This window comes from Fusarium poae, chromosome 2 (assembly GCF_019609905.1).
Source record: "Fusarium poae strain DAOMC 252244 chromosome 2, whole genome shotgun sequence".
Taxonomy (NCBI): Eukaryota; Fungi; Ascomycota; class Sordariomycetes; order Hypocreales; family Nectriaceae; genus Fusarium; species Fusarium poae.
Window position 1 is genome coordinate 9,777,536 of NC_058400.1, and position 212,295 is coordinate 9,989,830.

Genomic DNA, 212,295 nt, shown 5'->3' on the forward strand with positions numbered 1-212,295 from the left:
TTGTCGTAGATGGGGTAATTAAGTTCAGCTCCGTGTAGTTTGTGAGAGTAAAAGGCTATCGGATGTAGCTTTCCGTTGTCATCTCGTTGACCGATCTGTCCTCCCAAGGCGAAGTCCGATGAGTCCGTTTCTAACTCAATCTCCTTCGTGGGGTCAAACATGATCAAAACTGGTTCTTCGAGGATGGCGTCGCGTAATCTCTCGAATGCATCTTGCGCGTCCTTGATCCAAACGAACTTGCGGTCCTTCTTCGTGAGTTCCGTAAGTGGGTTTGCGATCTTGCTGAAGTCTCTAATAAAGCGTCGGTAGTAGTTGGCGAATCCTAAGAAGCTTTGTACTTCCTTGACTGTTGTTGGTATTGGCCAATCTCGTACTGCTGCGATCTTCTTTCGGTCCATTCGGATCTCTCCTGGTGAGATAGTGTGTCCTAGAAAGTCAACTTTAGTGACATGGAAGTGACTTTTCTCCGGTTCTACCAGTAAATTGGCGTCTTGTAGTGCTTTCAAAACCTTGTGGACGTGTTCCTTGTGTTCTTCTTCGTCGTCCGAGAAGATTAGGATGTCATCCAGGTATCAAACCACAAAGACGTCGAGGTACTGTCGTAGAACGTTGTTGATCATCCTTTGGAAGGTTGCCGGGGCATTGGTAAGTCCAAAAGGCATGACTAGGGTGGGGTACACGTGACGCTGGGACAGGGATCGTGACACTTATAATAATATGCATTCACGGAGCAAATCTTAAGTAGTTATATCCATCAAGACTTACGTTATCCCAATAAGAAAGCATAGGACATTCGAATAGTATTTCCTATATTATATATATTCTAAAATTGCGCTATTTAGAAGTTTTATAGTATTTTTAACATAGGGTAGCAATATTACAACAATTATAGGGCATATCAGCCTCTGTTAGAGGCATTCTGCCAAATACATAGGCGCCCTTAACTACCCCACTTCTAATCCACCCAAATCTACCCAATCCATCCACGACATCGCCGAGTGGATTCGGTGGATTAGCCAATCCAGTGGAGTAGACAGTGGAATCCACGAGTGGACCCACTACGTGGATTGGGTGGAGTGGCTTTCAACCCTGGGTGTTATACCGTAGTCCAGATATCGCGGCCTATGCCATTAGGAGCCAGACCGTATGCGTTGATGATATTAGACGGGACAGCAGCACACATGACCAAGACAATAAATAGATCATCGAGGCCAAGAGGGAGATTAATGAAGAGCTTCGTTAGGAATCGTTGGAGCACAAAGAGGCCTGAAAAGATCCCCATTACGGCATTCAAGGAAACGAATTGGTTTCTGCGGTTTCGAACAGGCGCGCTGCATGCTGTTAAGGTGGTGTTCTTGGTACCTAGATGATGTGAGTAGATGTATTATACATTGACTTCTGGACATACTCATAGCTTCCGAGACTGTACAAGATGGCAAGACACACTTTTCAACTTCTGCTTGAAGCGCAGCATTCGTGCATGTACATTTTGTATCCCCGAGTTCACAAATTGAGGCTTCGATTGAGTTAATCATGCATTTTAGCTTGGACTGTTAGCGATTCCCAAGACAAGAAAGATGAGCGCTTACAGCACATTCCGGCAGTGTTGGTAATGCAGAAAGGGCATAGTCCCGAGCTAAAGCCAAAGGCAATGTTGCCACAAGACAGGCCAAAAGACTGCGAAACAGCATCACCGTAATGTGACAAAAACGACAAGTCAAGCCAGACGAGGACAGAAGGCTTATGTACGATACATGCAGGAGACACCTTCCTCTTAACATTCCCAAAGGGGCGGTCGTCCCCGGACATAAAATGAGATCATCTACAGGGACACTCGACTTGACACCATGACACTTTCAGCTTTAGAATCCAGTCAGTGCACGTCTGATCGCGAGACTAACTATACTAAGCGTTTCGGACCACAAGGGTTAGGAGGTTTTGTACCCGCTATAACCCTCACCAAGCTACCAAGATCTGGCAGAGAAGCCACTTATGGCAAACTGGTATCAACAGTCGTAACACTCGGCTGATTCGTTGGCTGCCCATAGAATAAATTTCAGTGTGTCCAACAACCAAGTCAAGTAACTTGGTTGCTTGAGGTGGGGCCCCATATGTAGCCACCTGGCCTATGAGAACATCATCAGCATCAGTGTTTATTGCTCCCAGGAGAACGGATCTCATAGGCCAGATGTTGAACAAGTGCTGGAGTATCACGTGCAAGCAGGGATGCTTAAGATTACGCGCCAAAATGGCAAACTCTTCAAGGGGCAGATTTTGACACAAGATCAGATAACTACACGAATTTACATGAACCGAAAACACGTAACTACACCAACCAAGTTACTTGGCTTGGTTGTTGGACACACTGAATTTAGAATTCCCCTCGCCCGCCCGGTTAAACGGCAGTTTATGCCAAAAGTTTAATCTAGTTAACAAGTGGACTCGTAAACTAAACCAAGACTTGATTGGGGAAGTCTCCTCCCGTCTTAACTCTGGAAGATCGGCCAATCCCGGTCGTGTCAATCAGGGTGATGAGCAAACATTCTTTATCAACCAATCATAGTGAAGCATAATTACAACCCGAAACAGAAACTGTCTGTGAGTGACACACGGCTTCTTATCATCAAACCTCTAAATTTGGAGTGCGATAATTCAATCGAGTAAATAGATGTCCAGATTCTCGGAATCAGTCTATCATGATAGTATGCACATGTACCCACAGTCTGCAGATCAGATCTTCACCAATCGTGTCTCAAGGAACAAGCAGAGTATTAGCTACAGCGGGGAAAAGGAAGGGAAAAAATATTGAAGCTTGTGGAGACATCCTCTCCCCTCATGGTGGATCTCAAGCAAAACTAAACACTGTCTTGATATAAACATATCATCAGCACAAATAGCGCCTTGGCCTGACCCACAAGAACTTGACTGGGTCTGGATAGACTACCCTGAACATGTATTTTTCCTTGTTATTTGTTAACTAGTTATTGTTAGTTATTGTTAGATACTATAATAATCATCGGAGCCAACAACCAACGGCTTATTGCTAACTAGCGAGTGGCTTCAGCTTTCCAAGACAAAGAGACAGGTGGAGAAAAGCCCCTGAGCTGAGGAAGACTTTATCGGCGCTAGAACAACACTTAGCTCGTGTGGCATCGGACCTTTTCCCAAGCCAAGCTTTAACCTACCTTGGCATACATGATTCATCGAGTGTTTGTGCGCCTGTGGGTGGAACTCTTGAGTCAGAGTGATAAGCGGGACCTTCACAGTGACGAATATGGAAAGCTTCCACTCTGAATTGCTTAAAGGCATCAGAAACGTTACTATGGGAAGCATAAGAGACGAAATTAAGGTCAGTTTATGCTATTTTCCATTACCCCTAGCCAAGACCTCAGACTCATCTGATAGAGAATACCAGCCATCCCATTTATCTACAGCATAGGGTTATTGATTGATCTTTCCGTTTCCCGACCCACTAGGTGTCTTACCTGACTCCATGCCATCTAAGTATGTCTAGCTCAATTGCCACTTTGCCAAGCCGGTTCGATTCCGCAGTCGTCTTAACCTCGGGCTGCCCTTTGCTGCTGAGGCCTTGCTGCCATGTGTTCTGTAGATCACTAATCTTATTCATTATGTAAACACGCGTAATGAACACTACTACTACTATGGGGCCCTGCCGTAGGGGCACACTACAGCGAAAAGAAGGCATCAGACAACACTCCGCTTTTATCCATTAAATACCTCAGTGTTACGAAAGCGTCGGTAGGAGTTGTCAAACAAATCGCTGCGTACATCAGACACCTGGCGGGCTCTAGCATTTTACTCTTGCTCATCGAAATTGACGGGTTGAGCCTTTGCTGCTGGCCTCACTTAAAGCATTAAACACGGTGGCTTGTCCACCTCCATTCGTATGGCAACAAATAGTTCACCATCATATTCCCCTCATCAATACCGGCTGTCGACGATCTGAACTTACACTATCTACCTAAGAAACGCCAGTACGCGCTGAAGACCGCACGTTCCTATTCCGTATCCACCATGGAAAAAACCATAGACTGTGAAGAAATCATAGTCTGTACTCCCACTTCGGTAAGTTTAACCCACAGTAGCTTGCAGAGTGGCTTGGAATGATTTGAACTATTCTACAACTGAATTAAGGACATGCAGGCAAGTGGGAGTTTCTGTAAAAGGAGGAAGAAATCAACTTCTACCGCCAGGTCAGTCTCTACCTATAGGGACGATAGACGTGGGAGATGTGTACCGAGGCCAAGAAGCGAAAATGTCGTAAAAAACGACAAATATTCTCACCAGAAAATGAGAATTGAACATGCGCAAGATAGGAATCCGTCAGACACGTGCGAGGCTACGGTTGAAGTTCTGGCACTTGAACTCCAACAGAGGAACGACATGCCTCAGATGAAAATCGTTCCTCGCCTTAAAGAAGCAGAAGAAGATCGTTTAAAATGCGACCAAAGTTCGAATTCTCCGACATATCATAACGAACACACTCCGAAAGTCGCGAACAACAACACAGGAAACATACCTGTACAATCACATGACAGGCTCCATACAAGGCCGGTGTCCAAGAAGACTGTGGTAACCTTGGATGATATTTCTGAGCATAAGATTCCTAAAGCATCTCTGTCAGTCAGGGAAAAGTCTCCCAAAGCTTCCAAGTCCAAGAACGAAATGACAAAGAAAGATGTGGTCTTATCGTCGATCACTACAAAAGCGGCCTCACTACCCGGGATCAAGTCTTTTCAGCCAGACGTGCTCATGGGCCAGAAAAGAAAACATGATATCCAGGGCCGTCTCTCAGGTGTCAGTCTTAGAGAGCTCCACGAGCGATCGCTTCAACCCCGGTTTACTTACGGAACAGCGAGATGGAAGGAGATGCAAACACAGCCAGGGTTCAAATCCACGACACTACACTAGCACTTCTGGTGGATTTAGGATCACATAGCGATCCGTGCACGAGTGCACGGATATTGTTGCGCCACGTGCAACCCCTGTTTCCACTACACTGAGCCTAGATGTGTCGTGGATTTGAACCCTGAACACAGCTGCTACCATGCAGTACCTACCTACCGGTAACACCCACCTACCGGTAGTTATAAGAGGTTGTTACAGTGTCGAGACAGCTCTCTGACCGGTAGTTCGGTCATCCGGTTAGCCGATCTCATTTTCACCAGTATTCAACACATGGGGTCAAGGATTCAGCAACCTCCTCGGGAGGCGTTGGAGTCCGCAGTTTCATATCAAGCTTTGAGATCACGCTTTCCGGGTTAAAAGGAGCAAGCCTAGCTCCTCCAAAAACCCCTTTGATATATTTTTCAGTTATAGTGGCTTGGAAGGCGGCGTGGAAAGTGGGAAAGAACTCGGTCTTCGAAATATAGGTTATAGAGCATCTGATCCGACGCTCTATTTCTCTACCATATGCCTTCTTTAGTGGCCCAAAGCACCCGACATCAAGAGGCTGAAGTAGATGAGACGCATGAGCCGGAATACAGAGCGTGATGATACAGTGAGGTGCGGGTCCACCGTCAGTAGTTTACTATTGCAATTTTAGCAAAAGCGCCCCAAAATAGACTAGTTATGTTATGTCTAGTACTAGCAGCAACTAAGAAAGTGGAAACCACACAGATTGATCCCAATCAACATTATCTTTTGTCGCTTCAATCCGATCATGGCAGGTACCAAACAACTTATCCCAGACTCGAGTCTGCTTACCGTAATTGTGGCTCTTTCTATATCCCTTGCGATGATGCAGGTCATGATCCTCAATCACAAGTTCAGCGCCAACCAGCTGCAACAACCAATTCAGAGTCGAGGGAGGCATACCACAGACTCTGAGTCCACTGTGGCCAAGGACCTCTGTGAACGCAATGTACTGGTGACAGACCCACCACTCATAAAAGCCCAGCGGGATACCGAGACACTGAAATGTCGCCCATGTTAGGAACGGCACTCCAACCATGTCGAAAAACTCTTGCTCGTGGTCGGCATAGGCGGCAAGAAGAGTATTGGGATGTTTCGTCAGGTGATGAGTTCGATGATACTTCCACAAAGAATCAATGTCGTGCATAGCCCGATGGTAGACATAGAACCAAAAGTCGAGAATGATGCCGTATAGTCCGATTTGGAGGTATAGCCATACCCACCAAGACCAGTCGCTCATGACAGACAATGGAGACTGTCCGGTCTTGTAGCTGATGCATGTCGCCAAGAGGATACGTGACCCAGTCGTCTTCCACAGAGACGTAACCACCTTGTCAACTCCAACATCCGGGATCCCATCACGCTCATGAGAGTCACCATCTAGGAACCCATACTGATGCCCCAGTTTGCGTGCAGCTTTGACTTCTCGAACAACAGTCCAGCTAAACGTGGCAAAGTACAAAAGAAAAACAGGGACAGGATGGAGGGCATCCTGGTGCGCACAAGATAGCAAAGCTTGGTGAATTGCAATTGGCGCAAAGGCGTGCAAGAGAACCCATACGTGGTTCTGCCACTGAGAGAAATAGGGCATCTTGTCGGTCTTTTTTATGCACAGGCACGTCCTCGCCTGGGCCGATAGGGTAGGTGTTCAAGGCATGTATGATGTGATGGCTAACACCCCATTCCGACTTGTTGCCAAGAGGCCAGGTGGACTTGATAGAGTCTTTGGGATGCATAGTTGCTTTGCTCTGGCACTCAAAGTGCGGTTTTCGTCGTGGGTAGTTGAGACAGTTCTAGACCAGGCAGGTGTGTATAAATGTTGATGGTGATGATAATTATGAAATATGATGAGAATATGACTTGTTATATAACAATGCAAGTTTCAGATACAACATGGTATATAAAGAAATAATGCCGAGGTAAAAGTTCTCACAGCTACATGTGGAGAATGAGAAGTGCATGATAGCCTCACTAGCCATCGCAAACTTAGCCTTTTCCATTCATCTCCACACCCCGCAAAAGTATTTCAGCAGCAACCACAACAGCCATACATACTCTGTACCATCATCGTCTTTGCTTCACATGTCAAAGTCAAACATGAAATGGCTGCCAGCTATGACAAGACGTGGCAACAACTCTGTTCTTTATTACCGATTCAACAATATGGACTCTGGTAGATGATGCATCGCAAACCTAACTCGAAGCAACTGCAAAACACTCGACGACAAAGACCATGACGTAGATACACGTGTCAAACTGCGAGGCAGATCACCGAATAAAAAGATAGCCGACGATGGAAAAGAAACAGAGGATTGCTTGCTTGGCCTGGTGAATTGTGTCTGTTTATTTGTTTTCTCTGGCGATGATCACCCCCAACAGATTATCTACCGAGCACGCCTATCCTAGTAGAGACTAGTTTGCGAGCCCGAGGTTTAATGCATGCACTATCGGAGAACCATATAAGAGGATCCCCGCACCAAAGTCTCTGCAGTACTTACTTGGCCGACGGGTTATTCTCCGTCACTCCGAGCATATGTTCTGTAATTAAATGGCCAGAGATTTCAAGACACCAGAGTGTAGTCGATTTCTTATCAATTCAGCAATCTATAGATGTTCCCTGCAGAGATTGATAGAAACTGAACGAAGGGATTGATGGGATGTAAAATGTATCATTGGAATGATAATGTTTATTAAAATTAACGTACATGATAAGCGAGTGTCTCAACAAACATCGATCCACAAGATGTAAATCGTCACAAAAACACAACGAACCTCTAAATCAATTGAAATTAACTGCTATACTCTTCCTCAGACACTGAAACAACTATCTGACATGTTCTTGCGTTACGCCCCATCTTGCCGCATACTCCACAATGCCTTTCCTTCGCTTGCACCGACCTTCCCTGACTACCACTTCTCAACGATTCTTCCACTGCCTGCCCGTCAACATTCATCTGATCAATCGCTTGCCTTCCTTCCTCTACTATCATCACCCCTCTATTCTGCAGTCTGGTTTTTTTCATATTCCGCCGCCGACTTAGTATCTCATTTGCTTGTCGAAGGTCTTGGTTCTCAGCCCTTAACAAGGCATTCTCGTGCATTATCGCCTTAGTTCCCTTAGCAAGAGACTTGAGAGCTCCTAGAATTGACTCTGGGGAGCTACTTTTGTGCCGCCTGATTCGTCTATCGAGGTATTCACACTGAAATTGTGCTTCAAGCACGGTCTTTGGCGTCTTTGAGACCCAAGGGGTCGAGGGGCTAGCTACCTCCTCGGCAGGCGTTGGGGTCCGCAGCCGCACATCAATCTTTGAGACCACACTTTCCGGGTCGAGAGGCACAAGCCCGGCTCCTCTAAAGGCTGATTTTATATTTTCCTCCGTCATTGTGGCCTGAAATGCGGCATAAAAAGCCGAGAAGAACTCGGTCTTGGAAACGTGGGTTATGGAGCATCGGATCAGATGCTCAATTTCTCGACCATACGCCTTCTTGAGTAGGTTAAAGCACCCGACATCGAGAGGCTGAAGTAGATGAGACGAGTGAGGTGGCATACAGAGCGTGATGATCTTGTTTTCCTTACAATATCTCTCAAAATCGATAGAGTGGTGACTTTCGTGGCCGTCGAGGATCAGAAGACGATAGCGACTATTTGATCGCTTGCTTGTACACCGGTCGAAGTGTTTTAGCCACTCGAGGCCTACCTCATTATCGGTCCAGCCATTTGGGCTCGTCGCAATGGCCCAATCGCCTGGGAGGTTGCTGTCTCGGTACCAGTTGGCGAGGTGATACTGGCCCGCACCAATGATGAACGGCGGGATCGCTCGGCCTTCCGCATTGATGGCCTGAATGACGGTAATCCATTCCCGGTTCCCAGGTTGGACTGATTTAGGCCTCCCACGCCTGTCTGTGCCTGTGACGACCATTCCGCTTGCAATGACGCCCATCATAAAACCAGTCTCGTCAAAGTTCCAGATATCATCCGATCGGATGCCGTACTTGGCGACTGTGTTTTCCACAAGCCTAAACCAGTTTCGAATGATGTTTGGATCTTCGCACTTGGCTCTCTGACAGTCATATCTGCGAAAAAAACGCGTCTTGAGCTCTCTGTGTCGCTTGACAAAGTTGGAAGCCCATCGCTTGCCGACAGGTGGCGCGTCGCGGTCGGCGAGCAATCGGTTGCCCATTTCTTCCACACAACGTAGTCTCGGGGGGAATCCTCGCGAATCTAGGTCGAGAATAAACTGAACTATGGTCTGCTCTTCCAGGTCAGATAGTTTGCGTGATTTGGGAGTGGCATCGCGTTGAGACTGGATGCCCTTCTGGCGGCGACCAAGGGTTTTCCAGGAGACTGTATATATGCTTGCTGCGCGACGGAGACTTAATTTTGGGTCATTTTGAAGAGCTTGAAGAGCAAGAAGAATATTCGCCTCGTTATTAAGCCGTGGCATTGTTGGTTGTTGAGAAATTCATGGTTGAATGAAAATTTGGGGAGGTTGAGGGATTTTTGAGACACTCGCTTGTCTGAGACACTCGCTTATCATGTACGTTATCTAATCTTATCGGATAAGCATGCCACACGGCCGATAGCATTTTAGCTATCGTGATATCACATTTAGCTGAAAAAAAGTGTGATATATATTCACGGTGATATATATCACTTTAGCACTTTAGCACAGTGTGATATCACTTTAGCATATCACAATACGCAAGTCTGCAAGTAATTCCGTCACGACGCCTTTATGGCGGCTGAAGGTCCGAACAATCCATTCGCGAATCGTGCTATGGGTGGGAAGACTTCCCGAATCCACGATGGCACTGTTTGCGTACGCCATAAGATCGCGAAAGTATGGGCTCTCAAGCTTGTAAAATGGGATATTATCGCATGCCACCCAACGTATGAGTAAATGTTGAAAGCGGGCAGGTTCGAATGATGCTATAAATGCGTTCATCAAGGCTTGATCCTTTGGCCGATGAGGGTCTAGGTCAACCATGTCGAAAAGAGTGCGTTGTTTCTTCCTCTGCGGTGGCATGGATCCGTCTTTATTGATACGGTGGATATCTTCCATATGACCGTTTGCTTGGCTCGTAGATGCAGCGTCGTACATGTGGGTGATCGTAGCCTTCTTCTGGTGACACATTTTGCAAAGCCAGAATCGGTGACCGGAGCCGTCTTTTTCGATATCGAATCCGTGTTCCCATACCCACCCTGTCCGCGGCCTTCTTTGATGTTTGCGAATGGAATACCCCGAAAGGCGATTCCAGTCGATGCCTTCATAGCCGATATAGTCGACCGAAAATGATGCGTCATCCGCCGCTCCTCCTTTGGTCTCTGACGAACCGAGGTCAGGGCTATCAAGGAGGCTAAAAGCAGTAGAAGGAGCACTGGAAAGAGCTCTTGCCGCCTGGTCAGTATTCGCATATTGAACCATATCAAATAAACCACGAGAATTATCGTGAATTGCCGATCGCTTTACAATATTCTCAGATCATTCCATTCATGGAGTAGTGCGGTGTGTTCATTGCAAGGCCGACATAGGCTTAGAATAAACTGATTTCGTATGCAGCGCGTCGCATGATGGTAAGAAACCAGAATTTCGTGTAACCTTACGCGACGCGGGCAGGGGCATAATGACTGGCAGTGATTGGGCCAGATCACAGAAGTGGGGCTTATCCAAATAGCCAGATATCCAAATAAATCTGGACATCGCGATTTGATTTGATTTGGATAGATTTGATTTGATTTGAATAGATTTGGATTTGATTTATTTGTTTGCAAGCCTGACTGCAGGCTGCATGTATAGAGACGCACCCACAACCAAGACCTGTCTAGCATCCTGTTGGTACTACCCCGATTAATCGCTGCACACTACTGCAATAGATCATATCTGGCACTCAAAGGTAATCATTCCAGGTACATTTTAGTCCCTCTGAGCCCAAACGAACAGGAAAGTCCCCAAACTTTACGTATTCATCATAATCCTCCCCGTTAAAGTCTACCCATTCGTTATAATCCTTCCGTTACTACAAACCAAGAGTCCAGCTCCTTGTTCTTCTTCTCGATACAAGCAGGACAGATGGTGTCGCTAGCAAATTTATCGCAATTTTGAAAGGAAGCCCCAGGGCAGGTACTAATTAGTGCTATGTTCCAGCAAAGTATGACATCCCCCAATATCGTACTAATGTCTCTTTTGCAAATGACACATTTTGTGATGGTGCGGATGGTAGCGCACATGTTGTGACGTTGATATAAAAAGCCGAGTGGTATGTCGTATTGTGCGAGCAAGAACGGGGTAAGCTCGTTGACGTTCTTGATTATATAGAGGTGTTGTGGAAAACTGTGGTTGAGGTTCATGAGCCTGGAGGTGCTTAATATAGTTTTCAAAGAACCAAGAACAAGTAATCAGTCTTTCAATTGGCAATTTTAATCTCCGGTGGCTGTTTAAGCTTTTGATGAAGAAAGGATGGGTGATATTCGTCTTGTGACTTTCGGAGCTTTATATATCTATGAGGAGGCCTCAAAATGTCTAGCAGCCCCTTAACCTGGAAGAATCAAAATACGGAAAACCTGGCCGGCTCAGCAGCAAGTCGTGCCGGTACGGCTGTGATTCCCCGCTGCCGGTGAACACGCAATCTGCAGGACGCTACCTTTGACAGCTGATCTGAGAGTCAACCCCCGGGGGGTCTTACCAGCAATCTAAGGGGTGTTTATTATCCGAGAGAAATATATGATAGATCGCCAAATGTCATGCAATAGGTCATCCTAAAGGACACCTAAAATTTAAGAAAATGCAAGCCCTCCCCACGCCCCCTTTATTCATGGGTACACGTCGGAAGGGCAACAACAGCTGTAATTGTTTATACAGTAACCTTTTAGCAATAGTGAACGCTAAATGGCAACACGGAAAGACTTGAGTACCACTCCGCTGTACAATGAGCATTGAATTAACCTCTAAATATACGAACTGAGTGTAATACCGTGGGTGCTGAGAAGATTAAGCAGAAAGCTAAAATATATACCACTGCTCAATAGTATGTCATACTCAGGTTGAACCATTTGTACAATGTCCCCATATTAAGCTAGGTTTAAGGGTAACTAATCCTTCGAAAGAGAGAAAAGAAAAGAAAAACAAGGAGCTACCATGCAGTACCCCTCACTCGGTCATACCCCTCTACCGGTCAACAAAAAAGAAAATAGTCTCCCATACAAAATGCGAATTTTCAACATGACGGCAAAAACCTGGCAAAAGTAGTAAAACTAAATTCACGTTTAGGATCAAGATTAGAATCGACTATATTTTGATATTCCCTTGGTCTTTTAACTGCGCGGCCTGCGCGGGTCCGTACAACTAGTAACTCTTCCACCTCCGAATCTGAGCCCTCATCCTCTTCCACTCCTCCCACCTTGATCACATCCTCGACAGCCTCTATCTCTTCAGCTGCTTGGTATGCCTCAGAAATAGTATTACCGACCACTAGAGCCTCGGCTACTGTCATGAACTTCCTGTTGGGATTCGGTATCGCCTTTCTCTTCTTGCCTCTGCTCAACCGTCCGACTTCCTGCTCTAGACTGGCTACTCTTGAGCTTAGCGAGGCGATCCTTGACTCTTGCGCTTCAAAACCTCTCGATATCACAGAATACCGTCTTCTGGTTGAGGGACTTTTGTTCTTCCCCAGATCCCTGATATGACGGCTGGTCTATGGCGTGTTATCAGAGTCGCGTTACCCGTCGCTGGGGCCGTCCGATGCAGGCGTCGTTTCCTTCTTGTCTGACTGAATTTCTGGTGTCACGGCCAGGGTCCCTCAGACTCAGGCTGTAACAACTAGCTTATCTATAGGAGGTCCTCGAGAGAGCATGTTTTTCTTATGGACAGAGAAGGCTGCCGGCTCGTGGCTGGAACAGTGTCGAAGCAGTAGCAGCTCGTTTTAACTAAATGAGCCTCGGATTAGAAAGAGGCAGGGCGGCCAATACATGGGCACCTACCTAGGTGCCCAAATAAAGTTGCGCACCCAGGTGCGCCGCCTGACTAAGCGTGGCACCAATACATAGCCTACAACAGGACGGTTAGGGCTACTTTGGAGAGCTGTTGCTGGACAGATAGGCGGGGGATGAGCTCAAAGATACAGCTGTAGCCTAACTGTGGGTTAACGGGTGATTAAAGTCTTGAACACATTATTTTGCGGTGAACACGATTCTATAGGTCCACGGAGCGTTGCAGAGTCGACAGCATGAAAACTGATCTAAAGGTCGCCCTGTGAGGAGTAAGAGCACAGCACACATGTCAATTCAGCGCGCAAAACGACTTGATTATTAGATAGGAAGTGACTATATTCTTTGGTCCAGATACGTTTAATTCCAATGCAATATCATCTCCAGGTATCAATGACGGTGTTGTAGTTGAGTCGATGAAGCAAATGTCTTAACACAATCTCAGGTGTTAGTGCTGTTGTACCTGCCGTACGAGTCATGAAGGCCGGCTGAGGCTTTAGTGCTTTGTCAAAGTGTGGGGAATTTTGAGCCAATAATATTGCGTGCCCTAGGGGGGATGCCCAAGGTTATTTGGGCACCTAGGTGCCCATGTATTGGCCGCCAAGAGGCAGGTCTATATGACTAAGCAAATGCCGAATTAGGTTTAGCGTAATTCGTAAGCCCAAAAGAGGGGAAATCATCATGCCAGATAGCTTCTACAGAAGACACAAGACAATACAGATCAATGACCAGCAATCGGGTTCAACAAGAAGGATATGGAAGTTCTTACAACTAGGCTTAATGCAGCAGTGGTTCATTAGGCACAATGACAATGACAACCTTTGGATCCAAGGACGCCATGCCAAGACCTTCTCGTAACCTGTTGATAATATGCCGCAGCCTTGTGTCTCCAATTACTTCCCATAGTGTTTCGTTATTGCCCAAGGCATACATGGCGGGTTCTGCACCATTTGGGTATTTGCAGATGATATGATACTAAGCAAGACTTTGATTGGCCATAAGCTGAAGCAATTTTGTTCGTTTTTATGGTACATATGCAATACAAACCGCGGGAACATGCCTCCTGCAGCCATCCAGTCATATATAAGAGCCCAATGCAGACTCTCAGACTTTCATAAGGTGGTAGTATTTCCTCATGGGAGTTTCCGTTACGATAGGTGGCCGGCCGCTCCAACCTAAGGGCTGCATCTATTGCCGAGGATAGTATTCTCTTGCCTCCTCATCTGCCTTGGTTGACACCCTTGCACACCAATGAGTGATAACCAGCACTTGATGCACCAGGCCTCAGAGTCAAGTAAAATTGCGACCCTCTACTTGATGTATGACTCACCTGATTAGGTATGTTAAGGGACATCAAGACGTGGCTTTATACCTTCCCAGGCCTCATGCAGATATACGACAAGGACATGACCTTGTCGTGGTTTGACAAACGTGAGGTTTGGCATAATGTGTCATAAAGCAACGTTACGTAGAATTACTTATGACTTAGAGGTATGGATGTATATCTAGAGATCCCGCCGCTATCTCATGGTAAAGGGGCTTTGCACCGGCGCTTACAGATCCCTTGATTGTAGTATATCATTCAATTAAATCACGTTAGCAAGAGCAAACAAGCTTCGCCATGCTATCTGCACTCCTGATTCTTTTGGGGGTTACCCTCGCAGTACTCTACATTCGCACCAGACCTCGCAAGAATCTCCCTCCCGGTCCCAAGCCTCTCCCCATCCTCGGCAACATCAGAGACTTGCCGGATGGGACCACCCCAGAATACCAACATTGGATCAAGTTTAAAAACATTTACGGTCCTATCAGCCACGTTTCCATCTTCGGCCAATCCCTCATCATACTCCACGACCGTGACGCTGCAAACACTATCCTAGAGAAGACATCAATAAAGACTTCAGGACGGCCACAGTCAAAGTTCAAATCCACGACACTACACACACACACACACAACACACAAGTCTATTACGCCCGGTAGGCCATTGCCCAGAGGGCTCTATGAGCTAAAGGTACATACACTTCGCTATTTATTGCCTTGCTCTCGCCAAGCCCATACAATTCTCGCCTTGTTCCTTCCAGTCTAGTCATTGCTTTTCTTCTTAGTCCTCGTGATTGTTAGTAGTAGCAGGTCAACTTGAAGCCCAATTCCTCCAAGTGTTCAGTTTCCTATCTTCGGCGGCTGAAGCGGTGCCTGCTATTAACTATTTTGAGGGCGTCGAAGGTTATCGGTTAGTGTTGATAAAATGTTGTTAGGTGAGTGGTGTTTGTCACGGCCAGGGTCCCTGGATGCATTCAGGGTCTTACCGCTGCACTAAAATGGCAAAAGACTAGGATGTAAGGTCCCTGACCTTACACTGCATTCTCATATATATAGCTATAGCGCCCTCAGATCAGGATCAGTTCAGGCTTCAGGCTTCAGGCTTCAGGCTTCAGGTTGTGACACATAGAGCCGTTGCAGGGAGGCATGGACCTCTTGTACCCGCACAGGCAATTTCGGTGTGATCGGTACCTCATCCCCGACGAATACCAATGCACACCAGACCGTGTGTGCGTATATCATTCCACCGACGCCGTTTCGTAGTCACCAAATAGTACTTGGAAGCACGTGATAAATGACGCGTCATAAACCTGGGGTTTATGACCGTCATTTACCTAGAGGTTTTGGTAATTTATCTCGATGCATCCCTATTACACAGGGGACTTTACTAGTTAAACTATTACCCACAATCTATCAATATCATCCAGCAGACAATATGCTCCTTTAAACCATGCAACTTAGCTGCCTGTTGTACTTAGGCTGTGAAATATAGCCTACCCGGAGATGAACTTTGAACATCGTTACAGAAGGCCAAAAGACTGTTTTTGTTAAGGCAGAAGCAAAAGCTGAAACCAAGCTCGTCAAAACACTTAAGGAGGTTGATAATGCACCCGCAGGACTTGCGGCTTTCTCCAAAGATATGATTAACCTTTGATCGCTGGCCAGGGCGAATAGTACGAAGGGAAATCTGGCATTTGATATAGTAGAAAATGATAGACTAGACTGAGTCAATATCAAAGTCGGAAAGAATTGAATTAGTTAACGTACCATGAGATATGGGTGACTGCATATGATATATTTAAGAGGTTTCCCCACCACAGCCTCAAGCGATAAGTGATATGGCAGCTGGGCATACCATACGTCGAGTTTGTTTTGGAGAGGCTCCGTTTGCTGATCTCGCAATTGGGGAAGAGCAAACGTGGTCCACGTCAGGTCAAGGAGTTCGCCGAGTACACGAGCTGCCTTGAACAAGGCCAGCGCCCGAGACATTCGAGTGTTTGGGTCATGAGGCCTAGGCGAAACCCCATTCTCAATGATATATTCGTCGTCAATATCGGAAGGATAGCTGGCAGTAACATCCGTAGTCTTCAGCATCGTTGGCAAGCTAAACGTAGCCGCGCAAAAGCAGTCTAGCGTGTAGAGGGTCCAGAAGACCCTCTTGTTCATCTCAAGAGTAAGAGTTGAGAGTGGTCCATTAAGGCCGTGGGCACAGTCTCGGTGAAGTTCCAAAAGGTTGGAAAGACAAATGGCCCTATTTCTGTAGTGTATAGCTCCATCACGCTCTGCACGTATGATGCAACAAAGAGTTGCAAGAGTCAAGGATTGGAGAGCATGAATGCTCTTGTGAGGAAAACTTGAGCTGAGTGCGTCTCTCCATATTTGTGTGACCATAGGGAATTGTTCGGGGTCCGCGACATTGGATGATAGACCGACAATGTCGATAACAAGGTAGATCTGAGCGAGCTCGTTGCAAAGATAATCTATCTCGGGGCCGGAGATAGAGTTGCCAAGAAGTTTCCGAAGTGTGGGTTAGTGTAACATAGGGAAGAGGGGGGCCCATTCCTGGAAGTACACTTTGGTGCTGTGTTCAAATAAAGAGAAGAAAAGAGCGTTTTGGCAGTGCTCGAGCGGTACAGTGGGTGATCTGTCGCTGAAGGGACTGTCGGAGACGTCACCAGATGGTTCGTTGCCTAACGTTGGAGCAGTCGTCTCAACGTCACAGACAACTGCGGAATGGATGTCGCCTTCCATTCCTAGAGACCCTTGATTCGCGCCCAACATCTTCCACCCGTGTGTGCTTTGACTTTCGTGAAGGAACTGCCGCTTCCCAGTCGTTTCCTCACTGCATCTGCTATGCTCTTGTACGCGAAGAAAAGTATGCGAAGGAAGGTCGCGATGTTGGTAACTCATTCTTTCTTGGCGACAACGTAGAGAAGCCGGCACCAATCGGCGATTAGGTCGCCTCCCTGGAGCTGCAATTGAAAGAGAGTCGTGGGTAGGTTATATTTTCTTCAAAATGCGAATGACTTTCCTTGGTCCTTAATACCTAATACATAGAAGATTCGAGAACTCAAGGATAACTCAAGTATACAAGACCTTGATGATTCTTGAATAGAAGAACAATAATTAGCAACTGAATTCTTACACACAAGTGCACCCGGCATGACTGCGCATCATAACAACAGGTTATGAGCCCGGAGTACAAGTATTAAACTTCTCTTCTGAATCAGAAAACCAAACTTTAAGGTTTACTTTAAGCCCTTTTTGGCAACTATGTCTCCACAGCGTACCCCGAGTTTCACCATGCCGGCTCGCAACACTATACGGGTCCTCATCACCCGGATCCGCTCAGTCACGAACTGGCAGCCCAGACCATCAAACGGCAAAAGCGGCCATCTCCATAAGGGGTAACTGCACTGGGGAGGCTCTCAGCCAACTCGTCGGAATGGAAGACCCAAAGGAAATGTTCAATCTTCTTCAAGGATACTGCATCGGCTCTGGTCCAGTTCTACTACAGACAACCCTGTCATACCTCGGCATTTGAGTTCCCTCTTTCGGCAAGCAAAATAAAAAAGCCACCACCAAAAATCAACAACTTCACTTACACAGAACTTGACTAAGTTGATAGAAATCCGTGAAATTTTTCGTTTCATAAATCATAAATAGGGTTTATCTATTGTACTCTGGCCACAGGGTATCAAATTAAATGCACTATCGCACCGCCAAGCCGCAATTACCACCACATTTTAATAAATTCCTCAATCAATTGAACAATATAATTAGAAAGTGATTTATATATCATTTTAATCGTTGAAGACAGGAGATTGATATCCACTATGTTTTCCATCTCTATAAATGCAGTTATCGAGGCGTTTTGGCATCGAATGTATTAGCTTGTCAATAGCCTCCTGTGTGATCTCATTCCAACAGTCCATAGCCACCTTTTTCAACGACTCATTGTCCCAGCAGGAATATTTCCTCATCTTGGCCTTCAATAACGACCAAACATTCTCTATAGGTGATAAATCCGGGCTTCCGGGGCAGTTGAAGTAGTACATTAGGCCGTGTTTTTCCTTCCATCGTCTGACCCGGTTCTTGGATCCCGGCAGCGCTGCCCTCAAATCAAACAAATCAAATCCGGGGTCATATTTGAGATATTTGATAACTCTCAAGACTGGATTTGTTGTTTGAAATATATTTCAAATCTGACTCTCTAGGTATACTTCCATGCTAGGCCTGTCGTGGATTTTATGCCTTGATAGCACGTCGATCATCGATACCTGAGTCGCGAAATATTCCCTAGGTCTCTCTGAGTCTCTGCTTTTCAAATGTGATGGTTTTAAAGTCCAGGCGTCTTGACACATGTTTTGCTCCGTCTTCGATTGATCCCCTACCAACATGTCTGCTGCGCTCTCTAGCTCTAGAAAATAGACAGACAACTCCCAATTGCTCTTCAGTCTTTGAATCTCGGGGTAGATTTTCTGCCAGGTTTTCTTTAGGCTAAAGTCCTTGACGTTGTGGGTTAGGCCGTGACACTTGTTATTATCTCTTATGAATTGAAGTCCGCTTTCCTTTGCGTTTCGCTAACCCCAAGTGTGGGGTTGGGGTTATTTTGAGCCAATCAGCAATGCGATAACGCTTCAAACGATATGACTCTGATTTTAAGCGAAACAATTCAATTTCTTAGCCGATTTGAGTTCAATCACCTCTTAATAGTTCCTAGGATAGCAGCTAGCAGACCGGTATATAAGTGCGGCTCTATATAGCCCATCGGGCGTGGCTTGATACCAAGTGCTGCACAGAAGCATAGTAGCGAATTCATATATACATTTCCACCGTTGATGTTTGGCGAAGTGGGGCGGCACGGATGAATATTTGGGGCGCGTCTCGGCTGTCGGCCAAACCCCACTAGCCGGGCATGGCTGCTGTTAAAAAGCGGCTAAAACCGAGTAGGAATACAACCAACCAACCAACCATCCGGGATATCAAGCAGAAGAACCGTTGGAACATGGACGAAGTTGGAATGATGGAAGGAGTAGGAATGAACGGTCTGGTGATAGGACACAGGGAGAAGAAGGTAGTGCTTATGAAGCAGCCTGGTTCCAGGTCCTGGATTTCAATCTTGGAGTGTATCTCGGCAACAGGGCAAGTCCTGCCTCCTACAGTCATTTTCAAGGGAAAGACTCTTCAACAACAACATTTCCCGGTCAATCTGAACTTCCTGAACATCTGGAACTTCACATGTAGTGAGAAGGGATGGACCAGTAATAGCATTGCGTTAATTTGGCTAAGAACGGTCTTTATACCGTTGACGGCACCGGAGAAGAAAAACGAGCCCCAACTGCTTATTGTTGACAGTCACGGTAGTCACATGACTGAGGATTTCCTTTGGGAATGTTACGATAACAACATATTCCTTCTTTTCTTTCCTGCACACACTTCACACGTCCTACAGCCGCTAGATGTGGCTGTCTTTGGCCCTCTGAAGCAGGCATACCGTACCTTGATATCTAACCTGGCTTCTATCGCAGATTCCAGCAATATCGGCAAGATATCCTTCCTTTACAATTATCATAAAACTCGGGCACAAGCTATCACATAATCCAACATCTGTGCCGGCTTCAAAGGTGCCGGGTATGGCCAGTTAACCTTGCGAAGGTTCTGTTGAATCCAATGGTCACAGAGACTTCCGTTCTGCCTACTACACCAAAATCCCCTGCAAAAGAGAAGGCTTTATGTCTTTTTGAGACTCCTCGATCATGTATGCAGATGCATAAGATCCTACAAGCCTTCCCTGCTCGCGGTACTGAAGATCATACAGTCAGGCTACTGTTCAGGAAGATCGGCAGTCAACTTGACCGTCAGTTATTCGAAATAGAGGCACAGAAGAAACGGATATCACTATTGGAGCATGAAAATGAAGAAATTAGACCTAAGAAACGTCGGAAAATCACATATAACGGAAACGCTGAATTCGCAAAGGTCGGATATATTCAGAGTGCAAGAGAAAAGATGTGGAAGGTTCTCCAACCCGTCAAAACCTCCAGGAAGGTCCAGCGAGTAAAACTCGAAGATTTATGTACTGAGTTCCATTTGAATATTCACTAGTTAAATTCTCAATTTTATCCCTCAATTTAATGGTATGTTGTGGTAAAAATCATCTATAGCCTCATATTCCTTCTGGTGTGCTGAAGTGGCCGGTTTGCCGAGGTGGTTGGTTGTGGGGTGGCCGACGTTACGCGTTGGTCGGGAGTGGGTCAACCTGGGGTTACAGTACCAGCAATGATTGGCCAGTGCTTCTATCCAAATGAATCCAGATATCCAAATAAATTCGGCTCCCGCAATTTGATTTGATTTGATTTGATTTGGATTTATTTGAATTTATTTGATTTCATTTATTTGTTGACAAGCCTGAATCCACGTGTGTACATCCATTCCACTCCGGTCGAATATGTGTTACATCCACTATGTAATTGCCTAAAAAATCGTACATCCACTCTACTTGGTCCAAAGTGGAGTGGATGTAGTGGTTCCGACCCTTGCCCAGAGTCGCGCCCATGCCTCTTTCTCTTACCAGTTAACTTCGATACCGTGCGTAACAGGACCGCCAAACTGAAATCGATGGGCATGATGCGGTCATGCTCGTCGGTTTATACGACGATACTGCGGGGTTCCTACATTGTTAAAGCCGTGATCAGCAATCAGTTCGATTTATTGGCAGCAACCACCACAAACGGTTTTTGAGGGATTTAACACGCGGTGCGGGGCTCCCTGCTATTGGCTCTTGGCATCCAATCAAAGACGGAACTAATGTTGCTTTGTTATCTGCAAGGGTTGAAAATATGCAGCCGCTTCCCTTTTCATCAATGCCCACATCTAACCAACGCAAGAGATTGCCATGACACGGACTCATGTTCGTCATATATATTCCATGAATAACAAGGGTTTCTTTCTACTGGTATGCTGCATGTTCCTTCTTCAACTCACGTGTTGTTTCTTCTTACACGTTGTTTTGTCGCACACGGGTTGATGTTGGCTGATCTCTTCGTACCCAAGCCAATGACCACCTGCAGCAGAAGGCCTCATTATGAGAACTAATAGTTAGTCTTAGGTCGTGATCGGCGAGAAAAGTGAAAATTGAATTAACGTAAAAAATATACATGTGGCTTGCTATGCAAGGTGTGGCGCGGGTTAGATGTATCAGAAATGGCTTACATAAGCTGTGGCACAAGGAGCCCCCTGTAATTATAGAAGGAGCCCTTTATAACTATAGGGATTACCCTCTATAATTATAGAGGGTTTCCTCTATCTCTATAGGTATATTAGAGCTATCATTAGTGACCCTCTATAACCCTCTGTATTTATAGGGGGCTACCCTCTATAGCCCCTATAAATACAGGGGTTACCCCCTATAGCTATAGAGGGTTAGTTACTTAAGACCTTGATTTTGAGTTAATACCTCGATTTTGGGGTATTAAGAAAAAGGGCATTTTTGATGAAAATTGGTTTTAAGCTATGCCTAATTGGGTAAGGCGCTGGCCAGAAGAGGCATAGAGTGAGGAGATACATCTGGACGGCTTGCATAACTTATCTGCTTTTAATGAAACAGGTTTAGGCGCCAAAACAGGCCAAATTTGTTTTTGTTACGTCTTTTTCGTTAAAATAACGACTCGCCGATCACGACCTTAATTCACCAACCACAATAACTAAAACGTTTCTCGATGGCTTTATTCGCAAGGTTCACTTGTCTTATATATATGAACTACTAGTGATTCATCGAAGCATTGAAAATGAAAGATGCGGTTTTTGTTGACACACAGCAAGATTTTCTCGTCTCCGCCAACTTGCGTACCTTTGCGAGACTTGAGCCGGCCGCTGCACCAACCTGCTGGGGGCATGTGGCCCACTCACTCATCGATTGCAATGGTTAACGAGTAGTGATCCACTTCCTCGTAACCGCCTTACCAAGTCCAAGATTATTTCAAGTAACAAATCCTTGTTGTGTTCCGAGGCTTGTTCTCCATGAACGGAAGGTATCATGACCCGAAAAAGCTGTTGCCTCTACGAACCGATTTGTTACATATCGACACACTCACATAACATTACGTGAGGACTACCAACGCCTGTTCTAACCAGGGGGGTGTATACCGTATCACATCCGCCGGCGTGGGAATGGCTTGCTTCTTCTCTTGATATTTCTGCAAATGCCAAAGGGTGCAGAAGAACTAGGATCCGGGTTGATATGCTCCCCACCCTCCCACGTCAACAGGGAAGACAAATGAAGCCTTAATAATCTGACCAGGATTTCGGGGAGATTCTGTTGTAATATGAGAGTGATGATTGAATTGATTGATTGAAGATCTAGGTTAAAGGACTGCAGACAGGAAAGAGATGTACATGTATGTATGATGTGATCACGTGATCGTACCAATGTCCTCCACGTTCAACACTCCCACTCGAGCTCGTGATCACATAGAAAATAGTGTCCTCCCAGTCCTTTAACGAGTGAGGGTCATATGTGGTCCGTTCGGCTTTGCCATCAGCTTTGCTCCCACTGACTCCTGAGCTCGTCTGTCTACGAGGTGGCAAGAAGAGAAGAATGGAGATATTTTTGACAGATAAAGAGATAAAGAGAGAAAGACAGGTAGATAGATAGATAGAGGTATAGAGATTGTGTTGTCAGGACAGTCCTGTGTCTCCCACTGATCATGTAGTCGCGTGACTGCGTCTTCATGATCAATTTGAGGGACTGTTCGACTTTGAAGTGTCAATGAGTCCAAGGGCGGACCGAAAACGTAGAAAGTCCACCTTGGGAAGTGCCTTCGTGAGTCCATCTGCAACTTGTTGCTTCGTTGAGATGTATTTCATCTCGATTTCGCCAAGTGCGACACGCTCACGGACGAAGTGATGTTGAATGCCAATGTGTTTGGACTTTGCATGTTGCGTAGGATTCTTGGCCATGGCAATTGCGCCTTGATTGTCACCATAGATAACGGTTGCGCCCAGCTTGACGTTGCTTGGGGCCATGAGTTCCTCGAATAATCGTCGTAGCCAGATGGCTTCCTTTGTTGCTTGAGTCTGAGCCATGTATTCGGCTTCACATGAAGAGAGGGCGACTGTTGGTTGTCTTTTGGAGCTCCAGCTGATGGCTCCTGATCCAAAGTTGAAGACATATCCGCCTGTTGATCGCTTCGTGCCTTGGTCGCCTCCCCAGTCTGCGTCTGAGAAACCTTGGGGTTCTTGGATGTTACCTTGGAGTCTGAGTTCGAGGTTGATAGTGCCACGTAGGTATCGCATGATCCTCTTGACTGCCGTCCTGTGTTCTTCGGTTGGATTGCCAAGATGTCGGCTACATAAAGACACGCCAAACGCTATGTCTTGTCTCGTTCCCAACATTGCATACATCAATGAACCGATTGCGCGTGCATACCAGTTCATGAGTTCCTGGTCAGCCTTGTATCCGTTGGCTGGAGGGTTGAACTTTGAAGTTGCAACTGGTGTCGTGTTGTGACTGCATTCCCAAAGGTCGAATTCCTCGAGGACTTTCTGGATGTATGCCGATTGAGACAGATAGATAGCTCTGTTTGTTCGATCGCGTCGGACCGTCATGCCAAGGTAATACTCACATGGTCCAAGGTCAGTCATCTTGAAGCGTGATGAGAGTTGGGACTTGATGTTCTTGATCTTCTTTTTGTCCGGACCGACGATCAAGAGATCATCAACGTAGACTGCAATGAACGTCGTGCCTTTGACAAAGACTCCAACATCTGACCAGAGCGGCTTAAATCCAAGTTCGTCGAGGTAGGAGGAAAGAGTCGTGTACCAGATACGTGGTGCTTGCTTCCAATCCATACAACGCCTTGTTCAGTTTGCAGACACGGTCTGTGCCATCCCCAAATCCCTCAGGTTGGGAGATATAGATGTCTTCGTCGATGTCGCCGTATAGAAATGCGGTCTTGACGTCCATTTGTTCAACTTCAAGGTCAAGGGCAGCAGCAATTGCAAAGATGGCTTTGTAGCTCATTGGTTTGACAACGGACGCGAATGTCTCATGGTAGTCAATTCCTTCTTCTTGTTCAAAGCCGCGAACAACAAAGCGCGCCTTGTGTCGAAGGATTTCGCCCTTGCCTCCTCTTTTGACCTTGTATACCCACTTGCCACGTAGTACGTTGACGTTGTCTGGTTTGTCGACCAGGTTCCATGTCTTGTTCTCTTCAAGCGATTGAAGTTCGTCAGTCATTGCTTCATTCCATTGGTTTGAAGATGGGGACTGTGACGCTTGTTTATATGTTCGTGGTTCGGAGAGATCGATCGAACGAGCAGCCATCGCGATGTGTGTTGTGAGGATATTGAGTCGATCTGTGTATTCGGTTCGTGGCTCTTCGTTGGAGACATGTGCGTATCGTGGTTGTCCTCGAGAGGAACGGGTTTGTCGAGGCAATTGGAGTTCGTGATGGTGATCGAGTGCAGTCGGACTTGGGACATGATTGTCAACTTGTGCATCGCTGAGTTGAGGGACCCGTGTGTCCGTCTGGACAATAATTGTATCATGAATAGGTTCATTGATTAGTTCGTCTCGTTGTGCTTGTTCATCTTGAAGTTGTCTTGATGCATCGTTGTTGTCTGCGCTTGTATGTGTGATTGTGATGAAGTCGGTTTGGTTGTGAGTCTTTTGTCTCTTGGTATGTGTATTGTCGTTTGCGACAGGTTGATGTTGATGAAGCTGAAGAAGGGGATGTTCGTCGAATACGGCGTCATTGGATCTCAGCACCTTGTTGTCGTTTGTGAGTACGATGTATGTCGATGAGTCAGCGCAGGCAAGGAGCTTGCATGGGATTGCAACTGGTTCCATCTTGTTTCTTTGAGTCTGTGAGTCTGACATATCCCGAGCTTCCTGGGGTGCGAAGGTGACTGAGATCTGGAACTTCGTGATGCCATTGTTCGTATGGTGTTGTTGGCAGGGTTGTGTGTGGACTGAGGTTCCTGGTCCATACGGCTCCTTTAAGGACGTATGGCCAGTAGATGCGTGGGATCTTGCCATCAATAATGGTTGTTGTTAGTTTCTCGAGGATTGTGCGGTTCATCCGTTCAGCAATTCCGTTTTGTTGATGTTGTTCTGTGTTTGTGTAGATGAAACAATGTGGTGATTGCATGGTTCTGGCTGGAGTTCGGAGACGGCCTGGTTTGAAACGGCTGTCTCTCTGACCTCAGTGTTGACGTACAGACCGTCCCTTCCTATACGGAGGAGACCAAAGACGTCTCCTGTTGGGTCGTATATGTCGTTACCGTCAATCCAGCCGCCGTTCTTGTACAGCCTGAGCCCTGACATGACGTTTACCGGAAACTCAGGGATGAATAGCGTGTCTTTGAGGTTGACTGTGACCTGATCGCCCCATTTGTTTATGAAGCAAATTTTGACTGTCCCTCGACCGGATGGGTACACCTTTGTTGGAAAATCCGGGGATCCCCCTTCCTTTCAGGGTTTAGACTGTCAGACTGAAAGTCCTAGATTTAGAGTTCAAAGTCCTAGATGAAATCATCTAGAGATATAAACCCGAGAAGAACTCTCATATCAATAATGAACAATCAAGTTTTATAAAAAATACATTTTCACCCAGCACTACTGCGCAATATAAACAATAGGTTATGAGCCCGGGTTAGCAAACACCGGGTTTCTCTTCTGAATCAAAGAACCGAACTTTAACCTCATCCCAAAATGGCCTCACGTCGAGCCCCACCTTTCACTATGCAAACTCGCAACACCATCAGAGTGTCGCCTGCATCCGAATCGTCGCGATCTGGTGCTTCAGGTCAAGACCACACACCATCTTCAACCTATGACAGTACCACGGTCATCTCCGAAAAGAATACTCTTTTCCTTCCGCAAGAGCTCAAGCTAGGCGGCCCCTCCAATTGGGAGCAATATTGCCCAGCTCAGAAGGCCATTCTTCGGATCAATGGTCTCGAAGATGCTGTCTTTGGTGATTACCCTCCCGAGGAACAGCAGACAATGGATCAAAAGATCAGGGCGGCGAAAGCTGCCGTCTCCATCCGAGGTAACTGCACTGGAGAAGCACTCAGTCAACTGGTCGGGATTGAAAACCCCCAGGAGATGTTCAACCTTCTCCAGGCCTACTGTATTGGCACAGGCCCAGTTCTCCTGCAGACAACACTTTACCAGTTTATCCGGATCAAATCAAGCTCTTACGAGACAATTCCACAATTCAATGTCGATTTCGAACGACTCGTCAAACTTCTCCTCGAGCAAAAGGAACCAATCTCAGATACCCTCAAAAGGTGGTCTATCTGACTGCCTGTGAGAACGAGTACCCCGACTGGACTGCCAGACAACGGGCTCTCCTTCGCTCTGAGCATCCGCCAACACTACGATCAATGCAGCAAGATCTCATTGATGAAAACAGGTCATCAGATGACGATGACAGTCATGGTACTGCCTCTACGTACTGGGCCCACGGTAAAAAGACCGGGAGGAAGGGCCTAACCACAAGAAAGCAAGAGGCAAGTGGACGGAGGAGAGGCTCTTCAAAGAACCAGCGAGCCGCGAACAAGTTTAACCAGGAGACCAATCATCGAGTCGGCAAGCACAAGGATTATACCTGCACAAACTGCAAGAAGAGAGGACATCACGAAAATGATTGTTGGTTCGCCCATAAGGGTAAGCGGCCCGACTGGGCAGTCCGTCTCGCCAAGGAACTCATGGAGCATGATCGTCAACGCGACAACAGCAAGAATCTCCATATTAAGGAATCAAATCACATGACAGTCGAGCGATCTTTTCTGATTCTTGAAGACAGCGTCTCAGACGAGCCGCCTATGGACAATACAGAAACGTGTAAGGTCTCCCTTGATAGCATCTCTTCAACCGCAGAATGGCTGTTCGACACGGGTTCGTCAGTCCACATTTGCAACGACCAAAGACTATTCACAGTGCTGCAGCCTGCAACCCGAACGGTCCTCGTTACGGGCGGTGGGAAGGTGTACCCATCCGGTCGAGGGACAGTCAAAATTTGCTTCATAAACAAATGGGGCGATCAGGTCACAGTCAACCTCAAAGACACGCTATTCATCCCTGAGTTTCCGGTAAACGTCATGTCAGGGCTCAGGCTGTACAAGAACGGCGGCTGGATTGACGGTAACGACATATACGACCCAACAGGAGACGTCTTTGGTCTCCTCCGTATAGGAAGGGACGGTCTGTACGTCAACACTGAGGTCAGAGAGACAGCCGTTTCAAACCAGGCCGTCTCCGAACTCCAGCCAGAACCATGCAATCACCACATTGTTTCATCAAAGCAATGCCTGGATGTCGATCTTTGGCACCGAAGACTCGGCCACGTCAACGTATATCAGGTATCGCAGACTGCCAAAATGACGAGAGGAATGTTCTGCGACAGCCACCACAATCATGAGCCTTTCAATTACTGCCTCGCCTGCGATATCGCAAAGGCCCTACGATGGACTCCACGAAACAAACGGAAGCGAGCCTCCAAGGCCGGTTTCATCCATGTTGACACCTTCAAAGTCAATCCACCGGGTATTAGAGGCGAACGATGGGGAATGATTGCCACAGATGATAAACATCGAATGAGATGGGCCTACACATTCACGAGGAAGGGAATGGCTTCGGAACTTCTAGGCCAGCTCATCTCGAAGATACGAACTCAGTATGGCATCCGAGTGTACGCAATCCAGATGGATGGCGGCTCTGAGCTCTATGGTGCGTCTCTCAAGAACCTCGAGTACACCCACGGCGTCAAAATCATCAAGACGACACCATATACTCCTGAATTTAACGGAGTTGCTGAGCGCTCTAACCGCATCATCTTTGACAAAGTCAGAGCAACCATGGAATCGGAAAGAATCCCGATAGAGCTCTGGCCATTGGTCCTGGAAGATATGGTGCGCAAGACAAACGTGACAGCCACCAGGGCAATTGATGGCCTCACTCCCATGGAAAGCTTTCTCAACGAGGCCTTCCCCGGACAAGACAACAAGCCGGATCTATCCGGAGAACGAATTTGTGGCTCACAAGTCACGATACACATACCAAAAGAACGAAGATTGAGATCACACAAGTTTGGTCCAAGAGGAGAGGCTGGAATCTACCTATGCATGGAAGGTTCACAGATCTACACCTGCTGGGTGCCCTCTCGCAGAAAGGGACATCAGATCGTCCGCTCTGCAAATGTGAAATTCTACGAAAAGGTCGGGGAGAAAGAACTCCTGACCGAAACTGAGCATGATGTTGAGCCGGAAATCCGCAAGAACGGAGCTCCCATCTCAAGCCGGCCACAGTCAGTCACGGAGCAGACAGAAACTCCGAGCCCACGAAGGTCTGAAGTGAACAATCTTCAGCATGCCGAGGTGCATAATCCTCAGCATGGACAGACGACAACATCCATGACATCAGCTAAGCTGCCAGATCCCCGAAAAGAGGTGATCACTGAGCCCAAAACAATGACTGAAGCGCTTCAAGGTCCGCAAAGGGAGCATTGGCTCAGAGCAATACACAGTGAGCTGCGCAGTCTCCTCACGAAAGGAACTTGGCGCATGCTGGACCGCAACCAAGCTCACAATAGGCCACTTACAGTCAAGTGGGTATTCAAGGTCAAGAAAAAAGAGGACGGCAACCTGGACAAGTTCAAGGCGCGGCTGGTGGTCAGAGGCTTTGAACAACAGTTCGGCTTTGACTACAACCAGACCTTTGCCTCTGTTGCCAAATCGGCGACCTGGAGAATCCTCCTCACCGTTGCTGCCTGTCTTGACTGGGAAATTGAGCAGATGGACGTGTCGACGGCGTTCTTGGAAGGGGACCTCGACGAAGAAGTCTTCATCGAAATGCCGGAAGGACTTGTCGAGTATTTTGACCAACACCCAGAAGACCGTCCGCCAGGATTTTCAACTGAGAAGATCTGCAAATTGATCAAATCCCTCTATGGGCTCAAGCAGGCGCCTCGGCAATGGCAAAAGAAGCTGAAGGAGACCTTGGAATCCCTTGACTTCAGACAAGCAACGTCTGACACGGCCGTATATCACAATCCCACAACGGGAGTGATCATCATCACATATGTGGATGACTTCCTCATCATGGGCAGCAACAAGGAAGCAATCCAAGGGTACAAAGCCCGCCTGGGAGAGATCTTTACCATGACTGATCTTGGTCCCGCTAGCCATTTTCTTGGAGTAAGAATAACCCGAGACAGGAACTCAAGGCTGATCTACCTTTCCCAGGATGCATATTTTACCAGAATACTGAAGAAATTCGGCTTAGAGGATTGCCGACCGGTCAAGACCCCGATGGAGCGAAATTCACTCTCGACACTGCAACCAAGAGACAATGGCGACTCGGCTTCTCCAGAAGAACGAGAAGACTATAGCTCGAAAACCGGCTCGTTGATGTATGGAATGACCCAAACCAGACCCGATTTAGCTTTTCTTCTCTCGGTACTCTCGAGATACATGTCGAATCCATCACCAGCACATTCACGACTGATCAAAAGAAGTCTTCGCTATCTACAGCAGACAAGAGACCACGGCCTAGTGCTTGGGGGCGTCAAGAAAGATCCTGAATCCGCTTGGAGCATCACAGCTTGGGCCGACTCAGATTGGAAAGGCGACACCGTTACGGGAAGATCGACGTTCGGGTGGCTCGTTCAACTTGAAGGGTCTACAGTCTCATGGAGGGCCAAACGGCACGAAACAGTAGCACTATCGACCACTGAGGCTGAATATACAGCACTCTCCCAGTGTGCCAGAGAATTGGCCTGGGTTAGGAACCTCTTTTCTGAACTGCTCCTTCCGCTACATATGCCCATCCTACTGAACGGCGACAACCAGGGTTCCCTAAAGCTATGCAGAAACCCTGAGCTCCACCAAAGGACAAAGCACATTCCGTTAACCGAGCACCATATCCGAGAAGAAGTTGAAGCCGGGAACATTGATGTGCAATACGTTAGCACACACGAGCAGGTAGCAGACGGACTCACTAAACCGTTGAATGCAGTCAGTCATGGCCACTTTCTAGAAGCCATTCGAGTCAGTGCATGTCCGATCGAGGAAGCAGGTCGTATTATTTGGAGTACTGAAGTCCACGATGACTCTGTACCCTGAAGACAAGGTGGATGGGGGCGTGTTGGAAAATCCGGGGATCCCCCTTCCTTTCAGGGTTTAGACTGTCAGACTGAAAGTCCTAGATTTAGAGTTCAAAGTCCTAGATGAAATCATCTAGAGATATAAACCCGAGAAGAACTCTCATATCAATAATGAACAATCAAGTTTTATAAAAAATACATTTTCACCCAGCACTACTGCGCAATATAAACAATATGTAGATGATCTCAATTCCCTCACCCTGACAGAAGAGTTGGACTTCTTCTAATACGTTCTCGCCTCCTCTATCTAGTCGAAGGAACTTGCATTGTCTTGAGGGCGACTTGTAGTGATTGATGATAAACTTGAGTTTATCACTGAACTCGGATTTTCGTTTTAATGGGAAGACCCAAGTCATCTGGGTAAAGTCGTCTGTGAAGGTGACCCAGTATCGTTCTCCGTGAAGTCCAGTCGTTGGAAAAGGTCCGGCAATGTCTGCGTGAAGGCTCTCAAATGGACGGGTTCCCTTCTTGATTGATCGTCAATGTGGTTGTGCAGTCATGCGTCCTTGCGCACACGAGATGCACATGTGTCCTGATCCTATCTTGTTCATTCCTGTGACCATGGTTGATAGCTTCTTGATGCCTTGTTCGCTGAGGTGATTGAGGCGTTTGTGCCAGATAGCAAGATCTTGATCCTGAATAGTATGGGCAGAGAGGGCAATGTCGTGGTTGATCCCTTCTTCGTCAATGATGTACATGTTATGTCGCATAGTAGCTGTGAAGACTGTCTTGTTATCCCGAGTGACTGTCGCTCTCTTATTATTAAAGACAACTTGAGCGCCATTCTTTGAGAGTTGTGAGACAGAGACGAGGTTGACATGTCCGTCTGGGACGAAGAGCGAGTTGCTAAGTGTAATGGCTCTCCCACTCTCGTTCTTAGCCCAGAGTCGATATGTACCGCGTCCCTTTGTTGTTGTCTTTGTGCCACCAAGACCAGTGACAGATTCGTCTACATTAGACAACTCCTCAAAGTTCTCAGACTTGCACATCATATGGCTTGTCGCTCCACTGTCTAGTATATGGACTTTGGAGAGGTATTGTATTGTGTCGTCTCGCGATTGGGCAGTTCCAGCGAAGTTGTCAAGGACTGAGATGAATGCCGTATTGAGGAAGTTTGTGGCCGCCATGGCTGCTTCTCCCTCTGGGCTATTTTGTCGCGTCGGGGACGCATTCGAGTTATTGTTGTTTCGCCATTGTTGTTTTCGTGCCGTTCTTGATGCTTCAGCTCGTTCCGGGAATTTGCGTTCCCATTCGCGTCGCTTGTCTGGATGTCGTATCCAACAGTCTTCTTCTTTGTGACCAGTTCGATGGCAGTATTTGCAGGGAATACGAGGTCTCGGATTGTTTCGGAAGTTGCCTCGTCTGGCAAGGAGTGCGGTTTGTGTCGCCTTGTTATCGTCTTGTTGTTTCTGTCGTCGTTCTTCTTGTTCAGCGAGTCGTAATGCATCATTGAGGGAGACGCCCTTGTGCGTGACTGCGTTTCCTATGTATGTTGAGACGATGTCGTGGTTTTGGTAGAAGACGGTGAGGAATGTGTCGTAGGCAGGTCCAAGGCTAGTGAGGAATTTGTCAACGATGTGTGGTTCGGAGAGTTTGCAGTCTGGCCCGAGTCGCCCGAATCCTGCTGCAATATCTCTTATTTCTTGTCCAAAGGCAGACATGCTGTCAAATTGACTGAGGGATACATCTCTCCATTTCCTGGCAAGGTCTGTGAATTCAACGCTTCCCTTGGGTTCAAATTGGAGACGCAGCGTTTCCATCATGTCATAGACTGTGGGTTGTCCCTCTGCGACCTCTTGGGCATTATAGCCACAGCGGCTGAGGATCATGCAGGTTGCCTGGGTCTGTTTGGACATGTCTGATGTCTTCTCTGTGTCTTTTTCGTCGAGGTAGTCACCGAAGCCAGCAATTCCAAGTTTGATGCGGATGGCGCGTTTCCACTTGGACCAGTCACTCGGACCTTCGAGGAGAGAGACCGAGTCTAGTCCAATAACTTGTTCGACTGTTTTCGAGGACATCTTGTCGGAATTGTCGTTTCAAGGCAGCGTTGATCGTTGGGATATACCAGGGTTGTTGTCTAAGTATCTCGATTGGACTGTCGATTGTTAGTTTGAAGTTATCATTTATGTAGTCCTGATCTATTGGATGATCTGGTTCCTGGTATGTTGCATCCTGCATTTCTGAGTCGCGACGTGCAATATCGCGTTGTCTGTGTAATGAGACATTGTCAGCCTCATCATCTGTTGTGGATGGGGTATCCTGGCTTGTGTCTGATTGAGGCTGCGTCTCAATTTGCTGTTTGTGTGTAGTTGTGGCTTGTCCTCATTTCGGATGGTCCTTGTCCCGTGTCTATGCGTTCAGCTAGTGGCGCATAGCTCATTTCGGTGTCTGAGATTGACATTGCGCTCATTTCTGAGTCCGTGTCTTCCGAGCGTGTGTCCTGTAGGTTGGAATGGATGTTCATTCCGTCTAGGGACATTGTGTCGGATGTGTCGGACGTCATTTCGATGTGTTGTGGGTGCGTGACGCGTCTGTCATCTCTTGTCGAGACTTCCAGTCTCCAGAGTTCCGTCGACGATGCTTCAGACAGGCTGTCTGTAACATAGGATAGTGTCGTCTCTGTTGTGGTCGATGGAGAGATGCTTGGATGGAAGGAAGAGTCCTCGATTGACTGTGCGGGGTTTGTGCAGTCTGGACACGCATCAATCGCGGCTGTCAGAGTTGGGAAACGCTCTTCATTGAGGAATCTGAAGATTGTAGGCTTCAGAAGTGGTCTTGGACGTAGGTTGTATATGGATGACATCTGTATAGCTTCGTTTTTTCCTTGCGCTAGCAGTAAAGTAGCTATTTTGTCGGTATATAGTCGGAAAACCCTTTTAACTAAGTTATTTAGGCAGTGGAAGGAGGAACTTTTAATCCTCGATATAATTAATAAATAAGACATAATAACTTAGCTTTTTATATATATAGCCGTCCGGGCTCATAACCTGTTGTAATATGAGAGTGATGATTGAATTGATTGATTGAAGATCTAGGTTAAAGGACTGCAGACAGGAAAGAGATGTACATGTATGTATGATGTGATCACGTGATCGTACCAATGTCCTCCACGTTCAACACTTGATCACTCTCGTGAAGTCGGCTACATCTTGGAGGCCTGGATAACCCCATATAAGCATAAGTTTATCAAGGCATGGACTAATCAATATCGTCATTACGGTCAGACTGCAACTTCCCGGGTTGAGGGTATCCATCAATTGATCAAAAATGAGATTGATAGTGCATCTGTTGATCTTTTTGAAGCCTGGATGAAGATGACCCTTGTGATCGAGACCCAATGCGATCAACTAGACCAAATGCAGACCGATGAACACAGTCGACCCCCAGCAGATCTTGTTGGAGGTATATGGTCTGTTGTCCGTACTTGGATATCAAGTCAGGCTTTGCGGGAAGTCAACAAGCAAGTGAAGCTCTTGCAGAAGGAAGTCTCCCCTTGCACGGGGATATTCACGAAGACCCTAGGTCTTCCGTGTAGTCATACCATCCGGGCACTTATCAGGTTACGAAAGCCTCTGCAACTGCATCACTTTGCCCGTCACTATCAGATCCGGCGGCCAGAAATCCCTCTTGTCATACTAGAGCCGGCTAAGCAGTTTGATCGACTTGCAGCAAAGTCATCACAGGCTGAATCAAGCATACGGCGCGAGCCCTCGAGATTTGAGGTTGTCGAGAAGGAGCTACAAGGAAGGGCACCACCAAAGTGTACTGGCTGTGGTCAAGAGGGGCATAAGAGGAATTCCAAGATGTGTCCCTCACGACATGACTATCTCAAGGAGTCATCTTCTCAGCTTCCCTCTGTTCCGGAAGTCGTCCCCTCGGTTGAGCCTACCGTACAGCAACCCGTCCCTCAGTCACCGGGTCAGACGGTTGTATATACCACAACTCGTACGACAACAACACAGGTAGAGCAACGAACGATACAGATATCTTCGCCTTCCTCAACAGGGTCCCCTCCTATACCTCCTCCCTCGCCGCCGCCTCGGCAGGTTACTCCATTGATGCATGACGACGGGCGTGTCATCTATAGCCGCTACAAAGCAGCTCGAGAAGAGTGGTATAGAGAGCAACCACCGCACCGCCAAACCGATAAGCTATATCGAAAGGCCAAGGGACTTCGTGCTCGCTACAACAAGGCCGAGAAAGCATATGTGTTATCAGATAGCCGGATGGGTAGGCACGTCAAGCGTAGGAACGGCTTAAAGCTGAGGGATTGGACCGATGAAGAGATAGCTGCTTATCTAGATTGGGATAAGGAAGAGGAAGAGAGGGCATATGAGAAAGAGGCGGCAAAACCACTGTATGATAGGAATAGGAATCTGAATTCGTATTGGGAGGAAGCAGCTGTGGATTTTCAGTCACGGGAGGCATTGTACAATCAATCGAATGCACCTGACTAGATTAATTATTTGCATTAAAGAGCGCAATTGATACATACCATTCGAAAGAGCGAAAAGAAAAAAAAACCTGTATCTACGACTATATAGCTTGTATTATTATTATGTTGATACTTAATCTTTTCAATAAGTTATGAAGTGTATTCCACGGAGCCGGTGGTTGTGGATCCGGACCTACCCGGCACCGACAAAACACACTCCGCCGGTTGCATTACGAATGCAATTGAATAGGTAAATAACGGTAAATTAGACTCAATGACATATCAATAGAAAGCTCTTTTTTTCTCTATTTAACTAGCATAGCGGCAAAAACTCAATGGTGGCAAAAACCTCTATTTCAAGAGTTTGATTGATTCGGCCGTGGCTGCCAATTTGTCACCGGGACCGTACCTGCAACACCTCTTCCTTGCCAAGTCCAATCCGCATAGCCGTTGCGAGATATATTCGAAATATGAAGCCCTGACTGCTGTATACCTTGAAGCCGGGGCTCAAAATGATTCATACCAATTGTAGCTGTAGGCCATTGATAGCCACTGACTGCAAAATTGGTATTGTAGTAGTTAGCATCTATTTGCTGCAGCCCGTTGTATGACCACGTCGGTAACTGTGCAGCAGCCGGGCGTTGCTGTTGACCTTGATACATGTTTTTCATGTATCCGAGATGCCAATTTCCTGATACCTCATAGCCCCAAGGCTGTACAGTTGCTTGAGCCGGTTGACCTTGAGGAATGTGACTTATCTGAGCCACCCATTGGCGAGCTGAAGGGTCTTGAGCATACAGCTGACGAAGATTTTGAGGGCCATTTGCATTAGTATGCGCATCTCGCCATTGCTGAACAGGATACAGGTTATAGCCTTCACGAGAGTAGTTAATTGGAAGCCGATTTTGAAGCGTATGAATCGTATTTTGCTGCAAAGGTTGAAGCACAAAAGGGTTTACTTGCTGAGCTCTTGCTTGGATAGCAGTAGCATCCTCAGCAATAGTAAATACAGGCCGTTGGTTGTTCATGTTGAGCTTCGTGAAGTAGTCAAGTTGTTAGATTGATATGAAAAGAGAGGGAGAGAAAGAAGCTATAAAGCCGAGATATATATATTCAAAAGGCATTACTGATTCAGTTACTCAATTGCTCAATAAACAGCTATTTTGCATACTATCACAGCTCATTAGCAACAATTGATCAGATAGATATAACATAAACTGCATCACTATCCTTCTAGCTGCAGTGTATCACATTGAGGGCTGACACCTATTATTCACGGTCTAGGTTGTGATAATAGATGTATTCAAGCATCAGGAACTGTAGCTGAACAGGCCTGCAGCTTGCAGAAGCTTTGAATAGCTTCATTTATTGAAGGAAGGTTGATTTACTTGGTCAAGTGGTGATAGCCTCACATCGTTGTTGATTACATCAGCAGTCTAATCGCACAGCCGGTTGTGCGGTCTTATTGCACAGCCGGTTGTGCGTTTAGTAGTCGCCCCTGCTGGATCCCGGTCTGTTAACTTCAATTGATCAATTGACTCAAACTTCAAACCAGTCGCAATGCCGCAAAAATGATTTTCGAAGGCTGGCAAGCCATATATAAGCTTCCCTCAAAGTAATAAATCGATGCATCTACTTGAAATGCATTTTACTGATAAAAACTTATGGGTGACCTGAATCCGTTGGGGTGCAATGGATTCAGGTCGTCATTTCATTAGCGTCTTTTTTTTTAATATGGGAAAGCCATTGGATTCAGAGCTGTATCCGCCATGCAGCTGGGATAGCTCTTTAAACCTGATCTCCCTGCGCGCCGCATCATACCCTTCCTCTCCTACTACCTTACACCCCTGCCCGGCCTTCTCATGCCGCGGCTCATCTGGGACCTCCCCTACCTCTAGTCCCTTCTGATGACGTCGGACGTGACATACCGGACACTCATCTGCAACATCCTCTAGCCATCGGAAAAGCATTCTGATCCGCATACCCTCTTCCTTGCCAAATGCCTTCCAAATCCTCCCGCCTTTTCTCGTGTCATAACCCTCACCCTCGCCCTCTCCTTCACCCTCTCCCTCAATCTCTCCCTCACTCTCTCCCTCACTCTCTCCCTCACTCTCTCCCTCACTCTCTCCCTCACTCTCTCCCTCACTCTCTCCATCACTCTCACTCTCTCCTTCAATCACCTCCTCGGCCCTGCCCGCACCCTCATCACTGTTATTATCCTGCTGGAGCAGCTCACATCGATCACAAAGTGCAGCCCCATCCACATCCTTACACGTTTCGCCGGCTGCTCCGTCCATAAACACCGAAACGACAGCCCTTCGGCATCCCGGCGTCGATATGAATGCCTCCATCTGTGCCTGATTGATATCATCTACAAAGCTTCGATGCTGATCCTCTCGTTGCCGCCGTCCGTCGTGTACGATGATTGACCGGACCACCTCGCCTGCCCGCCGCCCTCCTCGCCCAGTCTGCTGCACAAAATCAACGAGCCCATACGGCTTCTCCATATGAACCACGGCCACAATCCCCTCGATATCAATACCTGTCCCTAACCCTGTTGTTGCTGCAATCCAACGGCTTGTGTGTCTGCCCTCTATCCATGCCGTCCGTGCCTCGTGACGGTCCTTTTCGCTCATGCCGCTGTGATGAAACCCGCAGCCGATCTCGTCAGCTATCGCTTCACACTGACTCTTTGACCGGCAGTATATGACCCCCTTCTGACAACCCGTCATATCTCTGTCTAGCTGTTTGATCACCTCGACCGTGCGATCCTCAACAGCATCACGCCCGGGCTTGACTTGCTGAACCTCATAGCGGCAGTTCGGCTTGACCGTCCGATCCCGCACCATGACCGCTGACTTCGCTAGCATCTCACCACGGAACCAATCCTCCAGCACGACGGGCAGCGTTGCTGTGAGCAGTACTAACGGGCAGCCAAACCGACGTAGCCCAATTAGCTCGCCAAGCTTAGCCCGGTAGCCGATATCCATGATCACAGTATGACATTCATCGACGAATATCCGCTGCAGCAGCCCTGTACACGACAGCCCGTCAACGTACCCGGAAAACTCGGCGCTTGACACAATATCGGCACTGACGACGATCAAGCGTGCAGCCCGCGGCATGCCCTCTCGTCCCGAATTCATCGATGACCTATATCGGATGCAGTCGACCCCCATATCTGTTGCTCTTGCCACCAAGTCATCCATCAGTGCAACAAACGGCACGACCACGATGCTTGTGCCTGTATCCTGCATCACGGCCGGCAGCATGAATAATATGCTCTTGCCAGCCCCGGTCGGTAGCACATTGATCGCCGTCTGATCTGCTTTGAGTGCCATGATCGATCGCATGCACTCAGCCTGCTTGTCGGATCGCCAAGTCGCCTTCGGTCCAAGCAGCCTTCGCAGCCCATCCGTCATCTCGTCCTCTATTATCTTCCTCTTCTGAGCCGCCTCTCCCTCCTTATTCGTCTTTCTCCGCTTGCGGCTAGTTGCTCGGTTTGAACTATTAGCCCTTTGCTGCTGTTGCTGCCCCGTCACTTGACTATCCCGCTTACGCTTCACCGCCGTCTTCTCTATATCCCCCTCTCCCTCTGCACTGCTTCCCTCTAAATACTGATGCCACAGCCTGCTGATCTCCTTGAATGTCGCGATCATCTCCGGTTGCAGCTTACCCGGGAAGCCGATATGTACGGCATAGTGCTGCCTCGCAATCCGTGTTCCGTGCGTCGACTGCAAATCCCACACGATATTCCAGCTTCCTCCACAGTCAACCGGCTCACCTGTGATCGGATCGATCTCGACGTTATCATCCTCATCCTCATCATCCATCTTACCTTCTAGCTGCTTCATCACAAGCCCTCGAATCCTCCGCCCCATCTCGATCGCGATCGCCCGATATCGTCCCACCCCTAACCTGACCCCCGTCCCGGCCTGCATGATGCGAGCAAGCTTCCTGCTAAGCCGGTCGGTTTCCCATACCGGCGAGCTGCCATCCCTCCACATATACTCGAGCTGCTCTCCACGCGGCTCGGCAAGCTGACACTCCCGCCGCAGTACCCTCTCGGTCGGAAGCAGCCATGCGATATATGCCACAATCATCCGCCCAATCCGGTCGGGGACAAACCGTGCTACCTTCCGGCCGTTGTCACGGATTGCCTTCATCTTGTCTCGGTCGGTCACGATCATGACATGCCCGTCCATTATGAATATATTCCGGATCAGCTGCCACGAATCGCAGTGCCGCAGCGTCGTGATTTCCGGTCCCCTTCCCGGGAGCCCACCCCACGTATGTACGAGCACGAGCAGCGTCTCCCGCAGCAGCCGCAAGTCTCGAAGCCACTTCTTGATACGCTGTCGCTTCCATCGGGCCCTTGCAGCATCCCATATCGATGCTTCCATCAGCCGCATCACCTTTGCCGGCCCGGGCTCGAGCCAGTTGTTCTTCGGGTTGCTTGCGAATGACTGACCTGCCCCGAGCCGTATCATATTATCGATGATCCGCCCCATATCGATCTTCTCACTGACCGGCTGCCACACCCCCCCGAACAGCTTATCCAGTAGCTTCTCTGCCTCGGTCACCTCATCGCGCAGTGTGCGGGTGAAATCCTCGACGCTGATATGCTCGCCCATGTGAAATAAGCCCTCTCCGTCCTCGGACCATCGTATCGACGGCTGCCCCCCCATCTTCTGCCGATACCCTTTCCCGTATGCCCAAGGCTCGGACCCACTACACTGCAAATCCACGTGGACCACATATAAGTGGCCCATCTCTATTACATCCACTTGTCGGCGCTCAGATTACTTAGTAATCCACTACACTTGGACCTGAAAGTGGATGTAATGGAGTGGATTTAGGTGGATTTGGGTACAGTGGGATATTCCCTGGCCCTGTACGGTTCATAGTACTTATTTTTGTATATAATTGCCTATTAAATCGAGGTACCTGGACCCAAGTTAGCCGAGGTCAATCACCCCTACAGCTAATCCATTATACGAGAAACTACCCCTATTGAGCACGTTTTCTACAGGTTTCCTGCTTTGTTTTTGCCAAAAAAAATAAATTCGACGATGTCAGCCAAACCAGGCCAACCAGGCCAACAGCAGCAGCTCGAGGACCGTCTTTTCGCCATTTCAGAGGCTGGAATTGGTCAGAACGCGCTCGTGATACTAGCTCTTGGCTGTGGGACTTTGGCTATGATATTCAACGTCATGGCTTACGCAAATGGGCTTGCAAGGACTGTATCCTCGGAAATCGTCCCATTATCGCGAGTTTTACCTCTTCAGGTCTCCAGAACGCGGCAAATCATCTATGGCGTGAGCATAAAACACCAGCACCAGAGGGAGAGAAAAAGAGCACAGCACAGCTCAAATCCGAAGGCGCACTGAAATCGAGCCAGCCGACTATTGCCTCTGTTTTGAAACTGGACGTCAACAAGCCTACGGAACAGAATATCGCGAATAGCTTCATCTCACGCTTTGATAAGCAACACTTTCAGCGTATGCTAGTCGAGTTAATCGTCAGTAGCAACCAGTCATTTTCCTTCGCCGAGAACCCCATCCTCCGAGAAATTTTCGACTATTTGAGTCCCTCCGTTTCGATCCAACACGTCAACTTGAGTGCCACCGCTGTCCGATATAAGATCATTCAAGAGTATAACCGCCACAAGCAGACGGTTATCGAGGTGCTGAGAACTCCCCTGGAGCGCTTCATATCTCATTTGATGGCTGGACGTCTCGAAATAAGCTTGCCCTGTACGGTATTACTTGTTTCTTCAGAGATGAGAAGAATCGGCCATGTAAAATCATGATTGGGGTTCCGGAGGCTCATCGTCACTTCGGCTCAACGATCGGTGGGGAGGTTCTCGATGTCCTACACACTCTTGGCGTGAGTCCAGAGAAGATTGGCTATTTCACGCTCGACAATGCTGAAAACAACGATACTGCAATGGAGGTCATTGGTGCTGAACTTGGGTTCGATGGCCGACTACGCCGAGGACGCTGTATTGGCCACACAATTAACTTGTCAGCCAAGGCGCTCTTGTTTGGCAAAAACGCTAACGCGTTCGAGCAGCAATTATCAGGTGCAGAAGCGTTGTCTGATACTGAATACGCTCAATGGCGCAAAAAAGGACCAGTTGGCAAGTTACACAATATCGTAGTTGATGTGCGTATTAGCCATCGGCTAATTTACTTATTCAAGGAGGTCCAGAGGGTAAGCGGTCTTACTAAATCCTATTCGTCTCATACTAATTTGGTGTATCTAACAGGACGAAATTAATCGCGCCGCCACCCTTAAACTCCGATCGAAGAAACCACTCAAGCTAATTATCGATAACGACACGCGTTGGCTGTCACAACTCTACATGATCCGCAGGGCTCTACGGTTGAAAACCTCTATCGAACTCCTACTGATCAAGTATAAGGCGCAATGGGAGGACGAAAATCGGTCTAAAAATACTGGCCAAGTAACGCAAGCCAAGTTGGCGAAAAAACCACGCATCCTCCGAGACGAGAATCAGCTAACAGACAAAGACTGGGAGGTTCTTTACCATTTGGAGGCTATTCTGACTGTTTTTGAGACCGCGGTAAAGACGCTTGAGGGTGATGGACACATCCGCAGGCGTAAGCAAGGCTGGACTGGCTCCTACGGCAATATCTGGGACGTAGTGCTTGGCTATGAATTGCTGCTTAACACACTGGAAGAATATAAGCAGCTTGCTGCTGACTTTCCTGATCCAGAGCACTTCCGCATCGGAATCAACCTTGCTCGGGATAAGCTGGATGAATATTATCAGCGGTTGGACGAGACGCCCATCTACTATACGGCTATGGCGCTCCATCCAGCTTATCGTTGGGACTGGTTTGATGAAACGTGGGCTCATAAGCCTAGTTGGATTGAAAAGGCAAAGAGACGGTTGCCGACGTCTGGCTGTCCGATTACGCTCATCTCGAGGTTAGAACCAACAGCAGCAGAGGCGACGACGAGCCACCGGCAAAAGACCTCGGTTTTTCAACCCCTTCGAGAAGAACAGTCGTCTGCCGAACTCAAAACCAGCATACGCAGCAATTATTGTTGGTGACGAGTACCAAGCGTGGCAGACGGATCGTGAGGCCAGCGACGGCAACGTTCGTGATCCAATTGGTTACTGGATCACTAAGCAAGGCAGATATCCTCGGTTATCCAGGATGGCATTGGACTTCCTGACGATCCAGCCGATGTCAGCCGAGTGTGAGAGGTTATTTTCAGCTGCTGGCAAGATGGTCTCGGGGTTGCGTACGAACCTGGATGCTGAGATTATCGCCATTTGTCAGGTTTTACGCTCTTGGTACCGTGCTGGCCTTATCAAGGACCTGGATCCATTGCTTAAGTCACACCTTGAAAGCAAGCTGGATGCCGGCTGCGTGACTCTAAGCGAGGACGAGCTGGCGCTTGCTGAGTCAAAATGGCTATTGGAGGGTGAGAACAGCGCCAGCGAGGTTGACGATTCATCACAGCAGCAACAGATTGAAGAATTAGTGTCAACGTCTGAAAGTGAGGCTGAATAGGCACCGACGAGGTTGTAAAGAGCCTCGAATATCCACTATAAATCCACTTATAAATCCACGTGTGTACATCCATTCCACTCCGGTCGAATATGTGCTACATCCACTTTGTAATTGCCTAAAAATCGTACATCCACTCTACTTGGCCCCAAAGTGGAGTGGATGTAGTGGTTCCGACCCTTGCGTATGCCATCCATCCTATGATCGTGCTCATGACAGTGTGAGTGCCCATACACATCCACGATGTATGCTGCTCTTGAAATGCAAGTACGGCCTCGACCCCGACCTCGTCCCGATCTAGCGGCTGATTCTCAAATGCAGCCTCCAAAAAGAACAGCCGGGCCCACCATACTATAGCAGCTAGCAGACCAGTATATAAATGCGGCTCTATATAGCCCATCGGGCGTGGTTTGATACCAAGTGCCGCACAGAAGCACAGTAGCGAATTCGTATATGTGTTTCCGCCAACGTGAGTTTTGATCGAAGCCACGATAAACCGGAAGACGGCTCGGTCTAGTGCATCCTGCAGCGGGCTAGTCATACCTTCATCCCCTTGCTCGTCTTCGTCACTATCATCATCGTCTTGATATTCGTCTTCGTCTCCGTCTCCGTCTCCGTCTTCGTCTTTATCCTTAGCTTGTCTCTCTCTGCCGCTGAAGAATCCGCTGTCATGACTGCTTGGAACCCTATCACTCTCGAGCTCTTCAGCGACATCATGCAATAAGCTCCACTGCTCATCCGTAAAGCGAACGGCCCAGCATTTAAACGCTTCCTTCCGCCCGATACGGTATGCCTTCCAGCAGAAGCTTAAGTAACGGTGACCGACAGACTTATACTGGCTCATCGATTCTTCCTTGCCTTTACGGCCAAACGGCACGCCGCTTGGGGTCATTGATGTAATGCTGCCGAGCCACTGCAACGTCTCGGTCGGCACGCTATCGAGCCGCCAGCAGCAACGGTCCACCTCACGATCAAAGCTCTGTCCGAGCCGGCCGAGTAATAGTCGCTCACGGGTTGCTTCCTCGTCTTCTTGCTTCCCAGCTAACCTGCCTGTTGCTGCCCTCGCCCGTAGCCACTCGGCTGCGTCGTGAATACTGATCAAGTCCCGGGAGCCAAAGTGTCGTACCCAGCCTAGCCTCTTGACCCACGGCGAATCACGGTCGATATCTTCCTTCAAGTCACCCTTCCGTAGTCGTGCGGCGTCTTCCTCTTTCAATCGGGCCTGACTTGCAGCAATGAGCTCATCCATAGCGCTCTGACGTCTAGCATCAGCTGCGTTAGCCGTATCAGCCGGGCCGTCGATATCGCTGTCATCTCGAACGATCCAGTAGCGCGTGTGATTTCTTGCTCCTATCCACGTCTGGAGCCGCACCTGAGTCCATCGTTCCTCTGCTGCACCATGCCCTGCCTCTCGCCAATGACGGACGATATTATCTCGCGCAACAGTGAGATATCGGCATGCATTACAGCTATATCCATCTGATACAGCAAGCTGTTCAACTGCTGGGCTGTTATCTTCGGGTACTGCGATAAGCTTCGGGTCAGCTAGTTCTAATGTGCTAAAGTAGTCCTTGATGTCCTTGAGCACTTGGCCCTTTAGCTGATGGACAAATCGAAAGTGTGACTCGATGCCAGCGCCGGGCCGAACAGCTGCTTGACATAGCCGGCAGATAAGTATCTGATAGTCCGGGTTGAGCTGTATAATATCCTCCATTGCTGCTTAATATTATCTCTTTCATATCGGTGATAGAAAGTAAAGAGAGAAGCAGTCTTGTTGTTTTTCTCTATAAATTGAAGTCCCCTTTCCTCTGCATTACTCGAACCCCAAGTCAGCGCTAGCTAACCCCAAGTGTGGAGTTGGGGTTAATTTGAGCCAATCAGCGACTCGGCTTCGACCAAAGCGATTTGGACCAAATTTCCATACCCTGCAACCCCATTTTGGTGCGCGATTTGACTCAAATCGCCTCTTAATAGCTCCTAGGATGGTCGTTACGCGCTCGGATCGAATCAATAAACCAAAAGCTGTCCAGTCAGGTAATAAAGAATGGGCCACAGCGATTTGTGCCGTTGCGGCGGATGGACATACAGTGCCGCCTTTCCTCTGCGTTGCGGGTCGATTCCACCTTGCCGCTTGGTACTCTGGCGGCCACATTCCAAGCAGCTGGGTCGTCAAGACGACTCCCGACGGCTGGACTGAGCATGATACAGGCCTTGAGTGGCTTAAACACTTTGATCGACAAACAAAAGCGCGTCAGAAGGGCCAATACCGGATGCTTGTGCTTGATGGGCATGAGAGCCATATTAACGCCGAATTCAACGAATACTGCAAGGCCAACAAGATTATACCACTCTGTCTTCCAAGCCATTCTTCTCACTTAACTCAGCCGCTCGATGTCGGCATTTTTAGCCTGGTGAAGAAGGCATATGGCAGTCAAATCTCGTTCCTCACCCGAGCCAGCATTACGCATATCACCAAGGACGACTTCTTCCCCGCGTTCAAGGCCGCTTTTGGGGCGGTCTTTACGGAAAAGAACATTAAGAGTAACTTTCAGGGGGGTGGCCTAGTTCCGTGGAGTCCAGAAGCTGTGATTTAAAGCTTGATGTGAGATTACGGACGCCAACTCCTCCTGAGACCCCCAACGTTCTACCCCTACCTTGGATCTCCCAGACGCCCTGAACTGCCACTGAAGCTCTTTCGCAGTCAACTCTGATCAAGGATCGGGTAAGCAAACATCAAGGAAGCTCACAACGCCGATCTTGACATCTGTCGACCAACTAGCAAAGGCGACAGTAAGTATCAACCACCAGCTGACGTTTTTGACTGGAGAGATCAAAGCACTTCGAGAGGCCAATGAGGCCCTTTCCAAGCGGCGGAGGGCCAAGAGAACACGATTCAGGACCTCTTACAGATGAGAAAGCGAGCCAACTTCTAGTGGAAAAGGGTGTGGTGAAGGAGGAAAGACGTGATGAAGGCGCAGAAGGTGGGCCATCAAAGCAGCATAAGACGGGCGCATGGCTCTGTGGCATCTGCCGCAAGAGAGTTCATAGTGCAAGAACTTGTCCAGAGGCTGAAGATATACATGGGTCATCGAATCATGATATACTGGATTCAATTGAGAGTGTTTTGGGTAAGTAGTGGGGATTAGAAGTTGGGAGGTACAGAAAAGTGGCCCGGCAGGTGATGTGGCCCGCTTAGTGATGAACTACGTTAACTAGTTTTAATTTATAATATGTGAGTCACAAGCTTGCGACCCGTTCAAATTTCGACTGCGTCGCTAAATGAAAGTCGAAAGCCTGTATAATTATTACTTCTTCCAGCCAATGTTCCAGATAACGTGGGCTATATCGCGAGCAGTGTTGACCGTATCAATAACGTGGCCAAATATGCCATCCCTGTATTTTAATCCGCTTTCCTCATAAAGCATAAACATACCGGACGGGGTGCGTCGCATACATGCAGGCTCCTCGCAAAGGTTGCCCGATGAGGTGAACCTGTTCAGATCGCCATTGGTATCCTCATTGGGGGGGTAATGCCCACCCTGGGTGGGGTTTAACAAGACTTTGTCGAGGCTATCATCATCTTCCTCTACGAAAAAGAACCTGCCTGACTGCTTGACAGGTCGTAGGGTCTTTTGTGAAGAGGAAGGGGGCATGAGTAGACTTTGGGAATGCTTCATAGCAGTCTCTTGCGACTCAGGAGTGTCTTCGCGGTATTTAAGGGTAGTGGAAGGCAGCATCGCAATTGTTTTCCCTTCAGCTGCTAGCTTTGGCTTCAAAGTCTTGCGTCGGGATATGGGCCTCTTCTTTGTCCCGACCCGCCTTATCATAACCCCGTGATCCAAGTCACTATCAAAACTGTAGTGGTCATTGATCATGTCTTTATTATCCTTCGCTTCAATAGCTATGCACTGCTTAACTTGCTCATTGAAATGAATGTGCTTTCGCTCAGAGCTGGGGGAAGCGATTCTAGATGACTCTACCGAAGGAGCGATGCTCTTTCTTTCTTCACTCAATCGACATGATGCAAATGGGTAGGCGAAGCAGTCTGTTGACGAACGACCGAGGTAGAGTCGGAGGATTCCTCGGGTCTCCTGGGCCTTCACAGCTGCGGTGGCTTGCTTTAATAATGAGGCCGTGGACAGCGATCGCTGAAACATAACTTCAGATATGCTTCTCTTCTTCAGAATGGATTTCTTGTTGGGGTTGAGGAGTGAGTCGGCATTTGACAGCGGCACGCTCAAGGGCTCCGTGTAGGTAGGGTGGAGGTTCTTTGGTCCTGACTGCAGAGGGCCGTAGAGCCAGGTGACATCACAGTCCTTGAGCCTTGTAGATGTAAGTATTTCAATGGAGATAAAGGGAGAACTATAGGGAGGCAAACCAATTGATGGATTCGGGGGGGATGGTCTTGAGGTTGTTCTTGGCCTTAATCCATGCCCTCCAAGAAGCATTTTCCAATCGAGCGCTGTTGGGAAACTCTCCCCTCCGTGTTACAACGTATCGCCATGAGGACCAGATATCTTCCTCTCTCCATTCATGGGACAGGTAATCGACTTGGCGCGACGGCCTACTTGAGACTGCAGTGTCGTCCTCTGCGTGTTCGAATTTTTCGTGCTCCAGTGTTTCGGGTCCTGATGTTTCATGAGAGACCTCCTCAGAGCTCTCGTGTTCTGCAAGAGAGGCAGCATAAGAGTCGCCTTCTCGGGGGCTTGGGGGTAGCTCTAGGTTGTCATCGTGGCGAGTATCAGGACGGATCTCTGGATGAACGTAGAGCTTCTCCTGCGCAAAGGATGGAAACATGAAGTTACCTTCGGGTAATTCAACAATACCAATGGTGTCGTAGTCAGAGGCAATAGGGAGGTTGGTGGTAGGAGTAGATGAATAGGAAAGGTCGACCGAGTCGGCATGGGCGGTATGGGGAGACGAGGAAGTAGATGATGAGTTGAATTCGGCGGAAGACTTAGAAGCAGGCTGGTAATGCTCGCTCAGGTGAGAAGAGGGGAAATATGGTGAAGCCGAAGAGATGAAGGTGGAATGAGAATGTGAGCGTCGTAGGCTAGACGCGGCGAAATAACTGTTGTCTTCTGATGGAAGAACGGCAGCCATGATGAAGTTTGGGGAGACCTGTAAAGGATCTTTTTACAATGCCACAGCACCCAGAAGAGGTAAATTTGAGGGAATTCGAGGTTAGAGACTCATGAGTACAGGCGAGGGCAATCGTAGAATAAAGCTTCGGGTTTGGCTTTGGGAAAGGGCAATCAATGGGAAGGGAGGGAGAGCGGGGGAGATAAGAAGCCACAACTAGACGGTCGTATTTTGAGACTCTAACATACCTGGGCATTTGAGTTAACTCATAACTCAAACTCACATGAGTTGAGTCTGAGTTATCGCCGTTGACTCATGAAACTCACGCCGGCATCCCTACTATTTCATCATCTGATCTAGTTAGTCTAAGTTAAGGCATTTCCCGGTGATCCGTCGGCAGCGCAGCCCCCAAATCCAATCCAATCAAACAAATACGAGATCATCGATTTGAAATAACATTTGATAGATTTGATACACAACATGCCATCTAGCCTCCATGCTGCCAAACCGTCGACCGCGCTTTTACAGCTTACCCGGAACCTGGCTGGTGAGCAACCCCAGCCAATCAAAGTCATCCATCAAGCTCTCCATTAGTGAGCTATCTCAATACCACTGTCAGGCTGGTGGGGGAGAAAGTAGCTCCTTAACTTTTACATCCCGTCCTAGCGACATCAAGTCGCGTCAATGCTAGTTTGTTTACCTTTCAACGCGTACCATTCCTCCCACGAGTTGACGCCTAACCCGATGGAATCCTTCGCCTCCACCCTACTGTACCAATTACCCCGCGTATCAGGTCCTGATACACGAAATCTTGGCCCGTGCACGCCGCGCATCCCTGTCACAACATGGTCAACAGCAGGCATCGCTTCACCCGCCGAAGATAGGAAACTGAACACTTGGAGGGAATGGGCTTCAAGTTGGCTTGCTACTACTAACATCTAGGAGGGTCAAGGAGAAGAGCGGTGACTAGACTGGAAAGAACAAGGCTAGATTCTCATGGGCTTGACGAGAATAAGGCAATGACTAGCGAAGTGTATGTACCTTTAGCTTCAGAGCCCATTGGGCGTTGGCCTACCGGGCGTAATAGATTTGTATGTTGTCATATCCTTAGACAGTTCCTTCCTTCTGAAGCTAACTTGATAATTGAGGTCATTGTTATTGTCCCAGAACTCTTGGCCATTGACGATGTATCTAATGCAGCAGTGGAAAGTATTGATTCCAGGATGAACCAGAGCTACATTTGGAAGCTTCAGCGTGAACAAGAACCGGTCAAGCTCAGCTTGATGACTTGTAACATGTGCGTAATGGGCACGAACTTCAGAAATTGTTTCCCAATGATCAAACGTAAACCTGCAAGTGACTGATTTCTCTTGCGCGAGATTGGCTACTGCGACAGACCCCAAGAAGCAATTTTCGTCAGCGGATATCCATAGTCTCTCTAGCTTCACGGTCGTCTTCTCGGTGATCTTGGAGACTATAGTTGAACAGATAACTTCCCACCGGGTTGATGGAGATCGTATAATATAGAGTGAAGTTATTGGGCTCGGGGGCTTGCGAGCAGAGTCCTCATGGACTCCTCTCATAAGCTGTGGCTCAGACTTCACAGTAACCGGTGGATTAGTTGGGAAGAAATGCTGTACTTGGTCGTGTAGCTCGAAATGAACGGCTTTGCGTGGCGTAGGCTTTCGAACGAGGCGTTGACGGTGATAGGGATCCCGTAACTGTTCCAACATGAGTTCTGGTGGCCCCTTCACACGGTAGCCGGGGGAGCTGCGAGAAACGGAGGGACACCGCTGGTCTTGAGCATGAGACGAAGATATCTCATCTCCATTGCCTGAGTCGAAGGTGATGCGAGAAGGCAAAACTTTTGCTGCAGTCGCAGGATGAGGTTCGGCGGTGCCCGACATGATAATAGGTGCAGAGATGAGGCGAGAGAGGTGAGAACTGAAGGAAGAAAAGGCAGTAGGTAGAAGAAAAGCTACAGTGCAAGGTGGCAAGTCCATCAACACGTTATTGCTATGGGACCTCGTTTACTTATGTACTTCAGCCGGTCTTCCAATGAGAAAATAGGATTCACTCGTGAATTGCTGCCCGACCCTACCTATCTAATACCATCTAATTTCTAATTCTTCGTCACTCTCGACATATCCCCCTACCAATCAGCGCTGCCCACAATTCAAAGTTACTTGAACTTAAATTGAGCGCAGCGCTGCTACCATTTCCTAGGGGACGTCTGTTGAACAGTAGGATGGCCGCACGGGGTATCGTGTGACCTATCGGTCAGCTGTCGGCGACCCTAGACCCATTCAGGAAAGCATAATAAGCAGACCCCTCTCCAAGGAAGGCGGGGGAAAAAAAGTTGAACAATACACATACAATTAAGGACATCAAGGCGCACGCGATCCGTTCAACAACGTCATCCTTATAGGGGCGTCACTTTTATTACCTCCAATTGGTCGAAATAAAAGGCTGATCCACTACTACACATCAACAAGTTATATTACGACGCAACGGGTCTAACGTACGCAGTGTGTATACCCCCACATTTTCACCCAATAGATAGTCACCTACCCTGTAGTAGTCGAACGCACGCCATTCGACTTACATAACGAACAGAGTCGAACCAACTCCGTTTGACTTGCATGTGACGGTTGTGATTCCCAAGGGATAAACTAGTCCGTACTAGGTTTATGTTGGCAGATACGTAGGGCGTTGTCACTGAGCGGTTGCAAAGTGTCACGTCTCTTAATAATGAATAGTGCGGGTAAGGCGTATTCAGGTAAAGAAGTTTTGTTGATAGCTGGTGAGCTAAGTTCTATCTCGTGCTAAATGAATGTATATATATCTGTGGGGGCTCACGGATATGAGTGAGGCTCACGCCGTGAGTCGCATCGTGAGCCGTGAGTCGAAGAGTTTGCCATGATTGGTGAAAATAGGTGGGGTCTACGTAATCATCGGTTGAGTCGTAACAACACGTGACATAACAACTGGAGTCGTAACATGTAACGGTTGCACCTAACCACTAAGCCACACATTTATGCGCCAATAGGTTCCAGGCAGGCAATACCTACTCCAAGCTTTAAGAGTATTTTAGTAAATACTTATCCCTTGCTAACATTAATGTTTGTAGAGAAAGGTTAACTTACCATGGGGATAGTACAGCAACGGGCACTCTTGCCAACACTGGCACAAGTGGCCTTGAAGCTATCGATGCTTGTAGGAGTAATAGTAGCTGTTTCAGTAATTAGCCTTTTTCTGATATTCCCATAAAAGATAATTGTTAGTTATTACTTACGGTTGGCACAGTCAACACCAACAATATCACCAATATTAGCACCACAGCACTGAGCCAGGCTAAAGATAGTTGGGCAGGCATCAAAGTAGCTATCGTCGCCACCATGACGAGGAGGAGCAGCGAGGACGCCGGCGAAGAAGATAGCGAGAACTGGGAGGAACTTCATTTTAGAGAGGTAGATTTATTGTTTTGGGATAGTAAAATATAATTGAATGAGATTAGAGGGGTTGCAAGATACTGAAAGAAGTAGGTAATGAGGATGAAGAGAATAGAAAGATAAAGGCAGGAGGTAGAGGCAGTATTTATAAATGTTCTTAGGTTTATCATAGGGTCAGGGATGGACATCTTACGGACGGGAATCGAATCGATAGATTCATTCGATGCCAAGTCTTACGAATATCGAATCGAATTTCTTGGCGTTCGATTCGATGCGAATCGAATGTGGTGTTTCTCATTCGACATACGAATCGAACACGGCACATTTTATTCGCTATCGAATCGAACGGGCCCAAGCGTTCGATCGAAAATCGATCGATTCGGTCGAACGAGTGACGCGGCTCGTTTTAGCGTCACTTCTTGAACCCGTCAACCGGCCCCTGGCGGTACCTGACGCGACCGAGCGTGATTTGTCGTCTTGAAGGCCCAGGGTCCGTGTAGGTGCTAAGATGTGTTAGTGTATACCGGTACATCTAAACCCCCGAGATTTACGGGTCAGAATAGGTATCGTGCAACTGCAGTAATCATGCTTGGCCGCAACCCACAAACGACTACTTTCTAAAATATCAAAAGTAATTTATTGAATGGGACCATTTCCCAATTTCCACGAGGACTATGTCAAGCGTGGGCGAGGTTGAAAAGCGAATCCTCGTGGCCATGAAATGCTGTTTAGGGGTTACTTGCGTAGCTGTGGAAGAATACGTGAGTACCCTGGTATCTTTCTAGCACATTGGTATAGGGTAGGCCCGTCTTGCAATTACTCCCCCATGAACATCCATCTAAACACATGCTGGTTTTCTGTAGATTGGAAGTAATGCAAACAAAAACTGCTCCATTTAGACATCTCCCTCAAGAGCTTTCTATCGGCGTCAGTGTTCTCACGCTCAGAAGACCATTTCGACCTTGAAGTCTCACATGTCTGTTGCATCTTCAACCTGTATTGGTCGACTAACTGTCCAGACCCAACATAGTTATTCCCCGCTTTGGTCACAGGAACTTGCGGCCAAACCCAGCCAGCCCCTAGGTGGATGTACTAGCGACTTCATAATCCTCCCGCAGCTGCGACCACTTACAGCATTAAAATTACGCCCTCACCGCTACACCTCACGTGGCAACACGACGAGCTCCGGCCAGCTCAAACGAGCTCAAGAGCCCATTCAGAGGCGACGCCAGGATGGAACGAGACGGGCCAGCGCGGAAGGAAAGTTCCAGTTGTGTGCCTCGGTGGTCTGTGCACGACGACATGAGCCAATAGGGGCACTTTGAAACCAGATGACCAGGGACCATACCAGACTGGGCTGTCAGAGTCTGCCAACTTGAGTGACAAGACCTTCGATTTCATTGGTTGCTAGCGCAGGTGTATATGGCACCTGGAGAACCGTCGAGCACCAGTGATTGAGCCAAGAGGCGTCTTCGCGTGGGTAGTCGGACATGGTGCGCGAGGTCATTATTCTCATTGCTGGCGGATGCCCCTTTCATTCGTACAAGACTTAGCCAATGTAACGGAGATGGCGACCTGGGATTTTTTTTTTCGTTTTCGCGTCGACAACGCGCGTACATACGCGTTATGCTGGCCTCACTGAGTTTTGCTGTCATGGAAGCGGTATAAGTTGGGCACCGGCGAAGCCTCGATGACTCCAACCCTCCTCTACAAGCTGGCTCGATTCGCGCGACCGACCTAACGTCACGATGCCCGAACCATTCTCTTCAAGCCGTCCCCCATCGATTGGGTCAGGCGCAATGGAGTGCGTCGAGTACTCGTCTTCGCCGCCTGTGTCTTCTCCAGGAATCTCGTTACCAGCGACACCATCACTCCGTTCTCGCGGAACGGCTGCCGACTTTATTCAGGTTGATTGGACACTTTGGGGCCGCCAAGAGTGGGCCAAATGGCCCGGATTCGAGCGCTATACTGGCGGCCAGGACACGAGGGCGTGGTGGCAGCAATATGGGTATCGTGTTGAGGACCATTCCACCTCGCGGCAGGGCAATAAGCTCAAGTGGATCTGTGCCGACTGCTTCGCCCGAGGCTTCAAAAAGAAGTCTGACTTCTGCTTCGTCTGCTCGACCGGAGCCGCTATCAAGAACCACCTTCGCAACGCCCACGGGATTTTGGTAAGTACGTGCCTTTCGTGGATAGCTCAGCAACATGCGTGTTCATTTGGCAGGCCCCAAACGACGTTGCCCGGGGCGTGCGAGCCTCATCTCTGGGCGGCCAGACTATCACCCACTTCATCGATGCCGACTTGAATAATCCTCACGACCAGTTTCTTGTCAGCAAGCTGCGTGGAAGATTCAGCAGCAAAGGCCTCCGAATACTCCTCCTCGACTGGATTACCTACCATAATCTGCCGTTCAACATTGTCAATACCGAGCGGTTCCAGCGGATCCTTCTCTACGGCAATCCCCTCATCGATGTGACCCACATCCCCTCTGCAAAGACGCTGCTTCGCATGCTCGAATCCGAGTATAGGGGTGCCGTTGGGCCGGTAACCGAAGTATTGCGCAGCGCTCGATCCCAGATCCATTTCTCCTTCGACGGTTGGACATCCAAGTCGTACACTTCGTTTCTTGGGATCAACGCTCAATTCATTGATAACCACTTTGTCCAACACCGAATCCTCCTTGGCCTTCGACCTCTCTCGGGCAGACACAATGGTGCTTCACTTGCTGATGAGGTCGCTGATACGCTCGCATTCTGGCAAATCAACGACCCGGACAAGATTGGCTACTTCACGCTGGACAATGCTGCCAACAATGACACCTGCATGGACGGTCTTGCCTTTGAACACGGCTTCTCACCTGAAGAGCGACGGATTCGCTGCGCTGCGCATATCTTCAACCTCTGCGTGCGGGCAATGCTATACGGTTCGAAGTGGGAGAACTTCGCGGCAATCATCGCTGCGGATGGTGACGATCAAGATGACGATGAGGAGCTTGTTGATCAAGCTATCGACGAGGCCCTGGATGTAGAGATGGAAGACGGCACGGACGAAGACTTTGAAGCGAACACTGCCGTTGGTATCCCAGAAGAGGACCTCCTATCATCCCACCCAGCTCCGGAGGAGATCAATGGAGCCACTTTCAGGGAGTACAGCCAGAACGGCGCCCCAGGAATGCTTCACAACACCGGGATTCAGCTGCGAGCGAGTCAACAGCTGTACGAGCAGTTTCTTCAGTCTCAGCGCAAGGAATCTGGCCATGAATCAACACTACACTGGGTCTTCAACAATGCCACCAGATGGAACTCGGACATGCGGATGATGGAGAGGGCACTTCGTCTCCGCTCGGCTCTCAATACCTTCTTCAATGACGTTCAGAACCGTTGGGAAACTGAGGGCCTTGGTGACAAACCGAAACCGGCAGTTCTGCAATACCGCTTAAGCGCGTACGACTGGAAGGTTATCGAGGTACTTGTCAAGCTTCTGAAGCCTTTTGAAATCGCCACCAAGCAACTTCAGGGCGACGGTATTCCCGGCGCGAGGTTGACGTGTGGTAGTTTCGATGAATACTTCCCTTTCGATGAATACTTCCCTGTCTTCGAGATCCTACTTGACCCCCTCGAAGGTGCTATCGAAGGTACAATCTTTGAAGAAGTTGAGGATCTAGTGAGCAAGGAGAAGAAGGACGTCGAAGTCTCCATCTACGACGGGCTCGATAGCAGAACCCGTAGATTGCTCAAGGTCTTTATCAAGCTCGGATGGAAGAAGCTGCACAAGTATTATAACCGTCTGACTAGCGCTGCTTATGTCGGCGCTGTTGTCTTCAACCCGGCGAAGAAGTGGCGCCTTCTCGATCAACTGTGGTCTCGAGTGCCTTTTCGTAAGGCTAAGAGTTGGCGATTAGAGTACGAAGCCAAGCTCAGAGAGATCTGGGAGAGTTACAGGGAACGCGATGTTGACTGCGAAGTCTTCGCTACGTCTGACGAGGCCTCAATGGATTACATTGAGCGGAAACTTGCTAGGAGTGTAGCTGGGCCGCCATGCGCCCAGGGTTCGTCCTTGGCAGCGTCCAGTGGCCGCAAGAGCACCCGGAAGACGAAACACACGACAGCGGGAGCGACTGCTGATGACGAATATGCTCGGTACTGTGCTGAGGATGTTGTCAACAGTCACCACTACAGGAGTAGACCGATTGACTGGTGGAAAATCAACAGGAATCGGTACCCGCGGCTGTCTCTGATGGCGATTGATATGCTCACCATCCCATCGTCGTCTGCGGAGAGCGAGAGGACGTTTAGCAGTGCAGGGCGTATGACGGCACCATTGAGAAGCCGGCTGAGGAGGGAGATAGTAGCGATGGCTCAGTGCATTCGATCGTGGAGTAAAGCTGGAATCTACACGCCTTCACTGCCGCTGGTTAGCCTCAGTGATGATCAATGGGTTGACGCACTTGCGTCGCTGAAGGGGACGAGTGACATTTAATCTGCCTATTACCTGTCTTGCACAATTGAAAATGTTCTGCGACGCCTCATCTACAGCTGTGATGTTCTCTAAAACCCCTCTGCATCTCTTACCCTTCGTACGTCGGGGTATGAAGTCATGAATGCCTGATGATGATGACAACGATCCATTTGGCCCTAGGTCCTATTGGTGTTTCGGTCTCCGCCAGGATTAGGTCTACGTTCGATCGGGATCGAATCGAATTCGATCGAATCTTGGCATTCGATAGATATCGAATCTACGGAGGACACATTCGATTCGATGCGAATCTACAGGACAAGAATTTCTTGGCGTTCGATTCGATAGATTCGTAAGATGTCCCTGCCTGCCGGGCCAGGTCTGGAAATGGCCTGTTGTTCACCTAGAACTGGAGAATTCGAGCTCAAGACTTGGACTAATGAGATGGACTCTACCTCGTCGTCTATGATCGTCGTGTCTCGATTGTCCACGGCCCCAGAATATTGCGCCGTGACACAGATGGTGCTGGGGTGCGTATCATATTCGCCAATCAACTGTGTAGATGATTTCGATGGCAAGGCTGTTTCATCCACTCGTGTTATCGGCTCGTGGGTTGCTACGATCGATCGATTAGTGGGTGGGGTTCGGCTTCTTCGAGGGATAGCAGAGGCTGTTTGTTTCTACAACTAGCGACAAAAGCTTTTATCGTTCTACTTACTCATTTGTTTATTTGTTTTTATTACAACTACTAATAGTGTTTACATTCATATGGATAGAGTTTCATCTTTGCTGGTTTTGCTTTTCATGGCCTACTGATGATGTTGTAGAGAGGGTGGTATCACAGTATCGGCTCCGATGATTGGCTGTCCTCGCAAGGGGATAATCTATTGAGATTACGGGGCGCAAAGTGGCAGGGGTGGAACTGGGTGGACAACATCAACTGCCGAGATCATTGCTACCCCCAGACAAAAGGCTTCGGCGTCTTCCTACTCATTCAAATCCGAGACTGGCAGACTGGCTTGAGTGGTGTCGTAGGAGGAGCGGGTTAGATATCTAATGCGGACTTATATACAAGCGAGTTCTAATTCTGAGTCTCCTGCGATCTTATGGTAAATACAACAAGATGCAAATCACTAACTCTCAGGTGTCAGATGTCTTAGTTTTTGCTAACTTCGTTATTAATTCTAACCATGGACTGGTGGTATGGTCAAAGGATACTATCCGATGGACTCTCTTGCTCCCAACCCTGAGGCTTCACGTGTGTTCGTGTCTCCTCTCGGGTTAAGATTATAAAGTGGAATCAGCGTACGTGTTTATTCTTCATCGTATTGGCTAGAGAGGAAGAGCAGGGTTACCGTACGCGTTTATTCGCAACGACATTGGCTGATCTTATAAGCCACATGCAAGGGTGTAACGTTATTTCGTAAGCAACGACTTGGTGGGGTTGAGTCTTGAATCAACTTGACGATGAAATATGGCAGAGAAACGAGGATACCAAGCGCAAGGTATAGTTAAAATACATTTCATACATACCGGTCGATTCATTACGATGGGAACTACCGTTTAGTCTATCTTTTACGTGCTTACCTATCGTGGTTGAAATTTGGCAGATTTTAATTGCTAGCTTCTTAACGGCATTTGAATTTGACAAAGACATTAACGGCCATCTTAACCCTGTCCCTACTTACCACACTGATGGTTCACAATGGACGTTGGCCGACGCCGCTTACGTTGCATCGGCCACATTATCAACCTGGTTGTCCGAGCCGTAAAAGTAGATAGGTCGCACGCGTGCAACGAGGTTGTTGTATTGGCTAAGTTGTTACGGCTGACCACAGCGCAGAAGGCGCCGTGGTGAAGGCCACTAACGTGATGACTAAGGTGGGTGGGGCTAACCCCCGTAACATACTGCCCCGATCTCTCGATGGTGTTGCCCACAACACAAACTAAACCATACCGGTTCCTCATATAGTAATTAGACCTCATTCTCTCTCATAAACATGACAGTGTGTTCTCCAGTTAACCATTCCACAATAACATATCCTCACGTCTCAAAGGCCGTTCAGCCTGGTAACCTCCTTCTCCCGTTGTCTCCTCACAAAGTTCTCGTTCCCAAGTGTTCAACTGTATGACTTTGTTCTCATCATGATGAACACACTCTTCCGTTTCTCAGAAGATCACAAAGGCCTCATCTCCATCCGTATGACTGTCGCAGGTTTAGACAGTTCAACTCTGCCTATACACTCGTTCTCAATCATCCGACTTCTTCGGGATGGTCCCACGACAAATCTTCCAACATTTGTCTATTGTCAACATCTTCCTCGCGCTGTATCAGATGCTCGAGTGAGGGTGGGCGTAATCTGTTCAAACGCGAAATGTAGGGTTTGAGATCGTCGACGTGGATCTTGCGTATTTTAGGTGGGCCAACCAAGTTCTTCGTCATATAGGTGACGTCTGAGCTTTGCTGAACAACTGTAGAAAGGTTTCCCCATGTTTTGTGAAACTTAGTGTGCAACTTTCCTGGCTTGTCGAGACGTTCCCATACCACTGTGCCCGTTCTCAACTGTCGTGGTGGTGGTGGTAACTCGGTGTCCACTCGCAAACTTCGTTGATCCTGAATTTCCATCCTCAGCTCTTCTCTCGCATCAATGAGAGCCAAGTTGAGTTCTCTCGAGGTTGAGTCTGTGTTCTCCAAACAGTCATCACTTGGTAAGGCGTCTAGGACGCCCGGATGTCGTGAGAAAGGTTCAAAGCCGAGCATCGCCATAGCTGGTGATGTTCCCAGATTCTCAATATGTCGACAATTGAGGTTCACCAGGATGGGTGCCAATGCTTGGTGCCATCGATCCAATGAAAGACCCTCTCGTTCCACTGCCCATTTCTGTAACTGGTTTTTCACCAGACGTACGTTTCGCTCCAGCAAGCCCGTGCTCTGTGGGTGTGATACCGGACCAAACTCAAGTCGTGTCCCGTGCTTCATCGTGGCAGCTTGAAACACCATATTGGAGAAGTGACTGCCATTGTCACAGTAGATCGCCTGGGGCCACCCGAATGTCGCGCCCCAGTTTGATTCCCAAGTGTTTAGAACTTCCGTTCCATCCGCGGAGTGGTGGCACACTCCGCCGATGAATTTCGTCATGTAATCTGCGATCAGCAGGATGTATCTGTGTCCATCCGCTGAAGGTGGATTGATGGGCCCGAGGTAATCCATTCCGACAAGCTCCCACGGTGCAAGGCGTGAAATGTTCCCAGGTTGTGTTCGGGGAATCCGGGGTGCCGTTTGCTGGCACACCATACAGGAACGACAATAGTTCTCAGTGTCACTCGATCTCGAAGGCCACCAGTGTCTTCCTCTCAGCTTCTCAATTGTCATGCTCACTGCGAAGTGTCCGCATACGTCGTGTGCCTGCTGTAAGACGAGCGGCACCTCACTTTCTGTCGCGCATACCGCCAGTGATTCGTCGCTTTCCACGTAGTACAGAATCTGATCGATGATTCTGTATCGTAGGACGCGTCGCTTTATCAGCCTCTGCCGACTCTTCTCGATTGTGCTCGCACCACCGAGCAGTACAGAAACAATCTCCGCATACCAAGACTCGTTTTTCCAATGGCCCATGGACGGGTGGGATGGAGTGAGCAATGATTTTCCTGGCGGCTTCCCTCCCGGCAGAATCGTGTTCGCAGCAAGTTCCATGGTGCACACTGAAATCTTTGTAGGTGGTGTTTCGCCAAAGACTCTTTCGATACCTGGTTTCAGTTCCACCGGTCTGGCGTCATCTCGTAATTCTTCCGGTAGGCGTGACATCCCATCTGCCAGGCGCAGCAGTTTGTCTTCGCAAGAGCGGTGGATAAACTCAACGTTGAATTCTCCCAGGATTTCGATCCATCGGCTGACTTTGCCGTGCAGGTGACCCAGGTTTGCCATAGAGTCTACAATTCCTTTGTGATCAGTGTAAACCTTTACGGGGTATGCTGAGCACGAGATCATCCATTCGGTTTCCTTCAGCGCTCTGACCACTGCGAGCATTTCCTTCTCGGGCATTGTGTATCTTCGCTCGGCATCGTTCAGCTTGCCGCTTATCCACATAATAACCCTCATGTGTTTATAGTTCGCGGAGGTGATCTCTTCGCCCGGTGGCGTCTCATCGAGTTGGGAGAGCACGGCTCCCGTGCCTGTTTCGGAGGCGTCGGTAGCCAGGTGAAATTGTTTCGATGAATCGGCTCCTGAGGTGGCGTTCTTCTGGATGCTGTCGCAGATCTTCTCGAGTGCTGTCTGCGCTTCGGGGGTCCACGTTGGTGCGTCTCGCAAAACATCTGTCGTCAATACTGATGTCTTGCCTGTCTTGGTTTTCTTGGTAACCTGTTCAAAGAACACTGCCTTGATGGTGCGGACGAGGTCAGCTCTCCCGGGGATGAACTTTCGCACAAATGGTGTAAGGTGTAGGAGTTGTTGCACGTCATTCCAAGTGCGGGGTGGGTTCTCCCTGAAATGTTTCCGCAGCCGCTCAAACTTCTCCCGGTGTTTTAGCGAAGGGCGAATTCCATTCGCGTCAACTGAGAATCCAAGAGTTTCGACTTGTGACTCAAATAACACCGTTTTCCTCCCAGTCAGGCTGATCGGCGCCCACGCGATTCTTGGAAAGTAGAATTTCCACAGGAATTCGAAGTGCTGATCAAACGTTTCCGACGCTATATTGTGGTCGTCAACGTAAATAAAGAACGTGGTCGCGAGTTCTTCAAGGTATCCCAGCATAGACTGAAGTTCAGTGCCATCTTCAAAGTTAAGATGGCCAAACACAAGGTCTCCAAAGCGCGCGTAGGTGTTGGGTGAGCCGGTGAGCCCCATCGGCATGTTGTTGTAATAGTAAAGACCGTTTGGAGTTCTGAATCCCGTTTTAATTTTGTCTGGTTCAGCAATAGGAATTCCCCAAAATCCCCATGATGCGTCTGTTTGAGAGAAAACTTTCGGTCTCCCGCAGTAGATAGAGTCTAGGTCAGCTTCCATATCGTGGCATGGGTACGCTGATTTGACTGTGTCCTCATTGATCATCCTGTAGTCGTGCACCATGCGCAGTTGCACTGGTTGTCCTGGTTTTGGTTCCCCAGGCTTGGGAACCCAAGTCGTAGGCGCTGCCCAAGGTCCATCGCCGCGTGCGATCAAACCGTGTTTTTCCATAGGGGGTAGGAATTCTTGTGCAGCTTTGATGTCACGTCGGCTGTATCTCCTGTTCGGAACTGATCGTGGTGTCGCATCGCTCTTGAGTGGAATGTAGTGCTCTATAAGATCGGTTTGTTTAAGTTCCTCAATGCCTGAGACAAAACAATCTTTGTATGTATAACACAGTTGCATAACCTTGAACTTCTGAGCCGGTGTCTTGGCCATGTCCCCCAACTTGATCTTGTTGGTGGTGAACCAGGAAACTATGGTTTCGTGGGGTGAGTTGGAAAGCTGGCGGAATCGCTCCAAATTTCGCAAAGATAAGGGGTCAGCCTTAATTTTCGAATTCCCCATACAAAATGGAGGTGGGGTCATTTCTCGCGTGTCTTGGTGTTGGAGTCGTGCTGCCTCGCTTAACCCTAAGGATCCCAAGACTGAAATTTTTGAAATTTTGGAGTCTTGTTCGCTGGTGTCCTGTCCTGTCTGTGGGATGTCCATGTCTTGCCATGTCGAGTACCTGGGTTCAGCTTGTTCAGAGCTGAGCGTACACACTGCCAGCATATCCCATGCCATAGGTTTCCAGTGATTTCCATGATTCACCATATCAGAGTTCAAATTGCCATATAGCAGTTCAAGTTTCAATTTTTCGATTTTCTCTGCTCGTTCAGCTGTATTGGCGTTGTAGGCACCAAGGTGACTCAAGGAGTCAACCCCAGGTTCAGCGCCAGCTGTCCGAGTCCGTCTAGCTGCTACCAAGGTTGCCATCGAGCTATCAGTCTGTTGTGTCCGTGGGCATACTGAATTTTCCATATCAGCAAACTGGATTTTCAAATCCGGTGTCCAGCTTGTCTTTCCAGCAGTTCGAATTTCCATGGTATCCAGATTATTCTCAGTTGCGAGTGTCCGGTGTCCATTTCCCATTTCCATGGCCTCCAGTGTAAAAGCAGAATTCTGTGTCTCTTGTCTAGTTATCCGTACCGGTGGCAATGCCCTCCATTCTGGTTCAGTGTCCGGTGTCCTGGCCTGCTCCAAGGTTTTCGAATTCGCCAGTGTCCAGCCAGCCGCTTCGGTATCCAGTGTCGTGAGTTGCTCAGGTTGCACCGCCGTAGTCTCGGAATAGCTCGTTTGGTGGTGTTTTATTTTGTGCCGTCGTTTTGTTGTTTCCCACCGCAGTGTCCAGGTTTGAAATGGAGGAGTTGCATTCCGTTCATGTTGGGGAGGTGAAGATTCTGATTCTAGTGTTGAGATTTCAGTTTCCAGTGCCCCGGGTTCCCACGCCGTCTGTCGTGTAGGTGTGAAGTTTGGATTTTCGATTTCCTCCTGCAAGGATTCTCGGTTTGTTGTAGGAGTGAGTTCTTCGTCCGCAAATCTCACGCGTCGCGTTCGGTGGTGTGTGCGGTGAGTTTCGGATTCCGGTTGTTGGGGTGGAGGAGGTGAGTTTGCGTCACGCGCGGGAGGCAAAATCTCAGCCGCTTCCTCTCTGATCGGTGTGAGGGCTTCCGTATGCTGAGAAGACAGCCGCAAGGAAGAGAATGATGCTAGGTGATGATCAGAAAGAGGATGAGCGAGACCGGTGGAGGTAGTGCCCTCGCGCCGTATGTGCTCATCAGCGGTGGTGTTGCAGGAAGATGGTTCGTCCTCTACATACGCCTGAAAGCGGGGTAACCTTTCAGCGCTGATCCTCAGCGCACTCGGCTCCACTCCAGAAACGCAATCTCGGTGGTCACAGGAAATCTTCATGAAACAGTCACGTTGAGGGTCCAGTACGTAATAATAATTATTTGTCATTTCGGTATCGCATAGTTCGCCGTCTCGGTTTCTCGTCTCCGTGGTAATAATAGGGTTCTCGTTACTCCGGTCCTCGGTTTGCCGTTCCATCAACTCGGAGTTGTCAATGGCGGCACTCAGTTTCCCTGGTTATCATCTCGCTCCTGAGTTCCTCGGATTGCACCGTGGAGTTCAGCGAGGATACCCTCAACCTCACACAAAATCTGTTCATCGTCCTCGACGCGGACAACATTCTTCTCTTCCAGCTCTTCCGACCAATCTTGTCGATACACTGGACGGCCAGTCTCAATTCCCTGTGTTGGTTGGTATCGGCGTGGGCAAGGTGTGATATCCAACACAGAACGTTTGTCATTGATTCCCTTCACAACAAGTTTCTCATCAGCGTAGTATTCAACTGCTTGAACACGGCGCAGCCAGGGACGGCCAACAAGCAAATCCCAGTCGCTGTTTCCATCGATGAGGTAGACCGTGATCACCGTCAGAACATTTCCCACTCGCAGCTCCAGGATAGCAAACTGTGTGATGTAAACAACCTCGTCGTTTGCCAAACGAATCGGTTCTTTCTCCGACAGATTGAGTGGTCGTATTCCGTTGTCCTCAAGGAAACGGCTGTTGACCAAGTTCACTCCCGATCCGCCATCCAACAAGATCACATCAGTTCGATGACCTCCCAGGTGTCCGGTGATGTAACCTAAGGTGGTGGCCACCGCCTCCTCAGGTAATCCGCTATCCGAGTAGACAGCCAGGCGTCCTGAATCCGCATCTCGTACCAAGTTGCAAGTAGGTACTTCCGTAGACACCGGGAGTTCTTTCGGATCCTCGTTCATCTCTGTTTCCAGGATCTGTTTGAATGGTGCCAGAACGTTCACCAGTTTCTCCTCATGTCGTGTGCCCTTCAGCTTTCGACGACACTGCATGAGTCGTGACAGCTGTTGTCGAATAGATGGTGCAATCTGGAGTAACTCCAACACGCTCATGGTAATCGGCGTATCCTTGAGATGGCGGCCAATCTCAAAGTTTGGGATCTCGTACTGTTCGGTCGCTCGGATCTTGTCAAGAAGATAGCGTGGCTTCTTGGCGGTGTCTGAATCTGTTTTGCCAGACTCATTCTGTTGATTCTTTGCCATATGTTTCTCAACGTGTGGCTTCAGCTTGTCCCAAAGTCTGGTGAACTCTGCTTCCGAAATTTCCTCAGGTGGGTCGGTGTCCATTTTGTCATCGTTCATCATGGGTGTTTCAACATAGTCTCCCAGTTCGACCACGCGAGGACCAGGAATAGGTTGAGGTTTGTTCTGAGACGGAGAACGCTGAATCCATTCCGGGTGGCTGATGACAGCTTCCGCCAAAGTCATAAGCTTCTCATTGTTCACAACCTTTTCCTTGTTGCCACGTGTATTCTTCTTGATTCTCACATCAGGAGGGTTCTGTGCCTGAGATTGAGATGTCGAGCGCGTCGCTGCTTTAGCTTCCAAAGGACGCCACGGCTCAGCGAGAGAGCGCTCAGGTTGCAAGCCGTTGTTCTCAGGACGCCAAGGTTCAGAAAGCTTCCTCTCAGGACGCCAGGGTTCAGCATAGTTGGCATCCCACTGGAAAGGTCTCATCGGAGTTCGCTCTCCTTGCTGCATCACCTGTGAAGCTTCGTGATCATGCTGAACTGTCGGTGTCAACATGAAACCTGTCGGGGGTCTCGGTGTCTTGAAGCTCAGGACAGACTTGATGGCGGCGGTAGGCTCTGCACGAAGTGTTCGTGCTCGGTCTGCCATCATCTGCACCCGGTTGTCGTAGAAAAGATTGGAGTTGTGAGTTCGGCGTTCTGCGTTCTGAGGTATTGGACAGCTTGAACTCTTGTGTCCCCATTCTGCGCAATTGAAACACCACCAATAACGCTTATCACCAGAATCACCAGGGCCGCTCGTGTTGCCTTGGTATGTCTTGTTGCGAACTTGGAGGTCATTGTTGTTCATTTGCGAGTTTGGGTTATTCTGAGGGGGATTCTGTGGCCAGCGAGTGCCACCTGTTCTCCCGTTGGATGAGTTTCTCTCAGTCAAGTTCTCGGCGAGCTTCAACTGAACCTCAGCGAGTCGGGCGAGAAGATCCTCCGTTTTGTCATGTTGGGTGAATTCTGCACTCTGCATAGTGGGCGAAAGCTCTTCAGTGCCTGGCGGTTTCAGTTCGCCATCAGCGCTGCTTCGGCAATCCCAGATCAGACGGTGAAGTTTGTCAAAGGTGAGCTTCTCAGTAGTAAAGCCGTCGATCCATTGGTCCGTGGCGTACAGACGATCTTGAATTCGTTCTTGGAGGCGCGTGTCCTTGCGCCCGTCCGTCATTCGGAGTATAGCATTGGTAAGGACCACTGAACGATAGACCACCGGGATGCGATGGTACAAACTTTGTACTCTCTGAAGAAAGTCCTGGAGAGTCTCATTTGTCTTGCGTCCCAGTTGGTGAGCCTCCGTGATCAGAGAACTGTCGTGGCGTTCTGTGAGATTCTTGTACTGTTCCTCGAACAAGGGTTTGAACTCCGCGTAGGTTTTGCACGCTAGCCTCTCTTCCTCAAACCAATAGAGCGCTGGTCCCGCAAGACCTTGCTGAAAGGCGGCCTTTCGAAACTCATCTCTCAATTCGATACCTTCTGGATCATCATCTCTCTCCAGATCGGGGTTGTCACGTCTGACTCGCCTCTCGATAAAACTGGTGTACGTGCTTGGTTTGCAATCACCAGGCTTTCCCGAGAAGGTGAGATCACTCCCGCTAACACCCATGTTGACTTCGGTGTTTGGGGTGTTTGAATTGAGATTGAGTTGGGAAAGATTTCTGCTCAGGGAATGTTCGACAACAGATGCTGGGCTAGACGGCAGCGGTAGCAGGGCGTTGAAGAATTGTTGGGGTTCAAGGTCAGGTGAAACCGGAGTTCGGTCAACGAACGGTGATGACTCAGATGATGGGATCTCAGGGCTAGGTGATCTTGGAGTAGTGAATTGGGGAGAGCTGACAGGGGATTCTGGAACGTGTGTAGTTGAACGAATAGAAACACGAAGTTGATCTCCACGCATGAAGATTGGTCCGCAGACTCTTTCTGAATGTTTCTTGATGGTTGCGGATAGGAAAGGATGGGAACGGTGATGTAAGGTGCTGGTGTCAGGTTCTCGAGTGTGATGTAGGATGAGAAAGAAACTGAGTTCACCGGGCGGGGTCGGTGTTTGTTTTGATCTCGTTTCTACTGAGGCGTGACTTCCCTCGTTGCTCTGCTGGGAGATGGCAACTGCGGTGACGTGTTCTCCGGATACGAACTCCAAGTGGTAGAGTTCCGTTCTTCGCACCTTCCTTCCCTGTACCAAAGTCTCTGCAGTTCGGTATCGTCACCGTGACACCAAGGTAAACTCCGTAGTAGGAATTTTTGTCTCTGTGCTTTCCCAGTGAAAAGACCTTCCAGACCTGAAAGGTGGTGTCTCTGCTGAGGTCGTGTCCAGGTGGTGTCGTGGTGTGAGTTGGTGAAGTTCTGTGGTAGGTAAAATCGAAGTTTCTGGTGCTCATTTCTCGTATGGGCGCAAAATCCGATTTTCTCAAAGTGCCGACTTTTGAAAATGGTTTTGGGCGTGTCTTGGAGCCAGTGTTCACCACCAAAATTTCAAGGTTTTGACAGTGATTCACGATCCACACTTTAGGATTTCAGAATTTCGAAATTTGGTGTCCAAGTTCGTACGTGTCCAGTCTGTCGTCTCGTTGTCCAGCTGTGTCCAGCTTCAGTACCTGGGCTGACCTTGTTGCCAGCTCAGCAGACACCTCGTTCTCACAATCCAGATCCAGGGCCATCCATGAGTTCCAATTTTTCAGTTCAGTTACCACTCGGCAGTTTCACTTGTGACTTTAGAATTTTGAAATCCAGTTTTAAAATTTTGAAATCGCCTAAGTGCCAGAACTGTAGTTCAGGCGTATGCGTCTTGCTTTGTCTTGGTAATGCTAAGAGTAGAACTGATATCTCAACTTTGAGTGTCTGCCCAGTCTTCCAATTCCCAGGGTGACCAACTTGGTTCACCAGTCCAGTGTCCAGGAGTCCTTTGGAGTTTCCAGCCGTGCCAGGAGGTTTCAGAAATCCGTGTCCAGGTGTCATTTCCTCATTCCAGGATTTCCAGTATGCCCAGTGTCCAGTGTCCTGATTACACCAGACGGTGCCAGGATGCTCAGTGCGGTGTGTCCAGTCTCGCTCCCGATTTTGCTGATTTGCCAGTTCATTCCATGCAGCGTGGTGTCCAGTTGGTAGCGCGTGTCCAGTTCAGGGTGAGGTTCACCTCGTTCAGTTCTTTGGGTTGTTTTCCTCGTTTCCCCGAGTTCTGGTTTCGTGCCAGCGTGATGTCGTGATATTTGTGTGTTATGTTCACGTTTGGAGTTCGGGTTTCACACGCGTGTGATTTCTTGTCATCTGTGAGCTCCGCGGTGCTCCAGGGAGTCTGTATCGCGATACAGTGTGTTTCTTTTGCGTGCTGCCTCAGCAGGTCACGGAGGAGGGTTTTCGTATCTTCGCTGCTCGCGAGCCGCGCGTGTTATGTTGGAGTTGAAGTTTCGAAATCTCGCCGCGGCGTGTTCTTCTGGTGACGCGTCACTCAGCGTAGCTCCGCAGTGCTAAAGTTTTTGAAGGAGGAGAGTTCGGTACGCGTCTCGACACGCAAAATAAATCCAGGAGTTCAGTCTCAAAAGGTATTTGAAGTAGTCCCAGTCTCATCACCATAAAAGTAGATAGGTCGCACGCGTGCAACGAGGTTGTTGTATTGGCTAAGTTGTTACGGCTGACCACAGCGCAGAAGGCGCCGTGGTGAAGGCCACTAACGTGATGACTAAGGTGGGTGGGGCTAACCCCCGTAACAGCCGTCATCTTCGGCTCAAACGTTAGCAAATTCGAGACGGAGCTTCGTGGGGCTACGGATGAATTCAGTTTTGACATTTGGGCCAAGAAAGGGGCCATCGGCAGACTCCACAACCTCGCCACCTACATCCGCCGGACGGACCAGAGACGACAGGCGCTTCGGCGTTTCCAGACCGAGCTCGCAGGGGACGATGCCATATTTACATTGGAGATCGTTGTTGATGGCAAGACACGCTGGAATTCAATTTACAGTATGATCAAACGTTGTATGACATTCTGCCCTTGTCACCTGTGTTGGATATTTGCTGACTCCAGATTGACTTATCCTAGCACTCGAGCTGCGCAGCGCTATCGAGCTCTATCAATCCCGTTGGCAAAAACCGAAAAATGATCCGGTCCACCGTGACTTAACGAAGGATTTCCTCAACGCTGCGGACTGGGCTGAACTAGAGCGCTTCCACGACTTCCTAAAGCCGTTTTACATCCTTACGAAGACTATGGAGGGCAACGCTAGTAAACCGGGCGTAGAGGGCGGGCATGGTGCAGTGTGGGAGACTCTCAAGACAATGGACTACCTGTTTGTCAAATTCAAGGCTCCAGGCTGGCGATCAATTCAATTCAATCACACATCTGGTGGACAAAAGATCAACCAGTGAACCGTGCGAGCGTGCACGTCCCACGAAAAGCACCGTGCCACCCCTGCTTCAACTCAATCGACATCCCAGATTGAATTGATCGCCACCCTGAAATTTCAAGCAGGCCGCGGAGGAAACTCAGTTCGAGGAGCCCTCCCATTTTAAGTCGGGAATCGACTGCGGATGGGCGAAGCTTGAAGACTATTACGTCAAATCGGACCGTACACCTGTCTACCAAGCACCGCTAGCCCTTCACCCATCATATGGGTATGACTACTTTGAGCGGCACTGGAAAACTGCGATGGATAGACCGCAATGGTATAACGACATGCAGTCCGCTGTGGGTAGCCTGTTTGGCGAATACGCCCGACAGGCTGAAGTTGAAGCTCAAGCTCAAGCGGGGCTTTTGGAAGGTGAAGTCGATGAGATTGAAGCTGACGTTGACGACTACAGTTCATTTGGGAAAAGATCAATCCGCTCCTTGAATACGCAGCGGAAGAAGGTCAAGGCAGTTAGCGAGCTTGACATATTTCAGACACGGCCAATTTACGCTCATGATCTCGATGTTGCAGACCCTCTTGAATGGTGGAATCGACATCAATTGGAATATCCAGTTTTATATCGAATGGCGCTAGATCTATTCTCGATTCCTGGCATGAGTTCTGAATGCGAAAGGGTGTTTAGCCAGACCAAGAAAATGATCACGGATGAGCGCAACCGGCTAGCACCTGAGGTAGTCGAGGCCGATCAGCTTCAAAAACAGTGGCTAATGAGAGGGCTGGTAGTCTAAGTTCGTTAGTAGTGCCTCCGTAGAATAGCAGAAAGGGTTTCATTGTATCCAGTAGGTATCCGACTATTCGACGGGTTGATCGGCTGGAGAGCTAGCAAGCAGGATACAGTCACCACATCCACAACAGAGGCAGAGCTCCTAGCCCTGGCACAGGCTGCTAAGGAATCCCTCTATGTGAGTCGGCTGTTGAAAGAGCTTACAGTTGAGATGGATGATCCGACTATCCGTATCGAATGCGACAACACTCAAACTATCAACCTTGTGACCGCCGAAATCGCTACTTTGAAGACTAAGTTGCGGCACGTGGATATTCACAACCACTGGCTGAGACAGGAGGTCCAAGGAGGGAGAATTCAAGTCAAATACACCAAATCGACAGATATGATTGCAGACGGATTAACAAAGGCCCTGCCGGCAGGCAAATGGAACCGCTTCCTCTATCAACTTGGCCTGGAAGATATTCAGGAAAACCAGCAGTATAGCCGGAAGCAAGAAGGAATAGAAACAAAGCTCCAGAAGATAGAAGACTGCCTAGGAAATGCAGGCTCAACTGGGACCTATTGAGCCTGAGGGGGTGTGTTGAATGTTGGAGGGTTCACCCTCAGCTTTAGGATTAAGGTTTAGGATTAAAAGTTTGAAATCCTAAACTTAGATCATAGGACTTTCATCTAGGACTTTCATCTAGGACTTTCATCTAGGACTTTCTAGAACTCAAGTCCTAGAAGGAACCAGCCGAAGATATAAGGTCTCAATAGTCCTTCGATTTCGAGAGGATGAGGGAATACACACGATTGACCTGAATATCTAACACTAATCCGCGTACAGCCGTCTATATGCTTTCATCAGTTAAATTTCCACCGCGTAATAACTGCTACCATGATTCTTAAACCAACTCGGAAAATGAATTAATATATTCCAATAAAATTCCGTTCGTTGATCATTTAATTTTGTTCCAGTGGTGGTTATTCACAAATAGCAAGGTCCAAGGTCTGATTGCTGCTATTTTGAAGTCTTCACAATACTAGATTTTAATCAAGGTTGGGGTATTGACCTCGCGAATCAGGATATGCATTGGCAAAAGGAATCCATCATTAAAACATTGCACCACCATCTGAATAACCACCGCCTGAGTAACCACCGCCACCGCCGCGGGCATTGGCAAGGTTTACTTTGATTCGACGGCCATCGAGTCTAGTTCATCCGGACTGGTTAGATTCTTGTCATGTGCTGTACACAGGAGCTTGCTAGTTTCGCAACTTACTCTTGTTCATTCAGCCCATTGATTGCATCTTGAGCTTGTTGTCCATCGCTGTATGTAACAAAGCCAAATCCTCTTGAGCGCCCCGTATCACGATCACGCATGACAATCTAGTTTGATTGCTTAGAAGTTGTAGAGCTGGGGAAAAGGGACAAACTTACGGCATCTAAGATCTGGCCATACTCACTGAACGCGGTTCGGAGTGATTCGTCCGTTATGTTCCACCCCAGATTGCTAATGGTCTGCATGTTAGATGGCAACCAAGTTATCAATTGGGCAAAGTTATCTTACCCGATGTAGATTTTGGCAGACATGGTGATACAGTGAGTGTTTTAGTCGTGGTGAATGTGTGTGCGTGAAAGAATAATCCAAGTGTAGGCTGCCACGGCTTGAGGGCGGGCCATACGACGTCTTATATAACAAGACAACGCGTATTTTCCACCCTATAATCATTACTCCCACGTCATCTCAAACATATATGTACGAATTGGCCAATGAGATAGTGTCTGTCTTGCACTGACGTGATGTCTCAGCTATGGCATCGCAAATCAAGCCTGCGGGACGTAAGTTTGGAGAACTATTGGCTTTCTTTGCCAGTCGCTTTACAACTTGCATATAATGGGGCATGCTACGGAGTCAATGCATTCGCTTTTGCTGAACTCAGAGTTAGCTTTCGGGAATGCTTGGAATGCTTGCGCGTTTATTGGACCTCTTCATAAGCTAGCGCTTGATATGTCTCACCACAGCTGCACTCAGCATGCCGATCAGTAACTATCTGAGCTCCTTGCAGCGACGACCTGGGCGATATCAGAATCACGACGTATCAATTCAGCTACAGGTACATAAATGTCTTGAAATTCTGTTTAAGCCACTCAATCCCGTGTCAGACAGTTCCTCCACCAACGTCAAGACTTTCAGCTGAGTCAAATCAAAGCAGAAATCCGCGACACTGGACAGTTTACCCCACCACTTGGAATGCGCAACTAGGAGTAAATCGGAGTGATTGCCGTAGGAGGGCTTAATTATGATAAAAGAAGTTATGTATCTAGACGAAATCTTGATCCCGCCTTCCACAAAAAGGATGGCCATTACGCTTCTAAACTACATCCTTGTAGTCAATATCACGGTCCGGCCAAGCACCCAGCTTGCTCAGAAACCCGACCAAGCTATCATCACCCTTTCCCCAATAACACTTCACGAAATTGATCATCATGTCCGTCCCATTGAGAAGTGCACCGCTGGTCCACAACTTTCCGTCTCTGACCCAACGCTTGGTAACCCAGTTGGTCCCAGGAGCAGGCTTGTCAACAAATAAATAAATTCAAATAAATCCAAATCAAATCCAACTAGGGTCAATTTGATTTGGATTTATTTATTGACAAGCCTGCATTGCATGGTGGGCAGATAAGCTTGTCACCTCACAATCGAGGAACGCACGACAGCCAATGATTGCTCATTCGCTCCCATTGTATCGAATTGCTTGCCTGCATTGTTTATTTGTCGCAAGTGTCACTGCACGCCCGCCTGTGCACCAGTTAGCTGCCCGCTATTAAGCCCCTGTGTAGGGACTAGCATGTGTCAAAACGTCAATAGACCGAGGTTGTTTTCTCTTTCCACAAGAGCTTCAGAAACTGCCCAAACTGGTCGGTTAACTATCCCTTTTTATTTTTTATTTTTCCTAGCTATTTTCCTATTTTCTTTTATTACTTCTTAGGTGTCTCTCTCTTAGAAAAATCTCCTCTCCTATTGAACTTTCTTTTTCTGCTGCTAGCTGTTTTTTTCTTGCCAATCACCTTCGCCTCTTCAATGAAACCCTCTTTCACTTAATGCGTTCTCTTGGCTTTGGACTGTTGGAATGAGATCACACAGGAGGCTATTGACAAGCTAATTCATTCGATGCCAAAACGCCTCGATAACTGCATTTATAGAGATGGAAAACATAGTGGATATTAATCCCCTGACTTCAGCGATTAAATTGATATATAAATCACTTTCCAATTATATTGTTCAATTGATTGAGGAAGTGCATTTAATTTGATACCCTGTGGTCCGGAAACCTCAAAGACGCACTTCATTCCAATGACGTAAGTGCGATATAATATAGTTTATTCCTTCTGGGAAAACTACGCTAAACCATGCATCTTGACTACTGACAAAGCTCTAGTTTTCCCGATTCACACCCTTGAGGGGTCTCAGAAGCCAATTTCCTGAGGTGCTTCGACAAAAGTATACGTTGTGTGTTTTACGCCGAGGAGGGAGAAATTAGGGATGAGATACTTATTTCGGAATGATCTACAGCTGGCGGAAACGCCACATAACCCGCTTGCAGGAGATCGACAATAACAGAGCCTATTTCCAGGCAAGGTTCCGATCAACTAGTTACACCAACTACACTTTTCGACCCAGAGTAGTGTAAGGGAGCCAATAGGGTTACCAGACGGCCCGGCATTCTACTGGAAAACCCTTGACACGGGGGGTGAACAGCACACGGCGGAGAACTGGGCGAGGTTGATATGGGGAGAAACGCAGCAACTGTGCGGCGGCGATCTTTCCAGAATTAATTCTATCTGTACAGATACCGAAAACACGATGCGCTCTGTACACGACCTACTAGGGAGATCCCCGGAGCTCTCACATGTCAAATTCTCTCTGCGATTCTCAATGTCAAATTCTCTCTGCGATTCTCAATATATCAGTCATGCGTTGAGGGTGCGGGTTGGGGCGGCGTCGTGTATGTTGAACAAGACACTGAGAAATTCCACAGTAAATCAACCACGTCGGTGCACGAAATAAAACGTGGATCAATCGATACCTTTCAGCGTAATTAAACTATTTAGAACATGCCAGAGAATCTTATATACTGATAGAAGAGACTACTGCTGAGTAAAGACAGAATTCGAGGTTGATCTCATATTCAGTGATCTTTGATCCTTGATAGTGGCTTGAGAAATGGGCGAATAAGAGGAATTATAAAATGGGAAGAACCCTGTCGAGTCTTTGAGCAGCCAATACGATGCATTATAAAATCGAAAGAACCCTGCCATATCCTCAACGACGAATGAGAAAATACTTTGGTTCGCTATACCCTGCATGTCCTCAGCAGGCGGCATCGTCAAGATGAACGACAAGGCGGCTCAACTGCATCACAGATGAATGAAGACAGTTCCACATGAGGAACCTCTTATTCGCATCGGAAGTACACGTGCATCAGTTGAGGAATAATCTTACTTATCACATGACGATGGAAATGAAACAGGAACGAACTTGGACTTAGACAAATAATGTTATAGATGTGTATTGTAATGTTTCTTCGTTTTGACTTACAGGTCAGTCATTCAAGATATTTACCATTATTGGTCATTGTACGCCCGGCATATCCGACGGCACCACAACGCGACGCGTGCCTTTAAGGTTGCTTCCATCAAGCTATTTGAGCGAAGTTTGGACCATCTACCTCTCATACGAGACGCCGATGAGACATGTAGGAACGTGCGACCGTTGCCAATCGCCCATCCGATTCGGTTCCTTGATGTTTTTCACGATGGAATTTGTTGTCTACTTTGTCAAGACGACCGATACCGGTATGTCTGCCGAGGTCGCACAGCAATAGAAGATCATCTCAAAAAGGTTCATAATCAGCCATTGCGCCAACCGGGGCGTAGACGAAGGGGAGAGACCGGAGGGATCAAAGGTTTGACCCAAGCCGGTCTGGTCCGGACTCCAGTCGCTTGTCAAACCCTTTTTCACGGCCCACGATGCAGGTACTTCATCGTTAGGGCCCGCAAAGTTCACGAGGAAATAGAGGAAAGCCCAACTGGATCTGATGCAGGAAGTGACGCAACTAACATCGGCCCTGCGTTCACTCAACCTAGACTCGAGGATATCATAAACCTTCAGCTTGCTCAGCAGGAAAACGAAAACTCAGCAATATCAAACCAGACTGGCTTTAACATAAACCTTCTATCTTCTGACCCGCGACATCGATCCCAGTGGCTTCGAGTCACGGAATGGCCCCGCTTCCTAGAATCCCACGAACAAGAACTGATGCAGGTTGCCGCTCTGGTTTCACTTCCGAACCTAGCCATGTCGTATGAGCTAGACTCCCCAAGCAGTCCTGAAAATTTACTGTCTATTCTTTATCTAGCTACATGTCCTAAGATGTGCTGAGACAATTTGACGAAGGATATGTCTAACTTCATCCGATGCAGTTTTATTGGCGGCCTATTCCTGCTGTGACCTGACTGGAGGTCCTGGACAATTGAAGGGATAGCGAGTAAGCGCCCAAGAATATGTGGCGCTAACAAATCAGGTGACCAATCATCGTTCTCGAACGGAAGCCCCATGCAACTGTCCAAATTAGCCCAGCTGCATAGATGGTCGGTCAGATAAATGTGCAATTAGTTAGGCGGCCAATGTTAACTCGCCATTTGGCGCTGGTGTATGATGCATGCACAGTGGGCTTGGCGGTTGCGCAGCGTGTATTTCTTGGATATGATGCCCCTCACTTCTACGCTCCGCCCGCGGCTCACAGCGTTCCAAAATCCTTCATCGTCTCCCTGCTAAACAGAAAAAGTTTATGGATTTAGTATCCATCTCTCGCCACTATGTCACGCTTACGTGATAAGCTCTCACTATTCGGACGCCACCGGCTTGCGCCAGCGCCGTCCAAGTCCGACATCACGATTTCACGGCCAACGTCCTCGAACTCCTCTCGACTAACTCCGACTCAGCCCGAGTCCGATCCGAAACCTACCCAGCCGACTTCCATTATACCCAATCTACCGGCTGTGCCGCGCGTCCCGGCTGACATCGAAGATATAAGAAGACAGATCTGGAACGAGGCCTATGACAAAGTCAAGGACGACGAACCTGACACTGTCGACGCGTACGAGAAGATTCTTTCCGCCCAGCTTGCTGCGGGAGACGCAGATCCTTCGGCCGATAGGAACCCCATAAATATCATCGCAGAGAATGCAGAAGCCAGACAAGCTCAAATGAAGACGCTGGTCGGACAAGGGCTAGACAAAACCGAGAAAGAGGCAAGGATGAAGGAGAAATTCAACGAAGGGCTTCAACCAGTCAACAATGTCAAAGACTTTGTATCAATAGCTATGAAGAGCGAGCCAACCGCTGCTATCGCCTGGCTAGGTATCACGACATTGATAGATGTGAGAAATACTATCCTTATTGTATTTGCCCTTGCTAATAGTTTATAGCTCGTTGCAAACCCACTCACTGAACCAGGCATCAACCGCGACGGAGTCAGATACGTCCTCGAACGAGTTGAATGGTACTGGGAGTTGGCACAACTCTTGCTCGACCCGGGCAAGGTTGATGGTTCCATCATCAGGTTACAAAGTCTCCTTAGGCGCAACGTCATCAAACTCTACAAGAAGCTGCTGCTATATCAAATGCAGAGTGTATGCCTGTACAACAAACACTGGGCTGCCGTCATCGTCAGGGATCTCTTCAAAGGAGACGATTGGCAGAACAAGGTCGACTCGATTAAGAAAGCCGAGGCTTCCTTACGAGACGACGTGAATCAGCACAACTCGGAAGAGCTCAAATCTCGACTTCGGAGGATCGACAACACGCTTGGCCGTTTACGCCTAGACGTTAAGGCAGTAGAATCGGCCGTCCAAGTCCAGACCCAGGTGCTGCGCCAGATCCATCACGACGAGAACGACCAGAAATGCCTCCAAGATCTACGCATTGTCGACCCCGAAGCCCATAAGGAGAACATCGAGAAGACAAAAGGCGGCCTGCTCAAGGATTCGTACTACTGGATTCTCGACCACGACGACTTTCGGCGATTCCGGAATGATCCAGAGAGCCGATTACTATGGATCAAAGGCGACCCGGGGAAGGGGAAGACGATGCTTCTATGCGGTATCATTGACCATCTCAAGGAGGACAGGTCCCAGGTGTTGTCGTTTTACTTCTGCCAAGCCACACAGACCGAGCTCAGGAGTGCTGTATCCGTGCTCCGTGGCCTTTTATGGCTTCTCTGTCACAGGCAGCCGCAGCTGACTTCGTTGGTCCGATCTAAGTACGACAGCCAAGGCAGGAAGGTCTTTGAAGACGGCCATGCATTCGAGTCTCTAAAAAGGATCTTTCTCGACATGCTCAAGGACCCTTGCTTGCGAGAGGCTGTCTTTGTTGTTGATGCTCTAGATGAGTGCTCAAACGATAGCAGGAAAGATCTCATCGATTTTATTCTCAAGGCGTCCCATGACCACCGCTCCAAATGGGTCGTGTCTAGTCGCAACTGGCCGTTAATTGAGGTACAGTTTCGAGGCTCCGAGAACGTTAGGGTACCGCTTGAGCTGAACAAGGATTCTATATCTCAAGCCGTGAGGATGTTTATCGAAGACAAGGTTAAACAGCTGGCACAACAAAAGCCATACACCCCAGAATTAAAGGATGATGTGCGCAACAAGCTGCTAAGCAAGGCCAACGACACCTTTCTCTGGGTGGCCCTGGTGTGCAAAGAGTTGGCACGTCCCGAGGTCAAACCCCGGAATACCATTACCAAACTGAAGTCTATACCCGGGGGACTTGACGAACTCTACCAGCGTATGCTGAAACAAGTTTTCAGATCGGAAGATGGAGATATATGCCGGAAAATTCTTGCTACGGTCTGTATCACATACCGCTCCATCTCATTGGACGAACTGCGAACTCTTGTGGCAGACACCAAGGACTTCAGTGACAAGGAGTTGAAAGAGGTTATTGGAGAGTGTGGCTCATTTCTGACTCTTCAAGAGGACATTGTCTATTTCGTGCATCAATCGGCCCAGGATTTCCTTACCGACAGTGCCAAGAGCGATATCTTCCCTTCCGGTATCCAAGATCAACACTACCTCATATTCCGGCGATCGTTGGACGCTTTGATGACACTCACTCGCAATATTTACAATCTGGAATTCTCAGGAGACCTTTGCACCGAGATTTCGTGTCCGAAGCCTGACCCGTTATCTCATCTTCGCTATTCCTGCCTGCACTGGGTGGACCACCTTGAAGTAATCAAAGGAAATAGGAATCAATCAGACGATGAGGCCATTTCCAGGTTCATAGGCAAGAGGTTCCTGTATTGGCTGGAGGCTCTCAGCCTACAAGGCCAAATGCCGCAAGGAGTAAAAGCAGTACAGACGCTGAAGGGGATCATAGTAAGTCCACTGAATAATACATATAGAGATAGTTTTGACACTTCGACAGACCAATACAGCAGTTCCAGGCCTAGACAGTCTGGTGGAAGATGCGCGACGATATGTGCTTTCTCATGGAGGCGTGATTGCGATTGCTCCGTTACAAGCTTACGCATCAGCACTCGTTTTCAGCCCTGAGTACAGCCGAATTAGAGAACTGTTCAAGAAGGAGGAGCCGGATTGGATGGTATTGAAGCCAAGAATGGGGGCAGATTGGAACGCTTGCCTGCAGACGCTCGAGGGCCATGGCAATTCGGTGACGTCGGTGGTGTTCTCGGCAGATGGCCAGCGTCTTGCATCTGGCTCACATGATAACACAGTCAAGATCTGGGACGCGGCCACGGGCGCATGCAAGCAGACGCTTGAGGGCCATGACAGGTCGGTGAGGTCGGTGGTGTTCTCGGCAGATGGCCAGCGTCTTGCATCTGGCTCATGTGATAAGACAGTCAAGATCTGGGACGCGGCCACGGGCGCATGCGAGCAGACGCTTGACGTCGGGGGAACATTATATCACCTTTCATTTGATCCAACGTCAAATGCTCTCCTCTCTACCAATATTGGACTTCTAAATCTGGATCGCCCGGCTCTGCCGCCTGTCATAAATGATCGGTCGACTGAGATAACATTACCGCGTGTTAGCCATTCTGGATGGGGTATAAGCACGGATGGCGAATGGATTGTTGAAGATGGAAAGAAGATGCTTTGGCTACCTCCGGACTATCGAGGGGTGGAAACCGCTGTTGCTGGATCAACTGTCGCTATCGGCTGTCGATCAGGTCGTGTGCTAGTGATGAAGTTCTCTTAAAGCGGGGGCAGGCATAATTATCTTCTTGGTTCCAAGCAGCCCTTTCCCAGTTCCTAGTAACGACCTACGAAATTGATTATGTTTTGACTTGGAAGGGGCGCACGTATCACTTTGGTAACAAGCTGCATGATATATGCATACTTGCTACAAAAGTCCAAAACGTGGTCTTGATTGCTAACAAACCGCGTTAAGTCCTTACCATCCACAACCCCTCTTTCGGCACCACCCCTCTTTCGCCAGGCAAAATAAAAAAAGCTCCACCAAAACTCACCAACTTCACTTACATAAAAGTCAGCCTACATCATTATTCCAGCTCCAGATTCAACTGAAAGAGGACTTTGACGCGTCTTGATTGGGCCGTTATCCCTGTTTTCCTCTTTCACTTGAAAGGGGCTACTTGGCGAGACTGCCGAGACTCCACTTTCAGCGATGGTAGGGGCGCTTTATCATCTCATTGGTGCTCTGGTCCTAACCCTGGACGGTTCTTATAGAGTTTGAGGTGGTAGCTCAAAGCTTCGCAGCGTGTGTAATACATGTAATATAATTAAAGTTTGATTACGGAATTCCACGCGAACAGCGCGTCTTTGACGCGCACTTCTAGGACAGGTCCAAACTTTATAGAGAGAATAGCCCTCAATGTTCTTCAAAGGCAACTTGCAGTAAATGAAGACTAAGTCTTGAGTTGCGAGACGGGATGGAAACGCCAGAATTACACATGGGGAGCAGCCCCCATAGCCGTGCCGGAGGTTGCCCAGATTCAAGGTTTACCAGTATATAAAGGGTTTCGGTGTAATATTTGTCCTTATACGGCAGGACCTTCACGATTCACAACATCTTCAGACAAGATTAGGGATCATATATCAAGCCATAAGATAGGAATGACGCCAATGCGAGCGGAAGAGTTGCGGAAATTCGAGTCCTGTTATATGCAGACCTTCTGCTCCGCCAAAGGAAGAATTAGATATTTCGAGATTGACCCCATCTAATACTCAAAATTAGATAGGCCTATATTATTTCTATTTATACAAGTACTTGTTCCTGTGAAGAATAATTCAGTAGTTAGAATGGAGATTGTAATTTTGACTATATGCTGGCCTGTAGTAAAGGGAGGGGCTGACAAGGTGGTAAAGCGGTGCACATGGCGCGAACCAGGGAACTTCAACAGCAATCTATCGGCACTCACCTGGACTGCCCAGCTCATCCTGTTCGACTTCGTGTGCTTCCAGAAGCAGGACGACGAAGACGGAATCCCCGATCTGCTGGATCAAATGTGCAAGAAGTACTTTCAGCAGATGGCGGAGACACCTTTCGGGCATGTACTGCAATGGAGGCTATATCTCTTTGCGGCCTCCCGCACCAGTCTTACCAAGCACCAAGCCCGCTGGTCCCTTGATGGGGAAACGGTCGACTATATGGGGACGAAGCTACACATGGAACAAGTGACACAGCTGGTCGAGTCTGAGTTCCGCCAGGCGCACTCGCTTCTGTATGATAAGCTCTTGTTTGGAATGAGGGATGTTGCTCCGATCGAGGCGTGGAGGCTGCACGACGATCTAGATGTAGACGACTACGGCGCTTCGTGGTTGACAGACGGGAGGAATCGAGAGATACTGGCGGGGACGCATGACGCCCTGCTCCGACAGATCGAAGAGAGGGCGGATCTACGGCAGGTATTCGTGCGGCTGGATCCAGACGGTGGGGTTCGCCTCTGCCCCAAGGCGATAGCTATCTATAAGGCGCATGTTCAGGAGTTCCTCAAGAGGATGCTGGCACCCATCTCGGTTCCTTCGGGCCCTCCATTACGCTCCCCAGAACTACTCTCTATTACGTACATTAACACGGGTGCCCGCCGCCGATCGGTATTTCTGTGGGAGAAGATGGTCATGATATATGTGCGATACAGTAAAAGCCAGGAACAGACCGGGGAGGAGAAGGATAACATCAGGTTCCTACCCCCGGCCGTTGGAAACCTCCTCTTGGCATATCTCGCGTTCGTGCTGCCGTTGCGTCAGGCCTTTCTGCGTCAGAGCAAGCCGGGGGCTCTACTTTCGCCATACCTATGGTCAAAGCTTGGTGGCGAGGTCTGGAGGGACGGTATGGTCTCATCCTGCCTCCGGAGGGCATGTATGCGGGCAGAGGTGCCCCAGTTCCAGGTGGCATGGTGGCGCCAAGTTGCTGCTTCTATTACAAAGGAGAAGTTCAGCGCCAGGGAGCAGGCTAATTTCGACATGGGTGAGATCGCGGCATCTGAAGAAGTTGAGGATGAAGCGGGTCTTGCGTACCTTGCCGGGATGAGCAATCATAGTTTCCGGACATTTAACTATAGCTATGCCAGCAGCACGACCTTGACCGTGACAAGCTCACTTCACCGTGCCTACCGAGCGTCTCAAAGCTGGCGGTCTCTGTTTCGGATCGATCAAGTGCTCCAGGGTAAGCGGCCCCCTGCCGTATCGGATACACAAGCGCAAAGGCTACTCAATGCTTGCAAGAAGGTACGGTTTCGTGCAAGGCCGGCTGCCAAAGAAGATGGAATCATCGCGGCCGCCCGTAGGCTGCATAACGACCCAGAGCTACAGTTGCGTCGCCCTGGTCAGCGGGATGCCATGCTGGCGACCATGGGTCCACGTGCACCTGAGCAGGTCATCGTCGTTCTTGCAACGGGTTCGGGGAAGACATTGGTATTCATGGTCGGAGCCACACTGGCGGGAGCTGAAACAACCATTCTGATCCTTCCCACTGTAGCCTTGCGTGGTAATATGCTCGGGCGTCTTGATAAAGTCGCGCTAAAGCACCATATCTGGCGCCCAGGCTCGAAGAAATCAGCCCCCATCGTTGTTGTATCGGCCGAGGCAGCTTGTACAGAGGCGTTCCTAGAGTATGCCAATCGACTGTCTGATAGACAGTGTCTAGATCGGATCGTGATCGATGAATGCCATCTCACGATCACAGCAAGCTGTTACCGACGAAGTATGTCGCAGCTAGCATGGCACGTACGGCAGATTCGTACACAGACTGTCTGGCTGACAGCGACACTACCACCAATCTATCAAGAGCTTTTCTTCGAGCACAATAAGCTCGTGCGGCCGCATATCGTCAGAGAGTCAACAAATCGTCCTAACATCCGATACATCGTCCAGCAAGAACGTGGGCTAGGCAATCTATGTGAGCAGGCAGCTTGTCTTGCACAGTCTTGCTGGACCCGGACAGACCTGTTCAAGAGCGAGCGGGACCGGGTCATTATATACTACCCGACGAAGGATCTCGTGGCAGAGCTTGCTGACATGCTCGGCTGTCCGTCCTACACAGCCGAGTCCGGCACAGAAGAAGAGAAGATGGCGATCATAGAGCGATGGCTAACGGCAGCCGATTCGCCCATCATCGTGGCGACGTCAGCGCTGGGTCCTGGGTTTGACGACCCTCATATTCGATTGGTCATTCACGTCGATGCCCCGAGCCTTCTGACGGATTTCTCTCAGGAGTCAGGTAGAGCGGGTCGGGATGGCGAAGTAGCCGAGTCGATCGTTTTACTTAGTGCAGCCTGGCAGCCGCAGTTAGGTCGACCTGTAGCAGCAGACAAAGAGGCCATGCAACTGTATCTTTTGCAGGAATACTGCTCGCGCGGAGTCTTGAGCCAATTCCTTGATAGCAAACCTGACTGGCGGTGGTGCATGGAGGGCGATGAGCTCTGTAGCGTTTGTCCCGAGCATCACGTGCAATGCCGACCGCCTACCCTAGAGTTCCATCTACCACGGCCCCTACGTGATGAGACTGAAGCCGGACAGGACGGGGACAACGGCAGCGGTGACGTTGCCGTTAGTGAGATGATCTTTACTGGACCTGCCGAGGTGCTCCATCAGGACCAAGTACGTGATGAAGAATTGAGCCGGTATGAAAGAGATCTTGAGACAATGAAAGGCTGCTGTCTCTATTGCCGCGTAGAAGGAAAATCGTTTGAGCATACCGTAACAGCTTGTGCTCGACGTTTTGATTGGATTCGAGCTAAGCAAAAAGCACTTCGAGACTGTCAGAGCAAGAAGAAGGAATGACCTTGGTCCCCAGGCGTTTTAGGGGTAGGGTTAGCCTTAGGTTGTGGCGTTAAAAGGATAGGTTATAAGGTAGGGCAATAGAGTAAAAATATATACCTAGCTTTAGTTAGAGGTTTGTATAAAGTAAGTGGAAGCGGAGGTTTTTAACCCGAGGGGTACAAACCAAGAGGTCGTTATTCAGAAAAGGTAGCCTATGATTTTCAACCCTGGGGTACAAATCGACGTCTACCAAGTCAAGTCTCTGAGCAAACGCATTATATTATTTATATATATAATGTCTTTGTACCCCGGGGTACAAAAACGGAAGCTGCCAATCTGCAATCAAGGTGACTTACATAATCTTTCCCATCATATACCGTGACATCTCAGGATACGTCGTACAATGCGACTACGAGACTGCAGCAGAACGCTTCCTCCCAAGGGACACAGTGGGCTTCGCTTCTCCGCATGGCCATCAAGGATCATGGACATATGATATGATGAAAACGGGCTGTATATATGGCAGCATTACTATTGGCGATCATCCATATCATCACCAAGGTCGGCGTCCTCTGTGAGGAGACAATCGGAACAGCAAGAGTCGGTGCTGTTCAATGCCCTTGTTGGGCAGGTGGGGGAAGCGGACTTATTTATAAATTTCGGGATGACAGGGAGGTACCCCCCTGTCGAAGCCAGTATTGATGTGAGGTAATGAGATTGATTGATGATAAGGTTGAAGATCTAACTGCAGACAAGACATGTCCTTCCTAGCTACCTACACGATGCGATGAGCGACACGATCAGATACGTCAACGCAACAAGGGACCCGTGTCTAGTATTGATCCAGAGCATCAGAGTAGGATGATTTAGACTTGTGGATAGGGCTTCAAAAAGATATATAAATAAATTGAATTGACCTTTATTTAGTATTTTATTTAATTGATTGAAGTTATCACGGTCAGTGGTTGAGTTGCTACAGGGTGGGATGTTCAGATACTTTTGAACCATAATTGTATGCTAAAGCTAAGTAGGAGAAATATGGTAGGGTGCATGTGATGTAACAACGGGGGTCATCAACATGTAACGGTTGCACCTAACCACTAAGCCACAGGGCAAAAGATCGGGCCATAATCACTATGCTAGCGATTACAGTGGTGCTTACAGCTTCCTATAGGGGCCGATCGTAACAATAATGGTTGTGTAATTTGTTGTTCTAGCGTTTAAGCACTATAAGGGTTATGACAGAGAACCCCTACTCCAAGCTTGAAGAGTATTTTAGTAAATACTTATCCCTTGCTAACAGGTGTTTGTAGAGAAAGGTTGACTTACAAGAGGGTTAGTACAGCAACGGGCACGTTTGCCAATACTGGCACAATCGGCCTTGAAGCTATCAATGCTTGTAGGAATATTGGTGGCTGTTTCAGTAATTAGCCTTTTCCTGATATTCCAACGAAAGATAATAGTTATTACTTACGGTTTTCACAGTCAACATCAGCAATCTCAATAACACCAGCTCTACAGCACTGAGACAGGCTATAGAAAGCTCCACGGCAGGCATCAAAATCGCCACCATAACCAGAACCAGGAGGAGGAGCAGCGAGGACGCCAGCGAAGAAGATAGCGAGAACTGGGAGGAACTTCATTTTAGAGAGGTAGATTTATTGTTTTGGGACGGTAAAATATAATTGAATGAGATTAGAGGGGTTGCAAGACACTGAAAGAAGTAGGTGATGAGGATGAAGAGAATAGAAAGATAAAAGAGGAGGTAGAGGCAGTATTTATAAATGTTCTTAGGTTTATCAGGGGGTGACTGGAGGTGGCTGACTGGTCATGCATTGCTGATTATTGTCAGGTTTGTGGTTAAAATTACATTCCAAAAGTCTGAGAACACCACACAGTGCCACATATTAAAACTACTAAGATTTTTAGCTCCCGTAGCCGCGTCATATTCTAAGATAACTTGAAGGATGTCAGCTAATGCCAACGGACGCCATTACGGAAGGCCACAGGGAGCAGTGTCCCAAAAGTGCGGATACGACATTTTTTTGATATAATAACCCCTTCCGTACGGACCCGTTAGAGAGATATTTTTTGTGATCGTTAGATAAGATAAGGTTCGCTGACGTAAGCAGGTCACGTGCCCACGCGATCGCGCTATCAATTTCGTGATAGCTTCCTTTCCTTTTTTTTCCTTCTCCACACAACACACAACAAGGTAAGAATACCCTTCCTTTGAACCCCAATAGCACCCCCAATACGCCCTTTCATGACCTGATATCACGATATTCGGTTTCGCATTGCTTCAAGCTTCAATTTGCACTATTTTTTACCCTATTTACACCATTTGCGACCGAAAAAAGCTGCCCTTCAAATTGAATCTTGAAAACTGACGCGTGTGAAATAGGTGTGCTACGCAAAGCACCCAAACCACACCGAATTCGCGAATCTACCCTCTCGTACTGCCTACTACGATGGCCCCTCGAAGTGCTGCTAAGTCGGCGCAGAGTGGCAAGGCTGCTCGTGGAAGGGCAAAGAAGGCATCACGATCCCGTACGAATGTGCCTACTTCCGAAACTGAGGAAACCGTACTCAACGATACGGCCGAGTCTTCTACGCCTACCAATTCTGCTAAGTCAAGCAAGAAGACTCCTCCGCGCAAGAAACCGCCCCCTCGTACGCCTGCGAACGAGAACGAAGATGACGACGGAAGTGAGACTGACGACGATGACGATGTTACGATTACGCACGTAACCAATTTGAAGGAATTCGGTCCCCAGGCTGCACAGCTTCTTCCGGAAAAGCTCTTTGGCATTGCAATTTCTGAAATCGACTTTCGCACTTCCGTACGGCCTCAAGAAGCTAAGAAGTTTACCATTTGGGCTTTTTTGCGTGCCCTACGAGGTTGCTCTGTCAAAGGTCTTGAGGCAGTCAAGAAAGATCAGGTAAACACTATATTGATATAATATGTTTACGTACTTACACGTATAGGAACCTCGACCTCTCGTATTGCGTACTAAGAAGTCGAAGGAAAAGAGTGAGATTGAGTACGTTCTCAATTTTACTAGTACGCAGAACTGCGACGCTATGCTTCGCTATCTCTTTGGCGAGGAGGTAATGGACGACGATGGCAACCCCAAGGTGTGCGAGAAGTGTTTGAAGGGCAACGGAGCACTAATTGGCTGTATTGTTGGAAACGGTGCCTCCTCCTGTGCCAATTGTGATTGGAATCGCTCTGGTGCCGCCTGCTCCTTTACGAGTACGTACGAAGCTATATGTTTTTCTATTTAATTATACTGACTTTTTCTTAGACTCTCCCCGCAAGCGTAAGCATGCCAAGAGCGACGACGAGGACGATGACGACAGCGGCTCAGACATCTTGGAGGGTATTGACCGCAAGACCTGCCTCAAGATTGCTGCTATCTTCCGTAAGGCTACTGACAAGAAGAAGAAGAAGCATACTTGAACGTACGTAACATATATATTTACGTATTATTGTATACTAATTTGTAGTAGGGTCTTTTACTGTATGCCTTTGACTTAAAAGTCTGAAGGCTATTTTTGATGATTTACGAGGGAACGATTAATTTGCTGGCAATGGGGACCACAGTTACAGATACGTAGGGATACGAAGCCCTATTATATAGGCATACGAAGCAGTACGATACCCTTAGGTCGTTTAATGAAATTCTTTGCTTTATTATATGTTTACAGTGAATATACTATATATATAAAATTGCCTTAGTATAGAAGTTAAAATTAAAGTAAAAGTGCTACGTACGTAATCTGAAAATTGAAGTAAAAATGCTACGTACGTAATCGTACGATTCCCCTCTAAACTAGGGCAATTACGTACGTAGCATTTTTACTTCAATTTTTATAATTAAATCCCTCAAAACCTTTTACGTTTTTCCTTTATTCTCTTTTCTTTTCTAGTTATAATTCTGAAAGATTATCTTTACGTATTATGTCTTTTGGTCGCCCTACGGTTAATCTTGAACCATTTCGTGTTCAAATTGAACAGCGGAAATACACTGATCAATTAACAATAAGGCAGATTCTAGAGTCCCTTACGAATCAGTTCAATATCAGAGTAGGCCGTTCAACATTATATCGGTCTATACAACAATGGGCTTTAGACTCTTCCCTAGGCAGTCAACAGGTCAAAAACACAGAAGATTCAGAGCAACTACGTCGACGAATTACAGAATTATTCTACGATCAGGTCCTCAATGACCGTTATATGCTTCTACGACTACAAACGGAAGGCTTTATTATTACAAAGACCGGCCTTGAGCGTATTCGACGAGATTTGGGGCTTTGGAGGCGTCAAACACCAGAAATGTCTTCTACGATAAAGACCAAATTATACAATTTCTTCGAAAACGAAAACGAATTGCATACAAAGCTTCAAACCTTTGGTCGTACATACCTCTATGTTTACGTACGCCAGCACCAATTTATCCTAAGCCGCAAAGCCCTCTATGAATGTTATCGAGAATTTATGCCTACGAACGTATCCGATCGATGGCATACGATGAAGCATCGCCGAACCGGGTGGGCACCAGCTGGGCCTGACTTTATTTGGTCCCTTGATGCATATGATAAGTTAAAGGCTTGGGGCATTGAGATTTATGCTGCAATTGATGCTTATTCACGGTATATTACGTGGTTCTATTGTGGTATATCAGCAAATACATCACGAAGTGTTGTAGAGCAGTATCTTTATGCCCTTCAACAACGGGAGACTATGCCGTATCTTATTCGGTCTGATCGTGGCAATGAGACTCTTTTAATGGCCGGTGCACATTATTACCTTTCGCAAGCGCAAGTACGTAAACGGAATAATACGACACTGGATCAAGTGCAATTTGACGATGTTTGGATCTATGGCAAAAGTACGCATAATGAGAAGATTGAAAGCTGGTGGCTTCGATTAAGTAAAGGAAGGGCTAAGTTTTGGCGCGTACGTATATTTACTTATTATTTAATATTATAACTAATAATCTATAGGAATACTTCAGTATTATTACTGCTGAAGGCCAGTTTTCACATGATTATCTATCAGACCGTATTGCTATATTATATCTATATATGCCAATTATACGAGAAGAGCTCACTGAGTTCGTACGTATATGGAATGTGCACTATATACGCAAACAGGCCAATAGACCTCATGTGAACCCAGGGCAACCTTGGAATCTTTACTTCCAGCCAGAAGCAAAGGACTCCAAAAGCTATGCAGAAGCTATTCCAATGGATCGACTACAGACCCTTTTGAATATCTTTGAAAGCGATTCTATTGATTTGGATGCGTATTTGCCCAAGGATACAATTGCAGTTTGTAATACTATCCTTGAAGGTCAAGATAACTTCCCAATTGATAGCCCTATGCAACCAAAGTATTCAGTATACCTATTTTTACGGGCTCAATTGGAGATATATATTACCCTAAAGAAAGAGCCTTTTATTGGGCTTTTGGATATCCCTACGGGTGGTATAAATCGCGTACGAGATCATTTGGCAACATATGATATTGATGTTGATATACTCGAAAGTATTCCATCGGAAAATGTGGAGGAATTTGATCATCGGTTCTAGTGTATTTGATAGTAATTGAAGCAATTTAAAGCAATTTAAAGCAATTATAGAACTATTTAACTATTACGAGGATTCCTTCCTCGCTTTGCCCGCGTAGGGAGCACTTTCCGTTCAATCCCTTTCTTCTTAATTGGCCGATTCTCCTCAATTGGCTGTTCATCTGGCCCTTCTTCCTCAATTGGCTGCTCATCTGGCCCTTCCTCCTCAATTGGCTGCTCAACTGCAATGATATCTTCTTGATAGGTTGCTAATATTGCCGAAGTATCACTTTCATTGCCGTTATCTTCCCAAGTGAATGATACAGCATCGGCAGTATTATTATCCTCCGTTTTAACCTCCTCTTTGATACCGTATTCTCTTTTAACAGAAGATACGGGTTCATTCTTGATCTTAGAAGCCACCTTACGTTTACTTGGAGCACAAGGCTCTAAGTCAGCAATAGGCTCTGCTTGCCTTTTGCACGTTTACGTACAGGCTTAGTTGAATCAATTGGGAAGTCTGACATAGGCAATACGTTAAAGTTAAAGAACGTAAAGCTAATAGGACTATTGGGCCTTTTAGGAATTGCAATATTTGCTGCTTCAAAGAATGAGCTTAGTGATACTGCTTCGTATACACTATCATTGAACTCAAACGGGCCAATTGTAGGCCCTGAATTGGAAAATGATGATACAACCTTCCAATCCATTGAAAGAAGCTCCTTCTTGCAGGTCCCTACAATGAATTCAATCATTGCCTTGTGCGATGGAAATGTAGATGCTAATACGGCCTTGAATTTGGCCGTATGTCTTGCAACACAGTAGGCCTTCCCTGCGTAAATCGGGATTTTATATGATTCGTTTATTGCTTTTAGGTATCCATCACAGATCCAAAATGCAGCAACGAAATCGATCGTAATTGGGGTCGTACGGCCAGTTATTGCAATACTTCGTCGCTGACTCTCAACGGCAGCAGCTTGGGCTTGTGCATAGCTAATAGGCATTGGTCTTGTTCTGACTGAAGGAATTGTCATCGCATTGCCTCGTACTTGTGTGTTTGGGGTCGTAGGTGGTGAGTCGAGTGTTAAATCGATTGTAGAAGAAGAAGTAGATAACAAAGGGAGCCGTTGGCAGCATAACGGGCAAAAATTGGCCGATGGGTATTGTGACCGAATATCTGCATGGCGACTGCCATCTTCTGGGCAAAAGGCCGTCATCAGGGAGAGGGATTAATGCAATTTGATGCATTACGGGAGTAAAATGGCATCGTACGGTGCCGTACGGACTCGTACGAGCTTGTGTTGTTACTAAGGGCTCATGACCTAATTGCGGACTTCAGTAGGGAGATATGTTTTGATATAATACTATCTATTCGTATTACTGTATAGATAAGTGACTAATGACACATTGGTGTCAATAGAGTAAGAAAAAATGTCGTATCCGCACTTTTGGGACACTGCCCCCTGTGGCCTTCCGTAGCCATCGGCTCATAAGCGCTAATCCACTTACGGAACTGCGTTTTGTCCTATGTCCTGGGGCATCACTTCTGACAATAATAATCGCGGACACGCTGCTCTTATTTTTCTGAGACTAGCTCAAATCGGGCCCCCGCAAATCGGTTTCAATGGACAGGTGCCAAGTGGCGTCCAATCAAAGACGGAACTAATAGCACAATTCAGGGATGGCTGAGGCCTGTTGCTTTGGTATCTGCAAGGGTTGAAAATATGCAGCCGCTTCCATTTTCATCAATGCCCAGCGCGGCCATGCAACTAATAATAATATTTAAACGAATCATGATGTGGCTGCTCTGTTCTCAAGAAAATGGAAAGGGGGCTTTCTCGGACACGGATACGATTCCGTTCGTCCGGTGAGGCTGGTTCATCTCTTCGTACCTAAGACAATGGCCACATGCAGCCGAAGGTCTCACTATGAGAATTGATAGTCTCCCTATGGCTTTATTCTCTAGGGTCATCAGCTGGCTCGTCTATCGAGGTTGGGTTATGATGGACCGATAGGGTGATCTCTAAATGACTAAGGCAGCACAATTCACTACTGGGGTTCCAGTTCAATCTTAGTTTAGGTGCCTAAAGATCTCGAGTCACAGAGCTGGGGATTTTCTGGGCTATGGCACATTCCTATAATCTGAAAACAGTCTGTTGTGAACAGGCTAGCAGTCCATTCCACTTCCATCCACGCAGCTTCTCGTAGAATGGGTGAACGTCCATTTAGGCCCACCTTGAATGGAATGAAAATATATGCTAAGAGTGGGCCCGTGGAATGGATGAGGGAGGCCACATGAGCAGCCGAGCGGCTCGTCAGCATCCAGGCCTTAGCGTTGCATTCTTCACGTACACGGACATCCTCTTTTCAACGGTTCTTCTTGAAAAGCCGAAACATACATAACAGTTGAAAGCTGAAAGTTCCGTGTGACTTGGCATCATTGTAATTGGAACATTCAGAGGGTCAGATATAATGGAATGGTGGAGGCAATTGTAACCGCCACTATTTTTTCTGCTTTGAGGGGCATTTTTCCTTGTGGAGATGACTAAAAAGGACATCGCATGCTTTTCTGAGTCAAGATCAGCGTTGAAATATGCATGGCGCAAGCTGAAAAACAACCCTTGTAGGATGCCAATGATATGCCGTGTCATATATAGCGGGTGGCATACCGTACATTTTTATGAAATTGATCGTAGATAGGGTATGGGTAAGGTAATTTAACTTGTCAATTAAACCAATAGGTGAGCACATTTAGCTTATTAATACTGATTACTGATCAATAGCTAGATATCATAAGGAAGAGATCTTTACAATAAGCTGTCAGAGGCTTGCATTAGTCTGACACTATCTGCAATCAATTTTATAGAAACATACGGTATTTAGGCTTGTGGCAGATCAGATGAGGTGTAGGGTGCAGAAAATCGTTTCAATTGATCAGGGTGGCAATTAACTCAATCTGGGGTGTTGATTGAGTTGAAGCAGTGTGATTGAATTGAGTTGATCGCCAGCCTGCTGAATTGATAACCCTTTGACATCAATATTCTGCAGTATTGGCAATATTTCCCCACGTCAAAGGTTTGTGATGATTGCTCGAGCTTCGCTAAAGTGAGGTTACAAGAGGCACATTCTTTTCTCTCATGCGAATAGCCACTTATCAGTCATGACCTCATTAAAATGTGCCTATGAGGCATTTGTGACAGACGAAAAGAGACATTCCTGCATATTCGAAATAATGTTATCACAATTGCCTTAAACCAAAGACATGCAGCCAGCTTTGCCGTCTGTTGTATCCCTTTAATTGTGGGAGCTCCGGCCAGGCCACGACAGAGTGATGCAACCAATTAAAATGAGCCAAATGATAGATACCTAGCATCCTACCTATTTTAGCCCATGATAGAAGTACCAGCAATCCCCCAAGCTGGAGCGCGCCTTCTCCGGGGCAAGACGCACAATATCATGGGACCGGCACCAATTGGATAGTCGTACAATTCAAAGAGGCGAATGCATGGAGAGTTGGATCAAAAGCAGGATAAAACAAGGTTATCCGATAGATTTACTCGAAGCGGAAGGTATTGAGGACAACAACGTAGAGGGGTTAGATGATTCGGCTGGCTGGCACAGCTCTAACCCAGGTTCGGTTTAGTTGATAATGTAAATGACGACATTTCTTAGTTTCCATACGTATGGATTAAGTTCCATATGTTGCATTCCACATTCCATATTCCATAAGGCACTGTGTGGAGTATGGATAGAAAGCCTGCTGTAGAGGACCAGCCTGTTTTCGTAATATATGACATGCGAGATTGACTCAAGGCTATACAAACATATGTCGGTCATATTAATAATGAAATAACGTCATTGATTACTAGCAAAACTTTAAATTGAGGGAAATTGAATTCCAGTTAGTTTTACTTGCTACAGTATTGAGCACTTGAACCTTCCTCTCCAACAATACGTTCTGTACTGCAAGCATGGGGGGTGCACTGACCAGGCAAAGGGGCTGCTGACAGGGAAAACCCCGGTACCTCATCTTTGCAGGATTTCCACCAAAAAATAGGTACCGAATTTTCATCGGTTAGTAACATTATGGAGCGTATATGGAATATTGTGCAACAAAAGAGGTACATTCATTAATGTTATAAAATTTCAACACTGTGTTGTCTTGGTTTGGGAAACGTTGTAGCTAAATTTAATTAGCCAAGTTTCGATATCGAGTTCAAAGTGTTTAAAGTTTATTTGCGCTACACAACTCGCCGCATCCGGTTGAACGGGCAGCTCCACATTTAACAAGGCAATAAAGCAAGCACTTGACAGGCGTCGGTCTCAATTCGTATTATTTAATAAAATCAGGTTCCGGATTGAAGTTATGTAACCCTTTTTAACTATACCATGTTCTTGTCATAAAGGGGTCTAAATACTAGCAATACTACCATGGAGAAATGACCAAAGTATGTTGAGTGGAATGCATTGCCAACTGAATTGAATTTTAGCTGGCCTTGGCCGCTTCCGGTCTGATGTTAACCCTTGTTGAACGGATCGCGTGCGCCTTGATGTCCTTAATTGTATGTGTATTGTTCAACTTTTTTTCCCCCGCCTTCCTTGGAGAGGGGTCTGCTTATTATGCTTTCCTGAATGGGTCTAGGGTCGCCGACAGCTGACCGATAGGTCACACGATACCCCGTGCGGCCATCCTACTGTTCAACAACTATCTGACAGGTCCTTGCATTATGTCCTGTCTTGCCGCACGCTCTACAGCGCCTTTCCTTCATTCGCGTAGGCCCTCCTTGACCACCACTTCTCGATGGTCCAGCCACCGCCTGCGCATCAACATCCGTTTGATCAATTACTTGCCTTCCTTCCTCTACTGCCATCACCCCTCCTTTCTGTAGCCGGGTTCTTTTTGCCCTCCGCCGCCGGCTTAGTATCTTATTTGCCTGTTCAAGATCTTGGACCCTGGCCTCTAATAAGGCAACCTTATGCATAACTATCTTTGTTCCCTTGGAAGAAGACCTCAATGCTTCTAGAATCGACTCTGGAGAGCTACTTTTATGCCTTTTGATTCTCCTTTCAAGATATTCAAGCTGAGAGTCGGCTTCAAGGATAGTCTTTGGGGTCTTTGAGACCCAAGGGGTCGAGGGGCTAACTACCTCCTCCACAGGCGTTAGAGTCCGCAGCTGCACATCGAGCTTCGAGATTACACTTTCTGGGTCGAGAGGAGCAAGTCCGGCTCCTCTAAAGGCTGCTTTAATATTTTTCTCTGTCATTGTGGCCTGGTAGGCGATGTAAAAAGCCGGCAAGAACTCGGTTTTGGAAATGTGGGTTACGGAGCATCTGATCAAATGCTCGATTTCTCGCCCGTAAGCCTTCTTAAGCAGGCGAAAGCACCCGACATCAAGAGGCTGCAGCAGATGAGACGAATGAGGCGGTATACAAAGCGTGATGGTTTTATTTGCCTTGCAATATCTCTCAAAGTCGACCGAGTGGTGACTTTGGTGTCCGTCGAGGATCAGGAGACGATAGCGATTCTTTGATTGCTTGGTAGTACACCGGTCGAAGTGCTTTAGCCACTCGAGGACTATCTCGTTATCTGTCCAGCCATTAGGACTCGTCGCAATAGCCCAATCGCCCGGGAGGTTGCTTTCTCGGTACCAGTGGGCGAGGTGATATTGGCCCGCACCTATGATGAACGGCGGGATCGCTTGGCCCTCGGCATTGATCGCCTGAATGACTGTAATCCATTCCCGGTTTCCAGGCTGCACTGATTTTGGTCTTCCACGCCTTTCAGCACCTGTGACGACCATTCCGCTCGCAATAACGCCCATCATAAAGCCAGTCTCGTCAAAGTTGTAGATTTCATCAGGTCGGATGCCATACTTCGCAATTACATTTGCTACGAGCCTAAACCAGTTGCGAATAATGGTCGGATCTTCACATTTGGCTCTCTGGTAGTCATATTTACGGGGGAAATGCGTCTTGAGGTCTTTGTGTCGCTTGACGAAGTTAGAGGCCCAGCGCTTGCCGACAGGCGGCGTCTCGCGGTCGGCGAGCAATCGGTTAGCCATCTCCTCAACACAACGCAGTCGCGGGGGAAACCCTCGCGAATCCAGATCGAGAATGAACTGAACTATGATCTGTTCTTCTAGATCAGATAGTTTGCGTGATTTTGGGATAGAATCACGCGTAGAAAGGATACCCTTCTGTCGGCGATATAAAGTCCAATAACGGACCTGGTAGATGCCTGCGGCGCGTCGGAGACTTAATTTTGGGTCATTTTGAAGGGCACGAAGTGCAAGAAGAATCCTAGCCTCAATATTTGGGTCTGGCATATTTGGTGGTTGAAAATTAATTGATTAAGTTGAGAAGATGTAAATTGCGGGATTTTTTGTTGCACTCGCTTGTCTGTTGCACCCGCTTATCATGTACGTTACAAGAATAATATGGAAAGTGGAGCCCATTCCCAGCTGCCAATCTAACACTTAACTACCCCACCTATAATCCACCCAATCCATCCACGACAGTGGAGTGGACAGTGGAATCCACGAGTGGATTGGGTGGAGTGGCTTTCAACCCTGGCCTTGAGGAATTCACACTTCTTGGCCAGAGCCTCAGCAGAGGTGGCTGAAAGCGATCAGAGGACCAAACTCAACGACTCAGCTTCCCCAATAGCCCGTGACCGCGTAACTAATCCATCTGCTCGGCCCGTGGACCAAAACAAGTCAGGGCCAGAGTGACACACCGCGCAGACGTATTACAAGCACAGCCCCTCGCCGAGCAACCGGGTCTCGTAGTGATATTCTCATGAAAAGGCCGACTAATAAGTTGATTCACTTTCCATGTGACTTTCGGTGTTTGAATCAGGTTCATGTCAGGCAAAGTAAAATGCTTAGTTTGGGTCCCTCTGAGTTGGAGGCAAATAATATTAACCTAGGGTAGCAAGGGGATCTTGTAAGTTTGGGGTTTTTGTTGAGGAAACGCTATTTTACGGTGAGATGAGATGGCAAACGTGCAGGCATTGCTGCCTCTGTTTTCTAGTTACACGTCGTATTATTTCCTCTCTTGTCGGTATAGATAATACAGATGATATTCTCCTTCTTTACCATATTTGTGTGTATCGCCTCCCTCTCCCTGTCCTTAAATCGTAGATCGAAGCAGTCATGTTATTTTAGAGCCTCTTTAAGGGTAGGTAAATTATAAGTTAGTAACGAGGCTAAATATTTCTCTAAAATCTTTAGAATTATTAACAGTTTTCTTTTCTCTTCCTCAATGTGTCTGGAAACGAAAGGCAGAGCCTTCTAAAGATAACAAGCCAGATCTTAACAGATTAGTGGTTGGTTAGGTACTGTAGGTACAACTCTGCAGGCTAAGGTTAGTTGCCAAGCTACTTAGTACTGGTAACCTTAGGTACCAGTAGTGACCGGGGCCATGATTTGGTATTTGTGAGACTGCCGAATTCACTGGAGAAAAGGAGGAGAGATAGCAGATGAGCTTATCTCGTTTCTGTGAGGGGACAGAGAGGAGGGTAAGCTTTGTATTGGTGTCATACAGATCCAACGTCAAAGCTTGACTGTTTACTATACAGATTCGTTTCATTTCAAGAATGAACAATAACTATAAAATGATGATCATTAGTTAGACTTTTTTTTTGTCAAAACTTAATCGAGATTCTTTTTTTTAGTGCGTTCTAATACAAATAAAAGGGTGGAGCCTCTCCTCGCCTCTCATTATTGTTTGAGTCAACTCTGGTCGAGTCAAGGTCTCATATTCACATACTCCTCCTTGACAGTATTGCTCGATTAGGTTAATACGGAGGGGGTTATCCTGAGACGAAGGTTTATATGGAAAGGAGAGCAGTATAGTAGCGGAATATTTATATATTTGTTGGGGAGCGCAAACGAGTTCCGAGATTTTTCTTCCTTTTTCATCCTTACCCCTCTCTTCCTTTACTCTTCTTTATAACTCTATCCTCCCCTCCTCTCCCTTGCTGCGTTTCGTCGTATACTTGCAAATCTCCCTAATCGGTGGGCACAATGGCCACCAGACAGCGAACTGCCACCACAGTTATGGTCGAGAAGGACCTGCCAAAGGTAAGTCAAGTCAATTCGCTTAAGCTCAAACCTTTTCTCGACTCGCCTAACATCGTATCTTCTCAGGTCACTCACGAGGCCACTTCTCAACCTCAATTCCCCGACATCAAGACCATCAAGGATGCCATCCCCGCCCACTGCTTCCAACCTTCACTTACCACCTCCTACTACTATACCATCCGCGACTTCGCTATTATCGGCACCCTTGCCTGGGCTGCCCTTACCTATATCACCGGCATTAAGGACCAATACCTCCGTATCGCCGTCTGGATGGCCTATGGCTTCCTCCAGGGTCTTTTCTGCACCGGAATCTGGATTCTCGGTCATGAGTGCGGCCACGGTGCTTTCTCTACCTATAGCAAGCTCAATAATATAACCGGCTGGTTCCTACACTCATTCCTTATGGTCCCCTATTTTAGCTGGAAGTACTCTCACTCCCGTCGCCACCGTTTCACTGGCCATATAGACCTCGATATGGCCTTTGTCCCCCGCTCTAAGCCTAAGGCTTCTCTATCCTTCTATATCGCTGGCATAGATGTTGCTGAGCTGATCGAGGATACCCCTATTGCCCAAGCCGTCAAGCTCGTCTTCCACCAGCTCTTCGGATGGCAGGTATATACCTTCTTTAATGCCAGCGCTGGTAAGGGCAGTAAGCAACGGGAGCCTAAAAGTACTTTCGCCAAATGGCTCTGCGTTAGCCACTTCGATCCCATGAGCGCTGTCTTCCGTCCCGCCGAGGCTCCCTTTATCATTATCAGCGATATTGGTCTCGGTCTCACTCTAACTGTTCTATACTTTGCTTCCCAGAAGGTTGGCGTTTCTACCGTTCTCTTCCTCTACCTCGTTCCCTACCTCTGGGTCCATCACTGGCTCGGTAAGTGTTTAAAGATAAGCTAGATCGCTCGACTATCACTAATGCAAGATTAGTCGCTATCACTTACCTCCACCATCATCACACTGAGCTCCCCCATTATACCGCTGAAGGCTGGACCTACGTTAAGGGTGCTCTTGCTACTGTTGACCGCGAGTTCGGCTTTATTGGCAAGCACATTTTCCACGGTATCATTGAGAAGCATGTCATTCACCACCTGTTCCCGTAAGTTCAATTGATCAGCATGAATCACTTTATATCTGATACCATTATAGTAAGATCCCTTTCTATAAGGCTGATGAGGCCACTGAGGCCATCAAGCCCGTTATCGGCGACCACTATTGCCACGACGACCGTAACTTCCTGGGTCAGCTCTGGAGCATCTTTGGTAGCCTTGACTACGTCGAGCACGACCCCACCATTCCCGGTGCCATGCGCTGGGCCAAGAAGAAGATATCTGAGCAAGGAATCGACGGAAGCGATGCTGTGCTATGTGACGATAGAATACACATTGGATAGACTAGATGTCCGCATAGACACGTGCGATAGCAGGCTTTCTATCCATACTCTATACTCCATACAGCGCCTTATGGAATATGGAATATAAAATGCAACCCATATGGAACTTAATCTATACATAACGTAGTTCATCACTAAGCGGGCCACATCACCTGCCGGGTCACTTTTCTCAATTTCATTCACTTTAACTTCAACACGCGATTACTCCCACCACAATTGTTAGATATTAAGGTGAATCTATTGATGTGAGGTAATGAGATTGATTGATGATAAGGTTGAAGATCTAACTGCAGACAAGACATGTCCTTCCTAGCTATATATACATGACCGACGGATCGGACTATCTATATACTATCCATCATGTTCAACCTCAACAGAATCGTGTGTATTACTTCATCCTCTCGAAATCGAAGGACTATTGAGACCTTATATCTTCGGCTGCTTCCTTCTAGGACTTGAGTCCTAGAAAGTCCAGGACTTCTGGCGGCACTGGGTAACGAGTGACGGCGGCCGAGGTAAGACGAGGTGAGGTTGGAAGGAAGTAGAAGGGTTTGTAAGCGTAAAGGCGGCTAACCTGCCAATCCGCTAACGGCAGGTGCGCGGCAGGGCGGAAGGGTTAGGGTTAAAGCAGTGTCCGCCGGAGGCGCCCACTGCATCAGTGTGGTAAGTAGGGATAGGGTTGGGATGGTCGTTGTGTCTTGGTGAAATTTCAGTGCCAGGTCAATACCACCGTTAAAAATCCGCAACAAATCCGCCACTACAAAAGATAATATGTAAGTCAGATCAAACAATAGCCCATAATGTAATTTAATTACCACCACTCGTTTTAGGTATTTTAGATCCGTGTTGCGTATTTCTTTGTACTTTCCTTCCCTTTCTCAAAGGTTTTCTAACTCTAGACTCAAGCGTTGCTCGGTACGTACCGTTACAACCCTGCAAGTGGCTTGCCATTACGGCCAATCTTATCAAGAATAACTGAACGTATGTCTCCACTATTCACTCTCAGCTAACCTTACTTCAAGCACCTGTGCAGTACTTAATACTCTCAACAATTGCTCTTCTCAATGCCCGGATTTTTTCCATTTGTTCTCGATAATTGTCTATACAGCACTTAGCATTGAGAACTATCGCACTTTAACTAGATTTACTATTTGTAAAGGTCCTAGAAGACACAGAAAAGATACCAGCTAGAATCTAGCATCCTTTAATCCTTATATAGATAGCGACCATATAATATCAGTATAAATAAAGGCCCAATAAACATTACTCTATTTAGCCCAATGAAACTATGGTACCTCATATCAGCCAGATATTATAATATCTAAATCGTGTTATCCTTTGTCAGTACGTCTATCCTACATTTTTAGTGGCCGATACCGAAGACCAATGATATTGCGTTTAACTGAACGGTCGACCCACCAAACCAATAGAATATCGAATAACTGAACGTACAGACCCCACTCTGCCCAACCCTGCCGATAAACTGACCAGGATCCTAGGGTTGGGAGTAAAGTCGCATCTCGTCTAAGAATAACAAGTCTGGAGATGCAATACAATGACCGTACAGAAATTACAACTACGCATCAAGATTCATTAGAATCACTCCTTTCCTTATTTAATACACGAGTCAAGATGTTTTTCCTAATTTACTCTGCCTGCTAGCTTGGCGCTCAAGGTGACTCGTGATCAATCAAAACTCCTACAGGAAAGTCACGATATTTGCAGGACTGAAGAATTCATCGTTCAATATCTCTCCGCCCTCGGTCATGACATAAATCGAGCGTCAGGTATGTCGTTTTACTTCATTATGGTTTCGATGTTTCACAGTGGAGCATAAAAAACAATATCGACATATTTTATTTTATTAAAGAATCACTTAACTAGCTTGTCAAGCCAAAGAAGGATAATAGAAAAACCCCCTCTGTGACGGTTGTGATTCCCAATGGATAAACTAGTCCGTACTAGGTTTATGTTGGCAGATGCGTAGGGCGTTGTCACTGAGCGGTAGCGAAGTGTCACGTCTCTTAATAATGAATAGTGCGGGTAAGGCGTATTCAGGTAAAGAAGTTTTGTTGATAGCTAGTGAGCTAAGTTCTATCTAGTGCTAAGAGAATGTATATATACTTGGAGGTATGCAAATCGAACGAGGTCGGTTCGACAATATGCAAGTCGAATGGCGTGCGCTTGACAATATGCAAGTCGAATGGCGTGCATTCGACTTCTACAGGGTAGGTAGTTGATGATTGGAGCGAAAAGTGGGGTGCTTATTCCGCGTGCATAAGGACCTGTTGGTCGTAACACCCTCCAACAAGAAAGGACGTCAAACAAAGTATACAAGTATCAGTAGTAGTATTAATTTATCCTAAAATCATCGCTGATTTTTATTTGTATTTATTATAGACATTTATAATTATTTATGACCATATCTACCCTAGGTTCGTCCATATCCCGTAAGTTTTCAGCTGGTTATTTTCTCAAACGCTAGGTACCCTCTTAATCTCAAACTTCCTATCAGCACTCATTATACTCTGTAGATCAGCAACGTCACATAGGAAAAAGCAAAGAAAGCGTGAACTCAAAGGCAATCCTGACTGTTGCGTATAGACGCGTGGTTCGAGTAATAAACAAATAAACAAATAAACAAACAAATCAAATAGAGTGTTTTACCATTCGTCATCTTTCTCCTTGTTCCATTTACACGCAACTCTATCAGCGCATACTAAGATGGGTCGTCGTCCATTAACAGCAGAGCAGAAGGCCGAAAAAGCCGCTCGTAGACGAGAGCGAGAGAGAGAGCAGCGTCTAGTAGCCCGCCAAGCCAAACAGACACAAAATGCCGAGACCCATAAACCAAGCCAATCACTCCCAGAAATAATCCCGGCGGATCCAGTTGTGCCCAGCATGTCTCTCCATCTTTCCATCCGTACTCTACGTGACTTAAACTAATAATTATCGACAGATAATGATGGTCAACAGTCTAGCCGAACCGACCCACCCCCAGCTGATAGACAGTCGCCGTCGCACACCACTCGCTCACGTCGCCGAAGCCCACGTCTCGTCAGTGAGCCGCCCTTAACAATTAACGAACCGATCGTCTTGGCGGATGCGGCAATCCGGAGACCGGATACAGCCGCGCGACTGCGAGCACCCGCACGGCCGATTAGAGAACAAATACCCGCCGATACAATCTACGTCGCGACGCCGTACTCTGCAAACACAGGCTACCGGGAAGCAGCCGATACTGACGAGGACGAAGAGACCTTGGCAACGGAAACCCCAGGCTCTAGGACACCATTACAAAGCGAGCAAATAGCTGCGATACCCGTTAGCCATTCCGAGGTAGACCGTATCGTATCACCTAGGTCGCAGACGCGTCTCCGTGTCCAGCGATGCCGCGATCGTCAGCATGCTGCAAGATTACAACAAATCTTCCAAGAGGCTACAGAATCTCAAGATCTACCATTCACTTATGAGTTCTCTGCTTTGAGCCTGCGAGACGATGCGATACCGCTCTTGTCTTTACCTGGTGACATACCGGACAACGAGCCCAGACCCTCGTTGGTGCCGGCACCTGAGTCTGAGCCGGAGCTTGCTAGCGAAACGAGCGTCCTACCCTTATCATCTCCATCCCTCTCTAATTTTAATCTCTTGGAAGAGGATGAACAAGAAAACAGATCAGAGGCCTCGATATTGGAAGATGATACATCGTCACAGCCGATGACCCCATCGTTAACATCGCCTAGCTCTAGTCGACACGGTAGCTCCTTATCATCATCCCAATCGAGAGGCAACCCTCTCTTGTCAAGATCGAACTCGTCTGAATGGCCGGATCTATCTGGATTGCCCTTAGATGAGCCCGAGGATTTGATCCTTAGCGATTTCCTCCAGGCGATTTCCAACCAGGATACGGCCGGTGGTCCTGATTTCCTGCGCCAGCAGGGCGACGTGTATGATCGTGTACTTCGAACATTCTTTAATCACCAGTGTAGCTGTAAGCTATAGAGTCAATCGTGTCTCCTGAGGTTATTAGAACTTGCTGACAAACATCTCAAACAGGCCCGAGTTCGGACGAGCGTGCCGAGCCGGAAAACACCCACACCCTCCAACAGCATACCGAATACGTCAGCCGTTCTCTTCCTCCCTTGCAAACTATCTTTGCAGAACGTGGTAATGCTTGCGATCCTCGTGCTTCCTTCCCTCAATGGCACAGCTTCCTCTCCGATAAGCCTCCCGAGCCGCTGTCTCTCAGCAAGACACAGGCTTCGCTACCCCACGACTCCGTAACCGTCGAGCGACAGTGGGATGTCGATAGCATCTGGTTGGGGGCGAAGAGTCTGTCCGCTATCCGGGCCCCTAGTCACTTTCGGCTTTCTTTCTTCCCGGCTTACAAGAGTAACATCTCTACCGCTCAAGTCATACAGCCTCATGGTCTGGACCTGGCACACACGCGACACACCTCCATCGGCACGTTCATCACCGCCGGCGTCCGCTTCTCTGTTCTAGTATTCTTCCCCAATGGAGCTCGATCGCACACAAAGGCTTCCGCCAACAGCCTTTCCCTCGCACGATTTAGGGACTTATACGACGAGATCATCCTTCCAGCTATTTTCGAAACCGTCCCTGATCATGTGCGACAAGAGATACCCAGCTCTTACGATCTGTTGTACGCCAAGTCTCGCGCATACCAGGAGAAACCAGGTGCCGGCCGTTGGAGTGCCGAAGACGAGAGCCGAGCGTTTCGCCTATCTTATAGCATCCCCGCCAGCAACCTTGCAGAGTTCTGGACATCGGTAGTGGAGAAAGCGAATCTGCATCGTGTCCAAACCAAGAGAGGAGAAGTCGTTCCATACTTCGAGAACCCTCGTCTACTCTTCCAAGCACATGATCTGAAGAACACATTTGTATCGCAGACTGTTGAGGGAAGCTTGGCCCTGTTTCGTGACATTGTCCTAGCTGGACTTAACGCAAGTCAGATTGACATGCACTCTTGCTGGCTCGATATAGGCATGCGAGATCACGTAAGCCAACCATCGTCTCCATCGCCAGCCCATAGAGATGAGCCCTGGACACTTCTGTGGAAGAGCGCTTGCTGCGACCACCTCCATGATCAACTGGGTGGTGTTGTCCCCGAAGCCCCTCTAGTTGCTGACCAGTATCGGTCATATCTTCTTCGTGACGCGGGAACATATTATGCTAAGGCAAAGCCGAGTCGGGCATCAAATCCTGGCCACCCGGAGGCTAGATCACCTGGGATTATCCGGGCCAAAGCATACAACTGTAGCAAAGATCTATTTGGAGTCATGTTCAGTGATTACCAGCTTTTTAGCTCGGGGCTATTGCCGCTTCTGGCTTTCGACGAGGCAATGTTAAAAGATCTAGCAGCTACAGATCAAAACCGACAGCGTGCATTCGTATCGCAGCTCAATCGCTCCCATCTTGTAGATGCTTGGGAAGCCAATAAGCGGCATATGAGAGCCGTCGCCACTTTGAAAAGGTATCCGAATTTTGGGATCCGGAAAGAGGTCACCTTCCGTCTCGATGTTATCCTCGCCATGTGGGCCGACGGCATGCTAGACCCTGACCAGAACCCTCATACTGGCCCAGTGTGCTGGAATGTTCCCTTCACTTCCGCAGCCAGTGATCAACACTGTCCTTTTTGGGTGCTTCCAACGGAGACAGTGGTGAAATTTGTGTCTACACAGGCTGCTCGCTTTTTACTTCCACTCGACCACATATTTCTACAAGCGTCGAATGAAGTAGCCAAGCCTTTATCATCGTCGTCGTCGTCGTCGTCGTCCTCCTCCTCACTCGATCCCGTCCAGCAGATCCTTGGACTTTACACCGCGCAGCTTCTATGTCGTCTTCTCATACATTCAGTTGACGATGAGCAAGAGTATGGATTCGACAACTGGATCTGGCGGCCAACCTGGACGGTGCGGACGCGCGGCCGCGGCCAGAGGTCGCTCAAGCAGCGTCGTGGTCTAGGCCTGGGAGATACAATCGACACCTCGGGCACGCTATGGATCCCCGATGGTCATTTCAATTGGCAGAGAGGGCATATCGCGCTCGAGGTTTTGATCGACCTCTACATATGCCGCAATCCATTGCAGGCCAAACTAGCTCGTCAATGCAATGTTCAAGCACTCACTGCCAACCAGGTCACTATCGAACTGCGATTCCAACAATTGACCAGCAACGCTCGTATAGAGTATGATCAAGGTCATAGAGAGGATGCCGAGAGACTTGCTGGCAGGGCCATCCAGTGTTGGATAGCCACGCTATGAAACTGAAACTGGGGGGAGTTTCAGTTTCATGACACCGGACGTCAGTATAGTTTCAGTTTCATATGAACTGGTTTCAGTTTCATACGAAGCAATATCCAGTTGCAGTCCAATTTTTTGACAAGCTCGGCATCGATATGCACCTTATCTCCAAGTACCCCAAAGATGTTTGGCATTGTCTGCCTACCTACACTACCAATTCCCTAGGCTCGCCATCACTTTCTGCCCCCTTACTCATCTCTATATCTTCTTGGAGTATCCTTACAGCCGCGTCGATATCCTCCGCTTCTCTAAACACCCCTGCAAGGAGCGGCCTGCTCTTTCCCTTTGGAACACTTATCCAACTTTTAATGCACTCACATGCCTCTACCATTTTGGCAGACATCCTACTTCTATCCCATCTAACCTGCCGTCTTGCGCCTGAGAAGATTCGCTCTGCTTCCGTAGACATTGGGGGGATGCAGAATATGTCAATAGCCATACGGCAGAGGAGGGGGAAATTCTCTCGCTGCGTCGGTTAAAGCCACCACTGTAAGGCCGTTTGTTGTCCAATCCCAACCTGTGAGCCCTGCGAAGTATCATCAAAACCAGGCCATTAGAAGGCTTCAAATTACTTACATAAATAAAGCGGTCGAATTCATCCTTCACCTCACTCGCTGTGCTGTACACCTTCTGCCTCCAGCGATCAAACTCATCGAGTTCTTGCTCTTTCTCCTGTTGTTCATCTGGGAGCTGGTAGCTCTTGTAGTCTGTGGACCAGATCTTCCTTACAGCCTTCACGGCATTGCTGACCCAGGCTGGGTTTCTCTTCCACTGCTCACTCAGATAGCTCTTTCGGAGTGCTGGGTGGAGGAGAATACCGGCCACGTACACCGGGGCTTGTTCGGTAAGCTGGTAATACTTCTCGAACTTTAGCCAAGCCACGTGAAAGCGCACGTAGAAGCGTGGGCCACTGAAAGCCCGGTTTTTAGTCCGCGTGAAGTGATGATGGAGGAAGTCCATATGGGAGAGAACTTCATCGAGTGTATTCTCCCGGCCTTGGCGCACCGAGATCTGGTGGAATACTTGTAAGAACGCATGAATATCTCCTAGTTCGTTCCAGTCGTTGTGGTCCAGTGCATCTTTCTCGATTTTGGCATGATTTTCTTGAATCCAATCCATGAACTTTGCCCGATTCTCAATTGCCACGTCAATGAGGCGAAACCATGAATTCCAACGTGTGTCATTGTCCCTCGGCAAGGCCCTGCCAATCTCGGCCTTGAAGTCGTTGTAAATGCTGGTAGAGCTCCTTGAATATATGCACAAGTTGTGGAGTTTCCCCAGAACACTAAACTCCCGCCATTCCTCGGTAGCTTGTGCCTTCGTAATAATGCCCCCTTCTTCTCTTTCGGATAGCCTGCACAGCCGCTCATACGCCTCATCAATCCCCTCTCTCTCATCCTCTTGAATCTTCTTTGCTTTACTCCGAAAGAGGAAGGCTTGAACGATGAGGTTCATGATGTGGCCACTGCAGCGTAGTCGCCTGGCAACCGGATCTAAACCATCAATCTCTTTTGCGATATCGTCAAGCATAGTGTCGTTAGCGTCGTGGTTATCCATCGTAAAGTAGCCAACCTTTCCTCTGAGATCGTACTCTTCGACAACCTCCAGGAAAGCCTTGGCTTGCAATTTCCCGTTGTGGCTTCCTTTGAACTCGCGCAGTGACAATAACGCTTGAGCGACTCCTCTCGTCTCCGCATCTACAAAATGGACCACGATTGCCTGGTATGCCGCCTTCTGTTCCGATGAGGTCCACATGTCAATGGTGAAGTGGACCATAGATGAGAGAGAATTATGAAGCTTCTTGACGAGCCCTTGTTTGTGTTGAGCGAAAGTCTTTTTGAGAAGCTTCGGCACCGCTCTGCGGCTGCGTAGGAGGACGTCCCGGGCCATATAGTTGCAGGAGAGTATAACAGCATGAAACTCGGGGTACTCGATGAATGTGTGGGCGATATTGCGAACCGCAAGAAGCCTGGCGAGTGCTTCCTCGAATTCAGGAATATTAATAGCGTTTGCCAAATATTTTTCCTCAGTAAGGTCTCGACTGGCTTGACGTTCCTCCTGCCTTCCGAACAAGTCCGTAATGGTGCCATGTTGCTGCTTCTTCAGATCCGACCTTTCCACATGCTCTATCACCCGGATGCCATGAAAGTCCCGCAGGTGCTTGCGGGCTCGACTCAGGTTCGTCGTTATCGAATTAGGCTTTTTCGTGGAGTCGCAGTGCTTGCAGTACCAAATTTCGTGGTATGAGGTATCGCGAGCTTTCTCCCCTCTCTCTTCATAAGGGCCACGCGCCTCGTTCCAAGTGCTTTTGTTCGTACGGCCTTTGGCGCGCTTGTCAGCCCGATCAGAGAGAGAGTGATCCAATGTGTGCTTCGCGGGAACGGGAGAACCAGGAGAAGCAGACCCCAAGAGCTTATCAGAAGGCTCCGATAACAAGGGAGCGGGCGAAGCTGATGACATGTTGTCGGACAATTAATTCCACAGGGATCAGTGATGGCACCAGTCAACTGATAAGAATTAACAAAAGAACAAATGAAATTGAACAGCCATGTGTTCGGGCATAGCTATTTAAGCTCATGTCGTTAGGATTGGAGTCCTTGATGCGACAAGCCGGATGTGAAACCGGAGACACGACTCTAAAGTACGGGCCGCGTTTTATATCCAGTCACACGAACCTAGTGGTGATATGCGACACATATTTACTATTAGCAAGTTTCTAACTGCGTTGAAGGCATTTGGTTTGCGAAATTTTCTTGGTTAAGTACTAAGATATTTGGGAGTCATCGGGCGTATATGAAACATATGAAACCGACTGAAACATATGAAACTGGGGGAGTTACTGTTTCATACGAATCCGGGTCCAAGGACTGTTTCAGTTTCATATGAAACAGTATGAAACAACACGCGTGGCTATCCAGCACTGCTAGGGGAGTGGGCCATACCTACCCGGGAGCGGGCCGGCATGGGCAATCCTTCATCCATCGCAACGGTCTCGCCGGCAAGGAGGTCGAGATGCCCGAGGACCTTATCGCGAGCTCCCGGAAGACCGACCTTCTCGACCAGACGGGTGAGTGGAAGTGGGCGGGCATCAGGAAGTACCTCAAGCTGGTCAAGAGGTTTGAGGAGTTCTTGCTGCTCCTCGCCCACATCACGGGAGGCCAACCTAGCCGAGGAGAGGAGATTACAGGGCTACGCCTCATCAATGGCATTAACAGGGACCGCAACATCTTTATCATCGACGGCAAGGTTGTTCTCGTTACGCAGTACCACAAGTCCCTCGCCCACTTTGACTCGCCCAAGGTCATCCCTCGCTTCTTGCCTGGGCGGATCGGGCAGCTGTTCGTCATGTATATGATCTATATCCGGCCGCTGACAGATCGCTGGGAGGTCGATAAGTGGGAGCTATACGGGGGGAAGATGGCACCGCCGAGCGACTTTATCTGGCATAACGAGGCGGCAGGAGGAGTACCCTGGGAGAGCTGGATTCGCAGCGGTATAACGGCAGGGCTACAAGTAGACGAGGTTAGACAATATGAGTACATGGTAGAGGAGGGAAGCACCAGCGTTCTAGAGGAAGATGTGGGCCCTTGACCGGTTTGACGTCATTTGCCGTATGGGCAATATATGGTTTAGTTCGCCATACGAGAATAACGTACCTATTATCAAGGCTCATAGTATGATTCGACCTGGACAGCGAAGTCGATATGTCCTCCAATGCGATCGGTACGGGGCTCCGCGGCCGGGAAGGGGTGCTGGCATTCGGAAACGAAAATCTCGAAAGTCGGGGTGCCTATGGAACATTATTGCCGAGGCCCTGCCAGAGAACGGTTTCCAGTGGACTCTGCAGCACTTCCCAGATGCGGAACACCACCACCACAATCATAACCCCAGTACCGATGCCGCCGCTCACCCAGTTCATCGACGACTTACTAGCCCTGTGAAGGCGACCATCCAGTCTTCCAGTCGACGGGTTGGCATTCGTGCACGAGATATTGGTGGCATAGTCCGAGATCACTTTCCAGATTCGGTTTACACCAAGAGAGATATCTACAATGCCAGAACTCGGATTAGCAGAGAGAATCTGGGTGGCTACAGCTCTACGGCTGCATTGATCAAGTTGTTCGACGGCAAGGAGATCCCTTACGTTGCCGAGTGGGCTAAGGACGAACCCGACCGCCTGGTGGGGTTGGTTTGGACGTTCCCCTACTGTATCCAGATGTGGAGGCGTTTCCCCGAGGTCATCAGTTTCGATAACACGTGCAACACGAACCGCTTCAAGTTGCCACTCTTCCAAGTTACGGGACAGACCTGCTTGGGTACTGTCTTCAACGCCGCATTCGGGTTGATCGACAACGAGAGGCTTGAAGGGTCCCAGTTCCTTACAAACGGTGTACGCACGCTCCTCGACCGATACAGCACCCGGACCCCCGACGTTGTCATTACCGACTTTGACGACCAGATGAAGAAGGCACTGGGGGTTGAGTTTCAAGACGCCCAGTAGCAGCTTTGCATCCACCATATCAACTCCAATGTAATACTGCAGTCCAAACGGAAGTGGGTGCACACCACGAGGGATAGCAGGACTGGCGAAGAGAGCAGTTCGGATGAGCCCGACGCTGCCCTCAGCCAGCGTGATCGACAGGCAGTACAGGCATCCGGAAGGCAAGAAGAGCCAATCACCCACGATAACTTGTCTCGGCTGATAACCCACGATTACCACAGAGTGCTTATGTTATGGAGGCTGGTGGTGTTTACCGAGACGGAAGAGGATCATGAGAAGGCCTGGGAGTGCCTCTGTACGCAATTCGGTGACCAGAGAGCAATCCTTGCGTATCTATATGGTACGTACATGCCTGTGAGGGCGCAGTGGGTCCGTTGTTTTATCCGGAAGTACCGCAACTTCGGCATTCGAGTGACCTCCGGTACAGAGGCTAGCAACAACAATATCAAGAGCTATCTCCTGAACGGCATGAGTCATTTGTATCGGCTTGTCGAGGCAATCCAAGGTATGCTGGAAGACTAGGAAAGGGAGTTTCGTCAAGCTTGTGTATAGGACGAGGTGTTAACGGCGCGAGAACACGTTGGTGTTAGATTTTTACCAACTACACCACACGCCACCAAAATGGGAATCCCCACTTAGAGCAATGCATGAGTGGTTTTTTATATCTGACAGTTGGGTGCGGCTCAGAGTATCTGGGCGAGCTCCCTAGGATGGTATCTCAGAAGGCACTTTCTTTAATTACCAGGGAGCACCGCAAGGCATTGAAGAGCATTCCCGCCGCGGCAAATCCGCGGCCGGATGCCATAGCATCGTGCAACGACGATTGCACTGTGCGCTTTCTGCTGCTGTCTTTGCTTCCGATCTCGCCATCCGGAGCGCGTCGTGTACGGTGCTGACATCTGGGATGTTGTTGATTTTGTTAACAAGGGACAGTGCGCCCATAGCCATAGTCCTAGCCAGATCGTAGGAAACGGGTTGGTCTTTCGCGCGTTCGATATACAGGAGGGTGTCCTTGAGGTATCTGCTGAGTTGCGTGGCATGCTTGCGGAATCAGACATCCCAACAAGCAGTACTGATTGATAAGGCCCTTACTGATAACTGATTGATTGATTACCATGCTACTGATACTGATTGATTAGCTTATCATGCACGTTGTAGGTTTTTTACTTTTCGCGGCTTGTTGTAATTACGCCTATAATTGCCGTCTTGGGTCCGAGGGAGCAAGTTCAGCGCCCGTTCAACGAATACGAAGATGCGCCAGAAGAAACGTACCTAGTTGTAGAGCAATGGACGCGCAGATCGGATCTATTGCATGAATTGAGACCTGGACAGAGTGGAAGCTCCTGCACCAAACCCTACCGCTGGGTTCTCCCCATTTCCAGGGCGACTGTGGACGAGATTCCTCGCCGTGCCGTTAAGTGCGGTATGCTTATTCCTTGCATCATTCATGAATTGGAGGTTCAGCTCATTGCATCGGAACTATCCTCGGCACTTTTAGCGCCAGTTGGCATTGCAGATTTGCAGTTGGTGATCGAAGCCATCAGCTCACGCAGCGCCGCAGAGCCTGTCGACTATGGACGTCTTGAATTCTTGGGTGACTCGGTTTTGAAGTTTTGCACGGTTACTCAAGTCTACTCAGAGCGTAAGCACACCACATCCTCATCGTCACCTTTACTAACCAGTATTATAGACCCCTTTTGGCCCGAAGGCCTACTGAACCATTTCAAAGATCGACTAGTCTCCAACACCCGATTGGCTCGCATGTGCCTCGAGACAGGCCTATTCAAGTTCATCCTTGCCAAGACATTCACCGGCGTAAAGTGGCGACCATTATATAGAGACGACTTTCTGGACGTGAAGCCAGTCGATGGCGCATCGAGATTTATTGGCCCGAAGACCCTTGCTGATGTGGTCGAGGCACTTGTTGGAGCCTCTTACCAGGATGGAGGCATGCACAAATCTCTGAAATGCATCAAAGTCTTCTTGGGCTCCAAGTGCAACTGGCATGATGACGGAGTTGCCAGAGACATACTATTCCGAGCAGCACCCAGCGATATGCAGTTACCACCCACGATGGAGTCTTTAGAAGAGCTAATCGGGTATACATTTAAGAAGAAGTCTCTACTCGTTGAGGCTATGACTCACGGGTCTTATGTAGCTGATGGGCAGCAGCGATCTTATGAACAACTCGAGTTTCTTGGGGATGCGGTTCTTGACTATATTAACACGGATGTTCCGATTCGACCCACCAGTATCCAATGGACGCTTGCACATGATCAAGACCGCCATGGCCAACGCCGAGTTTCTTGCTTTTACAAACATGCAACATGGATTGCGACGGCCTGAAATTGAATTTAAGGATGGGGAACCGGTGTCTACCGAAGTCTCACTGCCAATCTGGAAATTCATGCGCCACGGCTCTCCAGAGATGGGCAGAGTGATGAATGAGACACAGGCCCGATTTGAAAGTCTTCGAGATGAAATCAATGCGGCTAGGACCAATGGTACACACTACCCCTGGACACTGCTCGCACGTCTTCACCCCAAGAAATTCTACTCTGATCTTTTTGAGGCCATTCTGGGTGCTATTTGGTTTGATTCAGGAAACATCGAAACATGCGCAGCCTTCCTTCACAAGTTCGGCATCTTACCGTATCTCGACCGAATTCTCCGCGAGGATGTTCATGTTTAACACCCGAAAGAAGAACTCGGAAAACTAGCAGTCGACCAGAAAATTGTCTACGACTATACTCCGGTTGACGGGCCTATTAAAGAGTACCTCTGCACGGTCAATGTTGGAGATCGTGTCGTGGGAGTCGTATCAGGGGCACTCAATAAGCTTGAAGCCATGACCAAGGCTGCCGAAGAGGGCGTAAACCTTTTGAACGCGGAGCAGAGACGTGCAGAATAAGCGGCACAGGACGAGGTGGCGCGATTTCTTGTCGCCGTGGACCTCTCTTAGTTAGACGATTTGCTGCTAGAGAATCAGGGCTAGTAAATAAGACACATAGGGAAGGTCGTAGACGGCTTATAGAAACAGACCATTGTTTGTAACATCATCAAGCGATATATAGAATCGAATTTGGTAGTTATCCTTATTTGCACAACAGAACTGCGCCATTCTCGGCATAGGCCACGCTTCTCCAAAATGGGAAGGATGTAGACAAGGCCGACATAGGTGTTGAATGTTGGAGGGTTCACCCTCAGCTTTAGGATTAAGGTTTAGGATTAACTAAAGTTTGAAATCCTAAACTTAGATCATAGGACTTTCATCTAGGACTTTCTAGGACTCAAGTCCTAGAAGGAACCAGCCGAAGATATAAGGTCTCAATAGTCCTTCGATTGCGAGAGGATCAAGCAATACACACAATACACCTTAATATCTGACAAATGTGCCCAAATGAATTCTAATCAAATTCAAATCGAGTCGCCCGTATCCAAATCAAATCCAAGTAGGGTTAATTTGATTTGGATTTATTTATTGACAAGCCTGTCCGAGGCTGCGCAGCCATGGGAACAGGCCTTGGAGTATGGCAGCCAGGTGCGCTTGTGCCGCTTGTGCCGCTTGAGAAGCTCGAGTTGGTCCGAGGATCATGATCATAGCCGAAAAGATCTCTCTGCAGGCCTTCAAGGATATGCATGTCCGTTCGAAGTGCGCTCGTCGCTGTTGCCGACTGTCGCAAAAACTGGATCGTCTTGTGGAACAGTGTTCGGAGGAGTTCCTCATCCACATAAGTGTGAAGAATTGGGTCACGGAATGCAGCTGATAAGATTAAAAGGTTTCCCCATTGCCTACAACGTGGTCAGTTGAGGTGGAGGCAGTTGGTGGGGAAAAGGACTTACGCGTGAGCTGTGCCGAAAACATTGGTGATAATCGGCCTCTTGTCTCCGAGACCATGGAAGGCACGGGTGCTCTCGATAAGCGCCTCGATGCCCTTTTTGGCCAACTCGACAACTTGAGGATCGATATCGCCATGCGTTCTGGCTTTGGGGTGCATGGCAGGTGCAGTGATATCCTGTCGAAACTCGGAGATGACGCTGGGAAAGTTGGGGCTCGATGCATGGTTCTTGATGGAGTGCGAGAACTGCAGAATTTGTTGGATGAATGGGCGGTAAGTAATCGCCTGGGCTCCCCAGTACTTTGCTCGCAATCTTGCCGCCAGAATATCATCTGCGGGTGGATCATCCTCTCTGAATGCGAAACTGGGAGCGACCCAATGCATGCCCGAGACAGCATCAGAAACAACGCCAACATTTCCAAACTTATCCTTGCCTGGTTTGGCCGGATCCTCGGGAGCGTAGAACATGCGGTGGATGCTGTTGAGATGAGTTCGTAGATATAGCTGGCCTGGGTAGCTGTCGAGGATACGCTGGTCGAACCCTTCCAAGAGACTCATGTTGGGGTGCGGCATATCATCTTCGTGCGAGAGCAGGCCTGATGGAGGGAGTTGCATCTCTGCAATGATATCACTTTCTAACTGCAGGCAGGTCCAGAATGCGAGAGAAAATTGGTTGTACTTGGTTTCCTGAATGAACTCATTGTTGCGCTTGATTCGTCTCATTTTGTCCAAGCTCCTGGCATCTTGTTAGTCACATCATCACCTGTGTTTTATTGAAGATCCTAATACCCACGGTCGCATAATGACCTGCAGCTTGTGGCTGGCCGCGTGAATGAAAGCAAAACTCTCCATTGGTCTACCCAGCTGGCCATGATATAACCCAGCAAAGATGTTGGCATACACATTCTTCATGCTGTACGCGCCAGTGTGGTTGCCAAGGATATCCGTAGCATATGCAAAGTATTCTAGGCCAGGAATCACCTCGTAGTTTTTCGTGGGGCTGCTACCAGCGCCGGAAGCACCCACGCCACGGAATAATGGACCGTTGTCAAGTTTCTTATCCCCTTCCTCCTTCGGTGAGGGTAGACCCGTCGACGAGTGCGATTGGGACGAACATCGCCGGCGAGAGCGTCGATCGGACGGCGGCGGGATGACTCTATTGCTAAGGACAGCATCAGGGACATTATCGCGGTGAAGGCAAACTTTACCCAGAACCAGAACCGTGAGGACTAGAGCGGTGTGGATGGACCGATCTGGTCGACCAGTGCGAGATGGCGCGGGTGGTGATGGCTCGGAGCCATCCGGCCCCGGCGGTCGTTTTCTCTTTGAGCCTGCCACTTCTTCCGTCTGCGAGCCTCCTCCAACGGAAAAGGTGGGCTTTGATGTTTGTGGTTTTGCTGGACGTGGCTGTGATGGTCGGAGGTTATCCAGAAAGTGCCTGACCCAATTGTCTAAAAGCTTGGGCTCGATGATAGGGTGCATGTTGAGAATGTTTTTCTTGAAACTTTCCACATACGCCCACACTTTCGGCTCAGAGAAATCGGGATTGCCATCAACCAAAACGCCTCCCTTGTATTCCACTTGATCAGGAGGGCTGAGTCCACCAAGCTGGCCCCAATCAGCCGCTGGTGAAGGAGATGTGGTATCGGATGAATCGTCCGCCATGTCCAAGTTACCATGGTCGGTCGGCTCTGGAACTTGTCGCGATGGGTGAGTATTTTCACCTTGCCCATAAACCATCAGAACACCTCTGTTTTGTTCTTGGCTGATAGGGTATTCGCTGATGTATCGGACACCTTCGCGCTCAACGTGGTGTTTTGTAAGCTCCCGAATGGAAGGCCATTCCAACAGCAGTCCGGCCAACGTCGTGTGATTAATAGGGATAGCAGGCTCTCCGGGAGGCACAGGTGGACCGGGCTCAACCTCCATTTCATCTTCAGCCATCATACGAAGTGGCATAGATTTCGATGAGGTGTGATCGCGGTAAGGATCGGCGTAGTAATGGTCGGCAGAAGCGCCGTTAGCCACGTAAGGCGATGCTGGCGCGCACTTGTACTCGTCGTCCGCTGATGGTTCTGTCGTTGGAGTTAATGTCGCAATATGCTGGTGCAAGAGGGATTCCATATTGGTCAATCTCTGGTCGAGTCGCTTGAGACCATCCAGGATATCGGCCTGGGTCTTGTCCGTGCTATTTGAACCGTTAAGTGTCCGCATGGTTCAGATAAAGATTTTACCCAACTTACGGCTTAAGGACTCGGTCACGGTATTTGCATTCCACGCCCTTTTCCTTGCAAGTTTGACATGGTTTCGTCCCGTCACACTTGGTCTTCCGCTGGCGGCAGCAGTCACACACCTATGTCCTGTCAGTATTTGCGGACTTCCAAATCACAGAAGATTCATACATTGGAAGCTCTCGTGTTCTTCCTGGAAGGGACATACGACGAATAGACCCTGGAGAATGGCTCCTGGCCTGAGGGGTAGCCTCCATGCTGCTCGTAGGAATTCTGATGAGTTACGGGAGTGGGCGGTGGGAAGCTAGGCGCATGGTAGCCGCCCGGTGTTGGGGGCATAGAAGGCGCGCCTTCGTAATTCATATGTCGCGGTGGATTTTCGGTGTATGCGTCAGGGAGTGGAGATGCTGGTGGGAGAGACGTCGGTGGGAGATGTGGTGACGACGTTCCTCCGAGCACATGACCCATCGAACTAAGTCGACGTTGATCCTCATGATCCCGTTTTATGAGAGTATCCCTTCGGCCGTACGGCGGGTATGGGCAATGCGCTGGATGCGCCGGCAACGGAGGGGGAGGTGGATGTTGCTGTTGCTGTCAGTGATACTCTGGAATAGGAGGATAGCGTTATGGTTCATGATGGCGATGATCGGGGTCCTGATGCGGTCATGCAGGTGCGGCATGAGAAGGCGTTGCCAGTGCTAAAGAAGGTTTGCCTTGATGAAGGAGACCGCCGAGCGGAGGTGAAGGAGATGATGATGAAACTTGAGGATGTGGTTAGGATGTACTCACGCTGGGCATTTCAAACTCAGATTAGCAAATTCAGGATCCTCGGAAAATGACGAGGCATTAAGGCGAACCACTCAATGAGGCCTACCAGTGATTGCCTTGTCGGGTTGCACATTCTTTTAAGGGTCGAGATTGACCCTCCCTTGCAGAAATTGCGTACACCTTGGCTACTAAAACAGTATGTCGGTGTAGTGACGAATGTTCAATTCTGTTTGACTGCGTTAATGAAATACAGCACGATCACGTTCTGTTAGTTTCCCCAACCCGTGCACTTCTGCCTCATAAGGCAAGGTGACGTCTCAGGACCCACTTGGCGTCAGATGTGCAGCTAGTACGGAGGTCGATCCAGAAAGTTTTGTCCTCGCTTAAAACCTTAAACCCACCCCTACTCGTGACAGGGGTCCCTAGGAAGGTCAGAAAAGGCAAGAAATGCGGTGAGGATGCTTAAGATTAGAATGGACGAAAAGCGGGGATACGTGGATAGTTTAGCGTAGCTATAGGCCCTATGAGATCCTTTCTCCCGGGCGTAATGAACACTACTACTAAGATTAGGTAGCGATCAACGTTTGCTGAACTATGAGGCGTAGAAGATCACCAGCCAAGTTTCCCAACAAATGTACTATGTAACCTCCCTTCACTGTCTTAAATGCGTATCCTCCCGGGCGGAATAAATTCATTCATTCTGTCTCAAATGGTTTGTGGCAATGTCCCTGCTAAACCCTGGCACGCTCAACTGGACAAGGTATCTCCTTGACTGCGCGGGGGCTACCATCGCGTACCGGACCCACCTTTTCTCACGTAATGACGAGGGTACAAGCAGGGTACGGAAAGATCTCTGAGAAAGGAATTACTGCCAAAACACTATAGAAATCATTTTGAAGAGACCTATGACTTTTCAATCAATTCCCGGCGAGGCGCTTAACGCTTCTGATCCAAGTAGCTATACCACAGAGAAAAACAGCCGCCGTGAGCAGCCTAACGATGTTACGTGCCGACCGGTCTTCAACCCGGCCACAAGGTGCGGCGCCTACTTCCTCCCTATGGAGATGCCCTCTCGCGAGCTTTTCCAGATTTTCCTACCCTATTCCTTAGTTAAAACATGGGTTCAATACACCAATCGCTGGGTTGAAAGCTTGCTCCAAGACCGCCATTTAAAGCCGGCAGCCCGGCTTAAAAGCTGGGTTGAGACCTCCGTTGCAGAGGTATATATATGGCTTGCCATCCTGATTTACATAGGAATTCATAAAGAAGATACGATCCATAGCCACTGGGAGACTTCTCACCCGGAGCATTATGCTCCTGACCACCCAATTCGCCGGCTTATGACCTATGACAGGTTTCAGCTTCTGCAGCGGCATATACGAGTCTTGAACCCGTTTAATATCTCTGATATACACCTTCCGAGGGTATTCCAAGCCGTGGATAACTGGTCTGAGCACATACAACGCGTATCTCTTGATTTATGGACCCCAGGCACGAATCTCGCTGTAGATGAGCGTATGACCCCAGGGTTCAAATCCACGACACATCTGGGCTCAGTGTAGTGGAATCAGGGGTTGCACGTGGCGCAAAAAGATCCGTGCACGAGTGCACGGATCGCTATGTGATCCTAAATCCACCAGAAGTGCTAGTGTAGTGTCGTGGATTTGAACCCAACTTGGGTTGGAACGCTATTTCTATCTGTTCAGTAATGACCTATCTAAGAGTTTGTTACAGTGCTGAGACAGCTCCCTGACCGGTAGTTCGGTCATCCGATTAGCCGGTCTCATGTTCACCAGTATTCAACAACTCTTGCTTGTGGAAGAGGACATCATCTCGCTTTTGCGTGCCTCTGTTTGCAGTGTGGGTGCATTTCCAGGTTCAAAAGGGGAAGCCGGCCTTGATACCCAATTCGTTCTGGCGCAACCGCGCTTTTACTAGCATCCGTGTCACCACTGCTTTGTCAAACGCCGTCGTTAACTCTCTAGAACTGTTCTTCAGTCTACTGTAAGTCATGTTAGAAATGACAAGGAGTGCCACTGCTGAAACTTGACAACTTCCAAGAAATTCAGCACTTTTCTGCCCTTAATGCGGCAATCCGGGTCCTACTGAGCGTTATAGTTGATGTGGCGCTGAAATTCACTACTGGTCTTGTCGTTCACAAGATCCCAGCCATCTGGCTCATAGTCATCACCTCTGTTTTGACTGCTGCCTCACCTCTTCTCATGGTCCTCACCGACCCTACTTGTGTTTGTTTACAGTACCGAATCCACATTATTTGCCCTTTTGCATGAGGACGTTATTACATGTCATGTTAAGTAACTTCATGATTGAGTTTAGCAAGGTCTATATGATTCCTGGATGGTTGTCAGCGGGGTCATCTCCCGTAATGTGAATCCTTGTTCAATGATCGTCAAGCTATCGTGCATCTCAACCAGTGTGGCTAACAAACCGACCGACCTAGACCGGCCCCTTCGGTCTGTCGGTCTGGGTTGGTCAAGGCTCCCGGTCGGTCGGTCTAGGTCGGTCTGGGTTGGCAGCCGGTCGGTCTAGGTCTGATTATCTGATCCCGAGATTCTACCCGCGCTAGTTAAAGGGTGCACTCAATGGCTACCTGCGCCGAGCCTCACTTATTCTGTGGAACGAGTTCGTGAGTGCTAAAATAGGTGGGGCGCGGCACGGGTACCTTGAGGAGGAGCCGACCAATGGCGGCCTTGGAAACCCCCAACCCAGACCGACTCAGACCACCCAATCCGACCGGCAGCTCTGGTCGGTCGGTCTGACGAGAATTGCCGGTCGGTCGGTCTGCGGTCTGAAGGTGGTCTGTCAGACGGTCTGTCAGACGGTCGGTTTGTTAGCCACACTGATCTCAACAAAGCTCAGGCCCTGATCAAAGCGCACTACCTGCTTAGACGGATACGACGAAAAGCCATCTCAACGTCCCCATAATCCAACCCCCGTCAAATATTGATCAATTGCTGTTTGGATAATGCTACAACGAGTCATTCCAACACAACCACGTTGTGTGGTTTATCTAGTCATGCCAGGCCATGTGTACGAATGAAGCTGTGAGACATTTTTCATCCACAGCCAGCTGAGAGTTAGTCGCCACTAGTCAACAGTTAGTCCAGACCAGCTGAAAGAACGGGCGTTAACCAGAATCCACTACCGAACAGGGCAGAATATGCCGCCGACCAGCTCTCGGGGACCAAATTACATCACTCACGGTGTGATTTACCGTTCTCAAACATAAACCTAGTTAGGTACCTAGTTACTTACTTTCCTGTCTCGGTCTATTCCCCCTTTTGTCCTGTTTTCTCTTGCTATGGTGGCGTTGGTTAGCGTTGAAACTTGTTTTACACTGTCACAAACATTAGTTATTATCGCGTACCCTTTCACAAACGGACCTGGTTAAGCTCGAAAGGTACCTCCGTCTCGAGCCACAGGATACGCAGGATGCTATCGAATGGTGGAGAGACCACAGGGCTTCGTTTCCTTCCCTGAGCAGCTTTGCCCTGGATGTCTTTGCTATTCCAGCGATGGCGAGCGATTGTGAGAGACAATTCAGCCTAGCGAAGCTGACGTTGACTTCTCAGAGGCTCTCGATGGGCGCAGATACATTGGAACATGTGCAATGCCTCAAGAACTGGGTCAGGCAAGGCGGAGTAAGGTTAGGTAGTTGGGTGGGTAGCTGAGTGTTGGTGTACACGAGGGGGATGACTTCGGGTCGGGGTCCCCACTCACAGAATTGAAAAGGGTATCAATCAAATCAAACAAATCAACTTTGAGCTCGAGGGCTGTCAATCAAATCAACTTCGGGGCCAAAGTTGATTTGATTGACATATGATGAGCGCTGGTCTCATGTCCATTGCTTTTCAACACCGAAGATGAGAATTGGTGATGATTTGTGCGTCCCATCGGTAATTTTACGATGTACTAAACCTATTCCGTGCATATACTAGTCCTAATACGGGTAGGCACTAAGCCTAAAATTGTAGGGTTTTTGACGTAAATTACCGCCAAAAACCCCCTTTAGGAATTTGACCGTCAAATACCGTTTTTGACGGTCAAAAACGGAACCCTACTGCGCGGTGTAAAGTCCAAGGATCTGCTGGACGGGATCGAGTGAGGAGGAGGAGGACGACGACGACGACGACGATGATAAAGGCTTGGCTACTTCATTCGACGCTTGTAGAAATATGTGGTCGAGTGGAAGTAAAAAGCGAGCAGCCTGCGTAGACACAAATTTCACCACTGTCTCCGTTGGAAGCACCCAAAAAGGACAATGTTGATCACTGGCTGCGGAAGTGAAGGGAACATTCCAGCACACTGGGCCAGTATGAGGGTTCTGGTCAGGGTCTAGCATGCCGTCGGCCCACATGGCGAGGATAACATCGAGACGGAAGGTGACCTCTTTCCGGGTCCCAAAATCCGGATACCTTTTCAAAGTGGCGACGGCTCTCATATGCCGCTTATTGGCTCCAATGTCTGCTGAGTGTGAGCGTCTTTTCTCGGCAGCAGGTCGGATGGTGAACCCTCTGCGCCACCAACTTGAAGCCCAGATTATCGGGATGTGCCAGGTGTTGCGTTCATGGCTGAGGGCAGGTATTATTCATGAATTAGATCCCTTCTTTATCTCGGTGGACGAAGAAAAAGTCGACCTCGAATTGGCTCAGATGTCGGATCAACAGCTTGAAGGATGGGCAACAAAGTGGCTCGCTGAGGTAGTGGGCGTTCAAGACGAGATGGGTGCCCGTTGGGCATAAGATCTCACCCGGAAGTTGGAATAAGGGACCTGCGTGGGCAAAGGTTTCGGGAATAGCATCACCATCATGGCATCAAGAATAGAGGCACTTGCCAATCCACCTAATCCACCCAATCCACGATAGCTTACAGTGGATCCACTATGCTGACTCCAACGCATACAAATTGTAACGTACATGATAAGCGGGTGCAACAGACAAGCGAGTGCAACAAAAAATCCCGCAATTTACATCTTCTCAACTTAATCAATTAATTTTCAACCACCAAATATGCCAGACCCAAATATTGAGGCTAGGATTCTTCTTGCACTTCGTGCCCTTCAAAATGACCCAAAATTAAGTCTCCGACGCGCCGCAGGCATCTACCAGGTCCGTTATTGGACTTTATATCGCCGACAGAAGGGTATCCTTTCTACGCGTGATTCTATCCCAAAATCACGCAAACTATCTGATCTAGAAGAACAGATCATAGTTCAGTTCATTCTCGATCTGGATTCGCGAGGGTTTCCCCCGCGACTGCGTTGTGTTGAGGAGATGGCTAACCGATTGCTCGCCGACCGCGAGACGCCGCCTGTCGGCAAGCGCTGGGCCTCTAACTTCGTCAAGCGACACAAAGACCTCAAGACGCATTTCCCCCGTAAATATGACTACCAGAGAGCCAAATGTGAAGATCCGACCATTATTCGCAACTGGTTTAGGCTCATAGCAAATGTAATTGCGAAGTATGGCATCCGACCTGATGAAATCTACAACTTTGACGAGACTGGCTTTATGATGGGCGTTATTGCGAGCGGAATGGTCGTCACAGGTGCTGAAAGGCGTGGAAGACCAAAATCAGTGCAGCCTGGAAACCGGGAATGGATTACAGTCATTCAGGCGATCAATGCCGAGGGCCAAGCGATCCCGCCGTTCATCATAGGTGCGGGCCAATATCACCTCGCCCACTGGTACCGAGAAAGCAACCTCCCGGGCGATTGGGCTATTGCGACGAGTCCTAATGGCTGGACAGATAACGAGATAGGCCTCGAGTGGCTAAAGCACTTCGACCGGTGTACTACCAAGCAATCAAAGAATCGCTATCGTCTCCTGATCCTCGACGGACACCAAAGTCACCACTCGGTCGACTTTGAGAGATATTGCAAGGCAAATAAAATCATCACGCTTTGTATACCGCCTCATTCGTCTCATCTGCTGCAGCCTCTTGATGTCGGGTGCTTTGGCCTGCTTAAGAAGGCTTACGGGCGAGAAATCGAGCATTTGATCAGATGCTCCGTAACCCACATTTCCAAAACCGAGTTCTTGCCGGCTTTTTACACCGCCTACCAGGCCACAATGACAGAGAAAAATATTAAAGCAGCCTTTAGAGGAGCCGGACTTGCTCCTCTCGACCCAGAAAGTGTAATCTCGAAGCTCGATGTGCAGCTGCGGACTCCAACGCCTGTGGAGGAGGTAGTTAGCCCCTCGACCCCTTGGGTCTCAAAGACCCCAAAGACTATCCTTGAAGCCGACTCTCAGCTTGAATATCTTGAAAAGAGAATCAAAAGGCATAAAAGTAGCTCTCCAGAGTCAATTCTAGAAGCATTGAGGTCTTCTTCCAAGGGAACAAAGATAGTTATGCATAAGGTTGCCTTATTAGAGGCCAGGGTCCAAGATCTTGAACAGGCAAATAAGATACTAAGCCGGCGGCGGAGGGCAAAAAGAACCCGGCTACAGAAAGGAGGGGTGATGACAGTAGAGGAAGGAAGGCAAGTAATTGATCAAACGGATGTTGATGCGCAGGCGGTGGCTGGACCATCGAGAAGTGGTGGTCAAGGAGGGCCTCCGCGAATGAAGGAAAGGCGCTGTGGAGCGTGCGGCAAGACAGGACATAATGCAAGGACCTGTCAGATACTTGTCGCTATGTCTATGGAAGAATATAGCGATTAATTTTACTTAATTAATAGTCTGTTGTGTTTTTATTGCTATTTCTATCTGAGATGTTGTGATGTTGTGTTGCACTCGCTTGTCTGTTGCACCCGCTTATCATGTACGTTAGTATTATTTTCCCTATTTTTTTGCGACCCACCTGGCAGGGTAGCGAATCAATCCATCCACGTCATTATCCGGCTTTGTGGATTGATGTCCATAATATTGAACCCGTGGAAGGCCCCTGTCACATTAACTCGGATTTCCTAATTGGACAATTCGGGAACCCGTCGCCGACACTTTCTATTGCTTTACTCCTGGCGCTCCTCCAGGCCATCCCTTCCAGACGCGGAAGATTCTCCGCTCCTCATTACTTGCCGGTGCCCAAGTAGAAGGCTGGCGGACTTCAGGATCTGGATTCAGAGAACGCCGAGGGACCTCGGTATGCCCCTCGTTGTTGGTCGGTAGTTCAGGGTCAAGAGGTAAGTCTGCCATCTCGAGATTAAAGGTTCACCGACCTTATGGATCGAGTAAAAGACGAGACATTTGGGTTCAGGCGTTATAACGCGTCGCGACGTGACACAACGCGTCCGATGTTTTGCATGGTTAGATCTGTTAGTGTTTGCGCAGACATACATAGCAAATATTAACGAAATATATCCAAGGGTGTGCTCAACTCAACGTATTTCAATATGTTGAATGGATTGACGATCAACGTCAACTCAACGTCAATCAACATCGAATAAGGATTACATAAACATCAATCCATTTTGAGTTATCATTGATTGAATGGATTGAAGGTGGTGGATTTAGGGTAGCTGGTAATAGGACTCGTGATTCCTGAAGAGGTTTTGGCATCTTGAGTCTTTGTGGTCCACCCTTCTCGTCACACTAACCTTAATATGGTTTAGTTCACCACCTTTGGGTTTTTTCCCGATTAGATCAGTGCCGACGCGCTCCATGATCGCGTTCTTCCGCGACCGTGTTACAGCTGGACGCTCTGAATGAGAAGGAATGGAGTCTACAGCGCCCTCCACGAACGACGTTGACGTGTTATCTTCCGCAACACTTGCAGTGGCCTCTTTAGCGACGCCAGCTCCCAGCCTGCGAGAGGAAACACCACATGAAGAAGTAGAGCATCAGTACCTCTGGCGTTGTTTCCCGGATTACGTGTGGTCCCAACGCGTCCGAGATACACCATCGTGAAAGAGGAAGCGGCTTTGCCTGACGACATCAATGAAGATATTGACGAGCTCGAATTATGGCAGTCGTCGTGGGAGGATGGAGATAACGATGTTAGAGATGCAATATCATACTGGCATGAGCGCAAACGTCGGTATCCTCGTCTTTCACGAATGGCGCTGGACTTCCTTACGATCCAGCCGATGTCAGCAGAGTGCGAGAGGATGTTTGCAGCGGCAGGGCGGATGGTGACGCCACTACGAAATCGGCTGGACGCGGACATTATAGGAATGTGTCAAGTGCTGCGATCGTGGTTACGGGCTGGGGTGATTGACGACCTGGACGTGTCATTACTTCCTACCGAGAATGGTAGTGGTGATGCCGGAAGAAGGATCATGGGTGGAGGTGGGATGTGAAGAAAAGGGGATGGAAGAGTGGGAGTGAAATAGCTCAGCTTGGAGATCAACGACTTCAACCAGTGTCCATTCAACTCAATTTGACGGATAATTGATCAACGCCACTGGAGAGAGTAGTTGACCAGGTCAACTCACCGCCACCGGGCTATTCGGTTGATTGAATTGAGTGGTGCACATCCTTGAATATATCAGGGTACTCATCCCCATGACTAGCATCCACGTCAATCCACATAGTAGTACAGAGTACTCTGTAGTAGTAGTGTTCATTACGCCCGGGAGAACGGATCTCAGAGGGCCTGTGTCTACGCTAAACTGTTTACACTTCCCCGCTATGCCTGCGTGTAGTCGAAGGCGCCATCGCTACGGGTTCGCCCAAGAACCCAAACATAACCAATGGTTCTGTTTACGATGGCTTCTCCCAAGGCCAAATCGTTCTCGGTTTTGGCATGATCGACAAAGCTACGGCAGAATGGCAGTCTTGGGCTCAGGACGCAAAGTTCGGCTTGCTGCTTTCCAAAGCCGCAGACAACGCGGCAAGTGATGCCGATGAGGGCAGTGGAGAGAGCGCAGTTCAGACCGCCGTCAAGGCTTTCCAAAACGCTCTTGGACGGTTGGGCGACGCGTCTGATTGCAAGGAAGCTGCTTTACAGCCCTTCGTTTGTACTGCTCTTGTTGCCAAGCTGGCACAAGTCCTGTCAATCAAGATTGGCGAGATTCAGCCTTCGAGGTCAGCAATCCAGTATGGAATGGATTCGCTCATCGCTATCGAGGTTAGGTCTTGGGGGAGATACGCATTCCATATTGATCTGCCTATCAATGACTTGACGAACCCTTATAGTATTCAGGATTTGGCCGCTAGGGTATCTCGCATGAACGTTTAAGGTATGGTGGTTTGTTCTTTGGATGTCGGATGTTGTAACAGGTCATTATTTTGGATTTTTAGTCCCATGTTTATAGGTTTGGCCTTCTAGAATAGTTATTCGTGCAAGTGTCAATAACTATGCTAGATTGAAGTCGCCCGTGTAAGTTGGCAATAATCCGGCGGATCACCAGGAAATCCCTTAAGGTCCGGCTCCCGCTTCTATTATTTATTGGTCATCGTGAGTTGTAACGTGAGCCGTCGACCCTTGTTCTTATATAATCTGTTGATGATGTGTTATCGTTATGTTGCTTTTCCTGATGCGTTGCACGCGTCAGGGAGGGGTTTTCATGCTCGAAAACGCTGCCAAGCCCTGATTGGCTGATTCCTTTGCTATGACCCATAAAGTCAAACCTTAAGTACGTACATACATCCTGGCTCGGCCCGCTCGGGAACATCCGAGAAACGTAATCGAATCCGGCAACAGCCGAGATGTCATAACTTAATACAGGATTGGAAGGCAACAAATACTGAGCATGGCGAAGTGCAGTTAAGGCTTATTGAAGTAATGACAGTATATTGATAGCTATTAAACTAAGTTATAAAAAAGTGCTAATAAATGTCTCCTATCCTTTATGTAATGTATGGGATTAGGGAGGTTGTCAAGCAATGAGTGCTAATTGCTAGGTCTTAGCACTTATTGGAAGTCTTCGAACACTATGTAAGCTATAAGAAGGAGAAATATGGTAGGGTACATGTGACGTAACAACGGGGGTCGTAACATGTAACGGTTGCACTTAACCACTAAGCCACAGGGCATAATGGTTGAGTAACTTGTTGTTCTAGCGTTTAAGTGCTATCAGGGCTCTGGCAGAGAACACCTAGTCCAAGCTTTAAGAGTATTTTAGTAAATACTTATCCCTTGCTAACATTAGGTGTTTGTATAGAAAGGTTAACTTACAATAGGGATAGTACAGCAACGGGCACGCTTGCCAATACTGGCACAATTGGCCTTGAAGCTATTGATGCTTGTAGGAGCAATAGTAGCTGTTTCATTAATAATTAGCCTTTTCTGATATTCCAATGAAAGATAATTGTTAGTCATTACTTACGGTTGGCACAGTCAATATCAACAATATCACCAACACCAGCACTACAGCACTGAGTCTGGCTATAGAGAGCTCCAGGGCAGGCATCAAAATTGCTACCACCGCCGCCGCCGCCGCCGCCACCACCATAACCAGGAGGAGTAGCGAGGACGCCGGCGAAGAAGATAGTGAGAACTGGGAGGAGCTTCATTTTAGAGAGGTAGATTTATTGTTTTGAGATGGTAAAATATAATTGAATGCAATTAGAGGGGTTGCAAGATACTGAAAGAAGTAGGTAATGAGGATGGAGAGAATAGAAAGATAAAAGAGGAGGTAGAGGCAGTATTTATAAATGTTCTTAGGTTTATCAGAGGGTGACTGGAGGTGGCTGACTGGTCATGGATTGCTGTTAGATTTTACCAACTACACCACACGCCACCAAAATGGGAATCCCCACTTAGAGCAATGCATGAGTGGTTTTTACATCTGACAATTGCTGATTATTGTCAGGTTTGTGGTTGATAAAGAGCTGGTGGTTAAAATTACAGTCCAAATGTCACGGCCAGGGTCCCTGGATGCATTCAGGGCCTTACCCGCTGCGCTATACGGCAAAAGACTAGGATGTAAGGTCCCTGACCTTACACTGCATTCTCATATATATAGCTATAGCGTCCCCAGGATCAGGATCAGGTTCAGGCTCAGACTCAGGCTATAACACAAAAAGTCTAAGAACACCACACAGTGCTACATATTAAAACTACTAGTTACTTTATATAATAAAATACTATTAACTACAGTTAAATAATACAGATTCTTTTTTTTAATATTCAGTTTTAAAAAGTGGAGAAATTAGGATTTAAAGCGGGATACTGTACGGATACAAGTGTTCTCGGATTTTTGGCTCCCGTAGCCGCGTCTCCAACGGACGCCATCGGCTCATAAGCGCACTAATCCACTTACGGATCTGCGTCTTGTCCCGTGTCCTGAGGCATCACTTCTGACAATAAGTAATCGTGGACACGCTGCTCTTATTTTTCTGAGACTAGCTCAAATCGGGTCCCCGCAAATCGGTTTCAATACGACAATACTGCGGGGTTCCACTAGCTGTTAGAAGATATACACCGGGGCAGGCCGTTCTAGACTTGGGGGATTTAACACGCGGTGCAGGACGGGACCTTTCAGCTCCCCGCTATTAACTCTTGGCGTCCGGTCAGGACAGGTGCCAGCCAAGTGGCGTCCAATCAAAGACGGAACTGATGGCTTCCAAGGCTCACACAGCACACAGGGATGGCTGAGGCCTGTTGCTTTGTTATCTGCAAGGGTTGAAAATATCATCATGCAGTGTGTCCAACAACCAAGTCAAGTAACTTGGCTGCTTGAGGTGGGGCCTCATATATAGCCATCTGGCCTATGAGATCCGTTCTCCTGGGGGCAATAAACACTAATGCTGATGATGTGGCCCCCAGGAGAACGGATCTCATAGGCCAGATGGCTATATATGAGGCCCCACCTCAAGCAGCCAAGTTACTTGACTTGGTTGTTGGACACACTGAAAATATGCAGCCGCTTCCCTTTTCATCAATGCCCAGCGCGGCCATGCAACCAACAATGATATTTAAACGAATCATGATGTGGCTGCTCTGTTCTCAAGAAAAAGGAAAGGAGACTTTCTCGCACACGGATACGCTTCCGTTCGTCCGGTGAGGCTGACATGCCATTTTAAGTTGATGCTGGTTCATCTCTTCGTACCTAAGCCAATGGCCACATGCAGCCGAAGGCCCCATTATGAGAACTGATAGTCTCCCGGTGTCATCAGCTGGCTCTTCCATCATTGTGAAGATGACTAAAAGGGACGTCGCATGTTTTTCTGAGTCAAGATCAGCGTTGAAATATGCATGGCGCAAGCTGAAAAACAACCCTTGTAGGATGCCAATGATATGCCGTGTCATATATAGCGGGTGGCATACCGTGCATATAGGGCATGGGTATCAATTAAACCAATAGGTGAGCACATTTAACTTGTTAATACTGATTACTGATCAATAGCTAGATAACATAAGGAAGAGATCTTCACAATAAGCAGTCAGAGGCTTGTATTAGTCTGACACTATCTGCGATCAATTTCATGGAAACGTACGGTATTTGGCCTTGTGGCAGATCAGATGAGGTGTAGGGTCCACAAAATCGTTTCAATTGATGACCCTTTGCTACATCGATATTCTGCAGTGTTGGCAATATTTCCCCACCTCGAAGGTTTGTGATGATTGCTCGAGCTTCGCCAAAGTGAATATTGCAGGAGTGATATAATTGGTGCGGTATTGATGAGCCCCGAGGTCTTTGATCTGCAGCGTTTCCCAAGGTCGGTCACGAGAGGCACGTTCTTTTCTCTCATGCGAATAGCCACTTATCAGTCATGACCTCATTAAAATGTGCCCATGAGGCATTCGTGACGGACGAAAAGATAAATTCCTGCATGTTCGAAATGATGTTCTCACAATTGCCTCAAACCTGAGACATGCAGCCAGCTCGGCCGTCTGTCGTAACCCTTCAATTGTGGAGGAGCTCCGGCCAGGTCACGACAGAGTGATGCAACAACCAATTAAAATGAGCCAAATCATAGATATCTAGCATCCCACCTATTTTAGCCCATGATAGATGTACCAGCAATCCCTCGAGTGACAAATCGCTACATTACACTGCTGACACCCCCAAACAGTCTGACGCCTCCTATTATTGCTACTCACCGGCTCCAACGGCCTTCTTGAGCTTCTTGACCTTGGCCGCCCTAATTGAAGCCCCTGGCAAGCGTGGCAGTTTGACGTTTTTCCTCTTCGGGCATGTTTATCATCCCCGCCCCGCGAGTCTTTAGCCGACATTCCTTAGCCACAGTCTGATGAGTTTTTCCTTCTCATAGGAATAGAGACAACAAGCTATCCAATCGGCCCAGTGCCGCCTGCGCAAAAGCAGACTTGCGTATTGTGATATGCTAAAGTGATATCACACTGTGCTAAAGTGCTAAAGTGATATATATCACCGTGAATATATATCACACTTTTTTTCAGCTAAATGTGATATCACGATAGCTAAAATGCTATCGGCCGTGTGGCATGCTTATCCGATAAGATTAGATAATCTTATCTACTTTTGTTGGATCTACTCTAATTAGCTTTTGCAACACCCCTATTGGCTTGTGTCATCGTGCACAGACCATCGAGGCGCACAACGCGACATTTCCAGGTTGAGGATACACGAGACATGTGAGACTCCAAGGTCGAAATGGTCTTCTGACCGTGAGAACATTGGCACGGATAGAAAGCTCCTGACGGGAGATATCTAAACGGGCCAGTTTTGTTTGCATTACTTCCAATCTACGGAAAATCAGCATGTTTTGAAGTTCATCGTGGAAGTTTTTACAAGTCGGGCCTACCCTATATCTCAGTGCTTGAAAGATACCAGAGTGCTCACGTATTCCCCCACACTTGCGCAAGTACCTCTAAACAATATTAGTCGCATTTCATGGTCACAAAGATTCGCTTTTCAACCTCCCCCACGCTGGACATAGTCCTTATGGGAATTGGGAAATGGTCTCATTCAATAAATTACCGTTGAAATTTAGAAAGCAGTCGTTTATGGGCTGCGGGGAAATATGATTGCTGCAGTTGCACGATACCTATCCTGACGTGTAAGTCTCGGCGGTATAGATGTATACACTAACACATCTTAGCACATCCACATAGCCTGGGCATTCAAGACAGCAAATCAAGCTCGATCGCGTCAGGTAGCGTCAGGGGTCGGTTGACGCGTTCAAGAAATGAGAGTTTCAGCGAACCGCGCCACTCGTTCGACCGAATCGACCGATTTCGATCGAACGTTTGGGCCCGTTCGATTCGATAGCGAATAAAGTTCGATTCGATAAAGACTTGGCATCGAATTAGTCTATCAATTCAATTCCCGTTCGTAAGATATCCATCCCTGGTATTGGAGAAGTAGCATGGATGATAAGTGTTGCATAGGCAGCCACAGGAAACGGTGCCACACGATTACGCGTGAATCATCAGAACAGTGTTACAGGTCTGTTGCAGGGTCAGCAGGTCTAGTATCATACCTCGCCTCTTTACCTATAAGAAGGAGGAGAGCAAGAACAACCATGATGATAAAGAGACAGAAGACAATCATTCCGATCATCATTGGATTATGAGTTACCGGTACCTAGTAAGAGCGCGCTGTCCGGCAGTCTGCTGCCTCGACTTTCAATATTGAATTATGAGTTCATCTTCAAAAGTTATCACTGATACCCTTACTCGATCACAGACTAGAGCATCACCCGATGATCTGCCCTTCGAATCATCTAGCTTCGACGTCATTTTCCGCACCACTCATCCAGATAAGGCCAAACTAGGGCCATCTGGCAAACGAAAGACGTCTGGTCGTGTTATGTATGAATGCCTTCATTGTCCCCCAGATAGTCCATGGTCAAATGGAAAGCGTGGCAATGCTATTTACCACGCGAAAAGGAAGCATGCCTCTATTCTTCAGACGGAGGCCAGTACCGTAGACGAGCACGACACAGATATTATTACCCGGCCGTCAAAGCAGCCTCGGATGGACAATTTCTTTCAGAGTCGGCCATCAGATGCCACTTTACGCCGCGTCTTTAACCGACAGCAATATATAGAATCGATTGTCGGTCTGCTCACACGCCGTCGTTTACCATTCTCCGCTGTGAAATGGGATGAGATGCAGGATATCATATTGGCATGCAATCCGGCTATTGAGGATCTTCTCCTCACGTCCCGCGACGCGGCGATGCGTCATATTACCACTACTTTCGACTTATACCGATCCCAATTGAAAGCAAAGCTTCAGGCGTCCGTATCGAAGATCCATCTCTCGACCGATCTCTGGACATCGCCTCATCGGCATGGCATTTTAGCAGTATGCGCTAGATGGGTTGATAATGGCTATCGACTTCAAAAGGCCCTGCTAGCTATGCCTGAATGTCGATACAGCCACAATGGCGGGCGCCAAGCAACTCTAATGGCGGAAGCAATCGAAGAATACGGTATTGCGAAGCAAATCGGCTATCATACCGGCGATAATGCTACTTCAAACGATACCTGTTTAAAACATCTCTCACAAATGCTACAGGATAAATACGGTGTATGCTATTTAGACCGCTGATTAATAGGTAGTTGGTTAACTGAGTCTAGGTATCTTTCCATCCCAGTCAGCGTCGAATCCGATGCATCGCTCATATCATAAATCTCTCCCTTCAAGCCTTTCTCCTTGTGTCCTCGAAAGAAGCTTTACGCGCAGCACTTGCCGCTTCTAGCGACGTGACCGGCGCCGAGATGTACGAAAAATTCTACTTCACACTATATTATATATCTGCCAACGAGCCAGCATCGCGGTCCGAAGGTTCGGGACAGCAAGAACAGTCTTTTAGTAAGATATGGAAGGGAAAGGCTAAAAGGGCCGCTCGGAAGCCCCACGATTTCAAGGATAACAACTTCAGAGGCTGGCAAACCATCCCGGCGATGCGTAAACTACATAACATTGCGGTCTGGCTTCGAAATTCATCTATCCACAGTGATCTATGGGAAGATCGAGTAGGCTTGCGGCTTGGGATCGATAACGACACCCGATGGAACTCTTGGTATAAGCTGATCGATAATCTTATCAGAAGGCGATCACAGATCAAGCAATTCTTGCTTGATTACGATAAGGAGATCAACGATAATATCCTCAACTCATCAGATTGGGATTACCTTGAAAAAACACATAGATTTCTCCACCCATTCGCGTCGGCAACTTTATGGGCTGAGGGTAAGAATTCTACATTGTCGCAAACATTGACAATTATGGATGGTTTATTACGCCACTATGAAAAGAACAAGGTTTGCTGTCTCTTGATAGACTCTAAACCCTAACTTGGCTAATTATCCAATCTAGGAACATTGCTCGAAGCTAGAGACGCTTGATCGCCGTATCCTTCATTCAATTGAGATGGGCTGGTTCATTCTCGACAAGTATTATACGATGACCGAAGATGCGCCTGTTTACGCTGCCGCCCTCCTTCTTGATCCTTCAAAGCGAATCAGGTACATTGAGCGCCACTGGCCAGAGTCATGGCACGAAAACGCCATTGCTGGTGTCCGTACAATTTGGGAAGAAGAGTACAAAACTCAGCCTGAGACTGGACCTGCAGAGTCGGTTGATGAGGTATGTGCTTCGCAAAAGCGGCAGCCGAACGAGTGGGACGCTTTACTTGAATAGTTGGAAGTCACCGAGGATCTGGGTGATTGTATGGACGATCTTGAAGACTTTATCAAGGCAACACCCATCAAAATAAGTGGATCACCACTTCAATGGTGGTGTCATAAGGATCAGCGGAAGACTTATCCTCAGCTAAGTCGAATGGCTATTGATATCCTCTCAATCGCGCCTGAATCAGCTGATCCGGAATCTGCTTTCTCTGGTGGTCGACGTACTCTCTCCTGGGATAGAGAACGAATGAGTTGCGAGAATCTTGAGAAGGTTGAATGTATAGGTAACTGGCTGCGTGAAGGCCATATCCAGAAGGCTGTTTATGGTGGTATGGGTGTAATTACTGATACGGGTTTTCATAGTGGCGGCGATGAAGACTCCGATGTTAATTTTGATTGATTTGCGGATGTCTGACAGCATAGGTGGTAAAGTACGATAGTGATACCAATTGTTCTAAAGTGCTATAGTGATATCAATCGTGCTAGAGTGCCATAGTGATATCAATCGTGCTAAAGTGCTAGGGTGATATTCTAGCACACTTTTTGCGAATATGTGAATATGAATATGAATATCACTTTAGCACTTTATATCACAATACGCAAGTCTGGTTCCGACCCTTGCTTAATTTAATCAACGTCTATACAAAAGATCGGATAGCTTCTCTTGAATAGCTATGAACAAAGGCCAGCATCCTACATGGTGAACTTGAGAGTAACAGTAGCTAAGGACGAAGCTGTCCATACGAAAGTCAAGATATCAAGTAGAGGGGGGCAGTAACTAAGATCTATTAGCCGGGAAATTACTTCTCTTTATCTAAGGTTGACTTACTCTGCGTCACTAACAAGAACAAACCCAATCCAGACGAGCCATTGCGCGAGAAACAACAGAAGGAAACCGAGTGATAGAAAGAGAGAAAGGCTGAGATAAGGCTCCCTGAGAGACTGGTAAGGCTTATCTGCTGCTGGCACTGGCATAGTACCGTAGTTAGACATCTTGGGCAAACCGCCACGTTGGCGCTCGCCCAACGGATCATCACTGAAAGCCTTGTTGTTCATTGCCGTGCGTTCATCGTTTTCACAGTCCCATATATTGTTCGCTGTTCTGTTCATGGAACTTGAGGTGGCCAATATCGGGCGCAGGACAGTAATGATCAATATAACCATCAAAGCAACGACAACAACCCACAGGAGTGCTCCGCCATACATCAGCCTAGTGTAATATCCTAGATTTGTGTTCGGCAAGACACCGAAATAGAAACCATGTCGAAGTCCATAGCTGACAATTACAGTCATGTAATACAGATTCGGGATCTGCAGGAAAACCTCCGCGTAAAGCGCCGAGCATGCCGCGGTGAGATCTTTCGATTCAGAACGATCAATCTTCTTTGGTGCTATCACGAGCCAGCCGAGACGGGGCAGTGAACACAAGAGAAGCATTATTTGGACCGCGGAAATATAGTCGTAGCCGGGTGTCCTCTGAATAATATTGAAAACGATCCAGTGGCCTAAAAGCTGGACACTGGCAAGTACGAGCCCCTGCAAGACCCAAACTGGACTTTTAGGATGAGGTTCGAGGGCTTTGACGTTTCGGCAGCACCTTTCCCCAAAGTACACAGCAAGAGCAGTCGCCAGGTTGACGAAGGCAAGGCTGCCAATCTTTGCCCAATAGGAGGGGCATTTTGTGTCCTTCTCGTTTTCAGGTCTGAGATTCCAACGCCATGGAATCATGTCGCGGGGTCGAGGCGACAATATGTCATGCCAATCCTTGGGCAGGCCATGCCAGTCTTCGACGTTGTCGCAGAGTTTAGCTAGCCACAAAACATACTGCGTTCTTGATTCAAAGTTTTGACAAGGTCCCTCACAAAGGCTGTAGTCAAGCTTACGACAGACACAGGTCCTGTCTATGGCTGGCTCTACCTGGCAAAAACCTTGAGGATCGGTGTTGCAAGCCTCAGTTTTGCATTGCTCGGCGAATTCCCCGACGCTCTGCGGCATATCTGGGATATTGGAAGATTTAGCCCACCTTAATAGAGGAATATACTCTATCCCAAGTATTTTTAGTGAGTTCTTCCAATCCTCTGGGAGCTTTGAGGGTCCGCATATGGCGTGTAACCACAGTCTTTCCTTTGTCAAGTCGAGTTGGCCTAAACAAGGTTCGTGCTGTAGATCGATCAAGAAATTATTGCAAAAGCATTCTTTGTCGAAATACTCGCCTGGGAAAATATACCAGCTTATGAGATCGTACCCAGCCGTATCAAAGCTGAGGGCAGTCATGGATTTCCGAGCCGTGCTGTATTCCCAGGGACGAGCTGCATTCCCCTGGTGAAGTGTTGTGCCCGTGAAGGCGCAGGATCCCAGTACATGGTCAAAGGGTTCGCTGAATTGGGATTTCGCTTTTCTGAGGCATGTTGGTGCCTTTTTTTCTATGCCGATAATCTCGTATCCTTGCGTCAAGCTTCTCGGGGACAGATCATGTAACCCGTTTGTGTCGCCGACGTGTACCAGCCAATTTCGGCCAGCGATGCGCTGTATCCATGCAGCTAATTGTGCTTTGGCGAGTACCGATCGGCTACAATATTCCACGTAGGGGCTGATGGTGCTTGGGGAGAATTCTGTACTGAGGCAGCTGAGTTCGGTGAGCCACTGATAGTGCGTACAGAAAATGAAGTGGTGGGTGCATCGATGTCTAGTGCATTTGGTCATAGCACTCAGCCAGCGGGTTTGGTCTTGCTGGGCGATGCACTATGGCATAGGAGAAAGGTCCTCGGGGTTCACCCATCCTCCATGATTTTTCTGAATTGTCGGGATATCTTCGTCGTGGAGTTCGAGATCGTAGGGTCCGCTGGGATCGTGGGTCGTGTCTTTGACGAGGTTGGCGTCGGGTATTGAGAATCAGTGGAGAAGAGTAGCGTACCTGTCAGGGCTACCCCAGAAGCACCAAGCACCAAAAGAGGGTAGATTATGCTTTGCAGCTTCATGCTGTCACCGAGGTCTCGACTGCTGTACTCGGGCGAGGCTGGATATAAGGTTTCGACAACGTTATAACTCAATTTTCTTTATGACTTTCGAAGGAGCGCTTAAGATTCAATTCACAGTCGGGCGGTTACCTGGTGATCTCGAAGGCGGGGAAGCGCTTCGGAATGACGGACAATCGTTCATCCCTGCAGCCGACTTTCCTTCATACCCTATATGCCTTGTCAAGACAGCCTACCAATTCTCACTTTACCTCAATCCATCATGGTTATTCTCGTCACGAGAATTTACTTCGAATCATAGCTCTTAAATCGAAAAAATATCGAATAAATAACTGGTCCAGATATGTTCATTTAGGACGACATTAAAAATCAGATTGCAAAATATGAAAAGACTCTTGTCGAGTACCGTGCGGTGGGCGATTGAACCCTGTGCACATCTATGAAAATGGTTCGCCTTTTTGTGCCTTTTTGTATGTGAAAACGCCTAAAGTCAGGACAGAAATCAGTGAAAAGAGCACAAATTGTGTCTAACCTCATTATGCCGTCACAGGCAAATCTAAAAGCTGCGCAAGCGGTTGTTCTTTCTCGTGCCCGGCACCAAAAGGGCTTATCTCGCGATGCTTCCAAAGTCAGCAAGCAGCCTCTTTCTCTTCGCAATGCCGAGGCACGGCATCACGGCTCCTCTCGTGCAACTATTCAACGGATCGTGAAGAAGCTAGAAGCTGCAAATTCCTCTGATTTGAACGATATCGCTTTCAAGACCGCTGGTCGCCCGAGAATCCTGACAGATGAAGAAGAGGAAGCTATCGTCGCTTTCGTGATGTGGATGGAAAGATCAGGACTTCCTGCTTGCAAAGGCGAAGTTGAAGATGCAGCCAACACGCTGCGCCTCCGCAGAAACCCTGATGCGCAGCCTGTGAGCAGAATGTGGTATCGCCGCTTCCGTGACGATCATCCTGAGCTAGATAAATCGATTTTGAAGTCGTTAGATAAGTCCCGTGAAGCGTGGGAAGTTGCAGGCATTGACGATGTAAAGGAGTGGTTTAAACGACTTGCTGAACTCATCACGAAGCTGCAGATCGGCGCTTCTGAGATTTGGAATGCTGACCAGGCGGGAGTTAGAGTAGGAATACTGCGAGAGCGAGTAGAATGCCTCATTGTACGCACTAAGAAGAAGTCTCCTGCCCAGGTTCTTTCTCCTGCCGACCGAGAAACCTGCACAGTTATTGGTACCGGAAATGCTATAGGAGATACGATTCCTCCCTGGCTTATCTTTAAGTCTTTCCCTACTTTGGAGTGGGCGTATATCGACGGTGATCCGAATATGCGCTTTGCACAGTCAGAGTCGGCGTTCTCGAACGGCGATATCACGCTCGAGTGGGCGATGGAGTTCAACCGGCATTCTTGGGGAAATCTGCTACTGTACAGGATCGTCAGCTATCATTTGAAGAGTATTTTGGATGTGATGAGCATCTTAGGAAACCGCTCGAGCATCACATTTCATTTGATGAGCCTCCGAAGGAACGCACACCTGCAGAGAAGATCTGGCGGCTTCTTATTATCGACGGCTTCACCGGTCACGGCGCCTTTGCCTTCCGTGAGTACTGCATTAAATTCGATATCCTCGTTGCCTTTTTGCTTCCTCATTCAACGCATAAGCTGCAGCCGATGGATGTTGGAGTATTTCAGTGGATGAAGAATGCGCATCAGAAGAAGCTTCGTCAGGCATTGCGGCAGGGAAATCTCTCATTTAACCGCCGTGACTTTGCTGGTGCCTTTATGGTAGAGTTAGTAATCCTTTTTCTTCTGCAAAATGTATGCTGATTATGGCAAAAAAAAAGGAAATCTTTAATGAAGGGTTCACTCGTGCTCATATTATCTCAGGCTTCGAAAAATCAGGGATTTTTCCACCTACAGACCAACCTGCAGTCTCATATCTTCTCCAGAAGCAGTTGAAATCGAAGCAAGCGGTTGATCCTGCATACGCCTCTCTTCTGCCTCCAGAAGGACGATTTTCCGCCGCTTCTGATACCGCCAAACACGTTGGAGAGAGATATCACGATATCCTCAGTTCTCCCACTCGCGCTGGTCTCAAGAATATCCGCAACATCGTCAACGAAGCTATGCTGCTAGAGGATACGATTAAGAGATATGCTGACGATCGGCGAAGTCGTATTGAGAAGCAATACAATAAGAGAAAGCGAGGGAAGAAAGCAAAGCCTATAGGGGATTATATTCACAACGTGAGTCTGCAAGAAATACGTGATCAACAAGAATCCTTTATCGCAGAGACTCGCGCCAAAGAGGGGAAATCTCAACTCCGTACCGCACGCAGTATCGCGATCCGAGAAATCGAGCGCTTCAAATCAGAGTGGCGGGATAACAAGGAAGTCATCGTGAACGGCGTTCTAAAGAAGCTACAGTTCAAGAAATGGCTTCAACACACCGGGAAGGATAAAGATTACCTTTCTATGGATACTCAGCGATCCAAAATGACCGAGTTACTGAATGAGAAGACTGACGGCTTTATGATAGATACACAATTACCGCAGGAAGTTAGAGAATCTATTCGCAATGCCAATTTCGCAGGGAAGCCGCTCAACGCGGTAGATTGGTCAGCCCTCCCCGGAAGTGACGATAGTGTTATTTTCCAACTTACGCATCCGCTCGCCAGCGAAGAAAGCGATAAAGAAGAAGAAGAAGAAGAAATACTCCCACTTCTCGATTTGTCATGCCTTAGCGACGTGGAGATGCCCTCATCGCCGCCCTGCCTTCCTAATCACGAGTCACCGTTGTCCTCTCCTTGGCCCGGTCTCTCTACACCCTGCCCCTTTCAACACCGCACTCAACTTCACGATTCACTTCGAGATCTCATCAGGGAGGAAATAATAGTTGCAGAATCCAGTTACAGGGCCACAGAAGACGCAGATATACTATAATTTGTATGGGGAATTGTCCTGCAAAGCAGCATAGCCTGGGTGCTCAAACAGTCACTTCCCCGGCCTTCAGATATTCAATAGTCAATCCATCATCACGAGCAGCTTCAAACTACCGATTTCGCCTTCAACTTACATTTTTGGACGCCTTGTGATGCACGGAATATCCAAAAAGCTGAAAATCGCACCAAAAAGCGGGCCCTTCCGATGTCTCACGAATTTGTGCGTGTCTCACGATTTTGTGCCCAACCTAGCTTGCTAGGTTGAGCTCGCCTGGCCCTTCGGGCCCACATGAGCCAACGGGTACTTCCATGAGCTTCCTTTTGACACTATTCAACACATGGCTATATGAATATTCAAATAAGGCCTTAACTAACTAGACTCTTTTTATAAACTTTTAACTATATTTTATCTATATTCTCTTTTAGTCTTTTCTTTCCTTCTTTATTCTCTTTTTTTCCCTCTCTTCTTTCTTCTTCCTTTTTCTATTTTCCTTAACCCTAGCCCGACCCGACCGCACCGGTTTGCCCGGTGTAATCACAACTAGCGCAAGGCAGCATACGGCTGCCTAAAGACCATCAATGCTGCTTATGACGAAACATAGCTACAAGAAGCCAGCTCCCAGTCCCTCATTAGATAGAAGTTAAGAGGTTTCTTCGATTCGATGTTTTCCACATGCGAGTGATGACTTTTCAATCAATGCTATGGCCGAGCTACCCTGTCTCTATTGTTTTTGATTCTATGAATCTCACTGCAAATCCTAGGCGCTTTAGGCACCATTAGTGTGTCATATGCTTAAGCACTTATTCTGAGAATCTCGACTACCTATGGCTAGCTCATCGGATATTAATTCAACATCTGCTCAATTAACAGCCATCGAGCGGCTGGGCTGGGACTTCTACAGCTTCTTTCATATGGAGTTTCTTGAGAAGAACAAGACTCAGATTGGAAGGGTTCGTGTTACGACCCAACTAATCTCCACCCACGTGAGATAACATACCCCACGTTTTCCACCACTTAGAATAGACCTACCCTATACAAGTCGAACGGACCCCATTCGACTTGCATGACGAACAGAGTCGAACCGACCTCGTTCGCCTTGCATGCCTGTCGAACAGAGTCGAACCGACCTCGTTCGACCTGCATAACCTCATGTATATATACATTCGCTTAGCACTAGATAGTACGATGGCCTACCAGCTATCAACAAAACTTCTTTACCTGAATACGCCTAACCCGCTCTATTCACTATTAAGAGACGTGACACTTCGCAACGCTCAGTGACAACGCCCTACGACTCTGCCAACATAAACCAGTACGGACTAGTTTATCCCTTGGGAACCTTCACCCGTCACACGAGTGATTATCGTGTAACGGTTGCACCTAACCGCTAAGCCACAGGGCAAAAGATTGGGCCATAATCACTATGCTAGCGATTACAGTGGTGCTTACAGGCTCCAGGGTTCAAATCCACGACACTACACTAGCACTTCTGGTGGATTTAGGATCACATAGCGATCCGTGCACGAATGCACGGATCTTTTTGCGCCACGTGCAATCCCTGTTTCCACTACACTGAGCCCAGATGTGTCGTGGATTTGAACCCTGCTTACAGCTGCCTATAGGGGCCGATCGTAACAGTTCGGAAGTCTTACAAGATGACTAAAATGTTATAGTTAGACGAAGATATAGAGCCATGGCATCTTAATTCTACCCGTTTTATCGTTGCACGTGACCTTATTGTTGTACAACTGTTGTAAAGTTGTACAACACTACCTCACAACATACAACTATTGTACAACAATACGCATCTATGTCCGCGGCTTGCCGAGGCGCTCACGGCGGTCAGACTCCGTGAGGATCCAACGGGCAGCCTGCACAGCCGGGCTTGCGGTAAAAGGATCAGACATAGTCTCTTTTAGGCAATCAGACAAGCTCAGAGATAGGGAGGGACATACGGCTACCAAATGTGGTCTTCAAATTGGTGAGTTTTGGTGGTGATTTGGGTGAAATGCATACAAAGCGGGGGACCTGACTGTCCGGTGGCTTTGCCGCCCACTCGAAGAGTGGGGCTCCTTTTCAGTCAGATCTACGGGTAACTTACAAACCTGTGAGGTCAATAGATTCTGCCTTACAGCCTGATATAGGTCCCGGGGATGCAGGACAGCGGTGCCACATTGCTGCCTAAAGTATATGCATCTGGACTTTAGGCATTAAATACTACAGTCTTGCATTTATATTTTAAAAATTCAACCACCCCTGACACTTTTTACCTGAATTACAGAGGCTACGAGGTATTTTCCATTTTAGCACTAACTGGCTAGAAATTTGAGCCTGGATCTCCCTTTCATTTAACCGTTTTAGCGACACAATGAATATCGGGGTCGGTGTGGGCGATTTTATTAAAATCCTAGAGCTTGTTATTCAAGCCAGGAAAAGATTTGTGGATGCTCCTCGCCAGTATGATGCAATATCAAAAGAGTAAGCCAATACCGCTCCCTCTCTTCACACATCTACTCACTCGCGCTCGACTGGCAGTCTCAGAAACTTTTCGAACGTCGTCCAAGATATTGACGTCCTTTTATCGGGGTGGGAACCTGAGATCAAGCAGCAAGAAAGTTTGAAAAGTATCAGTGACGACTCCATTTGTCTTTTGCATGATCTTCTCGCAAGACTTGACAAGTATCGAGAACTTGGATCTAGCAGTACGAGTATGGCCCAGTGTGCGAAGAAAGCCTGGAAAAGATTAAACTGGGATCAGGACGACGTTCAAGATTTCCGAGGACGGTTGTCGTTAAACCTTGAATTGCTCAATGGAATTGAGAGACAGCTATATAGGTATCTATAACGTTCTCTCTTCAACGTCTGATGAGCTGAAATGATCACAGTCAAAGATCCTGCAGGATTGAACAGGACATTCATCATCTCACCGAGCGATTCAATCAACAGGAGCGATATGAAATCTTGAATTGGATTGGAACTGTTGACCATGGCTCACATCAAAAGCATTTTATTTGATCAACATGAAGACGGAACTGGTGAATGGTTCCTCGGTTCCGAAGAGTTCCAGAAATGGATTAAAACTAAAGATAGAATGTTTTTCTGTCCAGGCCTTCCAGGAGCGGGGAAGACAGTCCTAGCCGCCATTGCCATCCACCACCTTCAGAACCTCTTCGGGAATGACAGCAACATTGGCATAGCTTACCATTACTGCGACTTTGGGCACCGATACAACGAAACCGACAATCTTATTCTATCGAGTATCCTCAAGCAGCTTGCCCAGTGTTCAGGCTCTTTACCAGATGCAATGAGCACTTTGTATAGCAAGCACAAGGATAAGGGCACTCGACCTTCGCTCAGAGAAATTGCAAGTGCGTTGAAGACTGTGGCGTGTCTGCATTATCGAATCTTCATAGTTATTGATGGCCTCGACGAGTGTCTTGTATGGAGAGACGTTATGGCTCAGCTCAGAGGCTTGCAGGGAGCGAATATCTTGGCGACCTCTCGGGCTATCCCTGATATTGCCAACGACCCGGTGTTGAAAGGAAGTAGTATACTCGAAGTACATGCCAGGGGTACCGATGTTCGCAAATACCTCAATCGTAATATGTCAAAGCTTAGTCGGTTCGTCATGCGTGACCAGCAGCTTCAGGAGGATATTTGCAACGCCATCTTAGGAGCGAGCGGAGGGATGTGTGTTGATTCCCTTTTTCTTTAAGGGCACTATTGGAAGCTGATATAGCATAGGTTCCTCCTTGCCCGCCTGCATCTCAACTCTCTAGAAGGTAAATTGTCAGTCGGGACTCTCAGGAACGCCCTCACCGCCTTGCCAACCGGGACACTAGCATACGACGAGGCCTACGACGATGCAATGAAAAGGATAGAGAGTCAGCATCGAGAACGAACAGCAATCGCTAAGGATGTTCTAGCATGGCTTACCTTTGCAAAGAGACCCCTCAGGGTCGAAGAGCTCCGAACAGCAGTTATCGTCCAGGAAACAGATTCACATCTTGATGAGGAGAGACTAATGGATATTGAAGACATGGTCTCCGTCTGCGCGGGCTTGGTGGAGATAGATGAAAAGAACGACAGGGTCACTCTAATTCATAACACTACGAAAGAGTACTTGAAGCGAACACGAGAAAAGTGGCGCCCGGATGCAGACGCTGCAATTGCAACGTCATGCCTTGCCTATCTTTTGTTCCGTGTCTTTGACGTCGAGTTCTCGGAGATAGACGAATGTCTACAACGCGAAAAGGCTGGGAGGCAGCTTTATCCACTGCTGGATTACTCCATGGAGTATAGTGCCCTGCATGCCCGCCTCGCTGTAACCAAACCGCCCTCCGTCGCTAGGTTTCTTTCTTCAGAGTCAAGGGTTACCAGAAATTGGTTGCTACTTAAAGCAAAGTGTGGGAATGAACAGGGAAAAGAGACTGTGGAATGGCTTATAGAGCAAGGCCTATGCACCGATGTACGGGATGCAGAAGGGAGAACCCCTTTGCATTATGCTGTGCTTAACGGCTGGGAACAATGCGTTCAGCTTTTACTGGAGAGAAGAGCGAGCCTGGACTCAGACATCGAGAACATGACTCCTTTGCACTACACAGTCAAGAACGGTGACGAAGCGATCGCCCGAACCTTTCTCAGCGCCGGAACGCCAGTAGATACGCTAGTGGTGAGACAGACATACATACCCACTTATCAAGAGGGCAGAGTTATATACGTTATCGGAGATAGTGAGAAGAGTGTTGCCCAAAACTCCCGCACAGTGGAAGGTCTGACTACTTTACACCTCGCTGCCTTGACGGGGAGTCAACGGATGACGAAGTTCCTTCTGGATCATGGCGCCAATCCAAACTTTCCTTCGGATAGCGGCGAGACGCCCCTACATCTAGCATTGAGGCGGGATTTGTATGGGCCGAAATGGCCCGGCATTGTGGACTTCTGGAACGACCCAGATAACCGCGTGGAATGTGTTCTTGACTACATCGAATTAGATGATGATGAGGACGAATATTGCTCAATCCAAAAAAAAAGGTTGGCGATTCTTGACCTTCTTTTGAAGAACCCCGAGGTCGATGTTGACGCCCAAGACATGTTCGGCATTTCTTCATTGCATATTGCAGCCGGTAGCAAAGACTTATCTGAGTCCATAACCCAGAAGCTCATCGAAAAAGGCGCCACGATCTCATTGAGCACAAAAGAGAACAAAACACCATTACATTTCGCTGTCATGAATGGGAACCTGGGTGTTGTTTCCAAGCTTCTCACGCTTGGAGCAGATCCCACGGATGAGGATGTCAACGGACTCAACGCTTTGCATTATGCGGCACAAAAAGGCCACTTACAAATAATGCAGGATGTATTAAGCCGAGTTCCAGACTTTTTATCGGAAACATTCCTGGGATCGAAAGATAAAAATGGACAGAATGTGTGGCATCATCTGTTGAGCAACGATGGCCCTGTTGACATTGCTGTCGCCAGATATCTCTTGGAACGGTTCAATGACATTAATGAACTTGACAGCAGAGGTATGTCGCCAATGGCCATATATCTCAGTGCGTTCATCCTCTGTGAATACCAGGATGACCAAGAAATATTGGATCTTATGTTCAAATATGGAGCAGACCCGGATTTCAAGACCTCAGAAGGGAGTTGGGCTTGGCGCATCTAGCAGCTAGATCGCGCCGGCTTTCTGTGAGCGTACTCCAAAAATTAGCAAGTTGGGGTGTAAACCTAAAGTCTAGGGATGAACAAGGTCGAACTGCTCTCCATCATAGTTCCATAAGGGGAACCCTATCAGAGAAAGTCCTGCACTTTCTTTGCGAAGATGTACAATTGCCTGTATATCTTCGTGATGTACATGGGAATACAGCGTTGGATTATGCCGTTGAGATGGGACAACAAGATCATGATCCAAATATCATTGATCCAGACCGATGGGTTACGGCGGGAAGCTACTGCGTAGTGTATAAGAGGAAGCTAAACCCTTGAATGGCCAAAATACCGTTACTCTTCTCCCTCATCGCCAACGGGGCCCCATAGGGATTGAATGAATGAATGAATTTATTCCGCCCGGGAGGATACGCCTCATAGGGCCCACAACATTAAGTCTCGTTAGTTACATTCTTTTCCGACTTCTAGCCCTATAACCCTCAAACATCACAATCCCTACTCCTCGCCACAGTTCCCAGCCTCGCTTGTCCCTGCGACAGGCCTGCTTGAAGGCCAAATTCTCCAAGTGTTCAGCGTCCCATCTTCAGCGGCTGAAGCCTGGTCTGTCTACCAGAGGCTGTACTATTATGAGTTGATTTTATATGTATACTTCGGGACTTACGCCTCGAAAATCACCCAACAAAAGAGGCTGTACTATATTAGTTCTTGCTGCATTATATCGTTTGGTTTGTTAGTATATCTTGTATGTTATCATGTCCGTGCGAAAGAGGGGTGGTGGATGGTAATGTCTAACAAATTCATGACCCAATTTTGCCACGCTCTGCCGAGACTAATAAGATGCCGGTAAAGTACGTGACCTGGCCAAGTCCAGTATTTTCATACAGTCGTTCATTTCATTATGATTTGTGATTAAAATTCCTATTCATCAAAGTTCCCTCACACATGTGCGCAAGTAGTGCAGGAATGAGAAACACCTAGGGCATTAGGGACCTACCCTTTTGCGTACAATGATGAGTATAAACTCTGCCCCTACCCCACCTTAACACCGTGGTTTGCATCCTTGACGTCTAGTTCGACTTTGCCAATATCGAGCAGCAGCTTGACGATTGCCTCATACCCCTTTACTGCCGCCTGCCATAACGGCGTCTGTTCATCGTCGTCCCTAGCGTCTGGGTCGACTTTGGCAGTATGGAGCAGCAGCTTGACGATGGTCTCGTGCCCCTTCGCTGCCGCCTGCCATAACGGCGTCCGTCCATCCCAATCCTTGGCGTCTGGGTCGACTTTGGCAGTATTGAGCAGCAGCTTGACCATTGCCTCACGCCCATTCCCTGCCGCCAACCCCAGCGGTCTCCATCCGCCCTTGTCCTTGATAAGTAAATCTACCATTCCTTTTAGCTTGTCCATATCTCCTCTTATCGAATGGTCGGGACCTGGGCAAGCGAAGTCTAGGGCACCCATTGTTGTCAATTGTCTCTCAATAATCTCCATTGCTTTTCGGAGATTTTCCCCTGCCTCATCTTTTCCCATGTCTTGTAGTGCCACTCCAGTATTCCATAATCTAGTCACTTTATCTAGACAATATTCTAGCTCTGTATTTGAGCACTTCGAAACTAGGGTGCCCATGAAGTGTTCGTAGTCTTCCCCATCCTGCGACTCGCCTGGATACATATTCCAGTTCCAGACAAGTAGGAAATCATGTAGGAAGGTTGTTATCAATCGTAAAAGCTTCGACTTAGTGTCACTGCTCGCATCTTGTAGATCGTCCGGAGGGGGAACTGAAATCATTATAACGACCCAATAATCGTTGCATAACCTAATGATTGTAGGCCTTGACGCTCCCTGTAGAAGGCAGACAACATCCCCTACCTAGACAGATTTCGCTGAGGCCTATAAGGTCCAGGGAGAACCCGGCCCCCTATAGCCAGACGCATTCTTCCATGTAATGCCCACGTGCTGTCTGTCTTCCCAATCAGTGTCTATTTCGACTGAAGACACTTCGCCTAGAACGCAACCCTTGCCCCTGATTACCGCTATCTCCTTATCATCCCAAGTGTCTACAGACACTCGTTTAGAGAAGAAGTTGATGAGTTGCTGGAATAGTCGTCCCCATGAAATCTCATAGTTGGCGGATAACCCTGCGATGCTAGTATCATCAGAGCTCATGCTGAGCAAGGCATAAACCTTGTCGCGGCGGTCAGTTGCTTTGCGAGTGTGGTACATATCTACCAGCTCACCTAGAGGGCATATGCCCAGGGAAAACCTGCCTGACCGACCAGTTGCGCATCTAGGCCGGAAGGCCGCACCCCTTATGAGATAGGATACTGAACGGATCAGAGACGACAGGTCCGGGCGGGTTTCATAGGATAGGTTCAACTTGCTTAGGCCTGAACAGAACGCATATCCGCTAATCTCGGTGGGACCACATTTGATCAGTACATTTAGGGCCGCGGCAACTTCCTGAAGTACCTGAATCGACTTTGTCAGTAATCTCTGTCCATGTTGGTAGACGCCTGTTTCCTTACCCAGATGCGTTGAAACCATGGCCCCTCAAGCAGTTTAAGGATTGCACTTTCGTTAATTGAGGGCTTCGTAGGTGAGGGCTTCGTACGCTGCTCTGCTGCGATGCGTATTTCTTCGAGTGCTTGACCGCTGTCGGGTGTCGCTCCTCCAAGCCAAACAATCACACGGCTTGCTTTGGTATAGATCTTCGCCATAGACTGGAATTGCTGTCCCTTTTCCTTTAGGCATCGTTGGTTGATGCAAATAGCGTCTATCCATATGGTTCGTTCAATGGAGCGATCTCGAAGATGTGATAGCGCCGCGTAAAGGTTTTCCCCGACTGGCAAGTCGCAGCCGTCTATAGAAATAGACCGAGGCTTGTTCTCAGAGGCCCATACGTAGGACAGAGCCTCGTACGGGCGAGTGCTTTCTGAGTCCGCTAGGGCGCAGTCAAAGAGCTGACATTGTATGGGGGCATGCCCGTCTTGATGAGGCAATAGCCGAAGCAAGCGAACACCCCTCCGGCAAAGAAGGGTAACAGTACAAGGGCGATGGAAGAGACATGGCATACCGGAGCTCGAACTGTGGGTGTTGAGATTTCCGAAGTTGTGATTGTTGACCTTCTTTATCGCTCGTTCAGTGCTGCCTAAAGAAACTTGCTTCAGGCTCCAGCTTAGGGGGCTACCAATCGTAAATGCGGGTTCACCCGTTGTCTTGGCGTCCATGCCCGGAATTATGTATACAGCTGCACAGGACCATAGCGGAGTGATGGATGTTACGCGACACTGAAGGACAGAGGGTGCATGGCGACCACACCAACTACTGATGTAACCCCTGCGCTGAAAGGATCACAATGTGTAATAGGTAGGGGTAAGAAATATACGGACAAACGGAAGGCTGCTGGCTGCAACTGGCAACTGCCATGGAACGAGAAAGGTCAAGATTCACTGTATCATTTCCGTACAGCCCGCAGGGGTCTCGAATGTTGGACCGGTACAGAGGTCTAATTCATATTTAATCCTAGAGAAAAGATAGCGAAAAAAGAAAGAAAAAAGCTCAGTATCGCGTCAACATTTGAAACCCCTGCCGGTTATACAATCGAGTCCACAACGACAACGACAACCATGCTTTGAGGGATATCTTGGCTCTAACCGATATTTGACCCACAGTTCTGCCGCGACTCACGCCTCATAGGACACTCTGCTGAGCACTGGGGGGAGACTGTAGGTAGAAAGGACCCGCACACGAGGCGGATAGCCCGCCTCGCTGGAGACAAAACACATATGTACATTAGTATCTCAAACCACGATCTACGGCAGCTGGTCGGCCGATGTAGATAGAGGTTAGTTAGGGAGGAGGAGAAAGTGGGTGATGTTTGGCGAAGTGGGGCGGCACGGATGAATATTCGGGGCGTCTCGGCTGTCGGCCAAACCCCACTAGCCGGGCATGGCTGCTGTTAAAAAGCGGCTAAACTCGAGTAGGAATACAACCAACCAACCAAGTCAGACAAGCCTTTTAATTTCGCATCTCACTAGGACGCCGACTCTGCCATGGCAAATATCTCAGTTAAGAAGCTGAGCCTAGTTGATGGAGCCGAAGAGCTCGACTTGCCAGATGAGGCCGCGGTGATTCTCGATGATCTACGTAATGAGATCCGAGGGATTACTCCGATTGTAAAACAACAAGGAGTAAAGATCCTCTACTCATATGGCACTCCCGAATCGTGTGGGAAGCTCTCTTCCGCAATTGGCCGCCACAAGGTCAGAACTCACAATAACATAGAGGCTTCTTTTGCTAATTACATCTGGAGGCCCAGGAAATCAAAAAAATTCTATCTACTGTGCGATTAAAGCCAAAAGACGCCAGGATGCCCAAGCCGGAGATTGTTAAAGTCGAAAGAAGCGGCGTCTACACCAGCCAAGACTTTGCCGGCCTGGCTGTTCTAATTTCGGACCCAGTGGGAATTGTTGTCAAAATGGGGAGCAAGAGGGTCTCACATGAGTGGGAGCCGGGGAAGATTTTATTGCTCATGCCCGATACGTCTTTGCAACCCAAAGATAAGGATGGGACGGGGAACTCGGAGGCGGAGGGGAAGGGGATGGACAAGCCTCTAGAACTAAGTGATTTCTTTTATACTATGATCCCGGTTGAGTATCATCACCAGTAGCACTCAAAAACCAAAATTAAAATTAAAATCATCCGCCTCAGGGAAGGATAAAGTTTCGTACATGTTCCAATCATCCTCATTGGTTATCGCGAATGCCGAATAAGGCGGCCTGGCTTGTTGGCAATACTCCTCGTGAATGTGCGACGAAAGATGTTCGTGCTCTCCGTAGTCGGGTTGTAGGAAACTAGGAAGACCGAACTGTGTCCCCGTGTGTCGTTCGGTTGTCCCGAAGAATCAGGCTGTTCTGAGCTCTCTTCTGCGTCAGCTCTATAGTCTGGCGTAGCGGTGGAAGATTTGGCTTGCGATTGTTCAATAGATCCAAGGTATCGTGCATGTGCTTGACTATCCACCTGCGATAGACCTGCAGTCTGGGAATTTGCATCTACCAGTGGAGTCTCTAGGGGAGGATCGGCAGAGACCAAGACACTCGTTTGGTGTCCATTCGGGGAGTTCTTATCGAGATTAATTAGTACTTTATGTCCCCTTTGCGCTGCAGTTTCACTACGACTCTGTCCTTTGTATTGAGGAAGTTGATGTAGTTGTAGTTGCGGTTGCATTGATGTGCTGTGCGGTGAACCAAATGATTCCGGAATACCCTCCTGTGGTTCTTGGACATAATCATTCCTTGACGCGTTCACTTCATCGCTTGGCTCCATGGGAGCGTGTTGGCTCTGTGGCGCTTGTAGAGAGTATAGGCGCCCTGAAGCATGGCTGGAAGGGACACGATCCTGGGACTCTGGGTACTCTGGGCAGGTTCGCAAGGCAGGTCTGAAATTAGCTAATATACCGATTTGTAATCCCCTAGGACTGTGCGCCATAGAGATAGGCGCGACTTCCCCTCTTCCGGTACCAGAGACGGCTGGGGGAGACCCCGTCGATGTTGATTGTGACCGTGGGATCCCTATGGCGTGAATTTGCGTGACTGTTGTGCCTGAAGCTGGTACAGTCCGGTGAAGGGATGGCCCTACGTTTGTCGGATCTTGCTGGGATTCGCGGTCCTGTGGTTGATTCATGTTCTGCGAAGGCTGTGATCCGGGTCCGGCATTGTCTGGTGCCGTCGGAGGCGAGGTGACTCTAGCTGGCTCGGGTTCGACGGCATTCGGTGATCGGGATGCCGGAGGGCGTGTTTTGCGTTTCTTACGCGCCGGTTCCGAGTGTTCGTGGGGAACCCTATGGTCGGTCTGAAGGAGAAAAGCTCCAGGCTTGCAGATGTTGCTTGTTGCCAATTGTTTGCGTATGTAGGCAGTGATTTCCTTCGCCGCCTCCGCGTATTTCGCAATAGCTTCCTTGACAGATTCCACATCGAGGCGTGATATGATGTTGCTAAATGCCTCTTTGCCCGTGTTCTTATTACTAAAGAGAAGTTACCTGACTGATGTGCGTGAAGGGGTCGGTAATTCACACATACATGATCATCTTTAGTGGGAAGAGTGCTGCGTCCCCGAATATTTTGGTTAAGTCCTCGTAAATACTTCCTTCGAGAAGCCACTGCCTACACTGCTCATCAGTGATGGAAGCATCTTTCCTTACGCTCTGAAGAAACATCTCCTTTTCTTTCTTGCCCCATGTCCATCGGCAGCGAAAAAATTCCCTTTTCGTGAACCGTAGCCTGACTTGGTTTGCAGCTTGTGCGTGCTCTAATATAGCAATGTAGCCGCCTAGGTCCTGCCCCAAAGTGACCTTCTCCTGGTCCCAAAACACTTGAGGTTTCTTAGCCCAGACTTGGAGATTTTCTAGGAACATAGGGCTTGTTTCGAGATCAAAGACAGAGCCGATACTTGTTGTGGTATCCAAGACATCTGTTGAAGATGCTCGTGGAGACGAAATCGACAACTCGACAAAGCGTGGCGACTTTTCAGGGTTCCATATCAACCCAAATCTGTCCCTAATCTTGGTCTGTGTCGCGTTCGGCAATGTCCTCAGAAGATCCGCGACTCGCTCCAATATCTCAGCAAATATGTTAGCGTGGTGCTCCTGAGAGTACTGGAAGACTTACCGTAATAATTAATCGTTCGTCAGTTATTTCTGAACACTGCGCTTTATATGATTCCTCGACTAAGATGTCGCCTAAGAGGCGGATTTGTTCTACGTTCATCTTTGATCGAGGAAGGAAAGGTGTAGAAGAGGGCCTTATGTGGCAGTATTTAACTAGGTAGGTGGATTTGGGTACAGTGGGATATTCCCTGGCCCTGTACGGTTCATAGTACTTATTTTTGTATATAATTGCCTATTAAATCGAGGTACCTGGACCCAAGTTAGCCGAGGTCAATCACCCCTACAGCTAATCCATTATACGAGAAACTACCCCTATTGAGCACGTTTTCTACAGGTTTCCTGCTTTGTTTTTGCCAAAAAAAATAAATTCGACGATGTCAGCCAAACCAGGCCAACCAGGCCAACAGCAGCAGCTCGAGGACCGTCTTTTTCGCCATTTCAGAGGCTGGAATTGGTCAGAACGCGCTCGTGATACTAGCTCTTGGCTGTGGGACTTTGGCTATGATATTCAACGTCATGGCTTACGCAAATGGGCTTGCAAGGACTGTATCCTCGGAAATCGTCCCATTATCGCGAGTTTTACCTCTTCAGGTCTCCAGAACGCGGCAAATCATCTATGGCGTGAGCATAAAACACCAGCACCAGAGGGAGAGAAAAAGAGCACAGCACAGCTCAAATCCGAAGGCGCACTGAAATCGAGCCAGCCGACTATTGCCTCTGTTTTGAAACTGGACGTCAACAAGCCTACGGAACAGAATATCGCGAATAGCTTCATCTCACGCTTTGATAAGCAACACTTTCAGCGTATGCTAGTCGAGTTAATCGTCAGTAGCAACCAGTCATTTTCCTTCGCCGAGAACCCCATCCTCCGAGAAATTTTCGACTATTTGAGTCCCTCCGTTTCGATCCAACACGTCAACTTGAGTGCCACCGCTGTCCGATATAAGATCATTCAAGAGTATAACCGCCACAAGCAGACGGTTATCGAGGTGCTGAGGAACTCCCCTGGAGCGCTTCATATCTCATTTGATGGCTGGACGTCTCGAAATAAGCTTGCCCTGTACGGTATTACTTGTTTCTTCAGAGATGAGAAGAATCGGCCATGTAAAATCATGATTGGGGTTCCGGAGGCTCATCGTCACTTCGGCTCAACGATCGGTGGGGAGGTTCTCGATGTCCTACACACTCTTGGCGTGAGTCCAGAGAAGATTGGCTATTTCACGCTCGACAATGCTGAAAACAACGATACTGCAATGGAGGTCATTGGTGCTGAACTTGGGTTCGATGGCCGACTACGCCGAGGACGCTGTATTGGCCACACAATTAACTTGTCAGCCAAGGCGCTCTTGTTTGGCAAAACGCTAACGCGTTCGAGCAGCAATTATCAGGTGCAGAAGCGTTGTCTGATACTGAATACGCTCAATGGCGCAAAAAAGGACCAGTTGGCAAGTTACACAATATCGTAGTTGATGTGCGTATTAGCCATCGGCTAATTTACTTATTCAAGGAGGTCCAGAGGGTAAGCGGTCTTACTAAATCCTATTCGTCTCATACTAATTTGGTGTATCTAACAGGACGAAATTAATCGCGCCGCCACCCTTAAACTCCGATCGAAGAAACCACTCAAGCTAATTATCGATAACGACACGCGTTGGCTGTCACAACTCTACATGATCCGCAGGGCTCTACGGTTGAAAACCTCTATCGAACTCCTACTGATCAAGTATAAGGCGCAATGGGAGGACGAAAATCGGTCTAAAAATACTGGCCAAGTAACGCAAGCCAAGTTGGCGAAAAAACCACGCATCCTCCGAGACGAGAATCAGCTAACAGACAAAGACTGGGAGGTTCTTTACCATTTGGAGGCTATTCTGACTGTTTTTGAGACCGCGGTAAAGACGCTTGAGGGTGATGGACACATCCGCAGGCGTAAGCAAGGCTGGACTGGCTCCTACGGCAATATCTGGGACGTAGTGCTTGGCTATGAATTGCTGCTTAACACACTGGAAGAATATAAGCAGCTTGCTGCTGACTTTCCTGATCCAGAGCACTTCCGCATCGGAATCAACCTTGCTCGGGATAAGCTGGATGAATATTATCAGCGGTTGGACGAGACGCCCATCTACTATACGGCTATGGCGCTCCATCCAGCTTATCGTTGGGACTGGTTTGATGAAACGTGGGCTCATAAGCCTAGTTGGATTGAAAAGGCAAAAGAGACGGTTGCCGACGTCTGGCTGTCCGATTACGCTCATCTCGAGGTTAGAACCAACAGCAGCAGAGGCGACGACGAGCCACCGGCAAAAAGACCTCGGTTTTTCAACCCCTTCGAGAAGAACAGTCGTCTGCCGAACTCAAAACCAGCATACGCAGCAATTATTGTTGGTGACGAGTACCAAGCGTGGCAGACGGATCGTGAGGCCAGCGACGGCAACGTTCGTGATCCAATTGGTTACTGGATCACTAAGCAAGGCAGATATCCTCGGTTATCCAGGATGGCATTGGACTTCCTGACGATCCAGCCGATGTCAGCCGAGTGTGAGAGGTTATTTTCAGCTGCTGGCAAGATGGTCTCGGGGTTGCGTACGAACCTGGATGCTGAGATTATCGCCATTTGTCAGGTTTTACGCTCTTGGTACCGTGCTGGCCTTATCAAGGACCTGGATCCATTGCTTAAGTCGCACCTTGAAAGTAAGCCGGATGGCGGTTGTGGGACTCTAAGCGACGACGAGCTGGCGCTTGCTGAGTCAAAATGGCTATTGGAGGGCGAGGACAGCGCCAGCGAGGTTGACGATTCAACACAGCAGCAACAGGCTGAAGAGTTAGTGTCAACCTCTGAAAGTGAGGGTGAATAGGCACCGAGGAGGTTGTGAATAGCCTCAAGGGTCCACTATAAATCCACTTATAAATCCACGTGTGTACATCCATTCCGCCCCGGTCAGATATGTGCTACATCCACTATGTAATTGCCTAAAAATCGCACATCCACTCTACTTGGTCCAAAAGTGGAGTGGATGTAGTGGTTCCGACCCTTGGCCCGCTGACGTCTCGCCTTTGCTTTTTGAAGTTTGTGAATTTGTTGGTCGAAAGACGAAGGGCTTTCCTAGGCGGCTCGAGGACGTCTTCAGCGTCAATCGGCAAATCTTTGTACTGTTCACGCCATAGGCGGTACACCTGTTGCCTCGCTGCGTCGATCCAGTTGGGGTGATCTTCGTACCACCCGTCGAAAGCGTCCCAACGTTTCCCAGGATTCAGAACCGCGGCAGCGTAGATCAATGGTGATTCACCCACCTTCGCGTAGTAGGAATCGAGCTTCTTCCACGCATTGTTGACGTTCACGACCAAATGATCACCTTCAGGAAGACCTGCCACGATGCCCTTCGCAGTCTCGAGGCCGTCGAGGAGAAACTCATATGCATCAAGGATTTCCCAACTTGCGCCATGAATCTGGTCAATGGCTTCCTCGCCAAGGCTTCGCTGTTTCTCGCGAGACTGGGAGTCGCCCTGCAGGGATTTGATGACAAGCTCAAAATTGAGAAGGATGTCATGGAGAGCTTGTATTGCCTCCCAATCACTCTCTTCCAGCCTATTGCCTTCCTGGAGAAAGTAGGGTTCTCTGACGCCCTTCCTCAAGTTGCCGCATCTTGTTCGGTTCTCAGAGTTGAAATGTGCCCTAGCCTCGAATATGAAGGTATCGTAAAAAGGCTTTAGTCGAAGCGCGCGTTGCATCATGTAGAATTGCGAAAGCCATCGGGTGGCATTGTCGGTGACAACCTTAACTGGTTTATGGGCTTTGAACCCAGAGTCTTCTGCTGCCTCTCGAATGCGGTGCTCCTGGGCCGAGATAAGCTTCCTCGTCCATAGGTCTGACCGATTGACTTCTTGACAGAAGTTGTGAAGCTTCCCAATGGGTCCTCTCTTCCTCCACTGCTCGTGTTCGCGCTGCACAGTAAGCAGGCCATCGTTAACATCCCGCTCGAAAGACTCATAATCTTGGCCGAAAAGAAGGGCCTTTACAACCAAATTTATAACATGACCCAGGCAGCGAACTCTGCGCTCTGGCCAATGAAAGCCCAGGGCATCCCCGATTTCCGCCAAAGCCGTATCGTTGTTCGATGCATTGTCGACAGTGAAATATCCGATCTTCTTCTCGATATCGTAGGAGCTGATGACTTCGAGAACCGCAGCGGCGATATTCTTCTCAGTATGCCTGCCATCCATTTCAGGCAGACCAAGCACAATTTTGTGGGGTTGTGCCTGTCGGTCGCGATATACGGCACTGACACCATAGAGTGAGAGGCCGTTTGTTGAAGTCCAGCCATCAAAAGCAAGATGAACTTGACCAGGGCTCTCCTGAAGCGTCTTGGCTACCAGCCCCTTGTTTTTCTCGTATTCGCGAAACGCAATCGCCCGCACGCTCTTGTCGCTGATGTGCGCGCGTTGGATGCCGACCGAAGGGCTGAGATACTCGAGGACTTCGCGAAGAAAGGGATGTTGCGCGGTGCGGAAGGGCAGGTTGGCGCTGACCATCCACTTGACCATCTTGCGTTGGAACTCCTCCTTGTTGAAAGAGGCAACCAGTCGATTCGCCATAGCTTGCTGATTCGCGTCGTTGACGTCGAGGCCAAAGAACGAAACGACCGACATCTGATCCGCCATGTCATGTGGACGTTTCAGAGTATTCGGTACGGTTCGCTTCGCGCTCGCGTTGCGCACGTTGTGGAAGCTCGAGAGATGTAGCTCAACGTTGCTGAGGTTTCGAGCGTCGTAGTGTGAGGGTCGAAGGTCTCGCTTCTTAACGCAAAAGCCGCAGACTCATGTGGCACTGTTGCCCGCCTTTGAGATATCGAAGCCGAACTTCCATACCCATTGTCTTGTAGATGACCTGCGTTCACTGAGGGTGTAGCCTTTGAATCGTTCGAAGACGAAATCATGATCCTCGTCAGTAAGGTCCAGAGGGGTCCATGAGAAAGGTATATCTATTGTCATTATTGGCTATATTGTCTTTAATCCATAATAGATCGATATTAGGCTCTAGTCCAAATATCATGCTATTACATAGACTATTGGCCTCCTTGATGAGATACTCAGTCAGGGCCTAAAGCTGGCCCATAGAGGTCTCTACTCCATAGCCCCACCTACACTCTGGCTGTCAATACTCTAGTATAGAAGGCAAGAAGGTATATCATTCCGGGCTGCCATACACCCATAGGCCCAGAGACTTACAAACTCTTCAAACGACGATCGAGATCCTATGACTATGTAGCATCAACTTGGCCAAAGAAAATTGATGGTGGCCTTAAATGCCTAAGTCGCATTTGCCTACTGGATTCTAGGGGATCAAAAACACTGTCCCTCTTTCAGTGAAAGAGGGATGAACAATAAGGACGTAGGGTGTTGCATTTTATTCTCCGATATAGAAGAATTAAGCTGTAGCTATTACCTTAGACCTCTCTACTTTAATAGAGGAGGTAAGTTCGCTAATTTCATCCTTTATAGCTTTCTTATTTTTCAAAAGCTCTGGTACTTTCACCCCGGCAGCCTCAAGCCATTTGTCGTCCAGACTCTCTATGTTGATAGTGGGGCTGAAATTCTCATTAATATTATTAAGAGAATAGCCCATACCTAAGAAGGCCCACATGTTGTTGTTGTTGTGATATTGAATGATAAAGTCCTCGTACCGAGGCACGCTGATGACATCAATGTAATGTAGTGATGAACCAGGCCTGCAAACCATAGTCAGCGCTCACTCATGATCAGTTACCTCTAAGGACTTGAAGCTACATACCAAACTGCATTTATACGGCCGGTATTATTGTTCTTGTACCACGAGCGACAAGAGTCCTTCCAGACTGTGTGCTTGTACCATTCCTGTGCGTGGTCATTGAACTGATCAACCACATGCTGCTTGGGAGCCCAGTATTTGATGTTGTCCTTTTGCATTTTGTGGACAATCTGCACAGCATAGTTGGCTACTGCCTGGACACCACCAGAGATTGAACCATTTGCAACGGGCCTGTTTCAATATCAGCCGAAAAGGCCAGCTTCCAAGTACACCATGCTGCTTATTACTTACCATGTGGGACCTACAAAGATGATAAAGTTAGGCATATCTGCCGAGCCGAGACCAAGATATCCTTCAGGCGCGTTTTCCCACTTCTTGCCGAGGTCAACGCCGTTGAGGCCGATGACAGGGAATCTAGGCCGATAGGAGACATCCAAGCCAGTAGCACATACAATGGTGTCACACTTGCGCTCGACGCCATCACCTCCAATGATACCATCCTCCGTGACCGTTTGGGCGTGTGTAAAGTGAACATCGACGTTTGGCTCCTGGATGGCATGCATATACGGGTCACCAGGAGTGACTCGGCGGCACCCAAGTTCAAACTTGGGTGTAAAGCCCTTCAACAAGCGCTCATCCTTAATGAATTCTGCCATTCGTTGCCTGGAGAGCTCACGTGTAGACTCTTGACGCTCAGAGCTGGTGTAGAAGACCCCCCACATATTGTTTATCTGATTCTCGATGTCCTTGGCATGGGCCACAAGCTTTTCCGGATGCTCCTTAAACTCTCTCTTCTGCTCGTCCGTGTATTCGTGATTAGCACCAAAGTTATTGGCAATCTGCACAAACCAGACACCTGTGCGAACAAAGACATCCATGTGTTTGACGTAAGGTTGCATACCAGGTACAGTCTGGACGGAAGATGCTCCTGAGCCGATAACAGCAACGCGATCCTGCTTCCATTGCTCAGCCTGATAATCCTTGGGCCAATGAGCAGTATGAACGAGCCGCCCCTTGAACCTTTCAAGGCCAGTAATCTCAGGCCACTTGAACTTGTTGAGCATTCCAGTGGCGTATAGCAATAGATCGCATTCGTCGTAGAAGATCTCGCCCTCTGACTCCTTGGTAGGGTCAAATTTGCCAGTCTGGGGTATGTTGCACCTGATTTTTAGCCTCCATTTTCCACGCGACTCATCAAAAACAGCTCCCACAACTTCAGTGTTGAAAGTCATGTACTTGCGGAGCCCAAACGTATGAGTAACCTTGTTCAAGTACTCCCAGATATCTTGGCTATAAGAGAAGAAACGTGGCCAGTCGGGGTTGAGGGCGAAGTTATACGTATATCCGTGTGATGGGACATCGCAGGCACAATTAGGATACCTAGGAGAAGCAAAACGTTAGTGGCAGCCTAGAAATGCAGCTAGGATCACTTTGAATGACCTATTCTCCAACCAAGTACCGCCTATCTCGTGATTCTTCTCATAGATAACATGCTCGACATTCTGGCACTTCTTTTGTAGCTCGTAAGCAAGCAAGATCCCGGAGAACCCGGCACCGATAGTAACCACCTTGAGGCGTCTGTTACTAGCGTCCTAAAGATGTGTCAATTTCCTCAAGTGATCCAAACCCCTTTCACAATGAGAGAATAACCTACCCCATAAGTAGTATTAGGTATGCTGTATCCATGACTCCCAGGCGTTGAGTAGTCACAGCGGCCATCCGGCCCGATCATGCTTGGTCTGTTAAGCGCCATTTCTAAGAATGGTGATATTCGAATAAGAATACAGTATTTTGAGGATATGATTATTCAGTGTGCATATACCTAAGATACTGAATCGCGATGAGGGAGTTTTAAAACAGAGCCCTAAGGGCAACTAGAATTACTTATAGCAAGAGACATAACAGCAATCCAATTTACCCGGCGATGATTTGTACAATATTTCCAGTGCAGATGAATGACTCGACCGACAGGCGGCCGGAGTCTGATGCTGCGCTCAATTGGGGGCCTTGTGTGGGGGCCTTGTGTGACAGCGGGGCTAGTTGATCAATCCCGAGGTGTGACCTCGGGAGCCAAGACTTTTGGGTAGTCTATGCTACAGCCGAGTGAGCCAATCATGATGTGACTGAGTGTACCATATGCTAGCCAATCACTTGCCAACACGGGGCTCTAGATTCCGATTTCCGAAGTAGTAGCTAAACTAATCCGAACGCAATACTGAAAGTAGGGTTACAATTGCCGTCTGGAGCCTAACAAGTATCTATAAACACTTTAATACACAGACATGTAGCATTAAGGAACATAGATCAATACCTAGTGTATTTCAACCGCAGAGCTTTTTATGTATTCTAGGGCTTTAGTAAAGGTTTTCGACAGTCTTCGGTCCGTGCCCAAGAGCGTTGACAAATCGGATCCAACATATTACCAAATAGCCCTCCGAAACCCCGCATAGCCATCGATCCCTTTCTCACGAGGTTATGGAGGAATCTGGGGTACTCGAAGCTATTGCGCTACCGGAGTTGTTACCATGATCCGGTCAACTCCCCACTTTACAAGCTTCATAGGTCGCATATAGAACTTGCATCCGCGGAAGTCCGGAGAGCTCCGATTCGACCAAACATATTCTTTCCTGGTTTCTTGGTTCTGTCAAGTGGTCAGCCTGAGGTATCTGTACAGTATACGATTTATACGCACCTCAGACCAGTCTTGGCCTCGGAAGTGACGAGGTCTCTGCTCACGGACACTCACGGCTTAACCTGGTGGTTGAAGGGTGAGTCAATCGGCTTTAGATATTTGCTGAGTACATTTAGCTACTGCTATGATTCTTGAAACGGCAAATGGGAGTGCATTGGTGAAAGCATGGCATAAAGATTCGGGATATTGCCCGCTTTCGTCACTACCTTCAAGATACATGCAACAATGATAATCGGTTAGAAATATATCTAAGGGCTACTCGAAAAGCCATTTGAAGCCCACATCCTGCTCCTCAGAAGCCTTTGCGGCGATATCTAGACTACTAAAGAAAACTTCGAAGCCATGTGGAACTCCGGGGTATGTATTGATTTTGACGTCCACGCCTGCATTATGCAGTTCCCTGGCATAAATAAGTCCATCATCTCGTAGAGGGTCCAAGCCGCTAATCTGTAGAAACGTCTTTGGAGTACCTCAGTGGACCATTTCGAGACGACTTTCCGGTCAAGCAAGCAGGTTCCCACTACCCCACAATTTCCCCATCACCATATCCAATCAATAAAGGACCGACACCTGCAGGACCGACGACGACCTCAAACATCGTCGCTCCCACCACAACACCAGTAGTATATATACATTCGCTTAGCGCTAGATAGTACGATGGCCTACAAGCTATCAATAAAACTTCCTTACCTGAATACGCCTTACCCGCTCTATTCACTATTAGGAGACGTGACACTTCGCAACTGCTCAGTGACAACGCCCTACGACTCTGCCAACATAAACCAGTACGGACTAGTTTATCCCTTGGGAACCTTCACCCGTCACACAAAGTCAACTTTATCCGGGCATACGCGAAAGCCAGGGAGGCGGGCATGAGGAAGGATATTATCTTATCCGGCTGGAGGTTTACTGGAAATTGGCCAATAAATCGGTACAAAGCTCTAGCACATCCGGAAATTCAGTCGGACAAAGAAAAACTGCTGGAAGAGTTCAAGACGCCGAGCCCTCCTCAACTGCACTCAGATGATACGCCGAAAACGAGCCGGCAAGTGAGGGAAATGGCCAAACACCGCAGTCGTCCGACCAGGCGGAAGTATAGTAAGATCGCAAAGGGGTTAGAAGCTTTAGAGATGAAGGTGGCCGTTCAGAATGCGCGGATTACTGGCCTCGAGGAGCAGATGGCCCAGCTGCGGCGAGGGAAGAAAAGAAAGGCGGTACCGAACCCGAACCGACGATTCATGACTCTGGCGGAGACTCTAGCGGCTGGAGAGGCTCTTCCTGACTCAAAGGATGCAGAAATAGAGGTGGTTGTGGATGAGGAGGTCGAGTCGGTGATTGAGGTGGGTGTCAGGTCAGAGGACGAAAGTGAGGACTTTATGGTCGTAACAAAGCACTGCCAGCGCACACGGAGCGGTCGGGAGGTCAAAAAACCACGCAGACAGTAAAAATTGACCAATTTTCTAGATACTTTCTCCAAAGTCTCATTTATTAATTGAGAATCGGGCCTGTTTTTGTGCACATCAAAATTTGGATTTTGTATGAGAGGAGCGAAATTTTGGTTATGCATTAGGTGGTCCTGGATGGTATCATTTTGTTTGCTACGTGCGGGCAATGACCTATTCCTAACATCGAGCCAGAAAGTTCATCCAGGACGTAGTAATTACAATCCTAAAATGCCTTGAGTACTGAATGCAGGTAGAGTTCAAATCCAGCCTATCGACAAAGTGAAGCAAGTCAAAATGGCTGATGATTATCACTTGGATGTACCGCTTGTCCCGTCTTCCGGACTTCGATATTGGCAATAACTCCGCATGGCTCATGCAGCTAAATGCGGAGCATTAACGGCAATTTCGCCCAGGATTACGGCTTTACACCATATTACTGAGCAACTCCGGTCTTCCGATGGAACGGGTGGCATCTGCATTGGCGACAGGAGAAAGCCGATTTAGAGTAGAAAGGGAAGATGTCTCCTCGGACCGATGCTATCCTCGTGACCCTCAAAACAGCAAGTCAACATGGTTGTTTGTACTTGACTTTTAAAAACTTTACTTTCTAAGATTTCTTCTGAGAACCTAATGATCTCTGACCATAAATTGCCGAACATGGCTCGCATCGAGTCTCAATCCGCTGGTTTGTCACACTGCACCCCCTCCCGCTACGTTTATTGCAACTAAGAATCCCTTGATGGGCCAGATAGCTTCTTAAAGCCACAAACTTATTAGTAAAGCGTAACAATAACCATTATGAATCAAAAGGGGACAGCAGTATAGCCATGAGAATAACATTACACCCAGCTTCTGACTTGTTTCTGCATTTTGTCCACCAATGGGTTTTTAGTTACTAAACGTAATATCGATAAAACCCGGGAAAGCAAATGGCCATTCGGCCATAACGGCCTCGGTAGCATCACCATTGTTCAACTGCGTAGCCACTTTTAGTCAAGGTCCGAACTCAGTCCTCGCGAAATGAACGGGTGGCTGTGTGCAGGCGTGTTTGTGGGTATGCAAGATATAGCTTACCTCATCAGCGTTGGCTGGTACTAGAAAATCAGTTGTGCCGTCACCTTCAAGGGACACTACCGGGTCGTCGAGACTCGGTCGTGGCTGAACTCTCTCTTGTGCCCTTGCTTCTCGAGCCAGAGATGCGACCTCCCTAGCGAATGTGATCGAGGTCATGGAGTCTGTAGCATACTCCAGTCGGCTGAAGTGGCCAGCCAGGACATCCATGAGGATCAAGTCTGATGTTACGGTCTCGTCGTCTTGCTCGGTGAGTTTCTCCAGGACGCCGAGGAAGAGATTGACTAGACTCATGATAGGGTAGTATAATGCAAGCCTGGTATTTGTGTCAGTGAAGTCGTTCAGTCCCAGGTACTTGAAAACTGAGTACATACCAGCCTCTGCAATCTACATCTAGGTCGATATACTGAGTGCCTCGGGCAATCGCTCGCGATGCCTCTGAGACTACCAATGAACTTTCTCTAAGCTGTTCTGCAATGACTTGGTTTTGTGGCTGGAGCAGAGCAGGGCGCGCCCAAGGGTAGGTTAGGATGCAATGAATGTTGCAGAGCGTGCCATGATAATTGAAGTGCACATACGCATAGTGCCAGTACTCAAAGAACGGGTGCGTCCTGCGAGACCTTGCTGACGGTCGTGACTTAAAAACGGGATCTAAGTCTTCGTACCACTCTCTGATTTGGTGGTCTAGATCTCGAATATCTTGTAGAGTCTGATGTAAAGGGGTCATCTGGAGACGCGTTGTGGAAAGCCGCCTGGAGACTTGAGAAGAGATCTGAGCATGGTTGATCATGGCCTTGAAGAAGTGGAAATCGCTTGTAGTCCCGGCTCGAGCCACTGTGGGTAGAGCGACACTGATATCTTGGTCATCCACAGCCTAATTACATTCGCGGTTATCATTAGTTGTAAGGTGAAATAGAGGGGGTAACACCTACCGATGGCCGGCCAGATCTTATCGCTACGTGCTTATCCAGGAGATATGCATTCCACCACAGCCATGTTCTCGTGGTTCTTTCGTTCTCGCTGAGAATACTCTCTTGGGAAGCTTGGATGTGAAAGCCCTTAGATTGGGCTAGGCGCACGGCGGAAGAAACCAGCATATACTCTAAGGCCGGGCTAGCCAACGCTTCTGCAAAACATGACTAGGTAGGCAAAAAATGTTAGTTTGGGAGTCATATACTGTTGAAGACATAAGGCGTTCTTACCATTAATAGCAGAGCCTCTATAGCAGTAGAGTCGGTGTGGGTATATAGTAATTCTGTGTGCACAGACATGGCATTCTCAAAGAAAGACCATGACCGCTCGCGGGACGAGACGTAACTTTTGGGCGTGCCGTCTCGTGTCATAGACCTGCGGCAACCAATAGCATACACCGTGTGGATGATTGCGTACCACGCGAAATCACTCGAGTCACGAGCTCCGTTGGCGAGATGTGCTTCAAAACGTGCCTCGAACCACGGGCGTTGGACGAGACCCATTGAGTGCTCAAGGCTTTCTTCAAAGAAGGCTGGTGGGTCTTGTCAGAACCATACTTATTACTACATGTATTTTGGGAGAGGCGATGATTTACCGGTTACCCATTCTCGGGCAGTTGCCTGGGGAGGATCAGGTATACGCTCCTTGGAGAATCGGCCTCGAAATTTGAGGTCCTTGTTTATCTGTAATGCAAGCCTACGTATGCTCGTTTGGACGGCAGTTGAAGATCCCAGCCGCCGGGAGATCCAACCAATACCCGATGATGAGCAAATTGACATGTACGAAGAGGCACCTATTGTACACGGCAAAGTAAGCAACCCATCCAGCTACATGATGAATGCAGCATTTGCGCAAACTTACCGTGATGTTCTGTGTTGCCTGCAGGCTCATTCTCGCAAATATCATTCCACCATGGATTAGCAAAGGGCCTGTTAATATCTGCTGGTTGAGGGAAAAGCAGACTTGATGAGGAGAAGGAACCACAACTGGGCGGTTGAGGATATTTCCGAGGGCTGAAGGTGTTGGTGGTAGCAGATCCTACTTGGGCTGATTGGCTTGACGTGCCCCTTTCACGATACGGATTTGGAAAAGTATTTCCTGGTAGCGGTTGCGGTTGCGATGCTGAAGGGCGTGGCTGGGTCTCGGATCCAAAGGAACGTCGATCGACCTGCGCCACGATGCTATTGGTATTGGTAGATGTGCTTTGAAAGATGCTTTGTCGTTGAGGTCGGTTCAGATCATGTTGCGTGGTCGTATCATCGCATAGAGGGCCTGCGCCAAAATCTGCTCCGTGGCTGGTTGTTGTAGAGGCCGAGGGAGTCAGCAAGGCTTCCATGCGCCCTGACTCACATAACTCGCCATCCTCTTCGTTGCTTGAGAATCGGGGATGAGAACTGGTGAGCCCGGCGGTTGAGGGTCGATTGTTCGAAGGAGGTGTTGTTGATAATTGATCTAGGCGCTGCTCCATATGCTTCAGTCTCTCCTCGAGCTGCCAATTAGTATTTCTCCGTTTGGAGGCACGCGAATCGAGACCCGGAAATGTGCATTCCTGCTTGTGAGCCTGCACGGGTTAGCGGCTCTGTGCAGCATACAATACATGTACGTATCCCCAGGTTGGCCATCCTACCTCACAATTTGAGCACGGATGCGACCCGCTACCTAATCGTGGACATACGTGGTTAGGAATATGCCAATAGAGCAGTCAAAGTTTTGTTGAGTCATGTTCTGAGTCTCGCCAAAACGGTTTCCAACTTACATCGTGCCTTTTTCGCGCGGCAGTAATTGCAGGCTATTGAGCACTGTGGGTTCTCTCGCCTTCGGCGCATATTGAGTCGGTACGCAAAAAGTTATGCGCTGGTTTTCGTAGATGAGGGATACGGATTTCCAAGGATGACGATGATGTCGCTCAATGCTCTGTGCCAGGTGATCACATGAGCCACTAAAGGACGACTATTCTGCCCCGCGTCGTAATGTCTTGCATCTCGATTTTGGGCCCCATGCATTGGTAACCACCATTTCCCCGCACTTTTCTCACCCCCATCCTCTCCGGAGTTACAGCTCCGAGCACAACTCCGAATCTAATCTTGTTTGGGCAAGGTCTCCCGGGGAGTCATATGTCCGAACTCCGAGATGAAGATCAGTACCACCATACCATGCAAAACCTCTTCTAGCTGCTCCGTTCGTTCCGGAGCATTCAGCTGAAGTTGAATTTCCCAAGAGCCTATGGAAACTATCCAAATAATAATTATTAGCTAATGTAAGATATAATAAGATTATACTTAGAATTATCTAATAAAAGTTAGGTTTTTAGTAGTGAATTCCAATAAATTTAAACTGAGCGGGGGTATCTAGCTGTCCTAGATTTTTGTTCTTATCCTAGATTTTTGCTGCCCACTCCCTGAGTAGGGCTTCCGTTAGGTCAGATCCTCGGGTAACACCAAGCACCAATCAGCGATCCGATATGAGCCAAAACGATAAAACATAATTTGTTGACCCCGCGACCCATTTTCTTATCCGATTTAACATAAATCGCCTGCAAATAATACCTAGGGTATGGATTATCTAGATGCCCTACAAAACTCCAGGATATTGTGAGTATACAGTATTGTGAGCTGACTCGGACGGGCTATGATTGTGGGGAGCATCAACGATGACTTGCAGGGAAGTTGCTGGAACGGAGATGTCAGGTCCCGAATTAAACTAACGAGGACAGGGCATTATGACCCCGTACCCGTGCCTCGGATCCCGGGTGTGGAGAGTCCCGGGGGTATCTTAGAGGGAATACTCGCAGCTTGTCACTCAAGCTAGCATAATATGCATACGTACTTGTGTGAAATCCTAGTAAACTCTGTATCCTAAAACGGTAAGGACCTTCATGTCCTTCTCTGGTCGAGATGCAACAAAAAAAGCTATGCTGGGCTTGCCTCGGCATGTGGGGAATAGGGCATCCGCAACTATCAAATACTGTACATGAATGCCGAAAGGTCGGAACTTGCACACTGAAACTCAAACTCTGCCGGGACCACGTCAAGCGACATATATATATTAGCAACATGCTCTCGAATGCGAGCATGAACTATCTCACCACTTCCACTCTCTCTCGATTCAAAGACTTACGAGCCGCTGCGAGATATCAGTCACCATGGGCACCCGTCTGAAGGACCGTATTGCTATCAGTAAGCATAACGCTGTCAACCAACAAGCCTTCTGATGCTGACCGTCTCGCGCAGTAACCGGCGCGTCCTCTGGACTAGGCAAAGGAATCGCTCTCACATTCGCGGCTAGTGGAGCCCGAATCGTCTGCGCAGACCTCAAATCAGTCGGTGTCGAACAAGAAATTACTGCCAAACACGGCGAAAACACGGCTATCTTTGTCAAATGCGACGTTACTAAAGAAGGCGAGATCCAACATCTGATCCAAGAGGCAGTCCGATTCGGCGGTCGATTAGACATTATCTGCAATTTCGCTGGCGTGGCCAAAGAAACCAACCCCCAGAAAAGGAACTTACGTGCTCACGAAGCTTCGACGGAGGATTTTGATCTAACGTTAGCGGTTAACACACGTGGACTTTTCCTTTGTTGCAAGTATGCTCTTGAACAAATGATGAAGCAGGAGCCGAGAGAGCCGAATTGGAGAGGCGAGCGGACAAGAGGATGGATAGTTAATTGTTCTTCCGTAGGAGGCCTCAGGGGATTACCGTTCCAGACTGTAAGTTGCTTTCATGGATCGACTGTGACCTCCCGTCCGTCTCCTCTCTCTTAACATATCTCAGGAGTACATCGCATCGAAACACGCCGTGATTGGATTGACTAAAGCATTGGCTTTAGATTACGCCCAAAACAAGATCCACGTCAATGCTATCTGTCCGGGCTTCGTCGCCACCGGAATGACAGCCCCAGGAGAGTCCGTCGGCTCTGATGAGTTCTCAGAGCGAATTAAGTCACTCCATCCGGTAACGATGTCCCATTTGTCCGCCATCCATTGCTGTGCTAATGCATTGTTTCTAGTGGCGCGAGGTCGGTTATGCAGAAGACATGGCTAATGGAGCACTTTTTCTATGCAGCGATGAATCGTACGTTGGCTACCTACCTAGGCAAGATCGGAAATCTCACTAATATCAATTAGAGCCTGGATTACCGGCCATCCTTTGGTAGTCGATGGCGGCTACCTTGCAGGCTGAAGTTAAACAAAAGTCCTGAAGTGGCAGCTGTCAGATATTACGTGTATTCGGTCCATTGATGCAGATTGGTATATTCAGGTTGTGTTCTGTTTTAATTCTGCCCCTTAGAGGTTTTGCCATTTCGATTGTAATTTGAAAGTATCCCTGCTTGCACATGAGACCCCAGCATCTCAGCCTGCAGTGATCTTGTTGGACTGGACTAGCATTGGAGTGGATTTGGATGGAGTGGATTTGGCTGGACTGGATCGAGAGGTCTGGAGCCTCCTGGAGCGCCAATGGACCATTCCTAATTAGGAAATAGGCGAGCCCGAACCCCACTCTTTGTTTCAGGCACACATTGTTTCCGTGTGGTGTTGATTGGTCTCCACGATGCTAAATCCGTCAAGTCCCATCGGCAAACCAAGTCAGTAATGCAGCGCGAAGGCGAGACGTCCGTTTGCCTACATAATATGCAGCAGCACAAACCCGATAACATGCCCTTTACCATTTGGCCAACAATGTAATTGACGTCCCAGAATGGCCGCACCAACAATCACCCACTTCTTCTCTCGTTCTTCTAATAGGTCTTCAGAATCAGATAATGTTGTTCTCGCTCCAGAATCGATCAACAATACCATCCACAACCCCTCTTTCGCCACCACCCCTCTTTCGCCAGGCAAAATAAAAAAAGCTCCACCAAAACTCACCAACTTCACTTACACAGAATTTGACCAAATTGACAGAAATGCGTAAAATCATTCATTTAATGAGTCATAAGTAGATCAATCTATTGTACTCTGGTTTTTTTCACTATCCGCTGCGACCGCCTGGTTGGTTGGTGGGGTATGTTTTCCTCTCTGACTTCTATGACCGAGCCAGCCTCCGATGCTGACTCTTGCTCGCTTGAAGAGATAAATTCCACCCCGATAGGCGTATAACGAGTCGCCCCTTCTGGTATGGACTCTTTACCAGCTAGAGTCTCTCCAAGAGTCATGAAACGTTTGTTAGGATTCGGCACCGCCTTCCTCTTCTTTCCTCTTTTCAGCCGAGCCAATTCTTCCTCTAGGCTGGCAATCCTCTGCGTATGCGCCGCTACTGTCTGCTGGTGAGCTTCAAAGCCCTTGGCTATCACGTTGTATCGTCTCCGCGTCTTTGGTGTCTTGTTCAACCCAAGATCACGAATTTGACGGCTCGTCTGTGGCGTATCGTCCGAGCCAAGATACGGCCTGGGTTCAGGAGTCACTCTTGGGCTGCCGTTTGGCCTATCTTGTTGGATTTCAGGGTGCCGTAACGCTTTCGCACGTGAAATTGGCCAGTTTCCAGTGACCCTCCAGCCTGACAGTATGTTCTTCTTAGTCATTCCAACTCGGCGAGCTTTGGCGTAGGCCCTGATGAAATTGACCTTGTCCATCGGAGCGGAATCAGTCAACGAAGCGAACCTTTCCAACTCTCGTCGATATGCAGCCTTCAATGCGTTGAATACTCCATTGTCCAGTGGCTGGAGTCCATGAGAGCAGTGTGCTGGTAGATAGCAGCAATAAACGTTGTTCAAAAAGCACGTAGCCATCCATTCATCCTTCCATCACTCAGCACTAATCTTGAGGTGGGGAAAATGGAGAACATACTGTTGCATGGCTTCCATGACCATCTAAAATGATCAGTCTAGCGTCTGACTCGTCAGCAGGTGTAGTCTGGGGTAGATAAACCCCCTCAAGCCATTCAATGCCTATGTGGTCATCAGTCCACCCGTTGGGCGATGTTAAGTAATACCAGTCTGCTATCTGCTTGAACTCCTCAAGAAACCATTGTTTCTGCAGTTCTTTTCCCTTGAAGATTATGCCAGGAACTAAAGCGCGGCCGTCAGCAGTGACAGCTTCGATGAATGAAGTCCAATTTCGAGTTTGTGGTCCTTTGAGAAACGCCTTGCGCTTCGGGTCCGCGCTTCCAACAACTAAGCTATCTAGGCCTGAATGAAGAGAATTAGTCAGTCAAAATGCAAGCACAGACAAGTAGTAGAGGTGAATACTTGCCGAAACCAGTCATAATACCCCCTTCATCAACGTTGACGGTGTTTTCAGGCTTGATCCAGCCATACTGGCCATCCCGGATATCAAAGTACCAATGAACCGCTTTAGGGGTAAAAGAGTCGAACCTTTTAGCTTCTTGACGTCTACCCATCTTGGTCTTTAGATCTGCGCGGCGATTGATAAACTTGATCACCCAGTTGCGTCCCAAGTTGGGATGTTCGCCCTGCTGTCTCAACAAGCCCATGACACAAGCGCGGATTTGACTATGGGACGGAGCATAGCCCAAGGACTCCTGGCGGAGAATCCAGAAAGCCAGCCTATCCTCTTGTCTCTTGGACAACCGTCGATGAGGGTGGATCTGCTCTTTCACGGCCCCGCGGCCGTGAAGTCTGTCGATTAGAGTCCTTCGGGGCACTCCCCGTCTATGAGCGGCTTGAGGGGGTGAAAAGCCATTGTCAGTAACGTCCAATATGGCCTCTGCCACGTCGTCCTCTGTGTATTTCCATCGAAGTCTTGACCTAAGCATTTTCATGTCGTTGTCAAAGACAAAGACCAAAAAACAAGGCAAAGAGCGGTGAGGAATTTGGCGATCAAACTAACGACATTTCCATAGCACAGCACGCATAGATCACGTACCCTGCACAGCCTTATAAGGTCAGAATCATCACATCCAATCATTTTTATGATCAATAGAGGTAATTTCTCTTGAGTAGCTATATATTTAGGCTGACTTTCGTGTAAGTGAAGTTGATGAGTTTTGGTGGAACTTTTTTTATTTTGCCTGGCGAAAGAGGGGTGGTGGCGAAAGAGGGGTTGTGGATGGTACACCTCACTCACAACAAACCCTAGTTTACAATCGCTGCAAAACACAAATGGGAATGGGGGTAAATAAATAAATGGCTCCATATTGGTAATGGGTGTGATTCTCTGGGCTTCTTGTATTAATGTTATTATTTACCCTGATGTTATGGTTATTAAATACTAATATTAACCTGAACTTGCTTTTCTGGTTGCCTGGGTGCTCTTGAACCTTAATTGTATGATTGCCCTTGCCTTACCCTAACCCAATTTATTTCACTTAACCCTGACCTTATTCCCGGGTTATATCCTACTCTAACCTTCGCTTCCCCAACTTGTCTTTGATGTACCGAAATGCACGGGCCAACGTACTGGGCGAAACCTGACCAATGATCTTACTGGCTTCCATCGATTCCCCGGTCAATTTCAACCACATCAAAACCAATCCAACATATTTCAAATGAATCGCACGGCCTCAATCGGGCTTCAAATAAGCTACTTTGCGGGGAAAATACTCACCTGGTTGTAATGAATTGATGCATACCGGTTTGGGCCATTTTACCTACTGGAATGTCTACGACTCTGCCCCCCGCGCTTCAATAGCGCGGTTTCGATTTGTATGGTGTTTTCTACGACCTAGCGGGGCTGGGTCGTTGCTGACTTGTGGATGGATAGGCCGTTCAGATTCATCGGTTAACAGATCTGGATCGGCTGCTTGACTGCTCTCGAAAATCCTGTGAGACCTGGCGTTGGTCAATAGTGCTCAAGCTCGCAACGTCACATTCACATTCACACAGTGTGGCTAACAAACCGACCGACCTAGACCGGCCCCTTCGGTCTGTCGGTCTGGGTTGGTCAAGGCTCCCGGTCGGTCGGTCTAGGTCTGATTATCTGATCCCGAGATTCTACCCGCGCTAGTTAAAGGGTGCACTCAATGGCTACCTGCGCCGAGCCTCACTTATTCTGTGGAACGAGTTCGGGAGTGCTAAAATAGGTGGGGCGCGGCACGGGTACCTTGAGGAGGAGCCGACCAATGGCGGCCTTGGAAACCCCCAACCCAGACCGACTCAGACCACCCAATCCGACCGGCAGCTCTGGTCGGTCGGTCTGACGAGAATTGCCGGTCGGTCGGTCTGCGGTCTGAAGGTGGTCTGTCAGACGGTCGGTTTGTTAGCCACACTGCATTCACATACTTGCGGAGATGGTCCGCTGCCGAACTCGTAGCAGCAGCGGCGAAGAACTCAGGCTGACCCTTCGCGTCGCACAGGCGACAGGCCCAGTAAGGACTCAGCGGACTGTCGTTAGTGTCAATCTACAAGAAAAAGTCCATGGCGCTTGATCCAGCTCTTCCGACCCTTTGAGCCCTTCCGGGACAAGGACTCTTCCAAAACATATCGTTTGTTCCTCCACACTGCTCGCGGAAGATCTGCAACTGTAGGGTGGTCTGGCAATGCTGACTTGCGTCGTCAGCTCGAATTGACTCGCCAAATTCCTTGGTGGTCGGAGAAAAGAAAAAGGCAGAGGGTGGAAGCGAAGGGAGCATGATGTCGTCGGATTCCATCGGGTTAGGCGTCGACTCGTGGGAGGAATGGTACGCGTTGAAAGGTAAACAAACTAGCACTGACGCGACTTGATGTCGTTAGGACGGGATGTAAAAGTTAAGGAGCTACTTTCTCCCCCACCAGCCTGACAGTGGTATTGGGGTAGCTCACTAATGGAGGGCTTGATGGATGACTTTGATTGGCTGGGGTTGCTCACTAGCCAGGTTCCGGGTAAGCTGTGAAAGCGCGGTCGACGGTTTGGCAGCATGGAGGCTAGATGGCATGTTGTGTATCAAATCTATCAAATGTTATTTCAAATCGAGGATCTCGTATTTGTTTGATTGAAATAAAATTTTGGCATATTTGATTGATTTGTTTGGCAATTTGTTTGATTGGATTTGATTTGGGGGCTTGGGTTTTGGATGAATCATTGTGCCAGACTTTCTTTCTTATGGCTGTTTTGTGCTAGCGCAGCCTACGAATATGTGCCTTTTTCAGTACTGCTAATTGACATTGGAGGGACAGCGCACCTCTAGGCCTAGAGAGATCACAGTTAGTTTACGGAACTGCTTAAAACACGGAAAGGAGTAAACACCACGGTATTGTGGGTCGCTTCTTGATAGCAACGATAGAATGTAATGCTGCCGCGTCCCTTGGGGGCCGTAGACGCGAAAATCCAAAGTGAGGGAGCAATGTGGGTTGTTTTCCGTTTCTGGGTTGACATGATTCAGCTTCGGTGCTCCTCAGCTTGGCCTCTCGACCACGCGTCCCACGCCTTCATAAAGGGTCCACAAATTGTATCCCGTGCATACAACGGAAGTAATCGCGCCGGTGGCACAGTGGCGTTTGTGGCTGAGCAGAGAAATCCCTCGATTCAACAATCAAACCCACCGCATCTGCAGCCCAAAGATAATACGTCATGCTGGCTGGGGGGGAAAAGGTATCACCGCCATGCCGCTGCCGTAGCGAAAGTTGATTGAAAGTGGTATGCATCAGCCAATAACATTGCGAAACGTAGTAAAGCTTGGCGGTTTCCAATGGCCGGGCCAGCAATCTAATGTCCTAGGGTACGTGTTAGCGGTTGCATCCCTGTCTTCCACCCCCGCCGACCGCTACGCTACGCCAGAACCAACGGTTGAGAAGGACCCCACCCCATCCCACCACTGGCCCGTGCCCAAACTAACATCGAATGGGCGGCTAATAGGCGGACGGGTCCCGCCCCAGTTTCCATATATGGTATATTTTTTCTCCACTATCGGACCGCCAGCATCGTCACCCTTACACTTGCAAGATCCAGTTCCAGATTCAACGCGGCTGAGATACGATGATCCACGAGCAATCCACCAGGGATACGTCACGTCAAGAGATGATTGGTATAAGGCCCAGCCACCGGGAACCTCACTAGGTAACCGCCAGTATAGGAAAGCAATGGGCCTGCCTTTAGCATATCCAAAAGCAATCTACAGCTGGTGTCTTGATCATAAGCAGATGGGGAGAGTGCTGCGCAGCCTCAACGAGCCTAAGAGAATGGACCAAAGAAGAGATGGTGGCTTATTCAGACTAGGACAAAGCAGAGCCTGATCGCATCGAAGCACAAGTAGCTCGAGAGACCGAGAACGGGCGACTGTTCACAAGCAGAAGAGGCATCGGTGAGCTTTGGGAAATAGCCTAGCAGGATATCGATGAACAAGAAGCCTTGTACTCGGCCATCGAAGAGGAAGAAAGTTGTATTGTGGTACAGCTCTAGCTCTAGTAGAGTTTGGAGTAAATTTGGAACTCAGATATGTCGTGGCTATTCACCTCAAGCCAATGGTTTGTTGGAATAGCTGGTAAATGGGACTCGTCAAACTACTTGAGGCAGTGGAACAAGGCGTGAGGTAATCCGATAGCGGAAGAAAATTATACCAAAAATGGAAACTGGGACGGGACCCGTCCAATTTTAGAAGGACGAGTACCCGTCCGCCTATTAGCCGCCGGAACTAAGATCACCCTGTTCATAATGCCGATCTATGTAGTACCATTATGATCTCCAATTGGTCAGTGCAAATTCATTAGCGTAGGGAGGCTGTGTTGTTAATTGTAAGTTTGCCCGCCCTCATACATCTGCGGTCAAGCAGGGCGCTTACAGTGACGAAGAATTAGAAATTAGATGGCATCGCTGAAATACATAAGTAGACTATGTCCCAGAGGAATAACATGTTGATATCAGAACTAACCACCTTACACTATAGCTTTTCTTCCTTCAATTCTCACCTCTCTCGCCTCATCTCTGCCCCTACCTACTTCAACCATATGGCTTTAGCAGGCCTGCTCTTGGAATGGCCTTCCATTCGGGAGCTTACAAAACACCACGTTGAGCGCGAAGGTGTCCGACACATCAGCGAATACCCTATCAGTCAAGAACAAAACAGAGGTGTTCTGATGGTTTATGGGCGAGGTGAAGATGCTCGCCCATCGCGACAAGTTCGAGAACCGACCGACCATGGTAACTTGGACATGGCGGACGATTCATCCGATATCGCATCTCCTCCACCAGCGGTTGATTGGAGCCAGCTTGGTGGTCTCAGCCCTCCTGATCAAGTGGAATACAAGGGAGGCGTTTTGGTTGATGGCAATCCCGATTTCTCTGAGCCGAAAGTGTGGGCGTATGTGGAAAGTTTCAAGAAAAACATTCTCAATATGCACCCTATCATTGAGCCCAAGCTTTTAGACAATTGGGTCAGGTACTTTCTGGATAACCTCCCAGCATCACAGCCGCGTCCAGCAAAACCACAAACATCAAAGCCCACCTTGGCCGTTGGAGGAGGCTCGCAGACGGAAGAAGTTGCAGGCTCAAAGAGAAAACGATCGCCGGGGTCGGATGGCTCCGAGCCACCACCACCCGCGCCATCTCGCACTGGTCAACCAGATCGGTCCATCCGCACCGCTCTAGTTCTCACAGTTCTGGCTTTGGGTAAAGTTTGTCTTCACCGCGGGAATGTGCCCGATGTCGTCCATCCTACAGAGCATCCTTCTCATGACAGCCCGGTCATTCGCAATGGAGCCATCTCACCAAGGGCCAATCGATGCTCTGGCCCAGCATATTCATCGCAATCGCACTTATCAGGTTTGCCCTCACCAAAGGCGGAAGCGGGCGAGAACCCTGGCAACTGCCCATCAATCCGTAGCGTGGGTGCTTCCGGCGCTGGTCACATCCCTAAGAAAAACTGTGAGGTGATTCCTGGCTTAGAGTACTTTGCATATGCTACGGATATCCTTGGCAACCACATTGTCGCATACAACAACATGGAGGACGTGTACGCCAACATCTTTGCTGGGTTATATCATGGCCAGTTGGGTAGACCAATGGAAAGTTTTGCTTTCATTCACACGGCCAGCCACAAGCTGCAGGTCATTATGCGACCGTGGGTATTATGATCTTCAATAAAACACAGGTGATGATGTGACTAACAAGATGCCAGGAGCTTGGACAAAATGAGACGAATCAAGCGCAACAACGAATTTATTCAGGAAACCAAGTACAACCAACTTGCTCTCACATTCTGGACTTGCCTGCAGTTAGAAGGTGATCTTATTGCGGAGCTTCAACTCCCTCCATCAGGACTGCTTTCGTACGAAGATGACATGCCGCACCCCAACATGAGTCGCTTGGAAGGTTTCGACCAGCGTATCCTGGACAGCTATTCAGGACAGCTATATCTACGACCTCATCTCAACAGAATCCACCGAATGTTCTACGTCCCTGAGGATCCGGCCAAACCAGGCAAGGATAAGTTCGGAAATGTTGGCGTTGTTTCTGATGTTGTCTTGGGCATGCATTGGGTCCCTGTCAGTTTCGCATTCAGAGAGGATGATCCACCCGCAGATGATATTCTAGCGGCAAGATTGCGAGCAAAGTACTGGGGAGCCCAGGTGATTGCTTATCGCCCATTCATCCGACAAATTCTGCAGTTCTCGCACTCCATCAAGAACCATGCATCGAGCCCCAACTTTCCCAGCGTCAGCTCCGAGTTTCGACACAATATCACTGCACCTGCCATTCGCCCCAAAGCCAGGACGCATGGCTACATCGATACTCAAGTTGTCGAGTTGGCAGAAAAGGGCATCAAGGCGCTTATCGAGAGCACCCGTGCCTTCCATGGTCTTGGAGACAAGAGGCCGATTATCACCAATGTTTTCGGCACAGCTCATGCGTAATTCCCTTTCCCCACCAACTGCCTCCACCTCAACTGACCACATTGTAGGCAATGGGGCAACCTGTTAATCCTATCAGCTGCATTCCGTGACCCAATTCTTCACACTTATGTGGATGAGGAACTCCTCCGAACACTGTTCCACAAGACGATCCAGTTTTTGCGACAGTCGGCAACAGCGACGAGCGCACTTCGAACGGACATGCATATCCTTGAAGGCCTGCAGAGAGATCTTTTCGGCTATGATCATGATCCTCGGGCCAACTCGAGCTTCTCAAGCGGCACAAGCGCACCTGGCTACCATACGCCAAGGCCTGTCCCCATGGCTGTGCAGCCTCAGATGCCTCATCAAACGGGCGACCAAGGGCATCTATGATCCATTCCTCGCCATTTACAGATGAACTCATCGCACCGGCAACGATAGGGTCGAAGGAAGATACTTCCCACCGGGACTTGAAGATCAGTCCTGATGACTCTCATTATCATCTTATCATAATCATCGTCACGACATGGCATTTTAGAAACTGACTCATACGCGCCAGAAGAGACCACGAAGGAGTGCCATTGCTTTGAATGAAGGATCTTCTGTTTCCGCCAAATGGAGAACGGATCAAGGGGTCATCGCATGGGACTTGCTATTTTCTTTCCTTCTCTTTCTTATCAAGGTAATTTCGCGCCAAAGTACTTAGAATGAATGTTGAATCTTTTTTTCTCTCTATAAATATGAATGTGCGCCTTCTGGAAACGGACAAACCGTCCATCCGATTACATTGATCCTCACACCCCGCCCGTGTTGGAAAATCCGGGGATCTCCCATGTCTAACGCGCGCTGGCCAATCGGGGCGACGATTGCTGACATGATTTGGCCGGAATAAGAGATAAGCCTACTCTGCACGCACGGCATACAGCAGAATAAAAGAGGTCAACGTTGTGGGCCCTATGAGGCGTATCCTCCCAGGCGGAATAAATTCATTTTTGAGATGAGAGTTCTCGAACTCTAAATCTAGGACTTTCTGACTAATAACAGTCTAAACCCTGAAAGGAAGGGGGATCGAAAATTTTGAGCTTTTACTGATGTTAATCCGGGCTTCAGATGGCACGTGATCGATCAACCTGAGACAACTCCAAAAAACCGGCCTCGATGTTTCTCACGGTATCTGCGTCCGTTATGTCCTTACCACTGTTATAACGGTCCCGGTTGCAATAACGGTAGTCAATCCACCTTGGCCTTACTTCCTTCCACACCCCCTCCTTTCACGCAGGCCCTGATTTCAGCTTACGCACTAAAGTGCACGCTACAGTTATTACGATCCCCGTTATTACATCACGTGTACCCCACTTTTTCCACCTATTAGACAGAGTCACCACGTAGTCCAGGCACTGGCCAATAAGCATCCATATGGGATCACCGCCACAGACTCACGATCACCAGCTACTCTCAGGAATCACTGGCGATTATCAGAATCACCCAGTGATCCTAACAGAACTACGCGACTCCACCAAGTATATATACATTCATTTAGCACTAGATAGAACTTAGCTCACCAGCTATCAACAAAACTCCTTTACCTGAATACGCCTTACCCGCACTATTCACTATTAAGAGACGTGACACTTCGCAACCGCTCAGTCAGGCTTGCAAACAAATAAATCAAATCAAATCGGGGGCCTAATTTGATTTGATTTGGATCTATTTGGATCTTATTTGGATATCTGGATAACCCCACCTTTCTCCCAAGACGATATACATTGAGCAGCTCCTATGAGATCCGCTTTGAGACGCCCTCTCTGAGCCGTGACCATTTTCCCGGCGAGGCTGAATATCCGCTCTGGCTCGGATGACATGGCCGGGACTGAAAAGAGATCAATTGCCATCCGCGACAGACGTGGATACTGGCGCCTTCGGAGAAGCCAGTATTGAATCGGGTCATCCACTAAACAATCGCCTGGATCGGTTGTGGCCACCCACTCTGCATACTCATCGCGCATGGCAGACGTCGAAGGCGCAGGCTGAGTACTGAGCTTCCTGATCGAGGCCATAAAGTCATCCAGGTCCGTTGTCTTCCTTGCAATAGTCGGCTGTTCCGGTAGCGCATCCTGCTCGACGGAGAGGTTTCGATACTCCTCCCATAGCTCTTGCACTGCTGTCTTTCCTCTGATTAACCAGCCCGGATGGTCAGCCCACTGCGACTCGACAGTCGACCAGCGAAATGCGGGATGGAGGACAAGCGCCGCGAGGTAGGCAGGGCTATCCTCGGTAAGGGTGTAGTATTGGTCCAGTTTCATCCAGCCGAGGTTGCAGCCAATCCGTAGGTACGGTTCCTCGTCTCGTTCATGTTGTAACTTAGCCTCTTCCAGAATGCTTCAAAAGCCACTCCATCGTTAGTAGAACCTCCCAAATCGCGCCAAATTTGCCTTCTTGAGGTCGGCCTTCTAGGCGCTTAGTCGCAATCTTTAATGGTTTTAGGATTGCCAGATACTCTGCAATTATTGACCAGTCCTCAGCGGCCATCTTATCGTCAACAATCGCAGGTTTCTTGCGGCTCTTCTTCGGCATCGGTTTTATCCCGTTCTGTGTCCTCCTGGCCACGTACTGGTTCCATTCTGTTACCTCCGCTTGGACCAGAGAATCGAGTGCGTTCCGAAGCAGGTAGCCCCGCTCCATCATGGCTTCAGACGAGTTCCAGCGAGTAGCGTTGTCGGTGATGACGTCGTAGGTTGTTTTGTCCTCGAGGCTTAAGGCAGTGTTCTCAATAGACTGGAGCTTGTGCAGCTTCTCAATGCGCTGACCGGACCTTTGCACCCAGTGAATAATATTGTGCAGTTTGCCTACAGGACCCTTTGATCTCCAGAGTTGGACCTCATCTTGGATTTCCTTGTCGGCTTGACAATCCTCTTCAAATGCGTCGACGTCCGTGCCGAAAAGAATGGATCTAGCGACGAGATTAATGATGTGACCACAACAACGAAGCCGACGATGCTGCTTCTTGAAACCCAATTCAATACCCAGATCTTCAAGACACGTGTCGTTGCTGCCCGCGTTATCTGTGACAAAGTACCCAGTGCGCTCCTCGATCCCGTATTCATGTAGTATCTCGCTAACGCGGTCGGCAAGGTTTTCGCCGCCGTGGCGACCTTCAATCCGTGGCAAGCCTAGGAGAAATGTACGGAACTTCCCTTCATCATCAAGAAAGTGCACGGTGAGGCCGAGCAGAGAGGTAAGCCTGCGAGACGGCCACGCATCAAAGGAGATATTAATGCGGCTGAGAGAACGGCCAAGTAATTCCGTCACGACGCCTTTATGGCGACTGAAGGTCCGAACAATCCATTCGCGAATCGTGCTATGGGTGGGAAGACTTCCCGAATCCACGATGGCACTGTTTGCGTACGCCATAAGATCGCGAAAGTATGGGCTCTCAAGCTTGTAAAATGGGATATTATCGCATGCCACCCAACGTATGAGTAAATGATTGCCGATCGCTTTACAATATTCTCAGATCATTCCATTCATGGAGTAGTGCGGTGTGTTCATTGCAAGGCCGACATAGGCTTAGAATAAACTGATTTCGTATGCAGCGCGTCGCATGATGGTAAGAAACCAGAATTTCGTGTAACCTTACGCGACGCGGGCAGGGGCATAATGACTGGCAGTGGTTGGGCCAGATCACAGAAGTGGGGCTTATCCAAATAGCCAGATATCCAAATAAATCTGGACATCGCGATTTGATTTGATTTGGATAACATTATGGCCCATTTGATTTGATTTGATTTGGATAGATTTGATTTGATTTGAATAGATTTGGATTTGATTTATTTGTTTGCAAGCCTGATCAGATGTAGAGGGCAAATTATCAGTTCAGTTCAGATTTACGTTCTAATCTGATTTGATTGATCTGACGGCAGCCCTGATCCTGACGTAGTTCAGCATAACAAGATTGTTTCGCAGCCATCTAATTTGGATCCTCGTTATTTAGTAAACTCAGTCGCCTCCAACCATCCGAACACATCTTGGCCAAACTCCTCAGGCTTCTCAAGAAGAGCCCAGTGTCCTCCCTGCCTCGTAACACTCGTAATATCCGCTAGATATCCATCATCGATATTATCCTGCAGCACAGCAGGACGGCACACAAAGTCTTGCTCTCCACCCCAGAAAAACGCAGGGACTTTAACAATCTTGGAATCTCCAGACACGAGCTTGTCTGCTCTGCTCTGCACACCAAACGCAAACGCCTTGTACCAACAACTTGGCGCATCGAACCCACCCTCCTTGCCAAATCTCTCCACGAAATCCTGCTTGTGCTCGGCTGTAGTGTATGATAGAGTTGGTTGTGTACGGCCTTCGGTAACGTACTTGCGCATACCACCTGGACTAACCCAGTTGTCGAGCCAAGTATAAGGATCACCGAAAGCTACAGTATACACTGAGTCGAGATTCTTGGCCATGAGGGCTGTAGAGTCATCGGCAGTAAAAAAGTGCCAGTACTCATAGCTACCATGACCGTATTTTTCCTTGGTGGCTTTGTTCACTGTGTCAAGATCGAATCTTCCCAAAGGTGGGACGTAGGCGACGTTAACCATGACAAGACCAGACACTCGAGAAGGGTAAAAGTTGTATAAGCGTTGACAAATCACGCTACCCCAGTCATGGCCGACAGAAATAACAGTATCCAACTGTTCAGCATCCAGGATCTCGACAGCATCGGCAGTCATGTGTTGCCAGGCATATGCTTCCAGGTCGGTAGGTTTAGAAGTACCACCATAGCCAAGACAATCGAGAGCGACAACACCATAGCCATTTGGGACAATATAATTGTTGATCAAGCCAGCCCAAAGCTTAGCTGTATCAGGCCAACCATGAAATAGAATGAGCGCAGGCTTGCCGGCGGCTGCGGGGGAGGTATAGTACGTGTAGGTGAAGCCACGGGAGACCTCCAGGGTCTTTTTGTTGAGTTTCGACAAATCCATGGTCGTCAAAGCGTAGTACGTAAGTAGAGGTTGACGCTCAGAATAGAGTTCTCTGCTGTGGGGTTCTAGCTTTAAGGCAAAAAGGTTACTTTTGTTGAGATCGCGTGTGCCTTGATGTCCTTAATTGTATGTGTATTGTCCCAACTTCAAATCCGTCTTTGATTGAACGCCGAGCAAGGCGGGGTAGTGAGACACGTAGGACTAAGGGAAGTAACAAGTTCAATTAAAGGGATGTGCCACTTGGCACCTGTCAATTATGACAGGACGGAGCGCCAAGAGTCCAGACAAGCAGTCAGCTCATGCTGTTCCTTAACTCGATGCCCAATTCTTTGCGACTAGAGCGGCCCGCCCCGACAAAAATCGTTTAGTAACGAAGCGATAGGTTTCGAATTTCAGGTTTGTGGGGGCCGATTTGAACCAGGCATGACCAGGAATCAGTGATGTGAATAGACAGACTGGGTGGTGAAAGTTGTCAGTTCACGTCACTGGCTCCAGGCCATGCCTTGCAGGGACTAACTCAGATTGGCTCCCCGCAAATCTAAAATTTAGCTTATCGCCTTGTCGGCTTCAATACGGCGATACGGCGGGTTCCTACATTGTTTGAACCGTGATCGGCAATTAGTTCGATTTATTGGCACAAGATGAATTGGCCCGTCACTCGGTTTATAGCGACTATAGCAACAGCAAACAAGATTTTCCATTATTACGAGATGGAGCCAGCATAGCCATGCCACTGGCTATACACCGGGGCGGACCGACATAGATTAGATGAATGTAACATTGAGAGGTGGCGCGGGACTCTTGAATCTTGGCATCTGGTCAGGTCATAGTTAACAGGTGCCAAGTGGCAGACGATTTGTAATCGAGCTTGCTGTCTCCCTTAGTCCTACATGTCTTATTACCCCGCCCTGCCCGGCGCTCAATCAAAGACGGGGTTGATAGCTTCCAAGGGTCACGCACCTACAAGCCGGCCTGTTTTTGACAAAAATCGTCTTTTGAAGTACAGCCCATGTATCGAGAGGCCCCGCCCTAGACTTTACAAAGAGCATGTTGTTTCAGAGCGGAAGGTGCAAGTGCTCAATACTGTAGATGTCCACAACTGATTGCTTCCTTTATACAGTAGCATGTCATAGCCCGGAGAACCCCAAGCTCTGTGATTCTCGATCTTTAGGCACCAAAACTAAGGCTAAACAGGAACCTCTATGGTAAATTGCGCTGCCTTGATCATTTAGGGATCACCTTATCGGTCCATCATAGCCCAACCTCGGACGGAAGAGCCCGCTGATGACCCTTGAGAATCTCATAATGAGGCCTTCTGTTGCAGGTGGCCATTGGCTTAGGTACGAAGAGATCAACCAGCATCAACTTAAAATTGCATGTCAGCCTCACCGCACGAACGGAAGCGTAACCGTTTGCGAGAAAATAACGTGTAAGGAGAAAAGAAAGAATCCATGTCATTGATGTAAAATATGACGAACATTAGTCCTTAGTCCGTGTCATCGCAATCTCTTACGTGGCGTAGATGTTCTCCATGTTGTCTCTTTTCTCTTCTCTTGAGAGCAGTGCAGTCACATTATGTTGAAATAATTGTTGGCTGCATGGTCGCACTCATCCCTGAATTGTGCTGTGTAAGCAATTTCTGGCTGGACGAATGAAGTACTTAGAAGTACTAAGGGGGGTCGCTGAGAAGCAAAGTGCGCTTTGATTTGCAAACTTGGGGTACTTACATTTACTCCAAAATTACATACAATCAGAAGTCTCTTTTGTTTTAAGAATAAACCGGCTTTCCTTACGCGATTGAGGGATATCACATACTGATGTGCACATAATTGGCTAAAAATCAAAAGACCCGCAAAAGTAGGAATTGAACCCCAACCTTCGCGGAGCCGAGGTTTTTCCGGCGCGTTTCTCAACACCAAGGCGCCCCCGCAAAAAGGGAATCTCGCGATAGCTTTATCACACAACACGTCGCCCTCGCAATAACAAAACACGCCTCACGCATCCAAATCACGACGGATTGAGAAGCGGTTTCTTCGACGTGATTCAGAGCCAAAAGAAGCAAAAGGCAAGAGTTTAATGTCTTGTATATACCTTAGCGGGCCTGACCAGAATGCGACAGAGACCCAAACAACTCAACCAACTCAACACGACCTATATTGAGTGAATTGGCTTAGTAATCGCCGACCTCTCGTTGAGTTGATATCTACGATGGTTGGAAGGGTCAGGGTTGACCTGTGCGTTCAAACATGTCACGGGCTGAGTCCGGCGGTACGGGTGGACAGGGAACGCTTCGGGCGTAATAGGTTCTATTGCTACGGATAGGCACTGCAGGCAGGTCAGGCTCTATTAACAAGACGTAGCTCAAGGAGCTACGTTCAGGATCTGACTGGCGGTCTAACTAAGGTTACGGCGATAACGCTATCGCCACGTGATCTGATCCACTTGTGGCTCTAGGGTAGGTTGGTCTGACTTCGAGCTGTGACAAAACAGAGCAAAAAAGCAGATCTCGACGCAACATCTTCCAACCGTAGTGATTCGAGACCAAAAAATATACCACGCTGTGGTAAAAACTTCTGTAAGTTGATTTAATCGAAGAAAATGCATTTTTTCTATTCGAGGCGACCTATAACGGCCAAAAAGTTGACCTTAAAGTGTATATAGGGTAAGCAGCTATTCGAGCGGGCTCTGTCCCCTGCTTCACAGTAACCAATCAGCAATCGTTTAAAATGCACAACATCCCTGCTGTTTGCTCATGAACCAATGAACACTTGTTTAAAAGCGAATACCCCTGCGAGTACCCACTTGCGACGTCCTGACTGATTTGTAAAATCGTGCACTCGTTCTACCCGTTGGCTCATGTGGGCCCGAAGGGCCCAGGCGAGCCAACCTAGCAAGCTAGGTTGGGCACAAAATCGTGAGACACGCACAAATTCGTGAGACATCGGAAGGGCCCGCTTTTTGGTGCGATTTTCAGCTTTTTGGATATTCCGTGCATCACAAGGCGTCCAAAAATGTAAGTTGAAGGCGAAATCGGTAGTTTGAAGCTGCTCGTGATGATGGATTGACTATTGAATATCTGAAGGCCGGGGAAGTGACTGTTTGAGCACCCAGGCTATGCTGCTTTGCAGGACAATTCCCCATACAAATTATAGTATATCTGCGTCTTCTGTGGCCCTGTAACTGGATTCTGCAACTATTATTTCCTCCCTGATGAGATCTCGAAGTGAATCGTGAAGTTGAGTGCGGTGTTGAAAGGGGCAGGGTGTAGAGAGACCGGGCCAAGGAGAGGACAACGGTGACTCGTGATTAGGAAGGCAGGGCGGCGATGAGGGCATCTCCACGTCGCTAAGGCATGACAAATCGAGAAGTGGGAGTATTTCTTCTTCTTCTTCTTCTTTATCGCTTTCTTCGCTGGCGAGCGGATGCGTAAGTTGGAAAATAACACTATCGTCACTTCCGGGGAGGGCTGACCAATCTACCGCGTTGAGCGGCTTCCCTGCGAAATTGGCATTGCGAATAGATTCTCTAACTTCCTGCGGTAATTGTGTATCTATCATAAAGCCGTCAGTCTTCTCATTCAGTAACTCGGTCATTTTGGATCGCTGAGTATCCATAGAAAGGTAATCTTTATCCTTCCCGGTGTGTTGAAGCCATTTCTTGAACTGTAGCTTCTTTAGAACGCCGTTCACGATGACTTCCTTGTTATCCCGCCACTCTGATTTGAAGCGCTCGATTTCTCGGATCGCGATACTGCGTGCGGTACGGAGTTGAGATTTCCCCTCTTTGGCGCGAGTCTCTGCGATAAAGGATTCTTGTTGATCACGTATTTCTTGCAGACTCACGTTGTGAATATAATCCCCTATAGGCTTTGCTTTCTTCCCTCGCTTTCTCTTATTGTATTGCTTCTCAATACGACTTCGCCGATCGTCAGCATATCTCTTAATCGTATCCTCTAGCAGCATAGCTTCGTTGACGATGTTGCGGATATTCTTGAGACCAGCGCGAGTGGGAGAACTGAGGATATCGTGATATCTCTCTCCAACGTGTTTGGCGGTATCAGAAGCGGCGGAAAATCGTCCTTCTGGAGGCAGAAGAGAGGCGTATGCAGGATCAACCGCTTGCTTCGATTTCAACTGCTTCTGGAGAAGATATGAGACTGCAGGTTGGTCTGTAGGTGGAAAAATCCCTGATTTTTCGAAGCCTGAGATAATATGAGCACGAGTGAACCCTTCATTAAAGATTTCCTTTTTTTTTTGCCATAATCAGCATACATTTTGCAGAAGAAAAAGGATTACTAACTTACCATAAAGGCACCAGCAAAGTCACGGCGGTTAAATGAGAGATTTCCCTGCCGCAATGCCTGACGAAGCTTCTTCTGATGCGCATTCTTCATCCACTGAAATACTCCAACATCCATCGGCTGCAGCTTATGCGTTGAATGAGGAAGCAAAAAGGCAACGAGGATATCGAATTTAATGCAGTACTCACGGAAGGCAAAGGCGCCGTGACCGGTGAAGCCGTCGATAATAAGAAGCCGCCAGATCTTCTCTGCAGGTGTGCGTTCCTTCGGAGGCTCATCAAATGAAATGTGATGCTCGAGCGGTTTCCTAAGATGCTCATCACATCCAAAATACTCTTCAAATGATAGCTGACGATCCTGTACAGTAGCAGATTTCCCCCAAGAATGCCGGTTGAACTCCATCGCCCACTCGAGCGTGATATCGCCGTTCGAGAACGCCGACTCTGACTGTGCAAAGCGCATATTCGGATCACCGTCGATATACGCCCACTCCAAAGTAGGGAAAGACTTAAAGATAAGCCAGGGAGGAATCGTATCTCCTATAGCATTTCCGGTACCAATAACTGTGCAGGTTTCTCGGTCGGCAGGAGAAAGAACCTGGGCAGGAGACTTCTTCTTAGTGCGTACAATGAGGCATTCTACTCGCTCTCGCAGTATTCCTACTCTAACTCCCGCCTGGTCAGCATTCCAAATCTCAGAAGCGCCGATCTGCAGCTTCGTGATGAGTTCAGCAAGTCGTTTAAACCACTCCTTTACATCGTCAATGCCTGCAACTTCCCACGCTTCACGGGACTTATCTAACGACTTCAGAATCGATTTATCTAGCTCAGGATGATCGTCACGGAAGCGGCGATACCACATTCTGCTCACAGGCTGCGCATCAGGGTTTCTGCGGAGGCGCAGCGTGTTGGCTGCATCTTCAACTTCGCCTTTGCAAGCAGGAAGTCCTGATCTTTCCATCCACATCACGAAAGCGACGATAGCTTCCTCTTCTTCATCTGTCAGGATTCTCGGGCGACCAGCGGTCTTGAAAGCGATATCGTTCAAATCAGAGGAATTTGCAGCTTCTAGCTTCTTCACGATCCGTTGAATAGTTGCACGAGAGGAGCCGTGATGCCGTGCCTCGGCATTGCGAAGAGAAAGAGGCTGCTTGCTGACTTTGGAAGCATCGCGAGATAAGCCCTTTTGGTGCCGGGCACGAGAAAGAACAACCGCTTGCGCAGCTTTTAGATTTGCCTGTGACGGCATAATGAGGTTAGACACAATTTGTGCTCTTTTCACTGATTTCTGTCCTGACTTTAGGCGTTTTCACATACAAAAAGGCACAAAAAGGCGACACGGGCAGGTGCGGGGTCTGTCTCACGAATTTGTGCGTGTCTCACGATTTTGTGCCCAACCTAGCTTGCTAGGTTGGCTCGCCTGGGCCCTTCGGGCCCACATGAGCCAACGGGTAGTTGGCCACCCCCCCGGCTCGAGCCAACGGGTAATCCTAAAGCTGAGGGTGAACCCTCCAACATTCAACACCAGGACTAACATCCCAATATAAATAATATATTGCCAATATGGACATCCACATATTATATTGCCGCAATATCATAATCTTCATATCATATTGTCAGAATATAAGAATGTCCATACCATATGGGTTATATTGCAATATACTACTTTATTGTCATATTATTAGCAACACTGTCTGTTCTCTCCCCACAATTGGGTTCACAATTGGGTTGGTCGCAAGCCCAACCTCAATTGGCCTGAGACCTGAGGGGAAAGAAACCATCCGGCATGGGTTCAATGTGCCAGACCTTGGGGGCGTCCTTGTTGAAAGCATCAGACCACTCCCGTCTTAGATCCACAGGGAGGTTCCATCCCAATTCGTTGTCGCGAAGTCTCATGCGTACCAAATGACGACGCTCCGAAGCAGCTTCACCATTGACGAAACCTCCACGGCGATGCAAGACTGTGAGGTTGTTGATGAAGTGCATGTCGCCTGGCTGTGTGCTGATCTCCAATTGAGTCGCCTTGGCAATATTCTCGATGGAGTCCAGAGCTTCCATTTGGCGTGGAGTAACGGGGAGGAGATTGCTGGAGCGTGGGTGAACCGCATTCCCTGTCAGGGCTACTCTCCCAAAATTCATCATCACTCTCCCATCATGGTGGAAGAGGACAGGGCGGCACTGGAAGCGGGGCCTATCCCAGCAGGAAGTCAGTTGATCTGCTCTTCATATATGATTGACATAACTTACAGGGCAAACGGCCAGTCGGAGCGAGACAATGTGCGGATCATGTCAGGGCGACTGGCGGCAAGGACATTATAGACGGTGTAGGCCGATGCGATGATGCATTTGCCTCCTGAGACGGCTGTGTTTCGAGTGAGCCAGCTCACGATGTCGCCAGCTTCCTCGTTGTGAAAAGTCTGGAATGCAAGTTAGCGTGATTGTGTTGGTGGCAGGTGCATGTACTAACAATGGGGGAGGTGGAATGGCGATGGTGGCCAGCCTTGAGATTGGAAGAATTGTCGGCAACGATGTGAACTGAAAAGAGTCAATAAACGTCAAGGATAAAAGAATGGCAGCCTTCAAGCCGAGAATACTTACCAAGCATGTTGCCTTTTCGGTCCTGGCGGCCGTGACAGCTGGCGATGTACGACTGAATACCGAGATATAGGACCGTCAGATCCTCGACTGAGTAGTTCTGTGGGTCCAGACCACGAATGACACCGAAGCCCTTGCCTTGATGGATGTCTTGGCGAACTTGATCCAGTCGGGATCCCAAAGTAGGAAGGGGGAAATTGTCCCGGGAGACACAATCCCCATCGAGACCCAACGCTGTTTAGTGTAAGCCACATCCCGGACGCCACAAAAGGGGAGGCTCAAGGAACATACTTTTGAAGGACTGTAGAGCCTTTTCAGCTTCCTGTACATCCAACTCGCTCAAAGTTAAGATGTACTCTGATTCGTGTTTGAACTGAGAACCGGACCATGCCATAGGCACATTGACTGTTTTGGGCCATCCTTCGGGAATCCCAGTCGGTGTATCTACCGCGCGGGTGGCACAAGGAGCTAGTTCAGCGGCCCGGCCAGGCATAGGCATGAGACATGTCATGATGGTGGTTCCTGAGGGGGTGATTGCTACTGGTTCTCTGTGGAGGACGTCTCAGCACTGAGCTGTTTGTGTAAGCCAGACTGTTCCACAGGTAAGGGAATAAGTTGTGTAGATGATCAGGGAATGGGAACGGGCTGATGTCTGGCTAGTGTGTAAGACAAGAGGCAGAATGAAAGTTGATATTAAAGATGATGGATAACGGGGGCTACAGTAGGTATGGATGGATTATAAGAAAGATGGATAAGAAAAGATTTAGGAATGGAACTGGAGAGCGAGGTGCCTGTTTAAATGTCTTGGTCGGGCATGGGTTCGATGTGCCAGGAAGGAGATGATCACATAAAAAAGGAACGTTGAAACTATCGTGGCAAGTGCAAGACGTGGCGTTGGAGGCCCGTAACTTAGCAAACAACTAAGCTAACCCAACAAACGCATAGGCACTGGACTCGACCCAAAGGCCAGGCCAGGCCAGGTAGGACTCTACTTACAGGGCTCCGAAACATTGTTGTCTATTTTCTTTTCTTTTTCTCAGTTCAGCGAAGGAATGGCCAGGAACGAGTTGACAAAGGAGTAAATTCAAGTGGATCTTCGTATAGAGAAACACAACTTGCCCGATGAGAAAACGTTTCCTTCAGCGCTCTGTTTTGAGGCTCAGCCCCACATTGCGGGCGCTTATTCAAGTAATGGCTCTTGTGGGCGTTTATCGTGCCCGCATCGTGAACAAAGCCGCGGATTTGACCGTGTACAATTAAGATTCCACTAAATATTTTAGTCACTGTTTGTTTATAGTACAGAGTAGCAAATGATACCGTTACACCAAAACATAATAGCCCATGAAATAACCCTTGCCAACTAATAAATGGAGATGTAATATGATCTGAGCTTAATGTGATGGAGTTTCCCGTGCCCGAATCTGCCGTGTGGTAGATCATGAACAGGGGGAAGAGTGCGAGGCGAGGCGAGGCGAGCATTGAAGTTAGTCTCCGCCAGGTGCACTGATCCCAGGTTTAGCTGGAAACTCTTCCTCCAGTTGGTTTGCGGTGCATGGGGTGGCAGAAAAAAACGGGCAGCAGGGGTCCGCCAAAGAAAAAAAAGAGTCTTCGCCGACATCATCCCACAGTCACACACAGCCCGGCATCTAGGTTCCTTGACCCCCTGGTCTTGTTTAGCCTCCTCCGACTGTCAACTCGGCAGGGTCGGTTCGTCAACTGGCTCCAAATCTACCTGCGTCTGGCCCGCCCAAGCCCGCCCACCCCCAGCAGACCGTCTTTTGTGCCTTGGGGTTGGAGGCTGTCGGTCCCAGATTTGCGCTCGACTTGAAGTCGACATCATACTTGCCCAAGAATCGATCCGTTCTCTCACCAATTTTGCGCCATTCTTCCCTCAATCCCCAGCTCTCCCACAGTCCCGAGAGCGTGCCTTTGCATCGCTCACGCTGCCCTTGCTTCTCACTGTGCAATACAATTCGTTTCGTTACCAGCGTCGCGTCTGTGCTCCCCACCGCTGTCCGCCTCTCAGGTATCAAAAGAGCTTGTCGAATCTCCATCTCGTCTCTGCCCAACTGCTGATCCTACCGCGTCACCGGGGCCCGGGCTGGCTGGAAGGATCTACTCGTCATCTCGTTTCTCTCTTCCTGTCTCTCTACCTCTCTCAAACCTCATTCACTTCTCGCTGAGGGGTACGGTACTTCGTACACATACATGCCATCATACCCAGTCGTTTCAGACACGCCTACCCCCATGCTTTCCTGGTCTCTCAGCCTCTCTTGCTAAAGGGCCCAATTATCACCTTGCCCTCCAGCTTCCAAAGCAATTGGAAGCTTAACTTCACTCCCCTGGCATATCCGGTCTGCACTAGGAGAATGCGTCCTGGATGTTTCCGCAGACGCCGCAAACACGATATTCTATTAAGCCTGTAAAGAAAGAGAGTAGTAAAACGCATGCACAAGCCAGAATTAATTTCTTGTGACTCCATGGTCATGAGATTAGTATTCATAAGCGTGTTAAAGGGATGTTTGAATTAGTATAATACTAATACAAGTCTATTACGCCCGGTAGGCCAACACCCAATGGGCTCTGAAGCTAAAGGTACATACACTTCGCTAGTTATTGCCTTATTCTCGCCAAGCCCATGAGAATCTAGTCTTGTTCTTTCCAGTCTAGTCACCGCTCTTCCCGACCCTCCTAGATGTTAGTAGTAGCAAGCCAACTTGAAGCCCATTTCCCCCAAGTGTTCAGTTTCCTATCTTCGGCGGCTGAAGCGATGCCTGCTGTTGACCGTTTGAGGGCGTCGGGAGTTATCGGTTAGTGTTGATAAAATGTTGCTATTTTAGGGGCGTCCCTGTCATCTCTGTTCCAGGCGACCTGTGGCGATCGCGAACCTGACTGTAGCCCGTACCGCATCCATGTTCGGCGCCCATTTCTGACCGTCTGATGCTGCCTTACCTCCTAGGTGAAAGGAGAGGTTACCGCGTTTCTCATTCGTACACTGAAACATCTCTTTACGTTGTGATGTCCATTTCACGCATCGAAAGAGGAAATGCTATACCGTTTCTTTTGCACGCCCACACGGGCACTCATCCGACGGTGCTGCCCTGATCTGATATAGATAACCATTCAACCGCGCTATTCCGGTTCTAAGTTGTGCCAGCACGCTGGCCTCTTTCCATGATAATTGATCGTACAGCGGGCGGGTATGCTTACCAGGCAAAGCCGAGTCGGCCTTTATAGAATGCCTGCCAACTCCATCTGGTAGCTTCTTCTCCATTCGTAGATCTCCCCTCGTTCGATTGAGAATTGTGGTCTTCGCTTTGGTGAACCCTCTCTGCGGCGTCATGCACGGCTCCGTTGCACAACGGGCTGATACCTTGGCTGTCTTCTGAATTTTGAGCTGGCTGTCGGGCGGTAGCCAGATGAGGTTGACTCTACAGTGGCCGTGCAAAAATCCCGACACATTTCCCGCCCAACCCCGCACTTCGCGACAACAACAATACGACTCTATATCTTCAACGCGTTATTTTCCTATGAAATCATGCCTCGCTATAGGCAAAATACACATCATTCGCCTCATAAAAGAACGAGGTTTATAACGATGTATGAATCAGGTCGTTCTGTCCAGTCAATTGCAGACAACGCGGGTTTATCGCGACACGCGATCTACGGAGTCATCCGGAGGTACAGACACCAACAGTCCGCCAAAGACAAAAAACGCTCAGGGCGCCCACCAATTTTGTCCGATCGGGACAAATCGCATATCAAAATACTCATTGATCGTGACGCTTTCATCTAGTACTATGAAATCATTGAAGGAACAGGGTTGTCTTGTCACAGAAGCACAATTCGTCGCTGGTTGATCCGGGAAGGGATACAACACAGGCACGCTCTTCGTCGACCATTTCTAAGTGAAAAAAAAAAACGCTGGAATTTGCAAGAACTTCTGTGATAGATATCGCCATGAAGATGAGGCTTTCTGGTATAGCTGGTGGTTTTCAGATGAATGCTCAATCGACCGTACAGACGGCGATTACACCAAGTGTGTCACGGGCGGGTCTCGGTAGTACAGGTGAACGGGTTATCAAGCGAGACGGCCCCTTCCTTTCAGGGTTTAGGCTGTTATTAGTCAGAAAGTCCTAGATTTAGGGCGGCCAATACATGGGCACCTAGGTGCCCAAATAAAGTTGCGCACTCAGGTGCGCCGCCTGACTAAGCGTGGCACCAATACATAGCCTACAACAGGACGGTTAGGGCTACTTTGGAGAGCTGTTGCTGGACAGATAGGCGGGGGATGAGCTCAAAGATACAGCTGTAGCCTAACTGTGGGTTAACGGGTGATTAAAGTCTTGAACACATTATTTTGCGGTGAACACGATTCTATAGGTCCACGGAGCGTTGCAGAGTCGACAGCTATTGATCGCCGTGTGATGACGGTTTTGCGCACGGGCCGCTTTTCGCGGGGGATAAGTTGTCACGTGGTCTGATGGTCTGAGCGAATTTCGACATAATGCCCCAATTCACCGCCTTTCTAACTATCCTCCGCAACCTATTAATAGTAAAAACTCAGTTTGTAATACTGGTACTCCTCCGCGCAAATGTTCGCTGAATCGAATTTGTCTGCATGTTCCTCCTCCGACTCCTCCCCGGTCATGACTCCCGCTACGGATTACGCGAAGGTTGAAAAGGGTAAACCTGGATCTCTTCCACCGCCACCCAAAACTCTACCCTCTCGTTTTTCTTCATGCGCAGTGTCTGACGCTATTCCTATTACGGGATGGGGTGAAATGGACGATGTACGTCTTGCTCCCTCGGTCCCTCCCACTTCCACTCTTCCTGAGAAGAAAACCTTCGGGTTCCTTCCCTCTGCTATTGGATATTCTGGACTTGTACAAGATGAATACCTCGCCCTACCTGCGATGGTCCGCTCCGACGTCTCATTGCCTGAGTACGAATTCTATCATTACGTTTTGTGGTGGTACCGTGTTTATCACGTACACCATCTCTCGGATGAATCCGTCTCCGATGCTCGCGTCAACGCCCTGCCTTTCGCCCTCTATGAACGCCTCGACTTTCCTATTGCCTCGTCACTCTATCAGCACCTCATGTGTCTTGGCGACTTCGAACATCAGGGGAAAACTCGCTTCTTACAACCTCCTCTCTTGACAACTGACCCAGAGAATCTGTTTGGTTTGAAAAGCATGGATCTCCCTGAAATTGGATGGTCACGATCTCGTCTCTTATACGAATGGTCTACTTCTCCGTCTTTATTTCGACATCTTCGCCGTGTCTCCGATCACATGTTTCCTAACCTACCTTCAGAACATCTACCGTTCAGAAAGTCTTCTCATGAGTTAGATCATACCAATCTACTTAATGAACCTGGTTGTTTCTGCGACTTGAGACATCGCTCTCAATTCCTTTCCTCTCTGCAGTCGGTTGTTTCCTCGTCCTCTCCCCTCGCCATGGAGAAATTCAGTTATTCTGAGTTACTTCAACTCGCCTCCTCAATTGGACATAGGTTACGTCCCGTCTACACCGCTCGCGTCTTTGATCGTTCCCCAAATGGTAGTCTTTTACAACTGACTTTCAATTCGTATTTACATCATACCACTGTGCACGAATGTGTTAGTTTGGACTCTATCGTACATGATCGAACCCGCCCTTCTTTGCCGGATCTTGGCTACGTCCCCGACTCGTCTCCTCATCTCTCTGCCGCCCTCCGTCTTGATTTTCAACCGTCCATACCAGATGCTGTTTTCCATGATCTCGACGTCCTGGCTGAGTGTTATGAGGTTTCGTGTTCCGCCCATTCCTATTGGAATAGGTTTAGAGACACAGCCCCTCTACCGCTTCGTTCCAGCTACTTCCGCGCTAGAAAGTTCTTGAGTACGGTTTCTCTCACAGATGTTCTTCTTCCTGAGTAAAACCTTTCTCTACTCGCGACATGACTTTTGTCTTCTTTTCTCTCTTCTCTTTCTCATCATGAGATAAGCGCCCTCCTATGGTTCGTATAATGGTACACCTCTTCTGGCCCTCTGCCGTGTCTAGTTATCAGTGTGTTCCCTCTGTTAGCTCTCGGTAACGACCGCTCTTGGAATTGTTTCCCCCGCATTTACAAATGGGGCTAGAAAAGAAAGGTTGGGAAGAGCAGTAGGGCTTTCTTTTGTGTAGAGTGGACGAAAAGCGGGATACGTGGATAGCTTAGCACAGCTATAGGCCCTATGAGCAGGGTGGCGATCAACACAACGTCAACCAAGAGGTTGCCAATTAACTCAACCTAACTCAACGGAGCCTATTCTTACTAATCAACCAACTCAATATTATCACGATATTGAGTTAGTTGCGTTGGCAAGGTTGATTAAGTATTGTAGCAATGTTCCCAGAATCCGGTGCCAGGTAGCTCAATACAAGGCAGGGTGGGGAATCTATCTACCAATCAGGCTTTCTATCCATACGCGTATGGATTAATTAATCCATATGGAATAATCCATACGCGTTAATCCATATTCCATACGGGGATGTCGTATTCCATAAGTATGGCAATACGGCGGAAAAAATTTGATCCCTGTAGTAATCCCGTTCAGGGGCGATTTTCCAACTCTCCACTCTTTCTTTAATTCCAACACCACTGTGTAAGGACGCTGCGTATGTCCTCGCTGATGACATCCACTTCCACTGACCCTGCGGGGATTCCAGTGTCCACAAGCGAATTGTGCTCTTCCTCAATCTTCAGCACGAACCCTCGATTCTCAAGCGGCGATGTCCAAGAGCGCATGGCTCGAAAGCGTAAAACGACCGCAAATACTTGGGCTCACGCCCGTGAGCCCCTCAATTCGGAGCCATCTCGTTGCGGTCGCAAAAATGAGAAGATTTACTACTGCATGCATTGTGTAAGTCCGACTTACTCCACGACCGTTTCAACGACCTTTCGGAATCATCTGCTCAAGATACACGGCATTGAGCTGGAAGCCCATGAACATCCGATTAAAAAACGGCGTGACCGTCTGATTCAGGATGCTTTCGCCAAGGCCGGCGATATGCATGCTGCAAAGCAACTGGCAAAACGAGAAGAAACTCTGAGACATGCCATCAATCACAAAGCAGCGTTGGAGGCACTTATTCAGCTCGTGACTGTCCGTAATCTCTCTTACAACTGCAGTTCTTGGCCAGAGCTTCATGCGCTCATTTCTGCAGTCAATCCTGCGGCAGATGACCTCATCAGCCTTTCTCACGGCTCCATACAGAAGCTTGTCTCCAATTCCTTTCGTGTACACAAAGACATGTTGCGAAGAAAATTGCAGTCTACACCATGGAAACTTCATCTCTCTGCTGACGTGTGGTCTGCTCCAAATCACAAAGCTTTCCTTGGGATATGCGTCAAATTTGTAGATCCGGATGCAAAGGAAGCGCTGCAGGCACTATTAGCTTTGTCGGAGTTGCCAGGTCTTGACGGGCCGGGTAGTCACGGTGGTGCCGAACAATGGAAGCTTCTTCAGCACGTATGCATGAAGAGTTGGATCAAAAGCGGGATAACACAAGGTTACCCGGTAGATTTACTTGAAGCGGAAGGTATTGAGGATAACAACGTAGAGGGGCTAGATGATTCGGCTGGCTGGCAGAGCTCCAACCCAGATTCGGTTTAGTTGATAATGTAAATGACGTCATTTCTTAGTTTCCATATGTATGGATTAAGTTCCATATGGGTTGCATTCCATATTCCATATTCCATAAGGCGCCGTATGGAGTATGGAGTATGGATAGAAAGCCTGCGGTTGAGTAACGAACGACGGGAAGTAACACCGTACGAGCGTATCAAGCAGTCAATGAGTGTCTTGGATGAACCTGGTGACGAGGATGAATTCGAAAAATTCGTCAATTCTCCGCCAACACGCCGCTTGAATGGTGGTGCCGAGAAGAACAGAGGATTGAGTATCCACGCTTACACGAAATGGCTATTGACATACTAAGTGTACCGGCAATGTCAGACGACCCAGAACGGGTATTCTCTTGTGCAAGGCGGACAATTTCCTGGGACAGGGCACGACTCTCGACCGATACCATCGAGAAGCTGCAATGCCTGAGTAATTAGGTGAAAAATGACTTGATCCGTAAACTCTACGTTGCAATAGACGACGAGATAATGGCTGTCGCAGGCGACGACGACGACATCCCTGACCCTTCACTACTATATTAATAATTATTGATAAGCTTAACAATAAATATCAACATTAGGCCATAATAATAAATGCATAACAATATGTCAAAATTATGTATTTATTTATTATTGAGATGTCTGGCTCTGCCGGGGGATAAATTTGAACTCTTTATGCAGCGGCTACGTCTCGCTGACTTATCGGAGAAGCTCGTTATGACCAGAAGAAGGGAGCTAGAAGAGGAGCTATAGAAGGGAGCAGCATGACGGCGAGGCCCTCACGCTGAAGGGGCGTGTTGAACAGTAGGATGGCCGCACGGGGTATCGTGTGACCTATCGGTCAGCTGTCGGCGACCCTAGACCCATTCAGGAAAGCATAATAAGCAGACCCCTCTCCAAGGAAGGCGGGGGAAAAAAAGTTGAACAATACACATACAATTAAGGACATCAAGGCGCACGCGATCCGTTCAACAGGATTCAGGTCGTCATTTCATTAGCGCCTTTTTTTTTACTATGGGAATGCAAATGGATTCAGAGCTGCATCCGCCATGCAGCTGGGATAGCCATTGGATAGGCCTCAAAAGAAACCTGATATATAGTTGAGGCACGTCGGAGACTTAGTTTTGGGTTATTTTGAAGGGCTTGAAGTGCAAGAAGGATTCTAGCTTCATTTGATGATTGAGGCATGTTTGGTGGTTGAGAAGTATTTGATTAGATGGTAATGTTGTAGGATGAGGGATTTTTGACTCACTCACTTGTCTGACCCACTCACTTATCAACCACGTTAACTTGCTTTTGCTGTTGCTATGGCTTACATCTTGTCTGAATAATTATATTATTTCCATCTTATACCCTACCCCAAATAACGGGGGTTGTTACTCTTTTCTCCACTTTCCTGAATACACGGGCCAACATACTGAGCGAAACCCAGCCAACGATCTTACTGACTTCCATCGGCACCCCGGTCAATTTCAACCACATCAAAACCAATCCAACATATTTTAAATCAATTGCACGGCCTTAATCTGGCTTCAAATAACCTAATATGCGGGGAAAATACTCACCTTATTGTAATGAATTGATGCATACCGGTTTGGGCTATTTTACCTACTGGAATATCTACGACCCTGCCCCCCAACTTCAATAGCGCCATTTTAATTTATATGAGAGTTTCTACGACCCAGCAGGCAGAGTCGAAGTCGATTTCTTGTTAGGGTTGCTTCGGCTCATTTTCCCACCCTTCATTGGAAAACCTTGGCGCTTTGACTTTACTGACTGATGAACTCAAAATTGCTTACTTTCAGCCATGGATGTCTCTGTCATTCCGGCTCACTCTCCTCTATCCTTCTCCCACTCTATATCCGTTGCAAATTTTGCCTCCGTTTTGTCCAATGTAATCCGGATCTCCTGCTTGATCATGCTTTGATTTCCTTCCATGTCATCATCCATTTCCGCGAGGATCATCTCCTCTCTAGCATGTTCAACCTCGCCCGCTCACTTCTTCCTTGCTTCAACTTCTCGTCTCGTCTCTGCTGAAATGACTAGTGCCTGACGGCGAAATCAACCAGTAGCCCCCCAATCCTCAATTCGAGCTTCTTAAAGAGCTCCTTATAGCCACTGACATCCAGCACCTCCATCAGTGCACATGCGTCACTGAGAAATTCATGTATCTCGTCAGAAGTCAGACGTGTGCAATTCAGAGTGACCGCTTGAATCTCACGCAGCCTTCGAAATAATGACTGTAGACTCTCAGCGCTAGCTCCCACGTCAAAAATTCCAGGTCGATCGATGAACTCTCTCATCCAACGATCTAGCGTTACTGCTTCATCGCAATCCCATCCATTTTGTGACAGAGTCTCTCGGAGTTCTCCACGTCCAAATACATAACATGCTCTTTCGATATATCTCTGTAACTGCACCATCAGCTCGTACTGGATACCGAGCTGTACGCTTGCATTCCCATGTTTATCTTCGTGTCGATTACGACAGGGTGCGTAGATATCCGCTTCATCGAGGGGCTACTGCTCATCATGGATGCTCCCCTCCTGTTCCGGGTCTCTAAATCTGGTAGCGCCCTCCGGCGGCTTGTCGCTGGTCAATGCATCACCATCACCATCATCGTCATGAGGTGGAGGTGGCGAGAAGTCGTCATCGCAAGGCTTCTCCTCCATGTCCTGCACCTCTTACGTATCCCTCTTCTATTGCCTCGGGCTCTGCATCCTTCGTCTGTTGGTAGTCTTGTGCGGCGATCTCGGGCTCGCAAGGGTAGTCGCACGGTGGCATCTGTTCCGTGGCCGACTCCGGTGTCGCGTCCCAACCGGCTTCCTCGTCGGCAACCCTTTCAGGCTCCGCACTAGGGTTAAAAATGCAGTGTAGATGGATTACAGATCAGCCACGGACAGTTAAACCTGGGGTCGTAAATGTCGCGTCACGTAACCCCAAGCTGCCGCTAGCTAACCCCAAGAGTGGGGTTGGGGTTATTTTGAACCAATCAGCTGCTCGTCTCAGCATCAGATGATTGAGCGTAAAAAATTAAGCGAGATTTTCCATTTTGGTGTCCGATTGTGGATGAATCGCCTCTTAATAGTTCCTAGGTGTCACTTTTAGTAAAAATTGTCTCTCCTATTGAACTTTCTTTTTCTGCTGCTGGCAGATTTTTCCCTTGCCAATCGCCTTCGCGTCTTTCAATGAAATCCTCTTTCACTTGACTATTTCCTTACCCCTGTCGACTCTATCTGGCCAATCAAAACCTTAAGTACCGACAGGGGTTTCCTCTTTCATCGATGAATCCATAGAGATGTAGCTAACCCTAAGCTAAGATAATTGCTACGGCTGGGACTTTTACTACCATATAAATTAGTATTAGGGAGAAGTACCGTTATTTAGTTTTATTCATTTTGATTGGTCTTACATGTCACGGGTCAGGTTCGGTAATTTCAGGCTGAACAGGATCTATTAGCTACGGATAGGCAGGTCAGGCTCTATTGACAAGACGTAGCTCGGAGAGCTACATTCAGGATCTATCTGGAAGTCGATCTAGAATCTAGGTGATGACGTATCACCACGTAATCTCAGCCCACCTAGGGGTCTAGGGTAGGCTGGCCTGGCTTCGAGCTGTGACACTCCCGGGCGTAATGAACACTATCACCGGCCTCTCGGTTAGGGCTTGTAGTAGGTAGGATAAGGCTGCTTGGTGACAGTCTTGGTAGCAGTCTCGGTCTTGTACTTGGTGATGGCAGGCTTCCACTTGTACTTGGTGACCGTGTCGGTTTCGGTTTCCGTCTGAGTCTTGGTGACAGGAGGCTTCCACTTGGTGATGGTGTCGGTCTGAGCCTTGGTGACATATTTGGTGACGGGGGCTTCCACTTTGTCACGGTCTCGGTCTTGGTGATGGGGGGCTTCCACGTAAACTTTGTCACGGTCTCGGTCTCGTACTTGGTGACGGTCTCGGTCTTTGTGACAGGAGGCTTGTAGATGGGCTTGGTGACGGCGTAGGTGACTGTTGCGGTCACGGTCTTGGTCTTGGGGGGAGGTGGATAGTAGTGGTCGTTGTTGGGGTTGGGGCTGGCGAAGACCAGAGGAATTGAGATGAGAGGAGCGATGTAGGTTGGAAACTTCATATTGGCGGCTGGAGCGAAGAAGGTATGATGAAAATGTGTTGATGTTCTTGATAGAGTGGTCAGGAGAGTTGAGCCAGTGGTTGAGCCTGAGTGAGTCTCGGAATGAGGAGATCACCAGTCTTATTTATACAAATCATCTACATTCAGATCGTCCACTTCTCAACATCCAACCTCAATCCCGCTCGGACGAATATTGAAAGGCGCTCTTGTTGAGTTGCTCAACATTTTCATCGTCACCGGCCAATCACAATAATCATCTTCAGCCATAACTTATAAGCTCGTATCTGCCGGTAAGCTTGTGTTTATGCAGCCATGAACAAGTATTTAATCCATACCACGAAATCAACATATGGATCCATATCCATTCCATATCCACGCCACGGAGCCGGGAACATAAAAAAAGTGTCCAAGCGCACTTGCCACGACCTACTAACCCCACGAGACTTCGCCGAGGAAAAGGACGATGCGATCTAGGACACAGCGATATTTGGATATATCATGGGCTTTTTGCCAAATGAGGATTGACACGAAGGTAGGATAATTATAAGCTAGGGCCCTATGAGGTTCGTTCTCCCGGGCGTAATAAACTCTCTCTCTCTCTCACGGCATATCATGGGCATCCTACAAGGATTGTTTTTCAGCTTGCGCCATGCATATTTCAACGCTGACCTTGACTCAGAAAAGCATGCGACGTCCCTTTTTGTCATCTTCACAAGGAAAAATGCCCCTCAAAGCAGAAAAAAGAGTGGCGGTTACAATTGCCTCCACCATTCCATCATATCTGACCCTCTGAATGTTCCAATTACAATGCTGCCAAGTCACACGGAACTTTCAGCTTTCAACTGTCATGTATGTTTCGGCTTTTCAAGAAGAACTACCTATTGAAAACAGGATGTCCATGCACGTGATGAATGCAACGCTAAGGCCTGGATTCCACGGGCCCACTCTTAGCGTCTATTTCCATCCATTCTACGAGAAGCTGCGTGGATGGAAATGGAATGTGTTGAGACAGTGTGGCTAAGGTGGTCCGATCTGCTGGTGGCTAGGATGTGGATACTATGCAAGGAGCTGTGCTCCTCTCAGACACATGTAACTTAGAACTAACAACAACACAATCAACCCCTTTTTGTTTCACCAGAATGGACCGCCAGCCTGTCCACAACAAACTGTTTTCAGACTGTAGGAATATGTCATAACCCAGAAAACCCCCCAGCTCCGTGACTCTCGATCTTTAGGCATCTAAACTAAAATTGAACTGGAACCCTAGTGGTGAATTGTGCTGCCTTAGTCATTTAGAGATCACCCTATCGGCCCATCACATCCCAACCTTGATGGAAGAGCCAGCTGATGACCCTCGAGAATAAAGTCATCGGGAGACTATCAATTCTCATAATGAGACCTTCGGCTGCATGTGGCCATTGGCTTAGGTACGAAGAGATGAACCAGCATTAACTTAAAATGGCATGCCAGCCTCACCGGTCGAACGGAAGCGTATCCGTGTGCGAGAATGTCTCCTTTCAATTTTCTTGAGAACAGAGCAGCCCCATCATGATTCGTTTAAATATCATTGTTGGTTGCATGGCTGCGCTGGGCATTGATGAAAAGGGAAGCGGCTGCATATTTTCAACCCTTACAGATAACAAAGCAACAGGCCTCAGACATTCCTGAATTGTGATGTGTGAGCCTTGGAAGCCATCAGTTCCGTCTTTGATTGGACGCCACTTGGCTGGCACCTGTCCTGACCGGACGCCAAGAATCAATAGCGGGGAGCTGAACTTATTGCTTTAACAATGCAGGAACCCCGCAGTATTGTCGTATTGAAAGATTTGAGCTAGCCTCAGAAAAATAAGAGCAGCGTGTTCACTGTGTGGTGTTCTCAGACTTTGGATTGCAATTTTAACCACAAGCGCCAATATGCATGACGAGTCACCTCCAGTCACCCTCTGATAGACCTAAGAACATTTATAAATACTGCCTCTACCTCCTCTTTTATCTTTCTGTTCTCTTCATTCTTATTACCTCCTTTCAGTATCTTGCAACCCCTCTAATCTCATTCAATTATATTTTACCACCCCGAAACAATAAATCTACCTCTCTAAAATGAAGTTCCTCCCAGTTCTCGCTATCTTCTTCGCCAGCGTCCTCGCTACTCCTCCTGGTTATGGTGGTGGCGGCGGCGGCAGCAGCAGCAATTTTGATGCCTGCCCTGGAGCTCTCTATAGCCAGACTCAGTGCTGTAGTGCTGGTGTTGGTGATATTGTTGATGTTGACTGTTCCAACCGTAAGTAATAACTAACAATTATCTTTTATTCGAATATCAGAAAAAGGCTAATTACTGAAACAGCTACTATTACTTTTACAAGCATCAATAGCTTCAAGGCCAATTGTGCCAGTATTGGCAAGCGTGCCCGTTGCTGTACTATCCCTATTGTAAGTTAACCTTTCTCTACAAAACCCAACGTTAGCAAGGGATAGGTATTTACTAAAATACTCTTAAAGCTTGGACTGGGTGTTCTCTGCCAGAGCCCTGATAGCACTTAAACGCTGGAACAACAAGTTACTCAACCATTATGCCCTGTGGCTTAGTGGTTAGCTGCAACCGTAACATGTTACGGCTCCAGTTGTTACGTCACGTGTACCCCACCGTATTTCTCCTTAGAGCTTAATGTTCGAAAACTTCCAATTAGTGCTAAGACCCAGCAACTAACTTAGCACTAATTGCTTGACAACTTCCCTAATCCCATACATTCAAGGATAGGAGACATTTATTAGCATTTGTTTTTTATAACTTGGCTTCCTAGCTATCAATATACTGTCTTTACTTCAACAAGCCTTACCTGCAGTATTAACTACTAAGAGAGATATAACAGCACTTCTTTATCTCAGTATTTGTTGCCTTCCAATTGTTGTGACGGTCGGATTCCCAAGGGATAAACTAGTCCGTACTAGGTTTATGTTGGCAGATGCGTAGGGCGTTGTCACTGAGCGGTAGCGAAGTGTCACGTCTCTTAATAATGAATAGTGCGGGTAAGGCGTATTCAGGTAAAGAAGTTTTGTTGATAGCTGGTCGGCTAACTGTATTAACTAGGGCTAATAGAATATATATACATGAGGGTGCTCACGGTTTGGGGCCCAGGCTCACGGCGTGAGCAGGCGCGCGCACATCGTGAGTCGTATAGGGTAGCTCAAGGTTTGGGGTCGTGAGTCGTGAGCCGCTACGTCAGATGGCTGGCGACTGATACGAATGAATGAATTTATTCCGCCCGGGAGGATACGCCTCATAGGGCCCACAACATTAAGTCTCGTTAGTTACATTCTTTTCCGACTTCTAGCCCTATAATCCTCAGACATCACAATCCCTATTCCTCGCCACATTTCCCAGCCTCGCTTGTCCCTGCGATAGGCCTGCTTGAAGGCCAAATTCTCCAAGTGTTCAGCGTCCCATCTTCAGCGGCTGAAGCCTGGTCTGTCTACCAGTGTGACGGGTGAAGGTTCCCAAGAGATAAACTAGTCCGTACTGGTTTATGTTGGCAGAGCCGTAGGGCGTTGTCACTGAGCAGTTGCGAAGTGTCACGTCTCCTAATAGTGAATAGAGCGGGTAAGGCGTATTCAGGTAAGGAAGTTTTATTGATAGCTGGTAGGCCATCGTACTATCTAGTGCTAAGCGAATGTATATATACATGAGGGCTCACTGAGGTGGGAGTGAGCCTTAGCAGTGATGATCAATGGGTTGACGCACTTGCGTCGCTGAAGGGGACGAGTGACATTTAATCTGCCTATTACCTGTCTTGCACAATTGAAAATGTTCTGCGACGCCTCATCTACAGCTGTGATGTTCTCTAAAACCCCTCTGCATCTCTTACCCTTCGTACGTCGGGGTATGAAGTCATGAATGCCTGATGATGATGACAACGATCCATTTGGTCCTAGGTCCTATTGGTGTTTCGGTCTCCGCCGGGATTAGGTCTACGTTCGATCGGGTTCGAATCGAATTCAATCGAATCTTGGCATTCGATAGATATCGAATCTACGGAGGACACATTCGATTCGATGCGAATCTACAGGACAAGAATTTCTTGGCGTTCGATTCGATTCGAATCAACGGGGGTCACATTCGATTCGAACGCCAAGGCTTGGCGTTCGATTCGATAGATTCGTAAGATGTCCCTGCCTGCGTGACGTGAGGCTCTATAAGTCCTAGCCGATTAGTAGGTGTTCTGATGAAGGTCCGCGACCAGGACCGGCGGAGGCAACAGCAACTTAATCAGCCCCTTTTCCATCCTCTCTTTTCTTAAAATCTTAACGACATCCACAGTTAGCAATATAAGCAATGCAATATGAAATTTCATCTCAGGCAATCCTCCACAGCATAGAGATACATCCTTCGGACTTTATTACGCCCTCCCCACCTCCGGTGAGGGTGTCACCATATTTTAACCATTGTTCAAGCATAATTTCAAACCAGACTTAGGTTAGACTCTTCACCAACCTCATACGTTCATCATGAAAAGGAAGTGTTAAATGTAGTAAGACGTTGACCAAAAAGGCCAGCCTAGTTAGCGTATGATCTCAAAGGGAAGAAACCGCTTGGCATAGGTTCAATATGCCACACTTTTGCCGGCCCCTCATCGAAAGAGTGCGACCACTCTTTTTCCAAACTAGCCGGCAGGTCCCAACGAAGCGTGTCATCTCGAAGCCTCATACGGACCAAATGTCTTCGCTCACTGGATTCATAACTATCTTGAAAGCTTTCGCGCCGGTGTAGAACAAAGAGGTTGTTGACGAAGTGTATGTCGCCAGGTCTCGTTTTGATCTCAAGCTGTACCATTCTAGCTAAGTTCTCAACATCGTCCAAGGCCTGAAGTTGCTGTTTAGATAGGGGGGGCAGGCGAGGAGGACGCGGATGAATTGCATTTCCTATTAATTGTACTCGTCCAAAGTTGATGAGAATTCTTTTGTTGTGGTAGAAGAATATTGGTCTGGGGCATACATCTTGGCTTCGCGCAGGTTAGCTCAAATACTTCGTAAACAAGGCAAAGAACAAAAACAACAAATCATGTTAGTTATTCTTACTTCACAAACACCCAAATAGGCTGAGCAAGAATGTTGAGTGAGTCCTGGTGACTTTTACTTAAAATATTATAGACGGTATAGGCCGAGGCAAGAACACATTTTCCTCCCGAGGCAGCGGTATTTCTTGTGAGCCAGCTGATGACGTCTCCAGCTTCTTCGTTGTGGAAAGACTGGGGAACAAATAGGTTAGTAATGTTACGATAATATGTTGCATAGAGCAGAAATAAAGTATAGTAACTCACAATTTCTGAAGTAGAATGTCGATGATGCTGCCTAGTAAACTCGGTTGAGTTATCACTCGTGATATGGACTAAGATTATATAAGCCCAGGCCACTCGCATAAGAATACTCTACGGCGATACTTACCTAACATATTTCCCTTCTCATCTTGCCGACCTCGGGTATTAGCAACATATGACTGAATGCCGAGGTAGGCAATTGTCAAGTCTGCCGTGGAGAGTTCTAAGGTGTTCAAGCCGCGGATCAAGCCAAATCCTTTACCTTCATGGACGTCCGTGCTAATACGGCATAGCTTTTGGCTCAAAGTTGGGAGGGGAAAATTCTCCTGGCAAACCGCATCCCCATCTAACCCCAATTCTATTTATTTGTCAGGCACTTACCGCGTGAAAATTTGAAGAGATTTAATGGTACACTTACGTTTGAAGTTCAGAAGAGCACTCCCAATCTCCCTTGCTTCTATATCGGTGAGATGGTGCACATACTCGGACTCATTAACAAATTGACGACCTTCCCAAGCGCCTGAGGAAGCAATAGACTGAGGAAAGTTCCCAATATCTTCATTATATATACCCATCATTTAGAAAGAATGTGAGGAAATCTCAAAACGGTGAATTTTGCGGATGAAAGGCGATTGTAATATTCAGCCGTCCTGTTAGGATCCTTAGAGACTACTAAAAATATACTGGGCGTGACTAACCATGAATATAAGCGAAGGTGACTTATAGCGATCGTGGCTCTGTTGCTTGTTCGTACGCCTGATATTCTGTAATTGCCGTCTTTATTTTCACATTTTCTCATTACCCCTCTTCAGTTGCGGTGGGATCCAACCAAGTATTTGTATTAATTTGTGTTTATCACCAACAACCTGTTAGTGGCAGAAATGGGCCAAGCAAAACTGTTTTTGCCCTCCTTTGGGCTTATTGCCTAAAAATTCCATACAGAACCAACATTTCGTCTTGGTAGAGCCTTGTTTGCGCCATTTATCCCTTACTATTGTTCCAAACCCCCGAAAATAGCGTGATATCGCTTAGGGAGATGATATTTCGGGTGATGTCTGTTCCGAGCCACACCCGCATACCATGCAGGACTTTCTTATTACGCCTTACGTATCAAGATGTCAGACGCCATATTGGCTGAAGCGCTGGGATCATTCTGCCGCGTCTTGATTGTTCTAACATGACTTGAACAAATATCAAGAAACACATACAGTATTAATGTCAGATATTAAGGTGAATCGTGTGTATTCCTTGATCCTGTCGCAATCGAAGGACTATAACAGAACACAAAAAATCAATCAAACAAGTTCAATTCAATCAATTACAGGACGCTATCGGGTTCAACAGGGTCAGCAATCCAGTACCGGCCACCGCCGAAATATTTCGGATAAGCAGTCCTGGACACTGGCGGAACGTGCCTAGCTTCGGTCTAACTTGGCGTGGTCTTGACCGCTTTGTGTCCACATCGGCCGCTAGTCACTTTTAGCTTTGTCGTTAGCTCACATGACATTACAGCGAAGCACACCATGTGTACTGGATGCACCAATGCGTGAAGGTGGGTACGCAGACGAGAAAGCTCAGAGGTCAACGTCAACAGGGATATGACGAAAAGAAGGCAGAGAGAGGGAAGGCGGAAGAAGTGAAAGCTAGAAGAAGCTAGGCGGCCTAAACTTAGCTTAGCTTGCAAGGTTATTTGTTTTGCGCGACGCTAGAGCCGGGGGGAGTCAGTAAGGATACAGTTAGCGCAGACCACCATGATTGTGATTGTCCTCAAATGTAGATCGCAACTACTCTAGTAGTCTCTTTTCTGGCCCTTAATGCGGCAGTTAATCGTCGTAGAGGCGTTGGCAGACCACATGGCTACGCAACACAAGCAGCTTCGCCAACTCTTCCGAGCATCGCAAATATGTTGATGGAGTACTGAAGGAGGAGCTTGGCCCCATGCATGCCGGGGCTCCGCAACTTTCATGACACATACTTTGACGCTGTAACCGGGCTTTCGTCGAGCAATATCCCGAAGGGTTGGCCCAAGATGCGAACCAGGACGGTGTGCTGCTAAGCTGGTTTGCTGATTCCAGCGAGAGGTTAACGTCATTCGCAGACGGCCAAGCGTTGAATTCGACGCATAGCAAAGCCTAATGAACCGATTGACGGCTCTGTCTGTCTAAATGGCATCGATTTGTTTTTGTCAGGATTTTGAAACCTGCTCCTTCCTGTACTATTGGCAATGTGAAATGGAAGTGCTGGCTATTTCACCCATAATACTTGCGGCTGATACGACGGGCTTTTAGCTGTTACGTAATTGTAATGATGGCACTGATGGATGCAAATATTGAACCCGTGGAAGACCCCTGTCACATCAACTCGGATTTCCTAATTGGACAATTCGGGAACCCGTCGCCGACACTTTCTATTGCCTTACTCCTAGCGCTCCTCCAGGCCATCCCTTCCAGACGCGGAAGATTCTCCGCTCCTCATCACCTTGTCGGTGCGGACTTCGGGGTCTGGATTCAGAGAACGCCGAGGGACCTCGGTATGCCCCTCGTTATTGGTCGGCAGTTCAGGGTCAAGAGGTAAGTCTGCCATCTCGAAGTTGAAGGTTCACAGACCGTATGACATTTGGGTTCAGGCGTTATAACGCGTCGCGACGTTAACGAAATATATCAGGGTACTCATCCCCATGACTAGCGTCCACGTCAATCCACATATCAATCCACGAACCCCCAACCGTGGGTGGATTGGTTACCTAACAACATATCTCGTAGACTAACGTTGACGTTGACGTGGATTGAAGTCAACATATTGATCAATACCGTGGAAGTCGTGGATTGATTCCCTACTCCCTACCCGCCTGGTCTCTAGTCCGGGTGTTGTTCTGGCTGAACAAACACTTGGGGTTAGCGAGATTGTATGGCGGTTGCGGGTCGTGCACGGGCCATTCCCTCAGGACAACGTTCCCCCAGGACAACAACGGTGATTGGGTCGAAAACAGACGAACCCCAACCCCAAGTTGACAGGGAACTAACACCAAATACCAATAACAGGCCCAGAAAACAACGAGGGGAGGGAAGAGTTCAATCAATTCTTTACATACAGGTAAATCGTAATTAGTAATTTAAAAATAGAGTTTACATATCACTGTAGCAATAACAAAAGCAAGTCTATTTACATTAAGCCAGATATATTTATATCAGTAGGCATTATCATGATACTAAATAACAACAGTATCATCATCCAGACGCAGCCAGATTTGAATTGTGCGTTTTATATCAGCGGCAGCACCGTTCACTCACCACTACGTACAACCATGAAAAATAATACAGTGGACCAGATAATTCAGCTTTGCGAGCAGCTTGATGTCCTGCTTTGTCTGATCTGCGAGGCAGCTATCAAACCCGAGGTCGATAAGGTAGAGCACCACTACCGCAACTGCCACAAAACTGTTGGAGAGCAGCTACAGGCGGTAATTGCATTCGCAGCATCGTTCTCGTCGTCGGGGTGGCGCCCCCGGACACTGCAGGATCCAGCAGACGAGAACATACAACTGCCACCAGATGGAAGCGCGCCGATCCCCGGGCTGAGGACATATAAGGGGTTTAGCTGTAGGGCCGGGGGCTGTCGCTTTCTGACCCGCAACAAGTCGAACTTTTCTACACACGAGACCCGCAACAGACACAGAACGCAGGTGGAAGGTAAGCGCGGACGGGAGTACGTAATGCTTCAGTCACTGCGCAAAGCCCCGCATGCAAGGTACTGGATCGTCAACCCAGCGCGGGGCGCCGAAACCACCGACGCCGATGGCGATCCGGCCACTGAACGCGCTGACGATGGCGTAACTGCTGGGGATGCTCTACTACCGCAGACCGTCCGGGCATGTGAGAAGGATCTAAAGAAGGCAGAGACGGAACGGCAACGTCAGGTAGAGGCACCAGGCGGAGTCGACACCGAGTCGAGATGGGTGCAGTTTATGAAATGGTCGGCGCACTTGCAGCAGAGGGACAAACCGACGCTGTACCAGGCGGGGCTATCACCGGCTTCTGCCGCAGTCGAGCAGCGGATGTGGCCCCGCGAGCGCCGTGAAGCGAACCAGAGGCTACGTGAGCTGACCGAGAGTTTCCGGCGCGAGCTTGGCCGTTGTATGGAGAGGCTGGATAGGGTGCCGGACGAAACGCTCGAGTGGCTCGGCAGCATTGACCCGACCAAGCCGGTATCGACCCCGTTCGGCCGAAAGCAGCAGTCAGATACGATGGACAGGTACAGTGCGTGCTGGCAGCGGTACTTGTGCTATTGCGTCCGGATTCAGGCGCTTGGGCGCGATGGGGCCAAGGCAGAGCACGGTATCCGATTTACGGAAGAGCAGTGGAATTCCCTGGCTGACATCGTCCAGCGACTTGATACTGTTGTCGACAAGAAGAAGAGGCAGGGGCAGCAGCAGGTCACGAAGGGCAGCAGAGAAGGGGATAGAGGAGAGGGAGAAGAAGAAGAAGAAGAAGAAGAAGACCCCGATAAGGAGGCACTTGATGAGGCTGTCTTCGACTTCTGCATCAAGTCGATTAAGCAGAAGCTTGGGAAGAAGCAGTACTACAACCCGCTGCTCCACTTCACGGCTGTACTGGGTGTCAAGGAGGATGGCACGTGGGTACCGTCCCACACACATACCCGGTTTCTCGCCGGTTTCTTATGGTGCGGGCGGATTCTGATGCTAGAGCACTTCTTTGAGGACGACCCGTACGACTCCGACGACTCGAATTGCGACACGAGCTTTGCGGCTATCGATCGGTTCCAGAAGGGTCATCGCGACTGGCTCGCAACCGGCTCGTATACACCGTTCAGTGCTATTATCCAGTGGATGACGTACGGGAGGGGCTACCGTAATCAGGAAGGTGGGCAAGCGCGGGTGCTATGGGACAGTAATGGCATGACGCTCAACTATCTGGGCGACAAGATCACCGTAAACAGCTTTCAACGGGCAGCACAGGCATTCGTGCGAGAAGCGGAGGGCTGGCTCGACAAGCTTATGGACGGACAATGGAGTCAGATCCGCGAAACAATACGGCTACAGGACATCGCCGATAGCTTGGTGTTTGAGGGCCCAGGGCGGTCATTTGCGACGAACCGGAAGAATGCATGGCCTGCCGGGTGCAGAGAAGTTAACGAGGCTGTTGGGCACGACGCTGTGGAAGATCGTCGATGCAGGGAACGGCGGTAGTCGGGTCGAGTGCCGTAAACGGGCGATGGATGAGTATCTTGGCTGGCTGCGGCAGTTCCGGTCAAGTATGTTCCCGGTTGTGCATGTATGGGGAGGGCAGCCCGGGCGAGGTCCGGAGGTGTCAACGCTGAAGCACTGCGATACCGATCAGCTGCCGAAGAACGTGTTTGTCTTTGACGGGCAGGTGGTGCTCATCACAGACCGGGACAAAAGCAAGGGATTGAATGGCAAGCAAGGCCGAAAGGTAGCGCGTTTCTTGCCTGAGGGCCCAAGCTTGATGATGGTGGCATATGTCGCATGGCTGCTGCCGTTTGAGAAGGTGCTGCATCGGCTCTCTGGCATTCGAGGCCCGTCCGAAGCGATCAGCCCGTGGCTATGGAAGTCGGCCGAGAAGGGGATCTGGGACACGGCAAAGCTGAGCAAGCAGCTCGCGCTTGTCACAGGTGTACAGATTGGGGTTCAGCTAACTGTTTCAAGCTACCGGCATGTAGCTATTGAGATGGGTCGTCGAATCAAGGGATTAATTGTTCAGCAAGTTGAACTGGAAGCCGCCGTGGCGGACAGCGACGACGAGGCGGCCGATCCGTTAACTGGAGAAGCACACCGACGACCGAAAGTTGAGTATGTATGGGACATCCAAGCGACACACGGAAGTCGAATCGCACGGAATCACTATGCCGTCAATCTTCAATTTCCGAGTCAGTTGCAGCCGGAGATGTTGTCAAATTTCCGGGAGATCAGCCGTCTGTGGCATGAATTTCTGGCCCGAACTGATGGTGATTTCGGTGACAGGAAACGCCGGGCTCATGACGACGATATTATGCCGGTAGTCGACAGATCAGCAAAGAGGCAAAGGCTTGCTATAGACCGAGAGGTACGTATAGTAGCATTTACTCTGCTATTATGTATATACATAATACGCCGGAATTATTGGGATAGATTACAATTGGTGCTGGTACAGAAAAGATGGGGGAGTGGCGCTATAGGGTAGGGCGTAAGAATAAGCTTATTATAACTAACACATAACCGCTATCAGCAGGCAACTTCACCGAGACTCCCGCTGGATGGCGACTTGGCCCCCCGCTATGAGGATGCAGAGATAGATGCTGGGCTGAAGCGTATGCTAGGCGAAGACGCAGGATGGAAGACGCAGCAGCGCGATGGCATGTACCGGATTATGCGACTAGAGAATGACGGCATCCGGAGCGAGTTGCTTATCGTGGTGCTGCCGACAGGCGGTGGCAAAAGCATTTTATTTATGCTGCCGGCTTTTATGGAAGACGAACGAGGCACGGGTGGAGGACCGGTCAGTATTGTGGTTGTCCCGTTTGTATCTCTTGTGCAGGACTTGGTTTCAAGGGCACGCGAGCTCGGCATCGATTGCATGGAATGGAGAAACGATATCGATCAAGAGAGGGATGAACGGCAGCGGGACGCGCGGTTGGTAGTGGTCAGTGCCGATGTGGCCGTGAGCGAAGGATTCACCGCATACGTCGAGAGCATTCGGGGTCGAGGGTTGCTGGAAAGGGTGTTCTTTGACGAGTGTCACACCGCTATCATGGACGTCAGCTACCGAGAGCGGCTAGGGCTGCTAACGGGGCTGCACCGGTTCGGGTGCCCGCTGGTGATGCTTACTGCGACGCTGCCGGTGTCGATGGAGGATTGGTTCCGGGAGCGAATGCTGGCACAGGACGCAACAATCATCCGAGCTCCGACGATGAGGGTGAATATTCGGTACCGAGTGAAGCAGGTAAGGCCGGGGAAGACGGCAATAGAGGACGGAGTGGTAGCTGCAATGAAGGCGATCGAGGAGCGAATGGAGACAGCACAACGCGGAGTGGTATACTGCCGCTCGATCAAGCAGTGTGAGGCAATAGCTGCGATGGTTGGCTGCAAAGCGTATCACAGCAAGCTAACGCGGGAAGCACGAGTTAGTGCAGTGCAAGACTGGGTCGATGGGCGGGACGGTCAGCGGTGGATTGCGGCAACGACTGGACTGGGGACCGGTGTCGACATCAGGGGCATCGTTGGTGTAATTCATGCGGGACCGCCGTTTGGACTAGTCGACTTTGTTCAGCAGACAGGTAGAGGCGGTCGACAGAGAGGTGAGGTTGTAGACTCGGTGATTGTGACAGATGGAAGGGCGGGCTGGGCAAACGAGTTCGGCAGTGATATTGATCACATGAACCGTGAGGCAGTTGAATTGTTTATAAAGGGTGAGGGCTGTCGGCGGTTCGTGCTTGGGCGATTTTTTGATGGGATTGAGCTTTGTTGTAGCGATATGCGGGCAGAATACTGTGATCGGTGCTTAAGGGAAACTGATAAGGTGAATGGCGGAGAAGATAGGGAAGAAGGAAGGGTTCTGGTGGTTAACCGACTGAAGGAGAGCGTGCAGGAGGAGAGCCGGCGGATGACGAGGCTGTATAGCTGGCTAGATCGAGTGCGGGAGGTAGGATGCTCGGTATGCTTTGTTAAGTGGCACATACACGGGGCAAAGGAGGAAAATAAAGGGAGGATAGAGCATGAGCGGAAGGACTGCAAGCTGCTAAAGCAGAAGGATTTTGATCGATGGCAGGCAAGACTACGGTTTGCAGACTACGAGTGCTGCTGGGAGTGCGGTCTGCCGTATAACTGGTGTAGCGTGGGACGAGTGCAGGGTAAGTGTAGCTACCGTAATAGGATATTACCGGTGGTGATGATGGTGAGGGTTAGTGAAACGGTTCGGGAGCTAGTGCGTGATAGGTTTGGGGTAGATTGTATGGATGAGCAGGTATACCGCGAGTGGATTAAGCGGATGAGGCCGATGTATGGGTTATCGATGACGAACGGGCTTGCAGTGTGGGATGAGATTGTGCAGTATATTAGTAAGAAAGAAAAACGGCTATAGTAGAGAGTATATTAGCATAAAAAGGATTATAGGAAAGATATCATGGTATATATGTAAGGAATAGATTGAAAGTGAAATATAAAAACAAGAAATGAATAGGTAATTAATATATCAACTGATATAAGTTTATATATAGAATAAGAAATAGGTTACAAAGTAATTAGATTGTAAAGAATACTTGAGAGATTAGAGGTATATTGAGTAACTATAGGTAAGAAAATAAATATATAGATAAGGTATAAAGTACTAGATTAAGGTTGTATTTACTATAGTAAATTAGAAAAGAAGAAAAGATCAAGTAAAAGTAAGATATGATATAAAAAGATAAGAGAAAATAGGAGAAAAGGGATTTAGTAAATAAGGGTTTATATAAGTAAAAGTGGCATAAGATAGATTTAAAGATATAAGGGGCTTAGGGTTAGGCTATAGGGAAGGTTAAAGGGTTAGGGTTATAGAGAGGTAGAAGGGTTAGGGCTATAATAGAGTAATAGATAAAGGGAAGTAAAGAATGAGAAGTAGGAAATAATATAGAAGGATAAGAGAGATATAGAGTTAATAAGAAAAGAAAGAATAAAAGGGTTATAGTAAGAGTAAGAAAAAACCGCTAATTATAGTAGATTAAAGGTAAGAAATAACGGCTAATTTTACTGGACTAGGGGTAAAGAATGGTTAACCGCTGATATTATTAGATTAGAGAAGTAGGGAATAACCGCTAATTATATTAGACTAAGGGTAAAGAATAACAGCTAGTGGTATTAAGTTAGAGAGATAAGATAAGACTGGATTAGGGATCGAGAGGAGGCTAAGTGATATATAAAGGAGGATCAAGAAGGGCAAGGTAAGGTTGTAATTCCGCCGGAGGCGGCGCGCACGGCAGGTGTAGCGCGCTAGCGCTGAGGGTTATAACATAGGAAGATAAAAGAACGTAAGAAAACGATACAGTATAGGACAGTGCGCCGTCACACAGTGTACTTTTTCGTTGGATTCGGTCAAAAGCAGTAGCAGGGTTAAAAGGAGCGTTTTTGGGGGTGGGTGGGCGAACCCGTGAAAGTCCGCTAACGGCAGGTCGCGCGGCAGCGCGGTACGTTGGGGTAAGGAGCACTGTCCGCCGGAGGCGGCGCGCACGGCAGGTGCAGCGCGATAGCGCTGATGGTTAGGGTTAGGGTTAGGGTTAGGGTTAGGGTTAGGTTAGGTTAGGGTTAGGTTAGGGGTTAGGTTAGGTTAGGG

General features: G+C 48.3%; 51 protein-coding genes across 51 annotated transcripts; 22 read left to right on the forward strand and 29 right to left on the reverse strand.

Annotated features, from left to right (window-relative positions):
* Positions 1 to 1,096: 1,096 nt before the first annotated feature.
* Positions 1,097 to 1,412, reverse strand: FPOAC1_007306 (uncharacterized protein; the record flags this gene model as incomplete). Its single annotated transcript, XM_044851774.1, has 2 exons — positions 1,097 to 1,362; positions 1,409 to 1,412. 2 exons carry the CDS (start codon positions 1,410 to 1,412, stop codon positions 1,097 to 1,099), a joined length of 270 nt encoding a protein of 89 aa, XP_044710486.1.
* A 2,899-nt stretch (positions 1,413 to 4,311) lies between these two features.
* Positions 4,312 to 4,932, forward strand: FPOAC1_007307 (uncharacterized protein; the record flags this gene model as incomplete). The annotated part of the gene is made up of 1 exon (XM_044851775.1): positions 4,312 to 4,932. The coding sequence occupies one exon, from the start codon at positions 4,312 to 4,314 to the stop codon at positions 4,930 to 4,932; it is 621 nt and encodes a 206-aa protein (XP_044710487.1).
* A 608-nt stretch (positions 4,933 to 5,540) lies between these two features.
* Positions 5,541 to 6,671, reverse strand: FPOAC1_007308 (uncharacterized protein; the record flags this gene model as incomplete). Its single annotated transcript, XM_044851776.1, has 3 exons — positions 5,541 to 5,551; positions 5,728 to 6,377; positions 6,439 to 6,671. 3 exons carry the CDS (start codon positions 6,669 to 6,671, stop codon positions 5,541 to 5,543), a joined length of 894 nt encoding a protein of 297 aa, XP_044710488.1.
* Positions 6,672 to 14,540: 7,869 nt separating this feature from the next.
* On the forward strand, positions 14,541 to 14,900 carry FPOAC1_007309 (uncharacterized protein; the record flags this gene model as incomplete). Its single annotated transcript, XM_044851777.1, has 1 exon — positions 14,541 to 14,900. The coding sequence occupies one exon, from the start codon at positions 14,541 to 14,543 to the stop codon at positions 14,898 to 14,900; it is 360 nt and encodes a 119-aa protein (XP_044710489.1).
* Positions 14,901 to 15,714: 814 nt separating this feature from the next.
* On the reverse strand, positions 15,715 to 16,631 carry FPOAC1_007310 (uncharacterized protein; the record flags this gene model as incomplete). Its single annotated transcript, XM_044851778.1, has 2 exons — positions 15,715 to 15,957; positions 16,008 to 16,631. The coding sequence occupies 2 exons, from the start codon at positions 16,629 to 16,631 to the stop codon at positions 15,715 to 15,717; spliced, it is 867 nt and encodes a 288-aa protein (XP_044710490.1).
* Positions 16,632 to 19,913: 3,282 nt separating this feature from the next.
* Positions 19,914 to 20,348, forward strand: FPOAC1_007311 (uncharacterized protein; the record flags this gene model as incomplete). The annotated part of the gene is made up of 2 exons (XM_044851779.1): positions 19,914 to 20,001; positions 20,062 to 20,348. 2 exons carry the CDS (start codon positions 19,914 to 19,916, stop codon positions 20,346 to 20,348), a joined length of 375 nt encoding a protein of 124 aa, XP_044710491.1.
* A 12,351-nt stretch (positions 20,349 to 32,699) lies between these two features.
* Positions 32,700 to 33,215, reverse strand: FPOAC1_007312 (uncharacterized protein; the record flags this gene model as incomplete). The annotated part of the gene is made up of 1 exon (XM_044851780.1): positions 32,700 to 33,215. The coding sequence occupies one exon, from the start codon at positions 33,213 to 33,215 to the stop codon at positions 32,700 to 32,702; it is 516 nt and encodes a 171-aa protein (XP_044710492.1).
* Positions 33,216 to 36,005: 2,790 nt separating this feature from the next.
* Positions 36,006 to 39,535, reverse strand: FPOAC1_007313 (uncharacterized protein; the record flags this gene model as incomplete). Its single annotated transcript, XM_044851781.1, has 2 exons — positions 36,006 to 36,017; positions 36,776 to 39,535. The coding sequence occupies 2 exons, from the start codon at positions 39,533 to 39,535 to the stop codon at positions 36,006 to 36,008; spliced, it is 2,772 nt and encodes a 923-aa protein (XP_044710493.1).
* Positions 39,536 to 42,512: 2,977 nt separating this feature from the next.
* Positions 42,513 to 44,108, reverse strand: FPOAC1_007314 (uncharacterized protein; the record flags this gene model as incomplete). Its single annotated transcript, XM_044851782.1, has 1 exon — positions 42,513 to 44,108. The coding sequence occupies one exon, from the start codon at positions 44,106 to 44,108 to the stop codon at positions 42,513 to 42,515; it is 1,596 nt and encodes a 531-aa protein (XP_044710494.1).
* A 1,591-nt stretch (positions 44,109 to 45,699) lies between these two features.
* Positions 45,700 to 47,497, reverse strand: FPOAC1_007315 (uncharacterized protein; the record flags this gene model as incomplete). The annotated part of the gene is made up of 2 exons (XM_044851783.1): positions 45,700 to 46,717; positions 46,773 to 47,497. The coding sequence occupies 2 exons, from the start codon at positions 47,495 to 47,497 to the stop codon at positions 45,700 to 45,702; spliced, it is 1,743 nt and encodes a 580-aa protein (XP_044710495.1).
* A 1,028-nt stretch (positions 47,498 to 48,525) lies between these two features.
* FPOAC1_007316 (uncharacterized protein) lies at positions 48,526 to 49,383 on the reverse strand (the record flags this gene model as incomplete). The annotated part of the gene is made up of 1 exon (XM_044851784.1): positions 48,526 to 49,383. One exon carries the CDS (start codon positions 49,381 to 49,383, stop codon positions 48,526 to 48,528), a length of 858 nt encoding a protein of 285 aa, XP_044710496.1.
* A 1,128-nt stretch (positions 49,384 to 50,511) lies between these two features.
* On the reverse strand, positions 50,512 to 50,937 carry FPOAC1_007317 (uncharacterized protein; the record flags this gene model as incomplete). Its single annotated transcript, XM_044851785.1, has 3 exons — positions 50,512 to 50,553; positions 50,623 to 50,708; positions 50,772 to 50,937. The coding sequence occupies 3 exons, from the start codon at positions 50,935 to 50,937 to the stop codon at positions 50,512 to 50,514; spliced, it is 294 nt and encodes a 97-aa protein (XP_044710497.1).
* A 1,154-nt stretch (positions 50,938 to 52,091) lies between these two features.
* On the reverse strand, positions 52,092 to 52,420 carry FPOAC1_007318 (uncharacterized protein; the record flags this gene model as incomplete). Its single annotated transcript, XM_044851786.1, has 2 exons — positions 52,092 to 52,280; positions 52,304 to 52,420. 2 exons carry the CDS (start codon positions 52,418 to 52,420, stop codon positions 52,092 to 52,094), a joined length of 306 nt encoding a protein of 101 aa, XP_044710498.1.
* A 10,026-nt stretch (positions 52,421 to 62,446) lies between these two features.
* Positions 62,447 to 65,383, reverse strand: FPOAC1_007319 (uncharacterized protein; the record flags this gene model as incomplete). Its single annotated transcript, XM_044851787.1, has 1 exon — positions 62,447 to 65,383. The coding sequence occupies one exon, from the start codon at positions 65,381 to 65,383 to the stop codon at positions 62,447 to 62,449; it is 2,937 nt and encodes a 978-aa protein (XP_044710499.1).
* A 4,324-nt stretch (positions 65,384 to 69,707) lies between these two features.
* Positions 69,708 to 70,188, reverse strand: FPOAC1_007320 (uncharacterized protein; the record flags this gene model as incomplete). The annotated part of the gene is made up of 4 exons (XM_044851788.1): positions 69,708 to 69,807; positions 69,878 to 69,984; positions 70,036 to 70,108; positions 70,166 to 70,188. 4 exons carry the CDS (start codon positions 70,186 to 70,188, stop codon positions 69,708 to 69,710), a joined length of 303 nt encoding a protein of 100 aa, XP_044710500.1.
* A 3,227-nt stretch (positions 70,189 to 73,415) lies between these two features.
* FPOAC1_007321 (uncharacterized protein) lies at positions 73,416 to 74,041 on the forward strand (the record flags this gene model as incomplete). The annotated part of the gene is made up of 2 exons (XM_044851789.1): positions 73,416 to 73,455; positions 73,485 to 74,041. The coding sequence occupies 2 exons, from the start codon at positions 73,416 to 73,418 to the stop codon at positions 74,039 to 74,041; spliced, it is 597 nt and encodes a 198-aa protein (XP_044710501.1).
* Positions 74,042 to 74,478: 437 nt separating this feature from the next.
* Positions 74,479 to 77,887, forward strand: FPOAC1_007322 (uncharacterized protein; the record flags this gene model as incomplete). Its single annotated transcript, XM_044851790.1, has 3 exons — positions 74,479 to 75,042; positions 75,091 to 77,043; positions 77,093 to 77,887. 3 exons carry the CDS (start codon positions 74,479 to 74,481, stop codon positions 77,885 to 77,887), a joined length of 3,312 nt encoding a protein of 1,103 aa, XP_044710502.1.
* A 1,268-nt stretch (positions 77,888 to 79,155) lies between these two features.
* Positions 79,156 to 81,933, forward strand: FPOAC1_007323 (uncharacterized protein; the record flags this gene model as incomplete). Its single annotated transcript, XM_044851791.1, has 1 exon — positions 79,156 to 81,933. The coding sequence occupies one exon, from the start codon at positions 79,156 to 79,158 to the stop codon at positions 81,931 to 81,933; it is 2,778 nt and encodes a 925-aa protein (XP_044710503.1).
* A 1,265-nt stretch (positions 81,934 to 83,198) lies between these two features.
* Positions 83,199 to 83,555, reverse strand: FPOAC1_007324 (uncharacterized protein; the record flags this gene model as incomplete). Its single annotated transcript, XM_044851792.1, has 3 exons — positions 83,199 to 83,204; positions 83,242 to 83,327; positions 83,387 to 83,555. The coding sequence occupies 3 exons, from the start codon at positions 83,553 to 83,555 to the stop codon at positions 83,199 to 83,201; spliced, it is 261 nt and encodes an 86-aa protein (XP_044710504.1).
* Positions 83,556 to 84,383: 828 nt separating this feature from the next.
* Positions 84,384 to 85,375, forward strand: FPOAC1_007325 (uncharacterized protein; the record flags this gene model as incomplete). Its single annotated transcript, XM_044851793.1, has 3 exons — positions 84,384 to 84,854; positions 84,901 to 85,168; positions 85,221 to 85,375. The coding sequence occupies 3 exons, from the start codon at positions 84,384 to 84,386 to the stop codon at positions 85,373 to 85,375; spliced, it is 894 nt and encodes a 297-aa protein (XP_044710505.1).
* A 501-nt stretch (positions 85,376 to 85,876) lies between these two features.
* On the forward strand, positions 85,877 to 87,510 carry FPOAC1_007326 (uncharacterized protein; the record flags this gene model as incomplete). Its single annotated transcript, XM_044851794.1, has 2 exons — positions 85,877 to 86,875; positions 86,923 to 87,510. 2 exons carry the CDS (start codon positions 85,877 to 85,879, stop codon positions 87,508 to 87,510), a joined length of 1,587 nt encoding a protein of 528 aa, XP_044710506.1.
* A 56-nt stretch (positions 87,511 to 87,566) lies between these two features.
* FPOAC1_007327 (uncharacterized protein) lies at positions 87,567 to 88,492 on the reverse strand (the record flags this gene model as incomplete). Its single annotated transcript, XM_044851795.1, has 2 exons — positions 87,567 to 87,911; positions 87,983 to 88,492. 2 exons carry the CDS (start codon positions 88,490 to 88,492, stop codon positions 87,567 to 87,569), a joined length of 855 nt encoding a protein of 284 aa, XP_044710507.1.
* Positions 88,493 to 95,515: 7,023 nt separating this feature from the next.
* FPOAC1_007328 (uncharacterized protein) lies at positions 95,516 to 96,962 on the forward strand (the record flags this gene model as incomplete). Its single annotated transcript, XM_044851796.1, has 4 exons — positions 95,516 to 95,572; positions 95,639 to 96,446; positions 96,500 to 96,668; positions 96,719 to 96,962. 4 exons carry the CDS (start codon positions 95,516 to 95,518, stop codon positions 96,960 to 96,962), a joined length of 1,278 nt encoding a protein of 425 aa, XP_044710508.1.
* Positions 96,963 to 99,686: 2,724 nt separating this feature from the next.
* On the forward strand, positions 99,687 to 103,246 carry FPOAC1_007329 (uncharacterized protein; the record flags this gene model as incomplete). The annotated part of the gene is made up of 3 exons (XM_044851797.1): positions 99,687 to 99,885; positions 99,922 to 100,953; positions 101,019 to 103,246. 3 exons carry the CDS (start codon positions 99,687 to 99,689, stop codon positions 103,244 to 103,246), a joined length of 3,459 nt encoding a protein of 1,152 aa, XP_044710509.1.
* Positions 103,247 to 106,177: 2,931 nt separating this feature from the next.
* On the forward strand, positions 106,178 to 106,876 carry FPOAC1_007330 (uncharacterized protein; the record flags this gene model as incomplete). Its single annotated transcript, XM_044851798.1, has 1 exon — positions 106,178 to 106,876. The coding sequence occupies one exon, from the start codon at positions 106,178 to 106,180 to the stop codon at positions 106,874 to 106,876; it is 699 nt and encodes a 232-aa protein (XP_044710510.1).
* A 4,368-nt stretch (positions 106,877 to 111,244) lies between these two features.
* On the reverse strand, positions 111,245 to 114,654 carry FPOAC1_007331 (uncharacterized protein; the record flags this gene model as incomplete). Its single annotated transcript, XM_044851799.1, has 6 exons — positions 111,245 to 111,578; positions 111,630 to 112,361; positions 112,419 to 113,813; positions 113,869 to 113,978; positions 114,028 to 114,441; positions 114,646 to 114,654. The coding sequence occupies 6 exons, from the start codon at positions 114,652 to 114,654 to the stop codon at positions 111,245 to 111,247; spliced, it is 2,994 nt and encodes a 997-aa protein (XP_044710511.1).
* Positions 114,655 to 118,702: 4,048 nt separating this feature from the next.
* FPOAC1_007332 (uncharacterized protein) lies at positions 118,703 to 119,385 on the reverse strand (the record flags this gene model as incomplete). Its single annotated transcript, XM_044851800.1, has 2 exons — positions 118,703 to 119,109; positions 119,283 to 119,385. The coding sequence occupies 2 exons, from the start codon at positions 119,383 to 119,385 to the stop codon at positions 118,703 to 118,705; spliced, it is 510 nt and encodes a 169-aa protein (XP_044710512.1).
* Positions 119,386 to 123,333: 3,948 nt separating this feature from the next.
* On the forward strand, positions 123,334 to 123,768 carry GPY1_2 (Highly reducing polyketide synthase gpy1; the record flags this gene model as incomplete). The annotated part of the gene is made up of 1 exon (XM_044851801.1): positions 123,334 to 123,768. One exon carries the CDS (start codon positions 123,334 to 123,336, stop codon positions 123,766 to 123,768), a length of 435 nt encoding a protein of 144 aa, XP_044710513.1.
* An 827-nt stretch (positions 123,769 to 124,595) lies between these two features.
* On the reverse strand, positions 124,596 to 125,045 carry FPOAC1_007334 (uncharacterized protein; the record flags this gene model as incomplete). The annotated part of the gene is made up of 3 exons (XM_044851802.1): positions 124,596 to 124,637; positions 124,708 to 124,793; positions 124,859 to 125,045. The coding sequence occupies 3 exons, from the start codon at positions 125,043 to 125,045 to the stop codon at positions 124,596 to 124,598; spliced, it is 315 nt and encodes a 104-aa protein (XP_044710514.1).
* A 6,748-nt stretch (positions 125,046 to 131,793) lies between these two features.
* FPOAC1_007335 (uncharacterized protein) lies at positions 131,794 to 133,095 on the reverse strand (the record flags this gene model as incomplete). The annotated part of the gene is made up of 2 exons (XM_044851803.1): positions 131,794 to 131,878; positions 131,930 to 133,095. 2 exons carry the CDS (start codon positions 133,093 to 133,095, stop codon positions 131,794 to 131,796), a joined length of 1,251 nt encoding a protein of 416 aa, XP_044710515.1.
* Positions 133,096 to 139,382: 6,287 nt separating this feature from the next.
* On the forward strand, positions 139,383 to 140,029 carry FPOAC1_007336 (uncharacterized protein; the record flags this gene model as incomplete). Its single annotated transcript, XM_044851804.1, has 3 exons — positions 139,383 to 139,492; positions 139,550 to 139,849; positions 139,900 to 140,029. The coding sequence occupies 3 exons, from the start codon at positions 139,383 to 139,385 to the stop codon at positions 140,027 to 140,029; spliced, it is 540 nt and encodes a 179-aa protein (XP_044710516.1).
* Positions 140,030 to 140,105: 76 nt separating this feature from the next.
* Positions 140,106 to 142,685, forward strand: FPOAC1_007337 (uncharacterized protein; the record flags this gene model as incomplete). Its single annotated transcript, XM_044851805.1, has 2 exons — positions 140,106 to 140,704; positions 140,759 to 142,685. 2 exons carry the CDS (start codon positions 140,106 to 140,108, stop codon positions 142,683 to 142,685), a joined length of 2,526 nt encoding a protein of 841 aa, XP_044710517.1.
* Positions 142,686 to 143,716: 1,031 nt separating this feature from the next.
* FPOAC1_007338 (uncharacterized protein) lies at positions 143,717 to 144,145 on the reverse strand (the record flags this gene model as incomplete). The annotated part of the gene is made up of 1 exon (XM_044851806.1): positions 143,717 to 144,145. One exon carries the CDS (start codon positions 144,143 to 144,145, stop codon positions 143,717 to 143,719), a length of 429 nt encoding a protein of 142 aa, XP_044710518.1.
* Positions 144,146 to 144,574: 429 nt separating this feature from the next.
* Positions 144,575 to 145,911, reverse strand: FPOAC1_007339 (uncharacterized protein; the record flags this gene model as incomplete). Its single annotated transcript, XM_044851807.1, has 2 exons — positions 144,575 to 145,153; positions 145,210 to 145,911. 2 exons carry the CDS (start codon positions 145,909 to 145,911, stop codon positions 144,575 to 144,577), a joined length of 1,281 nt encoding a protein of 426 aa, XP_044710519.1.
* An 825-nt stretch (positions 145,912 to 146,736) lies between these two features.
* Positions 146,737 to 147,353, forward strand: FPOAC1_007340 (uncharacterized protein; the record flags this gene model as incomplete). The annotated part of the gene is made up of 2 exons (XM_044851808.1): positions 146,737 to 146,946; positions 146,997 to 147,353. The coding sequence occupies 2 exons, from the start codon at positions 146,737 to 146,739 to the stop codon at positions 147,351 to 147,353; spliced, it is 567 nt and encodes a 188-aa protein (XP_044710520.1).
* Positions 147,354 to 147,436: 83 nt separating this feature from the next.
* Positions 147,437 to 149,448, reverse strand: FPOAC1_007341 (uncharacterized protein; the record flags this gene model as incomplete). The annotated part of the gene is made up of 3 exons (XM_044851809.1): positions 147,437 to 148,706; positions 148,762 to 149,300; positions 149,350 to 149,448. The coding sequence occupies 3 exons, from the start codon at positions 149,446 to 149,448 to the stop codon at positions 147,437 to 147,439; spliced, it is 1,908 nt and encodes a 635-aa protein (XP_044710521.1).
* A 10,828-nt stretch (positions 149,449 to 160,276) lies between these two features.
* On the reverse strand, positions 160,277 to 163,139 carry FPOAC1_007342 (uncharacterized protein; the record flags this gene model as incomplete). Its single annotated transcript, XM_044851810.1, has 9 exons — positions 160,277 to 160,282; positions 160,345 to 160,657; positions 160,716 to 161,215; positions 161,274 to 161,480; positions 161,544 to 161,845; positions 161,909 to 162,106; positions 162,175 to 162,874; positions 162,941 to 162,972; positions 163,070 to 163,139. 9 exons carry the CDS (start codon positions 163,137 to 163,139, stop codon positions 160,277 to 160,279), a joined length of 2,328 nt encoding a protein of 775 aa, XP_044710522.1.
* A 1,316-nt stretch (positions 163,140 to 164,455) lies between these two features.
* Positions 164,456 to 165,494, forward strand: FPOAC1_007343 (uncharacterized protein; the record flags this gene model as incomplete). Its single annotated transcript, XM_044851811.1, has 6 exons — positions 164,456 to 164,489; positions 164,544 to 164,898; positions 164,994 to 165,022; positions 165,142 to 165,266; positions 165,322 to 165,386; positions 165,440 to 165,494. The coding sequence occupies 6 exons, from the start codon at positions 164,456 to 164,458 to the stop codon at positions 165,492 to 165,494; spliced, it is 663 nt and encodes a 220-aa protein (XP_044710523.1).
* A 3,871-nt stretch (positions 165,495 to 169,365) lies between these two features.
* FPOAC1_007344 (uncharacterized protein) lies at positions 169,366 to 169,859 on the reverse strand (the record flags this gene model as incomplete). Its single annotated transcript, XM_044851812.1, has 3 exons — positions 169,366 to 169,438; positions 169,492 to 169,593; positions 169,711 to 169,859. The coding sequence occupies 3 exons, from the start codon at positions 169,857 to 169,859 to the stop codon at positions 169,366 to 169,368; spliced, it is 324 nt and encodes a 107-aa protein (XP_044710524.1).
* A 2,272-nt stretch (positions 169,860 to 172,131) lies between these two features.
* Positions 172,132 to 174,408, forward strand: FPOAC1_007345 (uncharacterized protein; the record flags this gene model as incomplete). Its single annotated transcript, XM_044851813.1, has 3 exons — positions 172,132 to 173,243; positions 173,301 to 174,032; positions 174,084 to 174,408. The coding sequence occupies 3 exons, from the start codon at positions 172,132 to 172,134 to the stop codon at positions 174,406 to 174,408; spliced, it is 2,169 nt and encodes a 722-aa protein (XP_044710525.1).
* Positions 174,409 to 177,998: 3,590 nt separating this feature from the next.
* Positions 177,999 to 178,997, reverse strand: FPOAC1_007346 (uncharacterized protein; the record flags this gene model as incomplete). The annotated part of the gene is made up of 1 exon (XM_044851814.1): positions 177,999 to 178,997. One exon carries the CDS (start codon positions 178,995 to 178,997, stop codon positions 177,999 to 178,001), a length of 999 nt encoding a protein of 332 aa, XP_044710526.1.
* A 6,045-nt stretch (positions 178,998 to 185,042) lies between these two features.
* FPOAC1_007347 (uncharacterized protein) lies at positions 185,043 to 186,402 on the reverse strand (the record flags this gene model as incomplete). The annotated part of the gene is made up of 5 exons (XM_044851815.1): positions 185,043 to 185,487; positions 185,544 to 185,713; positions 185,764 to 185,831; positions 185,895 to 186,125; positions 186,183 to 186,402. 5 exons carry the CDS (start codon positions 186,400 to 186,402, stop codon positions 185,043 to 185,045), a joined length of 1,134 nt encoding a protein of 377 aa, XP_044710527.1.
* A 1,162-nt stretch (positions 186,403 to 187,564) lies between these two features.
* On the reverse strand, positions 187,565 to 187,945 carry FPOAC1_007348 (uncharacterized protein; the record flags this gene model as incomplete). Its single annotated transcript, XM_044851816.1, has 2 exons — positions 187,565 to 187,572; positions 187,624 to 187,945. 2 exons carry the CDS (start codon positions 187,943 to 187,945, stop codon positions 187,565 to 187,567), a joined length of 330 nt encoding a protein of 109 aa, XP_044710528.1.
* Positions 187,946 to 190,486: 2,541 nt separating this feature from the next.
* Positions 190,487 to 191,815, forward strand: FPOAC1_007349 (uncharacterized protein; the record flags this gene model as incomplete). Its single annotated transcript, XM_044851817.1, has 1 exon — positions 190,487 to 191,815. One exon carries the CDS (start codon positions 190,487 to 190,489, stop codon positions 191,813 to 191,815), a length of 1,329 nt encoding a protein of 442 aa, XP_044710529.1.
* A 735-nt stretch (positions 191,816 to 192,550) lies between these two features.
* On the forward strand, positions 192,551 to 193,858 carry FPOAC1_007350 (uncharacterized protein; the record flags this gene model as incomplete). Its single annotated transcript, XM_044851818.1, has 3 exons — positions 192,551 to 192,781; positions 192,839 to 193,390; positions 193,700 to 193,858. The coding sequence occupies 3 exons, from the start codon at positions 192,551 to 192,553 to the stop codon at positions 193,856 to 193,858; spliced, it is 942 nt and encodes a 313-aa protein (XP_044710530.1).
* A 1,726-nt stretch (positions 193,859 to 195,584) lies between these two features.
* FPOAC1_007351 (uncharacterized protein) lies at positions 195,585 to 196,214 on the reverse strand (the record flags this gene model as incomplete). The annotated part of the gene is made up of 2 exons (XM_044851819.1): positions 195,585 to 195,993; positions 196,066 to 196,214. 2 exons carry the CDS (start codon positions 196,212 to 196,214, stop codon positions 195,585 to 195,587), a joined length of 558 nt encoding a protein of 185 aa, XP_044710531.1.
* Positions 196,215 to 197,202: 988 nt separating this feature from the next.
* FPOAC1_007352 (uncharacterized protein) lies at positions 197,203 to 197,663 on the reverse strand (the record flags this gene model as incomplete). The annotated part of the gene is made up of 2 exons (XM_044851820.1): positions 197,203 to 197,370; positions 197,418 to 197,663. 2 exons carry the CDS (start codon positions 197,661 to 197,663, stop codon positions 197,203 to 197,205), a joined length of 414 nt encoding a protein of 137 aa, XP_044710532.1.
* Positions 197,664 to 199,763: 2,100 nt separating this feature from the next.
* FPOAC1_007353 (uncharacterized protein) lies at positions 199,764 to 200,204 on the forward strand (the record flags this gene model as incomplete). The annotated part of the gene is made up of 3 exons (XM_044851821.1): positions 199,764 to 199,944; positions 200,008 to 200,093; positions 200,163 to 200,204. The coding sequence occupies 3 exons, from the start codon at positions 199,764 to 199,766 to the stop codon at positions 200,202 to 200,204; spliced, it is 309 nt and encodes a 102-aa protein (XP_044710533.1).
* Positions 200,205 to 202,215: 2,011 nt separating this feature from the next.
* FPOAC1_007354 (uncharacterized protein) lies at positions 202,216 to 203,550 on the reverse strand (the record flags this gene model as incomplete). The annotated part of the gene is made up of 5 exons (XM_044851822.1): positions 202,216 to 202,660; positions 202,737 to 202,906; positions 202,979 to 203,046; positions 203,103 to 203,333; positions 203,394 to 203,550. The coding sequence occupies 5 exons, from the start codon at positions 203,548 to 203,550 to the stop codon at positions 202,216 to 202,218; spliced, it is 1,071 nt and encodes a 356-aa protein (XP_044710534.1).
* Positions 203,551 to 206,279: 2,729 nt separating this feature from the next.
* Positions 206,280 to 208,181, forward strand: FPOAC1_007355 (uncharacterized protein; the record flags this gene model as incomplete). The annotated part of the gene is made up of 1 exon (XM_044851823.1): positions 206,280 to 208,181. The coding sequence occupies one exon, from the start codon at positions 206,280 to 206,282 to the stop codon at positions 208,179 to 208,181; it is 1,902 nt and encodes a 633-aa protein (XP_044710535.1).
* A 67-nt stretch (positions 208,182 to 208,248) lies between these two features.
* On the forward strand, positions 208,249 to 210,217 carry FPOAC1_007356 (uncharacterized protein; the record flags this gene model as incomplete). The annotated part of the gene is made up of 3 exons (XM_044851824.1): positions 208,249 to 209,055; positions 209,218 to 209,931; positions 210,107 to 210,217. The coding sequence occupies 3 exons, from the start codon at positions 208,249 to 208,251 to the stop codon at positions 210,215 to 210,217; spliced, it is 1,632 nt and encodes a 543-aa protein (XP_044710536.1).
* Between the last annotated feature and the right edge of the window lie 2,078 nt (positions 210,218 to 212,295).